The 288,358-nt window shown below is 37.6% G+C and overlaps 4 protein-coding genes and 2 pseudogenes across 8 annotated transcripts; 5 read left to right on the top strand and 1 right to left on the bottom strand.

The window, feature by feature from the left end:
* Window positions 1-498: 498 nt before the first annotated feature.
* Window positions 499-78,020, top strand: trip4 (thyroid hormone receptor interactor 4). Its single transcript, XM_067401429.1, has 13 exons — window positions 499-644; window positions 1,141-1,316; window positions 2,325-2,452; window positions 2,553-2,771; window positions 4,541-4,619; window positions 4,706-4,811; window positions 5,945-6,160; window positions 6,876-7,002; window positions 7,113-7,297; window positions 9,758-9,882; window positions 10,007-10,098; window positions 38,432-38,534; window positions 77,763-78,020. The coding sequence occupies exons 1-13, from the start codon at window positions 565-567 to the stop codon at window positions 77,819-77,821; spliced, it is 1,695 nt and encodes a 564-aa protein (XP_067257530.1). The 5' UTR covers window positions 499-564; the 3' UTR covers window positions 77,822-78,020.
* A 6,632-nt stretch (window positions 78,021-84,652) lies between these two features.
* On the top strand, window positions 84,653-147,415 carry znf609b (zinc finger protein 609b). Of its 4 annotated transcripts, none has more exons than XM_067400071.1 (9): window positions 84,653-84,998; window positions 96,744-97,612; window positions 130,282-130,507; window positions 138,679-138,766; window positions 139,381-141,679; window positions 142,324-142,648; window positions 143,129-143,494; window positions 144,489-144,567; window positions 145,020-147,415. In XM_067400071.1, exons 2-8 carry the CDS (start codon window positions 96,869-96,871, stop codon window positions 144,560-144,562), a joined length of 4,122 nt encoding a protein of 1,373 aa, XP_067256172.1. In that variant the 5' UTR covers window positions 84,653-84,998; window positions 96,744-96,868; the 3' UTR covers window positions 144,563-144,567; window positions 145,020-147,415. The 4 variants fall into 4 exon arrangements, with proteins under 4 accessions (XP_067256172.1, XP_067256171.1, XP_067256173.1 ...); XM_067400070.1 differs by having other exon boundaries at window positions 144,489-144,558; XM_067400072.1 differs by having other exon boundaries at window positions 143,144-143,494; window positions 144,489-144,558.
* Window positions 147,416-149,908: 2,493 nt separating this feature from the next.
* On the top strand, window positions 149,909-188,863 carry gramd2aa (GRAM domain containing 2Aa). Of its 2 annotated transcripts, XM_067401431.1 has the most exons (11): window positions 149,909-150,085; window positions 157,034-157,135; window positions 165,718-165,775; window positions 169,506-169,578; window positions 171,067-171,170; window positions 176,991-177,089; window positions 179,608-179,679; window positions 179,777-179,839; window positions 181,524-181,701; window positions 185,722-185,815; window positions 188,042-188,153. In XM_067401431.1, exons 1-11 carry the CDS (start codon window positions 150,042-150,044, stop codon window positions 188,151-188,153), a joined length of 999 nt encoding a protein of 332 aa, XP_067257532.1. In that variant the 5' UTR covers window positions 149,909-150,041. The 2 variants fall into 2 exon arrangements, with proteins under 2 accessions (XP_067257532.1, XP_067257531.1); XM_067401430.1 differs by lacking the exons at window positions 149,909-150,085; window positions 157,034-157,135; window positions 165,718-165,775 and adding an exon at window positions 188,232-188,863 and having other exon boundaries at window positions 169,289-169,578; window positions 188,042-188,149.
* A 5,483-nt stretch (window positions 188,864-194,346) lies between these two features.
* On the top strand, window positions 194,347-202,594 carry LOC137030787 (tripartite motif-containing protein 16-like protein; annotated as a pseudogene).
* A 1,536-nt stretch (window positions 202,595-204,130) lies between these two features.
* LOC137030788 (G2/M phase-specific E3 ubiquitin-protein ligase-like) lies at window positions 204,131-212,911 on the top strand (annotated as a pseudogene).
* Window positions 212,912-219,088: 6,177 nt separating this feature from the next.
* chrna7a (cholinergic receptor, nicotinic, alpha 7a (neuronal)) lies at window positions 219,089-235,626 on the bottom strand. The gene is made up of 10 exons (XM_067401433.1): window positions 235,572-235,626; window positions 233,612-233,751; window positions 232,961-233,005; window positions 231,233-231,342; window positions 230,556-230,635; window positions 227,742-227,909; window positions 225,597-225,791; window positions 222,788-222,874; window positions 221,880-221,989; window positions 219,089-219,625 (listed from the first exon to the last, which is right to left on the bottom strand). The coding sequence occupies exons 1-10, from the start codon at window positions 235,624-235,626 to the stop codon at window positions 219,089-219,091; spliced, it is 1,527 nt and encodes a 508-aa protein (XP_067257534.1).
* Between the last annotated feature and the right edge of the window lie 52,732 nt (window positions 235,627-288,358).

A 288,358-nucleotide genomic window follows, 5' to 3' on the forward strand; every position in this document is an offset into this window, starting at 1 on the left:
AATTTAGCCGAGGAGGAACATTGAGGTATGTCTTTATTTATTTATTTTCGAAGCTGTCTTACGTTTGAATAACTAAATTAATGCTATGCCTGACTATTTAAGTGACTATATTCTGATTATAAACTAAGTATTACACTACTGATGCTCAACACACCAGCAAATGACATCTCACCGGAAGTTTTCGAGCTGGCTTATATTAATGCGGAAGTTCTAAAGAACGCTCCGTGCATATAGTCCATTGTGATTGGTTCATCCTGTTCAGCGTTGAGAAAAGTAACAAGTCTCATATGATACGATGAAACTTAAGCAAAACATTTGATTAAAGGCACTGATAAACTTTAATATCCTTTAACTTAAAAATATACATTAAAGGGTTACATTAATATAATTATTATTTTGACCCATCATACCGGACCAGCAAGAGTGATGATCTTTTCTATGGAGACTTTTATTTTAAAACACGTCTCCCGGAAGCCATTTTCAGCTCTGTGAGACAAATGCTGACAGCTCTTGAGTTGAAGTACAGCCACTGACTGCAGTGTCTCACAGTTTACTGACTTCATCATGACTGATTCTTTGCTTCGTTGGACTGTTGATAAGTTAAAGCGTAGTTTTGGATTAGAGGCAAGCGATGACATTGTACAGTAAGTACATTTTAGTTGATTTTATGCCTCTGGAGGATTGAGTTGTGCGCAAGCCTATCTAATGACAATTGTGGAAATGCTGTAAAATATAAATGATAGAACTGACAAGTCAGAAAGTGGACTTAATGTGTACAAATGTGTCTGTATGAAAGTCCTTTCATGTATAACAAATAGTCATCGCACTTCCAATAATAATATGGATGGCAATAATAGATGTAAACACCATGATTATGACATTTACTCCAATAGTACTACATACCTGTCTTTAATAACCATATGGAAAATATATATTAATGTAATATTTTATGTGAAATTTGTAAGAAATGTATGTGATAATTAATAAAAACAAATGAGACAGTAGATTCTTTGGAGTTTGTGATGGGGATGTTTGGGCATCTAGTATCCAAACAGAAAAGTTATTTTGAATGGGTCTTTGTGAGGAAAAAAATTTAGCACTGTGAAAGTCAATAAAATGTTTGTTTTGTTTTTTCCACAGGTACATCCTTTCCATTGACAATGCTGATGAAATTGTGGAGTATGTTGGAGATCTCTTGCAGGGAACAGAGGGGAACAAGAAGGAGTTTGTGGATGAGCTGGTGCAGAGATGGCAGAGGTGTCGGACGCCAGCAGGTGATGGTCTGGGAGACGGCCTCAGGATAGAGGCAATCATGGGTAAATATGGACACATGATGTTTTCATTGTGAATACAGAATTAAGAATTTCATATTTAACCGAAGAATTAAGGAAAAAATAGGAGTTACAATTTCCATATTGGCAATTATTAACATTCTTGTAAATAATCTGTATCAGTCTGATTTAGGGCATCACTGCGCAACTTTCCATTTGAAGAAACATTTACATGTTTTCAAACAGCCGTTCATCAAACAACACCAAATACAAGAGTACAGAGAAAGAGAGCCGTTTATGGATTCTTCCTCTGCTATTCACTGTCGCTTTGTTCATGAGCATCACCGTCGTAGTTTTATTTAACAGTTATGTCTCTGGGCACATGACCAGAAGTGTGAATCTTAGTGGTTGTCCAGTTTTACTTGCAGTGCAATGGAAAAGATATTTGAACACCTCTCTGTAAACACTGACAGCTGACGAATTTCGAATGTTCGTGTTCAAATTAAAATATTTTTCAGTTATCACACGTGTCTAATTTGTGAGTTTTACTGACTGCCTGCAATAAAGACTAAGCTAATGGGAACGTTTGAATGGACATGGACATGGACATTATACTGTACATACACTTTCAATGGAGGGACAAAAAGCTCTCGGACTAAATCTAAAATATCTTAAACTGTGTTCCTAAGATGAACGGATGTCTTACAGGTTTGGAACGACATGAGGGTGAGTCATTAATGACATAATTTTCATTTTTGGGTGAACTAACCCTTTAAAGCTACCTCAGGACAATGAAGATACCGACACACCAACAAGTGACATTTCACGGGAAGTTTTCCAGCTGGCAGGCGTATATTATTGTGGAAGTTCTTAAGAACGTTCTGTGCATATAGTCAAATTAACAACTAATGAACTTAGAGTTTTATTGCAGCTTTAAAAAGTACTGAATTATAGTGCTTGATCTCTGCATTCCTACCAATAATATTGTAATTTCTATGAAAATATATCTATTGAGTGTCAATAAAGGAATATTGTATGAAATATCTACCACAGAGGATCTAGACACAACTACCAAAGACACCCAGAAGAAGTCCAAAAGAAAGGGAAGAAACAAGCAAGAGATCGCTGCCGTCTGTCAGGCAGAGCCAGAGCCTGTGAAAACTCCCATTGACTTGATGAAGGTATGACACCTTATTTAAATATCTAAAATTCTTTCATGAAATATATGAAGTTCAACTATAGGTGGAAAGACTTACAGAGGGATTTTATTGCTATTATCAGGCACAAGAGAACAGCGGCTCCAGCTCAGTGAAAAAGAAGAGCAAGTTTGTGAATCTGTATGCTAAAGAGGGTCGGGATAAGCTGGCTGTTCTGCTGCCTGGCCGTCAGTCCTGCGAGTGTCTGGCTCAGAAACACAGACTCATCAACAACTGTCTGAGCTGTGGCCGTATAGTGTGTGAGCAAGAGGGATCCGGCCCCTGTTTGTTCTGCGGCAGTCTGGTGAGCTTGGTCTTTTTACAGTCTCTGTTAGTGATCGACCTAAACTCAGCAAAAAAAAAAGGAAAAGAAATGTTCTCTCACTTTCAACTGCTTTTTGTCCAGCAGGTTTCTTAGCATGTGTAAATATTTGTATAAACATAAAAAGATTCACCAACTGAGACCAATTTCACAGACAAACAGAAATGGAAAAGTCCCTGTTGAACAAACAATCTAGTATAAAGTCTGTTAGTGAACTCCATCACTGCATGTTCTGCGAATTTAGCGTGCATTTAGAAATGTAGCAGGCACCAGTTACACATTATTTTCACATTTCTTTTATTTCCAACATTATTGTGGGAAGATGATTGCAGCATTTCAACTAGATTTGTAATGAGACATGTTTGTAAACCTGTTCTCACAAAAACTGTAGTTTTCTGCTTAAATAAAAGGTGCTAAAGAGGATGTTTTGTTTTATACATTTTTACAATATTAATTGAAACTGTCTTTACTAACTGATAAAAGACTATTTATTAGGTGCACTGAAAGGAATAATATTAATATACATCACGTAAACGATTGGCCCTCTGGCTTGTCAATCACTGCCGTGACATTCCTTGTGAGAGACGAGCGTGGCTGCGCGCTCCAGTAACTTTCCACACTCCACAGGCGCCGCATGCAATGTTTTTGTCCAGAGACAGGAGTAACAACTGCAGATTATGAGTATAATCTCATAAAACTCAAAGGTTAATCTTTTGCAAGTGTAGAAATTGCTTATTTAGGTTTTATAAAATTATTTTTAATATACAGTATCCTGAAAAAGGGACATTTCTTTTTTTGCTGAGTTTATATGTCAGCCAAGCCAATTAATTTGGTCTTCTTGCTCTTGAGTAAGGGTGAATCTCATGAAAACATACGGGTCTCATCTCCACCCAAAAAAATTAAGAAATTATATTTTACGCAAAGTAAATGAAAGTCTCATTAAAGTTTTTAATTGACATTGTCTCATTACCATTCAAATATTTAACTTTTTTGAGTACTTTTGTAATTTCTTACAGATTAATTGTTCACCACAAGACTAGTAATGTGTGCTAACAAAGTAAATGGGGTCCATTTTGAACTGTGTGCAGTTTTTTATTACTGGGATGCACTCAAAAATATTTTTTAAACTCTTTCTTTATATACATTTTTCTTTTTGGGTGGAGGGGTGGGGATTATGACCAAGACATGCTCCTGACAGGCTTCATGTGATTCACCAATAAATAATGTAATATTTAAAACATATTCACTACTGTTCAAACGTTTGGGATCACCATGACATTTTGTGTTTTTGAGAAATACTTTTACTCTGCAAGGACTGAATAAAATTGATCCAAAATTGTACCAAAGACTGTTATAATATTACAAAATATTTCTATTTCAACAGAAAAACAGTTTTTTTTAACACACAATATCATGGATTCCATGATCATAAAGCATAAATATATTAAGAAATCAATTATCTTCAATTTCAACAATATTTCTGTATTTTACTGTATTTTCAATCAAGTAAATGAAGCCTTGGTGAACATTAGACTCTTCTTTGAAAAACATAAATCTTGCTGATCCCAAACTTTTCAATCATAGTGTACATACGGACTATAGATATTTGCACTGGCCATGGAAAAGCTCACCCACTATATTCTGTATCTTGTCTAATCTTAAGGGCCTTGCCAATTTGATTATGATAGTGATGAACAACTGTTTAAAAAGCCTTCATCATCACCATTTAACATCTTTCACACATAATTCAGGTCTGTACAAATGAGGAGCAAGAGATACTGCAGCGAGACTCCAACAAAAGTCAAAAGCTCCGTAAAAAACTCATGGGAGGTAAGACATGAAGTGATTGTACAGTATGTATTTTTCTTTGACTTGTAGCATTTCTGTGACAGCCTTTGTTTTCTGTGTGGTCCCAGAGGGAACTGATCGGGAGTATCTGCCCCACCAAGAGGCCAGGATGAAGACTGGTCTGGAAAAAGCCATAAAGCACAAAGACAAACTTCTGGAGTTTGACAAGAACAGGTCTGCCTGTCTAAATACATTGTTGTTAACCTGTTGGTGTGATTGCCAGTAGGGCTGCTGCCTTGACTAAAGGTTTTTCAAGTCGACTAGTAGTTGTTCATTTAAGCGATTAGTTGACTAATCACGTGTTTATATTAATAAACCATATAAATCATAATAATGAGCCTTTAATTGATCAAATATTGCATTTAGCCTATATAATAAATAGCGTAATCAGCACTCAAATGCAGCAATAAAGCTTGCAGCAGTCCAACAGCAAAAATAATGATTATAAATGTGGCATGTAAAAACAGAAGGATACTGTGTGAACATTTTAATAATTTATTGATAAACTAGTGTTTTGAGCTGCAGAGATAAAGTCGACGATGCTGACTTGTCATCTCCTCAGTAGTGGACGCGCCTATATGCACGTTTCATACAGATTACATAATCTGAGAATATTTGTTTTATATTTGAATATAAATTAGACCATTTCAAACTTTCCATAGATCTGTTTCTCATGTCTGTGAGGGAAGTACATATGCTGAATTTCTGTTCAATTTTGTGACACGCTCAGGTTCACTTGAGACTGAGACGGCAGAAAGTGGCATTCTGTTTGTCTTCATTATTTTTACAAAAGCAAAATGTTTTGCTGTTATTGTGAGTTTACAGAAATAAAAACAAACCATTTACAGTTCCGAATGCTGGATTATTCTTATCTGTATGACTAAAGATGACAGAGTATTTTAATTTAAATGCAAGTGATCGCACCGGCGCCTCCATGTCATGCAGTAAGTGCGTTCTCCACACAAACTTGGATATGCACCAAGTAATAGCACACATTTATCTAGGTTAATGTTTAAGCAGACTAGTAAAGTTGCTACTACTTACATGTTTCAAGTAATAAGCCATATTTGAGGTCGATGAATGATGAATGATTGGCAAATGTTTGGATTTCCTGCCGTTAATGATCTGTCCGTCACAGACTGCGTTACTTCGCCACTTCCTGTGGACGATTAGTCGACAATTAGGGGCAGCCCTAATTGCCAGGGTTAGATATTTCAGCCTCGGAATTGCCCACTGACCATCTAAAGTATAATGCACTCACAAAGCTTAGACTTTTAAACAACTTGACCTTTTCCTCTTTCTTTTAGTGTTAAGAGGACACAAGTCTTGGATGATGAATCTGATTATTTTGCAACGGATTCCAACCAGTGGCTTTCTCCAGGTGAGAGGGAGGCAATACGTAAACGAGAGGAGGAACTCCGGGAGCTTCGACACGCCTCCCGAAAAGACCGCAAGATCACACTGGACTTTGCAGGGAGACGAGTGCTGGATGAAGGGGAGAATCTGACTCCGTACTACCAGAAGTAAGAAGCCACATTCATAATTAGTCGATTTTAGTTTTTTTAGGGTGTTGTCGTGATTCGTAAACGACATTGGGTGTCGAGACGCAAGAATCGATTCTTTTATCTCGTATTGTGTTATAGTGGACAACAACCGATGGTTAGGGTTATATCACCACCTGTTGGTTTGGCATGCTCTTGACAGCGCTTCATAGCGTGTTTTGCATTTTCATGTGGACATGATTTTTTTTTTCTATAAAACAAAGGAGGAAAAACTTTGTTTATAAAAATAGCCTTGTACGAGGACTAGGCCTGAGTTTGAGAATGTACTTGCATCTTCCTTTATAATGTGAGATTAATGTAAACAGCCCATTACAAACACCCTTGTAGTTCGCTTTTACCTTTTTTGAACTTTATGAATTGATTATTTTATAGAAGGCTTAAGTGGTGTGTGTAAGGAATTGGAAGGAAGCAGAGTATGGCTGTTTCTAAAGCATGCAATGCCATCTGCTGTTAAAAACTAAACTCAGAATAGATTTGAGAGAGAATCGTGATACATTCGGAAAATATCAAAATCGATCCAGAATCATTTCTCGGTTCGTGATGCATCGATTTAGTGTCCCAGCCCTATCATTCATTCACCTCTGTTCATTTCATACAATCAATTTGATGTGACTTAATTGCAATCCATGATTGGTAAGGTATGATATGAATATAATTTTTTTTTTGGTTGCAAAAGGTTTGATGAGACAGTCAAGGACATCAACACTGGTTCTTTTGGTCGGACATCAAAACATTCTGTTTCCACTGATCGACAGCACCTCAGAGAGCTTGTCAACCCCAACATTGTACAGGCCGCGCCAGAGGTGGGTTCAAATAAAGATTCTTATAAAGAATCTTACCTGAAAGGAAGTTAATGTCGTTTGTTGTTTCTGTGTATATGTCTATTCATTCATGTGTCTTTGTGTTGTGTCAGTGGGTTGACATGGCCTGTAGCGACTCGTCACATAAGTCTTCATCAAAGGCCGTGAGCAGTACACAGAAAAGTGAGCGCAGCCGACTCAGGCTGCAGGACAAAGAGCTGCAGGAGATCTCAGATGGAGGCTGGTGTCTCAGCATGCATCAGCCATGGGCTTCATTGCTTGTTAAGGGGATAAAAAGGTACAGTTCACTTCAAGATGCCAAGAAATCATAAATTACATCAATCCCTGCTCAGGGGTACAATTACAAGGGGTAAAATGAGAATATTCTGCCCCCTAAATTATAAATGGCATGTAGCAAATAGTTTTGACACACAGGATGCACCAATATTAAAACTGGACAATAGCAATAAGTTGAGAATTTTTTTTCACATTACTATTTTGTGTAAAAAAAATTTGAAGTATATCAAAAAAGGTTCGACCAACTCAAGTAAATTAAAGATGAAGTATGTCGTTTCTGTGAAAATAGTGTCACCTAGCGGAGTTACAAAAATAAAGCATATTTTCAAACAACCTTGCAAACACCCCTTTTGCGCATCACCCAACTCACAAACGCAGCTCTTATGGGTTCTTGTGAAGACATGTCTCAACAGGTAAATTTAGACTACTTTCAATAAAAGGTTCAGCATATTAGGAATACTATATTAGCTGTCTAGATTGAATGTGAGCGTCTCGCTTATAATAAACTTGTCCAACATGTCTGCCTAGGGCAGCGCCACAACTAGTTCAAGGCGGTCTACACTGGACACGTTAAAGTAAACATTATAAACTGGTGCATTTGTCTTTCTGAATGGTGTATGATGATGCTATAGTGTAGTTCCTTGCATTGCAAATCCTCGTTCATTTTGGCATGTTCATGACCTGTTTAATCTTAATCTTACACAGATACAACTCAAATACAAATGACAAATTAACTTCCTTTCAGGTGAGATTCTTTATAAGAATCTTTATTTGAACCCACCTCTGGCGCGGCCTGTACAATGTTGGGGTTGACAAGCTCTCCGAGGTGCTGTCGATCAGTGGAAACAGAATGTTTTGATGTCCGACCAAAAGAAAAACTTACAACTCAGATATTATTTGGCGTTTAGCCTGCACACCCGCACAAGAGAGCACTTTATTAATGATTGCACACCTGTGTATGTTACTCCACCCACTTCATGAAAATAGATCAATCAATTAGAGAACATACAGTACAGTCCAAAAGTTTGGAACCACTAAGATTTTTAATGTTTTTAAAAGAAGTTTCGTCTGCTCACCAAGGCTACATTTATTTAATTAAAAATACAGTAAAAAACAGTAATATTGTGAAATATTATTAAAATATTATATTAAAATAACTGTGTACTATTTAAATATATTTGACAAAGTAATTTATTCCTGTGATGCAAAGCTGAATTTTCAGCATCATTACTCCAGTCTTCAGTGTCACATGATCCTTCAGAAATCATTCTAATATGCTGATCTGCTGCTCAAGAAACATTTATGATTATTTTCAGTGTTGAAAACAGTTGTGTACTTTTTTTTTCAGGATTCCTTGATGAATAGAAAGTTCAAAAGAACAGCATTTATCTGAAATACAAAGCTTCTGTAGCATTATACACTACCGTTCAAAAGTTTGGGGTCAGTAAGACTTTTTATTTTTATTTTTTTGAAAAGAAATTAAAGAAATGAATATTTTATTCAGCAAGGATGCATTAAATCAATCAAAAGTGGCAGTAAAGACATTTATAATGTTACAAAAGATTAGATTTCAGATAAACACTGTTCTTTTGAACTTTCTATTCATCAAAAAAATATTGTACACAAATATTTTGTACAATTGTACACATTAAATGTTTCTTGAGCAGCAGATCAGCATATTATAATGATTTCTGAAGGATCATGTGACACTGAAGACTGGAGTAATGATGCTGAAAATTCAGCTTTGCCATCACAGGAATAAATTACTTTGTGAAATATATTCAAATAGAATTTTTAAATTGCAATAAGATTTCACAATATTACTGTTTTTTACTGTATTTTTAATTAAATAAATGTAGCCTTGGTGAGCAGATGAAACTTCTTTTAAAACATTAAAAATCTTAGTGGTTCCAAACTTTTGGACTGTACTGTATACAATTGCATAAGTCAACACCCCCACTTGTTCTTAAGTTGACAGAATATAACAGTGCATCACATACATGCATTTCCGAATTACAATTAATTATTCACACTCCAAATAAAAAACACATAAATTTATCCATTTCAGCTTTAGACACAGATTTTGTTAAAATGTCTGCCACCATATCAACTGTAGGACAATAATGAAGAATTATTTTGCCGTCATTCAGTACAGATCGGACATAATGATACCTTATGTCAATATGCTTACACCTTTGTCGACACACCGGATTCTTTGAAAGTGCAATAGCACCCTGATTGTCCTTAAAATAGTCACTGGTGCATAGTACATTGTCCATTCCATTGATTAGATAGGTCAGATACAAGCTTTCTTGTGCAGCAGGTGATAAAGCCATATATTTGGCTTCACATTAATGGCTTCTTTTCTGCCTATTTTATTACTGATTTGTAGAGCTATTGTTTGTTTATATAGTTCATCTGTACGTTTTCCATTTTCTCTCCATTTCTTGCGTTTGTGTAGGGTTGAAGGCAGAACGTGGTACACATCCCATAGAGGGCGCCTATGGATTGCTGCTGCTGCTAACAGAGCCACTCCTCAAGAGATAGCAGGGGTAGAGGCCATGTACCGCCAGATTTACAAGGATGGTATGTTTGATGACAGTATAGATGACAGTAATACTAAACCTTTTAGACCTATATGCTGTCAGGCATGTCTGTAGAATGTAAAATCTTTGTAAATGCATCTAACTGTAGTTATTTCTCTGTCCAGAGCCCCAGTTTCCTTCGGAGTATCCCACAGGCTGTTTGTTGGGCTGTGTGAACGTCACAGATTGTCTCTCTCAGGAGCAGTTCAGGGAACAGGTCAGTGGCTTTTGGTGTCCCTGTTGGTATTCATCCATAAAAAACATTCTATTTCCCTTAAAGTGCCAAATAACCATTACTTGGTGCAAAAGTCATACCCCTGGTTTCACAGACAAGGCTTAAGCCTAGTCCCAGACTAAAATGCATGTTTGAGCGGTTTTAAGTGAAAGCAACTTGCGCTGACATATCTTAAAATATGTCAGTGCTATTGTTTTGTCTTAAGATGCACATCAGTAATTTCTTTCTTTCTAAAAGCTTCTTAAATGTCCTAATTGAACTAAGGCTTAATCCTGGCTTAATCTAAGCCCTGTCTGTGAAACCAGACCATAGTGTTTTCCAGCCTTTACCCCACAACAACATTGTCTGCTTTTGGGCCAAGTCTTTATGTTCGGTGTCTATAGAGAAATTGAAACCCTGAGAAATATTCACTGAAGTAAAAGGAATATAACAAAATATTGCATCACCAACCAAACCATTTCACAAAAAGAGGTTAAAGCAGTATACTGTTAAACATTTAAAATAATAGGGGATCATATTCATAGTTAATGTGTTGAACTGCACATGTGGTTACACTGAAAGGTGAACTTGGTGAACATCATGCATTCACTAAAAATCCCTGCAACACTAGTTTAAAAAAAAAAAAAAAGAACTATCAAATTAAAAGTGAAGTAATTCTAAGAATCTGAGAAAAGGTCTTGCATCTGTTATTTGCAGATATCACTTGCTTTGAAATGTATTTTGTATTAGTGACATTCCGAAATTTTTAAGTGTGACTTTAGTGTACAAATACGTTTTAGGACCACTGGAAATGTGCATCAGAAAAAAAAAAAAAAAAAAAAACCCCAGCAAGATTTGACAAGTTAAAAATAGTTTGCATCTCAAGACCTCTGCATTCTGTTCCATTTCACTGCGCTCTGTCTAGCTGTTTTTGAATTTAAAAGCATCTCCTGTGTGTGCACCCCCTTAGGCTTTACATGAAGCAACATGATTTAAAAACCATTAAAAACAGATCAGATTGGGTGAGTCACACTCGAAGCTGTTAAGTAGCAGATAAACCCACACCTGTGACCGCACTTCAGTTCAGTTCTATTCTGGTACTGTTTTGGGTCACCACATGAAATTAAATCTGAGTTCTGAAGCAAAAGATTGCTTGTTTATTTACCTACTTGTTTATTTACTCATTTATTTAATTATTGACTTAATTTTATTAGGTCTGTGTGAAATGACAAGCATGAAATGTGAATCATTGTCAATCATTTTGTGAGCAAAGAAAAATGTTAAAGAAAAATGGCATGTTGCAACATTGAAAATATTTCCATTTTAAACCATCAAGCCAAGCAGTGGATATCACACAAACTTTGCGTGAGAGTTATGCCAGTCATTTATTCACTACAGAAACTGAAAGTAAAAACTGACCGAGCTTTCGCCATCTGACGCTGCATATATATTCTCTTAGAGACGATTAGAGATTAATCCAATTTATTTTCTTAATATTTCTCTTGTGGCCCATAATGAAAAATAAATATTTTTTACTATTTAATGTAAACAATTTGTTTTTGAAATGAGAAGTAAGCTGATCTAACTAATCTTTTATTATCCTCACAGCGCACCAGTTATGTGGTGATGCGCTATGAAATTAATTGTAATATTAATTTAATAATAAAAGTAGCAGTTATAATGATAATTTAATATTCCCTGTAATAATGCCTGTTCGCCATATGCCACTTTGAAGGGCTAAACGGTGTCCACCAGGCACGGCATCAAAGCGATGAACTGTTTTATCCAAATTCACATGAAGAGAAGAGCTGCAACAATGTCAATTAAATAATGTGTTTTTTGAACATTCAAGCATAAACAAAATCATGACTTTGTAAAAGGGCATAATCTGTCCTGTTTAATGTACACAAAAAATCAGTTCTCACAGTGCACTTGAACTGAGCAGCACACAGCAGTATTCTGGCATTCAAGCACATTCCTCTCTCTGTCTGTGTCCGCTTCCCCTGCTGTCTTCTTCTGTAGCCTACAGCACACTTCCTGCCTCATTTCCTGTTCTCCCTGCATGGAAGGCTCTCTGTAATAGAGGTGTAATTGGTGCTGCTGCAGCAGCGTCTGCCGTTGAGATGAGCTCTCCTCTGCTGTGCTTCATTTCACCATGTCAGGGTCATATTTCCCCACAAAATCAAAAGATAAAACTAGAAATAATATCTTGTACCTTGAGAGAATGAAACCTATTTTTAGGGTCATGAGGATTTTTGCATTGTGACATTCTTTAATGACTGTTAAGTACATTCCCCCCAATAATTGGATGCTAAAAATGATGTGAACAATGTGTTTGCCCATGAGGATGAAGTTGAGTTCTTTTTGACTGCTCAAAAAAAATATGCAAGACATGTTTTACAGATTTATGCTCTTTCCGGAAAGTAAAGTTGGCATTAGTTTAAATACAGTAAAGATTTTAATCAAATTGTCATCTCTTGAATCAAAGAATTTTATTTTCTGCTAGGTACCTGGCTATACCTTTCACAGATTTGAAACCAACTGTAAATACATACACCAAAAATAAATGGCAGTTGAAATGGGATCAGTGATTAAACAACAAATTATGTAAAATAAATCTTAAGGTTGGGGCAAGAAACGTATTTCATTTTAATTATAGGAGGGATCAAGTCATTTTCACATGATGCCAGATAGGACACTCAGGACTCACACATACTGTCATTTTTACTGTCATGAGAAAATTCCCCAAATATAAAAACACTAAAGATCAGCTTATTTACACCTAATTATATATGTTTGAATAAAATTGTCATGAAGAAAATGACAGGGTTCCCTGTATAGTTTAAAAGATTTTTTTTTTCCCCTAAAGAAAAGTATTGGCAGATATCATTCTGAATAACCAGCTATCGTATCAGCAGAGAAATTAAGTATCTGTGCATCTTTACTATATATATACACCAGTAGTGTATATATCTAATAATATATTATATAATATTATGTCTCTGAGCAAGATGAGTCATACTTTTTTTAAATTTAGATTGTGTAAATAAAATCTTAGCTGATTTAATTTGTCATTTTTAGGACTATGCTTGCATACAGATTGCCCCAAAGCTAACAGACTATAAACCACAAAACAATTTTGATGTAATAGCCCTTTTTTTTTTTTTAAATGTAAACATGGTTGTATTCTCAGCACAGCCTGCAGAGGGCGCAATGCATCATCAGCTCCTCAACCTCAGCAGCCCACTACTGCCATTTTAAGCAAAGCCTGGAATCCTTTCATACTAATTCATGTCCTGCGATTACTTTCATATTGCACACTTCTACTGTTGATAGCTGTATGTTTGAAGCGAGCATCTATTTTCCTAGTTTCTATGATGTTGAGCAGAGGATTTAAAAGGATTATGTCCAGGTGCAATATCGCAACCCGGCTCTGTCCTTGATTAATTATAAATCAATGAAGTCTATTGCAGCTCAGAGGGCTCTAATCTTTTCTCTTTCATCCAGTGTAAATGTCGGTGTGCCTCAGCCACTCTGTCTGCTTTAACCTGAGAGAATCTGTCTACCTGAGTGCTTTTCAAAAACCAAACACCTCTTGGCAAACCATGTGCAGAATGAATTTGCACATAGAGGTGAATGTCATATGGCTAGTCTGATGCCCCTGCTCAGACTGCATATGCTTAGAATGAATATTCTGGGTTTAAAACCATTAATATAAGCACAATTTCTTTTGAATGCTTTGTAATAATGTTAAATCTTAATGTTACATCTTATGTTGTTAATTGCATTATTTTAGTGTTGTGTATTATCATGATGGTGTTTTGTATTTGAGTGCATGACACTTCATGGACCTTCTATATATTAATATTTACTTCAGTTTATGGAAAAGCTATGTGTGATGATTCATCATGTGGCTTTTCTCTTTACCCCCTTTGCTATTATGGTGGATGTCAGTATATGTAAAAGTTACAATCAGATTTTAGTACCAGTGTAGCTTTGTTCCACCCGAGGGTATAGCCACCTTGTTGTGTTCGGGGGGCTCGCGTGACTCAATGACCCCTAGAACTATACCAGCAGGAGCTTATAGTCTCTGGGTAGGGTCACTCAAGCCGGACAGGTCAAAGGGTAGAGGACTGACAAAACACGATCCACCTCTAGGTTGGGGGTTGGGCACAGGGCTAACAACTCAGTCCGTTAAAAAAAGCTTTGTTATGGAAACGGCAACAGAGAGAATCAAAACTTCTGTGTGTGATTAGCCACCTTGTGATGGGCTTCCAGAATCATTGGAAGATACTCAAATGAATTCCAGTGATGAAAGCCGAAAGGAAGCCACTGACAGGAGGATGGAAGTTTTGAACACCAAATACAAGACCAGGATAGGATTCTGGAATGTGCAAACCATGTTTGAAACCAGAAAACAGAGATGTGATGCTATAATCTACACATCCTTGGTATCAGTGAGTGTAGATGGACAGGATCAGGCAGACACAAAACCAACACAGGAAAGACAGTGCTGTACTCAGGCTGGGATGACAACCAACATCATGAGGGTGTAGCCATTATCCTGAAGAAAGGAACAGAAAAATGTTTTATGGAGTGGAAGCCTATCAACAGTAGACTCATAAAGTTTAGAACAAGAGGAAGTGGTATTTCATTAGTGGTATATCATGACCACTATTATACAGTGTTATGCTACAGTGTTAGAAGACACAGCACAACATGATTTGAAGTTTGTGATGGGGGACTTGAATGAAAAGGTTTGACAACAAAAACTATGACAGGGCCATGGGATAAGAAGAATGTGGCACCATAAATGAAAACAGAGAGAGATTGCTCATTCTGTACAACAAATGACCTTGTCAATGGAGGAACCCTCTTTCCACACCACAACATCCACAGGTTGACCTGTTGCTCCACCAATGGAAGAGACAGGAACCAGATAGACTACCTGATGATAAATGGCATGTGGAGACAACCGCTCCTGGACGTCAGAGTGAAGAGAGGAGCTGATGTTGGCAGTGACCACCATCTGGTCATAGCAGCACTTAAACTTAAGAGAATCAGGCAAAAAAGAGCAGGACGCCAACTGTCTAATGTAGAGAATCGAGGTGATCCCAGAGTGAAGAACGCTATCATTTTAAAGCTGAAAAACAGATTCCAGGCTCTGGCGGCCAATGCGAACTTCAAGCTCCCAGACGCAGATGAAGTCAACACCAAATAGGAGCAAGTCAAACAGCATACTTTGAAACCAGTAAAGCATACCTGGGAACAAAACTAAAGAAGAGAAGAGAGTAGATTGTAGCAGACAGCTGGAAAGCCATTAAGAACAGGAGAGCCATAAAGAAGAAACTCATGGAGGCCAAGTCGCAGTGGTTGCAAAAGAAATACAAACTGCAGAACAAGAAAGCAGATCAAATGGTAAAGAAAAGGGCAAGAGCAGATCAGCAAAACTACATGGACAGTCTTGCAAGCCAAGCAGAAGCAGCAGCCAATAGAGGCGAACATGGCAAGGTGACCAAGATAGCCTGTAGTAAGTAAAGTGGAGCTGCTAATGTAACATTCACCGGAAAGGAAGAGCGACTCCTTACTTCAGAAGAACAGGAAGTTCAGTGGTTAGAGCACTTAAGTGAAATCTTGAATAGGCCACCACCAACAGTAGAGGCTGACGTATAAGCAGAAATTGACCTAGATGTCAATATTGCACCACCAGAGAAAGGAGAAATCACCTCAGCCATCAAATCCCTCAAGAACAGAAAAGCACCTGGACAGGACAACCTCAGCATAGAGTTGTTCCAAGTGGACCCAAAACTTTGAGGAAAAATGCTGCAGCCACTTTTTGAAGTCATATGGGAGGAGAAGAAGATACCAGACGACTGGACAGATGGGATCATTGTGAAGATTCCTAAAAAGGGTGCCCTGTGTAACTGCAACAACTGGTCCTAGGGTTAGGGTTAGGTGTAGGGATAAGGTTAGGACTACATTTTCAGACAGTAATGTTGTTCCAGGATCAACAAAATATGTTGATCCAGGAACATGTCTTACTTGGCAAAATCACAGTGACTGCGTACAGATAGTCTGCCGTGGTATATTCTTTCTTTAGGGTCAAATAGCATTGCATTTTATGTTAATGTTGTGTTTGAGTTTCCCCAATAAGCAATATAATTGTGTTGCATTTGTGCTGTAATTTGGGTAGATTAAATAGGTTTGGAAGTATTGTTCTGGTTCAGAGTATCAGTGTGATGGGGGTCAGTAGATGTTATTGAAACATCAGAACTTAAGCTCTGGACCAGTTGAGAGAGGGTATCAGTTTCTTTGCTCAGCTCTTGGTATTGCAAGGTTAGGATTGAGTCGTTATCATTAACGACCATTTTAGCTATTAATTTTGCTGACAAGATTATCACTGCCCACCCCTATAGCAAACTCTGGTCACTGTGCTTATCCCTTCCTGTCCAAGTGGGCGGGTGGAACAAACTACAAAGAGGACCAGACCATATGCTGATAGTCCAGCTACTCAAGGCTAGCGAGTTTGTTGGATAAATTCATCCAACATTCGATAGTAGGGCATGGTTACTGTTTCATTGTTTGTAGATCTTATGGATTGTATGACAGCATTAATCTCCAAGCAGGAGTGCCCCTCTTTTGTCTTGCGGTTTTATTTGAAGACGAAATTGACAGCGCAAACATCTGTGACTGCCACCGCCAGCGTTCCCACACCCTCTTAGTCTCATTAGCTTTAATGAGATATTGACACAGACACTGGTGTCTAAATTATGCACACTCGTTTTCCGCTGATGTATAAATAGCACTGATGAAATGTAATTGCTCTCCTTTAGATCAGTCAGAGGGTGATTATGGAGAGAGGGCTCCGAGCGACTTCTCCCCAGTCGTCGGACATTTCTTACCGCAGAGAGAAGCGAGTCGCTCCCTGGCTGCTTTTCCAGCCCTCTGGCTGGTGGCCTGGCTGTGGCAATAACAGCGCAAGTGGAATCTGCCTGGAATCCTCTTTCTTGTGTTTGTCTTGTTCGCTCAGTGGCTGTTTTCTCGGGCTTTTCAGCGCTGATCCTGTGGAGTGTCATAAAAGCCTGTGTTTGAGGTACAGGCAGTGTGAGCGCCTTTTCATCCTCTGTTTGAGTGCTCACAGCTTGGAGGCCAACCATAAATCCAGTCTGGGAAGAAGGAGGGAGTGGATTGGGGGTTGAGGGAGCGGGGGCGAGAGAGAGAAAGAGAGAGAGGCTGGGCGTAAATAAAGCTTCCCATAAAAGCCTGAACAAGAAGTGTGGATCCCTCCATCCTGTCCTCCTCCACCCCTTCTGAAAGAGAATTAGCAGGGGCTATGTGGCCTCTCCGGGTGTAGTTTGTTCCCCCTCCCACTCAAAGAAAAAGGCTTGACTGGCTTTGGAGCAGCAGTGGGCAGCCTGGAGGGAGGGAAGAGAGGAGGGCGCTGACGGGGGTAGGTTTTCACAGACACATACACCATGGCCCATCTGTTTGGAGGCATTATAACAGTCTTGCAGTATTAGAGTGCATTGAGATATTGATCAACGACCCCCCACTCTCAGAATTACTGGGAAAGCACCCTAATCTGCTCCTTACCCCTCCTGCATTATTTTGGAGATTGAGACATAAATAATGTGGCTCACAGATTTCATTTATACACCTTTTTAGGCATTAAATGCAACAGTTCAAATGTCCTAAAATTGAAACTTTTCTCTTTTTTTTTTTTTTTTTTTTTTTTTTTTGCAATGCTGAGCATTTTTTGGTGATCTGTGTCTACAGACAGGGTCCAAAATGAACATTTTGCCAAACATTTACTGGCCCTAATACAATTGGGAATTTACCAGCCATCAAGATTTCTTTCCAGCCAAAGCAAAGTTTTTTGCATGTTTCACAATGTTGATCCTGGGACACATGAATTATCTAGCATATTTGTGGCAGAGAGCGCAAACCGCTGTGCCATTTGTAGCATCATACATTAGCCAGTCTCAGCAAAACAACACTTGTCACAAAAATGTTGAGACATGCCATTTTTGTTTCTTAGATTTGCGTTTTGTTTGTTTAATGCCAAGAATGTCACACCACAGTTTTAAGCTTTCATTTAGTAGATCTTTTGTATCTCTTTATATGGTTTACTTACAACAGGCAAAGTCTGACTAATGATCTTCTATTTCGATTCAACTCTTGGGGCATTTCTTAAGAACAAAATTAGCTGGCTGGTATCCTGTTATTTTCTAGGGAATTTGGTCCTTGGTGTCTGCTCATTTCATTCTTATTAACCACACACATTATTTTGGTTTTCAGTGTGCTTTAAAACATAACTAGAAAACACAATACAAACTAATTGTTGACCAAAAGTTTGGCAATTCAGTCCTAATACAATAAAAAGAGAAGCACTTGGTAGTCGAGCTGCATGATTAATCGGGAAAAGATTGCGACCTAGATTCAAACACATGTGATTTTATTCCTAAATGACAACAATTCACCTGTCTATTAAACCTCTGACAAATACGATCACAGCGAATATTAATAGCTGCTGCTGCCACTGACCCAGAGAGAGCAGTTGCCTTGTATAGGCATGAAACAGCTTCACAAACAGTCTTTTCAACCACCATCAGTATTATTTCTGTCTTACAATAATTCAAATTATCACAGAAGTACTGCGATAAAAGTTTATAGTTTTGATATAAACACTTATGTTTACCATAGTGATCAAAATGGAGTAAATCACCTTTGTGAAGTAACTTGATTATTCAAATAAATATTGTATGAATTACATCATAACACCAGTAGGTGGCGACAAGTGACTGTTAAAAAAAAATGCTGAGTCTTTGAGTTAGTCATTGAATCATTCATCAAAAACTCGTGCACACAGAAAGACGTGCGTCAGTATCGTGCGCACAGAAACACATGTGCCAGTATTGTTCTCTTTCGCGCTCGAATGAACAGTAACGCCCACAATTATGCCAAAATGTCCATTTTGTCGAGTATCCTCATAAGAGCTGTCTTACATGAGTTAAAGTCTTAAATGAACCGTGATCTTTATTTTAAACAAAGCAATTGTGATTCTCAATTTATCCAGAAACATGCAGCTACTTGGTAGCCATTCATTCCTAAATCTCATACTCTGTTCAGTTTTACTGTATTGATCTAAATATTGAACAGAGCCCTTAATATCTCTGTCAGTCCAGTGCTGTTTTGTAGGCTGCCATGTCAGGGTGATTATAGACGCCTCCATTTGGCTGTCAACATGGCACTTTTTTAGGCAGCCAGATATGTACAACGAAAAAAAGAACCAGTTTCCCCTCCACAGTAGCTGAGTGCTGTATTGATCTGTATTGACTGAGCATGGGCAGGCTGTCCTGCCATAGAGAAACTGTGGTATTATTGTAGTACTCCATCATTTGTAGTCTCTGTGTATGTAAATGTAAGGACTTGGCTCTTCATTGATTTAATAGGTTGAATATCATCTGTTTATGCTGCAGATTGTCTAGGTATATCATTGAAAGGCAGTTCTCTCTCTCTATATATGTATATATGTATGTTTGACATAATATCGGATTACACTGTAAATTAATGTTTTTGGGGAACATTTATTTGTAATCGTCCATTTTCTTATTGTCACTTATATGATTTGTTGTGTAATGATTATTTATATACAGTTTTGAAAAAGAAAACGATAAAAATGATTATTAATTATGCATTCTCTATATTGTTTATTGGACACTAATAATCAAATAGGTCGGAAAAAAAGCCTTTAGTATTTTAAACCTAGAAGTTTTGAAAACTACAACTTAAAAGTAAATCAAATTTTGCCACTAGATAGAGACATATAAACAACTTCATTCTATTATGTGGGCTATCCTGCCTAATAAGAAGCCAGTTGCCATTTTATTAATAGATTCTTCACTAGTTTTGTTTTTTGGGGGGTACTCTAAAATGATGCATTAGCTGTGATTTTACGCTAAAAAAGCTAAATTGTTTGAGTGCACTGCATTTTGAGCAAATTCAAAATGAGAGGTTAATCATATTAATCATGGCATTGTTTTAAGATCTCAATCAGAAAATTGGGATTATTTTAATCCATTAGCGCTAGTTGTTATTTTGAAAAGGTGCTTTGTCTACTAAGTTGCCGAACAGAACCGTTAAACTGCCTCTTATGAGAAGACAGTGGCCGGTTGTTAGGGGGCGGCAGCCCTCGTTAGTGCAGGTTAGAAGGCCAGCCGATGCCTGTATTTCCTTGTGTGGTAATGTGATATTTAAATGCTGAAAAGCCTTCCTCCAGTGGGAGAGACTCTGAATCTGAGCCAAACCGAGACAGCCCTTTTTCTCATTCACGCTATCTTATTCTCTCTCTCTCTCTCTCACACACTCCCTCTATCTATCCTCCCCCACAGACATTGTTTTTCCCTGTCAGTGTAGTGTGTAAGGATGTGGTTGTTAGGAATTCAATTTCTCCAGTAGCTGCCTTCATTATCTGCTGTGTGGAGAGGTGCTTTGAAGCCCCCTCCCTCTCAGTGCTTGGTGTTTTGCCGTTCTGGAGAGGTCAGGCCGTATGTGATTGTGTAGCCCTGTGTAGAAAGTGACCAGTCGGGTCTGGACACACTGAATGAGAGGCTTAGACAGACTCATGACTTACAGAAATCTTCTGTAGAGATGATTGTTGGGAACTTAATGATCCTCATTCTGATTCTTCCTAACGATTCTGATTTCTCTTAACAATTCTAGTACCTTTTGTGGTACTAGAGAAATAGTTTACTGAAAAATGAAAATTGCCCCTTTCCCACAGCAATACTGATAAATTACCATAAAATTATCAGAATGACTTTTCCTGTATATACACAAGCAACGGCGTTTCCATCTTTTTACTGGTAAAATACCATTCACACATCAGTACCGAATTACTGGTAAACTCTGTGATGTCAGTCATCAGAAATGACCTTTAAACGCTGAGACGTTTTCTTCATCCACCTCGATGAGGAGAAGCGCTTTAGTTTCATTTTTAGTTACTTTATTTATTTATTTTTGTACTTCTGAGTGACAGGCGTAAGGGTATGATTACACACAACACTGTTTTGCTCTTAAAAACATGGAACACTTAATAGTTACTATAGTATTGCAATATCTGCAGTGCTGATGAATGGAAAAGAAGACAGGGTCTCGAGCGAGAAATGCGGCGCAACGATCAGACCTCCGTCTAGCGCATGATTACATAGAAAAACTGTTAAAAGCAGCGGGACTTACTGTAAACCGCTCCGACAGAGCTTTGCGATTGGCCCAAAGCAAACTTCTTACATCAGCGAGTTATGATCTTGAACGGGTTATACTGGTAATTTACTGATAATGTTACAACTTCTCATGCTGTTAAATTGCCAGAACCTATTTACTGGTATATTTGAAAAGGTCCCGTTTACACATGATCTCTTAATGGGAATTTACCAGTAAAGAAGAAAAAGAAAGGGACTATTACCATCATTTACCCTCATGATATTTGTATGGGTTTTTTGATGTGTAATGCAAATTTAGTGTCCATTTGTTTTGAAAACCATTAGTTTGAAAAACATATTTTTTTCAGTTCTGTTTGGTTAGTGGGACAGATAGTTTGTGTTATTGGCATAGAAATGATAAAGTATCTTTATCTAATAGTCGATTATTTTGACGATTAATCAAGTAATCTAAGCCTTTAAAATGACTTAAAAGGGACCAATTATGCCCCCATTTACAAGATGTAAATAAGTCTCTGATGTCCCCAGATTGTATGTGAAGTTTTAGCTCAAAATACCCCACAGATAATTTTTTAAGCATGTTAAAATTGCCACTTTTGGGTTTTTTTGCCGTTTCAGTGTGTGCCCTTTAAATGCAAATGAGCTGCTGCGCTCGGCCTAAGAGGGCGGAGCTTCAAGAGCTCGTTCTCCCCTGTCAGGATTCAGTCAGGACCAAGCGGAAACCTCCCCCAGTCTCTCGTGAAGCCAATACGGAAGTAACTTAAACTGCGATTCATCGACTGGCCGCTAGGGACAGGCTCCAAAAGAGAGCAGAATCTCATTGAGTTCCATGTTAAATTGGCCAAGTTTACAGCAGAAAAAAACATGTTTATAAGTTGGTTCAAATTGTGGTTTTGGTCTATGCTGCTAATTTTGCCCTTCATGACAACTGTGAGGGGGGTGAATTTTTTCCTAACTCATTCCTTTAAATTATATTAAGCCTTAAAGTTCTGCATAATTAAGGGCGTGGTCACTTGAGTGACAGGTAGATGCCACTGCTGTCTGTGAGCCGTCACTTTACCTCAGCTGCCGCTGAATTTGGCATCTCAGCCTATTTTGTGCTCGATTATGTTATGCAATTATAAAATATGGCTTGCTGCATAATATTCGAGACTGATGTGTGTCTGTGTGCATGCATGGGGAAGAGACACAGAACACACGTTGTTGGATCGCGGCATTGGCTGAAAGTTTTGTTTGTGAGATTTACTACAATGACAATACCAGGAGGATATACCACTCTGACAGCACTGCTTGGATATTATAACTACAACTGCTGCACTATTTTGAAAAAAAAAAATACTTTGGACACAGGCTCATTTGTTTGTTAGATACGATCGTATACAGTTTTACAACATAAACGCAGTTCAGATTGCATTATTTCTTGAAGAACGATGACAGAGAGCATTCAGAAGAAATGTTATGCAAACAATGGATAATATATCAATATTTCATGGACAAAAAGTACTGTTTTTTGTTTTGCAATGGACATTTATATTTTACCCAAGTGCCACAGATTGGATTCATCTCGTGATCTCTATTATAAAGGTATGAAGTCCCATTTGATGTTCCATGTTGTTATTTGCACACCCAACACAAATTACTGGTGTTGGAGCATCTATATCTAAAAAAAAAAAAACACCGTTAATTGACAGTAAACCTTTAGAACTTTCTGATGATAAAACTTATCTTCATTAATAATTTAGATAGTATCTAGATAGATAGCTCCTTTGCTTGATCACGTCGAGCTAGGCGGGCGTGGTTTCAGCAACCAGTCACATCAGCTCAAACCACCTCCCCGCCTTTTTGCCCATTTTTAGTTATCCGGGAGTGACGTGCGGTGACGCGCAGCGAAGATGGCCGCGGCCTCATTTACGCGTCAAAACTGCTGTTCAGAAATCTATGGGTGACGTCACGGACACTACGTCCATATTTTTTTACAGTCTATGGTCAGGACGCACTATAATGTCAGAAACTGTGCGAATATATGCTGCATGGAGATAGAACAGGTATAGTTTAGTTTAATTACGGTTATAACTTATATTGTCTTCTTGTTTTTATCCACTATATTAGTACAAGCCAGTTTACCAATGAGATTTATAATGTTTATTGACTTCACACAAAATATGAAGTATCTGTTTTCACTCTAGAAAATCTCTGTAAGACCTTAATAAAACACAGTGCAAGTGTGCATTAAAATATTATCCATAAACTCTCTCTCTCTCTCTCCATTGCATTAATCATCAAGATACACAGCGAAGTACACAGAAACACTTGTTACAACTAACAGTTAACAAATATACAAAGACATTATGCCTTTTCGGGTGGTGCTTAATAAACTGGTAAACTTTATATCCTTAAATCAACTCCGATGAACTGTAATAAAGTGCTCTCACCTTCATTACTGCCGTATCCAGTATCACTCTGGAGACTGTATGTTTTGTTTTGTCCCTTTATATTGACATCTTTCACAAAGAAGTCTGGTGTGAAATGATTCACGCAGACATAAAAAAATTTCGGTAGAGTTGAGGGAGCATTTTCTTCAAAAACAAAATTAATCCACCTCGTCTTCAGTGGCTCAGATTTAGGTTGTAAATGAAGAGAGCTATGTGGATTAATCCATCCAGCTGCAGAACACTTAAAACGTTTGGGAGACATTCTCGTCAGTGAAGCAATGGCGGACTCGCTGTGAACTCGCTCAGGGTGATTCTATGTTCAAACTTCAGTGTCTGTCAACATTCATGGGTGGGGCCTGTGGCTAATGTGACGTCACACTGCCAGGAACCTGCAAATGGCTTGTTCTGAGACACTGCTTATGATTTATGGGGATTAAAAAAAAAGGAGTGGTTGGATTTTTATCACTATAGGGTGGTTGTGTACACACACTGCCAACACACGTTTATGTCCAAACACCATGCAAAAGTGAATTTTGCATAATAGGTCCCCTTTAAAGGGTTAGTTCACCCCAAAATTAAATTTCTGTCATTAATTTCCCTTGTGTCGTTCCACACCCATAAGACCTTCGTTTATCTTCGGAGCACAAATTAAGATATTTTTGATGAAATTCAAGCATTTTTTTAATCTCAAACAGAAAGCAATGAAATTACCACATTCAAGGTCCAGAGAAGCAGTACAGATATTGTTAAAATAGCCAACATGACTACAGTGGTTCAACCTTAATGTTATGAAGCAACGAGAATATTTTTTGTGCGCAAAAAACAAAACAAAAATAACATATTCAACAGCCAGCCAATACAGAGTTGCCGTTTGATGTAGAACACGGAAGCGCTGCCCTGCGTTCATTACGTCAACTGCATAGGAGATTGACATGGAAGAGGAAAAATTGTTGCAGCCTTTGTGAATTCACAATAGCACTATGCTATGGTTTTAATACATCGTGTGGCAGTAGAAAACGGTCTAAAAAGCCAGATTTCACCAAAGCATTTATATCTTTATGTACACAATAATAATCTTTTACATCCTTTTATTTTTAATATTTGGCATGTTTGTGTTCTGCTGCGCATCCCTGTGTGTGTAATAAGCAAAGTGTACGCAGGTTGTGCACCTGCATATAGGCGCATATTACTAACGCACTCTTTAAATAACAAAACAAATATTCAGTTGCCTCAATAGTAACATGCCAACAATGCGCCTGAACGCACCTCGTTTTCAGACCAGCATGCCCATGGGCGCACAAATAGGCACAACTGCATGGCACCGCATTGCACCGGGTGTATAACAGGGCCCCTAGATTGAATGTTACAGTCAAGCAAAGTTTATTGAAAAATGGGTAATGTAGCTTGCACATATCCTTGCACTGCACCACATTATTTACAATAAATAATTTTGTAGTTTGTCAGAACAGAGTTGGAAAAAAACAAAAAAATAGGTTGTCATAGCCATATGCGTTAACATTAATTTGCTTTTTTTTTAACCACATGGTGAAAAACGCTTGATAAGGGTGGTGTTTTTTGGGTAAATGCCACAGCATAACAAGTTGAACAGAAAAATTATTGGATACTGACAATTTTTTTTCAAAAGATTTAAGAAAAAAACAAAATACTTGATATTTCATTATCAGTAACAGGCTGAAAACAATCTCTGCTTGTTATCTTGGACATGGCTTTTAATTTAGTAATTCATATATGGCTTTTATGTTAGATCAGTGTTAACAGCAATTGATGGCGCTTTGTCCTGTCTCAATGTTGTTTCAGTTGAACAAATGATTTGTCCTTAAAGATCATTGTTATGGTCAGTGAGGGGTCGTTTTTCACTTGCCCTCATGAATGGAGTCTGTGTGGAGTCCAGCAGGTGCTCAGCTGGGTCTGTTAAAGAACTATGGCCCAATCCCCCACCCAACAGTAGTGGCAGGTGTCGGCCTGCACCACAGTTACTGAATTGAGGTGGTGTTAATGCGTCTGACATTCTCCTCCCTTATCCCAGCCGGCCTGCGGTCAGAAGCCAGAAGCTGTCAGTTAGAGAAAGACACAGGCTGTGCAAAGCTCACCTCGTCAGCCATACACTGCAGCGCTGCTCCGTAGGCATCCGTCTTCCTGACAGGCAGAGCAGAGAGACCCGCTGAGGGTGTCGTGGGTCAGAATGTACAAACTCGACTGTGTTATTCTGGGTACGCATGTCCCTTTAAGCCAACCCCACCCTGATGGATCAAAGACACGGTGCTGCTTTCATCCTTCATCCTGTTTCTTGTCAGGCCTCGCCTTTTACTGGAAGGGATGTTGCACCCTCTTAAGCACTATTCTTCATAAAAACACCTTCCTCTCTTAAGGGAATCCCTAATGAACTGCCCTGCAGAACTGGTACTTGTTCTAACGTTTCTCTGTTCAGCTGGTCGTGGTATGGCTGAACCCTCCCCACTCTTTCCCCGCCATTTCTCCAGGTTTGTTTAATGAGGTGTCGGTAGATCCAGGGGGGATCTGGATGAAAGGCATGCTCTTGTGGCCAGTTAGTCTCCCTCTTATGGGACTTTGTGGAAGCAACTGGAATTTCACCGTGGGCTTCCAGCAGACATAGATGGGCTGGGGTCCAAAACCTCAATCAAAGCAAACATTCACGTCTACCTACTGACAAACTCATAAACGTATCTCTTATTTCATGTCGAGACCTCTAGGTGAGGACCCGTGAAGAAACCCAGTTTGCCAAGTACTAGTTGACATGGTCCATGCTGACAGACAAGGTGAGATTTGTGGGGCTGATAAGATTTATTCCAAACGTGCATTAGGTTTAACTGCAAAATTTCCTGCTTAACTTTGATCCAGAAGGAAAGCCTACCCTTTAATAACACACTTGAGAAAAACCAAGTTGTGATTTTTATTGAGTTTCGTTGTTAAATCCTCTCAGAAGCTTGATGTTTGCTATGTTTTCAGTTTATCAGCTATCTTGCCTTGAAAGAAAGATAGAGTTGTACTTGTGCTAGCTTTGCAGTGTTAATGTTCAAAGCTGATAGGCATTTTGGTACTTTTGACTCCTTGGGATCTTGACAGTTAAATCAGCAGAGCACTTTTGTGATGGGATGATGGGTAATGCAGCACATCCTGACTGTGCAGATTTTACCTCCTAGTGGAGCCACCAAAGAGTCAATTCCAGGCACATGCACATTGAAACATGAGGCTAGAGGCTCACATGGACCCTGCTCTTGGCAGTCCGCAAGATGTAGGGTTAAAACGAAAAACTGAAGCCTCTGTACTCAAAGGAAGCGATTATAACCATCAAATGTCTGTGCCATTAAATCGGATGTTACTGTTCACACAGTTAGCTATTGTTGACAGTATAACTAACATAACTTAATTGCTCAGTGGGGTTCTCTTTAAAGTTTCTTTACAGTTCTTTAAATTGTAATGTTGACATGCATTCTCTGTAAAGCTGCTTTGAAACGATATGTATCGTGAAAAGCGCTATACAAATAAATGTGAATTGAATTGAATTGAATTAAACTGTTGCCCCAACATAACAGATAAAACTCACCATAGAAGAAGACGGTCATTGCTAAAACTCTTAATAGCATCCCTAGTCGTGCTATGAATTGCATTTTGACTTCTCTGAATGCAACATCACATAAAATTGAATACAAATTTTTTTTAGTTTGTTTTAGTGCCTAATCTTCTCAAAAGCACTGTTTTAAATGCTCATAATTGAAAGGCAACATTAGTACAGACATTAAGCAGTGTGTTGTAACCTAAAAACTACATGCACACAAAATTTAAGTCTTTTTTTTTTTATTATTATTTTGGTGAAGTTGTTGGAAAATCATGCTATTATTCTGCTTTAATCATTGATCATTGATATCACTTCCGGACACTCAAGTACTCCTCACCAGGTTCATTCTATAATTTAGGGTACATTTCATGTCCATTGATGATAATTATATAAATTTCTCCTCAGAAGTATCATATTTTATCCATTAAGAGAATGCATGCTATAATCTCACACCAATATTTTATGCACCCTGTTTTTCAGGTTAAAATTACCTTTACATCCTTTAAATTACAGTTTTTGCAGTGTCTGCTTTTTGAAGTGAGTGGGTCTTGGGTTCTATATTAAATGTATTTCCACCATCTAAATACCTTGGAAAAACAGTTTAAATTTAATTTTCTTTAAAAATAAGAAAATATTTCATTTTATTAATTTCTGCAAAAATTCTGTCAACTATGTTACCAACCTAACACCCCCCTGAAAACTAAAAAACGGGTTATCCCAAAACCGTGTGACCAGCATCATGAGATGTCATTTTCTTCTGTGGTGAATATTTTGAACACAGTATGGTAAATATCCTCTTAATTTGTTTTTTTTATATTTTATCTCCAATTACCTATTGTCAAGGAGTATATTAATTGCCTGTCAACTATGTTAGGTACGTTGTTATGGTTTGCAATATTTGTATGATTATATCAAGTAAACATTAAAATGTGAGGTTAACCTGATCAAGAAAATAACATTTGGTTGACCAAGCAAGGCCTGCCCTTGAAATTATGAGGCAAAATAATGAAATTGTCAACTATTACTTGCTATGTTTTGACAGATTTCTTTAAATTTTAAATATCTAGTCTGCGGCTTTTGCTATTATTTCTGGGTATTGTTTACATCCACACAGACTTGAGTTTTGCATGACATTCTTAAAACTACCAAATGATCTTTAAAGTAGATTTATGATAAAAATATTCTTGTCCTTAGTGATCGTACTGAGAAATGTACACATTGAACTGAACATATGGCAGAAAAGACCAAATTATTTATAAAATGACCCACCAGATTTTAGGGATGGACATATTTGACACACAGCATCATATCAAGTATTCTGACTTTTACTTAATGTTAATATTAATTCTTCTTATGATCTTTATTGAACACCACTTTAACATGATTTGCTGAAAGTAATCGGTTCGAGAATGTTAACATAGTGGGGTTTTGTCTAACTCGGCGTCTGGTGGATTCTTAGGCGACCTTGTTTTCTCATTGCATGTGGTTTGCTCTCAAAGGTGAGGTCATAGGCAAAGCTCAGGGGCCTGGAACTGAGCAAAACATTTGGGCTACATAAATCTTGCCACCAAAATAAATGACCTCATAAAAATCTATCATCATCTTGTGAAACTGCATTTTTCCCATTCGCTAAGCAATGATTTTCAGTAAGTGAAGGTCTGTCGAATGCTAATGTAGAACCTGCAATTCAGCCAGCTCTGGCTCCATTGGAAGCCTGTGTTTCATTTTGCTTTTGCATTTTCAGCAGGAGCCTGATTCAGTGACTCTTTTTAAACGAGGCCAATCAATGCATTACAGCAACGGTTTTTCCCCCTGCAGGCTGTTGCCCAGCTGGTCCTGGAAGTTTTGTGCTGCTGTCTCTGAGAGGTACATTACCTGTTCAGTATGCATTAAGGCAAGCGTTTACCATCAGCTTGATTGACACAGTGGCAGCTTGTGAAGCGGTAATAGCTGGACATGAATTTTCTTGTGGCTGAGACATAAATTATGTAAAAACACTAGTGGCAGTGTTGGACAGTGCTGTATAATTAATTTGCGCTCCAACTTGACACCAGTTGTGTTTGTGCATGAAGGAGTGTGTTTAAATATTAATCACTGCACAACTCTCCTTCTGGAGAGAGAGCAGCTCTGCCTGCCATAAATATACATAACTGCATTTCAAAAGTTTCCGTTTGTCTGGAGTTGTGTAGTCCTTCTGTGGTTTTGGCATTTTGAGTTCTAGTCATCTGCATTTACAACAAAACATAAAAATCTCTTTTATCAAAATCTGACAACATGAGAAAACCACATTCACATTTTGATATCAGCAGGGCTTTCTCCAATATAGTGCAAGATCCTATCCCCAATACACAGACTTGTCCCTTTTGGACCCCAAAGCGAGTCCATTGGCTGAGACATCTTTTTAAAGGGTTAGTTCACCCAAAAATGAAAATTCTGTCATTAATTACTCACCTTCATGTCATTCCAAACCAATAAGACTTTAGTTCATTTACAGAATGCAAATGGAGATATTTTTGATGAAATCTGAGAGCTTTCTGTCCCTCTATAGACAGCTACGCAACTACCACTTTGACGCTTCAAAAAGTTTGTAAGAGATCGTAAAACTAATCCTTATGAATCAAGGGTTTTAGTCCAGTTTTTCTGAAGAGACTTGATTGCTTTTTATGATGAACAGATTTAATTTTTGCTTTTACTCACACATATGATCAGCGACCATAAACAGAAGCTCAACCAAACATGTTAACTCATGAGAACAAACCTCTTGCGGTAGCTGCGTAACGTAGTTGCATAGCTGTCTATGGAGGGTCAGAAAGCTCTCAGATTTCATTAAAAAAATATCTTAATTTGTGTTTCGAAGATGAACGAAAGTCTTACAGGTTTGGAACAATATGAGGGTGAGTAATTAATTTTTGGGTGAACTAGCCCTTTAAGAGCTAATAGAAACTGAAACCAAATGGGTAGCACAGTAATTCTTTTTGCATACAAAATCAGAGTTATGTTCAGATCAAGCCTCCAACATGCTTCTGTTGCATTGTTTTCACCCTCTAATGAGTCTGCACAAATTGTGTAATATGCCTTTCAAACAAAAACAGTGCATTGGCGCTACATGAAAATAAACATGTAGATTTTATGTGGCGTTTTTGCTCATAGTTTCATGAAAAATGGCACATTATTTACAGCAGATTCTCACGATTAAAAAAAAAAAAAGCCCAATATCACAATAATCCATTGCATCGATCGCAAGATATTACTCACGGAGTGATGTAACGTACTTGGCTAAAAACATGTCTCTTATCTTTCCGGGATGCAATTTGTTATCCAATGCTTCCGGAACCATCCATGCTTGTTTTCCCACGTGGAATAACACAAATTAGGTATAATTTTAAAGCTTAGAAATGGCTTTTTAATACATCTAACCATTTTGATCAACTCTTAAAGAGTGCTGAGAAGTCCCTATAAACCGGAGTACCGCCCACGGGCGCGAGTAACGAAAAAATAATCATAATTTTCAAAACTACTGCCTTGATCAACACAAAATAGGTGTCATTTGAAAGCTTATAGTCTGATCTTTACAATGCATGTAGCCAATTCAATTTAACTAACCTAAGTAGTGCTGTTATTTGCTGATGAATAGAAAAAAAAAAATTATGAAATACTTTTTTGTACTATATACTGCAATGTGCCAAAAACATCATACTGAGCTGATAGTCATGTGTCATATGCCGTTTGAAAGGTCCCGTGGAGTAAATTACAACAAGCATAATTGTTTTGGGCTTCGACTAAACTTGAGCAAGTCATTGTACGTGAAGCCCCGCAAGACCCATATGTAAATAATATACGGATGCGGCATTTGTCACGTTTAACTTCACGTAACTTCATGAAAAATGCTCTGATTGTGGAAAATGGCACATCTTTATTTACAGCAGATTCTCACAATTAAAAGGTGGCCAAAATCAACATAATCCTTTACATCAATCACGAGATATTATAGTGTTACGACACATAAAACTACACTGGCGCTAACAAAAAACAAATATGTAGATTTCAAGTGGCATTTTCGCTTATAACTTCATGAAACATGCACAGATAGAAAATGTAGAAAATGGCACAGCATTATTTACAGCACATTCTCACGATTAAAATAATTTTGTTGATCACGAGATATTCCTCATGGAGGAACGATTCTAAAAATCGTCAATAGGGGGGTGTCAAGGACAGAAAAGCTTCCTTGGTTCTAAATGGTGTAACTTTTGATTACTTTATGCTATCACCACAAAACTTGATCCAGATGCAGCTCACATGTAGGAGAGCTTCACCAATAACTTTCCTCCAACATCAAGAATTTTCCTCCTACCTTATTTCCTTCTTGATTTTTGCATGTCAAATAAGAAAGATATGTAAAATTATCATTAAAATAATATGTATATTTTGTCTTTTCTCAGCAGTTTCTCAGCATGAGAATGTCCAAGTGTTACGTAATTTATATTTTCTAAAAATTTAAAAAGTGTTTTATCAAACGATACCTACCTTTTGACTCTCCTTGCTAAAGTTTTGGAGTTATGAGTCTTTACTTTTGTGTATGTCACTCAGAAAACAACAACTCTAAACAACTAAAAATGCCTTCAGGTCTTAAAGGGTTAATGTGACTTCTATTCAGTGCTTGATTATAAATGATGGATCATAATGTGAAAGGTGCAGTCAGATTTACTATTGTTCAGCAATTTTTCACTGTGGAATCCAGTCATTTCAATTGAAATCCATGCAGTCGGGAATTTTGTTTGAGAACGAAAGATTTCCCCAAGCAGATTTCAAGTTGGACGCTTTCATTTTCCGCGATGACCAACAAAAAGCTGGTTTGAAAGTCATTTGTAAAAGAAAGGGGAAAAAAAAAAATGCCATAAGTTGAGAATCTGTCAGTATTGACATAGGAGAGCTAACACTTCCATTAATTGGTCAAATGGGCATATTTATCGGTGGATGACGATCTCAGCCAACTGATCGGCCTATAATAGCAGCAAGAGCTCAAAAGGCTGTTCATTCTTCTCATCTTTTCATGGTGTATTCACTGTTAGCCGTCATGAAGCTGGAATGCTGCTCAGGCATTTCTCACTACAGCTCCCAGATGGTCTTTGGCTTGCAGGGGTTTACAGGCTTTTTTCCCCTTGTTTTGTTTTTTTGAAAAGGCTGCTGAGCTTTTTATGTTCCATTGAGGGTTGGTCTTATGCTAGTGAAGTACAACTGAAAATGCTGAAATAGAGCATGAAAGCAGTGATCCTGACAGCCTGCCTTTTTCTCCAATTCCCTTTCTGTTTGAAGGACCTCTTCCTTAGTGCTTCTCCTGTATCAGGGCGTCTGTGCCAATGAAGCCTTTTTATTTGGCCGAGATTGAGTGCAGCCAAGCGGCCCGGCCCTATTACCACTGCGCCACAGTGCAGGAGATTGCCTGCCTCTGTCATCTAATTGCGGACATCAGCTGAAAGGCTGTTTCTCTGCAGTGGTGAGCAGACAGCCAGTCTCAGATTCATTGCTCCATTGGCTAGTTAAAGCACCAGGCTGTCTTTGTTTGGGGACATGGGGAGGCTTATAAGCTATGGTGTGCTCTGTCTGTTCACTAATCTTATAATGTTCCCTGGCGAGGGCTGCTCACCCTTTGCTGCCCTCCTCTGCACTGGACAATATGAATCTCTCATCACAGTGCTTATAGCTGGAACACACTGGCAGAATCCCAGCCTAGAGGAAAAAATAACGTCTTTCCACTTATCTGGCACCATGTCAGCAGATAGTTGTGGCTGCACACACATTTTGCACTCCACTAGTGTGGTGTTTTGGAATACATGCGGAGATGGAGTGAGTTGTCTGAAATGCTTTTCGGTGAAGGGCTTTTGCATCATGCTTTCTGATTTGAAGAAATTTGGCAGGTTAAATACAATTTGAGCTCAGTCGACAGCATTGTGGCATTCTGTCAGTTACCGCAAGAAGGTAATATTGACTCATTCCTCAATATTTAAAGCGTTAGTTCACCCAAAAATGATATTTCTCATTAATTTCTCACCCTCATGTCGTTCCACACCTGTAAGACCTTTGTTCATCCTCGGAGCACAAATTAAGATATTTTTGACGAAATCCGAGGGTATCTGATCCACACATAGGCAGCAACATCATTGCACCTTTTAACGTCCAGAAAGGTAGTTGAAAACATGGTTAAAATAGTCCATGTTACTACAGTGGTTCAACCTTAATGTTATGAAGCGACAAGAATACTTTTTGTGTGCAAAACCAAAACAAAAATAATGACTTTATTTAACAATTTGAACCATTTTCATACGTAGTAAACTCAGTGCAGATTTCTGTGTTTACGTCCAAACGCCGACTTATTTTTGTTTACTTTTTGTGCACAAAAACAATTCTCGTCGCTTCATAACATTAAGCTTGAACCACTGTAGTCACGTTGACTATTTTAACTAAATTTTTAACTACCTTTCTGGACGTCAAATTGTGCAATGACGTTGCTGCCTATGTGTGGATCAGATACCCTTGGATTTAATAAAAAATATCTTAATTTATGTTCTGAAGCTACGATCAACTTAACCTTACGATGCTTTTGGGAGACGCAGCCCAGAATGACTTCTTTAGTTTAGCAAACAAATCGATCGACTGGGTGTAAATATCATTCACTTTCATGTTTCAACTTTCAATCGCTCAATGCTATTGCTGCTTCTGCAAACCGCTGATCAATGCTGATTGTCTGATTTCTTCAAGCCGTTGTATTTACCATGTTTACTATGGTTATGGTTAGCGCGCATAGTCTTTTGCATTACAAATAAATATTTCTGCCTTATACAGTGATCAGAATCCACATTGGATCACAAACAGAAGTTATTTCAAACACTTGCTGCTGTCTGAAAACGAGTTTTTAGCTAAAATGATTTTAAGTCTTTAATGCTGATGTTAGCTGGTATATGAAATCATCTGCGGCGCTACCTTCTCCAGACTCAGATAAACTCCACCTTTGTTCGTAACTGCTTCCTCAAGCCTCAGCTGCCTGCTTTGGACCAAGGTATTTGGCGGGCCCAAAAGCCCTGGCCATTGGCCCAGAGGAGGCCCGTCCAAACCCCGGAAGTGACAGTGGAATGCGACTGGCCTTGGCACGCACTATCACCTTTGGCCCGAGAGTGGAAACGCAGCTTTTCTTTCATGATACATAAAAGAAGTTTCTACTTGAAGATTCTACTAGTCACTCTTTTTCACACAATAACGATGAATGGGGATTGGAGCTTTCTGGCTTCAAAAAAGCATTATAAAAGTAACATGATAATAGCCGACATGACTTGTGCACTATGTTCCAAGTCTTCTGAAACTACACTTGCATTGTGTGATAAACAGACCAGAATTTAAGTCATTTTTCGCTGACAATTGTCCTATCCTCTAGTCAGTGAGTTGAGAAACCAGAGTAACAGATCTGTCAGATTTGTGAATGAATCATTCATGCTGGTTTCATGAACCAGATTAACCAATTCAATTATGATACCTCAATTGACTCTGAGGCTACGTCATGAGTTCTCCAAGGAAAGCAGGGGTGGATGTAGAGATTTTCAGTGAATATCTTGAAATTTCATTCTGTTCCTGACACAAAGATGTCATAAAACAGCAGAAGGCTAATATTGACTTGTGAAGTAGTGCTCAGACTCATATGAACTGGTGAAGGTTGGTGAATGATCACCGAATTGTCATTTTTGGGTTAACTGTTCCTTGAAATCTGCTATATGTAATTTGTAAATAATGACTGTTTCCAATCCAAATAGGTTTCCCCATCACTGTCACCATTTGCCAAATTTATGCAAATAATCCTGCCACAAACTCATACTTGGCTCAGAAGTTTACTTTAAGTTCATCCACCTAAAACAGTCTAAAAATACACACTTAACATTTCTGCTTTGAAACCTATACTTCCAAAATGGAAATGTGCTTTTTCTGATCTTCCTTACAAACTGATGAACAGAACAATCTAACATTATTTTCTGTATTAAATGGGAAGCATGCTACATATGCCTTCAATATAACTTAAGTTATATTTAATCCACAATATTACTTTAATGGCTGATGTTCAGATTGTATCTTATCTCAGCGATACTACTGGAGCTTTTGAATGTAAGCCCTTATTCTGTAGATGGATATGGATTTGACATGCCTTTTCAATTAGTCAGGTATTGAAACTGTCACGCGGGGGAGGGGAGAACTGGCCAGTAGAGTTCAGCAGCATTAAATCCTAATTAGCCATGGAAGGATGAAAGGGAAACATTTTTGAGTTCATTCTTTGATCAAGATTAGATTCTGAACATTAGCCATATATATCCCCTCCATTGTGTGTATAGGCTTTTTTTCTTTTCTTTTTTTGTTGAATTTGAGATTAGTTCCTTTATATCAAACAAAGTCCATCTTCTCTTGCTTTTATTCACTGTTTAATTTGAGATACATATAGAGGCTTTATGAAGGTTGTCTAACAAATAAGAAGACTGAGGCAATCCATTCAAGGAAGCTATTAAGGAATAGTGCTGTAGTCTTTTGTTCAGTAATCCTCCCACTGGCCCATCATGCAATCTGTCATCCTTTTAAATGAGTCTTAGCCCACACTCTTAATCTTTGAACTCTGCAGTTATATATTCAGCATGAAATCAAAATTGAAGCTGTTTACTTTTTTAAAGGGTTAGTTCACCCATAAATGAAAATTCTCTTATTTATTACTCACCCTCATGTCGTTCCACACCCATAAGACCGTCATTCATCTTCGGAACACAAATTAAGATATTTTTTGATGAAATCCAAGATGTATATGACTCGTCCATAGACAGCAATAATCAATCACTCTATAATTGCTCTGCATTTGAAATTACTTTCTGTAGGGTGAGCAATATGCCAAAATCTTATTTCGCAATATTGATTAGTTTTATTTCACGATAATGATATGTATTGCAATATAGTTATTTTTATTTATTTTATTATAAATAAGAACAAATAACAAAAGAAGCAATCAATAGGACAAAAAAGATATAGATAGACAGCAGTTGGTATATTAGGCTGCTGTCACTTTAAGACCAAATGCATAGATATTATATACTATATAATATATTGACACATATCTGATTTCTTTCCCAAATGTTTCGTTGACTATTGGTTGACCGATGTGGATTTTTTTTGATGGTTGATCAGGGTCACCGATGGCCAATATAAAGGCAATATATGTATGTTATTTAGGCCATGCAGACTATTGGATAATGTTAACTAATAGCCATACAGTTACTTGTTCTAACAGCAAACTATTTATTTAGATTCAAATTGGCCAATTCTCATTTTGCCCTGCCTTCTTCTGGAACCCTGTTTTCACAATTCAATCACTTTCACATAGATAAAAATCAAGTCCCACTATATTTTTTTCCTTTGTTGAATATTGTTTCTTTCAGAAGTGTTAAATTAAATGTATAAATAATTTGGGTTTCATGTTAAGCCATTAGGCTGATTTATAGTTCTTCTGTATTTGCTGCATTTGGGAACAAAACAATGTAGCAATCTAAACTACCGACTTTACAGAAAAACGAAACTACGGTGAAACATCAGAGAAAACAGCTAGTTGCACCCCTAGCTATATGGTGAAATAGCTTGTTACATTAAAGCTTCATAATTGTTTTATAAATAGTAAATATTTAAAATAGTCTGCCGGTTCTGTGTGTTCTAATTAGTTTCAATACATTATTTAGCAAACAAAGAAATCTCCAAAAGAGGCACAACATTAAATTATAATGTGAGACAGTTGCCGTAACACTGACAACTATTTATGATCACTGTCACTGTTTTCTATTTTTCACACCATTTACTGCTGCTTCTGATGTTGCAGCTGTACAGTTTTATTTGTTCAGTTATTCCAAGTATTATTTTTCCGTAATCTGTATTATGGTTGTCTGTTTGTCTGTCCGTCTGCCTGTCAGTTTGTTTTACCCAGTGGTTCTGGGCTGTTTTTGCCTTAAGGGATAGTTCATCCAAAAATGAAAATTTGATGTTTGTCTGCTTACCCCCAGGGTTATCCAAGATGTAGGTGACTTTGTTTCTTCAGTAGTACACAAATGATGATTTTTAACTCCAACCGTTGCAGTCTGTCAGTCATATAATGCATGTCAATGGGAATTCCCTTTAAGGACCCAGATTTTACACAGATATTTTTTGACTCCCAAATGGAGTCCCAATTATCCCAAACTATCAAAATAGTTTTTAATATATTTAGCATATTTATAATTTTGTTCATGGGTTTTGATGATGATGAGGGCATGTTATAGACAACTTGCTCATGTTGGCATCTAGAGAACTCATAGTAGAGTTTTAGTGGATGCATTTCCATTGACATGACTACAAAAGGTATATTTGTCCTTGCATTTGTCACACCGCAAGACTATTTTAAAGGTTATTAAATGCTAAAAAAAAAAAAAAAAATGTCTTTTTTTATTCATATTTTATACATTTGAAATATTTCATGTAAGGTATGCATTTCTAAATTTTAGCAACTTGACCTTATATTATTTAATGTTGAAAAAAGTCCATGTTCAGCCTTTCATCTGCTGATCTTGAAGCAACATTTCCCCACAAGAAATTCAATCAGATATGTGGGCGTATCACAACACGAGTGTGAGTAAATCTAGCAGTGGCTGAATTTATCCACATCTCCTGCGAGACAACTCAAGTATGCAGAGGGACCTCATATCTGCAGCTCTCTTAAAAGCCCTGATTGTGTCAAGCTCTCTTTGCCGCTTTTAGTGTGGGGGTGGGGGGAGGAAATAGTGCTGTGAAAAGCTTGTGCTTCTTGAATGCCGTGATACAATCATACGACTCTCTGATGGTCGGGAGGAAATAAGATGACCTGTGCCTTCCCCCGACAGATTAGATAGATGTCACCTTTCTTATGAAAGTGCCAGTCAATTTCGCCTCTCCTGTGTGCTGCCTATCAATTACGGGGAAGAGAAGCCTTTCAAAGCAGCTGTGCTTTCTGTGCGTGGTAACCAAGTGGCTGAACACGGCTGATTGTTTCCTCTCTCTCTTTTCAGTATCCCCAGATCAGCGAGGAGTCGACTTCTCCATTTGTCTTCATTTGCTCCAACCCCCAGGAGTTGGTGGTGAAATTTCCCATGAAAGGGAAACACAAGATTTGTAAGTCCTGCCTGCCTCTTTTCATGTACCAGCTCTAGTTGTTCACACTTTCTACACGCTCACATTTAAACACATGCATAAAACCCAGTGAGCAGCCTACGGAGACAGCAATTTTAAGCACCATATAGGCCACTACACACATGAAGGTAGGCAAATTCATTATGCTGCCCCCAAAAAAAGATTCTTTTAAACCAAATTCATAGACAACATCGAATTCAGTACTGTGCAGAAGTCTTTAGGCGCTTCACAAAAACATCTATTTTAAAGGGATCGTTCACCCAAAAGTGAATATTATCCCATGATTTACTCACCCTCAAGCCATCCTAGGTGTATATGTATATCTTCTTTCAGACGAACACAATCGGAGATATATTTAAAAATATCCTTATAATGGTTGTGAATGGGGCCCAAATTCTGAAGACAAAAAAAATGTTAATAAAGGGTTAATAAAGGCCTTCTGAAGTGAATCGATGCATTTGTGTAAGACAAGTATCCTTATTTAAAACTTCATAAAGTAAAATAACAAGCTTTCGTTGGGACGGCCATATGCATTCGGCGTACGTCCAAAAAGCGTTAACTTCCGCGACATAGTACACAATGCCATGACATTTTACACTACGGCATGACATACAACGCATAGTACGTCATGTCATTGTGTACTATGTCGTGGAAGTTTATGCTTTTTGGTTCTTTAAGATGTTTATATACAATTATGTATATTATACAGTATTTGCCAAAGTAATGTTTGGAAATCTAAAATGGCACACTAAAGCAAAAGATATAAATAAACATCTTAAAGCAAATGTTTTTCTATGAAAAGTATTTAATGTACTTTTATATAGTACTGTATATCCTTCAAAGAGAAGGCAATCAGAAAAAAAAAAAAAAAAAAAAATATATATATATATATATATATATAATGTATATGTATATGTATATGTATATGTATGTATATGTATATGTGTATATATATATATATATATGTATATGTGTATATATATATATATATATATATATATATATATATATATATATATATATATATATATATATATATATATATATATATATATATATATATATAATATAATTTGTTGTTACATGAAGCAAAGGCAGTGTTGGTTTATAATAATCTTGTATTTTATGTGTTGTGATTTGAGTATAATGTCATTAGCTTAACTTGCTAATGCCAAACTCTATTAGTTTTTCAGCCCATCTAGACTGTAGACATTGAGGCAGTTCACTAGGTTTTACGACAGAGCTATGATTTTGCACACCATCTTTTACTGTAACTGTTGTTACGTGGTATTCAAAATTACATTTTCATAATTACCTTTTTGTAATGGCTGTTTGTTTACACCATTCTTTTCTTGCAATATGTCATACATTGTTGCTGGTGAAATCTTCCTTGAATGGTAAAAACAAGCTGCTTCTTTTCATGTGTTGCACTGGTCATTCTTATCATTTAAAGGGGACCTATTATGGGCCATTTTACAAGATGTAAAATAAGTCGCTGATGTCCCCAGAGTGTGTATGTGAAGTTTCAGCTCAAAATACCCCACAGATAATTTTTATAGCATGTTAAAATTGCCACTTTTAATGGTTGAGCAAAAACGAGCCGTTTCAGTGTGTGCCCTTTAAATGCAAATGAGCTGCTGCGCTCAGCCTAAGAGGGCGGAGCTTCAAGAGCTCGTTCACTGGTGACCGGATTCAGTCAGGACACACTATAATGTCAGAAACTGCGAATATATGCTGCATGGAGATAGAACAGGTATAGTTTAGTTCAATTACGGTTATAACTTAGATTGTCTTGTTTTTATCCACGATATTAGTACAAGTCTGTTGTACCGTCCGAATGATGGCCAAAACTTTACAGATGAGTTTTATGATGTTTATTGTACTTCACACAAAAGATGAATCATCAGTTTTCACTCTAGAAAATCTTAGTAAGAGCTTAATAAAACAGTGCAAGTGTCCATAAAATATTATCCATAAACTCTCTCTCTCTTCCTTGTATTATTATCACCAACATAGCGAAAAACACAGAAACACTCGTTACAACTAACAGTAAACAAATATATTAAGATCTTAAACCTTTCGGGTGGTGCTTAATAAATTTTATACCCGTAAATAAACTCAGATGAACTGTAATAAAGTGCCCTCACCTTCATTACTGCTGTATCCAGTATCACTCTGGAGGCTGTAAGCTGGATCACGAACAGTTTTTACTTGTATATCCTTGAGTAGCACATTTTTAGCAGTCTTTGTTTTGTTTTGTCCCTTTTGTATTGATATTCGTTCACTAAGCAGTCCAGTGTGAAATGATTCGCGCAGACATAAAGGAATTTCGACAGAACTGAGGGAGCATTTTCCTGGAAAACCAAATTAATCCACCTCGCTTTCAGCAGCTCAGATTTAGGTTGTAAATGAAAAGAGCTATGTGGATTAATCCATCCAGCTGCAGAACACCTAAAACGTTTGGGAGACGTTCTCGTCAGTGAAGCAATTGCGGACTCGCTGTGAACTCGCTCAGGGTGATTCTATGTTCAAACGTCAGTGTCTGTCAACATTTGTGGGCGGGGCCTGTGGCTTTTGTGACGTCACACTGCCAGGGATCGGGAAACGGCTTGTTCTGAGACACTGCTTATGATTTATGGGGATTATAAAAAAAGGAGTGGGTGGATTTTTATCACTATAGGGTGGTTGTGTACACACACTGCCAACACACGTTTATGTCCAAACCAAGTGAATTTTGCATAATAGGTCCCCTTTAATGTTTATTGTTGTCTTCACTATCATCATTTAGCTTTGGTTCCCTTAGGTTATGATCAAGTTGTTTTGTTAATTTGATTTATGCCGACAGATTTTCACATTGTGGATGTCCAAACAATCACATCTTTAGGCATTGCAAATAACATATTTGATTTGCATGAGTTTGAAAAGAGAACCATTCAATTACCATAAAAATATCCTATGGAAAATCAATGGTAATATTGTGGAGATTTTACCATAGTGTATGTTACATTATTTTTTTTGTAGCGGCCATGAAGATCGAAGAAGGTGATTAATGTAAAAATACATTACAAGTGAAACAAATAATTGTCGATCTGAACAAAAGACAAATGCACTCCAGCTGGTCCTTTCCTCTGGGCATTTCCTGGGTTTGACGTCACAGATCAGAATAGTTGCTAATGAAGTGTTTAGGACTGTGTATGTTCTTGTGGTGCCACCAGCCAGCTTCAGAGTGATAAGTCACATTGCATTCATCGGCCAAAAAAAAAACCTTATGGCAGTGTACTTCTGGGAGGTCCTGCACCAGCTGAGAAGCTGCCATTGAGATGAATGGGAATGCTAACTGATGAATGTTAGCTTTTTTTCTGGGAATGATAGAACCTCTTGTTCTAGCCACAAGACCCACATTTTTGCCACCAGACCTCATAAAAAAACTTATATTATGAAAGAAACATCACTTTGTTGTCCAACGAATTTTAACGTACAGATAGTTCATGCACTGTTTATATCTACAGTCTTGTTTGCAGCAAATCTCCACTATTAATGAAGGTTGTTTGGTGCCATTTTCCCAGCCATTCTTCACAGCAGCCCAACTGTCAACAATGGTGCTATTTCACGGTACAGACTGGAAGTATTTCACACTTGGACAGTATCTGTGTGACAGTTTCTTCTTAATCACATGCATACATTCTTTTCTGGTTAACCCACTTAGCTTCTTAGATAAAAATGGTCAATTAATTATATAACTAAATTTGTGAATTCTCAGTTGGAAAGCATCTCTGACAAGCATGGGTGATTGCTTTTACAAGAGCACTGGCGACTCGGTGTTCGGATTCTTTTGTTTTCACATAAAGGAAGCACAAAGCCAGGCCCTCAAAAGCGATCCTTCCTTCTCACATTCAAAGCTCCCTTTTTTTCTCCACTGGCTTTTCATATCGTAATGGAGAATTTTATATCCATTTTGACCTTGTGTCTAGCCACCGTTTCCCATTCATTTTCATTCTCTCCTAAGCTGCCCGAGCTCTCAAGAGAGCCGACCTCAATGAACTCCTCATGGGGTGAATGGGGGAGGAGATATGGACTGATAAGCTTGGAGTCACCACAGAGATGTTCTGCCCTTTACCTCTTCCGTGTCTTCTAAGGTTTATCCAACGTTAGGGTCAATGTGTCACCCTCCTTGTCCTGCACATGAACAACTTTGTCTCTAATCTATTGTCCCAAACAGGATAGTGTATGGATTAGCAATCAAAAAAAGATTGCTATTTAAAAAAGCTATTACAGAAAACTGACTTGCATAATAGAAAACCATCCATCTACCCCTCATTGTTGCTAGAATTGCTGATATTTAGATGTGGCAAATGTGGACTCTGTCATTCCATTACAACTAAATTTCCATTCGCTGATTAAAACAACTGTATTAAGAGCTGTGTGGGAGCTGAGGTTTCTGTTTATCAGGCACCCAAATCTTTTATCCTGTCATTTCATCTCCGCACTGAAGGTCACCCTCGCTGCACCGAGCTATCGGAGATATCCTGATGAGTGGCTTCAGCCATGTGTGAATATTGCAAGTTCACATCAGTGATTCTGTTACATGCCAGCCTTTTAAAGGGTAAAGGTTGTCTCACTCTTCTTGCTTTATTCAAATCAATACGGCTTCAATATCCAAACAAGCGTGCCTTGCAAGCTGTATGCATTAATAATATGCAGCCCAGCTTCTAGCATGCCATGCTGAACTGCTTTGCTGAAGGATGGACTTGATGGTAGATGATCTATTTATTTCCTGAAAGGAAGCCTTTTGTCTCTTTTAACCAACCGTAGCGAACAAAGATTTATTTTAATAAACGGGCCACCTTTTTTGCTTCTGGTGACTTACAGCCTGGTTTTCGACTATTGGAATATCTGCTTCACTTGGCAACTTATTCTAGCCAAGAACAGGCCAGTTAGACCAGGAAGAGATTGTCCGACCAGAATGTAAAGCGACTGACCACAGTTTGTTTAATTTTACCATACTGTTAAAGGGCAAATTTGTTAGTAGGTGTAACTGGTAGTGTTGTAGTCAAGACCACCTAATCCGAGATCAAGACCAATACATGTTGAGACCAAGACAAGACCAAGACCAATGCAGGGCAAGACAGTCGAGACTAAGACTAGACCAGCAATCCTTAACTTTATCTAAAAGATCCATATTACCACCTGAAAAATGACTTGTTTTTAAATGACTTGAAATCATTAACAACAAAATTCATCTTTGCACGGCAGAGGTAGCACAGAAGCTGCATCTGTATTAATAAAATTACAAATGCATTTAAACAATGTTGAGAATAATGTAATAAAATTTTGTTTATGTTTGTATAAAAGCAATATAAAGTTTAAAATTGTGCTCAAATGCTCATGTGATATTGCTTAATTATATCAAGTTATAATATAAAAATCCAGATCTCATACAAGTACATTTTTGCAACAATAACTTGAATTTTGTGAGCATTTGTATTAATTTTGGTAACATTTTTGACCCAATCCCTTATTAATTTCTGACCTAGCACATTAAATAAATCAAATTGCAAATTTCATTATTGATTGCATCTGAAGCAGGAAATTTTACACCCAATCACATTAATGATGTTAATAAATTAATTCGATAATGCACCGGCAATTTAGTGTTTAGAAATTCCTGCAGTGGTGGTCTTGACCAGTCTTGAAACAAAATCCTGAGTCCTCTCAGTCTAAGACCAAGAAAATACCGAGTATAAATGCGGTCGGGACCAAGACAAGACCAAGACCTTCAAAAAAAAAGACCTTCAAGACTGGTCTTGAGTTCTACAACACTAGTAACTGGCATTTACATATTTCTGATGCTCCACAAATGTCGCAAATCCGAACATACAGTTCGACCAGTGTAGTTTCATTGACTAGCAAATGACTTTTAGTGATTTCAATGAATAATTCAGACATACTGACTTTGGAGTTACTGGTTAGTGTCAGTTAACCAAAAGAGAACTGATGATTTCTTCCCCCACAAATTTGAGAAATTGTGGACTATTTCACAGACTCTGAAAACAAAGTGAGATATACTGTTCTGCTCTTGGATATGTAGTTATTGAGCGCTCTTACCATATTTAAGTCCATTCGTAAAATTCTGCCAGATTGTCCTACACAATCGGTGCAGAAAAGTGTACAAAATCACCCACCAGTTACCTCACCACCCACCAGCTACCTTACTAAGGGGCTCCAGTAGCCTGAGGCCATGAGCTTCCACTGTTATCAGGCTTTGATTTTCTCCCTGCAGTGCCCTTGTTCCTTCACTTTTTTTTCCTTTCATTTCACCACAACCTTTTTTCATTCTCTTCCATAGGGTAAGTAAAAAGAGAGGTTTTGATTTATTCATGGACTCCTTTTTTATATTCATGTATTTTCCAGGGCTATCTGGGTGCGGTGGAATTTCTTGCTTCAGCAGCTGCTGGGATGCTCAACAGAAATCGGGTTTCAGGTCTATTGAGCCTTGCGGTGGGGGAAGGGAATGTGTATTGGGGGTGGTTATATATTACCCAGGAAATGTGCAGCAGGCTTCAGAGGTGACAGGCTGTGTTTATTACAGATCTGTCACACAGCTAATGGGCAGCTGGGAACTGACTGCTTCACTAATGTGAAGGAGAAGCGTGCAGTGAACAAGAGGACTTTAGTGCTCAGAGAAGGGCTTCCTCCCCCTCTTTGCCCTTTAAACTCAAAGCAGTGATAGTGATCCTCAAACTGGCAAAAGGTGAATGAAATCACAGATTTCAAACATTGCTCAGGTGTTATAACACTGCATGTTAGTGGCTGAGTAGTCACTTAGCAGATGAGTTTATCCAAAACTGCAGAAAATACTGGCAGGTCTCAGAAGGAATCATCTGAAGGACCTTTTTGGCATTTATGCTGATTTAGGGTGGAATTTTCAGACTTTGGACAGAAGTTATAACTGTATCCTAGTAGGCAAGTAGTCACTTAGCAGATGAGTTTTTCCGAACCTAGTTACAGCAGATCTTTTTAAATTGTGTAAATGGAGCTGAGAATCAAAACATATATACAGCCAGATCTGTAGAGTTGGGTGGGTCCAGATTTGTCTTGGCCTTGTACTAGTCATTGTGATTTTGCCAAGTAAGACCAATTTTGCTAGTCCTGAAAGAAAAGAATCTAGACCAAACCTTGACGTAAAGTAATCCTGAACACAAGTATCTTGCACATACCTTGTTTTCTGTTCTTAAATGACACATTTATGAATTGGAAAACAACCGGAATACATTTGTGTATACAGTATACAGCCTAAATATATAATAGGTCAGCTTGTCAGATTCTTAGGAAGTAGAGGAGGGATGGATAAGCTTGTTGAATTTCCACTCCCCTACCCAAAAGTTTTTCCAGGAACTTGTCCTACTTGGCACAATCATGGTGTCCGTACATTATTACAGGGACAATCCCCCTGGAGAAAAACCTTGGGTTAAGTGCCTTACACAGTGATGTCGGTTCATAGCTCATTCCTTACAAGGCTTGAGCCGGCAACCTTCCAGTACTTACTACTTTACACCACCCCCTTTTGCAGGTGGGTGAACACAAGAGATTATACAACATTTTCATGTTCGGAGAGAACCAATGTTTTTGAGAAAATGTTGAGTTGGGTTTTTACTTTAGAACTTTGCAGAAATTAAAATTAGGCTATGATGGTTAGAAGTACAGTCTGTTCAGTAGTTAGTGCTGTTGGGTACCCTCGTGCAAATTGTTCGCACTGTATTTCAGTGGGGGAAAAAAGCTAAATTATGTTGATATATTTCCTATTGAAACATGAAGTTTGAGTGGGATATATCAAAAGAAGAGTCTCTTTTAGCCAATAGGTTTTATTTTTGTTGCAGTCATGAACCATGATTTGCTGCTTGCAGATTGGATTCCACAGAGCATTTGATTGAACAAAAATTTTACAACATGAGTTTGGTCAGTTTTTCCAGAAGAGAAAGCCTGTAAATTGTCAGCACAAGCACAAAGCGAATTTAATGGCAATACAGCTCATTGAATGGGCTCTACTTCTATCCCTCACAGTCTCCTTTTCATCCGTGTAACATTAAATGTGGTGTTTACTCTGAAAAAGATCTGTTAATGTTTCTTAGTAACTGAAAACTACTTGTCCTGGAGGCCATGTGGAATAGAGTTTAAGAGTTTAATAGCTGGCTACTTTTCCAAGCTCCCACACAGAGTTGTTCACTCGTATCGTGGTTTGTGATCAAAATATCAACAAGCGGTTTTGATACGCTTGTATATCTGTCTCCGTGATACAACCCTTCAGTGCTAAAAAGACGTAATAGCTTTTATACTGAGTGCTACATAAACACATAAAAGATGTGTGTACGTGAAAAGAGAATGGGAGGGAGACTTTTCAGCACTGCCAGGAAAAACCAAGCAAGCAAACCTTTGAAGGTCCTGTGCACTCAAGCAACAATCCAAGAATGTAGTTGGTATTTGACTATGAATTGAAATGGACTTAGCTTAGCATGAAATGTAGATAAATAACACAATTAGACCTGGGTCCTGTTCTTTAAGGCCTTGACACACAAGCCGATGATTGGCTGTCGATGAGCATCTGTTGGGCTAGTTTTTGTGGTGTGTTCCACATGTCTGTGACAGTTCGGCCGATTCAGCCTGTTGAATCGGCGTTGGGGCTATTGGTGAGAGAGATCGCTCTGATTGGCTGTTCAGTTTAGCAAACGAATCTTGTGCATGAGAATAAAAGCAAAAGTGATGAAAGCTAGCAAAGAAGTCAAGACGGCACAGATAGAAGGCTGTTCTAATTTTATGTCATCTTACCTGAGCATTCTAATGCGCAAATATTTTCATAACAACATGAAGTAATCAACATGATTGATATTCAGAATAGTAAGCAAGTGCTGCTTTGTTTACGGTTTGTATATCTGCAGTCCTAGTTTTGGTTTCACTTTTTGAATGACGAATATAAACTATTGATGCTTGCTGATATAGACCGTTATTTCCTTAAATGCAGACACGGAACGCACATGCTAGTTGGCAGTTGGCTGTAGTTTTTGCAGTGTGTTCAAGACACGGCTGACGCGAGGCGACAATACAGTCGGCTTTCGTCACTGATAGTTTTTTGATGCTAGCTTGGTGTGGCATGGCCTTTAAACTCAGTTTTGTCTTGTGTTGTTTTCATCAACTAGTTTTTAAAAGCAGTGGCACAACTGTGAGGGTTACCAGCATTCTTAAAATCTTAAGAACAATAGATTTGTAATTAGGGCTGCAACAACAAATCGATAAAATCGATAAAATTCGATTATTAAAAGAGTTGGCAACGAATTTCATTATCGATTCGTTGTGTCGCGCGACTATTACGCCTCTCAATCAGACGCGGAGATATTTGAGTATAAAAAATGCGCGGTTGAGCGAGAAGCAGAGCGGAGCAAAAATAAATAAATAAATAGCAGAGCGGAGGTAGAGAAAACACCATCGGAGATACCTGTAACATTGTTCTGTACAGGCGCGCCGTTGGCACCGGGGACGGGGCAGTCAGGACCCCCGCAGTTTTGAAAAGACAGAAACCGACCCCCGCACTTTTGATACGGGCTGCTTCAATCAGTCACACTATATCATCTCTTGGCTTTGGATATTTTCTTTCAAATGAGACCATTTTCACGTTTCTGTGAGCTTTCGTTCATAAATAATCAACTATTTTGTCGCGGATGTGAACAGGAAATGCGCTCTCAAACGAGAAACACGCGATCTCCAAACAATCGATCAAAGCGTGCTAACGTTTTAGGACAGGTCGATGGTATATAAAACATGCCCGAACATTAGCGTTTGTTAATCAAGCCAAACCGTCCATTCAGAAACCGAGAATTTGACCACTTGACAAGGTAAGGAGGCTGATCTCTCAGGTTGATGCGCGAGCTTGACTGAAGTTTTCGTGAGGATTTAAGGTTTATGGACTGTTTTGATTTTGGTAATTACATCTTGAAAGATAAAAGCATTGATGGCATCTATAAAATAGATATCTGAAAGCGAAACGAAACAACTCGTCCAGTAAAGAGGACGCACGAGAGGAGAGCTGTGCGTTTAATTGGTATGTGTACTGTAATACTGCATTTATATTGCTTATCAGTGGCATACATTTCGATCGCGAAAGTGAAAATCCAAAAGATTATGACTAAAACTAAATCAAAATTTGCTGTCAAAATTAACACTGATTTGTTGTCATGTATTTATTCTGTGCTTTGTCCTTATCGGTTATTGTTGACAAATATATTTTTGTTTGTTGTACTTAAAATTTCATTTTAAAGTTTTTTATAGCACTTGGTCATCTTAAGCTAAACAAAAATATACATCTTTTTGTGCACTTTATTTAAAAAAAAAAAAACTATATATCTGGCAGATGTAAAGCATACATGTGTATGTTATTTGTGTTAGTCCATCTGTTTTTTTGTTTTTTATTACTTTAACAGCTCAGGGATGTTAAAAGAGCAACCTGTTTTTGCACGTTCTGAGGATTTTTTGCACTGTGAATTTGCACTGTCATTTCTGTTTTTTAATAAAAGGTTGGAAATTAACCTTTTACCAACCCCACCCGATTCATCGATTAATCGTAAAAATAATCGACAGATTAATCGATTATTGAAATAATCGTTAGTTGCAGCCCTATTTGTAATAGTTATCACTAGGGGTGTAATGGTTTAAATTATTCCCAGTTTGGTTTTTATCACTGTTTTAGGGTCATTGTTTCGGTTCGTTTTGGTATTTGCTATGTTGAGGGGAAAAATAACTACTGTCATAAAAATAAAGAAAATAAGAACAAAAATAATCAAACTGCAAGCAAAAGCACAAATAAATACAACAGAGCAAAGATACAAATAAAATAAAATAAAATAAATAGTGCTTTTCAAGTTATTTAGTTATCTAACAGTAGTTTTTAGTTACAGAAATTTAATAAAGTAATCAAATGTAAAATAATATTGCATATAATCTTCACTGCATAAACTAAATAAAGATTATTCATTATTAAAGTTACAAAAGCTTTTTTGATTAACATTAAAAACACATACAGCAGGAATATTAGGCTGCTGTCACTTTAAGACTTTTAAGAGATAATGCACGGATCCAGAATACTGATACTGATACACATGCGTTGTCTTTCTCAACTTTTTATGTTCACTTAAGACATAACCTACTATGTTTGTTATACTCACCAAGACAGGCATGTTGACAATTTTTGTGTGAATTTGTCCGTTCAAACGGAAGAGAACTCAGTATTTGTGCACTTTGTGCTCACACAAATCTTCTCACAAGTGCACACGAGTTCTCTTTCTCATCTTCTTGCGCTTTAATGTTTAAATTGGCAAGGCTAAAATGAGTTAGTTTAAACACAGATAGCGACATGTGCTGTTCAGGTCTCACCACGCGCTATCAACTCCCGGGTGATGATAGTGTAAATTGCTGGTCACATTCAAGCGTACAGAGTTTACAAAACGACACTGTTTTGTTCCTGTTTTTTGATCATAGCTGTTTCGTATGCGTATCCATCGACTGAAACCTACATTAGCCAAACTCTGTTTTACCCATTGTTATTCTCAACAAACCATAATATAGATGCATCGTCTGATTTAAGATGAACCACAGTGCAAGTGCGTGCCGATCTGTAATTGGAGAACGATATTTTACCAAAGTCCATTTCACCCCTAGTTACTACATAAATATACACACACTATAAACAGCATTTCATTGGAATGTATTGCATAGATTGTTTTTTGGTTAAAACAAAAATGATTGAACAAATATATAGGCAAAACATCAATTATCTTTGATTGTGAAAAACAGTGTGAAAGGTTCCAATGCAGAAAAAGCACTCATGGGTATTTCTGGCACACAATGATGCGCTTTAAAGCAACATCACTTTTTTGAGTCGCAGGCGAACCTTGCTCCATAATGAAATTTACAGCACAAAGAGAAGAGATTATTGGTATGAAACACCTAGTATCCATTCTATAGTTTACTGAGCCGTTTTCATCAGACACCCGATAGCAAGTACAACACCATTCACAATCACCAACAAACTCCAGTCCTTTTAAACGAAAGACAATGTTTGCAATTATTATGCATAATCTGAACATAAAGGTAACATCTTGGAAAGAGTTTTACTTTGTTGACTGTCTTAACTGAACGCTAATGCTAAATGGAGAAAAAGGGATGCGCTGATCCAATACTCAGTATAAGTCCGATATGAACTTGTACTGAGTATTCAATCGGTGCATCTCTAATAAAGAGTAAATGAAACTTTTGCATCCCTAGTGGCCCAAGTGGTATTACACAATTAATGTTTTTAAAACGCTCCTATTGCCTCTTCAGCCCTTCCCCCATCTTCCATTGTTCAGAGAAACTGGTTGTCCTGTCTCAAACTCGCGCCTTGACTTGTCGGACCCCTCAAAAACAACCAGGAAAGCACCACAGTCTACAAATGGCTTACTTATAGTCGTCTCCCTTCATTGCACTGGGAAAGTGTTTCAACATTGGAAAAAATTACACCCTTCAACTTTAATGTGTCCCTCCACAGAATGGCAGTAGTTGTGTGTTCCTGAGAGGCAGATCTGTGGTGATCTGGCATGAATGTTGCCCTCCATTTGTTATCAGTAATGACCGCTCTGCTTAGAGAGCCCAAGTCCTCAGAGAAGAGCGATGGAGAACGCATCTATGTGTGGGCTGCCAGCTGCTCCCATGTTTCTCATACTGTCTGAGGTTTAATTTTCCCACTGCAGCACGTATGAATAATGATACGAGGCAAAGAGCTCTCTTCTTTATCTTAATTTAATCCTAATTTACACAACAGCCAACTGCAATAGAGCACTAGCAACAGTGTGGGAGTACTGGAGTCCCACACCATATGATGACAAAGATTACAAGGTCTCGGTTTGGTGTTGTCAAGCGTGTTTTTACAGGCTCATCTGTCGACAAATACATCTACTACTTTGTTGCTGGAAGTAGGAACCCTTGACTCTGTGCCCTCAGCCTCTGCCAAGATGGCCATTTAAGCTCTTAAAAAATTAATGCATGAGCGAGAGAGAGAGGAAGAGGGTGGGAGTAAATGGAAAGACTGTGTGCATGGATGAAAGTCGAGTTGCTGGTCTCTGGTTACAGTTGTTGCTCATTTGCACCTTGCGTCTTTAAGTGTTGCTTAAAATTCTTTGTGTTTGACAGAAGCTTTTCTCTTTAAAGACCCCGTGGTCAAAATCAAGTTTTTAATGTTGTTTATATGTCTGTGTAGTGTTTTTAATATGCTTTAAGACAAACCATGTGCAAATTCATTTGTCAACACCATTGCTGAGTGTTTTTTCTTTAAAACTGCATTGAAAAAAAAAGACAGTCTCATAACCGCGGTTTGAAATCGCTGGTGTTTGTTACGGCACAAACTACGTTGTAACCAATCACGTCAGTGTGCCTGCGGGCTTTAGCATATCATTAACAGCGAACTAGCAGGGGAGTCTTGAGAGAAGCCAGGTTATCCATTATGGTTATACATTTTTTCTGTTGATATGAAAAATCGTGTATATAGCGAGTGTATGATGTACATATTACGATGTTAAGATGAACTATATGCCTTTCTCCACCGACGTTCGAAAGGTTTATAACAATACTGATTGTTAGAAGGCAGCTGTCTGACCTCTGACATGAAGAACGGGAACATGGTTTGTGTAACATTAGCAACACATTATGAGCTGTTTGATAACATAGTCAAGCAAAAGGCTAATCATATTTATTACCGTTATGTAGCCGCCATCGTAAAGAGCGATACAGTTGCGCAGCGTTTACCTCAGTAAGTTGACCGAGTGGATCTCTGAGCTGGCGTGAGTTAGTGGAGGCGGGGCTAATTTGCATATACATTGATCAACATATATTAAATGAGGCAAGGGTGTAGAGTTACATTCAAGGCATGAAGAATTTTTTTTCTTTAAACATGTCATTTTGGTGATCAAATATGAGTTTTAAGGGATATAATTATTGACTACAGGGGAACTTTAAACAAATCAAATAGGTAAAACATGCATTATGTTATATGTATATCTATGTGACAAGGTCTTGCAGTGGGACAAACAATGTGTTTCTCAGAATAACATTTTTTTTTTTTTTTTTTTTTTTTTCATTTTTTATTTGATGCAGTAACATTCTTCCCTAGTTTTTCCTTCAATTGCCAAATAAAAAATGTTTGTTGACTTGAAAATTGGACTCTTGGATATATATTCAGACTATGATCTATGTTCTACTACATTTGTTCTTAAATAGTTTTGTTCCTAAAAAAGTATTTTTAATACTAATAATACAGTTAACTTCATCAGTTGAATACGAAAATTGACAATTTTGGTTTTTAAATGTCTCTCATCACATAGATGAATTTGCTCCAAAATACTAGTTAGATTGGATGCACAGCATTTGACATAACATTTTCTCTCTTTTTCGATTTAAATAAGCCTATTCCTTTTGCTACTCTTCTATGTATGGTTATATAGTTGGTATATATATATTATATACAACTGATTTTCATTGTTTTTCCTTACTCTCCGCAGCCCTATCACAACATCACATTCTCACATTCTAGGTTGCCAAGCACAACACCTTAAATCAGAGCTTTGTTGTAACCACTTCAAATCAGTGGGTGTTTCCCTCTTCATGCTGCATTACTCCTTAAGTGGCTTAAAAACAAAGGCAGGGTTATCCCTTGACTATTTATGCATTGTGCTAATCTAACTGGAGAGGTACAATACTGCTATACATCAACACAGCTTGACATACACTGTTGTAGATGGTAAAAAAAAAAAACATTTGACTTGTCAGGCAGATTTGTGTAAAACTTATAGGATTGCTTTCAATCTTTAATGTTATATGTATATTTATGCTTCTTTCTAGCTGTCAATTAACTGCAGTATCTTAATATCAAGAGTCTACACGAAATTCATTGTCAAATAGTTACATATTCACTTAGCTGTGAGAGGTCACAACTGTAATAAAGCTTGCTGGTGTTCGTGTGAAAGGCCAAAGCATCGGTGCATCACACATGGCTCTCCTTCACGCTATGTTTCTGTTCTGTTGAGTGTGAAAGGGACTTCAGAGAGTCCTCAAAGCTCTGTTGTGCTCCGCTCTCATGCACACCATGAATATTGCATTAACACATTCCCCACCATATGTAGCCTAGGCGCCCTGGCTACTGCTGCAAGTGCGCTTAGTATGCAGTGAGAGTCACTGCCTTGCATTGACCTGCCAACAGCAGCAGCTCTGTGTTATGTACACTAAACATACTCTTAGTTTTGTCGACAAGCTCCAACATAGAAATGAGTATAATATTTAGATTTGTATTTGGGTGGGTAACAGGCACCTCATGTACAGTTAAACACTCTTTGAAACCTGATATAAATAAAAATGCTTGTCTGCTTGCTTCTGAATAATATGATTAGATTTGACTTTTCGTGCCAAATATCCCAGTAAGGAATCGTCATAGCTTTTCTGAATGGCATTTCCAAAGTGTTGATATTCAAATAGTCCAGTTGGCCTGATTGATGATCTCAATGATGTTACCATGTTTGGATCGATTTTTGTGGCTTATGTGCTCATTATTCTCAAAGTGGGTCTAGCCAGGGCTTTGACCCTAGGGATGTGGCTGAGGTGCCCCCCTAGCAGGAAGGGTAGGGTACAGTAAATGAGTGGAGTAGAGGGGAGTGGAATTCACTGCATTGTGTTGACATTCATTTTACATTTAAGTCTATGGTGCATCTGCAGAGTCTACTCTGTGATGGAGTTTGTTTTTGTTGCTAGTGTTTTGCAGAAATACAGTGTGTCAGAGAGTAATGTTAGAATATCACGACCACAAAAAGAGTCTTAAATACGCTAACAGACAAAGAAAAGCTTAGTGTCTAGGAGCCGGTATTTACAACATTGTATAATAGATGATCTGTGAGGTATTTTGAGTAGAAACTTCACAGACATGTTCTGGGGACACCTGAGACTTAAATTACATCTTGAAAAAAATGGCCATCCGATATCCCCTTTAAAACATCCTTAAAACAACATGGTTATCCTCATTATTAAAAAAAAGAAAAAAGAAACATTTATTTAACCAAGCTCCATAAATGGCTTATTTGGATATTGAGGGATCTGTAACATCACACGGGCAAATACATTTGCATATGACCACCTCTAGATCAAGATATTGAAAAATAGTTTTGCATCATCGCACCATGATATTTGACTAGGATGGACGTGTCAGTCGCTTCGTGTCACTGATGCATACTGTATCCAGTCTACACTGGATACAGTATGCTGATGCCCGTTTTATTTCTTACATACTCCATGTGCTTGAATAAAAGAACATATGCCTTGAGGCATCCTGTTTAAAGAGGCATCCATTTATGTCTCTGTACAGATTTGTTTATTCAGATATGTTTGACTGCAGATTGTTTTGTAAATGAGGCAGTGTAATGGTTTGTTTGTTTTTTTGCATGAAAAACTTTATTAACATTATAAGTGAACTTACAGGAACATATTAAAATAATTTTAAAAATCATTCATTTCATGACCCTTTTAAATTTCTCCTTTTGTGTACATTTGTACAAGATAGAAACATTTTAAGAGAAAATATATGCTCTTATTTTTTTCATATTACTGTAACACTGTGTCTGCAATCAACGCAATGCAACAAATTCCCGACAGTAAACGTATTCCCCGTTCTATTTCTGACGTAGTCCAAGTGCTTTGCAACAGTCGGCTTGTCGCGTTCAGTGTAAACAGCTTTTAGCTGTTGCGCCGCGATGTGACGTGATAAAAGTCTGGTGTAGATGCAGTATAACACTGTAATATTCAGGTTTGGATCTTACATTTTTGTTTTCTTACAATTTCCCCATATTGCACAAAATATTACGAAAACTGATTGGACAAACAATTAAATCATTCATTCATTCAAAAAAAAAAAATATTTTTATTTATAACCTACCACTACAATCAACAGCATTTGGGTGACTAAATCTCATTGGTTTAAAGCCCCATCTCACATAGCTATATATTAAACCTCAAGCATTTTCTGCTTGGCTGTGAATTTGATGCTTCATGCAGTTTTTCTCTTTAAGCGTACATAGAAAAATTAGTTTTTCACTAAAAACTGTCACATCATGCTTGATTAGAACATACTTGTCGCCTTTTTTGGCTGCATAGCTGATTTCTAAATCTTGCCGAAAAGTCACAGAATGTCACGGTTGTCACTGTGAAACCATTTCGGCATCATTTGGGGAGCTTGAAAAAGAGTCAGTGCTGGTGTTAGTCATCTTTAATGTTTACTATCTCTCTTTTACCTGGACAGCAGCCACTGCCTGAGCTGAAAGAGGAATGTGTTGCTTTGAGAGCCTTGAGATATGGCTGGAATTTCCCCAAAAGGCTGCCGCAAACAAGACCGGCATGGCAGGCATTCCCGTCCTCTAATTGGGCTTTCACAATCAAAGAGAAATCCTTTTTCAAACTGTCTGGTTAGAATCTCGCCAGTACTTGAAAGCAACTGGACATGGCTTTCCATTTGAATCAGACTCATAATTGAAGCGTGGCAAAGGAGACAGAAAATATGTCCTTGTTAAGCAATCAAACAGTGTTTTGAATGGAAGATTCAGCCCTAGATCGTGACTGCAGTAATTAGAGAGCTTTTTGGTTATATTTGGAAGCGCACACATGCTTGTCTCTAGAGGGAAAAGCTGCTTCTGCTTCTCTGCTGCAGTGCATCAGCTGTTCACCTTCAAGCTGGATTTCCTGTTTTAAACACATTAAGACCTATAACATCAGAGCAAAACGACAAAAGGAAGTGGATCATTGCCCAACATCATCCAACAACTGTCGCCCCTAAACTATTTAGCCATTCAGGCAGTGACACAAATTTTTCCTGGCCTCAAACACATTCCCATTTCGCTTTGGTTGTTTGTTACCACTATGGCTTATAACAACGCTTGTACTCTGAAATCACCAGCGTACATTTATGCTAAATGTGGATACATGACCCGAAATGTTTTATGTTACGGGTTTTTTTGTTTGTGTGTTTTGCCCAAAAACTGACCTACAAAAAATTGTGGGTGAAATTTTGCACCCGATGTAGGAAAAACATAGTTTTGGTTTAAATGAATGTTTCCAGGTTCAAAATAGTTTGCCATAGAAAACAATTCTGATTTGTTGGTGCTTCATTTTTAAAAAAAACAAATACAAAAAAAATCTTTACAATAATGCATTTACAATGGAAGTCTTGTACTGGAATAAATGTTAAAATGGATACTTTTTCCAAAATATCTTCAAGACTTAAACATTTATACATATTAAGATGAGAATGATGTTGTAGAAACACTTACCAGCCTTCTCTATACAAAGTTATCTCATCAACTAAAGCAATTACATCAGCAATGCATAACTAGAAGTGAATCTTTCTAGAACAGTAGTTTTAAAGTACCTTACACCTTAAATAACTAATTTTTATGGACAAATAACAGAAACGCTTACAAATTTACATTTTTATTATTGGAAAGTCTTTTTTTTTTTTTTGTTTACACACATCAAACTAATTTTCTGTGGTTTTGCAGTGAAAATTTGCACTTGGTGCCCACTATTTGTAATTTACGATTTACTACCTACATTTTCCTCACAACGGTTTCACAATTAGAGAAAGATTTGATTTGATAATTAGAGTCGTTTCCTATTGATGTTCCCCAGTGCGCTCTACAGGGACGAGGCTGTCTTGAAGACTAAGGTTACACACAAACACATACTTCCCCATGGTAATTATCAGATCTTTATCTTATCTACAATATTTAGTACCAGTGCCCTTGAAAGTGTGCTGATAAAAACCATGGCAAAATCACACAACGCTTAGAATGACTCTTTGTTTTACATTTCAGTGCTTCCCACAGCTAGCCCCGGCTTTGTGCTGAGCTTGTTTTAATCTCCATAGCTCTTGTTGAGCTTATTGTTGTGCTTTTGAAAGAAGTGTATTTACACTCAGAGAGCTGTCTGTAGCCACCTCGGCTGAGCCAGACCTCTCTCAGCAGGATAATCTGCAGTCTGATCTGCTCACCCCCTACATAGCAGCCTGCTCTGCCGTCTTTGTGGCGTAAAGTGAGTGGGGGAGGGGCCCTCGCTCCTGTCTCCCCATGTATGGACTAGTTCTCTGTGAGCTGAAGAGGCCCTGAGTGCTCGTGTTTATACTGAGTCCCCACAGGCTTTGTGTACGCTGGCTATAAGATTCACACTTTGAAAACAGCACTCATGGAATTTTAGGTTTGAGAAGAGTCTGAGGTAGTACCAGTGAGAATTTCTGACATCCTTTATGTTGCAGTTGCCATTGTGTTGCTTCACATAATGTCTCCAAAAGAAAAGATGTGGTATTTTTACATTTCTAAGGCCGTTTTACTTTTATTAATGTTTTAAGTCACTGTGAAATGGCATTAATGGTCCATTTTATTTCCCATTTTATTTCCCTAATGTCCCTAATATATCTTTGTGAAATGGTATGAATGGCAAGGAAGTGGTGGAAGAAACATTTAGAAATACCTGCTTGAATACCTGCTTATTTTTTTGTAGCTCGGCTTGTTTGCAAAATCATACATTTACACCACAACTGTGTGTGTGTGTGTGTGTATATATCTATCTATATATATATATATATATATATATATATATATATATATATATATATATATATATATATATATATATATATATATATATATATATATATATATATATATATATATATATATATATAGATCATAGAGCAGCAGATCATCATATTAGAATGATTTCTGAAGGATCATGTGACACTGAAGACTGGAGTAATGATGCTGAAAATTCAGCTTTGCCATAACAGGAATAAATTACTTTGTGAAATATATGAAGAGTTTGGTTCCAAAACGCGATAAACGCCATTTTAAAAAAAAATGAGTTTCCGCCAAAATCAGTATAGTATTGAAAAGTCATTTATCAATTTTGCGCAAAATGTGATATCCGTCATGTTATTCTGTCATGTTTTCTCCCTTTCTTTCCAAAACGCGACAAACGCCAGTCTCCTTTTTCTGCAGAACGTGATATATCCGCTCAACCAATCACAGCGCACCATTCCACCAGCTGTAAACATTGAAGGCTTTTTTAAAAAGCCGTTTTAATACCAATGTACTCGACAAATGTGTTTATTTAGCCGTGCGGTGGCGCCAGATACTCGTTAATCGGTGATGACAAATAATTTATAACATTAACAAGATGATCCGTTGAATTCATTTTGGGAGCAACGGCTGAATGTATTTTTAGTAAAATGCCTGCATATAAAATGAATATTGGCAAAGTTTAGACTCTGTCATATATGTGAATAAACTTCCTTTGTTGTGTATTTTCAATTTGAAAAATAACTATTATATTGATGGATTAATTGTATTTTGGGAAAAAAATGTCATGGATTTATTGCATTTTGGGAAAAAAATAATAAGTTTTTATAATAAACTTTTTAAAATCAAAATGTAGATTTGAATTTTTAATGTTTTTATAACCAAAAGATGCTATGTGAAAGTTTGAAACAGAAAATAGTGGTTTTCATCTTGCCACTTTCTTGGTAAAGAAAACACCTTTTTACTCAAATTAATCAAAATGGAGTTACTGCGTTTTGGAACCAAACTCTTCATATTCAAATAGAAAACAGTTATTTTAAATTGCAATAATATTTCACAATATTACTGTTTTTACTGTATTTTTAATTAAATAAATGTAGCCTTGGTGAGCAGACGAAACTTCTTTTAAAAACATTAAAAATCTTAGTGGTTCCAAACTTTTGGACTGTACTGTATATATGTATATGTATATGTAACCCAATCTCACGGCAATTCGTACGTATTTTACGAGGTGGCTAAAACGTATGAATTCATACGACCTCACTCGTACTAATTCATACGTTTTTTGCTAAATCGTATGTATTTTATGAGTTGACAAATTCGTATGAATTCATACGAATGACCTACCCCAAACCCCGCCCCTAAACCTAACCGTCACTGGGGTTTAGACAAATCGTACGAATTCGCACGAGTGAGGTCGGATGAATTTATACGAAATAGCCACCTCGTAGAATAAGTAGGAATTGGTCGTGAGATAGCGTTGGTATATGTGTATGTGTATGTGTGTGTGTGTGTATATATGTATGAGCACTGTTAACTAACTATTAACTATGACTTTTGCCTCAAACTCCTAACTACTGCTTGTTAATAGTAAGGTAGTTAAGTTTAGGTATTGGGTAGGGTTACATGTTTTTAGGGTGTTTTAACTAGTTAACTATTTTAATGTAACTCTGATTGTGTTTGGCTGAAAGAAGATTATGGGGTAATTTTCATTTTTGGGTAAACTGTCCCTTTAATTGTTCACCACAAGACTAGTAATGTGCACTAACAAAGTAATGTCAATTTTGATTTCATGACAACTTTAATATGTGCTTTATAAGTACTAAGAAACAGCCAGCATCCTTTTAATATGCATGCTAATAAGCAACTGGTTAATATAGAAAGGTGTCAGAACTGGACCACGGAGCAATGGAAGAAGGTGGCCTGGTCTGATGAATCACGTTTTCTTTTATATCTCGTGGATGGCGGGGTGTATATATATATATTCTACTCTGAATAAGCTTTTTCACAAAACCGATGTTTGCGTATGGTCAAAGGCTAAGAAATAGGTGAATATATAAAAATGACCCAGTTAAAAAGTTTACATGTGCTTGATTCCTAATACTGTGTACCGTTACCTGTATGATCCATGACTTTTTTTGTATGGTGACTGTTGTTTGTGAGTTGCTTCTTTGTCATGAGCAGTTAAACTGCCTATTCTTCTTCTTCTTCTTCAAAAAAGCTCCAGGTCCTGCACATTCTTTGGTTTTCCAGCATCTTTTGCATATTTGAACCCTTTCCAGAAGTGTCTGAATGATTTTGAGATCCATCTTTTCACACTGAGGACAGCTGAGGGACTCACACACAACTAAGGCTGCAAAAATTCACCGACAATCAAGAAGGGAACACTGCATTAAGAGCTGGGAATATATGAAGCAGTAGTAAAATGTTTTAGGGAAAATATCTTCGAATTTTTATAAACCTCACTAAATATTACCGTATGTTAGATGCTTATGCTTAAATAACAAAAATGTTTGTCAATGACGTAAAAAAAAAAAAAAATGTATATTTTCTAAAAACAACTTATCTCATTGTCTTATGCAATTTTGCTTCTTGTTTTAAGTGCATATTTTTTTTAAGGCTATTTAGATATTTTTACTGGAAAACGAGACAAAATACTGCTCAGGGAAATGATTTTTTTTCGCAGTGCTTCCATGGCTCTGTGTGTCTAAAAAGAAAGCATATGTCACAGAGTGAACTCATAAGTGCTCCTGACGCATTTACTTGTAAAAGCAGTGGCTGTGTAGAGGTGTGCGATACACTCCTCTGATGGACTCTGCATGTATTAATGCTTTGTGGCGTTAGACTGGCAGGTTTCCAGGGCTGCTCAATGAGGCAGCACTCAGTCTGCTGAGCTCTTTCTGCCTCACGTCACTCTGTTTATTCTTCCCTGCACTCCAGCAAACCAGCTGAGCTTCTGGAATATACTCGATCAGCTTCTATCTCTGTACTGTGTCCACAGTTCCCGTGCCAGTCAATTCCTTAACACCCAACACATAACCTTCCAACCCGAGAACCCATTTTGATGATTACCAAGAGCGTTTAATTCCACTGTCTGTTTGCACAGCCTTTGGGGAGCTAAATTGACCCAGTTTCTGTGCGAATCTACATCTAGACTGGCTCTGTGGGCTAAAATCATCTATCCTTGATCTCACCCTAATAAACAAACAGAAGATATATATCTTCCTTTGCTTCCTTCCTGTCCTTTGGAAGAATTGTGCTTTTTAAACCACAAACATGTTGGTCTCTGTGTGCATGTGTGTCCTATACTGATAACTCATTATCTTTAAGTCATGGCCATTAATTGATATGCTAACATAGTGGTTCTCTCCTGGTGGATTGCTGGTCTTTTTCTATAGGGTCTCACATTTTAGATGAGCTAAATGCAAATAATTGTATAGTCATTCATAGTTAGGGTAGCAAAAATTGCATATCTTTTAAAAAGGGCAGAGAAAATGCTTCCAATATCTTTTATTGTTGATTTAAAAGACCATTTCAACACTAATTCTTCTGTCACTTGACTGATCCCAAAATAAACAGTTTAGCCTTTTCTCATCCTTGAAAACAATTTACAAAACTATGCAAGGTTTAAAAAAAAAACTTACTAGATCTGCCCATTGATGCTTAATTGATTCATTCTTTGGCATATAACATAATTAATTAAAATTAATTGCTTATTTTTGCTGACAAAAAAACACCAAATACAGATAGTTCAAAGACACTATTATGGCAGAAAGAAAACTTGCACATACATGCTGTGAGAAGATTTGTGTGTGTACTCGTCCGAATTAAGCATGCACACGGAAAGCCATGTCTCAGGACTCGGCATGCAAATGTTGAGTTCTCTTTCAAGTCTTGCACTTGAACGGACAAATTCACATAAAAATTATGGCAACATGCCCATCTTGGCGAGTGTTCTAGCAAACATATTAGTTCATGTCTTAAGTGAATGTAAAAAGTCGAGAAAGACAATGCATGTGTATCAGTATTTTGGATCTGTGCATTATGTCTTAAAGTGACAGCAGCCTAATATTCCTGCTGTCTGTGTTTTTAATGTTAATCAAACAACAAAAGACAAAGAACATCACTTACTGCTCTTAAATGAATAGCTTTTGTAAATTTAGTAATGATTAATCTTTATTTAGTTTGTGCAGTAAAGATTAAATGCAATGTTATTTTAAATTTGATTACTTTATTCAATTTCTGTACCTGAAAACAGTTTTTATTTTATTTGTATCTTTGCTCTATTGTATTTCTTTGTGCTTTTGCTTGTGGTTTGATTATTTGTACTTTTTTCTTCATTTTTTTTTGTTTGACAGTAGTCCTTTATTCCCTGAACACAATACAAATCAAACCCTAAAACTGTGATTGAAAACCGAACCGTGAGTAATTTAAACTGTAGTGTATGTACACATGCAAACAGACATCTTTAGGAGTTTGTGTTGTATGTGTGTGTCTGGTTTTCATGCATTTTTCAGTGCATTAAACTGAGATTTTCGAAAACGGAGACATTAGAAACCAAATGCTCATTGTTGCTGTTTGGGCTGTGCAATAATACATTTCAATGTTAGATATAGAAAATATTAACTTTTTAACATGGTTGATATCTGGCTTTAAAAAGGTAAAATCTTATACATGTGGCTAATACCAGTAATGTCATAGGAATAGTGTGCATAATCATCGTATTCTTCTTTTTACAAAAATCACCGTTTACTGCAAAATTAACATCCTTTATACCTATGTATAAAATCAACCATCACTGTTAGTTTTGCACTGTGATTGGTGTGGTCTGTCTGTCTTATTGAAAGTGCCAAATTACTACCTTCTCAAATGCACTCCTGAAAGACAAGGATCCACATGCAAAAAATGCTACTTAACACAGCTTTTAAGCCAGCTTTTAAGTCCATTACTTTACACTTTCTACCAAACCATATATAAATTGCAGAACAGAAGCAGTGTTACTAGTGGTTTCAGATTTTGGACCCAGCGTTTATCGGCACTACACTAATCATTTCAGCATAGGCCATTTAAAAATACAACCTTATCTGTCGACTAATTTTAAACCTACACGTCTCAGTGTTAGCAAAGCCTAACTGCATCGTATGAGTCATTTCCTGCTGGATTGAATTGTTAACCTTAATGTTTTAATATATGTCGTGACAACCAACCGTTTATCAGTGTTCCTCCCCCACTGCCAGGTAATATAGCTGAGTGTGCGTGTGTGTGTGTGTGTGTGTGTTCACTCTTTGGCTCATGCTTAAATAGAAGCACAACCATGGCGGCGAGTGCAACCAGTGCTTAGCCTCTGCAGGGAGATGTCAGGCAGAGCAAGCCAGCTGAGCGCAAGCCCTGAATACGGTCAGAGAGCGTCTGTGTGTGTGTGTGTGTGTGTGTGTGTGTGTGTGTGTGAGGGGGTAGTGCAGCTCAATTTCCATTTTTATTAACAATCCTGTTACCTCTGTCAGGGAGACGGATGGACGGGAGCTGGTGGATCAATGTCACTCTCCCTCCAGCATGCCAAAGAGCCAGCACAAGCACACCATTAACTGCTTCCTGTCCTACCCCTGCTCTGTGCTCAGCCCACAAGGAAGAGCTATAAATACTGCTTATGTTACCTTTCTCAAGGTCTTATCAAAGGTGCAATAGTCTTTAACAGGCACTACAAATGCAATTTCTTGCCATTACACTACAGGTAATTGATTGTTCAAGTGCTTGCTGTTAACTTAATTAACGGCGGTGTTTAAGACAAATAGCACTATTGCAATCGCTCATACAGGGGATTAGGGGGTTGTTCAAATCCCTAAATCTAAGTATTAAACTTTGTTGCATAAACTAACTCTGTTTGTGGTAAGGACATGAATGATTTTTGCTGAGAAAAGCCCCCAAATGAAGATAGCTCAAAGACATTATTGTGGCAGACATGTAAAGCATTGAGTAGACAATATAAAAAGTGAAAACACAGTATAAGCAAATGCATAGGAACTAGGGCTGTGAATTTTTGGCGTTAATTAGCTCGATTAATTGCCGAAAAAAATAATGCGTTAAAATTTTTAATGCACTTGCCCCGCCCCCAGACCTACATAGGTCATCTGAGATTTCACATAGTTGACTGATGATGAATATGATGCAGGGCAACAACTCACTGCGTGATATAGCCAATAGAATGCAGTTAGAATGTCCATAAAATTCAAGATATTTATTGGTTAAAATGAATGGAGAATATCTCATGTATGTATATAGCCTATAGTTCACGATAGTCTATAGTGAACAAGTTTGGGAATATTTTGAATAAAAAATAAAAAAACAAAATAAAAGTGATACATCTGTCATACAGCGCTATTGTGGCAGCGTGACGCCCCCAACTTTTACAATAAAAGTGCACATATATATACAATAAAAGTGCACATCTGTAATAAATTTTATGTTGAATCAAATAAAATATTTCTATCTGAATCTACGTTTTGTAATGTCTATTTGATGTTTTACACAATAACGACTTATCTCAAATTATCTATTTGGGTTAATTTCTCAGCTAAATTTGATGTATGATAAATTAATTAATCGCCACATCATGTAATTAATCAGATTAAAATAGCCCTAATAGGCCCTAACAGGAACACATTAAAGTCATGAGTGTGGCAGATCTGAATGCTGTCGATTTGTGTAAAAAAAAAGAAAGAAAAGGCATTTAAGTGGACTAAATTATTTGAGAAGTCCAGTATACGTCACCTGGAAGATCGATATAGGACAGTTTGATTAAAATTTACGAGGTCAAAACTAATTTTACACACTGCTAAAAACCACCCAAACACCATAATGCTGTGTGTTTCGTGATCAACCACTCTTTGAGTGAATGTAAAAATCTAGTTTATTAACTTTGTGTGCAAAATCTATGCAGTTATTCTGATTTTTTTTTTTTTTTACTGCAGTTTTTCATTCTTAACAGAAATTACTGCAAGAAGATGAACAGTTGGAGAAGTGTTTCGGAAAACCTCTCCTGCTGGTTTTTGATTTGTGACTCACTTACACCAACAAGAAGAGGGATTCCTGGTAGATAGTGGGGATGATTTCTCCCAGAGAGCCATTCACTCTGCTTTCTCAAACTGTAACCGAATACAAACCCTGATGGATTTTGCATGCACAATGATGGATTTATATCCATGTGTTATTTTGTGTTTGCATGCTGGGGTGTATCTCACGAGACTGGTACAGGAGTGTGTCTGCTGATGAATGCTGAGCTTGACAACTCTTACTGTGATGGTGTGGAAATGTTTGGATCCTGTCCCTGCTGAAAAGACACCAGCACCCCGCCCCATGGAGGGGCCTGACGATCAACCCCCCCACAACTGTGTGACCCATCTAAAAAGAGTCCTTTTATGGTAGCTGTAGCCTGACATGGTTGGTGTCCCAGTTTCTTAACTAGCTTAACCACCTAGATATCCTTAGTTAACCAGCTTCTATGCTATCTATTTTGGTTGAACAGCTTTACCAGCAAAGTTTTGGTTCATCACCACCAAACCAGAATAAACCAACCAGGATCAGCATGGAAATGAATACTTGTCTAAGCTTGTCTTTTTCAACAGGGTAAACCCCTGCTTCATTTCCTGCACACAAGACACTTTTAACCTTAGTCTGGGTGGAGGCCATATTTGATTTTAAGCAAATGACACCAAAGCTGTTAGGCATAGCATATCTTACCTTGATGTCAATCAGTACGTCCACCAGCCCCCCCACCCCAAAAAAATCTCAGGATAACATGGACCAACTTATTGAACATCGCACAGTCTCACATCAAATTAAATATGAATCTATCCTCACTAAGGTACATTGGAAAGTACGTACAGTATTTGATTTTGTCCGTGTCATAATATTAATTTGTTCTTTTTGAGTCTAGCTCTGTACCAGCCCACACACATACACACATCTCCATTTGCCCTTGCAGCAGGGAAGGTTCAACTCGCCCTCCCCCCAGAGAGCAGCTTTGCACTTGAGCTGACCGTTAAACATGCTTTGCTGGGTTGCCATAGGAGGGCTGAGCACAAAGGCACTGGTCCTGACCTCCGAGCGGCTGTTAGCAGGGCTCCTGCGGTCTCTGGGAGAGAAAGAGAGGCGCCAATATCGAGCTTAAAGATTCACAGGAAACTGTCAGTACTGACACATTTCTCCCTCTTCACTGCTGTACATGCAAATCTCAGTGCCTCAAAAAACAGAGCACCAGATCAGCCTCAGTTTATCCCCCCCCCCCCCTTCTGTTTCTCTCTCCTCCTTTCTCTCATCCTCTTTCTTTTGCCGCTGCTCTACTAATGAACATTTTCTTGCCCTGCCTCCCCCTCACAGGAGAGAAGTGGAACAGAGAGCTCAGCAGTGTTTGAGTGTGGGGGAGCGGTCATGTACTCAAGTGTTTCTCATTAATGAATGATAATGGAGCCATCATATCTCATGTAAAGAGCTCTGTGACTAATTGTGCTACACTGTTTGCTGGGAGGATCTGCCTGATCTCTCTTCCAAAGGCTTTAGTGAGTCACCATCAACATATATGTGAGATTTTCTCACCTGGATTTAGTTCTGACTCACTGTTTTGCAAGATTGTAATATACAGAGACCAGCTGGCTGTATTTCAGTTGTAGCTGTTGCTTGTTCAAAAACCAGTCTGTTTTGGTACTTTCATGGTTTTGGACATGTTTTGTCATTGTGGACATTGGGGGAAACCATATTAATAATATGGTTATTTTTTTTAACATGCTACAGCTTCTATTGTGTATTCAATTGTAGGGCTAAAACATTAATAATGCCCAATTATAATCTTTCCGACAATGGTGATATCATATATATTGTAGACATGGTATCATGGTAATACCATGGTATTCTTTGATAAGTTGGAGTCCCATTTATAAACACCAATGTGTTTCTTGATTATCAGTTTAAAAGGAAAGCATATACAAGAACAACAAAGGGCCTAAGACAGAACCTTGTGGAACTCCATACTTCACTTTTTCTGTGATGTCAACATAATAAGGCTGAAACACTACTTATGCTTGATTATTTAATTGATTAGCATGACACAGAGTAAAAGTTGAAGGTGCAATGGGTGATTCTCTTCAGAAACATTTTTTGTTATGATGGTTGAAAGTCTCCTCATATTCTGATATTGTAACGTAGTTTGTATGTATGGGAAGAAGGAGGTGGGAACCGGCGAACGTTCCAACAAACTTTAATATAAAATAAACAAATACAAAACGAAAGTAATGCCCACACCAACATAATAAAACATAAAATAACATCTAGGCCTGGTCCTATCTCATCCTTCACTGTCGTCGCTCCTCCTTTTATGCTTCTGGATCTCCTCCGTGAGAGACTCGCCGTCCCCTCATGGCTCTTACCCGCCCTGCTCGTCACATACCCCCATCACCCCTCGCAGGATGGGGGGTACTCCCGAGACTGCGCTCTACTCCCCACCCACACCCCCGGGGCCTGTCTCGGCGGCCACTGCACCTGGGGGTAAGGACAGACGACACGAGAGAAAGGAGACGGAAGCAAGGGGAATGACAGAACGAGAGAGGGGAGAGAGGAAAAAGAGAAAAAAAATTCTTTCACACTGCCGCTCGGTCCTCAGCCAGCCGAGAGGCTCTTCCTCGCGGTGCCATGCGATGGTACTGGACGCTCGGTGGACGGCTCAATCCTCCTCCGCCCCCTGGGGGCCGGCAATGGCTCCTCCGACTGAGGGCAGCCGGCAGCGAGTCCACCGTTCCCTGCTCCTCCCCTTCATGGCGGACGGCAGCAGGCTCCGGCCCACGGCGAACAGTGGCGTCTCCTCCGCTCCCTCGTGGACGGCAGCCACCCCACCTCGTCCCAGGAGCACGGCAGCGAGCTCTCCGTCCCACCTGTCACTAGGCACCACCGCCTCGGGCAGCCTCTTGCGGTCTTCACACTCCCGCGCTGCCCGAACTCCGCAGCACCGCGATCCCCCTCAGCAGCGAGGGCTCTTCGACAGCATGTCCCTCCTTCCTCCCGGGTTTCGGCACCAATGTAACGTAGTATGGGAAGAAGGAGGCAGGAACCGGCGAACGTTCCAACAAACTTTAATATAAAATAAACAAATACAAACGAAAGTAATGCCGACAGACCCTCGCGGACGTCTGCCGGCCACACAAACATAATAAAACATAAAATAATATCCAGACCTGGTCCTCTCTCGTTTTTTACTGTCGTCGCTCCTCCTTTTATGCTTCCGGAGCTCCTCCGTGAGAGACTCGAGGTGCGACTCACAGGTGAAGATCGTTGACACTCGCGTCACCGGCCTCGCGCCATTCCCTCACGGCTCTCGCCCGCCCTGTTCGTCACAGATATGTTAAGCGATCTAAATATATGTTTATAAATGCATATCAACTGTGCAAGGTGTAGGACCATAAAATTTTCATTCAATTATTGCATTCTGTCTGAATGGTCTGATAGCATCTGTTCCCTGTCGGTCAACGTGTGTTTGCATACCACTGTGCAGCCTGTTCACACAGCCATCATTCGTCATCAGTCGTTTCTTGTACGCTGTCAGAGCGAGAATGAAAGGTGAACAGCAACACCCTAAGAAAGACAGTCTTAGAAAGGCCTACAATGAAAATAAAGGCTTGATCATAAAAGAGCTAAAACCCCAAATTAATATCAGCGTTGCTTTTCCACGCCGGAGATAACTGCGGGAGTCAAAGGGTCTGAAAGATGATGCCATGTTTGCAGAATTTCTTTTGGACAGGTAGCTACATGGTATGATTCGATTTTGATGTGTTTTGATAGTAACATATAATGTAGCATATGCAGTTTGTGTATCTTTACTAATTAGCTCAACGACAGCAGCGCCCAGAGTCTAATCGGGAACTATTTTTTATGTTTTCAAAGTTGTAAGCAAACTACAACATCCACACCTTTGGTGCATGGATTCGTAAGGCCACCACCGCAAGATGCTTCAACCATTTGTTTTTGAATCCTGCTACAAACAATGAGTAAAACTTCTTGTTTCCTCCTTCAATGAAAATACCCTGAGCATCCCTGAGGGTATTGTGTGTGCCATCCTTAGCATGAAAGATGGTTTTGTGTTGTTCCTTCGCTTGATATTCTGACAATGTTTACAATATATTTTTGCTGAAATACTATCACTTTTCTCGTTAAAAAGACAATGATGTTGTTTATTTTGTGTTCAGTGCTGCTAGTTTTTCATCAGCTGTCACATTAGAAATATCCAGCATATCCAACTGCTGTATCTAATTCATTTTTAAAAAGTTGTTTATGTTCGGTATTGTAGTACTTTTATTCACTGAACTGTAAAGTTTTCTCACAGGTGAAATACACAATGTAATCCAATAATGTTGTCCTGGTTGCCTCGCTTCTGGTCTGTGCGTATTCATTTGTTTTGGAGGAGGCAGTGCTAACAGATGCTAACAGACTAATGCTAACAGACTAAAGCTAGGATTTTCCCCAGAACACCTACTGCACCTTTAATGTTATGGATAACATGGAACCGTGGTTTTATGGACATTTAAAGGTTTTTTATATATATGATGTTTCAGTAATCATATGAGATTAATGGACATAAGTTTTTGAGATATGGTATCATGTTCTATTTTAGGAACAAGTTTTGTATGTCATTTGATGCAAGAAAGCAATTCGTTTCTTCTACTTTTTTTGATCTGTACTTGATTATGGCAATGTAGTGTATCAGTTTGCTCCATGCTTCATCTTCTCTCTTCTTTAGATGCTGTTTACCATGGTGCTCTAAGATTTATATCAAATTGTAAATCTTCAACTCATCATTCTACCTTGTACAGTAGAGTTGGATTGGCTCTCTCTGTCTAGTAGGAGAAAAATGCACTGGTACTTAATCTTTTATACGTTGTATCTTTCCTGTCTTATTCAACAGAAAACAGTTAAGAAATATTTTCTACGTTCACAAAAATGTTTTAATCTTTTTGTTCCATTTACTAAATCTGAACTTGGTAAGAAAGCTTTTGTGTATGCAGCCCCGTTTGATTGGAATCACCTTCAATCGAAGTTGAACTTAAAAAATTTGCTGTCTTTTTAAAATAGTCATCAGGCAAATGGAAGATGATGCAGTGAAATGTAATTGTTTTTAATTCTGTGTGTATGGTGCAAATCTGTGTTGAAACTAATTTTATTGCTGCTCATTTTGGCCAGGTCACTCCTGTGAAAGAGATTTTTAATCTCAGTGAGTCTTTCCTGGTTAAATAAAGATGTTAATGGCATGTTTTTTAATGAAGGTCTAACAACAGTACCATGGTAATATCATATATATTGTGGACATGCTATCACAATACCATGGTATTCTTTGATACCATTTGATACCATCCAAAAACGCCAATATGGTTCTTAATATCATGTATATTAATAATATGGATGGATGGATGTTTTGTACATTATCTGGGTAGATTCTGCTAATGATGTCTACATTGCTCTATGGAGCGGATGGTTGTGACTGAGAATGAGTTTAGTTGTGGCTCCAGCAGTAGCCTTGAATCTGTGCTTAGCCTCAGGCTCTTGTGCTGACAGAGAGGGGAGGTGATTAATTGCCTCGGAGGGAACAGTTGCAGGAATTATTAATGGCTGCAGGATTAATCTGTTTTCTCTGGTTTGCCCATTAGTATGGGCGACCCTGGTGGCTGGAAGATTTTTTCTCCTAGTCTGGAGCTCCCTGGCAGCTTGTAGGATGGAGCTGTGTCTTTCTTTTCATCAGTCTCTTTTCTTTGTCTTTCTCTTCATGTGTCTGGAAAATTCCCATCCTCAGCTGGCTATTTCGGCAAACTCCAAACTCTGTGTGGCAGGTGGAATTGATTAATGTCACAGCATATTAGGGAAAGTGCTGTAAACACAGTGTGTCCCTGTTTCAACAGTTCAGGCACTGCAGTTCCTCTGCATACCTGTCCTGGTCTGTGTGTGTGTGTGTGTGTGTGTGTGGGTTTGCATCTAAAATGGGAAAATGCATTAGGTTTTTATGGAACATGTTCAGCTCTCAGCTATAAGCCTCAAACTCAGGCCTCCATAGGCAGAGGTGGGGCGAACTCGAGCTACATGACTTGACTCGAGTTGCAAATTTAAGGACTTGTGACATGCTTGACTAAATGAAGAAAGTTATTCGACTTGACTTATGGGGCGTTCACACCAGACGCGACTTGCGCAAATAAATTGCGCTATTCGCGTGTAGTTGGACGCTTGAACATTTTGAGTTTATTTTGAGTTTATTTGAGAAATTCACTTCACAACAGACGCGAATTTGCTTCATGAGAGGCGCTTCTGCCAGGCGGCTCCAGTCTCGTTTCTGCACACTTCCTCTGAATAAACACATCAACTCATCAGTGGGGAAGTAGTTGTAAAATATGGCGAATAAGCTCAATTTGCCGGCTTTAGCTAGCTTGTAGTCTCAAAAAAAAAAAAAAAAAATATATATATATATATATATATATATATATATATATATAGCTCAAATTGAGTAAAGAGCATTTTTTACAACTTACCAGATTGTCTGACCTCCTCACTCACTTTCTTTCCAAGCAAGATCCTTTTTATTCCTTTTTCTATAAAAGTATTAAGATGTATCGTACAGCTCTGGGTATCCACATACATCGACTATTAATTTGTCCTCCATTGTTGTTTTGGATTTCTGCCTCCTCTCGCTATATCGTAATCACGTCACTACTAGAACAAGCTCCTGATTGGTTAATGCGTTGCGAAAATTCGCCAAAGTTCAGATTTTTCAACTCGCACGAATCACGTGTGTCAAACGCCAGAAATGCTCAATTCGTGCCACGTCATCCGCACGAATCGCACTGCAAGATGTCTATTCGCATCTTTGCATTGACTTAACATGTAAATCACTCGCGCTTAACGCTTCATTCGCGTCTAGTGTGAACGCATCATTAGACTTGAGAACCAATTAAATATATTGTGGGTAAAACGCCCATATTATAGAGTTTTTATATTTATAACATATAGTTAAGCACTATTTCAAGAATTTCAGCACAGTTGTAAATGGGCGACATCAGGATGTTCACTATGGTCACATATTCTGAACTTCTGTTTACCCCTAAAAGCAAAGAACAAAAAATAGTAAATATTAAAACTACACTTATTTCAGTACTGTGACTTGACTTGATCCTTTGCAAGACTTGACTTGCACTGCGAGCATTTGGCTCGAGACTTAAAGGAAGGGACCTGAGACTTGCTTGTGACTTGAACATGTGTGACTTTCTCCCACCTCTGTCACCACAGAAAGCTCTGCAGAAATTATAAGGACCATCTTCCACAATGTTCAAAATGTCCCCTGACCTTTGCATGTTTGTTTGTTTTTTTTTTAGATATTTTCGGCTATTTTGACAATGGGCAAACATATTTTACCATATTTAAGTATATTCAGCAGAAAACTTTTCACAGAATTCTGGCTACCTTCATTCATAAAGTGCTGCTCATTCCTTGCCTCTTGCTTGTTCGTTTGGTAGATAATTTGGGCAATGTGTTTATACTTTTTTTCTGATAATAAAAGTGTAGCACTCTCAGCTCCCTTTTAACACACTTGATGAAAAAGGTGCACATATTCCATGTGGACCTATTCATACCTTTCATTTTAGTCCAATTCTGCAGCAAGGGAAATAGAGTAAATTCCACACGATTAAACCAGCTGAGAGTCTCTTGTGAGGAGACTTGTGTGCAATGAATTTACTGCAGTGAGGGAGCTGTAAGTGTCTGTGAGCATTCATGACATGCTCTAATCATTAAGGTACTTAGAGTTAGATAGGAAAAACAAGCTGGATTTCCCCAGACTGTGTTGTGATTCTCCCTTGACACTGCTGAGCGTTATCCATGATTGAAACCCTCAGAGATTGTCAGATCCTGCAGCGAATAGTGATTTGTTTTATTAGGCTTTGACTTGACTCGATATCACAAATGAAACATCAAAACAAGGACTGTCTATCTTTATTACATTATTATTTCTAGTCATTTATTTAAGCTCATCTTAACTCATTAACATGGATAATACTTCTAGAGCTAGATCAACAACGCTCCAGCTGTCTGTGTTTATTACCCCCACTGAGTGCATGTGTTGATGTCCCTCCTCCCACCCTTCACTGCCCGTGGCTACAAGACAAACAGCCTTTTCAGGAACCAATATGATTGAACACAACAAAAACAAGATCATATTTTCTCCTGTACAGTTCCTTTGGGGATCTCCAACAATGAAATCCATCCTGAACATTTATAATACTATTGGATTTCTGCCATTTGTGGTCTTCTATGGACAAGTGTGAAACATTATAAGTGTAATCAAGGCTTTAATGAGAATAAAAAGATAGTCTACCAGAAAATGAAAAATATTATTGGTCATTCAGGAATTACATCCTTAATACACTCAGCTAACTGATATTTCATGTGGCTAGAGAAATTATAAAACTTTTAGTTTTTAGTTAGTTTTATCATCACCACCACCACCACCACCACAGTGAAAGCTAATGTCATGATTTCTCTTAATATCATCTAAAGGGAATGTGTACAAGGAGAATAACAAAGGGCCAGAGACAGAGCCTTGTGGTACTCCATACTTAACTTACAGTACATTGATTATATTATTGATCTGCCTGCATTGTACGAGAGCTGAACTGAGATGGACAATGACATCACTGTTTTCTCCAGAGCTGCTGTATAGATAAATGAACCAAGTTAATAACGTTTTTACAATGGAAATGAATCAACACTGAACCTGCTTAAGCTGGACAATGACACTATTTTCTTCTAAAGCAGCTGTACAGCCAAAACAAACATTGTTGCATTATTTTCCTGTTATTGAAACAATCCGTATTGTAAGAAGCGTTATATGAATAAAGGTGACTTGACTTGATTACCAGTGAATAACAATTTAAATTTCAGTCTTTCTCATGCAAAACTATTATATGACAGACCACTTTTATGGTATTGTTTTGTCCTTTTTGAAGCATCCTACTAGATGACCCCTGCTTATATTTTTAGGTGTATTGTTTTAAGTTCCAGCAGAGATCCCTGTTACATTTTACTTGCAAAAACAAAATGAAAGAAAATCTACCCTTAAGTTTCCAACAAACAGTTATAGTTCTTCAAATGAGCCCAGGGTGGTTCTATTCGTTTTTTAGTTTGTTTTGTCGTCTTTGTTTTGTTTTTTGTGAAATAAAAAATCAAGTTCTGAAATGCTGTTAGACTTTTTACTCGTAATTGTTATTTTATTGAGCTTGGATGACACAAATTATGCCTATTGATTCGATATACTATCATGACTTGTCATAGTTTAACATTTTCAGTTAATCAAAAATGTATTTAATTTTAAGTTCTGTTAATGTAAAATTCAATCTGATGACGTGTAAACGTGTTTCATTTTTTTGAGATGTATGAACACTTAATTTAATTTAGACGAACTTAAGTTAAGTGAAACTGGGCTGGGATTTATATTTCCCATCATGCTTTGCACTTGAAAGGAAGAGTAAATGCTAAAATTAAGTGTTATATAATGTTTTTTGAACAAGATTAATGGTAAGGGAGATTTAGCAGTAATTAGTGTTTTCTTATGCTAATTTAGAAGAGTTTCTGTTAATGTGGGTTTTTGGAGATTTACCATCATGGTGACAAGCGGTGCTTGGTAAGTTCATGTTACTTAGAAATGCGTTTTATTGTGTCCAAAAAGCATCTTCACCTTACTTAAAACATTATGTTGGATCAACTTAAATAGTTGCATTCATGTTGACAATTATTAAGTTCATGTTACTTAGAAATGTGTTTTTATTGTGGCAAAAAAAACGTCTTCACCTTACTTAAAACATTATGTTGGATCAACTAAAAATATTGCTTTGAATTAATGTAATTCTCCCAATTGGCTTAAGTTAAAAATTCTAGTGGAAAATGTTAACATATTTATTTTTTTTGTCGAACCAATGTTTTATTTTTTAGAGTGTTGATCTGAGCGTAGGTAGTTGGAGAAAAGCCAGATTTGCTAGATGATGGAGTTCCAGCATTGCTCCGTACCCACTGCACCTATTATTGGGCAGGCTCCCTTGCTGCAGTATGGGTAATAAACTGCTTCACAGCAGCCCCCAACTAGAGCAATCAATGGGAAATTATCTTGCCAGATCGATGTCTGGGCTCTAAGAAGTTGCATCACCAGCCAATGCAGAAAAGTGGGACTCAGCAGCTCTACGTAACTATTGGCTGGAGAAGTGCATCTCCATTAGATTGTGTTTGTACTGTGATGTTTCTTTATAGTTAAATAGATTATGTTATGTATAGATCTCTCTCAAATTAAGGTTTTGATTTAACCCCATAGCAGGTCTCTTTTAAATGGTGTGTGTACCAAGAGCAGTACAGTGGAACACTAACAAATTAAAAATGATTCTGGAATAGTATTAGCTGATTTCAAATATGCTTTTATTGCTCAGTTTGTTAAAAAGTATGTTTTATCAAAGAAAAAAAAAAATCTCTTTCTCTTTGTTGTGACAGTGTGCTTTGAAATATCATTCAGATACATGTTCTGAAAGATTGTTTACAGGCTTTTGCTTTCCTAGAGCCCAGGTTTAATAGAACGAGACAAAAAAAAAGACAACATCCGACAAGCTGGCTTTAGCGTATGTCGTGTTCCGTGACTCAAATTTTGGTCAGGTAACAGATTTCATCAGTATGAGCTTTTTGAAGTGAGACAGATTTTGCAGTCATTGCAGGTTGACAGACGCTACCGCTGTACATCTTGTGCTGAATGCTGCCAACTGAAAAAAAGTGGCCAGCTAAGATCAAGGGTTGGAATTGAGAGTCTTTGCTTTCCCACAGAATAGAGATGCTGATGCCAGCCAGATCAGCATCATCTCCTCCTGCTATCGATTGAGTGGCTCCAGTTTCAGAATTGAAGACTGTTGAGAGCCTCGTACAGACGGCTCTTAGCTACTGTAATGCAGCATTAGGAATCACAGAATCTCACCCCTGAAGAATCTGATGGAACAACCGACACTAGCCCAAGATAGTATAGTCAGAAATTGAGATTTCTTGCATATATGTATTAACTGGATATGTTAAAGTATTAGTTCACTTCAGAATTCAAATTTCCTGATAATTTACGCACCCCCATGTCATCAAAGATGTTTAGGTCTTTCTTTCTTCAGTCGAAAAGAAATTATAATTTGAGGAAAACATTCCAGGATTATTCGCCATATAGTGGACTTAGTGGCTACCAACGGGTTGAAGGTCCAAATTGCAGTTTCAGTGCAGCTTCAAAGGGCTCTACACGATCCCAGACGAAGAATAAATAAATATTATACTTTTTAAATAATATATTTTTTAACCACAATGCTTGTCTTGCACTAGCTCTGCTCTTCAAAGAGCTCTACACGATCCCACATGAGGAATAAGGTTCTTACCTAGCGAAACACTCTCATTTTCTAAAAAATAAAAATAAAAAATTGACATACTTTTTAACCACAATGCTCGTCTTGCGTTAGCTCTGCGATGCGCCACGCATTACGTAAGCGGAAGTAGGATGAAAAACTCCATCTCATTTTCTCCTCCAACTTCAAAATCACCCGACATTAGGGCGTTTGACTTAGTCTTTGCACGTTCACTTTGTAGACACGGGATTGGTATTTCCGCCTACGTCACAAATGACCTTTCCATCATGATTACGTAATGCGTGGCGCATCGCAGAGCTAGTGCAAGAAAGCATTGTGGTTAAAAAGTCAATTTTTTATTTTTATTTTTTAGAAAATGAGAGTGTTTCTCTAGATAAGACCCTTATTCCTCGTGTGGGATCGTGTAGAGCTCTTTGAAGCTGGACTGAAACCGTAATTTTGACCGTTGTACCCCAGTGAAGTTCACTATATGGAGAAAAATCCTGGAATGTTTTCCTCAAAAACCATAATTTCCTTTTGACTGAAGAAAGAAAGACATCAACATTTTGGATGACATGGGGGTAAGTAAATTATCGGGAAATTTGAATTCTGAAGTGAACTAATCCTTTATTCTTATACAGTAAAATTGAGAACAATTCAATGTTTCATATTAATTGTTGTTGTTTTCTTTAGATGCAGGTAACACTGGACTGTTGTACATCATTCTAGGAAGAAAATTAGAGCTCTCTGAACTGTTTCCTAAATGCTAGTTGGTTGTGAGTCAGTATTCTCAGAATTTCTTGCTCTTCACATTCAACAGATGGACTCTTCTGTGAATGCATCATCTAGATTTAAACCTGTCCCTGAGTAATGATGTGTTAGTGTGACATTTACAGCACTGCAATCCCTCTATGTACGATGAGAGAGTGTGAAAAAGGTGTTGGAAGTGTGAATGTGTGTGTAAACAGATTCATAAATTCTCTCTTCCTGATCCCAGCCCTCAGCTCAGCAGGGCAGCTCTTCGTTGTTTGACAGGGAGCTTTGAAAAGGTCACTGGGACTTGAATCGCCATTAACCTCACCCCTCCCCATTCTCTCACACAGGGAAACTGGAGAGCCAGAGCCACCAAAGTGCCAAGAAGTGTTTAATGCAGCCGGCGTGACCTGAACAAAGCCATGGCGGTCAAGAGACGAGGAACAGAGAATCCCGGTGGAAGTCTCGCGTTGGTCGTGTAATGCTACAATGGGAATCACAAAGTCACCTAGCTGGGACATCAGTACAGCAAATGCACAATCGTTCCCTGATTGAATGATATTGCTTTTTCTGCAATAAAAGGGTGAAGACTTCTTGTGTGTCTGTTCTTTAATACATTTCAGTTGTAAAATATAATATATTTGTTATAATTCTGCGTAAATGCTGTCGTATAATTAACCAGCTCCCTTTTAATCTCAACTGGATTTCCAGCTCATAAAGCCGACGGTCTGAACCAGAACCGGTTGGCTGAGCATGGAATTTTCTGCTTACTAAAGAGGCAATTGTGCTGGAGAGCTCATATTGGAGCTGCTCTTGTTATTTGGGCCACAAAGCCTCTCAGGTTTTGGGCCCGCTGCTCTCAAAGTGATTGAGTGGCCTCTTTGTGACACAGGCATCTCTGCACCAGAAAGAGCAAATGACTGGCTCCATTAACGGTAGATTGCATGATGGGAATTGCATTCAAGTAGCCATGGAGCATATATTTCCCTCTTCTTGTGCAAAACGGGACATCGCTTCTTCTGTACATTTCAGCACGGGGAAATACATCAACATGATAAGTGGTTAGACAACATCTGCGCTCTGGTGAATGGAGAGTCTGTTCTGGGATTGCTTCATTTTTTATTTTGGTTCATATGTCATATGTGAATCATTTTGGGTAATTCTCACAAATTAATTTAAAAAAGAAAAAAAGTCGGCCACATTTTATATTAAGGTCCATTTCTCACTATTAACTGTGACTTTTGCCAGAAGGTAGTTGTTAGGAATTGGGAACAGGTTTAAGGGATGTAGAATATGGTCATGCAGAATAAGGCATTGCTTTATAAGTACTAATAAACAGCCAATATCCTAGTAATTTGCATACTAATAAGCAACTAGTTGATACACTGTAAAAGAAGAATTGTTGGTTTAACTTAAAGTAAGTTACTTGGTTTCCTTAAAATTGAGTTAATTGAAATTAAAAATTTGAGTTATTACAATGAAAGCGATTGGTTTTATCAACAGAAACTCAAAGTTTGACAAAAGAAAAAATGTGGTAACAAATCATAAAAATAATATTTTTACATTGTAGTGAGAATTGAACTCTAAACTACAGTGTTACCAAAAAGTCATTTTCCCACCAAATTCCAATTCCTGTAATGCAAGAAAGATGTGATGTGAATTTTTTCAATGTATTTCTTCAATTCAAAAATAAAATTATTTTATTTAATTTTTTTTTTAATTTTGCAGTACAGAAATGCAAATTATACTTATTTTATATTTCACATTTATAAAACGGTTAGTTACTGTCTTTGATTCTGATTGGTCAATAGCTTTGTTTCATTCAAGATAAAACACGGCTATGACCGCTTCACCCAACGGTTCTGTGTATCACTACACAACACCCTTAGCAACCACTCTTAGCAACGTACACTGTACGTTCTCAGTTGATATTGTTCATTGAAGCTTACTGTATTATGTAAAAGAGTTTATTACCTGCATTCAGATTTAGCATTTTCTTTCAGGTCAGTCCTATGTTCATAATAAAAAATCAGTTTAAATGTCCGATGCATTATCTTGTCCTTTTAACAGTTAAGGGGTTTTCCCGTGACTGACAGCGCTAGTCAAAGCATTTGTCAGTTGTGTCTTGTTCTGTGTTCACAACAATTCAGTCTTTTCAATATAAAAGTCTTCGCTACTGACTGACACACTCATAAAGACAGTCTTTGCCGCCATCTAATGGCGTAATGACGTAACTTCTGCTGCTGTTCACGGTCGGGGACTATTTTTTTCTGGTGGAAGGAAGGCTTTCAGTGAAACTTTACTTTAGAAAAGTTGCATTGATACATATTTTTGGCTTTAATATTTGTATTGTGCGGTAACCGTTTTATAAAAGCAATAAGGTACTCGAGGCTAGTGCTGTTATCATGAATAAGTCACAGCTGAAGGGGTTGCAGGGTTGCTAACAACACCCTTCAGCCGTGACTTATTCACGATACAGCACTAGCCTCGAGTACCTTATTGCTTACTTACAGTACACTACTAACAATTGAGAAAGGAGGAAATGCGCTTATTTGTCATGAAAATGTTTAAAAAATGTTACATTATATATTTTATATTTATTCAAGCTGAAATGTGACCTTATATGAAAGTGTTAATAATATCCACCCTTTTACAGCGTGTCAGTCACTTTTCTTCTTTTTTTCCCATCATATTGTAATGTGCGATTAATTGTGCAAAATACCAACACTGTTTGAGATTGAACCTTTTGAAAACCCTCCCTTGCCTAAAGCCAGAGAGCAGCTAATCAAACTCGCTCATCTCAACCAGCGATGGGGTGCTGGGGCGCTCCTTTGTGCCAAAGTACAAAAGACGTTTTCTCGGGGAGTGCTGAAGAGCTTCCAAAATTCAGTTCCACAGAGTTCAGATCTTGGGTGGGCTTCAACGCACGGCCCGTGCGTTGCATTTATACATGAAAAATGCTTCTCGATAAAACAACATTATTATGGAGTATTCAAACAAATTTCCTGCGTTTGTTTAAACAAACAGTGTGAGCTATTAAAAGCATGATTCAAGTGTGAAGGAGCTAATTATCTTATGAAAAGCTTATGTTTTTGCATTTGAATGAGGGGGCATTTTAAAAGAGGCTTAGGTTGTAGAAGGAATGTCAGCAGCAGGTCTTCCTGTTCTCAGTCAGCACTTTCCTTGCAGGCATTTCCTTCTCTTACCACTGTTTGACAGGCCTCACTCTGTTAACCCAGAATAAAAGAAAGTGCAAATGAGCATACCTGTGGCTACAGACACGACGCTGCCACCCAGGCACCCAGAAATAGAGTGAAAAATCTCTCCCCATGGCAGAGTGTATGATGAAACCTGGAGCTGCTGGTTTCTTATCAGCCAGTTGGAAACTAGCATTGTTTGGAGGAGCTTTCCGGTGTTCACTGAGCTATGCAAGAGGTGTAAAAGTAATAGCCTACCCACACATCAACAAATAGCATTTGTACATTATCAGGACATTTTTGAGTGTTAAAGGGGACATATAACGCCCCTTTTATAAGATGTAATATTAGTCTCTGGTGTCCTCTGAAATGTGTCTGTGAAGTTTCAGCTCAAAATCCCCCACAGATCATTTATTATAGCTTGTCAAATTTGCCCCCATTTGGGTGTGAGCAAAAACATGCCGTTTTTGTGTGTGCGTCCCTTTAAATGCAAATGAGCTGCTGCTCCCGGCTCCCTTTCCAAAAGAGGGCGGAGCTTTAACAGCTCACGCTTCGGTTGCTCAACAACAACAAAGCTGGAGAATCTCACGCAGCCAAAATGAGGATTGTCAGTAACATGTTCAGGCTTACATTGTTCAAACCGGAGTCGACACTGATGGAGAGACTCAGGAAGAAGTTACAACTTTTAGAATTGAGTTGATTCAACTCATCGACTAGCATGTGCCGTCATGTTAATCTTTTGTGCAAATCCAGCGTTGAATTGACCCTCGTTTATGAAGCAGTCTGGCATAAAATGACGGCATGATAACAACACTCTACTACAACAACTCTTCCTCTTCTCTAAAGCAGCCCAACATGGCCACGCCCCCTTTGTTGTGTGTTCCCGGGGGTGGGGTTTTGTGTAAATTTTAGGGTTAGTGATGTAACCAAATTTGGAAAAAGCTTGTTGTAGTCCCTACCAGCCATTTGTTAGTCCTTACACAGAGAATTCTTTAAAAGAAAATATCTCCCTTTGCATTGATCTTGAGCATCATAAATTTGCAGATGTTGTTTAAGCTCAAACAGCAACATTACACACTAACTGAAGTTAAAAAAGTGAAATCATAATGAAGGACCACTTTAAAAATACACAATGTGCTTGCTGTATTAACACACAAACGGATGTGTCGGGCTTAGTCATACCTCTCGATCATGTCAAAAGCATTGCTGTCAGTCATCATGTGCCAACTGAAAGCAAAAACATTACAGATAAATCACGTTCTCACCAGCAATGTTACTGTAGTACCAAATGTCAAGTGTTTGATCATTTTTAAAGGGATAGTTCACCCAAAAATGAAATTTCTGTCTTTAATCACTCACCCTCATGTCATTCCAAACCTGTAAACCTTCATTCTTCTTTGTAACACAAATTAAGATATTTTTGATGAAATCCAAGACCTCCCTATAGACAGCAACGCCATATCCAATTACATTTTCCAATCTCATCCTTATGTCGTTTCAAACCTGTATGATTTTTTCCCCTCTCGGGAAAAGGATGTTTTGCACAATGTTCATGCTGCTCATTTACTAATACATGTGGCATGAGCTATGTTTTCATCCACCTATTTGTATGCAAATTTTGGGATGGAAACGCATGGAGCATAAAAAAAAAAATAAAAAAAAACGTACATGCTCAATTCAGGCGGATATATATATATATATTTATTTATTTATTTATTAATTTTTTTATCCGATGAGAGGACATGCACATAAACTACGATGGAAACACATCTGCCGAATAAATCCCTCAATGCGCAACAATAAACTCATGCGACTTTGGCCCTGTCCCAAATGGCACACTTCATGTGCACGTTCAGTCTTGTGGACTTACAATAGCCGCTGTGTCCACGTGTCCATTAAATCCACAAGACTGTAGGGTATCCCATTCGTCATTTAAGCTTAAAGAAGGGTGCTCGTGAGCGCCCCCTTTGCAGCTGCTATGCGCCCTCGATGCGCACTTCTGCTGAGCCCGCAAGTCTGTGAGCTACGCAGAGGACTTTACCCGGCAGTCAAAGCGGCATTACGTCGTGAAAGTGTGGACTCAGAGGAAGACCGTGAGGGTTTAGGGTGCCATTTGGGACAGGTCCTTTGCCTCTGCAGAGGATGTAATTGGATAACTAGACTAACCAGTGGACCAATCGCATCGCACAGTATCTCAAATGTTGGTTTGCTTATTCTGAAATTCCTGAGCCAAAGTTCGTCTTCATAATGATTGGGTATAATTATAATTAGTGTTTTATGAGATTGCGTTCCCAAACACCAGCATCCCAAAGCAAGAGATCATGACAGCATTTATTGCATTTCATCTGCTCGCTCTGAGCCCAATTTATAATGCATGAAAAAAGAGCTAAGGTGGCTTCGCCAATTGCAGCAACTTCCAGTTTTTGGGGAAATTTGTTCTCCTGAAAGCATGGAATGGAAACGCTGCTACATTCGCAAATGTTTTATGCGATATTCCAATTTTGCGCATCAGTTAAAGGGATAGTTCACCCAAAACTGAAAATTTGATGTTTATCTGCTTACCCCCAGTGCATCCAAGATGTAGGTGACTTTTTTTCTTCAGTCGAACGCAAATTATGATTTTAACTGCAACCGCTGCCGTCTGTCTGTCAAATAATAGCAGTGATTGGGAACTTGAACAATAAGAGTCAAAAAAACTTCCATAGTCAAATCCAAATTAAACCTCGTGACGGCACATTGATGTCCTAAGAGACGAAACGATCGGTTTGTGCGAGAAACCGAACAGTATTTATATAATTTTTTACCTCTAATACACCACTATATCCAACTTCGTTCAACTTCCGGCTAGTGAGGTCTGATCGCGCTCTGACAACGGAAGTGATGTCTCGCGCTCATTGAAGTATATGGGCGAGACATCACTTCCGTCATCACAACGCGTTTTTTGACCTCACTAACAGGAAGTTGGACATAGTGGTGAATTAGAGGTAAAAATTATATAAATAATGTTCGGTTTCTCGCACAAACCGATCGTTTCGTGTCTTAGGACATTAATGTGTCATCACGAGCCGCAGGTTTTAATTTGGATTTGTCTAAGCAAGGTTTATTCACTCTTATATTTGAAGTTCCCATCTACTGCTACTATTTGACTGACAGACGGCAGCGGTTGCAGTTAAAAATCATCATTTGTGATCGACTGAAGAAAAAGTCACCTACATCTTGGATGCACTGGGGGTAAGCTGATAAACATCAAATTTTCATTTTTGGGTGAACTATCCCTTTAAATTCACAACTTGGGATGGAAACATAGTTAGTGATGTTAAACCTGGTGCAACGTATCTTCATACCATATTTGCACCATATAGCCAATCTGGCAAAAAACAACAACAACAAAAAGATTGTATTTTTTCTTTAGATGGATTGCAATAGATCACTTTTATGATTCTTTTATGGTATTTTTTAGGCTCAAGTTCATGGAAGAAGAGCTCATGTGGGCTTGGAATGACATTTCATAAGAGTTTTCATGTTGAAAAGTCAGGAAGGATAACTAAATTATGATTTGATTATTCAGTATGACAATAAAAAGTATTGTTTGACCAAACTGGTTCTTTTTATCATCCAGAGTAATTCAATTCTAAAAGTGATCTTGTTTTGTTTCCATAGATATTAAAATGTAATCTTAGAATAGATGTTATATATTCATTGATCGTTTTTTTATGTATTTACTTTGAACTAAATTTAGTTTGAATTTGTAAAAATCAGTTCAAAACATAAAGGGTTAAGGAGTTAAAAAAGACCAGGAGATCAGAGGAAAATAAGGCAGAAAAAAACACCTTTTTTAAATGTGTTGGACTCATAAACACATTCAAACACGTGTTTGGAAGTTTCAGGAAGAAAGCTTGGTTTTAGAACGACCGATCCAGTTTCCGCGTCTTACCGCGCACTGCGCGCCTAGGGTTCAATCCATCCGGATCATTCTCCTGGATTTCATGGCGCTTCCTCCTCCTGCCCTTTAGTTACATTGTATCTCCCTTACTGAAAGGAGCGAGGGATCTAGGACTCAACTCAAGGAAAAAAAATGAATGAATATACGTGAAAATGGACGTGCCGAGATGTTGGATTTATCATCTAGGAGTTTAAGAAAGACGTATTTGAAGAAAGCTTTGATATTTAGACCCTGCGATGCCAGTTTCAGGGCAGTGTTTGCATTTCTGAACGGGATCTTTAGGAGTGTGATGGCTGCTGGCCTTCCCTTTCTCTAGTTGCTGGATGTGTTGGGAAGTGCACTGCTTTGGGATCATTTTTGGAATTCCGTACGCAAATCCAGAGGCCTTTCCACCTTCCTCTATGGAATGTACATAAGTATTCTCTGGATAGGGGTTCGCGTGTGGGGTAAGTGACGCTGGGATTAATGCATTTCTTTTGTGTGTGTGTGTGTGTGTGTGTGTGTATGTGTGTGGGTAGGGGGTGGTGTTTTATTGGTGCAGATGGAGACTGGAGGTGCTTTAGCCCGTTAGCTTAGCTCGGTTGTCATGGCTCACACATGCTTTGACCATCTTAGAGAGTAATTTCCTTAAGAGCAACACGGACCAATGCGTTCGAGCAGCGCGTTAGGTGCGGCGAATCGAACAACGAGTACCAGCTTACTCGATTAAACCAGTAATGTGCGTTTTTTAAAACGGAGCTGAGGAAAATAAACGGGTTTCTAGTCCATAAACACACCGACAGTGCTTAAAACGGCTGTGGTTTGTTTATGCTGGAGTTGCAGTTCTCTGTGGAAAAGCTCGAGTCTGTTATGAATGTCAAAGGATGTGTGTGAGTATCAGCAGATTCGCAGTGAATCAAACACAGAACTCACTCCACAACCTTTAACAGTCTTCACAGCAGCCCCCACACACTAACAAAAGGTACCATGTCTTTTAGACACGGAATCATGATTATATTATGGACGTGAACCATAATAGTACCATGTTTTTGGACAAATGGTATTCTTTCAAGCGTCAATGTAAATGGTAGGCCTATATGTCAGAGCCATATTTCTAACTTATCTGCTTGTTTGATTTTCCCACTGATTCTTAATCATTGTATCAGTGTTTTTCAGTGTTGATTGAGTAGAGGCCAAATGTGTTTGCTTTGTGATATGGATTAATAGCTCTGTAACTAATATTCACCTTTAAATTACCCATGTTTTCCTAACACTGTTGGACACTGTCCATTTTGTACCATTATTGTTGCAGACGTAGCTACTATATTAACACTGTGGTATTATTTGACATACCTTGGCCATGTAAATACCTTGTTATGCTAATATAATAAAGGTTTATTCAGTTCATGGTATCGCACAGTGCTAGCTAGGGGAACCTATTGTGCACCATTCAGTATGTGTATGAATGGAGCTAAAATGCATTTGCTCTATTGTATCTTTTAAAGAATTGGCACATATCAAGTAGCCTCAAATAAAAATTTACAAAGCAGAGAAACCATAATTAATAGCATTGGAAATGCATCAGCTTTCAGAAGAAAACCCAAACTTTATTTGGTCTTTGAAAGAAGTGTTCTTTGAAGAGTGGGAGCAGACACCTGCTGACATCCTCAAGATAAGTTGAAGACCTTTTTGTGTTCAGAAAATCATTTAATGAGTCTGAACTTTGGTTTCACATAGAATATTTAGTTTACAATTTCCTCCTTTTGGTAACAGATTAGGTTAATACAGTGTAGCACGATGATGTGGCTCATTTTTATTGGTCGCACATCATCTTCTGGCTTTACTCTTAGAAGAAAAGGGTCTATATAGAAGCTTAAATGGTTCTGTCATATATAGAACCATATAGGGGTTCCCATCATGGGATCATTTCATGGATTTAGTTTTAATCAATTCATTCTGTTTTCATTCATTTGTTATTTTGAATGAATTTTATGAATGAAACGACTCAAGTGGCTTACATTACTTTAAATATATATGTAGTCAATGACAGAGTGCAAGAATATTCATATTTTTCTCTATTTTCCTCTATTTTCAGCTTCAGAATCATTAATATTTTTATTCAGGTATCAACAATGTCCTGTGCATTGGGTTACCAACACCAAGTCCAAGCCTATTCATTTCCACCCTCAATGTAATACCAAATTTAACATTTTAATCAACAGTTAATTTTTGTTAACCTATTACCATATGTCTTGAAGTATCGCAATAATATTCTAGCGTGATATGTATCGAAACATGACATGAGGGTATCATTACATCCCTAATGTTCTACATTTTTTGTAAAGATCCAAATACAGACAAATATGTGACATTACATATCATCTGCTTTCAATATGATTTGCTTTTATCAGTAATAATGTTGTAGAGTACTCATGTGGAGATGAGCTGGCAGTCAGCCGGAGGGAGAATCTATTTCCTGTATCTCAGACAGATTTTTTTTTTCTCTTTTAGCTGTTCAATGTTTATAGAGCTGAGTTTTGTCTGCAGGCCAGAGCTAGATGTTTACTTTCTATACTTTACACTAAAAAAAAAAAAAAACTGTTCAGCTTTGGTCTAGACAGCTGTTTTTATGTTTTTTTCAGTCCAAATAGCATACTGCTCCAACCACAAACAAGCTTTGATATTGAAAGTTCTCTGATTCTGTGTTAGGATAGTCCAGGGAAATCAATAGGTCTGAGCCGGTGGGAGCGTACAGCTGGAATAGAGATAGATATTGCTGTAGCTCTGTAATGTTTGTGAATGCTTAGAAAGATCCATACGCTCATTATGAATTAACTGTTGTCACCGCTCAAGCTATGCACATCATTCAGTTCAGCGTTCAATCTTTATTGCCTGTTACAAGTGGTCTGTTATGGACTTTGCTGAGATTGTGCTTTATCTTTCTAATGCAGATGAATGTTATTCTGCACTGTAAAACTCAGTAAGTTCAGAATACTCAAAACATTTGAGGAAACTTGTTACCTCAAAACATTTATGTTGACTAAATCATTTTTTTAAGTTAGTAGAACTTAAAATTTGTGTGACTAATGGGGTGGGGCCGAGAGTTGTGGGAGCGGAGCAAGGCCAGTGTGGTGCTGAGGTGTCTCTCACTAACAATCACTTCACCAGCATCCCTTCACTCCCACAGTTCTCAGCCTCGCCCCACTCATCATAATGCTAATTACATACAGTTAATTTACATAAACATCACATTCAGATCTTGGTTAAATGTTAGATAGCAAATAACACATGCTGTTGTAACTATCAAAGAGACTGTCATTATATACTTGCATGTATATAATCAAACATCATGCAGTTTGTGTGGTTTAAAAAGTTTGGCAGCCCATCCTCAACCTAACCACAGACTCTACTCTTCACCACAATGGTAACCCTACAAACTAACATAACATATAACACAACATTAAACATTAACTTATGTCTGTTAATCTTGTGCAAAAACACACTTAATTTCAACATTTATTTTCCTTATACATTCTGACACAAGGCATGCTGGAAATTAGAAATATGCTGCAACTCAATCACATTAAGTTCATTTTACTAAAATCAAATTTTGAGTTCACACAACGTTTCTCTAATAAGTACAATGAACTTTCATTATTTGAGTGAAGCAAACTCATTTCATGTAATTCCACTATTCTGTAGGGGGAGTACACATATTCGTACCGAACCGTTTCGGTACAGGCTTTCGGTTCGGTGCACATGTGTACCAAAGCATTACATTGCAACATTAGCCTAACCACAATTAACCACCAATAATTGCAATAAGCTTTGCGTTTTGTTACTTTGGATTAGAATCAAAGTGTCATCCTTCAAATTCTGTCCACGAAATCATGAAATTTAAACAGAAAATGCCGTTTTGACGCGCTTTGATGTGGCGTGACCGATCACTGTACAGGCGCTTCAGTTCAACCGGCTGCGCGAGTGAACGCGATCATCTCTTCCTCTTTAATACTAGTTACAGAATAAAAATGAAAGAACATCTGAAGGTATGTTGAAAGATACAGTACAACTTACTGAAATGGTCATATCTCGTGTAATCGCTCAATCAGTGTTTCAACGGCGGAAAGACATCAGTGAAAGCTAGGGCTGTCAAACGATTAATCACGATTAATCATATACAAAATAAAAGTTTGAGTTTGCATAATATATGTGGGTGTACTGTGTGTAATTATGTATTTATAAATACACATAAATTAATGTATATATTTAATGTATATATTTAAGAGAAATATGTTATTTATATACAAAATATTTTTATTTATATATAATATAAATTATATAAAAATATAAATAAATACATATAAATGTAAATATTTCTCAAATATATACATGAATGTGTTTGTATTTATATATAAATCATAATTACACGCAGTACACCCACATATATTAGGCAAACTCAAACTTTTATTTTGTATGCGATTAATCGCGATTAATCGTTTGACAGCCCTAGTGAAAGCTTGTAAACAATGTCATGTAGCATTTACCTCAGAAAAGCCATTCAGTGTCCAAAGTTGAGAAATGAACTCTTTCGCTTAATATATGCACTGTATTAGCCTATATAATCATTATAAAACATTTAGAAGTTGATGCAAAAACTGCCTTAGGTGCAGCTTGCAAAAACATAATTTGTTCAGTAAACCACTGTTTAAAAAAAAAAAAAAAAAAAATTGTTTAGTTTTCTCCCTGCCTGCTGTACCGAAAACCGTACCGAACCAAAACCGAGGTACGTACCGAACTGTGAGTTTTGTGTACCTTGTGTTACATTATGGCGTCAATAGGGCTGATTTCTTTATTTAATGTTATTTTGTGACAATATAAAATTAGTCAAGATTGCGAATATTGTGATGATTTTAATACATTGTTCATTTAGCACTAAGTTTCCTAAAGACAACTTGTCATGTTTCATTAGTATGTATGTGGTGTTTTAACAGCTTATGTCAATGAATCCATTTCAATTAACTATTATAATGTTTCTAAACACAGATTTAACAATTCATTACTGTTACCAGAAAAGTCCCCTTGTGGCATTTTAGATGCCTAAAATGTTTTAGTGAAATATAACTATTACTCGTATTGTTATATTGGTGCACATAAATAGAAATGATCAGATATCATTATTCCTTCTGTACATTTAGTGAAAAACTGTGGAAAGCATGCCTTAGATTTTTACTGTATTTTGGATCTTGAATTTAGCCTCTTAAATTTACTTGGCAACGACAGCTCTTTGCTCAATATGGTAGCTCTCTTAGCCGTTTTTAGTCATTTTACAGCAGATAAATATCAAGATGCATATCGTACATTTTCAAAAGGCTGAAAAATATTGGGATTCATGATCCCAAAACACTCATTCGATAATGCAGTGTTTAAAAAGCAGCGGATTGAATAAGATGTACATTTTAAAGGGATCAAACAGGCTTTTCACGTGAAACCGCAGTGCACAGGTTAGCTACAGATGTTACAAACTAACTTTGACCCCTTTGGCTGTTTGTTCCAGCAGAACAGCTGCAGTCTTTAGATGTAAGAAAGACCATCTGGGATTATGCTCGATGATGGCTCTTCAATGAGGGGCCTGCAATCAATACGAGGTTTTGCGTCTTGTTCTTGGTGGGCTATTGTCATTTACAAGGCATAGTTACAGGGAATCCAATGGCTCATTTGCGGTAGAAAACAAATCTTTATTTAAATGTCAACGCAATTATCTTCATCACTGTATTACAGAAACATCCTTACTTAGAATATCCTATCCTATCTGTTTGGTAACCATGGACATTTCGCTTGGGAAAGAAAACTTTTTCAAATCAAGGACTTAGGAAGTTTCTGTAACACTAGATTCAAGAATTCAAGAAGCTTTTATTATTTAGTATGATAAGGTATCTATGGTTTTCTTTTTAAATCATTTCATTATGTCTGTTTACTAATTTTAGACATTTAGCATTGTATTAAAGGCACAATATGTAAGATTTTTTTAAATTAAAATATTTAAAAAAAACAATGTTTATATATTTTGCTGACTTGTGTACTTACAGTATCCCAAATGTTTCCAACAATGTTTAAATCCAAAGAAATCAGCAATTTTAACCAGTGTAACGGCTGTGTCAATGACGTAATTTCTGCACTACCCTTGATTTCCACTTTTACTTCCTTAACCATGGAAACACCACTGACCCTTCTATATATTATGTGTTTTATTCATAGACTGTAAAAAAATATGGACGTAGCGTCCGTGACGTCACCCATAGAGTTCTGAACAGCAGTTTTGACGCCTAAATGAGGCCGCGGCCATCTTCGCTGCGCGTCACCGAACGTCACTCCCGGATAACTGAAAATGGGCAAAGAGGCGGGGAGGTGGTTTGAGCTGATGTGATTGGTTGCTGAAACCACGCCCGCCTAGCTCAACGTGACCACGTTAGCAAGCAAATGAGCTATCTATCTAGATACTATCTAAATTATTAATAAAGATAAGTTTTAACATCAGAAAGTTCTAAAGGTTTACTGTCAATTTACGGTCTTTTTTTAAGATATGCTCCAACACCAGTAGTGTTGGGTGTGCAAATAACAACATGGAACATCAAATGGGACTTCATACCTTATAATAGAGATCGCGAGATGAATCCAATCTGTGGCACTTGGGTAAAATATAAATGTCCATTGCAAAACAAAACAAAACATTTCACATTTCTTCTGAATGATCTGCTCTCTGTCATCGTTCTTCAAGAAAGGATGCAATCTGAGCAGCGATCGTATCTAACAAACAAATGAGCCTGTGTCCAAAGTATATTTTTTTCAAAATAGTGCAGCAGTTTTAGTTATAATATCCAAGCAGTGCTGTCAGAGTTGTATATCCTCCTGGTATTGTCATTGTAGTTAATCTCGCAATCAAAACTTTCAGCCAATGCCACGATCCAACAATGTGTGTTCTGTGTCTCTTCCCCATGCATGCACACAGACACACATCAGTCTCGAATATTATGCAGCAAGCCATATTTTATAATTGTATAAAATAATCGAGAAAAAAAGCACAAAAACGGCTGAGATGCCAAATTCAGCAGCAGCTGAGGTAACATGACGGCTCACAGACAGCAGCAATCTACCTGTCACTCAAGTGACCATGCCCTTAATTATGCAGAACTTTAAGGCTTAATATAATTTAAACGGATAAGTTATAAAAAAATTCACCCCCCTCAGAGTTGTCATGAAGGGCAAAATTAGCAGCATAGACCAAAACCACAATTTGAACCAACTTGTAAACATGTTTTTTTCTGCTATAAACTTGGCCAATTAAACATAGGACTCTATGAGATTCTGCTCTCTTTTGGAGCCTGTCCCTAGCGGCCAGTCGATGAATCGCAGTTTAAGTTACTTCCGTATTGGCTTCACGAGAGAAAGGGGGAGGTTGCCGCTTGGTTTTATTAGACAGTAGGGGTGTAACGGTACACACAACTCACGGTTCGGTATGGATTCGGTACAGCAGGTGGGGAGAAAACTAATTATTAACTACATTATTTTTAAATGGTGGTTTACTGAACAAATTGTGTTTTTGTCTTTAAATATATTCAAATAAATTTATAAAAGTTTCATAAGGATAAAAAAAGATCTTTGCTGATGCCATAAACTATGTAGGGAGCCGTTACTTGAAAATTATGCTAAAGGTTAACAACTGAGCCCAAACTATTAGCCTAAATTGAATCACTTTTTATTTTTAAATATAATAAACACTAAGCTGCAAGCTTCTAAATCTAATTATAAGTTTTACTCCAATTCATTGTTGAAATATAATCACTTATACACAGTGGCTGTCATTTTCATGACAGTTTATTTAAACATAGGCCTACATTAAATAATCAAGACATCACTAATAATAGGTTCAGTAAAATATAATTAATATATGGGCTAATGCAGTGCATATTTTAAGCGAAAGAGTTCATTTATCTGGCGAACTAACAAGCTTTGGGCAGTGATTGGCTTTTCTGAGGTAAATGCTACATGACATATTGTTTACAATCTGACTTTCCGCCGTTGAAACACTAAGCGATAACACAAGATATTATACGTTTTAGTAAGTTGTACTGTATCTTTTAACGTTCATTCAGATGTTCATTTAAGTTTGACAGCGTTAAGAGATGATCGCGTTCACTTGTGCGCCGCGCTCGCGCTGCCGGTTGAACTGAGGCGCCTATACTGAGGTCTATCACGGCAAATCAAACCGCGACAAAAAGGCACTTTCTGTTTGAATTTCTTGGACAGAATTTGAAAGATGAGACTCTGCATATTGTAATGTAATGCATTTGGTACACACGTGCACTGAACTGAAAGCCTTGTACTGAAACGGTTCGAATACGTGTACAGTTACACCCCTATTAGACAGGTGAGCAACTAGCATTTTGAGTGCTGTTGAGTGGATTCTTAAACACCTCTGATTGGCCATTGTGTTCACACGCTCAACAGATATGTCTGTGAAGGGCTACAATGATCAACGCTTCAAAAACATGTTGTAAATAAACATCTTTGACACTCTTCACCTAGCGCTTACACAGATACACACTGGAGTGTTTGAAATCAGGTCTCTCTCAGCAGATTCATCTATCAGTGGATATATTAGGGATCTGCTGAGAGACGCCTGCTTTCAAATGCTCCCGTGTGTATCTGTGTAAGCGCTCTTTGAAGAGTGTCACAGATGTCTATTTACAAAATGTTTTTGAAGCATTGATCATTGTAGCCAATCACCGACATACTTGTTGAGCGTGTGAACACAATGGCCAATCAGAGGTGTTTAAGAATCTGTCAAAATGCTAGGGGGAAATGGTTTCTCACATTTTTAAAATATCAGCATCAACCTGGTACATTTGACAGCCCTACTATTTTGTCAAGTGGCTAACATAGCATAATCAGAAAGATGCATATAAGCATAATAAAAACAGCAAGGTAAAATGTCCTAGGCTCTCAGCCTGCCCTGCTTCACACCACAGTAATGTTAATAAAACTTTAGGTCATTCATGAACTTGATTTTCTTGTTGGATTGTTTTCCATTTGATGTGGAGGAGAAGATAACTCCCATGATTCCTTGCTCATTCACAGCGTCATCAAGCTACGTCTTTGTTTTTGTTTTGAAAATGCGATCTCTAGGGGTGAAACTTACATACTGTGCCTTTAATTATTCTTTGATTATTATGTAAACCAAAAATTAGATAACTTATTTTACTTTCCTGTTATAAATTATCTATCAAGTTTTCTTGTAAACAAACTTATAAGCATCTCCATTTTATATACGCACACACACATACACTGTAAATATACATGCATACATACATAAAATAAACACTTAGCATATATATATTTTTATTTGAGGATTGGGCATTGAAATAAAGTATCTATTTCAAAATTGATCTACTCATCCCTAATAGCAAGGTATTAGGCATTGATGCTAGAAGCACAATCGATTTGTAGGAGATGCTTGTTTGGTGGAATTACTGTGTCTGAAATGATATCGCTTGCATCCAATGCCACTATTTGGCTTTTGTGATGATCAGAGACTTGTGAAAACCTATATGGAAGTAAATGAAAGGCTGGTATAAGCTCCAGCTTATTGAACAAAGCCCTCCGCTCACTGAACTGATCTGCTGTTAAGCTTGGCGAAGCATTTCAGATATGGATAGAGTGACATGAGTTAATCAGATGCTTACAGATCTAACGTGAGGGGTTTCTTTTTATTAGAACACTCTGGTCATTTTTAAGTTACTTTCCAGCCCTTGTTTGCAGCTCTGAGTCCCTTGGCATTGCAGGACAAATGCTGCAGACTTGAGTGTTAATTATTTACACTGTCAAAGGTCGAAGTGCATGCTCCTTTGACTTGCGTTAGCTTATTTGGCCGTACCCTCACTAAGCAGAGATGACCTGTGTAGAAGAATGGCTCCCTTAATTAGTCTACAGACATCAGGCTTTGAATGTAGCCCAATATCAGCAGACACGTGTACTTAACCGATACTTTGGCAAGTAATATAGGTCAAAATGCTCACAATTTCACAGATCAGTTTTCTGTTTAGAAGTGAATGTCTTTGCAAAAATGTTACTTTTTTATCTAAACTTTGCTCATTGTTTAGAGTGTAACATTTTAATTTGTATCATCTTGTTTGCAAGATATAGATGTTTAACAATTGAAGTATAGTGGTCAAGTGATAATGGGTTTTTCAATGGCCAGTGAAGATATCAGATATATATGTATACAATGCCAGTATAATGCTAATATATATACACAATAATATTTAAGTCAAAGTAATGAGACAACATAAACTGTTTATTATCTGTTTTCATGACTGTTGGCAGATTTTGAAACTGGCAAAAGAAGGAAATTTTACCCAGTAATCTTAGGCACTGTTTACACCTGGTATTAAAATGGATTTAGGTAAATCCGATCACAGTGAGTGGACGACGCCAAATACAGGTGTAAACGGGGTCTAAAATGTTTTGAACAAGTCCACTTTCAACGACTTCCAGAGGTAGTCAAAAATGCATTAGACCGGATTGCTTTTGTAGTGTAGATGCTCATGTTGTCAAATGCTTTCGAACAGCCACAAAAGACCACCTTCTCTCCGCCCACTGACTTAATACGTAAGCATTATGGGAAGTGCGCTAGCCAGACGGAATTTAAACTTTGTCGGCTGAAAACCCAAGTTTGGTTTGAAGATGAAAAATGTACCAAGCACAATCTTCTCCCACCGTTCCTGATTTATAAGCGTTCGCCGTGGTCTGGCGGAAACAAAAGCTGCTGCTCTCTGTATGTTTTTCCGTCATCTCCGAACGCGTTCATATGTAAATTCCTTAAGCTCATTTCGTCCATTAGCTTGAAAGATCTGAAAAAAAAAAACATACATTTACCCTCCCCTTGAAGAAGTGGTCAAAAGTGGACAAAAGAGATGGATTAAAACACTAAGTAAATGGAAATGCCTTCCTTGACTAAAACTAAATCTTAATACCAGGTGTAAACAGGGCCTTTAAATGGCCAAATATTAATTAATGATAATTGAATGAATGATTAATTGCCCTGGCCATTATGTCAGTCTCTTTCACTAGACTAATGAATAAAATTTTTTAAAGTTTATTATTGTGTTTTGGCATTTAATATACAGAGCCTTAGTTCACTGATAAGCTACGCAATATCGCGTTCATTATCGAAGGCGATTCATCTGCGATAATGAACGCGATATTGCGTAGCTTATCAGTGAACTACAGCTCTGTATATTAAATGCCGCTCCATTTGAAAGCAGGTGATGGCGATTTAGTGGTAATCAGGGAACCGGCTTTACTGGCAAAATACGCGTGACAGTCGCATGTGATATATCGCCCAGCCCTAGTTGTGAAAAAAAGTTAACCATCATCGCAATCACCAAATCAACATCCATTTTGTTGTTTGCAAGGTTTGTAGTTTATAACTTTTTATGTGCCTTTACTAAAAGCACTCTGCACATTTGTATTTGGACGAATAGTAGTACCAACCGGTAAAGAAAATATCTTTCTAAACCCTTATTCAAGCTTTTCCTTTATCATTTTACATTGCTGAAATGCCAAATGCCACAGTAGCAAAAAATTACGAAATGTTGGTTGCACTTAATTTTACAGTACATGCACTTACAATGTACTAGCCCAAGAAAGTACTGAGTAATATAAGGTAACTACATGGATGGACTTAACATGGGTTAAGGTTGGGTTCCATTATTATCTAGTTATTACTCACTTATTACTATTAGGTAGTACCACTATTACTATTACTTAGTACTTAGTATGTACATGCATAACAGAACTGTAAAATAGAGTGCTACTGAAATTTGAATTGAATGTGATAAGATAAAAATCTTTACAACAAAATAATACTCAAAGTTCTGTTGAGTTTCTCAAATTAACATGAAAAACACTGATTGCTTCTGGTTGGGACAATGTTACACTCATGCTTTTCCTTGTATTCACTTTATATATAATGTTAAGAATGTTCAGGAAAATTGTTGGCTGACTAACTTGAAAGTTATTGTTTGCATTTCTTGTATTTGCTCTTGTGTGGTAAGCCAAGTCCTTGTTTAGCGCTGCATATTCATCCCTTACTGTTTCCTTTTCAGAGTACAATTTCAAGACAGATAATCCTTCTTTGTATGTGTCTCCTCTAGGGCAAAATGTGGGTGACTGGGAAGTTGACGTCAATACGTTGAGGCTACTGTTCTCCTTCTCCCCACACCCTGGCAGTCTGAGAAATCAGACGTTACTGTGACAAACCTGGGCCGCTGGCACTAAAATGTCCCTAAGTGGTGGCACTGCAGGCGGGAAAGGTGTGGACTCGAATGCGGTGGACACTTACGACAGCGGTGATGAGTGGGATATCGGGGTTGGAAATCTGATTATCGACCTTGACGCTGACTTAGAGAAGGACAAACTTGAGATGTCTGGCACCAAGGACGGAGGAGGAATGGCAGCTCCACCTAGCGCAGTAGCGGCTCTGCCAGACAATATCAAGTTCGTTAGCCCCGTGAGTGCCCCTCAGGGCAAAGAGAGCAAATCGAAATCGAAACGCAACAAAAATTCTAAAGACAATAGCAGCAAGTCTCCAGCTGCAGATGGAGCAAAAAAGGACCATCAGGGACGGACCCAAGGGGAGGTTACTGGTGCGACAGGTAGTTCGGGAGGTGGCAACTCCGCTACGGGCAAAGGTGTCGAGAAAGGCGCCAAGGCCTCACGCGGTGTGACGAATAGCAAAAAGGAAAAGGAAGTATCGAGTGGGAAAAACAAGAAAGAAAAAAGTGAAAGTGGACCAGTTGCAGTCGTGGCAATTGAAAAGGAGATAGTTGCAAACGTTCAGGCGTTTGGAAGCGCACGCAACACGCCCTTTGACAATACGCAGAATGCAGACATGGCTGTGACAGAGCAACTTGGGAATAATGCTCTGGAAACTGTTGGAATTGTTTCTCCGTTAGCTATTAAATCAGAGCCAGAGGAGCTTGACGGGGAATGCAGAGCTTTGAAGAAGATGAAAAATGAAAAGGTAAGCACGGATGGCCCGTTTGTGTACTTCAACCATTTAGCAGCTAATGCAAATTGTGTTATTGATGTATTGATAACATGGGTAATACTGTGTATGTCTGCTTCGCATCCTGTTTTTGGCATTGTGTGTGCTTTTTGATTTGAATGTTTTGATCAGAAGGTAGAGACGACTTGCAGTACCTAAATAAGATAATCGTCATGGTGCTTGCATTTAAAAAAAAATCTTTTTAAAAGGTTAATTGAATTTGTGTTAACATATATTCAAACAATATTTACAGTATTATGCTAACCTTATTACACTACAAATTTGTTTGGCTTGATCCCCCCCCCCCTGTTGTTCCACTCTTTAAATAGAGGGAAGTTTAGGGCTGGTTTGACTGTTAATCCCAAGAGCCAAAGATGTATTTGGGGGGAGGATAGGGAAAAAGCTCAGACCCCTCGAACCCACTGGCCTAAACTTGATATGGGGGAAGGGTTGGAAGAAGGTCAATTAGCTGCTTGTATACAAGCTTTTAATCAGAACAGAACAGCTTCTGTGCTTCTGGGGATCATTAAAATTGGGAAGGAAATTCCAATTAAAGCTTCAAATCCAGTTTCAGATCTTAAGCAGATAAGCGATACCAGTGTTTGTTTGTAACTTTTACATTGGCCTTTTATCTGTGGAAACAGTGGTGGCTTCCACAGTGTTAAACTTAATGATGTAATTTCTTGCAAGTACAGTGCGGTTCGACTAAAAGAACAAATGCGGATTGTCATATTCATTTCAGGATTACGTTTGCTACTGTTGTGCTTTGTTACGTAGATTTGCCAACATTGAAATTCAAGTCACTATAAAGTGCCTACCCTGTGTCTTCTGGAGATGGTTTTAAAGCCCCGTTAAGCCTTTTTGTCTTTTCAGTGGCGTGCTGTGACAAAATAAATCTGTGGTAGATTAGGTAGGTAACCATAATTTCAGATCGCATAAGAGAAAATGTTGCATTGATGACCCAAATACTCTAAATCCTGTATACTCCCCAGATTTCCATAGTGCGCAATCTTCTTGGAAACGTCGGTACAAAAAAGATTTTTGCTTCCCGGTAATTGTTAACATGAATGTTTCCTGTTAGGTCAAGTGGATATTATGCAATTAAAAGATTTAAAATTTGAAGAAAGAATGCAATTATTTGTACAATAAGATGGTTGAGCACTTTTTTTTTTTTTTTTTTTGCAGTTTACATTGTGACAGTTAATTGAGCATTGGTATTTAATGTAATGAATTCCTGTAGGCCAATATACTTATATTTGGTTATACTTATATTTGACTGTATATTTGATTGCGCTAAAGTGGAACTATTGCAAGTGTACTTACACTTACAGGTACACTTTAAATATCTTGCATTTAAAGACTGAAATTATACAAAGATAATACAATCCTTATTAATAGTGATATATTAAAATGCTTTTTAGGTATAATATTAAGAAATGTACATTGTGCAGTAAAGAAATACTCCAAATCAAGTTTAATTATAATTTTATATCAGTATGTCTTAAGTGATGTGTCAAAAATGTTAATGGATTTGAAGAATACTTAGTATGAAATGAATGTATTTTAAATAGATTTTGGTACAGTTTTTTTGTTTGCTTTTGGTTTGTTTTTTAACTAAGGTTGACCTCTAATTTTAAGTGTTGTAGTAGTGTTGGATAGTGCAACACTATGGATTTATATATATATATATATATATATATATATATATATAATATAATATAATATAATATAATATAATATAATATAATATAATATAATATAATATAATATAATATAATATAATATAATATAATATAATATAATATAATATAATATAATATAATATAATATAATATAATATATATAATAATATAATATAATATATATAATATATATAATATAATATATATAATATATATAATATAATATATATATAAATTATATATAATATAATATATATATATTATATATATATTATATATATATATATATATATATATATATATATATATATATATATATATATATATATATATATATATATATATATATATATATATATATATATATATATATATATATATATATATATATATATATATTATATATATATATCCAATTTAAATTTTTAATTTAAATTTAAATTTTTAAAATGATTTTTGCTAGGGCTGGGTGGTATGATGGTATATAACGTGGCAATGATATAAAATGTCTAGATTTTGCTATATTGTGTTTATCATGGTGTGTAGAAATATACATGTAAATATTAAAAAATATTTAAAATTGTTAAAAATAGCACAATTAGTCATGAAAAAGAACTTGCGCTGTGTGCTCTTGCTGACTTGCGAATTTGGGACATGCTTGATGCGTGAATTTATTTCTTTTTATTTATCTTATTGCACTTGAATGGTCGAATACACACACAGTTATGTCAAAATGTAAATACAGTCAGTCATGTCTCAAGTGAAGGTAAACAGATGGGTGTAAAACCAGATGTGTATCAGTATAATGGATCTATGCATTCACTCTTAAAGTGACAGCAGCCTAATAAACCTGATTTGACCTGTCAAATCCAACAAAAAAAGAAAATAACTTTTGCAGCTTTAATAAGAATACATTTTTTGTTTTTAATTTATACAGTGAAGACTATATGCAGTATTTTATTTTTACATTTGATTATTCCATTTCTGTTCTATTTCTAACTACGTTAAATAAACCTATTGTACCTGAAAAATGTAATTAGTTTAATTTATATTTTTATTATATTGAATTTGTCCTATTGTTTGTAATTTGCTGCATTGATCTTATTTTTAGTAACAAAAATAGGAAAGTAAAATAAAATAAAAATAACTACATTGTGAAATAAAATTTCTCATATCGTGAAATAATTTTGGCTTATGATGCAGCATGCGCGAGGGAATTGATTAAAAAAAATACAAGGTGGCAAAATATCAGCAATTAAAGCAATGGCAGATTTGGGAAACAAAGCCCTTTCGTGGTGCGTTTCCCTCAGCTTTGTACATGGCGACTGTGAGTATGTCTGGATGGGTGTTAAAGCCAGCAGCGAGGGTGGGGGAAGGGAGCGCGGTGAGCTCGCACTGCTAATTCAGCTCATGAAAGGCTTGAGCAGTGAGAGCAGCTGTCCTCCATTGTCAGCCAGCAAATTTCCAGCATGCCTCATTTCACCTCTCAATGTGAGCAGAGAGAAAGCTAGAGGGCAGAACAGAGGGGGATAAACAAACAGAGACCGATAAATGAGGGAAGGAATGAATAAATGAGAGAAAACTGTTGAATGCCTCAAGTTGCCGCAGTGCTTCCAAACGGAGGTTGGAGAGATCATGTGTTAAATGCCAGCGGTGAAGTCTACTTGTAGCTTTGCGAGAGGTTGGAAGGTGCTCTACTCAGATCTGCTGAGAAAAAAGGCCACTCGAAGGCCAGAGGAAAGAGAAGGGGGGAACAAATGACCTGGCTAAATGGGGGAGGGGGAGGGGGGTTGCTCTGTAAGTGGATGAAGTCTTTAACTTCCTACACACTAAGGAGCTTGTCAGCGCTCCCAGTTGCACTGAGGCGAAAAGGGACTGGTGAAGAAATTAGGACTTTTTCGCATTCACTTACTTGCAGTACTGAAAATACGAACTATTAATTGGGTCACACTACCACCATGATAAGCAATATTTATTTTTTCCTCAATGTTTTAGTGCTTGTAAATTTAATTAATTTGAAGGGCTAGTTGAGCCAAAAATCTTTTAAAGAAACACAATCGCTTTATATTATGTACAGATTTAAACAATTGATCAGTGCACAGTAGAGTTGTTTAAAATAGAAATCATGATTCTCCCACAATTCTGAGAAAATGTTATAGAAATTCTGACAAAATGTCTATTTAAAAATATTTAATTTGAATTAATTATTTTAAAAAAAATTGGTTTGAATGAATGAATTTAATGTTTCACTCTTAATCACTTGAATGAATATAATGAATATAATTCACTTAATAATGAATGAATGAATAAATTAATGAATGAATGATTTAATGACCAATACAATCACACTTTCGCCACCTACTGTAACAATGTAATTGATACAATCTTTATTTGAAGCATCAAGTTACTTTGCAAAAGGTGATTTCTTCTATTTGGATCACTTCCATAGACATCAGTGTTTATATCTGAACTATAAACGTATCACGGTTAGGACGTTTAATCGAAATTAAACCACACACGATTTGGCAAAGGCTGCAATTTTTTTTTTTTTTTTTAATGCGCAGCTTGTCAGTGAAGCACGGCTCTGTGATCAGTAATAAATGCTGCTCCATCTGAAAGCCAGAGGGCGCTCTCGCGCAGAAACTCCAAATATGCCCCGCAGAAGGAAGTTGATATAACGCACGTCTTTCCAGAAAATCCCAATGGGCATCATAATTTCGCTGTAGCTGAATAATCAGAAGATTGAAATGCTTTGATTGATTAAACATGACTAATAAACACATGACTACGACAATATATGGTTTATCTGAGTTCTTCAAGCCTTCTCAGTTTTTTTTACGATAATAAAGTATATTTATAACGCATTAGCCTTTTGCAATCAGCATAGCCTTTATCACTGTATAGATTACTATGAAATAAATATGTTGTGTGCCTTATTCTGTGTGAAAAGCCTCATCTCTAAGAAGGATGATGTTATGTAGTGAGTTCGGAGTAAAAATATTTTAATAAATGTCTTTGTAGGTTCATAAAACGTGATTTCGTGCGTGTCAATTGCAATTAATCATGCAGCTCTAATCTATGGTGGCCCAGTAGTGCACAACACAACGAAATTTAAAAAGGCAAACATAAGTTCACAACACAACGAAATCAAGCCACAACACAATGGAATAAAGCCACAACACAACGAAATAAAGCCACAACACAACGGAAATGCTCCCGACCACTAGGGGGCTCTCAGAGCTTGGTAAAGTTAGTTTTCCTTGCCAATGTTCTATAGAGTCGGCAGTAATATCAATACCACGATTAGTTTAAACAGTATGTAACCACCGTATATCGACATGAAATATTAATTAAAAATCACCTACGTGCAAAATAGCTTCATATTTATACTTGTGAATGATTTGACGCTCTACCACTGTGGTGAAGGGAACGTCTGCCAATTCCACCAAGTGGTTAAAACGTATAATTTGTATTCATTAAAATTACTTTTAACATTTAAAACCAGACATATTCAAATTCCAAAGCTTGTCAGTCTTACCCACAGGAACTAACAAGCTTTGGAATTTGAACATGTCTGTTTTTAAATGTTAAAAGTAATTTTAATGAATACAAATGATACGTTTTAACCACTTAGTGAAATTGGTGGATGTTCCCTTCATCATGCGCTGTATCGCGTCAAATCATTCACAAGTACAAATATGAAACTATTGTGAACGTAGTTGATTTTTAATTAATATTTCATGTCGATATACAATGCTTACATACTTAAAACTAATCATGGTAAAACTGTCGACTTTATAGAACAGTGGCAAGGAATAGTTATATTACCAAGCTCTGAGAGCCCCAAGTGGTCGGGAGCATTTCCGTTGTGTTGTGGCTTTATTCCGTTGTGTTGTGGCTCAATTCCGTTGTGTTGTGAACTTATGTTTGCCTTTTTATTTTGTTGTGTTGTGCACTACTGGGCCACCATACTAATCACTGTACTTCTGTGATAATTTAAATTATTGTAAGACAGAAATAATGATACTGTGAGTAATCACACATTTTAAAAATTGGTGGAAATGAGCATCCACAATTCATTGTCTATTATCCAATATCAATACCGATACATAAATAAATAAATAGAGGACTTAAATATTGTATAACCAATATGGTTGCAATTTATATTTTATCCTTACTAAAACTGTTGCAGCTTCAGCCTCACATTCATCACAGTTAAAAGAGTTGAAAGAAAAATGCTGCAAACTCCAAGGGGTTGTGAACAATATTAGCCTGAAGTGCACTTTTGAAAATCCACTGAAAGCAGTTCATCATCCCGGAATCTTTTGGCATAGGTTTGAGACACACTAATCCTTCTCTGGCTGACTGTTTAGGATGGATATTATGAATTGGGATGCGGTGTAGTCAGTTTAGGGCATGTGGTCTGATAAATTGAAGCGTTCTCTCTCTCTCACGGTACAGAATGAGGGTGGTAACTTGCAGTGATGGGCTGTAATTTTTGTAGAAAACTTTGCATAATCCGCAGCATGTGCAGCACATTGTTTTTCTGAAATAAAAAAAAAATGATTTAGCCTTCTCCTTTAGCAAAAACAGCTGTTGTAACCCAGTGTTGTTGGGGTGGGCATTGGACCATCATGAATCTCTTTATAATGGCAGTTCTTTCATTTTGACAAGCAGAATACTTTAAGCCCTTGGACTGCAATGAAAAGTGGAACATTATTGTTTGATCAAGAAAATCACAAGATCTCATTCATACATCTTTCTTCTACTGCAGAATGTGTAAAGAGCTGCCATTCAAGGTCGCTTAGTCTTGTGGTGTGTTTAACATCTTTGTGCTCTGGCATTGTGTGTCGAGTTACTCTTGCTCTAATGAGGTTAGTGTCACTGGATAGATCCTTTTAAGAAGATTAGAGGCTATTGTTAAAGATTTCAGCGACAGAATGATTTAGGATTTCTTTGTGCAGGAGACAATCCAGGCTGCGTCTAACTCTGCTTTTGTTCGCAATTTACAAATCTATGCATATTGGCATTGAATGTTGCATGAAAGTCATGTGACTCAGAAATTTCAGGGTGATACAGCTGTCTTGATATCATAATGTTTGGCATAATTAGAGCCACACAATTAATTGTTAAAAGATCGTGATCTCGATTTTAACATCCTCGTGATCTTATTCCTAAATGACAGTGATTTGTCAACATCTATTAAACCTTTGACAAGTACATTGAACATTCAGATCTGCGTGGGCAATGCTGCTAATCCAGAAAGACATGTATAGTCATGTATAGGTATAAAACAGCTTCACAAACAGTTTTTTTGACCACACAGTGTCATTATTTCTATCTTGCAATAACTTAAATGATCAAAGAAGTACTGGAATAAAAGTCTATAGTTCTGATAAACACTGTTTACGGTAGCAATCAAAATACAACAAAATTTCTCCAAGGGGATAATAAAATCTACTGCTACTAAATAATGTAAATAACATTTTGAAAGTACCTTGATGCTTCAAATAAAGATTGTATCAATTACATTATTACACCAGTAGGTGGTGACGAGTGACTGTTAAAAAATGTATTTTTATTGATGCATTAATTCAAAAGATTTGTTCAAAAAAGCTGATTCATCCAAGTCTTTGAGTGAGTCATTGAATCATTCATTCAACCCGATTAAAAAAAAAAAAAAAAAATTCAGATTAATTAAATATTTTTAAAATATGCTGCAGCAATTAAAGGGATAGTTGAGGTCTGATCACGCTCTGACAACGGAAGTAATGTCTAGCACTCATTGAAGTATAAGCGCGAGACATCACTGCCGTTGTCATAGCGTGATCAGACCTCACTAAGCGAATGCTGAACGCAGTTGGACACAGTGTGTTTTTAGAAGTAAAAAATTATATAAATACTGTTCGGTTTCTCACTCAAACCGATCATTTCGTGTCTTACGACATCAATGTGTCGTCACGAGCAGCAGGGTTTCATTTGGATTTGTCTATGCAAGTTTTATTTACTCTTATAAAAGAAGTTCCCATTGACCCACATTATACGGCTGACAGACTGCAATGGTTGGAGTTAAAATCATCATTTGTGTTCTACTGAAGAAACAAAGTCACCTATTCATGAACGTTATTTGTGTGGGTGTTTTGTTGTGCAGCTTTACCTGTATTGCCCAAGACAATTTTCCCTTAACAGGGACAAATAAAGTAAAGTAAAGTACATCTTGGATGCCCTGGGGGCAAGCAGATAAACATCAAATTTTCATTTTTGGGTGAACTATCCCTTTAACATGCTGTCAGAACCTCCAGTAAATGACATGCTATTTTGTTTAGTTGTCTGTTCAGAATTGTGGGAGAGTTATGATCTCTATTTTAAACAAAATTCTAATTTTATCCAGTTTTAATGCAAATATATGACAAAGTATATGTTTTTTTCTTAACTTTTTTTTGGTTTTGTTTTTCTTTTTTTATTGTGGAGTCTCTTATATGTCACTAGCCCTCCTCAAAGACTTGTTAGCTGTTCATCTGTTTAAAAAGAGAACCTTTTATTTCTCCTGCAGAATTGTGCACTTTTGTTAAAATATTTTCCCTTTCCCACATTCATCTACTGTTTATTTCACTATTTCACACTCTCTCGTCATGGGAGCCCCTGAATGAATTGAGCGGTTCAGCAACACTAATGCTGCCATGGTGCTGAAGGGTAGTTTTTTTTTTTTGTTTTTTTTTTTTCACAGTCAGTCTCTGCTACTCATTTCATCATGTAATGCTATGGATGTTTTATGTCGAGAGAACGTGCTGTGCAATATGTTTTGCTGTTTCTGGGGTGCAAAGTGCACATATGAGATGAAAGGCTCATATTTCCATGCTCCCATGCTCCCATGTTCCCATAATCAGTGTCAGCCATGACCTGAGCTCTGGGTACCACCCTTTTCTCTGCTTCGAATGGTGAGCAAATCCACATATTTCTACAAAACAGTGTATCTACTGTTAAGACACATTACTGTGAGCACCTCTAAAAAAAAAAAAAGGTTACGCTTATAATTAATAGCTGTTGGAGAGTTCACAATATAGCTTTAAATATAGATGTTTTTAACAGGATTAAAACACATTTCAAAAACAATTTTCTCATCTTCATTTAATTCCAAAGCAATATAACCATCCAACCTCCATGGAACACAGAATGAGTTATTTAGCAGAATGTTCTGGCTGCTCTTTTCCATACAAAAATCTCCATAAATGTTCCATAAAACAACTTTTGCATTAAGTAGGGAATTAGAAATTGCTGGTACTTTGGTATCAAGTTGGTACTTAAATTAAAAAATGAACCCACCATTCAAGTAATTGCTGTCCCCGAACTGGTGCTAATTAAAAAAAAAAAAAAAAAATCGTCGTTGATCCATGATCCTTACGGACCAGACCCCACGGTTCTGCACATATGTCTTTTGCGGAATAACACAGAACATACACAGAAAATTGTCAAAATACCAGTTTCGGCAATTTCCAGTTTCAAATTAAATTTCAATTTTGAATTAAATCTCTAATTTGAAAGCGAAAGTAAAATGCGCACACAGCCACATTCCTATGGAGCTTGAGCTTCTATAGGAATGAACTGAAAATGCTCTGCACCGGTTAAGAATGCCCGTGCGGCCGTGCACATTTTACTTTAGCACCAGTTACCATATTTTATTTTTAATTAGCACCAGTTCGGGGACAGCAATTACTTGAATGGTGGGTTCATTATTATTATTCTTAATGAAAAATGCAAAAACAAGAAAAAAACAACTAATCCTTTGCAGGTTCTCTTTTAGCTCTGGGTTTAAATCCAAAATACTGCCAAATAGGCGCTTTTACATTTACATTAGTTTGAGACCAAACCTTTCGCTATTGTCTTGTCAGTCAGCTCCTCAATCTCCTTATAAATGAAATCTGGTCTGTGTTGCTACTCTCGTTTGGCTCATGCTGCATTGAGTAGTTGCGTTCAGTTTTTAACTGTAGTGTCTGTTTTCTAACTGAACTAAATAATTTTTATTACTATAAAAAATTAAAACGACGGTGGGGGCGATGCCACAGTGGGCAAGTGATGAACACCGGAAACACTGTCAGCACTGACTATCACAGCAAGCCTACTGAATACACTACAGTTTAGACCTTACTTTATTTGTAACTTTGTTATATTGTATTTATCTATGCTTATAATTAGTGTATTTGATCTCATTTTTTTTTACTGACTGTTCACTTGCCTTTAATAATGTTTGAACTTTACTAGTAAAAAAAAAAAAAAAGATCCGATCTGTGAATAAAAAAACGTTATATGATCTGTTAAACCACTTACCTTCACCAGTAGCAGTATTTCTACAATATTGGATAGTAATTTGGTACCTGCGTACCACTTTCAAATTTAACATGCTTGTGTGCATGTACGTGATAGTTTGCTTGTCTTAAAGGTGCCCTAGAACTTTTTAAAAGATGTAATCGCCCCGGACGTCACGCTTGCCTTGAACAGCATAAACAAAGTTCACACAGCTAATATAACCCTCAAAATGGATCTTTACAAGATGTTCGTCATGCATGCTGCATGCATACATCGTATCATGTGAGTATAGTATTTATATGGGTGTTCGCATTTGATTCTGAATGAGTTTGATGGTGCTCCGTGGCTAAAGCTAACATTACACACAATTGGAGAGATTTATAAAGAATGAAGTTGTTTATGAATTATACAGACTGCAAGTGTTTAAAAATGACAATAGCGACGGCTCTTGTCTCTGTTAATACAGTAAGAAACGATGGTAACTTTAACCACATTTAACAGTACATTAGCAACATGCTAACGAAACATTTAGAAAGACAATTTACAAATATCACTAAAAATATCATGATATCATGGATCATGTCAGTTATTATTGCTCCATCTGCCGTTTTTCGCTGTTGTTCTTGCTTGCTTACCTAGTCTGATGATTCAGCTCTGCACAGATCCAGACATCCTGCCCTTGTCTAATGGCTTGAACATGAGCTGGCATATGCAAATATTGGGGGCGTACATATTAATGATCCCGACTGTTACGTAACAGTCGGTGTTATGTTGAGATTCGCCTGTTCTTCGGAGGTCTTTTAAACAAATGAGATTTATATAAGAAGGAGGAAACAATGGAGTTTGAGACTCAGTTTATGTCTTTTCCATGTACTGAACTCTTGTTATTCAACTATGCCAAGATAAATTCAATATTTAATTCTAGGGCACCTTTAAGTTATTGAAAACAAAAATCTGAATTGTCAAGATATTGAATCTGTGCTGCAACTTTTAGTTTATTATAATCATGCAACTCAACATGTCAATCAAACAACAATATTGACAAAAAGAGAAGCCATCACTGCTCTTATTGTTTACTTGAATAAATACTTGAAAAAAACATTGTTGTTGTACTGTACCGAGAAATACCTAAAGGCTACGTTTGTCTAGGCAATTTAATTAGCTTTTTCTTATTTTATATGTTAATATTTGTAAGATGTGATTTCACTGGTGTATGACTACTGAGATTTTGGTTTCTTGACATCCAAAAGAAATAGAAAAAAAGCAAACAAACACTCTGCTTTTGAACATCACGAGGTGAGTAGATGACATGATGGTCTAGTAAAGAACTTGAGACAAACACAGAGTTTGTTGTATATGTTTGCATGTGTGTTTTGGTTTTTCCCTCTCGTCTCTAAAGGAGCACTCAGACTCTGGCTGCACTGCTAACAGTTGTGGGCTTTACTCCAAAACTGAGAGCTTGGCTTCATCGTAAGTCAATAAATATCTAATCAAATGAGGTGAAATTAGAGGACATGCCAATTGTGTTTTCTGGCCAGAACCATTTTTGTGTCATTTTATCTGCCGTGTCGATCTGAGCTATAATGATGCATAAGATGTAAATCATGTTCAGCTGTTTAGTCACTCAGTGTTGTACCTAACTGCAGCCAGTTGATGATGTTTTAATATGCCTAGCATCAGTGTGTTTTTCCTGATGTTGTGTGAGTTTGTGCACTCAAGGTTACACTGATTGCTGCAGCAGTTATTAATGAATCACTTGCCCTTCCCTTTGGTCTTTAAAGGTGTAAGTCTGCACAATGTTTTCAGCGTTAATTGCATGCCCCTACTGCGACCTTCTCAGATTTCATTTGTGGTATCATGATTGATGTATAAGTTATCTTATTTTACCCTTATTTAACCCATGTTTTTCTTTGAGTGGAAAACAAAAAGTGTTTTGGAAGAGAATGAGGCATCCATTGTTCAATGGAAGAAAAAATATAGGCTATACATGGAAATAATGAAAGAAATTTCCTTTTTTGGGAGGTTATTGTGCCTATTTGCTTGTGTGTATTGAATTTCACATGCAGATAAGGGCCCCTTAAAAGGGTTTGATCCAATAGAGCAATGATAGTACAGATGATGCTGATTAGAATATTGATCTAAAGCATGTGTCTGGTGCTTTATTATTGTTGAGCCGTTGAGCTCATGCCAATAACTGCCCTTATTGATTAGGGGAGATGGCATGAATGGATTGTTTTGAGACTAAAAGCGATTTTTAATGATCGCTAGCTACTTATACTCATTACAATATGCCAGGCTGTAGATTCATTTTTTTTAAATAGGCTGCTATACAACATGAATATATCTTTTCTTTTTTTTTTTTTTCTTTTTTTTTAATTGTTCAGTTGGAACTAATATTCACCATATGATGGTTTGATTTAACTTGAATTTCCTGTTACATTTTTGTGCATATTTTCCAAATGATTGTCATTTTTGAATTTGGCTATTTTAAAGAGCTTTTACAAAAAGCCAGTTTTTACATACGACAAAACAACAACATTTTCTCAAATAATAACAATGCGAAGCATTACATCAATTATCGTCAATCCAATTGCTTATTGAAAGCTCTGAATGCACCCAATACTTTGCAGTCAGATTCACATGTTTGATTACATGCGTCTTTATCAGCATAGTTCAATGAGTTGGTGGTTCTCAAAAGCATAGTTTAACCGAACATAGTCATTTGCCTATCATCCATCGACTTCAAATATGGCTTATCATTTGAAACATGCAAGTAGTAGCAATTTTACATGGCTGCTTGCTCTAAATTTAACCTAGATAAATGTGTGCTATTATTAGGCACATATCCAAGTGTTTGTGTGGAGTGTGGAAGCTAAAGTATTAGCATGCCGGCATGCTAAAGTATTAGCATGCCGGCATGGAGGCACCAGCGCGATCACTTGTATTTTTTCTGATAACAGCCGAAAATACTCATTTTTGGTCATACAGATAAGAATAATACATTATTCGAAACTGCTTTCCTTTTATTTGTGTAAACTCACAATAACAAGAAAACATTGTGCTTTGTAAAATAAAGAAAGCAATCAGGATGTGCATTCTGCTGTCTCCATCTCCCTGAATTGGAGCGCGTCACAAAAAGGAACCGAAACTCGGCGTATAGGCTACTTGCCTCACAGATAAGTATCTATAGAAAGCTTGAAATGTCAACTTTTAAATGAACCAATTCAAATTGAAAAGAAAAAAAAATACTCTCTGCTTATGTAATCCGTATGAAAGTTGCATTTCTCTCTAAAGGTTTGTCCGCTATACTGCGGAGATGGTGAGGGAGCATTGTCAACTTCATCTTTGCAGCCAGCACTGACTTAGAAAAAAGTAGTTTATTAATAAATAATTCAAATGTCTCCTTGCTATTTTTTTTTCTCCCGACATTCATAATCATTACCTTTGCCGGTGCTTTGCGGCAAGCTTTATGTGTCCACTTGTGCGCGGAATAGGCTATATTACTGCCTACTTTATGGTGTGAATCTCGTCACAGTGTGAATTGGGTGCAAATGCTGGAGTTCACATGCTCTTGAATACATGACATTGGAGCATTTTTTGTTTATTGTCAAGTTTACCATTGTATCAGGCTTTAAGGGTTGTATTAACTAGTAGTGTAGAAGTGCTTTGGCATTGATACTTACACTGAAAAAATGGCAAAGTGGTTTTATATAGCTGTTGACCTGACTTTAACAGAACCAGCTGTACAGTCTATAGCCTACATCTAGTTTGAATGGCATTTATTGCAGGAGAGCCATGGAAATCATGTCTTAACTATTTCAGTGGATGTGCAATTTAACAATAGCCGTAGACCAATGTTAATGATATTCACTAGTGTACTAATTGCTAGGAGACCAACGTTGTTTTTCTAACGTATCTTAGACTTTGGCTTGGCAATTTTTTTTAGCCACTTTGACTATCATTCAACCAATAATCGGTTTTACTGATATTTTCCCCCATAATCGGGTATCGGTTTTGTATTATCGGATTCAAAGATAAATTGCTTGCAAGAACGCCAATGAAGCATTGCTTTTAACATGATCCACTCATTTAAAACTCCTTTAATTATATTAACTACTATATTACTTTTATTTCACTCATAAACATCCAAATAACTACAGCTCTGTGGAAATTAATTATCTCCACAAGAGAAATTGGTAAACGCATTGATAAAAACAGCGCTCTGTTAGCAGGTATTTCATAATCTAGGCCGACAAAAACATTATTAATAATTCTGATAACATACCAGGTGTCCAACGAATGCATGCGTAATGTTTGAGTATTCCAGCGAATATTCCAGCATGTTCCATTCTCTTCACTCGTTAGCCTATTAAACAACACATAAACCTTTTTAAAACTGTAGTTTAAAATGAATTACTTATTTCTATATTTATGGGGAGTTGATAGACTCCCCTGGTATTACCTGATCAAAGGTTTTATTTAAAAAGACACTTCAGTGACAGTGCGCTATATATTTTTATTTTTTGCACTCTTTCAGACTCAAAAATAAAACCGATAAATATCGTTCTGTATATTTGTTTGTCAGGCACACAAACATACAAAGAGTTGGTATCGGTTATAAAAAAAAATTCAGTATTGGTTGATCTCTAGCTGTTACCCACAATGCAGTGTGTCTATCTCCAAACTTCAGTAGCAAATGCACTAGAATGTGTAGTAAAGTTTTATTCAAAGAAATCTAAAGTTTCACCACTTATCAGTTGATGGCTGTTTTTTTTGTTTAGTTTTTTTTGTCTCTTTTCTTTACATATTGTGTGTTTTCCAGTAGGGTTGATAAACATTCATGTTTTATTCTCAGTCTGTTTACTGGGAGATTTGTCAACCAATTCATTTTTTGATGGACTTTACTACATGACATGCTGTTTAATTAATGAAATCCCATAAAGCCAATTCTTAGACATCTGTATGTTATTTGTTTGATGATATGTCATTGAACTTAAGCTTTGGCAATCCATCACAAGCTATTTCCGTGCAATGTTAATTTATGCGCAAATTTGGAATATCACATAAAACTTTTGCGAATGAAGCACTGTTTACATCCAGTGAGTCAAAGAGAACCAAATTGTAACTTCCTGATAAACTGGCACCAAAATGCAGAAAAAAATGGAAGTTTCTGCAGTAGAAGCCACTGTGGGTCTTTTTGATATATAATAAATGATTTGTGCCTCAGAGCATGCAGACAAAATGCAATAAACGCGGTCATGTTATCTTGCTTTCAGAGGCGGATGCCTGTTGATTGTGAACGCAGTTGTTTAAGACAGTTCTGGGAGGTAATAATACCTAACCTCTTTTCAGAATGACCAAAACATTTCATGTGAGACGAGATTGGTCCGCTGGTTAGTCCACTTATGCCGTCCCATTGTGCAAAGTCACGTGACTTTTGATGTGCATCAAGGAATTTATTTGGTAAATGTTTCCATTGTAGTTTATGCACACGTTTTATTATTGAATTAAAAAAAATGTATCCTCCTCAATTGAGAAATCCAAGATTTTTTTATGCACATCTTGGCATTTCCATTCATTTTTTAGTGCGATATCCCAAAATGTGCGTAAAAATGAGTGGATGGAAACATGGCTACAGGCAGTCACAGAATGCATTGTTTCCATTTATTTAAACAATTATGAAAACCCTATATTCTTTTCCATTCTGTAGCTACACTACATTATTGCTACTAAATTAATGTGTTAAACCGAAAACCCTAAACATTTTCTGACATTTTCTAAGTAAAAAAGCTGAATTCTGGTTTTCTCAATGCTGTTTTTATTGGAGAGGCTGTCATGCACATCTGCAAAGAATATTCATAAAGATTTGTAGTTCCAACTTTAGTATCATTCATCAAATTTCAAGTCACCCTTCAACAAAATATTATGTGAAAACCATTGCCTAGAGTACAAAATCCCAACAAAGGTGTTGTAATAAAACACTAATCTTTTCAACTCCCAGCTGTTTTGCGTGACATTTGTGCCTTTAAGGTTTGCGCGTGAATGGATGTTTTTCTCCTAGCAGTCCCCAATCAACATCTTTTGTTCATATTACTAGACCTAAGTTCAGCTCAGAGTTCAGAGAATTGTGAAAAGGCTGTTCCTCCCCTGACTCTGTATATATGTTGTATCTGTTAGATGGAGTACCACCCACTGTTTAGAGGAAGCAGCAGAATGCATTGCGTCCATAAATAGTTGACTTGTGGTTCTCCAGGGAAATCTAGCAGCATGAAAAACAGCATGTCTTGTAAGTGGTTATGAATGTAGGACATTGTTTTGGCTCTGTCATTGTGTACTATTGTACACTAGAACTTTATAAGATACACATAAGATAAATAAAAGATAAACACATCTTATTATAATGATGACATAATTGCAGTATTCTTAAATCTTTCTTTATCCTGTCTTAGTTCAGTCGCATCGCAACTGATCTGAGCTCATAAAATAAGATCTTTTTTTTCTTTTCTGAAGATCATAAAGTGTTTGAAATCATTGACAGTTTTGAAAATTACATTTTTTAGCTAACATTTACATTCACATTTATGTAATTAAATCACAGCTTTATTGAAACTAACACAAAATATTGTCATTTATCTTGAAGTACACAAACATTACAAAACAATAGTGGCAAAATTGGTGGAAATGGTGTGATGGAAATGACTGTGACATGTATTTTGAAAACGTGATAATTTTCACTATAAATATTAGTTTTTTATTTCTGTTATCATAGTTGTAGACGTCATGCAATGTAATTCATATTTTTATGACTGCTTTTCATAGTTGAAGATTGAAAGTTTGCCTCTGGGACAAGGGTAAAACGATAAAATCTATGCATAAAAGGCATTTAAAAACAAGCCATGATGTGATAAGACCATTTTATCATGGCTGGCATAAAACAAACATAAACGGATCATAACAATGGACATTTGGGAAAATGTCTTATTAATAGACTTGTTTTTCTCCAGGATTGTGGGCCAAAGTTCTAGTTTATGTTGCTGGAGCACTGGATGTTTATTCTGGCACTTAGCAGCGAGTCGTGTTGCTCTTTTTGCATTTGTTGTGAAAAGATGTATGACGAAGCAGAGTGCTGGAGAGGCTGTGCTTCTGAGCTGCTTATCTGGATTTCCTCTCAGCCCAGCCTTTTCCAGAGAGGGTGACCTTGACAAGAATGTGGATTATTATTGTAATAGATACTGTTGTTAGTGAATGACTACTCACACCAGGAGGTGGTATAATGGAGGAGGGGAAAGAATTTGCTTTTCTAACCCCTCCCCCACGTCTGTATTACTCTTGATCACTCTCACTCTCTGATCTGTTACATACTATTAGTGCCTGGCTTGACATCTGGATCTTTTTTTTTTTTTTTTGGTCTTCCAACCACCCTTTTTGCAATTTATAAAGCAAGCAAGATTTGGTTTGACAGAACTCAAAGCAAGGTGAAATTAGCTGGATCTCCTGTGTATCTCAAACAAACAAGCTGATTTTTTTTCACAGATAACGTTCTCACTAGCTGACAAGAACGCTCCTCATTCAAGTATGTGTTATGTCTGTAATTCTAACAGTCCTGAGAAGTACCACATTATTAAACTGCTAGAATGAGCCGCAATGCTTTCAGCAACTGTTCTTCAGGTCCGTCAGGAAGACAAGTCTCCCACTCCCAACACACACACACTCTAGGTGGAAACTTGCATTATGAATGTAAAGGGTTGTTCATATTGACAGTGACCTGAACGTCATTTTACATCTGTTTTCTTCAGATTTAATTTTCAGTCAGTGCGCTTTGCTCTGAAACCTACCTCAACAAACTAAGCTATATAGCCTACCTATTTAAATAAATCGTAGCCTTCACAGTTTAATAAGCACACTAAAGGTCCATTCACACTGGGCGTCGGCATTAATGCATTTCATTTACTTTGAATGGGTGATGTCATGCATTGCAGAACTGAATTGTGGGTTCCGTTGCGTCACTTTGCTAGCTGCAGAAGTTGAAAATTTCTCAACATTTCAAGCTCCAATGCAGGCATCAGCCAATCAGATTTCCTTATGCAAATACCCTAGCACAGACGCTAGCCAATTGTGTTCATGCAACACTGGAAAGTAATGATTGGCTATTCGCCAAGCTTCAGACGTTGAAGTCGACGCCCTGTCGCAAATTCGTTTTCTGTTTGATTGACAAGATGATTTGCAAAAGCAATGGCACAAAACACGACGCTAGTGATCTTTTAGATTCATGACGAAATTGTGAAGGGACAGATTAGTTTATGTAATTATTGGGAAACACTGATTCTTCATTGTAATTAAAACAGAAATAGAAATTTTATGTAGAGTGCGAAAAAGCAGGATAATTAATCAGTTTAAAGTGGCTATTACTCGCCTATATGTGCGTCCTTTATATTTGTCTTCCACACAGACAGTGTTTTATCTTCGGTTTGGATAGATTACCTAAAGCGTAACCTTTACTAGTTGATTTATGTGAAATATCAAAGCACACGCCCTTTATGTAATCATCAGGCAATCTGAACCATAAAGCCGCAAGAGGCATGATATAACAATATATGGCGGTAATGCACAATTTTAGTTTGTGATCTAGAAAGAAGACACTGCTCTGCTTCAATACATTGCAGGTTGTCAAAACGAAAAACAGAATGTAGAAAAAGAGGTTAGCTACTGGAAAAGCTAAACCGTTTTAAAAGCAACTGAGCTTCTGTCAAGCTAGTGAAAAATGTAGTTAAGTTAGTAACATCGTAGTTAGCTACTCTCCAACACTGTGTATGTTTTTAAGATGCATTTTTATTTTGACACTCTCATGTTAGCCCAACCCGATCTCACGGCAATTCGTACGTATTTTACTAGTTGGCTAATTCGTTTTTTGCTAATTTGCAAGCAGTCTCTGTTGACTGTTCTACACATTTCTGTCAAAGTGCGCATTCTCGTTTAAACCGTACATCGTGATGCAGCAATGGCAGCCAAAAAATAAACACAGACAATGTACAGCAATTTGTTAACATCTGGTGATTTAATCACTGTCAGTGTGAATGCCCCTTGAGCCATGTTCTCAAAAAATCTGCAATGTTTTATCTTGCTTTTTCAATAAACAGAAGTAATAATAATGAAGTTAAAATTCCAAAGGTGGCCTTTTACACATCAGTGCAGAATCATCTTCGATACTTCTGTAAATCCTTTCTTTTCGCAGCTTCAATAAATGCTCTCAGGCGTCCATTTTCTCTGGCAGCAGCTATGAGGAATGCAGGTCACCACTCTCGCTCAGCTCAGGGGCCTTCCCTCTTCCCCTCCAGCCTCCCACAGGCCTGTAAACAATAATGGGCATGAGCCCAAGCTAACCAGCTGCATGGAGGAGGCCAAATGAGGCAGGATGGGGGATGGTCAGACACGACCGAGCCATGTTGAGAGAATGGCGCTCAAAACACCTGCTGTGCAGAAGCCAGTCCACTAACCAACCAAATTTTCAAAGCAGAAGGTGAAGTGCAAGCAAATGCTTGCTGTGGCTGTTTGTGGTAGTGGTTGTCTTGTTTTATTTTAGCCTAATTTTGTTTTGTTCAGATCATTGCCATTTTTATATGTCAGACAAATGACGTTGGCTGTCGCATCGCATGTTGCAGCATGAACATTGAATTTTTACTTGACTTAAAAACCTTGGCGTCCAATTCCATTGTGGTGTTCATTCCCTTTGGGTAGATCTCCCACCTCTTTAAGATGCTTGCAGAGGAGTTTGATCTTTTACAGATATGTTAACATGAGAAAAACAATCTTTTCTTAATTATACCTAGTACCTTGCGCTGGAAAAGATTTCATGGGGTGGGCAATATGGCAAAAAAATGTATCACTATTTTCATGATCCATGATCTTATCAAGATTCTTTTTTATGTTTGTTTTTAAGGCTATTTTGCAAGTCACTGAGCTGTACAACAAATCTAATTTCCCTATTTTAAAAATTTCACCTGCAAGATTTTGAATACATTAAAGGTGCCCTAGAACCCCTTTTCACAAGATGTAATATAAGTCTAAGGTGTCCCCTGAACGTGTCTGTGAAGTTTCAGCTCAAAATACCCCATAGATTTTTTTAACTGCCTATTTTGAGCTATAATTACATATGCACTGATTAAGCGCGCGGCCCCTTTAAATCTCCCGCTCCCCGCCCCCGCGAGCTATATAACCCTCAAAATGGATCTTCGTCATGCATACATCGATTCCTGTGAGTATAGCCTATTTATTTGGATGTTTACATTGATTCTGAATGAGTTTGATAGTGCTCCATGGCTAACGGCTAATGCTACAATGTTGGAGAGATTTATAAAGAATGAAGTTGTGTTTATGTATAAGACAGACTGCAAGTGTTTAAAAATGAAAATGGCGACGGCTCTTGTCTCCGTGAATACAGTAAGAAACGATGGGAACTTTTCCACATTTAACAGTACAATTAACAACATGTTAACGAAACATTTAGAAAGACAATTTACAAATATCACTAAGAATATCATCTAGACAATCTCAACATCAAGATCATGTCAGTTATTATCGCTCCATCTGCCATTTTTTGCTATTATCCTTGCTTGCTTACCTAGTCTGATGATTCAGCTGTGCTCATCCAGACGTTTTGCCCATGTCAAATGCCTAGAATATGGGCTGGCATATGCAAATATTGGGGCGTACATATTAATGATCCTGACTGTTACGTAACAGTCGGTGTTATGTTGAGATTCGCCTGTTCTTCAGAATGAGATTTATATAAGGAGGAGGAAACGATGGTGTTTGAGACTCACTGTATGTCATTTCCATGTAGTGAACTCTAGTTACTCATCTATGCCAAGGTAAATTCAAATTTTCATTCGATGGCACCTTTAAGAATCACGATTTATTTGCTTCAAACAGAGATCACGATTCTCTCTGAACAGTCAACTAAACAGAATAACATGGAATTTACTAGAGGTTCTGACAAAATGTTAATTGCTGCAGTCTATTTAATATGTTTAATTAAAAAATGGGTTGAATGAATGATTCAATGACTCACTCTGAAATACTTCAAATTGTTTCATTTCTGAATGAATCAGTGTTTTGAACAAATCTCTTGAATGAATGAGTCAATGACCAATACATTTTTAACAGTCACTTGTTGCCACCTACTGGTGTAACGATGTAATCGATACAATCGTTATTTGAAGCATTGTTCCTTTCAAAAGATGGTTTACTCTATTTTGATCACTACGTAGACATCCGTTTATATCGGAGCTATAAACTTTTGTCTAGTACATCTATGGCAATTTTGAATTATTATTGTTGAATAAAGGAACAATACTATTTGGCCATTCCCCTCACTTCCTTAGAACTGTCCAACCGTGTCTGTTTTCAAACCAACAGCCTTCAAGTTTGAAAGCTTTTATCTTGCCATCCAATTCAGAGAACAAAAAGGACATATGTAGGCATGCTGATGGACAACATAATGTTTTCAGTGCTTGAAATAAGCCTAAGCTCAGTTGATCAGCATAGGTCATCTGTTATCTTGGAAAGCGCAGAAGCAGTTAAGTAAAGCTGACAGATTACTGCCTCAGAGCTACAGTCCAGCTGCTATCAGAGCAGAGCAGTTGAATTCAGCTGTGGTTTAGTTTAACTGTCCTTGCTTCATGTTTTTGTGTGTTTAGTTGTGCAGGGCAGCTTCACACTAGAGTTATCAGACTTTGTCAGTTTTTATTAATAAACTGATTTACTGAACAAGCTTGGTCTGACAATATATTGTTGCAAGCGGCAGCAACACAGACTGCAGTTTTTGGTGCTGTTGTAAATGAGGGAAGATATTTGAAGTGTTTACACATTTGGATGCAAAATATGTTAGCAATATATTTTAGAATAAGGTTAGAATTTTTGCACTCTGATTCTAGTCCCCTCTGTCTATTTGATGCATATGTGTGTGCTGGTGCTGTGGCGAATTTTGACCCCCTGCCAAATTATTACCCCCCTCATTGAAGTCGCTAACTTTTTGCCTAATCTTAACCCCACCCCTAATCCTAACCCCTTCCCCACACCTACTCCTAAACCTACCAATTCTAGGGGGCTAATAATCTGGCAGGGGGGTTGAAATTCGGCACAACACTGACACTCTTTCGATGAAGTCTGCAAAGTTAAAAAGAGACTTGTTTGCTTTCAGCATAATCCTTTATGTGAAATGGAAATACTTGCATGAATTTGTGACATTTACAGGCAAGTATACAACTGTAAGATGTGAATTCAAGTGGATTAGGACACTGTTTCCAAGTCATCTCAATGGCAAAAAAAGGTCCCAATCACCCTGAAGTAGAGTAAAATGTGTCTCAAATGCATTAAACAACAAACGCAACTGGTAGCAGGGCAAGTCATGTAGGATTATGATTTAGTTTGAAGCGCTTAATATAAAGCACGTCATGTAAAGCATCATGTTTAAGACAACTTGGATCTTGCACTTATCCAGCAGCAGCTCACTCTGTGTCCTTCATTATTTGTGTTCACAACATCAAAGTATATCGATGTAAACTTTTTGTCCCATCCTAAAGGGGAGCTGAAAGTTTGAAATTGCGTTCCACACGTGCAGTGGTTAAAACAACACTGTATTTATTACTGTATTCGGTACACATGCGTACGAATACGTGTACCAATTCACGCCTAGGTTCATCCCTTTCATGCCTCGGTTTAAATTGCGGGATTCCTGAAATGCAGTCCAAATTCAAAATATTGTTTGCCCCACCCTCTCCTCCTCAGACGCGACGCTCTCGCGGGTTGCCAGTTTGAAGACACGCAACAGTAGCGAACTCAATTGACATTGGAAGGCGAGGAGACTGTAAGATAAATAGTTGATTTATGATGAGTTGATATTGCGTTTTAATATGCTCCCGTTCGATGGATGCTGAGGCTTTTTAGGTCAGGTAGAATCTGCGATCTCTGACCCAGTTTGTTTATTCGCTGGCTTCCATGGCTGCAATTCACTACATGTGTTTTCGTCCGACTGGCAACCCGGGGTGGTGAAATACTTCCGGTCTTGCACAGACCAAAACAAAAACAGAAATTCCGACATGGCTGTAGCAAGGGTTTTCAGAGAAATGAGTATGTGAAATTAGCATGTTTAATAAATATCTGCAAACATATTATGGTATTTTTATGCTTTAGTAGAGTCAAAAACTTCCATAGAGCACCTTTAACTAATTTTGTTGTCTTTTTGTTATATAATACTTGATATTTCGGTAACACTTTACAATAAGGTCTCATTTGTTAACATTACTTAATACATTAGCTAACACGAACTTATGTTAATAAAAAATACAGTTCATTGTTTGTTCATGTTAGTTCACAGTGCATTAACTAATGTTAAGAAATACAACTTTTGTTTTTAGACAAGTATTAGTAAATGTTGAAATTAACATTGACTAAGATTAATAAATGCTGTAGAAGTATTGTTCATTCTCAGTTCATGTTAACTAATGAAACCTTATGGTAAAGTGTTACCAATATTTCTATCACAGTATGGGTGGTGTTTGTACATAAAAATATCTAGCTTAATTTTATATTTTAGGAAGGGCTACTATTTGCAAAAACATTTTGGAAACCTTTCATCTAGGATATTGTATACTCAAGTACCATAAAGGGTTAGAATGAAAACAATATGGCCCAACTCGCTGTTAATCACATGTAATTATGTCTGATTGTTTGCCATTGATGAGCAACTTTCATTCTTTGTATGGATTTTTTTGGGGGGCACTTTCAAACTCAAGTGATCAAGCCAGGTGGGAAAACAGCTTGAGTTATTCTGTTCAAGCTGCAGATGTTTCCAGTTGAGATTGATGGGTCAAGGACGTTACAGAGCCCATCATGCATGTGTGCTGATTGCCTGTTTATTAGGCTCCATCGATTCCATCTCAACATTTCACCCTCGGGCACTGCTATCATTCTCAGATTGATTCTTGCTGTTTTGTGTTTGGAGTCATAAAAGGCAATTGTTTTATTCCCCCTCTATTAGCTTTTCTACAGATGTCTTCTGGGGAATGCAGAATCTGTCCTCTTGGCAACAGGCGTATAAGCCAGATATCAGGCTCCAAAGGCTTTCTGTAGCAGATCTTCCTCTGCCTGCGGAAAATGTCTTTATCATCTATAAAAATCACTTCCGTATATGCGGCTCTAACGGAAGGCTAAGCATCAGTGAACTGGATACTGGGGAGTGGTAATAATTGTTTTTTAATTAGCCAAGAATAAATCTCTGCTGTTGTGGTTTTGATGTATTTCGGTTCCCTGCCTTTGAATCTCGAGCTGTGCTGGTTATTAAGCCAAAACAGGAATGCAGAAACACTGTTTTCTCTTACTTGGAAGGGTTGATGATATAATCTTTTCTCATTGTTTGTAAAGATGTCTGTAAGAGACCTCAGGATGATTCTCTTTTTAGACCCTGTTTGTTTAGTGCATCTCCACAGACAGCTGAAGATTAAGCTGTTTCATCTGGCAACTGCTGTGAAGATTCGTCTCATCTCCTGTGGCCGCTTCGCCTTTTTCCTGGCTTAGTGAAGTTATTGGTTTCTCTGCGAGTGAAATGGAGTTGAGCTTTGAACTCTTAAGTATGCATGGCTTCTGCTTGCTTCTGCATTCTTTAGGACTGAGTTGTACTTCCACTCTTGTGCAACTGGCTCGTAGTTCGTCCTCTATGTGAAAGTGGACTATTGCTCACATTGTAGGGGTTTTATGAAATGCACTATACGCATCAGTTTTCTTTCTCAATTGTTTACGTTCACTTAAGACATAATTGACTGTGTTTATGAGGATACAAGGGCATTGTGACATGATTTTTAGTGTATGTTTCCATTAAAGCACAAAAAGTCGAGAATGTGAACCAAATTTGGTGTTTGCTTTCAGAATTGAGCACTCTGTGTCTTCTTGCGATTGAATGCTTTAAACTCGCTTGAATGTTTGAACTGATCGGACTTAATGATGGTTAAACTTTGCAAATAATCAGTGTTTGAACCATTGCGTCTGGTATGGATCACTGATCAATACGATCCCATACGTAGCCTAGTTGACATTGCACATCCAGTGACTATTGCGCATATCGTCGATGCTGAAACAATACATCCTAATCTAAATCAAGCAACATTGGATATTTCGTTATGCATTCTCCTTTCTGTATGCTTTTAGATTTAGATTACCTTTTTTTCTGTAGGGCTGGGCGATAAACGACATCATACCGAGATCGTGATACAATTTATGTCGATGACGATGACAACCATTTTATCACACAGCAGAAATAAACGCCACAACAGCCAGTCAGTCTGCAGGGAGCCAGTGAGGGAAATGAAAGCGAACTTGCGTTACCCTCCAAAGCTGAGGAAATTGTTGAAAAAAAAAAAGGTATCAAAAAATCAATCATATGGAGATGGTTTGGGTTTCTTAGAAGCGAAAAAATCTATGGGTCGGTTCACACAAATGCAAGATGAAGGTCAGTGGAACAAAAACCTTTTAATTTGAGTGCCGCACGAGACGCTACAAAAGACACAAGTGAAACAGTCAAACTCGTCTGTCTAGCTCAGGTTTACATAAAAAAAAAAAAAACTATGGAAAAGTAGCGCACAGGAATGCAAAAATGCATTCTGTGTGAACCGGCCCAGACAGTCTGTAAAATACACTATATTGCCAAAAGTATTGGGACACCCCTCTAAATCATTGCAAAACGTTCCAATCACTTCTATGGCCACAGATATATAAAATCAAGCACCTAGGCATGCAGACTGCTTCTACAAACATTTGTGAAAGAATGGGTCACTCTCAGGAGCTCAGTGAATTCAAGCGTGGTACCGTGATAGGTTGCCACCTGTGCAATAAGTCCATTCGTGAAATTTCCTCACTACTAAATATTCCACAGTCAACTGTTAGTGGTATCATAACAAAGTGGAAGCAATTGGGAATTTGTAAAACTTAAAAAATTGTAAGTTATATCATTAACCTTACTTTCATGTTATAAGTTAAACAGATGTTATATTAAAGGTGCCCTAGATTCAAAAATTGAATTTATCTTGGCATAGTTGAATAACAAGAGTTCAGTACATGGAAATGACATACAGTGAGTCTCAAACTCCATTGTTTCCTCCTTCTTATATAAATCTCATTTGTTTAAAAGACCTCCGAAGAACAGGCGAATCTCAACATAATGTAACAGTCGGTGTGTACGCCCCAATATTTGCATATGCCAGCCCATGATCCCAACATTATGAAAGGCATTAGACAAGGGCAGCCAGAACAATAGCGAAAAATGGCAGATGGAGCAATAATAACTGACATGATTCATGATAACATGATATTTTTAGTGATATTTGTAAATTGTCTTTCTAAATGTTTCGTTAGCATGTTGCTAATGTACTGTTAAATGTGGTTAAAGTTACCATCATTTGTTACTGTATTCACGGAGACAAGACTGTCGTTATTTTAATTTTTAAACACTTGCAGTCTGTATAATTCATAAACACAACTTCATTCTCTATAAATCTCTCCAACAGTGTGTAATGTTAGCTTTAGCCACGGAGCACTATCAAACTCATTTATAACCAAATGTAAAAATTCAAATAAATACCATACTTACGCAATTAGACATGCTGCATGACGAACACTTTGTAAAGATCCATTTTGAGGGTTTTATTAGCTGTTTGAACTTTTTTTATGTTGTTTAAGGCAAGTTGTTATGATGTTTAAAGGGCCAGTAGCCCTGAATCGGCTCATTTATAATGATTCCCCAAAATAGGCAGTTAAAAAAATGAATTAAAAGTATTTTGAGCTGAAACTTCAGAGACACATTCAGTGGACAGCTTAGACTTGTATTACATCTTTTAAAAAAAGTTCTAGGGCACCTTTAAACTTAGTATTGTCAACATTTTGGAAATAATTTTTGTGTTCATTGAGATATTGTTTAAAATGTTACTTTTCAAAGGGGGTGTACTCATTTACACCGAGCACTGTAACGCTCACATTTCATGATTTTTCAACATAATGTGGTAATGCCTAAATGTACTTTTTAAAAATATAGACTTTATTTTTTATAAAACTTTTACACACATTAGTATAGAATTTTAATATCAGCCATTTATGCTTCATGACTTAATAAATCATAATACATGTATTATAGCAGTAATCAGTATCCAAAATTATAGGCCCATTAATCAGCCAGTTTTTGAAATTACTGGTAAATACCCCTGCCTTCATTCTTTTCACTCTTCTATTGGTACTGCATTCCCCCTACTGTAGTGAAGATCAAGTCAATATTGTGTAAAATAATTTTGCATTTTCTTTAATTTAATGTCCATCTTAATTGCTGTCATTTTATCATTATATATATATATATATATATATATATATTTATATTTAAAACCCATTCAGCCACTACCTACCTATTACAGAGTTCAGGTAGTGCATATGCAGAGAATAAGTTCTGATCTGTAGTCAAACATCTCTAACTAAAGAGCAGTCTTCCTCACACTGCAGTTTATTTTAGTCAACAACCACCCACTTAAACACTAAGGCACTGACCAAAACATAAAGTTACCACCCACAGTTCGCTTTGTTTTACGTGCAATAGATATTTATTTGAAACAGATATCTTGTACTTGTTAAAAGTGCCTCCTAATGAAACTCTTTCAGGGACTATCCTTCAAAGATTTAATGTCTACCTACTTGATGTTAACTTGGTAAATTTGGCAAATCGTTTTTTCCTCAGAAGTGCTCAGACTATTTCCAAGTGAACTGATAAAAGACATCTTAAAACATTGGGAAAGTTCGTTCCAGGTTTCTGAGAATAAACGCATTAGTCGCTCCGCAAATGGACTGAGCGTGGGTGTGCCATCTAAGCCTGAGACTGCTAAAGAATAGGCTCTTTATCATCATTTCTTCATGTCTCTTTCATTTCTTCTATCTTGTTTTAGGCTATGTTGGTGTTTTGCAAGAGAATTAAAAGCATCTGTGCTTAACCAAGATGACTGACATTTGGGCAAGTTTTAGAAATCACATTGAATTCTCATCTCAGGAAAAGATTAGGTTGAAGAACTGGAATTTTATTTAATTTGAAGGCCTTCATTTTTTCCTACCCTTTTTTGTATGCGTATGACAGTTGTTTTCTGCCAAGGGTCTGTTGGCAATACAGCTAGATTGTGGCACATGGCATCAAAAACACTTTTTCATTTACATTCTAAAGGCTTGTGTGTCAGTATCGGCGGTACGTGCACATGTGCTCTCATTATTTGTCACTGTTAAAAGTCTTGAATGCGCTCATTGATGTATAGCAGAGTGCATCCAGATCCTGTGAGGTAATTGCTTGATGAATGTGGTACGGTGGATATTAGGGCTCTAAGTATATTTGAACGGCCTGTAGTGTGTTTGAGCATGTCTGTGTGTTTTCTGGGAGAGCTGACAGCTGGATGTTTGCTCGTCTGTTGTGTCAGCGCACCAGCTATCACTCTGGCGAGTCACGCATAATCATAAATCAGCAGGCGATTGAGATGACATGAGTTTCTCTCACTGGTGTGATGTTTCATGCAGGAGGCAAAAACAGTCATGGAGCTTCTGAACCTGTCGCGATAACAGGCCATTAGGCACAATTCAGACATGCTTCGAAATTTTTCCACATAATCTTCCTCCTCGTCATGAGGTTCCATCATTCTGATCCTTTAGCGTGATGTATTATACTCTATTTTGTATTATACAAATAAGGCCTTATAGAAGTCTCATGCTCACCAAGGCTGCATTTATTTGATCAAAAATACTGTAAAAATGTGAAACTATATTTTAAAATGCAATTTACCCTTGTGATGGCAAAGCTGAATTTTCAGCATCATTATTCCAGTCTTATTCCAGTCAATAATTGTATCCCTTAAAACTCATCTTTGATAATCAAAATGACATATTTAAAAGTTTTTTTCCTGTGAATTTTCCCTTAAAATCTCTTGAATGTAACTCTACACCCATGCTTCATTTAGTATATGCTGATCCATGAATATGCAAGTTAGTCCCCACCTTCACTCAATCACAGCAGCTCGGACAACCTGATCCGCATGGTCAACTGTAGTAAACGCTACACAATGGCAAGTGGAAATACTGGTTTAATTCAGCCATATATGTTTGAACCAGAAACTGATTTAAAAGCAGAAGAGGAAGAGCAAATGATACAGGTTGTTTTACAAATTGATGTATCAGAATGGTAATGCATTATATGTTAAGCAACATACAGAATGTTTGGAACAGTAGTAAACATGTCAGGTTAAATAATTAAATAAAATTAATAATTGAATTGAATTGAATTGAATTTGCAAATAATAGCACAAATACAATAGAATAAAGATGAATAAACATGGCCTTAAGTTTTTCATATGGGTCTAATTCAAGAAATACTACAGAAATTAAAGTAATCAAAGGTAAAATAACACTGGATCATTTTCATTTTAAAAATTCAATTAATGCTTACAATTGAAGTTACAAAATATATTCAGTCAAGAGCAGAAAGTGATTTTTCTGTCTTTTATTCTTTGATTAACATGACAGACAGTAGCAGGTTTATTAGGCTGCTGTCACTTTAAGAGTTTATGCACGGATCTAATATACTGTTACACAACAGATTACATTCAAAAACTGACTATGTACCTGAATACTTGGCAAGATGGGAATTTTGACACAATTTAGTATGTATTTGACCATTTAAGAACAATAAGCCACAAAAAAGAAGTCAATTCGGTTCTCGCGATCTGTTTGAGAGGCGACTTTATGAGAGTGCCACTTATATAGATTAGTGGTGCACATGCTTTTGGTGTGAGCTCGAAACCTATGGGAATGACTGAAATTATGCCCAATACAAGCACTATTCAACCAGAGCGAATTAGACTTGTGATTGAGATGAGGCAGGTGTGTGTCAATTCACCGTCAGAGAGAGGCGAGAGTAAGAACATGCAGTAATGATATTGCTGTATCATTACTGCAGAAAAGGAGTATTGGAACGGTTTCAGATATTTCAGTATCGATTCAGAACGAAAGATGCAGATCTGATGAATTTGCACATGGTTTGTCTTAAAGCATATTAAAAACACCTCATAGACATATAAACAACATTAAGAACTTGATTTTCACCACAGGGGATCTTTAAGTGTATGAGTGCGACTGCATTTTCCAGGTAAATATTTACTTTCTTGACCCACTGCAGTGCTGATCAGTTTTTGGTTTACACTATGCAATTTCTTTCTCATATTTTCACTTTTGTGACTTCATGTGAAGAATATTCCACATGGAGTTCTGGAGGGTAAACATGTGACAGCAGATATTTTCTCTGGTAGGCAGTGTGTATGATTCGACTTAAATCATATAATGTTTTATTCACATGTAATGTTAGATTTACTCATAAAAGCCTCTCATTTGCTGCTAAGCGAGTATTAATTTTGGACCTTGACTTCAGTGTTTCTAAAGTAAACAACTAAATATAATTACAATCATGTAATATTCCCCTATCTCCATTTTGTGCCAATGTTTACTCCTCCGCATACCAGTGGTGGGACACATGCCCTAACATTGATGATCCCTAGTTATTAATATACTTGGTCATCTTTTCTTTTTCTTTTTTTTTCTTCTTTTTTTATTATTGCATAGAATTGCATTAACAGGAAATATATATTAAAAATATAGCTTTTAGGACTAGTCAAACTGTATGGCATGTTAATAAATTATTACGTGATTTTTTTTCTCTTTTTTTCCTCTTTGCTTTGGTCAAGAGTTGGGATTGAATCTTGTCAATTAAGAGTTCAGAAACTCAGTGTTTACAGTTGCTGGAGTAAGCATGACTTATTCTTAGGATAATATTAAAGCTTGAATATGGAGTATCTTTCTCTCTTCCTTTTAAAGGCAAAAAGTGTATTTGTGTATTTATTTATTTGTTTTTTTGTCTTTAGTGGCATTGATGTGATTGTCAGCTATATTTTCAGGTATTTTGTACTTTTGCGAACTAGTCCTAGGTTTTTGGGCCGATCGGAAACAAACCAGTGCAGCAAGATTTTCTAGAGACTAATTGTCAATAATTATCAAAAAAAAGACATTGAAATTTCTTTTCAGTTTCTAAGGGCCACCAAAACGTTCGAAGTGGGTGAAGCCACTTCTAAAATGGCTATAACTCATGAATGAAATGAGATATTTTCACCAAACTCAGAAGACAGGTGTATCAACTCAATCTATGGTCACATGAAAAAATGGCCACTTGTTGGCGCTATAACTTGGAAATTGGCATGCAGTGACTTTGTCCAAGGTGCCATGATTGTCTGTGGTGTATCAGAAAACCTAGCCGCCATCGGCCAATGAAATTTGAGCACTTATCAGACAAGGAGGCCAATCGGGATGAAACTTGCTTGGCCTGTTTGATTCACGGCCCTAGAGGCCTGTGAAAAATTGGAAAGAAATCAGCCACCAGAGGGGGGCCTTGGCATTTTTGATGTGCATAAAGGATTGTATATCATGTGATTATTATTATTATTTTTTTATTTTTTGCACACGCCGACAACCTTCATACCACATGGTAGAATACAGTCATCCTCATTCTGAGCAGCTTTGCCTCTAGGACCGCCGCTGTTCATCGACTCGTTCATTAAATATTAGAGATTATTTAAAAAAAACAACTTTGGTGAACTAGTCCTAGGTTTTTGGTTCAACCTCAATAACTGTTAAAAAGCTTTATAAACCATATATTTCCTATGGTAAATTGCCTGTATTGGCTGTAAATGGTCTTTTCCATCTATGATCGAGATGGTTACAGGCTTGCTAATTAAAACATTATCCCCCAGTTTCACAGACAAGGCTTAAGCTAGTCCCTGACTAAAATGCATGTTTGAGCTGTTTTAACTGAAAGAAACTTGTACTGACAGATCTTAAAATATGTAAGTGCTATTGTTTTGTTTCAAGATGCACACCAGTAATGTTGTTTCTAGTGTACATGTATAAAAGCTACTTAAATTGAACTAAGACCTAATCCTGGTTTAGGGTAAGCCCTGTCTGTGGAACCGGGCCTATTCCTTTTTACGCATGTGCTAAAAATGCCTTGGAAGTGCTTGAACCCCAATAATTGCTGCTCACAACTATATTCGTAATAATAATAATAATAATGCATGACCTCAGAGACTGCAGATGTAGGAGATGGATCATTCACACAAAGTGATTTTTTTTTTGTTGCCCTATGAAGCAGCTTGCCATATTCATACCAATCTATTTCTGTCCATTCTGGCTGGTGTCCATCGTGGCCCCTGAATGCAGGTAGGGTCAATTAGAGCGCCTGAACACACGGGTTCGTTTATTCAATTGAGGTGCTGTGGCTGTGTTCGCACTGTGAGATGATGTGGTGTCAGTGAGCATGCTGTGTGGGCCCTGTTCCCCTGGAGTGAGGCTTAAGCAGCTCAAAGCATCTCTGGCTCTTAATGAGGTCCACCATCCAGCAGGGTACAGGTCAGGTCCTCTCTGTAACAGCCTTCATAAAATAGTCTACCTTAAGGGCATGTGCAGATGCTCTCCATGTGTCATTTATTTCCTGTCTGAGATCCACCAGCGCTTATCTTCCTTGTTTTGTCTCTCTCTCTTGCTGTTTTTCTTCAGATGGAGTCTCCGGTCTCCACCCCGGCCCCTCCACCGCTTCACCTCCTCGCCTCTATGGGTAACAGTGACATCGCCTCTCCTTGTGAGCAGCTTATGGTGCGCACGCGCTCGGTGGCTGTCAACACATCTGATGTGGCCCTGTCCACAGAGCCAGAGTGCCTGGGACCTTGTGAGCCGGGCACCAGCGTCAACCTGGAGGGCATTGTGTGGCAAGAAACGGAGGACGGTAAGAAAACACCATGTGTGATTATAAGATGAGTTTGCGAGTGTTGATTAGCCAAACTTTTGATTGAACTTGCGACAAAGTCTGACGCGGCTAACCTGGCAATCTAAAGGCAAGATTATCTGAAATGGATTATATATTTTGAACAACAGAGGAAAAGGATGATTTAAATAGTGTCTTTGGTTGGTTGTAAAGAAAATTTCGAAATTTGTGTAGATTGTGATCAAAATACTGTACTTCTGCTCATGCATATCTAGTTTACTCCAACAAAATTCTGGTGACTAACTTGCCACACTATGGGAAATCCAGTGATTTGTTGTTCCCCAGAGTTCAGTGTATCAATGCAGTATCTTTGTTTCCAAGTGGAAAACAAGCCAATCATGATATTTTGTATGCACACAAGCATGTAACTTTGTTGGCACAAAGTAGATAAAAAGGAGATCAAAACATGATAGCGTTATAAAAAAGAAAACTCTGAGTTCAGTCATGAAACTGCTTATTCTCAGTTTAGATTGTAAAAGATTTATAGAACCCTAAAAGATTTATTCAACACTGGTGATGGTTGAGGAAAGACCCCGATCCCAATGTTAATTACTTTGGCTCAGTTTACACCTGGTATTAAGAAGCGTTTTGGTCGATCGGATCACAAGTGGAAACAAAATACAGGTGTAAACGGGGTCTAAAATGTTTTGAGCTTGTCTACTTTTGACCACTTCCAGAGGTAGTCGAAAAAGCACATTACACCGGATTGCTTTTGTGGTGAAGAAACTCATGTGGTCAAATATGTTTGAACAGCCACAAAAGACCTCCTACTCTCTGTCTACTGACCGAATGCACAAACATTATGGGAAGTGCTCTACCCAGACGGGATTTAAACTTTGTAGGCTGAAGACCCAAGTTTGTTTTGAAGACAAAAAACGTACTAAGCACAATGTTGTCTCACCGTTACTGATTTCTTACACACACTCGGCGTTCGGTTTGGTCTTACGGTTGTCAGAGCAGAAATGAAAGCTGCTGCTATCCCTATGTTTTTCCGTCATCTCCGGTTGTGTTTACATGTAAATTGTCTCATTTCATCCATTCGAAAAAGCCCAAACATTTACCTGCCCATAGACCCTCCTCTCGAAGAAATCAGGACAGAAGTGGTTGAAGTTGGTCAAAAGAGACTGATTTAAACACCAGGTGTAAACGGAAATGTCTCCCTTGACTTGCGACCCAATTATCTAAAACCCATCTTAAAGGTGCAATATGTAATATTTTTGCAGTAAAATATCCAAAAACCACTAGGCCAGTGTTATATATTTTGTTCACTTGAGTACTTACAATATCCCAAATGTTTGCAACTATTTGTAAATCGTGAGAAAATTGCAATTTTAACCAAGGCTCCGGGACGTGTGAGGAGTCGCCTGTCAATTGCGTCATACCCGCGTTACTCTCGGTTTCAAGTTTTATTTTGTAGAAACCATGGAAAACACCAAAGACGCTTTAATATATTACATGTTTTAATAGACAAGGGAACAACTGTTTTGATATATTTATAGACAGAAAACGAATTATTGTTATATAACTCAACACGTTTAGTCTTCTTATTTAAATAAAAATTTCTCTTTTTTTTTTTTTTTTTTTTTTTTTAGCGAGTACCATGCTTTACCATGCCTCAGAGAAAAACACTATTTTGTGAAGTAGCTAACATAGCATAATTGGAAGAAGCTTTATTTTTAGTAACAGTAATAAAGCATTTTCTCCATCATACAATGAATTGCATGGCATTTATCAACACAAGCCATCCAGCATTTAATATGATATTGTAAAATCGATTTATCTTACTGCAGTGTGTAACAGTGTCTCACAGCAGCCGCCGAGCGAGCGCACAGAGTAACGTTTTAACATCATTTTCAACACACTTAAATGTCTCTAATCTGATAAACAGAGCTGTGTTACCTTATACTCATGACTGGAAAAGCGGAAGCGGCGCCAGCGACTGTGGCATAATAAAAGTTCCGCTGCTCATGGCGTTAAAAGTAGCAAAAACTGAATACTACAATATACTATTCACAGAAGTATATGCTTCAATATATATTTATTTTTTGTCAGCCTACTGCAAGTGTTTCTGATAGAAGACAAAATAACTGTCAGCAAGTTACAATGATACTTCAGAACAACACAGTTACTGAGATTAACAAAAACGGTCCAATTTTAAGTCATGGGGATATAAAAACTATTTAGAGTCTAGAGAACAATTTAGTTTGTTTGGAACATCATGATATGGCGATATGACAAAAATATCACAATATCACGATATTTTTTTTAGGCAGGATCACGATCCAAGATCTTATCTCAATTCTGTTAACTTGGTTTATAAGACTATTTTGCAAGTCTGAGCAGTAAAGCCAAACTAATTTCCCTATTTCATATATATATATATATATATATATATATATTATAATATATAATCCATAAAAGATAAAAGAATGACAGGCCAAAGTACAGTACCGGTCAAACATTTGGAAACATTACTTTTTTTTATGTTTTTGATAGAAGATGTCTGTTATGCTCATCAAGCCTGTATTTATTTGATCAAAATACAGAAAAAAACAATAATATTGTGAAATATTATTACAATTTTTAAAATAATAGTTTTCTATTTTAGTATACTTTAAAATGTAATTTATTTCTGTGATGCAAAGCTGAATTTTCATCAGCCATTCTCCTCGGGGATCAATAAAGTACATCTGTCTGTTTATCTTATTTGAAAACACCTGACTTGTAATGATTTCAGGCCCTTGATCATTTATTAGCTTCTCAGCCACAGCAGTGCGCGGCACCTTACACTTGCAATTTAATTTGTTCTAACTGGATTTGTCCAGATTCTGTAGGGTTTTTTTTTTTTTTTTAAATCCCATCTAATCATAGCCCACTGCAGTCAGTGTGTTCTGCTCTCCACCAGCCTCAGTCTTGATTGTCGAGAATTAAAAAGGAAAAATCTCCTTCAAATCCCTAAATGAGAGCATATCTAGGCTATGGGTAGGCAGTGGAATACGTGCCGCCCACACTCTGCCTGCTGCCATCCTCCCAGTGCCGCCACATAAAGGGCTGCTTCATCAACATTCAGAGCGCATTGGCTGTCTAAGTGTTTTCTATTCGTCTTGCCATGGGCACAGTGTGTCTGATTCACCCTGCTCCTCTGTGGCCACTCTTGTGTGTGTGTCTTTGACATGGAGAGAGAACGCAGTTGAAGGGTCAAGAGGGAGAGAAAAACAAGACCGTTTGTGTGGCCATTGACAGCCCTTCCCAACCAGTGCCACGCTTCCACAACATCAGCTCGATCTTTTTTTGCAGGAAGGTTCCCAAACACAGGGCTCCAATTATCTGCTCTTTCACTTAAGAGAGGGAACCATTGTTGTGCAGGTGTTATACACACTCTCTCTCTCTCTTTTTCTCTTTGGGATGCGAGAGCTGGTTCCACTGGTGTGCATCTCTCCTTTTGATGTGTTATGTTTCTCATCGGGGTGTTGGGCAGATCGTGGTGTATTGTGGTGACACTTCGTGTGGGTGGAAAGTAGAGCAGCAAGATCCCGTGGCAGGGAACACATCTCTCAAACACTTTGAGATGTCTTTCCGCTGTGCTGCACTCTCTTAAAGACGTTGCAGACAGTCCACCCACACTTCTCATAAGGATAACTTCCTAAGTCCTAACACTGCCAATGCAAGGTTATTTTGGTTTTGAATCTTTAATGCAGGAGTGATGTGCCTTGCTGCAGAGTTTAGAAGAAACGCATCAGATGATGTTTTGGGGTTCGTTAAAAAAGTCTGACAAATGTTAGTTTTGCAGGATGGTAGATCTCTATTGGTACGTTCAAGTCTTCCTGGCAGGTTTGTGTTTACGAGTTGGTAAGTTGTAATTACGACATAAGGTGCGTTTAAATAAGTTTAGTCGGAGCAAAATGTTGATGTACCTTTTGTGCATACATTTTTTTTTTTTTTTAACTCTAATACAAAATGATGAATCAAATTTATGAAGATGCTGTAAATTGAATTGTTATATATTCTATCATAATTGTACAATACTGTTTTTGTTTTTTTATTTTTTCAAGCAACTTTATTTTAAAGGGGAAAAGAAAACAATATTAAACAATTTATCATTAATACATATGCTGCATCCAACTTGTAATTATGACTTTGTGGTGACGCTCATGTGCTTTCAACTCATAAATACGATATTTCCGACATAAATTGAATGCACCATAAGACACCTGGTGGCAACTCTGTCCCTCAAGATCCACTTTCCTGCCGAGTTCAGCTCCAACTCTAATCAAACACAACAGAACAAGCTACTCAAGGTCTTTGGGATTACCAGAAAGCTACAGGCAAGTGAGTTCGATCAGGGTTGACGCTAAACTGCATGAAAGTGGATCTTGAAGGGCAGGGATTTGCGAAATCGCCCCCAATACCCTCATTCACTATTCCCTGCATTACTCCACTAATATAGTATACTTCAGGGGGTGAATGTAAACTAATGAATGAATTAGGACACTGAGTGCGTCAGAAGGGCTGCCGCTTTTGCAATTTGTGCTTGCCGTTTAATAATTTGAAAATTAGCAAACTGTCAGCTCCAATAATAATAAAAAGATTTATCGTAAACCTTAATTAAACAATTTAATAATCAATTATAAAGGAATTTATACTTGTATGATATTACGCTGTAGCCACATTGGACCGGAGGTAGGGAGGGATGGATGGATGATTCAGCTGCGGGCGTCATCTTCTGAATTTATTCAGCGTGCAACTCTGTGCCTTTTGGATATTCTCTAGCCATAGAGTGTATATCGGTTGTATACTTGTTATTGTGGTGCATTATGGGATTGAAATAGTGCACTCGATAACGTCCACTGTGGTTTATGACGCCACTACAAATGGCTGTCCCTTCGAATAGTGCTCTATTTAAGGGTATAGGGGGCGACTTCGGACACAGACCAGATTTGCCCAGCCCTGCCATAAAACCTGTGCTGAGGGCCATGAGGCCACGGGAGAGGATTTATGAATGGATGTGAAGGGACGCAACTGATGCTGGTTGGACATGTGACAGTACCCATATTCACACTATATAGAACATACTTTTTTAACAGTTGTGATATAAATTCAAATGTAGTACCTACTCATACAGTACGCGATTTCAGATGCAGCACTGGATTGAGCACCCAGTCGATTTGAGTGGCATCATTACAGTGGCTGTCAGTGGATCTCCCACTTGATTTAACTCATTAGCATTTTAGAAGACTGCTCTAAGATCTAAACTGGTGTGAAGACACGTAAAATGTGCAGTGTAGCTGCCCTATAGAAATAGAGAAACCCTGCCACATTGCCATGCATTTATTTTACTTTATTTTTCTATCACTAATTGTAGCGTGTTGACTGTAGGAGAGTTCAAGCAATAAATGCTAAAGAAATACTGTTTTTACGTTGGGAGGAAATTGAATCCCCAGATTGCCCAGCTTTGTTGGAAACGCACTTTAGGTATTAGGCAGATAAGTACAGCTACTATCTAATTGGATTAAATGAGATGGTAAGATTATATTGCAATAGCAAATGTAGAATCAGCAATAAATTCAGACAACAATGGTATCACACATTTATCACATTTGTAGGTTGTGTTTTAGATTAAATTATCAAAGGCGATTGGCTCTTTTACCTGAAAGGCAGGACTTTAATTCCTGTAGCGGCAATATTGAGCTCTGGGTTATTCTCACATTCATTTATTCTTCCTCCTTATACTGTCTCTGGTTTAACTTTAGCATGTTGCAGCACTCTAGTAAGCACAATAATGACATGCAACAATATATATTGAAATAAACATTTTATTTATTTATTTTTTTTATTGATTCTTTTCAGTAATTATTAATAAAATACCTTTTATAATCAGCACTCCCTTGACTCAATCCATTCATTGCATGTATTGTGCATTTTGTCGCATCCATGCATGCAGTCCAGCCTTAGATTTCAGCATAAAACAAGGTATCTTGTAGGAGAGCATAATTTAGACTGACATTTGTGTCAGAAACGTGACTAGTAAAACAACAAATGTTGCCTAGGTAGCTTGCTGGGCTTTGTGAACGGAGCATCCATCTTCCGTGACTTATTGCAGATCAAGTTGTTGCTGAGTCGCAGTGTCCTCTCCTGACTTCCTCGAATCAACAGTGCCGTGCTTTATTTCAGCCAAAGCCCAGTGTGGAAATCTTATCTAGTGCACTGCAACCTTTTATTTGTGGATGGACATATTGACTTGCTCATGTTTCAGCCCAGAGCGTGAATCCCAGAATGGCAGGAGGTTAAGGGCAGACAGCTCTCAGTTCATGATGAAACAGTCAGAGGCAGATTGGTGCAATATTTCTAGGCATCACTCTGACACAAATCCCCTCTACAGGACGCTGGAAGCAGACCAGGGTCGTGTTGGTGTGGCATCCAGTCTCACAAGCCGTGCATGCTGATGCCTCCAAATGTCAGCCCTAAATCTTCTGAAAGTTTATTGCTCTTGAAGTAGAGCCCAGAAAGCCCTCACCCACAGACTATGAAGGGCTCGGTGCCAGCAAACACAACCGTGCCAAACAGCAAGGCTCATATGCCAGTATCCTGATTCAACCCTCTTTCCAGAGCCACCTCAATAAGCCATTGCTATTTTATTGCCAGAATTTACTTGGGTTAAGCAAAACATAGCTGATTGCATCATTACCTTTTCTGTTTTCATTTGCGTGCTTGTCTCTTCTTGGATTTCATCAGGAGGTCAATGAAGTGCATGCATCTTAAAAATCAATCAAACTTACCTCCTGATGATTTCAGACTCTTGTTCTTTTAAAAAACTCTTTGGACAAGTGCATTTTCTTTTTCCTCTGCTGATGTATTTCCTTGTAAATTGGAAAGTTTGGCTGGACATATTGGATGATTACTCTGCAATTGTTATTTCTGCAATTGTTTTATCATCACTTTAAAAACTTAATCCAGCCTAAGATGGTTTGTCGGTCTTAGTTGGTTTAAGCTGGGTTTCCTTCTAAACCAGGATGCGGAAACTATTAAGTTTTGTTTTAAGCTTGGTTTTTGTTTTATTTTAAAAGTCAAGGTTTTGCATTTTAAATATTACATGTGCACAATGTATGGATGTAAATCCCTGCTAGTAAATCTTGTCAGAGCCGGTGTAGCCTTTAAAATCCAATAGAGCTGTTTTTAATGGAGTGTAAGAGTGCAGGAGCGCACATGCCAGGCTTCTGTTTGTTCCACTCTGGCTTCTGAAGAGCATCAGAGGTGAAATGCCGGCCATTTAGCCTCATTTAGTCTGGGTTCAGACAGGTGGCCAGAGAACCACTAATGACTGCAAGTGAAATAGGAAGGGGCCCCGCTAATGTGCTCTTCGAATGACCTCCATTGACATTTTTCAAAGGAGAAGTCATGAATTCAGCTCTCACATTCGGTTGCCCACATTATAATGTTTGGGATGGTGCAAAACAAAGTTTTTTTTTTTTTTTTATAAAAACATCTTTGAATAAAGCAACATCCTACAAAATAAAATGTTTAAATAATTTTAGTTTAAACGTGTTAATTTAGTGTACAAAATAGTATACTGAACTTAATATCCCAGAGGACTATCTGAAATACTAGTCTGATTGAAGCCATATCATTATCCTGCCTCTCATGAGCTATTAAGGGCATTTAATTGTATTCTAATATTGATTTTGCCTGCTATTATGGTAGTGTAAAAGAAATATCCAGCACTTACCTGTCCAAGATTCTGTAGCAAAGCCTCTGAATCACTGCCAGACAAACATTTTCATTGGCTTCAGCTGTTTTCACACAATTGCTAAACCATTTGCAGAGGCAGCTCATAGTACTGCAAAGTCAGATGGAGGACACCATTAAACAATTTTCCTCCCATAAATGACACACTCTGCTCCTTTACAGCATTTAGCTGGTGTAATCATGAAGTACACAGTAAAAATAGCACGACTGCTTTGAGAGTCTCCAAACCTCCATTTGAACTATTTAAATGGAAATTGTGGCTTCTGCCAGGACTGTGCGTGGAATATTGTGAATGAGGTGGAGGAGCATTAGAATTATAACTCTATAGTATTACTTTCTCATTGAGCCTACTCTCACATTGTATTAAGGGTCGTCTTTATTTTTTACAGGTATGCTGGTGGTCAACGTTACCTGGCGGAACAAAACGTATGTCGGAACACTTTTGGATTGTACACGTCATGACTGGGCCCCTCCAAGGTACCTGTAATGTTTTAACTTTTCAAATAAAAAAATCAAGTGTTATTCTCCGGTCTCTGACTGTCAGTCCCCCTCACTTCCTCCCACATCACTTGCCCTTACCCCCTCTAGACTAGCAGTAAGCCAGGTGTATCACATCATAACCCTTAGAGATGAGGCACACTATTAAAAACACACACATCATCAAGCTTGTCAGGTGACAAGAATAGAATCCTACCTCTGGCTTAATGCAAGAATCTAAATGTGTGTCTAAATCAGTTTTTTTTTTTTTTTTTTTTTGAATATCCAAATCAATTTTTTTGTTTTGGTTGTTTAGGAGTGACTGAGTTATTAAAAGCTTTTTCGTAGTATTAAATGTGTTAACCGGTAAAGTACATACTGTATTAAATCTGTTTAAAGTACAAATCTACATGTTACACTATTATTTTAACCACTAAAATAAAATACAGTATTTTAACCACTGAAAATTTAAGTATCGCTAACAAATCAATATTTTTTTTTTAACAATGTTTGTCTAATTTATCCATTGACAGCATTTAATTTAGTGATTGTCATGACGTCTAATTATTATTAATTCTGAAGTTCTTATAAATAAGTGTTCATTTTTCTTTAAGGTTCTGCGAGTCTCCTACAAGTGACCTAGAAATGAGAAATGGACGTGGCCGTGGTAAAAGAATGCGACCCAATAGCAACACCCCAGTCAATGAGAACAGCAACTCATCTGATAATAAGGGCAGCAACAACAGCAAGACAAGAGCAAGTTCTAACAGCAAGGGTCGGCGTGGAAGCCAAAACTCCTCTGAGCGCAGGACTCCGCCCAACAGCAACACAGAGGACATAAAAGCCAGCCCCTCCTCAGCCAGTAAGCGCAAGAGCAAGCCTGCATCAGACATGGAGCCCAACTCCAGCTCTGAGGATTCTAAAGGCAATAAGCGTATGCGCACAAATTCAAACGGTGGAATGACCCCTTCTGCACTCCCAATTCCTATCATCAAAACTGAGTCCCTTCCTCCTCCCCTAGACCGAACTTGCCCCTCACCTGTACTGATTGACTGCCCACATCCCAATTGCAACAAGAAGTACAAGCACATCAATGGCCTGAAGTACCATCAGGCTCGTGCTCATAATGATGATGATATTAAGTTGGATATGGATGGGGACAGCGAGTATGGGGAAGAATCATCTCTCCACCCAGAGCCAGGAAGTTGCAACGGAGCTTCAATTACACAGAAAGGCTCTCTCTCCCCAGCACGGTCTGTCACGCCTAAAGGAAGAGGCTTTGATGCACAGAGTCCATCTCCCTCTCCTGGAAAGTTTGGCTCTAAGACAAAGAAAAAGAATGGTGATGTTGAAGCAGACGTTTGTGGCACACCTATGGAGGGTTGTGAGGATGGGCCTTGCGTCACTGCTGATGAGGCTAGCAATGATGGCATAGAGGACAGGAAGTCCAAAAAGCCCAACAGCAATGTCAAGTCAGACAAGCTGTCCCAGAAGAACATGAAATCTTCCAGGCCCATCCCTTCCCAGCAGATGTACTCTCTGCAGCCAACATCATTCAGTGGTGGGAGCCCCAACCATCCCCCCGGGATGGCCAACATGTTGCAGGGCATCCCCAAGAGTCCCCAGCTGAAAGGCATGCAGTCTAAGTTAGGTGTAGCTGGGGACTCATCGCCAATTATTCCAGCCTTGAGCAGCTCCAAGGACAAAAAGAAAAAAGACAAGAAAAAGAAAGATTTGGCCAAGGATGCAGACAGTCCCAAGCTCCCAGCAAAAAGTGGGAAAACGGAAGAGGGTAAAAGTCCATACTCTGAATCCTCTGACCCAGGAAGCAGAAGTGAGGGTCATCTCAATGGCTCCTCGGACCCTCATCAAAGCCGCCTGGCTAGCATGAAGGCAGAGGCGGATAAGATATACAGCTTCACTGATAATGCTCCCAGTCCATCCATCGGGGTGGCCAGTCGTGTGGATAGCAGCGGACAGCCTCTCACTCCTCTTCACGTTGTCACCCAGAATGGGGCTGATAGCTCCTCGGTAAAGACGAATAGTCCTGCATACTCTGACATATCTGATGCTGGAGAGGATGGGGAAGGTAAAGTGGAAGGGGTCAAAGTCAAAGCGGAAGATCAGTCAGGCAGGGATGGTGCGAAAAAGGCTCTCTTTCCCTCTCAGGCATCCTCTAAAGAATCTTCGTATTATGCTAGCTATGACAACTACTACTCTCCCAGTTACACCCACCCTAGTCCTGGTGGCTCCACTGCTGGTGGGCCTCTACCGGACGGGCAAGCTGTGAAACTGAAGAAGGAAGATGAACAAGAATTGCCAGAGGAGAAGGCGAAGGTGGACGTGCAGGATGAACGCAAAGCTGAGGTTGCTTCAAGTCAGCCACATCAACAGCAGCAAGCCTCAGTCATTCAGCAGCGCTCCAATATGTACATGCAACCACTCTACTACAACCAATACTACGTCCCCCCATATGGATACCCAGATCAGGTTTATCATAACCACCTCATGAACACTAATCCAACCTACAGGCAGCAGTATGAGGAGAGGCAGAGACTCATGGCTGAGCAGCACAGGTCTGCTGAGAAAAAGCCTGATTCAGGTGTAAAGGACAGGGAAGCCTCTCTGAAGGAGGACTGGAAACAGAAGGGCCCTGTTCCTCCAGGCTTAACAAAAGCTCCCAGCCTTTCAGACCTGGGAAAGCCACAGGCCGCTGGCAAGCAGAGAGACACTTCCTCCGAACCTGTCAAGTCAGTCATCATCCCTAAAGGGGAGGAGGTCAAGCTGCAGCCACAACAGGCTGAGGGGCTTAAAATGAAGCTCAGTGAAGCTGGCCACCATGGAAAGGATGACTCGAAGGCAAGTGTAGAGTCTGCCAGGCTGGGTATGGAGCAAGCCATGTGGTACAGACAGGTGAGGCAAACTTGTGATTTTTTTTTTTTTTAACTGAACAACTGCACATTTTGCAAGCTAGAGGGATAATTCATCAACACGGTCATCTTTTACTCACCTTAATGTCAAAAAGTAACCAGGGTTTGTAAAAAGGACAAAAGCCAGCAAAATTATGTCTTCTAATTAGGGCTGGGCGATATATTGCATGCGATTCTCACGCGCATTTCGTCAGTAAAGCCGGTTCCCTGATTACCTCTAAATCGCCATCACCTGCTTTCAAATGGAGCGGCATTTAATAGACAAAGCCGTAGATCACTGATGAGCCACGCAATATCGGGTTCAGTATCGAAGTCGATTCATCTTCGATACTGAACGCGATTTTGCGTGGCTTCTCCGTGAACTACGGCTTTGTCTATTAAATGCCGCTCCATTTGAAAGCAGGTGATGGCGATTTAGAGGTAATCAGGGAACCGGCTTTACTGACGAAATGCGCGTGAGAATCGCATGCAATATATCGCCCAGCCCTACTTCTAATGCAAATGCAAGATCTGGTCTTTGAGTATTATTGTGAAAAATTAAATCAAAATAATACAATCAGATTTCACACAGGTGAATGAATTTCATTACCTTTCAAAACCATATTCGTAACTTCTTTCTGTTTCCAGTACCCAGACAGTCAGAGACCACCAGATGAGGAGCGAGACAGGGAGCGAGACAGAAAAGGCAAAGATGAGAGGCCTAGGCCAAAAGACAGCAGCTCCAAAGAAGATAGTAAAGATGGAACTGATGGTTCATGTCCTCCCAGCACTGAGGACCATCGAAGCGGAGGAAAAGACCCCCGGTCTAATGCCCACATACCTTTCAGCTCCCCCTTGGCACAGCACCAACCCTACCTGCATTACATGCATGGATATCCTTTTGGACAAAGCTACGATCCCAGCCATCCTGGATACAGAGGCATGTCCTCCGTCATGATGCAGAACTACCCAGGTAAGACTAATAATAATAACTGAGTTTAACGGTTAATTTGTATGGTTTGACCAACAACACACCCTATGCAAGTACAGAATGGTCCAAAGGATCGCTTGAAAGACACATTTTGAGTGCATTGCATTGCATTATTATGTCCTTAACAAACCTCAGAACTCAAGGTGGCAACTGAGTTACTTTCAAATACCGTTGCTATTAAACCATATATGTTATCATTCAGGTAGCTAGCTTTACACATAGTAACAGTTTAACTGGTTCAGCGAGAATTTCCTCTTGTAGATGACCTGATCCCCACTATAGTGCCACTTGTGTCAATGTTGAGAATGCAACACATACTTGCACTGCTTTATCTTTTTATCTTTTTAAAAGAGTTTGCATTCATATACTTGCATAAAGTATGTTTTGGGTCTTTATGTGCGTTAAAAGTGCATAAAGGCACTTCCATAAAGTAGAAACACAGTATGGTTTCCTAATCTTTAGGGTCCTATCTGCCAGCGGGATACCCTTTCTCTCCTTACGGCAGTAAAATGGGCGGTGGAGAAGAAGCAGAGAAATCACGCTCCAGCCCCACAGTCAGCAGCAAGTCCGCTTCGGAGTCCAAAGCCTTGGACATACTACACCAACATGCCAACCAGTACAAGAGCAAATCACCCACCGTTGCCGACAAGCCCTCCCATGAAAGGGAGCGAGGAGCAAGCGACCGAGAGCGGGAAAGAGAGAGGGATCGAGAGAGGGAGAGAGAAATGGATCGACCTCGATCATCTCCCTCCCAACGCATAATGCCACCCCACCACCATCTAGGCTATCCCCTTGTAGCCGGGCAGTACGATCTGTCTTATGCCACAGGTTAGCAGGACTCTTTTACATTAACTTGTAAAATAAAATATGAATATTCTGATTGTTTTGAGATGTTTGTGGGTGAAGCTCAAACAGTCTGTCCAAAACATATCATATTTACCCCCAAAATCTGACTGAAAATACAGAAAATACAACATTTTACATTGAATATTATGTGCATTTTATATATGCAATATATACTGTGTATTGTGACTAGGGTTGTGTATCAAGAACCGGTTCCATATTTCCAAAACCCGGGGATTCGATAAGACATTTCGATTCCTTTTAATGAATCCTGTGTTTGCATTTTAATGTGATTTCTAACCATTCAAGTGAAGGGAGAACTCAATTCAGCACTAGCATGCTGTTTTTGGCACTGTGCACACATCTCCTCTCATGTAGTGCACGAATACTGAATTGACACATATACACAAAATTATGGCAAAATATCCGGATTTGTCTTAAGTGAACGTGAACAGTTGAGGGAAAAAACGCATGTGTATCAGTATACTGGATCTGTGTATTCAGTCTTAAAGTGACAGCAGCCTAATAAAACCACTGCTGTCTGTCGTTAACTTTAATCAAAGAAAAAAAGAAAATCACTCTCAAATGTTATTCATTTCACTGATCTTAAATGAATAACTTTTGTAATTTTAATAAGGATTAATCTATATTTTATTAATAAAAAGAAAACTATGCAGTGTTTTTACATTTGATTTCAATTTCTGTACCTGTACTCAGTTGTAGGCCTATTCATTTGTACATTAGCTATTTTATTTGTTCTAATTTGATTACTGACTGTTTACTTGTCTTTAATAATATTTGAAATGTATATTAGTTAGGCTAGTTGTTTTTGCTGTGGTAATGTGAACCAGGCATTTCTTAATGAGTTTTCAAATGGCTCATCTGATGTGGAACAAAATATTGCTGCTATAAAACTGTGCCAATTCCACAAGGAAACTGTGCGTAAACAACATCTTTACTGGATGTTCCTTAATTGCAGGCCTTTCATCGTCAGCGATTGTTGCCAGTCAGCAAGCCTCAGCCCCTTCCCTGTACCCACCAGCACGGAGGTGAGAATGGTAAGAGGAAACAAAGATCAAGAAAAGTCAGCAGAAGTGATAGATTGTGGCCAAACAGAGAGTAAATCACATAAATCAGTCAATTATGACAGCAGCATGTATTCATGTGTCATGTAAAAGCTTGTTTTTGATGCCCAAGCTCACAGAGAGGTCTTTATAATTGTCCACTTGAGGCCCTTCAACTTAAGGTTCTATAGACCACCCATCAGTTTCACTGCAGCATGATTATTTAAGGACCCCTAGATTGAGGCTAGTGCTTTTAGCACAGCAGAATTGTTAACTCTCCTACTGTTTCGACAAATGAAGCCTATGCTGACCTCTGGTGGAAAAACATGTAATAACATCGGGGGAATGGGTAGAATGCATTAGGCATGTTTAATAATAAATCTAAAAAATAATACATTTAAATTTGTATTCTAACCAATGTTTTTTTTCTTTCTTTCTTTCTTTAGGGAAACCTGATTGTCTCGCCCTTCTTTACAAATAATCATGTGACTGGATCACATGGGGAAGTATATGGAGTTCATTTAGACATCAGTTGAATGGTGTTTCTATATTTTTAGTTTTTCTGCCGGAATGTGTGGCAGATGTTTTCCTAGTATCTGTACCTCGTACCCCACTACAGACTGAGACCAGGTTCAAAGCCATCCCGCCCTGCTCAAAGCCCAGCTGGCCACTGAACTATAAGCCTGTGAACTGGTGAGCAATGATCGAAAACCAAGGACTGTCATTCTACTCTCCCGACGCAGGCTGTGACCAGGCTGAGGCAAGGACTCGAGGGGACATAAGAACACAAAGACTGAAAATAGTTTTATCACACTGAGATAACTAAAGTTGTTTCCTGTTTATATTAGTTGGCATCCTCACTGAACAAAAAAAAAAAAAAATCGGTTTGACCCACGGTTTTTGAATTGTTCTCTAGATACCACCAGTGAACGCTGCAGATAATATCTAGCATTGTCTCATAACTCTGTCTTTATGCCAGTGGTTCCTAAACGGTTCTCATCGCCACATGCCTCAAGACTGCTCTCTTTTTCTTTTCTTTTTTTTCCCTCACGATTTTTTCTTTCTTCCATGCCTCGCTTCTCGATCATCAGCATGGTTCCGTGTAACAAAAATTACTTTTTTTATTTTTTCAAAATAATTCTGTTCCTACAACCAGTAATTTATAGCACTCTGCTTAAACTGCAGTAAGTTCCGGTGACCGTCATGCTGTTTTATTGAGACTTGTTCATCAGTACCATCTCATGGTCTATCAAATTAAAGAAAGCATCCTGTATCATATGGCTGCACAACTGCATTCAGCGAGATATTTCTATTCAAGATTCCTTTGTGAAATATCATTTTAGTGAGCACTGTTCCGCCTCAGTCTTTCAGAAGAACATCACTGGCTGAGGTCCGTTTACTCCAGGGAATTCTCATCGATTCCACTCGATTATCCTTCGACTTGAATCCGAATATCCTCCTTCCGGTCTTGGCTACCTTACCTCATCGCTAACAGAATTTCCGATTTATCGCTGTGGTTCTTAAAATGGATGTTTGTTAATGTGACAAGGTATAGTAAGTTCTTTTAGAGAGACGCTTACGTGGTGGCCGTTCTGCTACAGCGGTATGGGGTGCGTGACACCAGAGGCCCAGTAGTTTCGTTCTAATTGTTCTGAAGTTCTTGCATGGGGCCGCTCTATCCCTGAACACTTATCGTGGAAGTGTTGTGATAACTCCAGCGTGTTTTATGAAACCAAGTGAGCGTTTGACCCGAACATGCTTTCATAGCCCATCATGCTCTGTGTATTTCATGTGTCGTCCAGCATGGTGTACTATAGCACTAGAAATGTGACTTTAAACAGTGTCTCCTCAGGCAAAGCATACTTTGGTTTCGCAGCAAGCAAACGCTGTCGACTTTCTTGGTTGCGCACACTATGTGACGTCTGTATATGATGTACAGAGGGACTGTTTTAAAATTCAACCAAGCAACCATCCGATTACTTTTTTGTTTTTGTTTTTTTTCCTGTCTCGGGTGTGTTTTTCTTTTCCGTTTTTGGTACTGTCCTCTGCTTTATCTGCTATAGCTTTGTTTTGGCTTGCTGTCACAATGCTTGCTGGGTTTTTTAACATTTAGTAGATCCTTGAAACTCTCAAATGAGTCTCGGGAGTCTCTTAATCTAAAATCTCGACTAGTCGTAGCTCATGATGGATCTCAGGCGTTTTCCTGGTCGTTTTCTGCAGACAAAAATGCTGATTTTGGGTTATACTTTCACACGAGCAGGTAGGTTTTAACAGGCTCTGTTGGAACGAGACGACAGACAGGTGTTCGGAGGATTATGTTGACTCATTCACTCAATCCCATGTGTAAAGTCACAATGGAAAAAAAAGCAGTAAAGCACCATGGTACACGGAATACTAAGAGAAATGGGCTGTTACACATCCAAATTCATCAATATGTAATTTGATATTAGGTACATTGGGATGTTTGTGCTGCAAAGAATTGTCAAGAGTTCAAACCTGAACCATTATTTTTGATCCTCATGGTTTTTGACAGTTAAGAATGATTCTCAGTTAATGAAAATTGGTGCTCGGTTGACATGCTTTGATTTGTTGGAAAGAGGATGCAGTGCACTATTGCATGCTTTACATCATTTTCACGATGGACTACCACCTCTTTCCTGTCACGCTTCATCCCAAGTGTTTCTCAAAAGACAATTTATCACCAGGTATCAGGCCCCGGTACTTAAAGAATGTTTACATTTTTTTAATGGCTTTGTTTGGATTTTTTTTTTTTTTTTTTTGGCTGTATCACCCAATTCCTCCTGTTCTTTCTTGGACTGTTCTCTTATGTAAAGTGTACATTACCACGTTTCTTTTTTTTTTTTATACAATACTGTAACTTGCCTTTGTACATTTAGGCAAAAAAAAAAATAAATCTTTTTATGAGACAATCACATCTGTCCTTGTGTGGCTCTCTCTGTTCTGTTCTGTTCCTGTTCTGTTATCCTTTAATTAGATTTTTTTTTTTTTTTTATCCTTGGCCCTGTTTACACCTGGTATTAAGATGCGTTTTGGTTGATCGGATCACAAGTAGACACATTCCCGTTTACACCTGGTGTTTTAATTTTTGTCTATTTTGACCACTTTCAACCACTTCTGTCCTGATTTATTCAAGGGGAGGATGTATGATGCAATGACGAACGTGGAAGCGCAGAGGACAGAACAAAACAAAACACAGGTCACAAGTTAGAAATTTTAAAGAGAAATGTCAAAGGGTGGACTTTCTGGAAGCTATATACAGGTGTAAAAGGGTTCTAAAATGTTTTGAGCTTGTCCACTTTCGACAACTTCCAGAGGTAGTCGAAAAAGCATTTGATCGGCTTGTTTTCATAGTGTAGACGATCTTGTGGTTAAATATGTTCGAACAGCCACAAAAGACCGCCTACTCTCCACCTACAAACCTAATGTGTAAACATTATGAGAGACGCTCTAGCCAGACGGGATTTAAACTTTGTCGGCTTAAGACCCAAGTTTGGTTTGAAGATAAAAATGTACCAAGCACAATGTTCTCTCACCATTCCTGATTTCGAACTCGCACTCACAGCGTTTGGCATGGTCGTTCGGCTATCAGAGCAGAAATGAAAGCTGATGCTCTCCGTATGTTTTCCGTCATCTCCTGGCGAGTTCATAAGTAAATTGCATGAGCTTTTTTCGTCCATTAGATCGAAAGATCTGAAAAACCATACATTTACCCACTGATAGACCCTCCCCTCTAAGAAAATGGGACAGAAGTGGTTGAAAGTGGACAAAAGTGTCTACCTCGTCGACTTGATCCGATCGACCGAAACACATCTTAATACCAGGTGTAAACAGGGCCTTGTTGACCATTGTAAGAACTAGTCACCATTAGAGGACACTCATTCCCACTGTCTGAGATAAATTAATTTGATAAAGAATCACTTTCTTACACGTTTGACCAGTACATCTTCATGGTTTATCCAAACATGCATTTTATAGAGATTATGCAATTTATATCCAATGAAACGCTAGTAAATGTTATATGCACTATAGAATTGTCAGTCACTTTTTAAGAATTATTTCCCATAGTATATCAGTCATTTGTTTTTTTAAAAATCTGTGATTTTCCACATTTTCTATGACTGTGGGAACGCTGTGTTTACCGTTTATACGACTGACATGCTCAATCAATTGCTGTAAATATTTCAAATGCTTCACCATTAAAATCCTGGATGCATTAAATTCCAAGTCCCTAGCATTTTAATTCAATTTCCATATTATTGCTCTAATGTTGTTAGACAGTCATATGATAACAATGAAATGTCTGAAAGGGTAATTGTTTGTAATCATTTGAGTATTTGCACAGTAAGAGCCGTAAGCCCTTTCAGCTTGTGTAAAGTGCTTTGTCTATGACAAAAGGAGCTTTTTATGTGCAACGTGATGCAGCAGTGGAGATTATGCAGCGGGATGATTTTCTGGATGTAAAATCTGATTATCACTGAATCAGATGGGAGGGGGATGGGAGGGAGGTAGGGAGATGCTGAGGCAATGACTTTTCCTCTATTGTCCTGCAAGGGCATGGAAGTACACTTTTCTTCTTGCTGCTAAGCAAGTCTGCATCAGATATCTGGGATTTCATGGGATGCACTATATACGCAGCCAGTTCTGAGGCTCCTTCAGCGGAGGGGCCTGAGGCACAGAGACGCCCCCATGGTCACGGCACCAGAGACCGGTGAGGCTCAGATGAATAGTGTGTGGACTGACTTTTATTAATGCTGAACTTTAAGCTATTAAGAACTCAACTGATCTGTGCAGTCGAAAATGTATCCCCAAAATGTGAACGTCCCCATTCATTCCAGGCATATGCTTTATTGCTACAAGTGCATTTTAATTTTGGATTTGATTCATATGCTTTCTTGTGTACATCTCTTTTAACTTGATTTACACAGTCTTTAGGCCTGTTATTTATTATCTGGTTTACAAATCTCAAATTACGATCAATGTAGAAATATAATATTACCAACAACTGTTGTAAAGTACTAGCTAAATGAAATGCTTCTGTCATGAAGTATATTAATATGATGATAATAGGCTACGTATTTTGAAATGTTTTCTTTAGATTTCAAATACAGATCCATTTTTATAGACGTCTACGGATATTTACTTTGTCAGAAGTGGCTGGACTAGAAAAAATAATTGATTTAACGAGCAAATAGCTATTTATTCCGATTCTGCAGCGTGTCAGTCAGTCTGTGTATGTGTGTGCGCTGATACCGAGGAGTAAATCCAGGGAGAGTTCCCGGAGCTTCCTAATGACACCGAGTCGCTAATGCTGCTGACGCTAAAGCTCTCAGAAGACATATCGCTCACAATCACACTTATGACCCTTTACATTCATAAACACGCTCTTTATGAGCACGGACTATTATAACGCCGGTATGATGCCGTTGTCTTTACACTGACACGTCTCTATGGGATACGTCGAGCGAGGTTTTGGATATTTCCTCACCGTCAGGTACGTAACGTTATCTATATTTTGCGAACGTAGTGACGTCTACTGTTTGTAATTCACATATCTAATTCGCGCACAGGTTTAGACTGATGTACAAACGGAGAATATCAGATTTTGTGGTAAAGAGAGCCAGTTTATTTGTTTAATGCTAAATTTACACTTGACTAACTCATTACAAATGAGCAAGGTTTTCTCAAACTTTCCTCTAGTAACATTGATATAACGTTCGGTGAATGTTATTTGGTCATTGATAATGTTAGCACAACAACATACATCGTTCATGGAACGTGTTTTCTTTCATTTTGGATGTTAAAGTTCTGTCGAGGTTATGAACAAACGGTCACACTTGAGATTAATTCTCACTATTAATTAACTAACTATTAATTACGACTTTTGCCTCAATAAACTCCTAATTACTGCTTATTAATTATGTTGGTATTAGTTGTGTGGGATTAAGGGATGTAGAATAAGGTCAGAATAAGGCATTAATATGTGCTTTATAGCAAAGTAGGCTAGCTACTAATAAACAGTCAATAATATGCATGCTAATAAGCTTCTAGTTAATGGTGAGAATGGGTCCCTAAACTAAAGTGTTACCGAAGAAAATTTGTCATGTAACTTGTAATGCAACATTTGTTCAAGTTATGCGAAGTCAAGCTAAATTTTTCTGAAACGTTTTAGTTGGATGTTTGTCTAATGTTTTTTTTAAAGGTGCAATATGTAATATTTTTGCAGTAAAATATCCAAAAACCACTAGGCCAGTGTTATATATTTTGTTCACTTGAGTACTTACAATATCCCAAATGTTTCCAACTATTTGTAAATCGTGAGAAAATTGCAAACTTAACCAAGGCTCCGGGACGTGTGAGGAGTCGCCTGTCAATTGCGTCATACCCGCGTTACCTTGGTTTCCGGTTTTATTTTGTAGAAACCATGGAAACACCAAAGACGATTTAATATATTACACGTTTTAATAGACAAGAGAACAACTGTTTTGATATATTTATAGACAGAACTAATTGTTGTTATATAGCTCAACACATTTAGTCTTATTGTTTAAATCTAATTTTCTTGATTTTTTGCGAGTACCATGTTTTACCATTCTTCAGAGAAAAACATTATTTTGTGAAGTAGCTAACATAGTCATAATCAGATGCAGCTTTATTTTTAGTAACAGTAATACAGCATTTTCTCCATCATACAATATGTTTTAAAATTAATTGCATGCCATTTATCAACACAAGCCATCCAGTATTTAATATGATATTCTGAAATCGATCTATCTTACTGCAGTGTGTAACAAGTGAAAAGCGGTGGCGACTGTGACATAATAAAAGTTCTGCTGCTCATGAGGCGTGTGTTGATCAATCGCTTCAGCGGCCTCGTTCAGCTCCCACAACACTCAGTCCTGCTCTGCTTCATACTACAGTAATGTTAATAATCTCATCCATGAACATGATTTCTTCCCAAGTCCTATCCCGATTCTTTCATACCGTCCGTTGAGATGGAGACCACATGTCCGAAGATTCCACACTCAAACTTGGCGTCATTAAGCTACGCCTTTGTTTTGAATAGGCCTCTAGCGACCTCTAGCGGACTGAAATCCTACATACTGCAACTATACTGTTACTTGTTTCAGAACGTTCCAAAGTAATGTTCCCATAATGTTTACAAAATTATAAAATGGAATGTTCCCTTAACATTTGTATGACCAAGAAAAAAACATTTTTAAATAATTTCAACAAGCAGAAATGACGTTTTCATAACTGTTAGCAAAACGTTCTTAGAATATATTTTTGTTAGCTGGAAATAGAGTAAAATACTGCTACTGTATGCTGTTAAACAACAATTAAGTTCTACAGTATATTAATGTGCCAAAGTTGCTACATTGGCAGCTGCAAACGTCAAGCGAGCGACTTACTTGGCAGATAATTGTTAGTTTTTATTCAGATTCTTATGTATGTAAATTTGCATGTTTTATAATAATGATGATGCATTTTATTTATTGGTGTCTTACATGACAGTCAAGGACACCTTACAAAGCAGATAAAACAAAACAAAAAGACAAAAAAAATTACAATTTATAAAAGATACATATACACAGTAACTGTAAAGCCTGCCGATAGGCGAAATTTAAAAATGGGAAGAGTATCACTATTGCTGATGTCCTGTGGAAAGAAGTTTCACAGATGAGGGACAGCATAGCTAAAAGCTCTAGGTCCCATAGAAGCCATCCGCATATGAGCAAGAACTAGAGAACATGTAGAAGATGATCTAAGTGTTTGAGAGGGAGTATATATGGAGAGAAGATCAGACAAATAAGGAGGAGCGAGATTATGCAGTGCCTTGTAAACAAGAAGCAATATTTTCAATTCAATGTTGCTTAACAGGAAGCCAATAATCAATACGTGATGTGACAAGCGCATGAACCATAATGGCAGTGCTCCTTATTGAGAGGGCTGGACGGAGACGATTAATGTTACGTATGTGATAATAAGCTGTCCGGGTAACATTATTAATATGTGCTTCAAATGTGTGTACTTGTACGAATAATTTCTCTTTTGCTACGTTTAAGAAAATTGAATATAATAAAATATATTCTATTATTTAATATTTGCCACCATTTTGCTTGATGCATTGTGTTACAGTGATTTTATCATGGTTACAGAAGTTTAGGTGGCTATAAAATTGCTTCATTGAACTGTAAGTAACCACACCGACTTTAATTTAGACCTTAGTCAGGTTAGACGCCATATTGAATTCAATGCGGATGAAATCACGGTTGTGAGGGATAGATGCACAGTCTAGATCACGTCATTTTTACAACTCATAACTTTCAAAACTGTTTTAAGGAGTTTTTGTCTACTGAAAGTTTTTTTTTCTTTCATCAGCTGAACAATTGGATTGTTGTTAAACAGTACGATCCATTGAACGCACTGTATGCGTTTTCATTCCTGTCAAAAATGAAATATGGCGCTACCCTGATTAAAGTCTAGTCATCGTTGTTAGGTTTTAATACACGATTAAACACCATTAATTGTTCTCTTAGTCTGTACCAAACCTTGGACAGGATATTTTTACTATGCAAGAGATTTTAAATAGAGATGCACCAATGTATTGGCCGATAATTGGTATCGGCCGATAAAAGGATTTATTGGCCATCGCTGATCATCAGCAGCAGATCATCATATTAGAATGATTTCTGAAGGATCATGTGACACTGAAGACTGGAGTAATGATGCTGAAAATTCAGCTTTGCCATCACAGGAATAAATTACTTTGTGAAATATATTCCAATATGAAAACAGTTATTTTAAATTGTAATAATATTTCACAATATTACTGTTTTTTACTGTATTTTTAATTAAATAAATGTAGCCTTAGTGAGCAGATGAAACTTCTTTTAAAAACATTAAAAATCTTAGTGGTTCCAAACTTTTGGACTGTACTGTATGTGTTCATAAATGGAAAGGGCAGTGGAGCAGGCCAAGAGAAGTTAAGACGATAATGTAGGTCTCTCGCAGGGAGAGTCCTCTTAATTCTTTACAATAATATGCCACCAAAAGTAATGTAGGCTACATGAGTTCAGCGTTTCAACAATCATAGTTTTTATCAAATTTCCAAAAGTGATGTTATTAACCAATCAAAAAATAAGGCGAAACCTCTTAGGAATTTATTATGGTTTTACAATAGTAACAAATGCAACAACTAGAGTTTTCTCATAATTACCACAATTTTGTAAAGTTGGGAGAAGAAAAAATGTTTTTCAGAGTGTTCCAGTATTCGAAAATGAAACAAAGGATTGTTGTGCTTATTTAAACCTGACTCTTGCTGACATAAACCGTGATCACACAGGTGTTTTCCAACAAAATAAGCTCACCAGCATGTCCTCACAATACGGTCTGGATAATGCCGTGTGAATGACTTGCAAAGTATCCGTCAGAAAGCTCTCTTGTGTGTCACTGCCTGGGGTGCAGCTACAGACTGCAGATGTACATGAGAACAGCCCATGAGCCTCCTGCAGCGCAGCTGCCTCTCTGTTATTGCTGTGAAGCCCTGAGGGCCCTTTACACAAATACAGCCAACCTCCTGTCATTGCTCGCTGTAAACCATTAACATTAACACATTATAGCAGTTACTACGGCTGTATTTTGTGGCTTATTGTACTTGAATAGTTGTAAAATATGCCCAACCCTATATTAGTTATATGGCTAATTTAGACAAGTGTGATATTTTATTCCTTTATATGTGCTTTAAGTTTGAAAGATGCTATTAATTAACTGATTTTAACTACCAGAAAGGTTGGAGGCTTTCCCGTGCTTTGTTTTATGTCTCGTAAATCACGTGTATTCAGAGCAAACATGCTTTACTCTTTAAAATAAAGGTTCTTTATTAGCATTGATGGTTCCATAAAGAACCTTTAATATTCATGGAATCTTTCCAGGTTCTTTATAGTAGTAAAGGTTCTTTATATTAATAAAATGTGCTTCATGTTGAGAAAAAAAACTTTCTTTATTTTCCACGGAAGGTTCTTCCACTGTAAAAACACACTGAACCTTTGTTTTTAAGAGGGTTCTCAAGCCTTTATTCCTTGTTTGTAGCTTTTGCAGCATGTGCGATTTTGTCATCAATGCCGTTGCCAGGTAGCAAAAAAATGGTGGTGTTTCTTTAAGAGAGGCTTCTGTGTCTGTAGGCTAAAGTTGATTTGGCTAAACGGATTAGCAGTTATCCTAAATAGTAAATACGCACTAATATAGAGAAACAGGGAGGGCACTGATTAACCTCCAATATTTAGGACAGCTCTGTCATTGATAAAGCGTCATATCATGATATAAAACAGTTCATAGTACAAACATACTAACCTGCAGAACCTGGAGCTGCTGAAGCAAACCGAGCCTCACATGCTTGTCCATATTTACACGTCAATGACGCCTGTTGGGACGATTAAAAATTACATGTTTATTAGTGTACAAATAATATACAGTACTGTATATTATTGGTTCTCAAACTGTTTGACTCCATGGCCCCTCATGTAGGCGAAGTTATTTCTGGTACTTCTGCTTTAATGACAAAGTTGAAAGATTAAACATTAAAATAATGAAATAAAAGAATTGTATATAATTAAAATAATTGAATTCCATTATTCACAATCTTTATCTATAATTTTCTATTTGTCCGAGATCACAGAATACATGGGTTTTCCACTGAGAAATGTAATCAATTTCTATCTGATTACTTTTTTAGAGCCTGAGAAATTAGTAAAATTAGTAAAATTTATATTCATTATAGAAATGTGCATGACTTAATTTTATTAATTTCATGACTTCATGAGGTTTAGAAATCACACTTTTAAAATTCTCTCATATATCCAGGTTTTCCAAATCTTAAAAAAGACAGTTCTTGAGGAAACAAATTTTTTTTTTTAAAAAAAAAGAAAATGTCAGTTTTATTAGCTAATTTTGTCTTACTTTAAATCATTTTAAGCATTTCTTCATTTTTAAGCTTGTGAAAAAGAAGTGTGCTTAATTGTAAAAACAAAAAACTTTTACATTTAAAAAAAAAAACTTGCATTATTGTTAAAAATGAAATAAAAATGTAAGTGTAATTAAAGAGAGTATGACTGATTTTACGTAATGACTGTTTTAAAAAGTGCACTTTGTAATATAGTCAAATTAAAATTTTACTTTAAAGTACATTTAAGAGCATTGTTTTAATAATCTTCTGTCATGTTTTAAAGAAAAGTACACTTATTTTGATGTGTTGACTAACATACTAAAGCACAAACTGGGTTATTTGATATTACATTTAAAGTAAATTAAATGTACTAAATTGCAATGTCATCATTACAAATGTGTAATTATAAATATTTAAAAACATGACGTATATGTTTCAATAGAGATGACATTAAATTATATTTTATGTTTAGCATAAATGTTTGTCTGTACACTTTAACCAAATATCAAAGACAATAGAAGTTATTATGAAATTACATGTAAAGATGTACTTAAGTCCTAATTAAATAGGTCATAAAAACACTCTTAAGTTCAACTAAATGCATATAATATTAATTTAAACTATAATACATTTTCATGTAATTTCAAATAACATGCAATTAAATGTCCGAAAACATTACATTGAGTTTGCACTTAAGTATATTCCTTTAAAGTATATTCTTTCCATAATAAGTGTGTTTCTTTTTCACGAGGGATCTTTTGTTCATTCATAATCTGCTTTTTTCTGTAAACCAAATCATATACTGCTGCAGCATCTGTGTGTGGGCGGAGCAAAGAGCTTTTTTCCCAGTTCACATGTGAAGGGGGCGTTTCTTAAAGGCACAGCAGCACAAAATGGAATGGAAAAAATATTAATAATCAAATATTTATGATATGACCCTTTAAAGCACAGAAACTTCAGTAACTGTAACCATTATCATGCATTGACCATTTAATCTTTTTGTCCTTCTCTTTGTATTTTAAGACACTTTAGGTTTGTATCCCTTGCACTTTGCCCTCCTCTCATTTCTGTCCTGTAGGTGCATTAGCACAAAGCCAGCAGGATAACCGCTAGTTAAGCGATTTAGATGAGCAGCACACCAGCTGCGTATGTTCGACGTAGCAGCATGCATTAAGTCTCTGGGGTGCATTAAGCAGCGGATCAAATGGTGTGACCTTCAAATACAGGAAACGGTCTGTCAGTGCACACAGAGATGACTCAAAGCAGCCTAATGAAGCTTCCCAATTAAAGATAACAAGGGAAAATAGGCCAAAACATCATACAGTGTTGATGGTGACAGTAGAGCAGCGTTCTCAGCAGGAGCCGTGGTCCATTTATCACACCTGTCTAATTGTAGCCCAGAAATAGCATGTGCTCTATGGGAAAAGGCTAAATGTTTGTGTTTGCTCATTAGAAGTGTGTATGACGTGTTGTTGCGTGTGTTTGTGTGTACTGCAGGCCTAAGACCATGAGTGATCATCAGGATCAGGCTGAAGATGTCGGGCTCCTAACACCTCACGATCAGTCAGAGCCCTCGAAGGACGATGACATGCATTTCAGGCAAGTTAGGACTTGAAAAGTAGACTCAACTTCGATTGCCTTTGTGTCATCTGGCTTTACGCTATTTTGGAAGTATTGCAGTGAAGCAAGAAGGTCCACGGTTTGAGTCCCGCTGAGGCTTTCTGTGTGGAGTTTGCATGTTCTCCCTGTGTTATTGTGGGTTTTTCCAACAGTTCTGAGATGCTGGGATAGGCTCCAGTTGTGACCCTACAAGTGATTTGGAAAATAGATTAGTTAAGACGGGGTAGCCATAATAAACATTCAAGCCAAGACATACTCTCGCTTGAGTGTTTCCTACACTGGTTTTTGTTTCCCTACCCTCTAAACAAAACTATTTTAATGTTTATTATTAAAAAATTCAACAGAAAGATGTTTAATATTTGCGTATTATTTTGTGTAAAACAGTCTTTTTTTATCCCATTCAAATACAAGTCAGACTGCAAACACAATATTCAGGTAAAATATTAGTTCAGTGCATTCATACTGTCCTTTCTATGATACCATCTCACGTAGAATAAAGATTTTTACCGCAGCATGTTCATAAATAACAAAAATAACCAAATACCCCTTATCTGACCCTGAAACTTTTTTTATTCAAGAACTTCCCTTGTGAAAAAGTACACTTTATCACACTTTTAAATACAGTACTTATTATTACAGAAATAGCAAACTTTAAAAAGAATATACGGTAACACTTTTAGTGTCATTGTTACATATGTTACATGTAGTTACTATTGTAATAACTATAAATTATGCATAATTACATGTAACTAACCCTAAACCAAACCAAAACCTAATCCTAAGTACATGTAGTTATTTAATATTACTCAGTACTTAAATGTATAATTACAGTGTAACAAAGACACCTTAAAATAAAATGTAACCGAATATACTTCAGTGTGAAATGAATGTGATGTTTTCAAAAACGTAACTGGATGTTAAATGCAATAAAATGAAAATGTAACACAGTTTAAACTTATATTAAATGCAATAAGCTGAACTTCATAGTTCTTTGTATGGTATTTCATAATTACTTCTAATATAATTTTTATTGAAAGGTATGTCATGTATTTAAATATATTTCTAAATACACATTTAGTATGTTAGACGACACTTCAAAATAAGAGTACTTTTTTAAAGCGTGACAAAATTGTATTAAAGTAATGATTTAAAATAGGTCTAAAGTACAACTTTTAATTGGACTTTTTTACAAAGGGCAGTTTGCAAAAGTTTACTTAAATGTGTCAAACATATGATCATGAAAAAATGCTGGGTTAAAAACAACCCAAGTTGGGTTGAAAATGGACAAACCCAGCGGTTGGGTTAAATGTTTGCCTAACTTGCTGGGTAGTTTTATTTAACCCAACTATTGTTTAAAAATTACTGTATTGCTAAAAATTAACCCAAAATAGGTTGGAAATTAAAAATCAGACACATAATTACTAGAGGCAACAATCATAACCAAAAATTGAACATTTATTAATAAGCAATTTAATAAAATCTTTATTATGTTCATTTATTAAACATACTAAGAGATGTTAATTTCCAACATATTTTGGGTTCATTTTAAGCAAGCAGTACAATAATTTTTAGACAATAGTTGAGTTAAATAAAGCAGATTGGGCAAATATGTAACCCAACACTGGGTTAAAACAACCCAACTGCTGGGTTTGTCCATTTTCAACCCAACTTGGGTTGTTTTTAACCCAGCTTTTTTTGTTTTGTTTTTTACTCTTTTTAAGTACACTTAAGCAGCCTTTTTATTTCATTAATATTATATTACCTGCAATAACACTTTTTTTTCTTTTAAAATATATGTTTAACATTTGAAATACTTATTCAATACAATTAAAGGGAAAGTTCACCCAAAAATGAAAATTTGATGTTTATCTGCTTACCCCCAGTGCATCCAAGATGTAGGTGACTTTTTTTTTATGTCTCGCCCATATACTTCAATGAGTGCGAGACATCACTTCCGTTGTCAGAGCGCGATCAGACCTCACTTGCCGGAAGCTGAACGAAGTTGGACATAGTGGTGTATTAGAGGTAAAAAATTATATAAATACTGTTCGGTTTCTCGTACAAACCGATCGTTTCGTGTCTTAGGACATCAATGTGCCGTCACGAGCCGCAGGGTTTAATTTGGATTTGTCTATGGAAGTTTTTTCGACTCTTATTGTTCAAGTTCCCAATCACTGCTATTATTTGACTGACAGACGGCAGCGGTTGCAGTTAAAAATCATAATTTGCGTTCGACTGAAGAAAAAAAGTCATCTACATCTTGGATGCCCTGGGGGTAAGCAGATAAACATCAAATTTTCATTTTTGGGTGAACTATCCCTTAAAGTGCACTTCTTATTCACAAGGGTTGAAGTTTTAAGAATTTCATTTTGGGAATGTTGGAATCAAATGGTAATTCACATGGTGGCAGATTCCATTATATGTGTAGAGCACGTCTTACAAGTCCACTCTGTGACTGAGTGTAACTGTAGGAGCGAGTTTTCAGATGAGGTTTAGTTGAGCTTTATATCATGTGCTCACACAGTCATCCGCTGACTTCTACAGGGTGGAATGACTGAACAGCTCACTATCAGAGAGGCTGTATTGCGTTTCTTCCTTAAAAATCCAAGTTTGATGATCTTTATCCCCATTTACTTGATTCTAGATGAATTATTGACCGTACACTGCTGCTGGGACATATTCTCTTTCTGGCTCTAGATGCATTTTGGCTGTTAATCAGCCTGCCTATGCAGAACCTCAGCCAAGGGCATACAGACACCCTGCCAGTCTGGTAACTCTCCACCTCCGCAGGCAGGGCAAGATGAGCCGCAACTGTGACATGCTGCAGTCACCATGCACAGCATAATAAGAGCGCATGACTCATGTCTGGATAGCACAAAAAGACACAGTAGCAATTGTAATATCGCTTTATTTATATCTTACTGTCATTTTAAAGGTATCTGCATGCAGATGATGATTACTGATCTTTTTTTTTTTTTTTTGCTTAAAGAACAAAGCGAAATGATGATTGAATCTATTTAAAGTAGTTTGAGGCAGCTGAATGAATGGTTATTAATGTGAGATATGTTACACAGATGTCCCTAAAGATAGTCTGTATATGTCATGATACCAGATACCAGAGCCAAATCTATTTAAAACAAGTAGAACAATTTTATCTCTCTAAGATAATGCAATGAAAACAACAACAACAACAACTTTTTGATTTAGAGATGCACCAATACTAAATTTCTCCTCCGATTATTCAGAATAATATCTGCTCATACTGATACCGATTTTGTTTCATTTTCTTTAGGAAAAAGTCTTTTCCAAATAATTCCTGTCATTTGACACTGCACTGCCGCTTGAACTGAGGCTCTACAGCGATCTGTCATGTCACATTTTAAGAGCATCAAAATGCCATTTATTGTTTGAATTTCATGGTAAAATGGACAGAATTTGAAAGCTGAGACTTTGTTTCAGAAGTAACAAAGCACAAAGTTCTTTGCAATTATTAGATGGGAGACGCGCAACAAATAATGTTTTGTGTAGAGAAAAACCGCAGACCTGGCAACCCTGGCTTGAACTACGGGTGATTCATAGGTAGGGTTGCAGGATTCATTGCCAGATTTTCACAAGAAAACCCGCCCAATTGCTACTCAAACCTAGCCTAAAACCCAATCGCGTTTCATGGGGTGCCCTGGTAAAAATTGCGTTCTGATGGGTAAAATCCATGTTTTTTGGAAGGGGGTTCCCCTGATAAAATTTGCATTCCAGGGGCTAAATATCACTTTATTGGTGATTTTTATTTTTAACCCACGGCAACGCTGTTAAAGGTGCCCTAGAATTAAAAATTGAATTTATCTTGGCATAGTTGAATAACAAGAGTTCAGTACATGGAAATGACATACAGTGAGTATCAAACACCATTGTTTCCTCCTTCTTATATAAATCTCATTTGTTTAAAAGACCTCTGAAGAACAGGTGAATCTCAACATGACACCGACTGTTACGTAACAGTTGGGATCATTAATATGTATGACCCCAATATTTGCATATGCCAGCCCATGTTCAAGCCATTAGACAAGGGCAGCCAGTATTAACATCTGGATCTGTGCACAGCTGAATCATCAGACTAGGTAAGCAAGCAAGAACAATAGCGAAAAATGGCAGATGGAGCAATAATAACTGACATGATAACATGATATTTTTAGTGATATTTGTAAATTGTCTTTCTAAATGTTTCGTTAGCATGTTGCTAATGTACTGTTAAATGTGGTCAAAGTTACCATCGTTTCCTACTGTATTCACGGAGACATGAGCCGTCGCTATTTTCATTTTTAAACACTTGCAGTCTGTATAATTCATAAACACAACTTCATTCTTTATAAATCTCTCCAACAGTGTGTAATGTTAGCTTTAGCCACGGAGCACCATCAAACTCATTCAGAATCAAATGTAAACATCCAAAATAAATACTATACTCACAGGATCCAACGCATGCATGCAGCATACATGACGAACATCTTGTAAAGACCCATTTGAGGGTTATATTAGCTGTGTGAACTTTGTAAATGCACTGTATTATAGAGTTGCGAGCTCGATGGGCAGGGAGCACGAGATTTAAAGGGCCAGCAGCCCTGAATCGGTGCATGGTTAATGATGCCCCAAAATAGGCAGTTAAAAAAATTAATTAAAAAAATTCTATGGGGTATTTTGAGCTGAAACTTCACAGACACATTCAGGGGACATCTTAGACGTATATTACATCTTGTGAAAGAACGTTCTAGGGCACCTTTAAAGTAACCCAATCCCGCGGGAAAACCGAGGACTTGGCAACACTGTGCATAGGGTCATCTGCTTTAACATTGCTATTTTTTTTAACTGTTAATGTGGCGTCGACAGTCCTGGGGTCCTTGGGTTACTTTTCTGCCCGTTTTGACAGGTTATAATTTATAATCTGCCCTAATCATCAGCTGTTTGTGAACAATCAGCCGATGGTAAGCAATCATTGGTCGATACATCGGTGCTTCTATCATTCTATCTTCTATCATTAATTACTCGCCCTCATGTCGTTCCAAACCTGTAAGACCTTCGTTCATCTCGGATATTTTTGATGAAATCCGAGAGCTCTCGGACTCCTCCACAGACAGGAATTTAATAACCATTGTCAAGCCACGGAAAAGTAGTAAAGACATTGTTAAAATAGTGGTTCAACCTTAATTTTAAAGAATACTTTTTTGCGCAAAAAAACAAAACAAAAATAACGTCTTTATTCAGCAATCTCTTCTCTTCCACATCAGTCTCCTATGCAGTTGATGTAGTACACACAGTGCAGCGCTTCCGTGTTTACGTCAGAACACCAGCTCAGTACTGGCCAATGCTGTACATGTGAGCAGCACGATGCATGCCTGTTATGCTGACACAGGAGCAAAAAGCAAAACTTTAATGGTTTAACTATAGCTCAATTTGAATTTCAATGCAGTGCAATGAAGAGTAAATGATGCACATTAGCTGATGTTTTATCTATTTTGTCATTCTTGTGCTGCTACAGAGGATGGTCGGAAATGTAATTTGGTCAAAATTCAGTCTTTTTCTCATAAACCAGCTAAATGAGTCTTTTCTGTAGAAACAGGGAGGTGTTTTCTATTCCAAACATGTTATTTACTTGTGATTTCTATGTAGTCTTAAAGGGATAGTTCACCCATTAATGAAAATTCTGTCATCATTTTCTTCCCCTCAAGTTGTTCCAAACCAGTATAAATTTCTTTGTTCTGCTGAACACAAAGGAAGATATTTGGAGGAATGTTTGTAACCAAGCAGATCTCACCCCCATTGACTACCATAGTAGGAAAAAAAATTATTATGGCAGTCAAAGAGGGGCGAGATCTGCTTGGTTACAAACATTTTTCCACATATCTTCCTTTGTGAACAGCAGAAAAAAAGAAATTCATACAGGTTTGGAACAACTTGAGGGGAAGAAAATGATGACAGAATTTTCATTTTTGGGTGAACTATCCCTTTAAGAGAAGGAAGATTCTCATTTTAATGGACAAAAATGAATATACAGCCCTGCAAACAATAGATACATATTTGGTCAAAGACTGTACATTTGGCAAATGTCTTCTAGGTGTTACATACTGTATGCAGAAAATGACTATTTTCTGTAGACATTCGCATACCACATTCTTTGACATTTAGTGGGCAGAATGCCATCCTGACTCACTCACCACACAGGAAGCCACATCACATGTTGCTGTGAAAAACACACACAGCATACTTGTCTCTCACAGACCACTGAGATACTGCTGGAGACTTCCATTTGTTTTTATTTAATTAAGGCATGCAGATGTTTGTAACTCAGTCAGCACTACTTTGATGCATTGTGTCTGTGTTCAAGTGGCAACAAAAGGAATTTAGAATCATCTATATTAGATGTTCATTTTTATTGGATTCAGCAGCACAGTGCAGTGGAAACAATAGTGGCCTAAGGGGACATAATATTATCTTCTCTGGCACAATGATGTGTGAAAAGAAACATGTTTCTGTTCTCGAGTGTGGGTGTAGCGGGGTTCCCTGTTATGTTGAATGATGATAAAAGCATAACAGATGCATTTGTCCTGTCAGCAGCTGTACGGTGAGATAGAGGAAGATGTGACATTGTGCCAGAGGACTCTCTGCTGCACTCTTGGCCATGTGCCTGTGTTCCCTCCACAGCTCTTTCTCTTAGGGGCTGTTGCTGTAATTTGATTTCTGATGTCATTAGTTGTTGTTGGTAGTTGACATGTTATTTGCAGTTAGTAGAATGTCTAAAGTGGATTATTGAAATGAACTGCTAACCAATTATGACTTCTTGCACCCTTGTTAGTAATTCCCGTTTTCTTCTTGTTGCATTATTAATTGACAAATAACCTTAGGAGATAAAATATTTACACATTTAATGTTTTTTGTTTTTTCAAATTCATTGACTTCTGATCCAAAGCCTCCTTTGAAAGCTTGATTATATAGTGACACTATTGATGTAGTAATGGATTAAGGAGCCTGAATTCAAGTAGTCGCAAAAGATGTGAAAAAAATCATTGCAAACATACACAACTTGGCTGCTTTAATAAGTATATAAGATCTAGTTTTGCACATTTTTTTATATGTTGATCAAACTGTAATTGAGACTCCAGTGTTATACCTAAACATTTTCTTTTTGATTTTATCAATCATAATTGTAAAATCAGCAATTGTTAATAGAGAACACATTGAAATTGTTTATATAGTATCAGACAATTATTTTGCATTCACCGAGACAATGCAATCATTTAATTTATTAACAGTTTGGGTACTGTACTTGGAGTGTTTTCTGATACATAAATAACAGTATTATCTGCATACATTTGACATCAAGTACACATTCAATGTTCGGTAAAATCATTAATATATAATGTAAAAAAGAAGCGGTCCTAGTACTGACCCTTGAGGAATACCAATTTTACTACTTTAGTTAGAGGAGCGTATACCATCCCAAATACTTGTACCCAGTGTTTAAAATGAACTTTTTCACTCACTAGCCAATCTGGCTACTAAATTTTTCATTCAGAACTTTTATTTGTCAAGTCAGAAAAAAACAGACAATCAAAATCTAGATTTAAATATATTTATTATTAAATCTGATTCTGAATCATTTAATGGATTTCAGTTTTACTACAGCCAATCATTGTTTGAGGATACCATAAAAATAACAGAAATAAACACTAAATTCTCAGTGACTTCTCTTAAAGAAATAAAAGAGCATTTATTTCATTGTAATTTCCAAATATAGCTCACTCAAAAATTATTTTTTTAAATGGTAAACATATTGAAAAAGATTAGATCAGATGTTTCCTCACAAAACTCAGCGTACTGAATTCAGTGTACTCCATTGACATCAGTTTAAAAAAGCCTTGTGTCCTGATTTTCATCTGCATTTTGTGGGTTAACATTCTGTTCATTATAAATAACGCTGTACCAACTAACTCATTACAGTATAGTATACAGTCTGCTAAATATCTGCTATGATCCCCCAACAAACATTCTACCGACTATAAGTAACTTTGCAAGTACATGTCAACTTATTCCACTAACCTGAACCCTAACAGTCTTCTAATATTCTACTAAAACTCTAATGAGAGTTAGTGGACATGTAGGTACAACGTTACTAATAGTCAACAGAATATCTAAAAGGGAATATGAAAATAAACTGTAACGGAAAAATCTATTTTGTTTCACGTGAACTTCTTGAACTCTTGTCTGGATTCCTCTTTTATGCAACAGTCATAAGCTTCATGTTATGAGATGGCTATCTGCCTCGGGCCTGAGCATGAGCACATTTAGAGGGCTGAGGGTCATCAGCTTTGTAAGTTGTCATGAGTTCACCCTGAGGGCTTTGAACAAGGCTGTGTTTGCTCAGTTTTGTAGTCAATGCCAAACTCCACATCTTAGGGGGAAATATATTAGTTCATTTTCATGCATTTACCATGATTCTGTGGTACTCATTTAAACTAGATCATGTTGGTTATCCAGGTTGATCCTCTTACATATTTTTCTCTATATCACAGGGTGCATCTAATAGATGATCTGTCATATGAGGACGTCAAGAAATGCTACCGTGGATCTGTAAGTACCAGATGCCATTCAGATCAGTTTCATTATGTAATTTCTAACCTGTGAATACAGTGACCTGAAAAAATATTTTGACACTGAAGCCATATTTTAAAATGTCTGAATGTCAAAATGTTGAAGTATATTTGAACATACTGTATTTGTAAGCATTTTCTATCAGATGAGACACATTTTTCTATGTCCCCAGGTTCTGTTTTTATAATATATGACTTAATTCTGTCATAAACCAAGAAAGGAGATCTGTAAAGCTTTCCATTGACATTTACATTAATCTCAATTCATCCTGTTTGTCAGAATACACAGATATTTTTGAATGCCAGTCAATGGAGAATGATTTGTTTTGCTCGCAGATAGTGTAGTTACAGCATCTATCAGCAGGGGTTAATAGGGCAATGCTAACCAACTAAACCAGGTGTCCAGTCTCGGTCCTGGAGGGACACTGTCCTGCAGAGTTTAGCTCCAGCTTGTCTCAACTTGCCTGGAAGTCTTAAGTATGCCGAGTGAGACCTTAATTAGCTGGTTCAGGTGTGTTTAATTGGGGTTGAAGCTAAACTTTGCAGGGCAGTGACCCTCCAGGAGCAGGACTGGACACCCCTGAATTAAACCTTCACTTGGTGTCATAAAAAATGTCTTTTGACTAAGATATAATTAATTAATCCTCTTTTATACTATCAATGTTGTTTTCTGAGCAATATCCTTCTCCAAAAATCTGATCCAAATAATATTTAGTTCAACATATCATGAGATGGAAAAAGCACTGCATGCAATGAATGACTCAGCATTTTTTAAATTATTTTTAGCCACCTTGTGTCGTATAGATTTTTAGTGAATGTATGAAGTCAGAGAATAACCAGAGATGTAGTTCATCACATTAAATATGAACACATTCACTAACATTTGACAACTAGAAAATGTCACACCAACAATATATCTTTTTATTTTTTATCTGTTTTTAAATGTAAATTTCTTTTTGTAAAATGAGTTGTGCTATATTTTCTAAAAAAATAAATGCCATTTGTTTGATATCTTATCTAAAGCAATACATTCATTCGTTTTAGTTGTAACTTTATTATCCAGATACTTTTTGGCTCACTGTTTGTACAAACAATTTTGGCACCTATAAAATTTGGTAGATTTTAGAATAGATTCCGTGACCACAGCTTTGCTACTCATGAAATTTGAGTCACAGTCACAGTGTGAGATTTACATGCTCAGCTCTTACTAGCTTGCCTCTGTTACACTCACCCCCTAAATCTCACCCCCATCTGGGTCACGGCACCAGTGTAACCAGTCCTATTCAAACCGCTCTGTGCGAGATTTGAATCGTCATCTCTGGCATAGGAGGCGGGCGCGCTGGCGACTGATGCTAGAGAATGCGGTCTTTTGTGTCCTTGTTAGCGCCCACCTCCTATGCTGGAGACGCCGATTCGAATCCTGGTCAGAGCGGTTTGAGTAGGACTGGTTACAGTGGTGCTGTGACCCAGACCGCATTCTGTAGCGTCAGTCACCAGCGTGCGCCTCTTAAGGCCAGGGAAGTGAGGTTTACATGCTCAGCTCTTACTACTCTTATTCAGCTCTTACACTCACCCTCTAAAACTCACTCCCATCTGGGTCACGGCACCAATGCAATCAGTCCTACTCAAACCCCTCCAAGCGGGACTCGAAACTGCACCTCTGGTGTGGGAGGCGGGTGCGCTAACAAGGACACTAAAGACCGCATTCTCTGGTGTAAGTCGCCAGTGCGCCTCTTGAGGCCAGGGTAGTGAGGTTTACATGCCTCTGCTCTTATTATTTTTCCTCCGTTACATTCACCCCCCTAAACCTCACTCCCATCCGGGTCACGGCACCAATGGAACCAGTCCTATTCAAACTGCTCTGAGCAGGATTCAAACCGTTGTTTCTGGCATGAGAGACAGGTGCGCTAACATGGACACTAAAGACCGCATTCTCTATTGTCAGTTGCCAGCGCGCCTTCTGAGGCCAGGGAAGTGAGGTTTACATGCTATCTTGCCTCCGTTACACAGGCTTGGTTATAGACTTAAAGTCAGCATGAAACAGTAGTTGCGAACTACTCAAACTAGAAAAAATGTAGGGCAGTACTTGATTTTGTCCATGGGGAATTGATTGGATGGTTGTGGTTTGCTATTGGTCGATTGACAGGTTGACCCGCCCTCACTCCAGTAAACACGTCATCAGAGATGTCGTTGCAAGAGGGAGGGGAATTTATTTTAATAAAAGATCACACAAAGGCACATAAATAAAAAATTTTTAAAAAAAGATGTGCACGGATAAATCATTTATAATAAACATTGCAATATTCCATAAAAAATAAGAATTGTCGCTTTTGATTTCATGTTGACTTTAAAGGAACACTCCACTTTTTTTGAAAATAGGCTAATTTTCCAACTCCCCTAGAGTTAAACAGTTGAGTTTGACCGTTTTCGAATCCATTCAGCTGATCTCCGGTTCTGGCGGTACCACTTTTAGCATAGCTTAGCATAGTTCATTGAATCTGATTAGACCGTTAGCATCGCGCTTAAAAATGACCAAAGAGTTTTGATATTTTTCCTATTTAAAACTTGACTCTTCTGTAGTTAAATCGTGTACTAAGACCGACAGAAAATGAAAAGTTGCAATTTTCTAGGCTGATATGGCTAGGAACTATACTCTCATTCCGGCGTAATAATCAAGGAACTTTGCTGCCGTACCATGGCTGCAGCAGTGCAATGATATTACGCAGCGTCTCTCTCACAAACGTCTCCATGGTTGCAGGGCACGTTCCCTGTGTAAGCAGAGGCTCACGGGCGCTGTGTAATATCATTGCACTGCTGCAGCCATGGTACGGCAGCAAAGTTCCTTGATTATTACGCTGGAATGAGAGTATAGTTCCTAGCCATATCAGCCTAGAAAATCACAACTTTTTTATTTTCCTTCGGTCTTAGTACATGATGTAACTACAGAAGAGTCAATTTTTAAATGGGAAAAAACATCAAAACTCTTTGGTCATTTTTAAGCGCGATGCTAACGGTCTAATCAGATTCAATGAACTATGCTAAGCTATGCTAAAAGTGGTACCGCCAGAACCGGAGATCGGCTGAATGGATTCGAAAACGGTAAAAGTCTGTTTAACTCTAGGGGAGTTGGAAAATGAGCCTATTTTCAAAAAAAGTGGAGTGTTCCTTTAAGACATAATGCTTTTATCATAGCTCAGTGTAGATGTACAAGCAGGGTTAAACATTCACAGGGCACTCCTGACTGGATCAGCCCATCTACATAATGAATCGCATCTAAATGATCTGTTGTGCATCAGTGTGCTCTGAAACGCTCTGAGCTGCAGGAAGCAAGAGTGAGAGAGATAAATGCGCAAAACAAGCCCACAAGTTTTTCCGTCAAGGTGCAGTGGGTGTTTCTGCTGCGCGCATGTGACGGGGCAGTGAAGAAAGAGAGAGTGTGAGACAGAGAGAGTGACGCTTCTGAAGTAAGAAGAAACGCTGTGTTAGCTTACAGGAAGAGGACGAAGCTGAGCTGGCTCTCGGGTCCTGGGACAGCAGGGTAACTGCAGTACGCACACGCGGTGCGAGGCAGCCTCTCGGCTCGTGTGGAGCGCTTGAGTCGTGTCAGCATGCTTAGCTTGGTGCAGAGCTCGCATCCCTTACGAGAAAGAGCCAAGCTGCAGAAGAGCTGTGCGAAGCAGCTGATTTCACTTTCCTCTTCTTCCTCTCAGACCGTCAGCAAGTACAATGCGCAGTACCACAAGCTTTTCCAGAGCGTTCCCAAAGAAGAGCTTCTAATGAAAGGTAAGTTTGTTGTCTTTCTCCTTCTACAGCAACCTCTTATGTTTCAGTTTACTGCATCTTGCCACTCCTTGTAAAGTGACCTTGTGAAAAGATTCTTTTAATAGTGCTACCTTAGTTTCCTCATTAACACCTTGCAGTTCTTTTTTTTTTTTTTAAAGAAGTTTCTCCTCTGCATTGTTAATAAAATGTCCATTATATACAGAGGGGGGCAAAGGTCAGAAACCACTAGTGAAAATGCTTCTTGCATTTTTGCTAGTCTCTTCTGCTTACCAAGGCTGCATTTATTTAATATATTGTGAAATATTATTACAATTTAAAACAACATATTTTAAAATGTAATTTATTCCTGTGATCAAAGCTGAATTTTCAGCATCATTACTCCAGTCTTCAGTGTCACATGATCCTTCAGAAGTCATTCTGATATGCTGATTTGCTGCAAAAGTGAAGAAACATTTATGATTATTATCACTGTTGAAAACTGTATTTTTTTTTCAGGATTCTTTATTGAATAGAAAGTTCAAATGAACAGCATTTATATGTAATATAAAAGCTTTTCTAACATTATACAGTAATTTCTTAAATTAATACTTTTATTCAGCAAGGATGCATTAAAGTGACAGTAAAGACATTTATAATGTTACAAATAATTCTGTCATAAATGCTGTTCATATGAACTTTCTATTCATCAAAGAAAAAACTGTTTTCAAAATAATAAATGTTTCTTTAGCAGTAAATCAGCATATAAGAATGATTTCTGAAAGATCATGTGACACTGAAGGCTGGAGTAATGATGCTGAACATCTCAGGAATAAATTGCATTTTAAAATATATTAAAACTATATATATTAAATTATAAAAATATTTCACAATTTTGCTGTTTTTACTGTATTTTGAATCAAGCAAAAGAAGCCTTGAGCAGAAGAGGATTCTTTCAAAAACAAAACAAAAAAAAAATTATTGATCTAAAAAAAATTTAATGTTAGTGTATATTGTGTTATGTTAAATGTTTTATAATATTGTTTACAATTCACAAGCATAACATCTTGCGTGAGAAGTTTATTTACATAAATGTACATTCATTCAATTAATTTAATTCATTTAACTGTCCCTAGAGCTACATGAACACAAGTTTATGTAAAACCTGGGGATCATATTATCCAGCATGATCTAAAGAGCATCTGACCATCTGTAAAAAGAACATCACTTGGTCAATGTCACAAATATTTTATAATTCTTTATTTCAAGGATTACATTTGGAATCCCAAATTTTCAGTGTGTCCTTTGGACCACAGTGTTTTGCTTGTTCATCTTGATGTTTTTGGTAATGTTGCGCTCTATCTGACATTGGTATCAACATTTTAACAGCTTTGAGCTGTCGTTCAAGTGAAAGAAGACATCAGAATTTGATGCTGCTCTTGAACTCTCACTCAAAAGTATCAGCTTACTTGCAGTTCTCTTGTGTAAGTGCACTTGTGACCCCTCCTTTAGTGTACTCCTGTGCCCTGCTGCGAGACATCCTGCTGCAAGGCCGACTCTACATCTCTCGAAACTGGCTGTGTTTTTATGCCAACCTCTTTGGTAAAGACATCAAGGTGAGCGACACGTCTTCAGCTTATGAATATAGCTTGGATAGACATGACTAGAGGGTTCATTCCCAGGACTCCCATTGGCATTTGTGTTAGAAAATGATTTTTTAGCATTTGATTTGAAAACTGAACTGATTATATGAAGCTGTTTTTTCCCAAGTACCCAAAGAACCAAGACTTATTACCACAATATAGGGCTTTTTTACACTTAAACTAGTTAACCCAGGGTCATACTAAACCCCGGGTAAACAGAATCCTGGGTTATCTTGATTCACGTTTCACACTTCTTGTAATTTACCTGGGGTTTACAATTATTCCTGGGCATTCATAAACTGTCGTTTCACACTGTGGGCCCTATTTTAATGATCTAAGTGCATAGTCTCAAGTGCACGGCGGAAGTGCACTTAGGACGTGTCCGAATCCACTTTTGCTAGTCCTAACAACAGGAAAAATGGTCAGCACGCCCGGCGCATGGTCTAAAAAGGTTGTCCCTATTCTCTTAAAGAATACACACTGCAGACGATTGACAGCGCAATGCGGGAGTTAACATCACAAAAGCGGTACTAAAGGCCCATGCACATCAAGAACTATAACTAAATTAGTGCCCACTGTTACAGTTCCCTTGTTTCCCTGGACTCCATTTCCCAGAATCCTCCTGTTCTCCACACCTGCACTCACTTCCCTCGTCTGCTCCTCATCGTCACTCATCACCTGCACCTGGACTCTATTGTCAGCACTCCCCATATATTGCACTCACTCCCTTCACTCCTCGTCCGTTCTCTGTTTTGTTAAGGTGTCTGTCTGTTGTTCATTGCCATTGTTTGAAGTAAAGTCTCTATTATCGTGGAAATCCGTATCTGCCTCATCTCTCTACCAGCCACCCGTAACAGAAGAACGGACCTTAACCGACCGGATTTTCCACGAAAAAAAAGAATGGAGACTTTCCCCAGCTCCCTGGATCCAGCTCCTCCATCGCCTCTCACCCTAACAGCCAGCGAACGCATTATCGGGCTCCTGCAGGTAGGACGTTCGCTGGAGAGGTATGTGGAGGAGTTCGTTGAGCTTGCTTACTTGTCTAACTGGCCCGACGCTCAGTTGATCTCCCTGTTTTTGGATGGATTGGATGACGACACTATCCGTTTTGATGAACCTGTTTTTTGTTTCTCCTTAAGCGACACTATCAATTTAATTTTGTGGTTGAATGGCTCCAAATTCTTAGTGAAAGAGGTTCAGGATCAGTGTTGTCGTCCGGTCCATCCAGAAACACGGTTGGCGAGCCAGTCAGTCAACCTCCGGCTTCCTCCGCATACCGCTCCAGCGAACTCCCTGCCTGCCCCAGGCTGGACCCATATTCCGCTACTGGGCCCAGTAAGCGGAGGAGGAGGAAGAAAGCGGCCCCAATATCTCCAGAGCCCGCTCCAGTATCTCCAGAGCCCGCTCCAGTATCTCCAGAGCCCGCTCCAGTATCTCCAGAGCCCGCTCCAGTATCTCCAGAGCCCGCTCCAGTATCTCCAGAGCCCGCTCCAGTATCTCCAGAGCCCGCTCCAGTATCTCCAGAGCCCGCTCCAGTATCTCCAGAGCCCGCTCCAGTATCTCCAGAGCCCGCTCCAGTGTCTCCAGAGCCCGCTCCAGTGTCTCCAGAGCCCGCTCCAGTGTCTCCAGAGCCCGCTCCAGTGTCTCCAGAGCCCGCTCCAGTATCTCCAGAGCCCGCTCCAGTATCTCCAGAGCCCGCTCCAGTATCTCCAGAGCCCGCTCCAGTATCTCCAGAGCCCGCTCCAGTATCTCCAGAGCCAGCTCCAGTATCTCCAGAGCCAGCTCCAGTCCCCACAGAGCCAGCTCCAGTGCCTGTGGGGATTTTAATTGTATTTGAGGGGATGAAATGGCCCTCAACCCCAGTCTCCTCCGAGCCAAGTTCTCCAGTCTCCTCCGAGCCAAGTTCTCCAGTCTCCTCCGAGCCAAGTTCTCCAGTCTCCTCCGAGCAAAGTTCTCCAGTCTCCGCCGCCGAGCAAAGTTCTCCAGTCTCCGCCGCCGAGCAAAGTTCTCCAGTCTCCGCCGCCGAGCAAAGTTCTCCAGTCTCCGCCGCCGAGCAAAGTTCTCCAGTCTCCGCCGCCGAGCAAAGTTCTCCAGTCTCCGCCGCCGAGCAAAGTTCTCCAGTCTCCGCCGCCGAGCAAAGTTCTCCAGTCTCCGCCGCCGAGCAAAGTTCTCCAGTCTCCGCCGCCGAGCAAAGTTCTCCAGTCTCCGCCGCCGAGCAAAGTTCTCCAGTCTCCGCCGCCGAGCAAAGTTCTCCAGTCTCCGCCGCCGAGCAAAATTCTCCAGTCTCCGCCGCCGAGCAAAGTTCTCCAGTCTCCGCCGCCTACGAGCCCTCAGCTCCAGCCGCCGCCGCCGAGCCCTCAGCTCCAGCCGCCGCCGCCGAGCCCTCAGCTCCAGCCGCCGCCGCCGAGCCCTCAGCTCCAGCCGCCGCCGCCGAGCCAACAGCTCCAGGCGCCGCCGCCGAGCCTGCCGCTCAGCCGCCGCCGCCGAGCCTGCCGCTCCAGCCGCCGCCGCCGAGCCTGCCGCTCCAGCCGCTGCCGCCGAGCCTGCCGCTCCCGCCGCCGCCGCCGAGCCAGCCGCTCCTAGTATGGTCTCTGTGATTGAACTCTCCAGCCCAAAGACTGTTTTCCCTCCCGGCCTCCCTCTCCCGCCTCCTCCAAGTCATGTCTATACTGCACCTCCACCTCAAGCCCCCTCGCCCAGATCTCCACCTCGGACCTCTGGGCGATTACCTTCACCCCGGCTCCAACCTCCCTCTGCTCCACCGTTGCCCATCAGTCCTCCAGCTTCACCAGTCTCCATCCTGCCTCCACTTACACCTTGGTCATTCATCAGCCTGCCCTCCCCTCTGGACTTCACTCCTCCGTCTCCGCTCCGTCACTCCGTCCCTCGGATTCAGTTGGCCTCCTCACTCCCCCCGGTGTTCGTTTTGTTGGCTGTCCTTCTGCTTTCACTGCGGCCTTCTGGAGCCCCGGCTGCGCTTCGGTCGGCAGAGCCTTCGGTTCCGCCATCACCCGCCAGTCCTTCAGCGACGCCTGGGCTCAACGCCTCGAAGGCTTCGGCTCCTGACCCGCCATGGCTGCCCGCTGCACCTGACCCGCCATGGCTGCCCGCTGCACCTGACCCGCCATGTATGCCCGCTGCATGTCTGCCCGCTGCACCTGACCCGCCATGGCTGCCCGCTGCACCTGACCCGCCATGGCTGCCCACGGCTCCTGACTCCCCATGGCTGCCCACGGCTCCTGAACCGCCATGGCTGCCCACGGCTCCTGACCCCCCATGGCTGCCCACGGCTCCTGACCCGCCATGGTTTTTGGACCTGCCCTGGAGACCTCCACTCCAGTTTACTCCTTCCCCTGCTCCGGTTTGAGGTCTCCAGGGCGCCCGCCCCCCTCCCGGTTGTTACATCTACGGCGCGAGGACGCGCCTACCGGGAGGGGGAGGTACTGTTACAGTTCCCTTGTTTCCCTGGACTCCATTTCCCAGAATCCTCCTGTTCTCCACACCTGCACTCACTTCCCTCGTCTGCTCCTCATCGTCACTCATCACCTGCACCTGGACTCTATTGTCAGCACTCCCCATATATTGCACTCACTCCCTTCACTCCTCGTCCGTTCTCTGTTTTGTTAAGGTGTCTGTCTGTTGTTCATTGCCATTGTTTGAAGTAAAGTCTCTATTATCGTGGAAATCCGTATCTGCCTCATCTCTCTACCAGCCACCCGTAACACCCACACGAACGCACAATATTGTTATTAATTCTAAGCATGTGCTACAGTTTTGTCGTTTGTCGCTTTAAATGCTCAAGCATTTACCTATTATGTCCCTTTCACAAGATGTAATATAAGTCTCTGGTGTCCCCAGAATGTGTGTGTGAAGTTTCAGCTGAAAATACCCCACAGATCATTTATTATAGCTTGTCAAATTTGCAACTATTTGGGTGTGAGCAGAAACACACTGTTTTTATGTGTGTCCCTTTAAATGCAAATGAGCTGCTGCTCCCGGCCGCTTTCCAGAAGAGGGCGGAGCTTTAACTGCTCACGCTTCGTTTGCTCAACAACAACAAAGCTGGAGAATCTCACGCAGCCAAAATGTCGACAGAGTTGACACTGATGGAGAGACTCAGGAAGAAGTTACAACTTTTAGAATGAATCTGAACGTTTCTGAACATTTAGTGGATACATTTATGTAGTTGCTGTGGAGTTGATTCATCTCATCGACTAGCATGTGCCGTCATGTTCATCTTTTGTGAAAATCCAGAGTAGAATTGACCCTTGTTTGTGAAGCAGTCGGGTGTAAAATGACGGCATGGCAACAACACTATTCCTCTTCTCTAAAGCAGTCCAACATGGCCTCACCCCCTTTGTTGCATGTTATCGGTGGGAGTTTTTATGCAAATTTTAGGGTTAGTGAATTGAATTGACCCTCATTTGTGAAGCAGTCCGGCGTAAAATGACGGCATGGCAACAACACTCTACCACAACAACTCTTCCTCTTCTCTAAAGCAGCCCAACATGGCCACGCCCCCTTTGTTGCGTGTTCTCAGGGGCGGGGTTTATGTAAATTTTGGGGTTTGTGATGTCACCAACCCGGAAAGCTAGTTGTAGTCCCTACCAGCTGTTTGTTGTAGTCCTTAATAAGTGATTTTTGTTAAAGAAAATATCTCCTTTTGCATTGAACTTTGAGCGTCGTAACTTTCCAGATTTTGTTTATGCTCAAAGAGCAACATTACACTAACTAGAGTTAAAAAAGTGAAATCATAATCAAGGATTCTGGATTCTGATTGTCCGTCAGTGTTTTTATCATTCATCAGCTGAAAAAAATCATTCTGAAAGTGAACAATATCTATTCTCTGTGCCATTATCGTTATAGTTAGGGTGTGAATTCTGCCATTCTTTCATATTTTGAATGATTTTTAGAGCTATATCTTTAACGTTATCCTTAACGTAGTCGGCACATAGAAACAATGTCGTTGGAATCATTTTATAAAGTTTTTTTTCCAGCTGATGAACGATAAAAACATTGACAGCCAATCAGAATCCACCCTGCTTTAAAGCGCTCAAGCATTTAAAGTGACAGATGACAAAACTGCAACGTGCTTAGAATAAAAGAACAATATCGTCAGCTGGTGGACGCTAATATAGTTATCGTTACAGTTATTGTTCTTGGTGTGAATGGGCCTTAAGTTAAATTTTTATTAGCCCTGTCACAGCTTAATATCATAATTTCAATAAATAGCTAAGTATATTGTGGTAGTATCAATTCCAGTGTACTTTGTAATAAATTATGTTACAGTATAACTGAAAAATATTATAAATCCTGTGAAAGTATATTATTACAAAAAATAAAAATATAATAAAAAATAAATTAACCCATTGCATTTATATTTGTTTCTTTTTAAATTTGACATTTTGAGCCTGTTAGATTAAAAATATTATGGAGTTGAATGTCACAGGGTTGGAGATCAGTGCACAAATGTCTGAATGACCTAGAAAACAACACAAAACAGAGTGGTTATGGTTAATCAGGTAGTATGATTTTAGCATCAGAACATTATAACAAACTTGTAATAAATAATCGTATCGATCAAATGGTGTTTTTTTCACTTTCGGCTGCTCGCCATTTTGCGGTTTGTTGTGCTGAATTAAACATAATGTTATATTGTTCCTTTATGCTCCATGTTATTTAGTAATTAGATGTAGCTGGTCCAGTGTTGTGTGCAAGAATTCGTAAGCGAAGATGCACTTTGAAACAAGGAACTTTTTCCCTTTTTTTCTGCCACTTTCTCTTGCCTCTCAGGTGGCCATTCCTGTAGCGTCTGTGCGATTGGTGAAGAAACATAAGACAGCAGGTCTGGTTCCTAATGGCTTGGCTATCACCACAGACAGCAGTCAGAAGGTGCGTTTCCACTGGGTTCCAGGTCACTGACCGGCAGATTGAAATACAAAGCTTAGTCAGCGCATGCTGCACTGCTGTAAAACAGTGAAAATGCAAATGGATGCAACACTGAGAATCCAGTTCACAGTATGAATCTCTGACTTCAGTCAACTTTTATACCTTTTTGTTAGTGAACTGTTTGATTCTTGTTAGGTAAGTAAAACTGGTTTAGAAAGGAACACCATTACTCAGCAGTGCAAAGAACTGATCTGTGATCAGATGATGTGGTCTTTATGAATTATTATTTTAGAGGTTTCTCTTTTACAGCTCATGAAATGCAATAGATCTTAAGTTTTCTCAGATGTTTCTCCTAAAACGCCTTAGTGATAAATATAAATAGAATGAAACGAATTTCAAAATCGTAGATCAGATAATTCGGTCTTGTAGAATTTGATGGGAAACATTCAAGTTCCTGTTGAGGATTGGTTGCAGATACTGGTGTCTTGGCCAATCTGAGCACAGTTTGTAACTTATTTGATAGCTCTTTTGAAACTCTAGAGGAGAAACGTAAGATTATTGCACTGAAAAAAAAAAAAAGGCTTTGAAACAACTTTCAAATTGCTAGTAAATTCCACAAATACACAAATTTTAATCTCATGTCAAAAATGTTGAAAAAGTACAGATTCCAGATGACAATACTGCTCAGGAGATAAAATTGATTTTTTTTAAGTTCGTCTCAGATGTTTCTCCTGAAATTCCTTATCAATACTTAAAAATAGAGACAAATGAGACAATTGTTGACATACTCTAGCAAGAGTATATACATTTAGTATTGAAAGAATTTGATGAAAAATTTGATTGTTTAATATTAAGATTTCTGTCTTTTGCTTTTTATAAGGTTGCCATTTTTATTTTTTTTTTATTTTTTTTTATCTCATTCATCTCTAGAGAAAATTTGCTGACATCTTGTGTGTTTTTTTTTTCCATTGGGAGGATCAGTGGACTCGGCATCAGATTCTTTTCAGTTAAAACTTCAGTTAGCTCATATTACTGAGAGCAGTTTTATTAGACATTGCTTTGACGATTAATGCCTGTAAATGTTGGTAATTCTATAGTTCTCAAAAGCAGTCATTTACTTCCTGTACAGTAAAAGCAGAACAAAACAACATTGTGAAAAATGAGTATTGTTGAGTTGAAGTGCACCTGGTAAAATCTTAGATAGGTAGTTATTATTGCGACTACTATGCATTCAACATTGAATGGTGGCAAATTCTCTTTTTTCTGTTGTACAGGTAGATCTATTTTACACAACCTATATACTGTATTTACACATAGTATCTCCAAAATAATGAATTAAAGTCAGCATGAAATGGAAGTGGCCATAGTCTTTCCTTCCTATTGTGACGTATATCCGAGTGAATGGCTTCTCGAACAAGAACAAATGTAGGGCGGGGCTTGATTTTGTCCATGGGGAATTAATTGGATAGTTGTGGTGTGCTATTGGTCGATCTCATTTGAGTGACAGGTTGCCCCGCCCTCACTTCAGTAAACATGTCATCAGAGAAGAGAAGAGATGTCACTGCAAGAGGGAGGGGAAGTTATTTTGATTAAAGATTAATGATGTGCACAGATAAATCATTTATAATAAATACTGCAATATTCCGTAAAAAATGAAAATGCATGTAGCAAATTGAAATATAACTTCCGCTTCTATCCACTGCCATTTGCAAACATATTTTCAAATATTTTTCAGGTCAACACGCACCTTCTGAAGTCGGGTATCATTGAAAATTAATTCGGTCATTCATGTGCACAAAATATTTCAATATTTCCGACTCCACTTGAAGATTGCATTTGGTTTGAATTAATCCATAAAGCCCCTGTCCCTCATGGGATCAGCTTTCACACACTCTTAGTGTTCCCTAAAAATATGATCCTCTTCCTGGTAGTGAGATTATATGTGGCTACATAGTGAAATTAAACTAAAGTGGTTTCTCAATGCTCTGGTTATGTCCACTATCCCTCATCTCTGCTGAAAATACAGCTAAAATCAGTTTAAGATGGTAAATGTGTCTTTAACATTCATGGAACATTTCCATTGCACTAAAGGTTCTTTATAGTGGGAAAAGGTTCTTTAGATTATTAAGCTGTTCTTCACACTAAGAAAAAATAAATGGTTCTTTGGGAACTCAAAATGGTTCTTGGCAAGCTGGTTTAGATGGTTGACCAGACAGTCAAGGGTAACAGGTTGTGCTGTAATAACCAGGTTTCACCAGCTTTTAGGTCGTGAAGAAACTGTGTTTTGGAAAACAGTAGCCATTTTTTAAGGTCCAAGACCATTAACCAGCACTGTACCTTATTGTTAATCCCACTGTTAACCAGCTTGGACCAGTTTGAAACCAATTAACATGTTTCAAAACACAGCTACCACCACCTATAGCTGGTTTTAGCTGGGTTTTCCAGTAGGAATGCTGCTTGACATGCCACATCCACAATGTATTATAATGTTTTGATATGTTTGTGTCCTCTCCGTGCACAGTACGTGTTTGTGTCTCTACTGTCCAGAGATAGCGTCTACGATGTGTTGAGACGCATCTGCACACATCTACAGGTGAGAGTTCATGCAGTTCCTATGGGCTGAAACATTATGTAAACAGCATTAGCCTAATGACAAGTGTGTTGTGATCATGCTGCTATCTGTCTTACAGGTCAATGGGAAGAAGATCCTCAGCCTCAAGCAGTACATGGAGGAGCCTAACTCTTTATCTCTGGTACGTTTGAGAGTCTAGATTGCTCTGGCTTCTGGAGAACATTTTCTTGCTTAATAACTGTATATTAATTACAGTGGTTCTAATTTCAGTTCAAGTTTATTTGTATAGCACATTTAAAAACAACACATGTGCTTTACACACCAATACAATACATATTTTTTCAAAACAGCTTTACAGAAAATGTTTTTTTTTTTTTTTCAATGTTACGAGCATTCTGTTATCAGCCAGAGATGAGTGTATCAAAGTAGTGTGTAATACACAGATATAATATAATATGTGTTATGTGGTTAGTTAACATGACAACTGTCAAAATAATTTTAGCATGTTATTGAATATGGCAGTGTCAATGTATTTGGTCTTGGCGAACTAGATCTGCTATGCTGCTGTTGATTATTGCTGCTGCTGCTGCAGAGCAGAGTATGGATGCTAATACTATAAGATGTAAGATATGCTGATGCTGCATAAATAGCCAAAAACATAAATCCCAGGGCAGATCTAGGCAGGTGGAGCTGGGGAGGTGGAGGGTCTAAGAGGAGCTCTGATAGCACTGCAGGACCAGCTTGCAGCAAACACTAAACCAGACTATTTAAATGTTGAGCATGCAATCTCATTGGCTGCAGGATCAGCAGAAGCCAATCAACTGGTAATGACGTGATTGCTTGCAGATTGCATGTAAAGCACCTATCAGCCTGCGCAATCTAGAGTTTAATGACAAAACTAGATATGCATTCAGTTAAGCAGACACAACAAACATTTTAGGCAGCAATTACAACTTGTGGTCTTAATGATTATAATATTATAATATTATTTTGATAATATTTGAAAGATTTGTGTGTCGATCCGGAGATGCCGTCATCTGTAATCTTCACAATTGTCTGTGTTGCCTGAAAACATTGCAAAGGCTGGATGCAAATTGGAGCTGTAGTTACTCCATGATGGGCATCCCGAGGCAGAAACAGGAAAGCATTAGCATAGCTGTTGTTCATTGCAAAAGATGATCATGTGCATTTGGTACTCTTTCATCAGATATAATTATAGTACAAGTTTATGAGAAGCTTTATGTGAATGCTTGGCTTAAGATATGTATTCATGTATGAAGGGGAACATCAACTAAACAGTTTTGGGCCACTTTTGCACATGGTATTTCAATGCAAAAAACCATTAACCATTCGTTAACTACCTGATAACTCAGCTCTGTGGCTTGTGTCTTGTGCATATTTCCTATTTAAATTAGTCTCATTAAAGGATTAGTTCACTTCAGAATGAAAATTTCCTGATAATTTACTCACCCCCATGTCATCAAAGATGTTTATGTCTTTTTTTCTTCAGTCGAAAAGAAATTAAGGTTTTTGAGGAAAACTTTCCAGGATTTGGCCAAGAGCCCTTTGAAGCTGCACTGAAACTGCAATTTGGACCTTCCAAAGTCCACTATATGGAGAAAAATCCTGGATCGTTTTCCTCAAAAACCTTAATTTCTTTTCAACTGAAGAAAGAAAGACATAAACAACTTAGATGACATGAAGGTGAGTAAATTATCAGGAAATGTTCATTCTGAAGTGAACTAATCCTTTAAAGAATGTCATTCGCTATATTGTTTATATAAAATGGATGTATGCATTTTCATTGGTCGCAATTCATTCTTATTGAATCTTAGTGTGTCCTGTACTTCCATTTGCTGGTGTAGGATGAGTTCCCCGTCCCTGAAGTTTTCCCTGTACCAGATGAGTTTCCTCCGGTGCTGAAGTGGAGGAGGAAGCCATCAGTGGCATCTGTGGCTTCTTCTCTACCTGACTTACTGGGAAACTCCACCAGCAGCCTGAGTGCCGTAGACGCCCCCTTCCAGACAGACAAACCTGTGGAGGGTGAGTGACTGACCAAAAAATGTATTTATATAGTTAATACTATGGACCATGTTATCATGGTAATCTGTAAAGTACCTGGGAGTAGTTTGCAAATATCATGTAGATATGAATATGATAAATCTGATTCTATCCCAGTAAAATGGTACTGACACAAAACATTTTTCAAAAGGGCTAACGATGGGTTAGAAGTCATCAATATTGCATAATTCAGACCTGTTAGTAAATAGTAGATCAAAGGATTCTTTACATATATCATGTTATCAGTGTTTGGGGTTATGTATTAAGTTTTTTGTGTGTTCTGATTATTTTAAAAGTAACTCCTTATTGAATGGGACATGAGTAAAATCTTAGGAAGTCATTGAAATTTCAATAGTGAAATAAATCATAGAATATTTCAGATAGATATTGCTGTTTGTGAGCTTTTAAGTAACAGCTGCATGATGACTGTCTGTCAGCTGATCTGTATAACGCTTTAAATCTTTTCATTCAGAAGATTGGTGCTTGACTGCAGAAATCTCTATAAAGTGATTTTAAAATAAAATCTCTGGTAATCATGAACAACTGGAAAGGTCATGAAGAAGTCAGAAAAATTCATTGCCTTTTAAAAACAATATCTTTTAAAATAACTGGCATAATATTACTTACTAACTAACATGTAACATTTTATTTATTATTGACAATTGAAAACATCTTCCATTCCACACACTCATATACTGTTTGTACCACGGCTATGTTTGGAACAGAATTATACTGAATACTGCGCACCGTATGCATGATATACCTACATATACCAATATGTGCAGTGCACAACCGTAACATACTGTATGCAATACTGTGGTGAGAAATCAACCTTGATGTCTTTCTTATGAGATTTTAGACATTAGACATCAAACAAACTGAAGACAACTGAACACAAACTGAATTATGAATAAGTGTATTAATAAGTATATTTATTTCCAAGATAAATAATCGGATGGCACTTTCTGAAATAAACGTAACCTAATGAAATCATGTGACAGCAGTGTAACATGCTGCCAACTGATGAGAGAAAAAGCCATTTTTTTTGTGCTGAGCTGCTGAGGGTGAAGCCAGGTAAAATTCTAATGTGGGAAACGCATTAGACATGAGCAGATTAATTTCTCAGAGCAGACTGGCAGTTAATGTCCCCATTTGATGAAATGTTTCTGGGATGGAATGAAAAAATGTCCATTATATGATTTTATATGATTCAGGAACAAGCTGATCACTTCTCTTTGACGTCATATCTCAGCTCATGTTGTGAGTGTGTGTGGATGTGAGGCAGGACTTGGATCCATTATGCAATATAGGATTAAGCCCAGAAGGAGATTTTAGAATGTAGAGATAAAACATTAAAATATCAGCCTCTGCCTAACACTAATTGATGTAATACTTTTAAATGCTTGTTTTTATAATGTTAAAAGCTATTTTTGGACTTTATGGGTTATGGTTTGTTCACATATACTATGGGTATTTTTTTTTTCAACATACAGCATTTCACCAAATATTCCATGTATTCTCTCAATTAAAGGTCCCAATATTTTCAAGAACAATCGAAGAGCGAACTGGTGTGAACTGGCATTTAGAACAAAATTAGGCCAAAACGGAGTTCGTTTCAGGAGTTTGAAACGGCTTGCCAAAGTGAACTTTCTCAAAAGGTTTGCTCTGGCTAGTAAACATCTTCGAACTACCATTGGTCCGTGGTGATGATGTAATAGGTGGCTTCCGTGATGTGGAAATATTCTCTGGTTCATTTCTGCTGTTCAGTCCGTCGAGGTCAGACGCAAGCAAAACATGAACACACTGGAGAGCCGCTTTATAGTAGTAGCAAAAGTTGTAATTCTAATTGAAAGACACACTGACACTGATTTTCCATGTTTAAAGGTGCCATCGAATGTTTTTTTTAAATATAAGTCTAAGGTGTCCCCTGAATGTGTCTGTGAAGTTTCAGCTCAAAATACCCCATAGTTTTTTTTTTATTCATTTTTTTAACTGCCTATTTTGGGGCATCATTAGAAATGCGCTGATTCAGGCTGCGGCCCCTTTAAATCCTCGCACTCCCCGCCCCAGGAGCTCATGCTTGCCTTAAACAGTGCATAAACAAAGTTCACACAGCTAATAACCCTCAAAATGAATCTTTACAAAGTGTTCGTCATGCATGCTGCATGCATGCGTCGGATGATGTGAGTATAGTATACTGTTATATTGTTTACATTGATTCTGAATGAATTTGAAGCTGTGCTCTGTGGCTAACGGCTAATGCTACACTGTTGGAGAGATTTATAAAGAATGAAGTTGTGTTTATGCATTATACAGACTACAAGTGTTTAAAAATGAAAATAGCGACGCTCTTGTCTCCATGAATACAGCAAGAAACGATAGTAACTTTAACCACATTTAACAGTACATTAGCAACATGCTAACGAAACATTTAGAAAGACAATTCACAAATATCACTAAAAATATCATGATATCATGGATCATGTCAGTTATTATTGCTCCATCTGCCATTTTTCACTGTTGTCCTTGCTTGCTTACCTAGTCTGATGATTCAGCTGTGCACAGATCCAGACGTCCTGCCCTTGTCTAATGCCTTGATCATTGGGCTGGCATATGCAAATATTGGGGGCGTACATATTAATGATCCCGACTGTTACGTAACAGTTGGTGTTATGTTGAGATTCGCCTGTTCTTCGGAGGTCTTTTAAACAAATGAGATTTATATAAGAAGGAGGAAACAATCGAGTATGTCATTTCCATGTACTGAACTCTTGTTATTTGACTATGCCAAGGTAAATTCAATTTTTGAATCTAGGGCACCTTTAATACTGTCAAGCTGCTTGCTTTTAAGCAATCTATTGTGTAAATAAACGTGACGCAATTTGACTTGGAGTGCTGAATTTCAGAGCTGGTGCAAACATATACACATCGCCATGATCAGATGCTTTCTGAACTGCTGTTTTCTCACCACTGTCGTTTTTGTTGTTTATTTTGTTATTGAAAGGAAAGCACGGAGTACATATTTACATATTCATCTAAGCATTGTTCTCGGCAGGATGTTCGCTAACAGTATTACCGCTGCTCATGTATTTTAAACTTCTTTTTAACGAATGAAAAAGAACTTTGCTGTGAGTATATCGGGGCCTTAATATGAGAACTGTATTAATTTATTGAAGAATGAAAAGACTCAAAATAGTCACACTACAGGACTTAAAGGTACAATTTGTAAAATTTTTGCAGTAAAATATCCAAAAACCACTAGGCTAGTGTTATATATTTTGTCCAGCTGATTACTAACAATATCTCTAATGTTTTCAACTACTTGTAAATCATGAGAAAATTCCCATTCTTAACAGTGACACCGGGCAGTGCAGTCGCCTGTCAATGACGCAGTTACCTTTGTTACCGCCTTTACTGACGTAGAAACCACATGACAACAGTGCCGTGGACAAATGCGGAAGTAGAGTCTAGCGTCCAGCAAACCACTAGCTTGCTTCAAGCAGTTCCTTATTTACTTCTTGCACGTTTTATGGTGGATTGTGTTAATTATTTATGGAACATAATTACTGTTTACCATCTGCCGCTGGTTCTGTCGACAAGTAAAGCTCCCGTAAACTCATGACCGGAAAAGCGGAAGCGGCGCCGGCGACTGTGTCATAATAAAAGTCCCGCTGCTCGTGAGGCGTGTGTTGATCAATCGCTCCAGCTCCTCGTTCAGCTCCCGCAACACTCGGTCCTGCTCTGCTTCATACTACAGTAACGTTAATAATCGCATCCACGAACATGAGTTCTTCCAGACTCCAATCCCTATTCTTTTGCACCGTCCGTTGAGATGGAGACCACATGTCCCAAGTTTCCGCTCTAAAACTTTATGTCATCAAACTACGCCTTTGTTTTGAATAGGCTTCTAGCGACCTCTAGCGGAAAAAAATATCACAAATTGTACCTTTAAATCAATGTAGTACATTTCCTCATCCTGTGATACTGCTTTGTCTGCTACAGATCAAGGTCTGGAAACCAAGAAGATCCTCCTTACAGAGACGATACCAGAACTGGGTCAGATGGAGTACCAGCTACTAAAATTCTTCATCCTGCTGTGAGTTTGGCTGGACATCCTTGCTGTGTGTCCATGCATTTTTCTTACTCGCAGCTATATATAAATGCTGTCCTTTCTTGCTCAGTCAGAAAGCGTGTCAAAATCATATAAATGGCTAAACAAAGAATTTGTTTGTTGTAGTGCTGTCACAGAGCTTCAATGCTGCCTTCACGTGCTATTGGAATTATTAAACAGGCCGTGTTTTGATTGGCTGATGATCCGATCTGCTTGATAATGGTGTATTGTTTTTAAGACACCTAATTTAATAGTATTTGTCATTTTAATTTTTAATAATCACTTATAGCACCTTTCAGTTTGAGAATGGGCACCGTGTCAAAATGATTGAAAACATGCTTGGAAAATTATATAAGGATATAATCATACTTATTCAGTCAACTTTTTTCTTGGCTTTATAAATAAATCACATCAAGACACAGGGGAGATTTTTTCATTATTTTGTCGCACAAACTTGCATGTGTTTGCCAGTCCACCTGTTCCAGTAATCCGTCCCTGATTTATGTAGTTGATGTGGTGCTGCAGGGATAAACTCACTGGACAAGAGAACTGTCACGTGTGTAAACTGGCTCCAGTGGGTCATGCAGTGCCACGTGCACACGCCAGTGATGGAGATTTCTTTTTCAGGATAATACTTTGTATAAAAGAGATGTTAGCACATGAAATGTAGAACAAGAACATTAGTATGTTAGCATTTTAGCACAAGAATTTGATGTTTAAAACAACAATCTCAACAGAATTAGAAGATGATATCTTGGGAACAGCAAATAATAATGAATCAACAGATTCATGCCATCAAATACTTATTTAAAAAAAAGAGTTAAACTATTTTCCTTTATGTGTCTATATTATATAAACAACAAAATATAAGAAAATTAAAATACAAATACTCAATATAAAAATACTAATAATGAAAAAATACAAATACAAAAATCTATAATATAATAAATTATTATTATTAATAATACTAATTAATAAAACTAATACTAATATATTAAATAATATAAAATAATACAATAAAAAATAAAATAATATTAAAGTATTAAAATAATAAAATAATAATAAAAAGCATATGCCTATTTCATCAGCTCTACAGATGAAAATTAATAATAATAAATGTAATAAATTAATAATAATAAATACATTAATGATTATTAATAATGAATAATTAATGATTAGTTATGAAATTATTATTATTATCATCATAAAATAATAAAAATTAAATAATAAAAGAACAAGCATATGTCTATGCTTATAAATATTAAATTAATAATAATGCATTCATAAATTATCATACGATAATAAAATTAAATATTAATTTATTACTATTATATTAAAATAAAAACAAATAAAGCATATGCCTATGGAATCTGCTCTTCAGTTGATAATTAATAAATTAATAGTAATTAATAAATAAATAATGAATTATTTTTATTATTATTAATAGTAATTCATAATACTACTAATAATATATTAAATAATATAAAATTTGAATAATAAAACAATACAATTAAGCAATAATAATATATTAAAATAATAATAAAAAAAATATGCCTAAGTCCTTTGCTCTTCAGTTGAGAATTAATAATGCATGTAAAAAAATAATAATACACTTATCATAAAATAATCAAATTAAATATAATAATAATATATTAAAATAATAAAATAATATAAAATTGATATGTCTATGTCCTCTGCTCTTCAGTTGAGAATTAATAATAAATTATTAATTATAAATTAATAAAAATATTAGGGTTAGGTTATGGTTAATATTAAATAATAATAATAATAACAATAATAATAAAGTACAATTAAATAATAATATAACAATAATATATTAAAATGATAATAAAAATCATTTGCGCTCTTTAGTAGAGAATACCAAATCTCAATCTCTTTGGCATTATAATATTTAGGTATACATTTTTTTTTTTCAGAAATATAATATGAATATAAAATTTGCTGTGGTTTAAATTTAAATGAAAAAGTGTTTTAATTTTATTTCATTTATTCATTAGATATGAATGACAAAAAAAACCCAAAAAACTTTTTAGCTCACAACACTGCCATCTTGTGTCCAGCTGAACATGCACAAGTCTCTCTCATCGCTCTAATTAGCTTCAAGGGATTCACAGCGAGCTGTAGTCTTCTGGTCTTCGATTTCCATTTGAGAATCAACCAGTTCATGTACATCTGACTTCTGTCCCGCAGCATTATCCTGCTCATCCTGTCGTCGTGTTACCTGGCCTTTCGTGTCTGCAGCCTGGAGCAGCAGCTCTCTTTCCTCAGCAACAACCCTGCACTGACTCTCAGAGAGAGGTAAATGTAATTCCACACTCTCTTACATCATTCACGCCGGTCTTACAGCTCATTTACCAGCGCTGTCTGTCTGCCCACTCAGGTAACTACTGACGGTCACCACTGCACTTCACAGGAACGTCGTCCAGCGCCGGCGCTCTCTCTCCCCCTCTGTCTCTCTCTGTGGCCACCTTGCAACTATGCAAACAAACTCTCCTATGTATTGATGCAAAGTCTTTCTTGGATTGTGTTGACAATGAGCCTGAAGACTGGAAGTGTTCTCAAATAGTCATTGTGTTACTGGACCTAAAAGACGAAAAGGACCTGACCTGCCTACACAGGATGTAGACTGCACGCCCCGTGTACATTATAAACAAAATGAAGGGCTGTTTCCCCAACACAAACTGTTTTTGTGGTCACTCGTCACCTAATAAGGGCAAATGTATCAATCGCTGTACAGTCAAATGACTTTCAATAGGTTATAAATCTCTTGAATATGTATAGCTCAGGATCTAATGCAGTATATTTAGATAAGATTATTTTATTTATTTATATGCAAGCCACTTGCCATGTCCTAGCACTTCCAATAGGATTTAGCTGACCTGAAAATCTCTATTATGTACAGTATGCATCAGTCTTACTGTATTCACACCTGGCGAGAATGTTTATGGCATAATGAATGTTTACTCAAGTAAATCCAGAAGCTGTAGAATTCATGGACAATAAAATCATGCATTTTCATGTACTGTCCTAAGGTTATCGTTGTGCTGTTGTTGTTTCCTAAAGCATATTATGCAGATTTGATATGCTTAACCCTGTAATTCATGACATATGAAATAATAGTCTGAAAAATATATATATTTTTGAAATGGAACAGTTTATTAAATCATTAGACAAAATATAAAAAAGGTAAAAATTTGCTTCATTTTTTTAGTATCATTTTTAATAAATCTGACTCATATAGTATGAATATGGAACTCAAACTCGAGGAGGAAAAAACAGCTCAATTTCATTCAGATACCCAAACTTTATAACATATTATATATATATAATATATATATATATTTCATTTGAAGCCAGAGTAACAGCTCTTACACTACATATTTTCCTAATATAATTATACTTTATTAATAATATGATTCACATATGATATTATGATGTTAGTTTCAGCATTTAATAGTGTTTAAATGACTTCATATGCTCCATCCACATTTTCTTATTCTGTTCTGTTATGTTTTTACTTGTGTGTATGTAGAGGTAAGTGTTCAGATCTGCCAAAAATTATTTATTATTAATTTCCCTTAAAAATCTCAACCAAATCCAATGTGCAGAACATGCCCAATGAGGACATCTGCTGGTCAAATACGTGCAAAATGGAGAGTTATTGTAAGGCAATCCCACTGTTTTACAATAACAAATAGCTATTAATGAGGCAGACACAGAACAAATACTGAACAGTCATTTAGTGGACATCATGTGACAGTCAAACCTTCTCACATTACCTAAATAGAACCCATATGTAGAAATAAACTCAATACACAAATGAATCTATGCTGCTGTATAACAAGTAAGCAAGTTTTGCTTTATGTAACAGAGACCAGCTAGTTAGAGCTGTGCAGGTAAAACCTCAACCTCCCCTGATCTCTCTAACGACTGATGCTAGTGACTGCGGTCTTTAGCCTCCTTGTTAGAGCACCCGACTCCCGTGCCGGCGTACCCGGGTTTGAGTGGAGCGGTTCAAACAGTTTTGAAAATGGTTGAAAGAAAGAAATAAAATCAAATGTAATGCATAGTATAACCACTTGATGGCAGCACAGGCCTTTTTAAACAGTGTTGAGAAAAGCCTTGTTGCTGAGAAGTGTGTTTTCAGACATAATTAATTACTTCTATTAGCTATTGCATTAGGATATACACAATCAAAGACTACTTTCTGTCACAGTTTAGATTTTACTTTTTTGTAAATTTTGTTGAATTTACTGGCTCAACTAGTAAAGAGTCTCCAACTTATCCCTGATCTCACTCTGCCTCTGTTTCTACCTGGTATTAAGATGCATTTTGGTCAGTCAAATCACAAGTGGACGACGCTAAATACAGGTGTAAATGGGGTCTAAAATGCTTTGAGCTTGTCCACCTTCGACCGCTTCCAGAGGATAAACATTTGACCGTTTTAATTTTGTAAACGCTCATGTGGTCGAATGTGTTCAAACATCCACAAAAGACCTTCTAATCTGCACCTACTGACTTAATACGTAAGCATTATGGAAAGCGCACTAGCTGGACGAGATTTAAACTTTGTCGGCTGAAGACCCAAGTTTGGTTTGAAGATAAAAAACGTACCAAGCAATGGCGCCTGCAGCTGTACGCACTGTGCGTACCTTGAGAGGGCGCTAATTAATGCCATTTTTATTTTTTACATAATTTTTAAATTGATTATTAAAATCTATCTGCGTGCACTCAACATATTAAGACAGAAAGAGAATACATAAAGGTGTGCATTTGTGTGTTGTAAAGTCAAACGTGTGTATGTGCGTCTATTGGTGGGCGTGGGGGATATGAAAAGAAATGTGATTGGCTAGTTTAGTTTCGTTTTTTCCACATATGAAAAATGACGTTACAGATAGTTAATAATGTTTAAAGACAGGCTCAAAATGAGCAAACGCTCTCTAAAACAGGTAAATTCGACTGAATCATTTGCAAAATGGCCTAAAACTATTGAGTAGAGATAAAGAAATGAAGCCTGTTAAATCTGTGTAGCTTTTCTCAAAAGGCTTCGGGAAAAGTTTATGGTTTCAAAGCATCAAGAGTGTCGAAAACAGTGCCATCTTGTGGCAGGTAAAATTTACAGCACCCATAAACTTGAATGCGCAATTCTGTTGTTTTATCCTTTAAGCACAAACAGCCTGACGACGCTAAATGTGTTTATTTCCATAATATAATTTACATATTAAATCTGGCAATAGATGAAATAGATTTAAAAAAACAATAATTATAGTTTAGTAAATGGACTTGAACTTCAATAGTGGTCTGGATTCAAACATTCACGCAAAGTATTCACTTGACTGGAAAAAATGCGACGCTTCGTTTCTCTGAAAACAATACCCACATTTCGGGACAAAGCTGCTCAGAGACAACGTAAAAAACAAAACAAAACAAAAATTTCACGAAGCATCTGTGCGTACCCTGAGATAAAATCCTGCAGGCGCCCCTGATACCAAGCACAATGTTCTCTCACCATTCCTGATTACTAACACACTCACAGCTTTCGACTATCAGAGCAGAAACGAAAGCTGATGCTCTCTGTATGTTTTCCGTCATCTCTGGGCGAGTTCATATGTAAATTGTGTGAGCTTATTTTATCCATTAGATCGAAAGATCTGAAAAAACCTTTGCTTTTGCCTGCATTCATGGGTAAGAAATCTCTTAGGCCTTCTCTTTTTCTGTCAATTTGAATAACAAAATGAAGGCATAGATCCAGTTTATTTGTGCACTGACAACACAGTTTTATATAATTAGTTTCATAAAAATATAAAAAGACCTCAAGATAAATACTTATGGACTTACAATATTTTGAGCAGCAAATGCTAACTTCACGCTCATTTGAAATTGACCTATGTTGCTGAGAAAAGTGTTTTCAGACATAATGACTTGCTTTTATTAGGTATTGCATTTGGATATACTGTATATTAGACATGATCAAAATCTACTTTCTGTCACAGTTTAGATTTTTATTTTTCTAATGTTGTTGAATCTTAGGACTTAGGACAGGGATGGGCAACGTCAGTCCTGTAGTGCCACTGTCCTGCAGAGTTTAGCTCCAACCCTGAGGAAAAAAAAAAAAAAAAAACTCACCTGCAAGTGACATATGATGTCCTATGACATGAAATTCATCTAAATTTAATTGATCTCATGGATGTAGCTGTTGTGGTTCACAGTCATAGTGGCACCAGCTGGCTGCAGTAAATTTGGACATAGTTCTTTTACATTTACTTGCTTTAAATGAGCCTGCCATACACAGTTATCTTAAAGCCACCAGGGCTTGGGCCCATCACTGCATGCAGCTAAATTTTTATTATTTTATTTACGTTAAAAATAATAATAGGGGACAGGTTACAGTGGGAAACTGCCTTGCAGTAACAAATAGCTAATAATAATAATAATAATAATAATAATAATGAGGCACACAAAAAACAAATGCTGAACACTTAACTAAACAGTCATTTAGTGGACTACATGTCTCATAATTTCATCTGCTCACATTGTTTCAATAGTGGCACCAATACGGGAACCCAGATGTACAAATAAATGCAATTCACAAATCACTCAATAACATATTCCCCAAACCACCACAGTATGTGTGTTGAATCTATGCTGCTGAATAACAATCAAGTTTTTCTTTACATATTCAGTGCACAGCATAAATGAGTACAACCCCCTCTGAACAAATACAAAAGATGTATTTTCTTTATGATCACTAATACAATTCATGGAAAGATGGCAAAACTAAAATGTATTAAACATATACATAATAAAAACTGAGAAATATATGTCATTAATAGCCATAAAATAAGTAAATTAGCCAATTTTGTTTAAATTAAAGATTGCAGAAATAAGTACACCCTAGATTTAATTCAACAAATGTATAATATTCTAGCACTTAGTATGCCCTCCATAATTTTGAATATACTGCTCTGACCCTTCTTGGCACAGAGGGTACAAGTTCATGACAACTTATCACACCCGTTTAACTCCTGGATGATGAGCTCCTTAAATGATCTTTAATGGGGAATGTTGCTCAACTCGTCTCTACGGAATCCCCCACATGTTTTTCACCTTGGGAAAATGCATATCCTCATTGTCATGTTGAAAAACAAATGCCCAGCAGTGAAGGGAATGAGGAAAGGGTAACATCTTCTGTTTCAGGTTTGTGTATTAAATTACACAGTGGTGTGGGAATTCATGACAGCATTGATAAAGCACAACTCCCTCACACCTTCAGCACTCATACATCCCTATATAAGAGCTTTACTACCACTGAACTTTACTGTGGGAACCAGGCACTTCTCACTGTACTCCTCCTCTAGCAACACCAGAACATTTAGGATGCTGTTAGATCCAAAACGATTGATTTGTTCTCATGAGACAAGAGTATTGATTCCCAGAATCTATGTGTTGTAAATATGGGCTTTGGAAATGGCTAACTGACTTTATTGTGCTTTGGCTACAATAGTTAGCTCCAGTGAGAACAACAACCATGCATGTAATTTCTGCAGGCTGCATCTTACTCTGTGAGATAAACAGTCACTCTTTTTATAGATTTTGCAGGCTCTGAAACACTTGCTTGGTATTTCTCCTGCTCTTTGTCTAGCAAAAAAATCCCTCATCACTAAATGAAAGCTTAAAATGAAGACCTGATTATTTCAGGGGCCTTGTCACAAGTCCATTGTTTTTGACTTTCTGTGTTACTTTTGCTATATTTTCACACTTAAAACAATGATTTGGTAATCCTCTTGTACCACTGTCCTCTTTTATGCTGAGAAATAAGTCTCCTGACAGTTCTCTCCCAAGTGCTTCCATTGTTGTTAGCATTAGGTCTGAGAATGATTCAGTGGGCTATATAACACTTTTAATTGTCAAGAAATTACTTCTCTTTAAATGATTTGGTTCAACATACTTACCTGTTGATCAAACTTTGCCTTAAACTTGCACCAGAAATTACCTGTTGATCAAACATTTTAGGAGGGCGTACTCATTTTTGCTACACATTTTATCACCTTGATAAGAAAAATCTTATTATCCTGAATAATTTGACATGCTTCTTTGGTAACTGATTGAGTAGACTTGCTGAACATTACATCTCTAAAGAACGCTAACATGTCTTCTAAGTAACTGAGTAATTGCTGACATTCAGAAGTTTCAGAGGGGGTGTACTCATTTATGCTGTGCACTGTATGCAACCTTTGTCTATTTAATTAACTTTCCTTCCTTTTAGTCAAATCTTCTTCACCACACTGGCATTCCAAAGATCCTTCTGTACTGAGTCAAAGTGCCAAATTTGATTGCTGAACAGCTTCAACTGGAAAATCATTAAAGACACACCCATTTTGCCCACATCTCACCAACACAGAACCAGTATATCAGGTGATATTTGAGAGAAACCAAAACTTCAGTGTTATTGAACTGTTGTTTGTCGCTCTTCATCTGTGTGTACTTGCAGTGAAATGGCGGAGACTACTTTTTTTCAGGACCAGTTCAGCTGTTCAATCTGTCTGGAACTACTGAAGGTTCCAGTGACTCTTTTCTGTGGACACAGTTACTGTATGATCTGCATTACAAGCTGCTTTGATCAGGATGAACAGAAGGAAGTTTACAGCTGCCCCCAGTGCAGACAGACATTCACTCCAAGACCGGTGTTAGGAAAAAATGTGGTGCTTGCTGAAATGTTAGATAAACTGGTGAAGCTAAAACTCCAAACTGTTGTTCCTGCTCAGTGTTATGCTGGACCTGGAGAAGTAGACTGCGATGTCTGTACTGGAAGAAAGTACAAAGCTGTCAAGTCCTGTCTTGTGTGTATGGAGTCTTACTGTCAAGGTCATTTTGAACATCATGAGGAATTTCGTTCAGGAAAGCAACACAAAATAACTGATGCCACAGGACGAATCCAGGAGATGATCTGTCATGAGCATAATAGGATTTTAGAGGTTTATTGTCATAAAGATCAGCAGTTTATTTGTGTGCTGTGTATGGTGGCTAAACATAAAAATCACGACACTGTATCGGTTGCAGTACAGAGGAAAGAGAAAGAGGTATGAATTGACTTTGGTTAATTCTGATACTAATTCTTAATGACCAATACGTGCATCTTCAAAGATTATCATAAAGGGGTTCACAGTCACAACTAATAGCACAACTAAATGTATGTCATGGTAACTTTTTGGCTTTGGCTTTCTTTCTCTCTTTCTTTTGTCCTGTAGAAAAACTTTAAGGAGACTCTGAGAAAATTCCAGCAGAGAATCCAGGAGAAGGAGAAAAATCTTCAGGAGCTGAGAAGTGCTGTGGAGTCTTATAAGGTGAGTTTTTAGAAGGACAGCTGCTGGCAAGAGCTGTTTCAGACCCAGTCCAAACTCTCCTCCAATCAGTCAGTGAAGAGCCTGGACCACTTTCAGTAGCACTGAAGCCCAGTTTGTGTAACCCAGTACGAGCTGAGGTAGTAATGAACCAATGTTTGTCCTAACAGTGCTCTGCACAGACCGCAGTGACGGAAAGTGAGAGGAACTTTACGGAGCTGATCCGCTCTATTGAGAGAAGATGCTCTGAAGTAACACAGCTCATAAAGATCAGGAAAAGGCTGCAGTGAGTCAAGCTGAAGAATTCCTGAAGCAACTGGAGCAGGAGATTGTTAATCTGAGGAGGAGAGATGCTGAGCTGCAGGAGATTTCACATGCAGAGGACATCCAGTTCCTCCAGGTAACAAGAGCTCTGATAAATGGGTCAGTGATCTTTAATAATGTCTTGTAAAGCTTTTGACGATTGTAATGTCAGGAATTTAGTCAGGTGATGCCATGTGATCTCATTCTGTAATCATCTCACTGATTGGCAACTGTGGCAAAGTAATCACAGCGAATGATAGGCGTTTACATTTTTAAAGAAGTTTATAAATGAAACATGCTAAGAAAGGAAAAAAAATGTGTATTGAGAAATGGCCCATCAGATATAACATGTTCAGCTACTTGATAGATGTGAGTTTGGATCCTTATTGACCTTTTACACTTTTCATGTGAAATTACTCTGTTGTTTGTGTGTCTGTAGAGTTTCCAGTCTTTCTCTGTCCTGCCTACGGACTCACCCAACATCACTGTTAGTTCTCTCCTCTCCTTTGATAATGTACAAAAATCTGTCTCTCATCTGAGAAAGAAACTTGAGGATTTCTGCCAAGAGGAGATACAAATTATGTCTGGTAGAGGTAAAGTACTGCATGGTGTATTAACTCTCAAAAATACAGTAGGTCAATGTGCAAGCAAGTACAAAGGTGAAATTACAAAGTACTGTATAAGACATTTACATCAGTCAGTGAGTGTTTAAATTAACATTTTACAAAACCATCATAAGTCTAAGTAGATCGTAGTAACCATTGACACTGCAAGGCCCACCCAAATGGCCCAGTGACAGTTTCCAATAGAGCGGGTGAAGGTTTTCATGTATATTCTGTGTCTTTTCAGTGCACAAAGTAGTTTTATTCCAAATAAACTTTTATGTGACTCTTTCATCACAGTCTCGAATTTGGGTTAGAATGCCAATTGATTATTGACATTTATATAATAATCTAGACACTCGATTACTCTTTTTAACTCTTTACTTTTATTGTACTTGTTCATATGGATACCAGTGTCACTCAGGGTCTTGTGCCAGCTGTTCTTTTATGCAGATACAAACTCACCAGTCTTGGTCACTAGACAGAGGTAATTGACTTTACTATTTAGATGGCCTCTCCTATGCTTTCTCTCTCTAAAAACATTTTGTGTAGTCCTCATAGATCCGTATGCACTTGAATAAAGCAGTTCTATCTCAGAGGTCACAACCACTACTATAGATATAACCTGACCAATATTACATTCTCTGATTGCCAGAAAGTCCGTCCTGGAATGGAAAACAGGCAGCGGTTTCTGGCTAATTTAACAGTTGTTGCCAGCAGACTTATGTGAGAAAACAGCTTTACCTGTGTGCTCCGGATATTGTTTATGTTGTGAGTTCATGCAAACATGAACAACACAACTTTCCATTACTCCCCACAATTATTATATTGTAAATAGTTATCACTGACTGCCTGACAAGTTTGAAGTAGATAAATTTCCTCCAGTGCCGGAATCATTGTCCATATTCGTCCGCCATCAGATCAGTGAATTAAAGTAAATGTTGGGAGGTGCTTCCCCACTCTGATGGTAGCTTTTGTGTGGTCATGCCATGGTTTCCCATGTACATCTAGCTAGAGTAACATTATTAAACAGAGGTAAGGCTCACACTATTTAGGTTGGTCGATCAACATTCTGTTGTCCTAAACAGAAATTCCCTTTTTAGCCTTTACAGTCTAAGTACACTTGAAGTCTTGAACCAGTGCCAAGTGTTAGTCAGAGCTCTATAATCTCAGCTGGCATGCCCTATGCTCAACTCAAAACTGAACTTTAGTCTGTTACTAACCTGAACGCAAATTTGCGGTAACAATGGATACAATGTAATTCACTAGGGTTAATAATTTCAGAGTAAGTCAGAATAAAATCAAATGTAACCATTTTTATTATTAGTCAGGTAAATGTATCATTCCTATTTCATAATTAATTCAAAGTTGATCAATACAAAACATCAAATGCTCAGAAAAAAAAAAAAAAAAAAAAAGTAAAAGATGCATACCTGACCTCAGAAAAATACATAATACATTCAGCATTACAGACTAATCTCGCTACAGAATTGCTCTGAGCCTTTTGAAAAACTTTAAATACTCCAAGACCAAGACAAAGAATCCTCCAAATGGAGGCATGAACTAACAATTTTAATATACATTAATCAACCCATAGGGTACATTAATGTACCCTAAGGGCACATCCTCTACAGTAAGCAAAGTATTTCTAAACTCAATAACTTGCATTACCTTTTGGTTTATTTCTCTGGACAAGAGACTACTGGTACAGAGACATTTCAAATGATGCCAAATATGATGATTAATTCAAGCGCATTAACACAGAACATTATATTTTTTAATATAATTATTTTGAGGTAATGAGTGAAGAGAAGAATAGGTAATGGGAAGGATGTAGGAGAGAAGGAACAAATACCTGTACTGTGTGTGTTTGTATTGTCCATATCTCAGGAGATCAAAGTATCTGAGGTTCTTTCAGCCTTACAACACCAACAGTCTCAATGATTTACTCTGGCATACGATGCCTTTGGAAAATGCAGACAAATATATTATATATATATATATATATATATATATATATAAAAAACTTACATAAGAAAACTGATTGCATGAAATGTTGAAATTGTTGGATTTTTCTTTTTATTATCAAAATGTAAAGAGATGTGCAAAGGACATGTGCACAATAAATAAGCTTCCAGAACATTATATGTTCCCTTTCAAAAGCTACACTCAACTTTGCACTTTGGGAACAGCTTTGCATGACCATCTGTGAATACTGTGTATAAAAGGCAGGAACACACCAAGCAGACACCGATGAACTAGTGGCGACTGCAGGGTTGGCTCATGTCGGCAGCGTCTGGGTCCAAAGTTGCCCTGACACACCAAACCGACAGCTAACAGCCAAGTAGCACATCCATTCTGCACCTGTGTAAGAGAAAATGTCTTTCCGTACCAGCAGGTGGCAGTAGCTGAACAGCCAATCAGAATGATCAGATGGCCCGATGGACTGACGAGCTCTGACGCCGATTCAACATGTCGAATCGGCCGAAAAAAAGCTGATGAGGACCTACTTCAGCTGACGGTGCGGAACACACTGTGAAAACTTAGTCGGCCGACAAACAAAAACTGCCCGACGGCCAACCGTTAGCTTGGTGTGTTCCTGCCTTAACACGTCAATGAAACTGATATTGAACTTGACAGCCTCAGACAGTGAAGTCATAGTAATGTGTACTCGTCTAAGGCTATAATTAGATGTGCCACAGATACTGTACATCTTCAGGTATCACTCTGTCTGAAGAATGGTCCTGGAACGGTCCAAAATGGACATCAGTGTGACAACGAACTGCAGCATCTCGTTCCCGCTTTATCAGGGAACAGGGTTACAGTCAAATAACCCGAGATGTTCACTTTCAAAAGCTACACTCAATGCTGCACTTTGCACTTTGGGAACAAAAATACCCATGCCACTGCACTGTGGATGTCTGGAACCCTTACGGTTGTGTAGTGTGTGTGCTCACAAGCATGCAAAAGGTCTTAGACATGAGCTTGTAATGTTGACTCAAGGACGTGAGAGCCCGGAGTAACATGAACATCCAAACTATAAAATCTTATGAATGTGTGCGGAGAGGTCCAACCTGCCGCATCACTTGTTGCAACACCCCTGGTGGAATGAGCCCTAATTCCTAGAGGCGAACCTTGACCGGCACCTCATAGGCTAGAGCAATGGCATCCCTCGCCCAATTTGACATTGTTTGCCCCCCTATTTTGACCTCTATATCAGATGAAGAGTTGCTCTGACTTATGCCACTGGCAAGTGTGGTGGACAAAGGCCTGAAGAGCACAGACTGGACAGTCTGTGAAGTCTCTCCTGATTCAGCGTTGTGAATGGTGGAGGAGAGAAGGCTTCAAGAGTGACTGGATGGCTGGTTGATAAAGGAACCTTAAGCAGGTAGTCAGGATGAGGATACAAGATAATTTTCACCATTCCAGGGGCAAAGTCTAAGCAGGATGGTGAGATAGACAGAGCCTGCAAATCCAGACGTTCAAAGACTATAGCCAAGTCCCTTTGTTCTAACAGGAGACCTCAGCCACCTCGCCCTATGAATGAAGGTGAATGAAGGCTTCCCCAGTGGCACCCAGTCAATCAAGGGGTGGCAAGCTGATAAAGCGGCCACATAAACCCTGAGAGTGGCGGGGCATGTGCCTGCTGATAATTTCTCCTGCAGGAAGTCCAGAACTGTAGCAATCTTCTTCTAGTGGAGGGATCCCTAGCACTTAGTCTCAATAACTTCAGGTGAAAGCATAGTGTCCTTCAGTTGGTACCCTTCAGGAGCCAAAAATGAAGGTTCTACAGTTTGGGCCGGGGATGAAATATTGTCCCCTGCGCCCAAGGCAAGTTGCTGAGGAGAGATTATCTCCGAGATCCATACTCTGTTTGGTCAACACGGTGCTATCAGAAAGAGGCAAGACCCTTGTTGGTGACTCTGGCTAGAACTCCCAGGAGCAGAGAAACCAGAGGAAACACATACAGGCGCATTCTGCCATATATGCATCTAGACCCAGGGATGAATCTGAGAGAAGTAGAGGGGACATTGCGCTGTCTTAACCAGATTTGCTTTACTACCTTGGGGTGAAGTTTTCTACTCCCCTGTCGATATGCTCTGTCTGGACAGTAGAACTGCTCCCACATTGAGATATCTGGGGATATAAATCGCCCTGAGGGACAGGAACTTGTCCTGAACCCAAAGCAGCTGCACTAGCCTGTTCAGACGGCGCAAAAGCAGAACACCCTTGCAATTTGTATTAGAGGCTACTGCAGTGATGTCCACCCGCATTAGGACATGGTAACCCATTGACTGCTGGAGGAAGTACTTCAGGGCCACAAATACAGCCATCAATTTTAGGCAATTGATTTGCCAATCGAGATAATTACCTCACCGTATCCCTTGGTCTGGACGGCCACCTAAGACCACTCCCCAGCCCGTACGGGAAGTGTCTGTTGTTAGCATCTTGCAATGTCAACGCACCCAGAATGGGACCCAAGGTGAGGAAATGGGGTCTGAGCCACATAGAAAGGTAATGGATTTTTGAAAGTGCACGAAGCTTTCAGCGTGTGACTTACCATAAACATGGATTTTTAGCAAGGGCATGAAGCACTCAGCACATGCCTTTGTGCTGTGTTAGTATTCACAGATGGTCACACAAAGCTGTTCCCAAAGCACAAAGTGCAGCATCTCGTTCCCGCTCAGGGAACAGGGTTGCAGTCAAGTAACCCGAGACATTTCATATGTTAAAAGGATATTGCTTGTTGTTGGTTTATTAAGGATAATTAGTCATAAGATTGTGATTGTTGTTGTAATGGAAATTGATATAACATTCATGTTCATTATTATTATTTTTTGTACATAAATGTCAACTGTTTATTGATTTTCATAGTGAACCACATCCAGATTATTCCCGTTCCTGAACCCAAGACCAGGGAAGAGTTCCTCCAGTGTAAGTTAATTTGAAAATATACAAACACAGAAAGTGTTAAGTGGCTCTAAAATAGTGGCTCAGAAATGTCACATGTCTGATAAGCTCTTGGACAAGGGGGAGGGGGAGGGGGGGGGGAGACAATGCTGAATATAAAAAATTAAATGCAACTAACCATATAGTAATCATCATATACTCTAAAAAATGCTGGGTTAAAAATAACCCAAGTTGGGTTGAAAACGGACAAACCCAGCGATGGGGTTGTTTTAAACCAGTTTCATTTAACTATTGTTAAAAAAATTACTTTATTACGTAAAATGAACCCAAAATTTATTCATATTACTAAAACTGAATAATAATTAAAAAATAAACAATTTATTCAATTATTAATAAATATTCACCTTTTGATTATTATTGTTGTCTCTAGTAATTATGTGTCTGATTTCTAATTTCCAACATATCTGGGGTTCATTTAAGCCAGACATGTAGTATTTTTTAAGGAATAGTTGAGTTAAATAAAACTGCCCAGCACATTGGGCAAACATTTAAACCAAATGCTGGGTTAAAACAACCCAGTCACTGGGTTTGTTTTTAACCCAGCATTTTTTAGAGAGTAGGGAGGCCAAAAAAGAGACTTCCATATCTTCTATTGATGTCAGGTCAAACACGCTTTTGCTTTTTTTTGCTAATACAATGTTTGATTTAAAGTTTGTCATGAGATAAACTGGTAAATCACAGTTCTGCTATTGTTTATGCATTTACAAAATATCAGTTTTCCAATTCAGACTGTCATATTATTGAGCCCATTGTCATTTTTTTAAGGACATTTTTGTATTATTGGTCCTCAAAATAAATAAATAAATAAAATCTTTATTTGGAACATTTAACATTACACATGCTAAAACACAGGCAACTAAACTAAACTAAACTAAACTAAACTAAAAAACAGCAACTGTAGCCAATAACACATACACATTCATTCTTATACCATCAATATCAGTGAGACACAATGGTCTCAACTTTTATCTCTAAAGCATCCTATTTTTTTTTACCTTTATTAGACCACAGTCGCTTTACTCTGGATCCAAACACGGTGAACAAAAAACTCAGCCTGTCTGAAGAGAACAGAATGGCTACTTACACTAACAAATTCAGCCAGTATCCTGATCATCCAGACCGATTTGATTATTGGGAAGCAGGTGTTGTGTAGAGAGAGAGTGTGTGGACGCTGTTACTGGGAGGTTGAGCTGAGCAGTGGTGTGGGTATATCAGTGGCATATAAGAGCATCAGCAGAAAAGGAACAGCTAATGCATGTTTGTTTGGATGTAATGGTCAGTCCTGGAAACTGTCTTGTAATCCCTGGAATAGCTCATTTTACCACAATAACAGAGAGACCAAACTGCCTCTAGTGTCCAGCTCCTGTATAGGTGTGTATGTGGATCACAGTGCAGGAAATCTGTCCTTTTACAATGTATCTGATTCAATGACCCTCATTCACAGAGAACAGACCACATTCACTGAGCCTCTCTATCCTGGGTTCAGGGTTATTGAGAAATCATCAGTGAAACTGTGTGATCTATAAGTATCAGGGCTGTAAAAGATATATTGTTCAGTGCACAGCATAAATGAGTACACCCCCCCTGAAACTTCTGAAAGTCATTACTCAATTACTTAGAAGACATGTTAGGGTTCTTTAGCAATATAATGTTCCAGCAAGTCTGCTTAATCAATTACCAAAGAAGCATGTCAAAATTAGTCAGGAAAATAAGATTTTCTTATCAAGGTGATAAAATGTTGTGTAGCAAAAATGAGTACACCCTCCTAAAAGTTACAAAATAAAATAACATTTTTCTGGTGTAAGTTTAAGGCAAAGTTTGATCAACAGGTAAGTATGTTGAACCAAATCATTTAAAGAGAAGTCATTTCTTGACAATTAAAAGTGTTATATAGCCCACTGAATCATTCTCAGATGAATGCTAACAGCAATGGAAGCACTTGGGAGAGAACTGTCAGGAGACTTATTTCTCAGCATAAAAGAGGACAGTGGTACAAGAGGATTACCAAATCATTGTTTTAAGTGTGAAAATATAGCAAAATTATCACAGAAATTCAAAAACAATGGACTTGTGACAAGGCCCCTGAAATACACAGTCCTTCATTTTAAGCTTTCATTTAGTGATGAGGGATTTTTTTGCTAGACAAAGAGCAGGAGAAATACCAAGCAAGTGTTTCAGAGCCTGCAAAATCTATGAAAAGAGTGACTGTTTATCTCACAGAGTAAGATGCAGCCTGCAGAAATGACATGCATTGTTGTTGTTCTCACTGGAGCTAACTATTGTAGCCAAAGCACAATAAAGTCAGTTAGCCATTTCCAAAGCCCATATTTACAACACATAGATTCTGGGAATCAATACTCTGGTCTCATGAGAACAAATCAATCATTTTGGATCTAACAGCATCCAAAATGTTCTGGTGTTGCTAGAGGAGGAGTACAGTGAGAAGTGCCTGGTTCCCACAGTAAAGTTCAGTGGTAGTAAAGCTCTTATATAGGGATGTAGGAGTGCTGAAGGTGTGAGGGAGTTGTGCTTTATCAATGCTGTCATGAATTCACACACCACTGTTACCCCCTTTCCACCAGCACGAACCAGGTGCTAGTTCAGAGCTAGTGCTAGTACCAGTTCGAAGTTGGTTCAACTGACGAGCCTTCTAAGAACTAGTTTGCCTTTCCACAGGCTAGAGAGCCACCACAGAGCCAGGTCTTGCGTCACTGTATACGTCTCATATTTCACAGCAAAGCTAACGCCACAGCGCCAAACACAAACACACCAGGCTCGTTTGAGAGGCATCGGCTTCTCGCAAAGCGATCGGCGCATGGCATCAAAGCTCCGCGAGAACGATCCAAAAGTACAAGGAGTTGTATGCTCTACAAACGCTCCCGCGGCACCCGCCGAAACGGTCTGCGCTGCTCCGATGCATCTCGAACAAGCCTTCTATCAACAGTCGCGGATGTTTCACTACTGTTGATGCTCATGGCTTTGCGAACCTACATCGGCATCCAAACACAGCTCGCCGTAATTTGTATATAGACGGAGATTACGATCGAGCTGCTATATCAAAAATGGTGGTCACAAGTTTCTTGTTGGTCACGGTAACCCCGCCCCCAGCCCCTGACGCAAGCGGTTCTTACTTCTTCTAGCCCAGCAATGTTTTGGTGCTACTGACGAACCACTTTTTCTGGTTTGGAGCTGGTGCTTTGTGTGTCGAAAGACAAAGAACTGATTTGAAACTAGGCTCTGGCTCCGAACCAGCACTCAAACTGCCTTGGTGGAAAAGGGGTATGTGTAATTTAATACACAAACTTGAAACAGAAGATGTTACCCTTTCCTCATTCCCTGCATTGTGGATTTTTTTCAACTTGACAATGAGGATATGCATTCTCCCAAGGTGAAAAACCTTCTGTGCACATGTATTGCACTCAATCTTAACACTCTTGATCGCCTGTGGGGGATTCTGTAGAGACGAGTTGAGCAACACTCCCCATAAAGATCAGGGCATAAAATTTTTGCAGTAAAATATCCAAAAACCACTAGGCTAGTGTTATATATTTTGTCCAGTTGATTACTAACAATATCTCTAATGTTTTCAACTACCTGTAAATCATGAGAAAATTCCCATTCTAAACAGTGACACGGGGCAGTGCAGTCGCCTGTCAATGACGCAGTTACCTTTGTTACCGCCTTTACTGACGTAGAAACCACATGACAACAGTGCCGTGGACAAATGCGGAAGTAGAGTCTAGCGTCCAGCAAACCACTAGTTTGCTTCAAGCAGTTCCTTATTTACTTCTTGCACGTTTTATGGTGGATTGTGTTAATTATTTATGGAACATAATTACTGTTTACCATCTGCCGCTGGTTCTGTCGACAAGTAAAGCTCCCGTAAACTCATGACCGGAAAAGCGGAAGCGGCGCCGGCGACTGTGTCATAATAAATGTCCCGCTGCTCGTGAGGCGTGTGTTGATCAATCGCTCCAGCTCCTCGTTCAGCTCCCGCAACACTCGGTCCTGCTCTACTTCATACTACAGTAACGTTAATAATCGCATCCACGAACATGAGTTCTTCCAGACTCCAATCCCTATTCTTTTGCACCGTCCGTTGAGATGGAGACCACATGTCCCAAGTTTCCACTCTAAAACTTTACGTCATCAAACTACGCTTTTGTTTTGAATAGGCTTCTAGCGACCTCTAGCGGAAAAAAATATCACAAATTGTACATTTAAAGAGCTCATCATCCAGGAGTTAATCAGGACAGATGTAACAATTTGTCATGAACTTCTACACTCCGTGCCAAGAAGGGTCAGAGCAGTACATTTGCTGAATTAAATATAGGGTGTACTCATTTCTGCAATATTTTACTACTTATTTTATGGCTATTAATTACATTATTTCTCAGTTTTTATTATGTATATGCTTAATACATTTTAGTTTTGCCATCTTTCCATGAATTGTATTAGCGATCATAAAGAAATTACATCATTTATATTTGTTCAGAGGGGGTGTACTCATTTATGCTGTTTACTGTAGTTAGGTTAAAGCACAGGTACTTTGTTTTACACAGAAGTCAAAGCATCTAACAAAAAATTGTAAAAAATAAAAAAATAGGCCCATCTACTTTTAATTAAATGTATAAGCCAATTAAATACCCGTTGGTCACTTTATTTTTACTTTTCAAATATTTTCAACAGAAGTGTTTTGGGTGAGTTTGGGTCAGTTGTGTCAAAGGTATAATCATATAATACTATAATATAATCATATAATACAATCAATACTTCTTTTGTTTAAATTTAGGGTTAAGATGTGTGATTTTAAATTGTGATGTGCAAATTTGTACAATATTTTTAATTTGGGCCAACTCAGATTTAAAAATACACGTTAAATTGCACAACATGGTATGTTCAGGTGTTCTTTTCACTTTTATGCTAGCTAAACTACGAATAGTAGCTTCAACATAAAATTAAATTCCTCCACTTTTATTAAACTGCTTTAGTAAACACTTAAAGGTACAATATGTAATTTTTTCCCCCGCTAGGGGTCGCTAACTCTTCAAAACAATAACAAAGGCGTTGATTGATGATGCAGTGAATGAGCGTGGAATCATTGTCATCATGCCGATGGAACTAATAATGTTTATGGGGAAATAATGTTTATGGATGAGTGAATGCATTCATGTTTTTAACATGACTGTGGTATGAAGCAGGGCGTGGCCGAAAATCACGGGTGCGATTGCTAATAAGAGACGGATATCAGTGCCACACACGAGTCTCAGGGGATAGAAAGGAATGAGGACATTTCATTCTACCGAACTGCTCGCAAGTGCTGAAATACTTCTCATACAGGTCAGTTTATTTGACGAATTAAAAAAGGTCTCAAATTACACTTTCTAAAACTGCATTTGAGTGTGTTGAAAGTTGTATATTAGTTTGTTTTCTGTATGAGACTAACTGTAAGCTAGATCAACATTAGAATATCATAATCATACTGATGATATTCTAACATTTCATCGTGTTGAGCTATATAACATTGATTCGTCTTATGTACATTTGCTTACCTGTCTAATAACGTGCAAGAGCGGCGTCTCTGTTAAGTCAAAGTTTGTCGCAAAGCTCTCACCATCTCTGAAACGCCACGCCGATATTGATCCTCGTTTTATTCCTCCTTCTGTCCCAAAGTTTACTTGCCATGGTCCATAATGTTCGAACGAAACAACAACAGCATGCCGCTAGACGTTACGTAGCTGTCCGCGTCTGTTGCCATGTTTACTATGCAGTACAAGGGGAAACCAGGGATAATGCAGATATTACGTCATTGACAGGCGACAAGGGCGAAATTGACAGGCGAAATTCTTGCAAACATTCAGGATAATGTAAGTACACAACTGAACGAAGTATTATGCCATTTTTTTTTGAATATTTTAATATAAAAATCTTACATATTGTTACTTTAACAAACCCACAACCATAAACAAAATCTTGTGTACTAAACTATAGATTAAAACTTGCCATTGTGTACTGCAAATATTGTTACTTCATTGTTTGTGATGTTCCTTATTTGTAAGTTGGTTTGGATAAATGTGTTTGTCAAATGAATAAATGTAAATGTATATCCAACATCATTTCATCGGATTTACTTATTTAGTCAACTATGAAAGAACCAATTTATATTGCATATAAGTTTAAATACGACATAAACCTTTTTCTTAGGTTTTAAATGGATTAAGCTGGATATTTAATTTAATTAATTTAATTTAAATTAATTTAATTTATTTAAATTAATTTAAGCTGGATATATGGTAAGAGAGAGAGAGAGAGAGAGAGAGAGAGAGAGAGAGAGAGAGAGAGAGAGAGAGAGAGAGAGAAAGCACACAGCCACAAAAATAACATCTAAAAAATTCAAAAAGGCATATGGTAATAATACAGCCACAGTCCAGCAGTGTGTAACTCTACATTTGTGTCCCAAAACTATGCAGCTTTAGCAATGTGTTCATTTTACACCGTTTCATTACCAGCCCCTACGGTGGCCGAGAGAGCTCAACGCGCTGCAAATGAAGAAAACACATGCAAATAGAAAAAACACCAGCAAATAAAGAAAACACCTTCATCAGTTTGACAACACATGCGCTGCAAACTCCACAACACTTACAAATAGTGAAACGCGCGGCAAATTCCACAACACTTACAAATAGACACACGCGCTGCAAACTCCACAACACTTACAAAAAGACAAACGCGCTGCAAACTCCACAACACTTACAAATAGTGAAACGCGCTGCAAACTCCACAACACTTACAAAAAGACAAACGCGCTGCAAATAGCACAGACCACAACGGAAATGTTTCAAGGGGACCCAAATAAGTGACGAACCCTACTGGGACCTGCTTATTGTTTAATTGTGTACTCGCCAGAGGTGTTGTCAATGACCTGAAAGGTGAGGTTTTTTTTGTTTATTTAAACATCCTGATCGTATAATTGCCTAGTCGTTTAGACATTATTGGCCTAAATAATCTGACACGGTACACAATGTTGAACGTTATATTGTTGCATATATTAGCTGGCTTAATTAAGCATCTAAATATACCCCCGTTTCACAGGCAAGGCTTAAGTTAGTTCTAGAATAAAATGTAGGTTTGAGCTGTTCTAACTGAAAGCAACATATACTGACATATCTTAAAATGTCACTGCCATTGTTTTGTCTCAATATGCACACCAGTGTTTTTTTTTTTTTTTTTTTTTAAAAGCCACTTAAATGCCCTTATTGAACTTATGTAAGGTTTAATTGGCTAAGCCCTGTCTGTGAAACTGGGCCATAATGTTCAAGGTTCAAAAAAAAGAAAGGTTAAACCAGGTTAAATTAAATTGCAGATTGATGGTATAATTAAAATATTACAATTTATTCAAATCCTTTTAGTAATGAAAGAAAGGTCAATGGAATGCAACGTGCTAATTTCAGTCATATTGTCTTTTTCAGATCAATGTATTGTCCTTTCTGTGGTGTCCAGTGGCCGACTTTGCCCAGGTTTTGCAGTTCATGTGGGCGAGATGTAAGCTTTGTTAAAGAGAACACCGCTAGAACTGCAGGTGATGACCATGTGTCATGTCCGACAGTGCCCAGAGGTAATATTCTCTTACTGAGCTCCATCCATCAAATTATAGAAACTTATAATCTTTTCAGTCTCGTCAATCCTTTTCTATGTTTTTGATTGTGTGTGTGTTTTTCAGTGACTGATGCATGTGCCATTCCAGCGAAGTCAGCTTCAGCTGTTCTCCAGTTCATGAAATACAGAGAACTAAAAGAAACTGAAAGGAGATCATTCTCAAAAAGTAAAAAGAAATCAAGTAAAACAGTAAAGGTAAGCTAATCTTTTATTAAGTTAATGAAGTTGTCAGACAGAACAGTATTATTATTTGTATTCTGCCTTTTCTTTCCGATGGTCTAGATTTCTATTGGTATCATGAGCAAGACCAAGAATGGCTTCAAGCCCATGAGAGGAAAAAACCTACCTCTACATGTTGATCCCCAGTGGTCATCTGAGCAACTTTTACAAGCTGCTGTGAAAAAACAAAAAGATTTCAACCAAGACATGGAAGCTGGAGAATATGTCATGCTTTATCCAGATGGCTCTCAGATAAAAAATATCCCTGGGACTGACACACCTTTTACCATTGGACAATACAAAGAGGCCATTGGAAAGGCATATCAAAGGATTACTCTGTACATCAGTACTCTTGAGGATTTGTTGTCAAAGGGTAAGTATTAAAATACTATGCTTTATATATATTTTATGTGGATTTAAACTAAAAACAAAATAGTTTCTGTTACAAGTACTTTAAGTACTGAACATGTAATTTGAAATAGAGATTTAACACAATTTTTTGTGAGGTCATGAAGATGACTCCATTTCAGAAGATGAGGATGATGATGTTGTTGTTAGAGCGCAACCCAATATGTCACCTCTTTCTGACACAGTGGTAGGTACATCTGAGGAATTTAGGTGTTCAGCATGTCGGTGCTTACAGTACAGCTATAATGCATTAAAATCTACTGGACTTGTCAATCATTAGAAATAGCAAAGAATATACAGTGTTAAGGCTGTGAATGAGTTTAGATTATAATGTTTACACCTCACAGCTTTGGTCAAGTCCCGAAAGAAGTACACCAGAGCATAGACAGTGGTAAGTGAAATTTCTGCTGACACTTTTTTTTGGTCCCTGTGCCAGCTATATGAATGTATAACATTTTATGTTATTTACAACACAATGATAATCTACTAATTTAATAATTTGTTATAGGTCAGCCACAACATCTGTGGCATCAACATCCCAGTCATCTAATGAGCATGTATGTCATATTCTGTAATGTAAATTCACCAGAATGTGTTCATTTTTCTGGTTAATTCTGTGATTATTATTCTAAGTTCTTATTGTGCTGTGTGGTTTTGTCTGTGTTACAGGCCAAGAGTGCAGCAAGACCTAAACATACAACTACCTCAGTGGGTGAACCTAAGTCATGTGACTTCTACAGGTAAGTCACAAGGCATAATTTTACATAATATTTCACTGGATTTGAAATAAAACTATTAAACCTACAAGATTAAACTATTAAAAAGATCTGGAATACAGATACAACAACAAAACATCTGTTTCAGAATACTTTCTGGATCAACTGTTATTGTTCTCCCTTCCACAGTGCATATACCCATATCTATGCACCCATCACCATTGACAGCAGTTCCTCAGATCTTGAGGAAGTAGAGAAACTGTCAGAGAAAGACAGGTAATATGAGCACTTGTTCTAATTTACAAAAATCTGCCAAGCTGTTTCTCCTGTTATCTAGAAGAATGATTTTATGATTTTTTTATTTTTTATTTTTTTTATTCCTAAAGTTGTGAGGTCCAAATTGTGTTTATTATTTCTGAGAAGTGTGGAATGGCTTACTCATTTTTTGTTTTGTTTTTTTCCAGTGATGGACATGATGGGCTGACAGCTGCAGACATAGTGTCAAATCTGGCACAAAGTCTTAAAAAAACATCCTGTTGCAGATTTAACATTAACCGGGCAAATGTCTGGGATGGTGCCTTAAGAGGTTTCAGGCGATCCTCATTTGATCCCACCTACAGCTTGATGGTGAAATTCACAGACGATGCCGGTATGACTGAAGAGGCCTTGGACAGCGGGGGGCCAACTCGAGAATTTCTGACTCTTTTGATGAACACCATCAAAACGAGGAGGATATTTGAAGGCAAAGACAATGCCAAATATCTCTCCTTTGATAGCAAAGGTAATACTTTTATGACGTTTTACAGTGTTGTAAATCATTGTGTCCTAACTTTTAAATATTGTCATTTTTAGCTGCAGAAGAAAATGAATACTTCAATATTGGACGGATGATTGCTGTGTCCATTGTTCATGGCGGTCCAGGGCCTCGATGTCTTTCGCCGAACTTTTTCTTTACTTAATTGGTAAAGTAAAGACAATTGAAGCCCCAGTTGAGGACATTCATGACGAAGAGGTCAGAAAGGCCCTCGTTGAGGTAATTTGTTAAACTGGGATTACAAACAACTTCAAAAAATTTACTTTTATCAATTGACACAAAACTACCCACATTAATGTTATCTTAATTGCTGTACAAACCATATGTTTGACAAACTGTTTGACATGTTGTCTTAAATGTTATGATTGGTTATTTTAAGCCTGATATATTAATATCTGGTATCAAAAGGGTTAAAATTTCAGTTTGAGTTTAATTTAAAATCTCTCAAAATGTACATTTATTCAACAACAAAATCAGATTTTTTGGTGGCCATTACCAACCAAGGTCAATGAAATATAATTAGGCATGTTTAATATTCTTATCAGATCCTTTGATAATGATGTGCTACACCCAAACAAACCTTTGTGCACACAGGTACTGGAAGGTAGACCATAAATGATAATTATGTAACGTATGCCTAAATATGTACAATATAGAAATTAGTTACACAACCTGTCATTAGTATCTGTTTTAAATACCAGCCATTAAACAATTAATTAAAACAGCCATACTAATTTCTTTAAAAGTAACGGACTGTTAACTGTTACAATAATATTAATAATGATAATGATAATAATAAAAACATTTATTGTTTTTATTTTCCTCTAGATAGAGAATGCCGCATCACTGAGTGAACTCCAGGAGCTCACAGCAAAGTACTCAAGCATGCTACAGACAGCTGGCTGCTACAGATTCATGAGGACTCTGGAGGAAAAGAAAGAAGTGATCGATGATTACATTCAATGGTATTTCATCTATCGAAACCATGTTTCCCATCCAGAGGTATAATATTATTCTTACTCTGTGGACTTTTAAAACAATGTTAAATAGTTTTATATTTTAACTTGAGTACTTTAATACTTTCAACACATTTTTCAAAGGCTAAATATTGTGGCTGAAGTAGTGTCACCTAATTTCTTGCTGTTAAAATGGAAAATCTGTGTCCCCGGTTTCACAGACAAGGCTTAAACTAGTCCCAGACTAAAATGCATATTTGAGCTGTTTTAACTGAAAGTAACTTGTACTGGCATATCTTAAAATATGTCAGTGCCATTGTTTTGTCTCAAGATGTGCACCAGTGATGTTTTTGTCTAGGGTGTTTATAAAAACTGCTTAAATGTCCTAATTAAACTAAGGCCTAATCCTGGCTTAATCTAAGCCCTGACGGTGAAACTGGCCCTATATCTTTCAGTAGTTGTTCACATAACCACATTGTAGTAGTCACTTTTTGACATGGCACTTTTTTTAGGTTCAAAGAGGGATTAGCAACACTTGATTTTGTCAATGCCTTGGAACAGCATCCTTCACTCTTCTTCTCGATCATGTGCTACACTGAGACTAAGCTGACAGCTGATGCTGTAGAGAACATCTTCAATGTGCAGTTCAGTCAGCCTGGTAGCACCAACCGTCAGGAGGAGGCCAGGGTGCTGAGCTACTGGCAAGATTATCTGCTCTACCTGGAAGGTATTATATATGTTAGAATAAGAAATGTGCAGAATTATCACTACAGCAAATGTATAAAGTACCAAAAAATAAAAAAAAACATGTCTAACATTCTTCTTTTGCTCCCCCTAGAAAAAGAGGCTAGTCCTTCCTTGGAAGACGTGCTTATGTTTGGGACTGGACTGAAAGAAGTTCCTCCTGCAGCAATACAGCCTCAGCCAAAGCTAGTTTTTCAAAAGAGCTCACGCTTTCCCATGGCAAATGTATGTACAAATACAATCAAAATTCCAATCTTACCCAGTTATGAAGAGTTTCAAGAAGCCATGGATTACGGCATGCAAAATTCCCCTGGGTTTGGTCTTCCTTGAAGCTAAACATCTTTCTCTGATATACTGTGGTTTATGTAAGAGTTTTATTGAAATGTTGCACATGTGCCAATTTGTTCTTTCCTATTTTAAGATGCAGGCATGTTTGTACAAGTAATGTTTTAAGCTACACTTATGTTATAGTTGAACATTTCAAGCCACTAAGTAAAAAAAAAAAAAAAAGGAACACTCAGGTTAATATTTTTGATTGTACTGATATACTGGAGTTTTAAGGAAAAATAGCTTTTATTTTGAGAGACATTTTTGATCAAGGATCAGTATCCTTGACATGTTCTTTGCACACAACTTTAGATTTTATATACTGTTTCAATCATTGATGTACAGTAAAACATTGATTTATGCAGTGAGCAAATAAAAGTTGTTCTTTGGACTTTTAAAGTCCTGACATATTTTTGAGTGCTATGTAATTCTCAACAGCTGTTATCCAGTTGACTGGTGGATAAAGCCCATTCTGTCTTTGTAAGTCCTCAAAATGAACTTGGAGATTACCATCACCACAGAGACTGCGCTGCAGTGGCAGAGTGTCCTCAAACTCTTGAATAACTTCCTGTGACACTGGGAATCCACAGTCCCTTGCATCAAACCTAAGGCCAGTCAGAAATCAAATCACTGAGTAAACTTATTGCAAATATTAATAAAACCTACAAATGCTAAGGTGAAAAATGATAACCCAACACTTCAATTTTTAAATAGTTTTAAATTTGGTGACAAACATGACAATGTTTGACCCTCAATGTTGACAAGATCTTTTCAAATATGGTCATTACATTTGCTTGTACTAAGACACTGTTGTACACTTTGCAAATCAGAAAAATCCACCTTTTAACTTTGTGGATTGTACATTGGTGGGTTTTTTTTTTTTTTGGTCTAAGAGTATCTTACTTTTTTTAAATTGTCTAGTTTTCTGATTTAAAATAATAGGATAATCGTCAAGTGAAGGACATTCCACTATACACTTCTATGTCAGCTATAGGCAATCAATCACATTTTCTTCGATAATTAAGTTTAATCATTAAGTAAAAATGAAATCTGATATTTACAGAACATGGTCACATATTGCATGGATTAAATACGAACCTGTGAGGCAGGTGATACATGGCTTCTGGTTTACCAGAATGACAACAAGACTGACGAACAGGGCGGATGGTGTGGTTATTCCAAAGTTCTCTGTACTCATCAAGGTCTTTCTGCAAGATGCTCAAGAAGACATACCGTAGAAGGCACTTATGCTCATGGCTGCCATTGAAAAGGTGCCTCTCTCTCAGGTCACTGAAGAGCTCAATCCAGAACTGAGTCCTAATGATGGAATGACAGAATACACGTTTTACTTCAGTGCTTAATAAATGTTATACAGAAATTATTTCTAAAATAAATGTTTCAAACAAAAAGGTATTATTTAAATTCTATTCCTATTTACATTTTATTTATATATATATATATATATATATATATATATATATATATATATATATATATATATATAGATAGAATAGAGACAGACAGCTTGAGAGTGACTCCTGAAGGACCAGCACCACATCCTGGAAGATCATTTAGTCCATCTCTGCAAGATGGACATTTCAGGATAAGAGATGGACTAAAAGTGAACTCCCACACCTTACTGCCAGATTCTGGAAGATAAATTCTTCAAACAGTGGTACAAGAGGATGTGGTGCTGGTCCTTCAGGAGTCACCCTCAAGCTGTCTGTCTATAAGGCCTATAAAAACCCAGTCTTCATGTACTTTATAACACGTCAGCTTGTGATTCTTATTAAGAGCAGGTCGCTTTTTAGGATTCTTCACCTAACCTAAGTCTCTGAGATCCTGACACCTCACACTTCTGAAGACTCCAGGTAGGTTTCAGTACTGGGAAATGGTGGCGCTGGAGACTAAAGGGTTCCTGATGGTTTCACACTTAATTCTTCACCTTAATTCTTAATTATTTTGCAGTTAACATGTCTTTTCTTCTCCAGCTGTTTTTTTATGACCCCGGTGACCCAATGAGCATTTCACTGTCCAATGGTCATGCTTTAACTTTGCAATTTCTAGTATTACATTAGTATTGCGTCCTTCTCATGAGTATTTAATAATTTTTGACTTTTCAGTCTGAGTTAAATCTCTTTTTTGGCTCATTTTATCTGTAAAAGAAAACCTGCCTAATAATTCTGCACACCTGAATATAGGGCATTTTTCATTTCCAGCCTTCATGAACAATTATATATCACTTATAAATGATTAAAAACAATATTAATAGTAGTTATTAAGATTGACGTGGATTGGAATTGGTAAAATGTGCTTGGAAAAAAAATATGATCAGAAAATCAACTTGCCTAATAATTCTGCACTCCCTGTATATATATATATATATATATATATATATATATATATATATATATATATATATATATATATATAATCAATGCAAAGAAAACTATAGCATCAGGAAAAAAGATTTGCATTACATTTTAATCATGTTATTCTCATATAATACATGTTTAACTGTAATCCTCTGACGTGACAAAATTATTTTTTGTACTATTGTACTATATTTTGTACTATAAAAATAGTACATTTCATCACATTTTTTAATATATATTAAAAAGCCTATACCTTTGCTTTCTGAAAAAGGACCACCAACTTTCGATCCGTTGATTTGCAGTTGATGTGCCATACATGTGACTGTGTGCTCCTGCAAAGTCATCTGTATGCTGTGCTCTTAATGCACAATGAATGGCTACCATAGTGCCATTTTCTGTCCCACAGTCTGTGCGAAGGCGTGCTGGAAGTCCGAAGTCTGATACACACTGCAGGTAATAGTGAGCAATTATCACTGGGTCGTTGTTAGAGCTGCCACTTCTGAGCCACATCACTTTCCTAGAAAACCCATCAATGCAGCCACTGATGGCAACACCAAATGGTTTGAGCTTGTCATACCCATCGACATGCCATACTTGGTTTGGTCCTGCTGTAAAGTACCCTCTTCGGACAAACCTGTGTCTATGGCGAAGTTGAACTCCTGATGGATCCAGTCTGCGAATTGCATGCATTACATCGTCCCTTTTAACTGTCATGAAATACTTCTGACGCAATGTCTGCCACAGAGCTCTGTAGCCTAAAAGCTGACCGGAGCCTGTCAGTTCATGTGTAATAACTGCATCCACAGTGCCACTGGGAGTATAGTCTGTTCTTCTTGTTAGGCCTGCATTCCTTAGCCTTCTCTTTAAGGTGCTCAGACTCAGGAAAATGTTATGTTTTGTTCCAAGAAAGTCAAGGATCACTTCATATGTGTGGCCCTCTGAGAAATATTTCTGGATTAGGCCTGCCTCTGTGAGTTCATCTGACACAGTTCCTGGGCCTGAAGGGAAAAGAGAACAGTGTTATTAGGAATGTAGAAATCCCCAAATATAATCTTAAACATAAAAATGTATCAGCAGCAGTAACAAAGAAATAAAGAGGCCAACTGATTGATACACTTCAAAGTGTATGAAAAATACGTTTTATTTACATAGAGCCTTTGTATTTAACCTGCTCAATTTGTGGACAAATCCAGGTAGTAAAAGGCACAAACAATTGGCATTGGACTGGCAATTAAGCTTACCACTTTTAACAGTTAGGTCATATTTGAAGGTTTATTTTGACGTTGAAAAAACAAAACAAAAAAAACATGCAATGTATTTGTGTTTAGTTCTGTATGTCACACTAGTTCTGCATGTCATACTATAACCTGGTTCAACATCTTAATAAATTAACATGTGATTGTGTGTGTGACAAAGACTGTTGCAGCACTGAGAAGAAATGTGGGAAAGCTCCCTTTCACCTTCACAGTGCAGCAAGGACAAGACATAACAACAATGTACATTAAGGAAATGTTTTTATTTAGGGTATATTTAAGTACCTATGAATTTGAAAGTGTTAGGATTAGAAACAAAACTAAAAATTGTTGCACACAAAGACTTTTCATAACACATTGTGTCCATAACTTGCATACAAGTTAAAGACCCTAAATAATGTTAAAGAATTTCAAGGAGAAAAAAAAAATATTTCAGAAAGTGAACTTAAAAGTGGAAATGAGTCATATTTACCCATGGCATTATAGGAGGGTTAAACAGCCAAAATAATCGCAATCAACTGTGTGGGTTTATCAGGTTGTCTTTTTGTTGACATTTACAGCAGAGCTTACCATTCTGTAGAAAAGGTGCCAAAAATTGAATGTTGCTACCACAGGAACCACAAAAGCATCCAATAGGTGCAGCCAATTCGAGTCCACAATATGGACAATACATAACCTAGGAAAGGAACAAAGTGACTGCTTAGTGGTAAAAGTTATTGACATATAACTAAGCAAATGCATGTTAGACCTTCTCACAGCAGATGTAAGAGAAGCCCAGTTACCCAAACATGTTTTGAGTTTATGCACAAAAGTTACACACTGCAAAAGAAATATAGCTCAAGACTCATAAGAAAAAGTTAATGGGATGGAGAAATAGGCTATTTTTATATGCCTACTGTAGTATCCTCCATTCAAGGTTTAATTACTTTAATCGCCATTAAGGTTATTTATTTGTTAACTGATAAAACAAACAAGAAAAAATGGCATTTTATTACTCATGTTGGAAAAACATACTGGTAATTTTACTTGCGTGTTCCCTACAGTTTTTACACTTCAAAATAATAATGTTTCACAGTTAAACCGTGTCAGATTATTTAGGCTAATAATATAAAAAGAGACTAAGCAATTATACAATCAGGATTTTTAAATAAAAATAAAAAAAACTCACCTTTCAGGTCATTGACAACACCTCTGGCGAGTACACAATTAAACAATAAGCAGGTCCCAGTAGGGTTCGTCACTTATTTGGGTCCCCTTGAAACATTTCCGTTGTGGTCTGTGCTATTTGCAGCGCGTTTGTCTTTTTGTAAGTGTTGTGGAGTTTGCAGCGCGTTTCACTATTTGTAAGTGTTGTGGAGTTTGCAGCGCGTTTGTCTTTTTGTAAGTGTTGTGGAGTTTGCAGCGCGTTTGTCTTTTTGTAAGTGTTGTGGAGTTTGCAGCGCGTTTGTCTTTTTGTAAGTGTTGTGGAGTTTGCAGCGCGTTTGTCTTTTTGTAAGTGTTGTGGAGTTTGCAGCGCGTTTCACTATTTGTAAGTGTTGTGGAGTTTGCAGCGCGTTTGTCTTTTTGTAAGTGTTGTGGAGTTTGCAGCGCGTTTGTCTTTTTGTAAGTGTTGTGGAGTTTGCAGCGCGTTTGTCTTTTTGTAAGTGTTGTGGAGTTTGCAGCGCGTTTGTCTTTTTGTAAGTGTTGTGGAGTTTGCAGCGCGTTTGTCTTTTTGTAAGTGTTGTGGAGTTTGCAGCGCATGTGGTGTCAAACTGATGAAGGTGTTTTCTTTATTTGCTGGTGTTTTCTTCATTTGCAGCGCGTTGAGCTCTCTCGGCCACCGTACCAGCCACCAGATGGAGGCATTACTCGCTATATAGACACCAAACAATATGAGAACAAAGTTAGACGGAAAGACAATAGAGAGAGAGACAACCCAGAAACAGATTCAACCTACAAAAATATGTTTATTTGTCATTATACTGTACAATATTTTGAAAGAAAAATATTTAGAAATCTCCACCTTCATATCATCACATACATGGACTGATTCACCAGTATACTGGAATAATGACATGTACATGAAGATATAAAAACAGCAGTGATTACTAAAGATGAATCAGGATGCAGATACAACAATACAGAAACTCATAGATGCATGTTGATTTTGTGAAGCAAATAGTTAAACTTAACAACCAGAAACAAAAAATAAGCTTTTATAAAGTGCATTTAAGGCTACAGTCTTGCCTCTCGTCCACACTAAAATAATACATTAATTTATAGAGCCACTACTACACAAACACGTAAAAATATCTCTTGAGACCAGTCTAGAAGGAACAGTTCATCATTTCATTAATAATTTTTCTTTTCTTTGTTGCGTGAAATATACAAGGAGATGTTGAGCAGAATGTTCATGCTGCTCTTTACCATACAAATACAACCAGTCAGTTTTCACTTTTGGGTGAACTATTTCCTTCATGTCAAACTTTAGAGAGTTAATCTATAAAAGAAATATACTGTTACACACTTAAGAGGCTCTGAGAAGTAAAAATAACTGCAATAGAGCCTAGGCCTCAGGTGAAGAAATCTTTAGATATGGCCTCTACGAAGTTCGGGGCAGACATTAAGATACCGATGGTGCAGAGAATGGTGAACAGGGAAAAGGCCATGAGACAAAGACGGTCGATAACAGATGCTGCAAACTTCCACTCATTACACAAAGTCTCTTCCTCGTCTTGGTCCCGGAAGCGTTTGGCAATGTACCGAACTTCATCTAAGATTTTGGAGATGTCAGTTTCGCCAGGGCCGCTACTAACGGAAGACGCCTGAGCCCCAGGGAGCAACACATCCTCCTCACCTGCGCCGACGAGCCGGCTGCAGATCACCCCTGAATCTGGTGAAGTGGCGTAGTGAATAGTGTCCATTCCACGGAAGCCGATGTACAGCAGGTTTCCATTGGTGGACTGTGCGGCTCCAGTGCTGATGTTCAGATCCACGCTGGAGAAGCTGCTGCGCGGCTGCTTATTGTGACAAGCTGAGCGAACTCTGTCCTCACCGGGCCTCTTCATCCTCAGGAACCAGGCGCACCAGTTCAACAGCACCACACGGGTCTAATGGGAAAATTGACTGTTAAATACAGGGTTTGTATGTTCATGAAAAGTCGTGGAGTTTTAAAATAGCAATTTCCAGGCCTGATTTTGTCTTCTCTCTCCCTTGCTTTCCCTCTCTTATGAAACACAAATGGCTGCACTACAAGCGAGCTGCACGCTTTCTGGACATTTGACAAAATTGTCACTTGGGCCAGTTTTGCATCAGTTTATCTTTTGCAAGTCTTTTTAGGTCTTCTTAAGTATCCTCATTAACAAAGTCAATTATGACTTAAAGGTGCTAAAGAGGATCTTTTCGTTGACTGAGAAACCAAAGACTGTTAGTGAGTTTTTGAAATGAGCGCATGCGTAAGAACAACCCCCCTCCTTCACAGCTCATTTTGAGGGAATGCCTCTAAAACTCGTGCACGAGTATTGGAACACGAGTGTTTACCAAAGTGCATTCGCTGTGTCGTGTTAGTGGATTCATTATGTCGGACTAACCGCAGGTAACTCATAATCTTCAGTTGTTACTCCTGTCTCCGGACAAAAACATTGCATGCGGCGCCTGTGGAGTGTGGAAAGTTACTGGAGCGCGCAGCCGCGCTCGTCTCTCACAAGGAACGTCACGGCAGTGATTGACAAGCCAGAGGGCCAATTGTTTACGCGATGATCATGTAAACGATTGGCTGATGTTTTTAAGGCCCTACCTCGTGCACAGATGATGTATATAAATATTATTCCTTTCAGTGCACCTAATAAATAGTCTTTTATCAGTTAGTAAAGACAGTTTCAAGTAATATTGCAAAAATGTATAAAACAAAACATCCTCTTTAGCACCTTTAAGTGAACGTAAACAGTTGAGAGAGAAAACGTGTATAATAGTATATTAGGCCCTGTCTCCACCTGGTATTAAGATGCGTTTTGGTCGATCGGATCACAAGTGGTGGATGGAGATGCATTCTTGTTTACACCTGCTGTTTTAATTCATCTCCACTTTCAAACACTTCTGTCCTGATTTCTCTGTGGGGAGGGTTTTTGGGGTTGGTAAATGTAAGTTTTTTTTGTTTTGTTGTTTTTTTTTTTTTCAGATCTTTTAATCTAATGGATAAAATAAGCTCATATGAATGTGCCCAGAAGTGACGGAAAAACATGGGGCATCAGCTTTCGTCTCTGCTCTGACAGCTGCAAGTCCACGCCGAGCGCTGTGAATGCGCGTTAGAAATCAGGAACGTTGAGAGAACATTGTGCTTGGTACATTTTTCATCTTCAAACCAAACTTGGGTCTTCAGTCGACAAAGTTTAAATCCCATCTGGCTAGCATGCTTCCCTTAATGTTTGCACATTAGGTCAGTAGATGTAGAGTAGACGGTTTTGAGGCTGTCCGAACACATTCGACCACATGAGCAGTTACACTACGAAAGTAATCCTGTCGAATGTGTTCTCAACTACCTCCGGAAGCGGTCAAAAGTGGACAAGCTCAAAATGTTTTAAACCATGTTTACACTTGTATTTAGCGCCGTCCACTTGTGATTCAATCAACCAAAATCTTAATACCAGGTGTAAACAGGGCCTTGGATCCATGCATTCGCTCTTAAAGTGACAGCAGCCTAAAAATCATGCTGCCATCTGTGTCATTAATGGTAATCAATCAACAAAAGACAAAGAGAAAATCACTCACTGCTCTTGAATGAATAACTTTTGTAACTTTAAGGATTAATCTGTTTTCAATTTATAGTGAATTTACATTTTTTAATATACAGTGAAGACTTTCCAGTGTTATTTTTCATTTGATTATTCAATTGCTGTAGTATTTCTGTACCTGAATACTACTGTTAGGCCCACCTAAAAGAACTTTAATTTCTACATACATATTTAATTTGTACATATTTGTACTACTGCTTGTAAATCAAGCTTACTTGTGCTGTCTGTAAGCTTTTGCAAAAAAAAAATACCCCATTGTAAAACACGAATACAAAGAGTGAGAAAATATTTAGAATTTAGGTGAGAATTGTTTTTTTTGTTTTTTTTTAAAGTGTAAAGAAAATGACATTTTATTCTTAGTTTACATGTATACATAAAAACCGAACATTAGGACATGAATATTTGCCTCAAGTGTCATGAAAAAGTCAAGGAAAATTATTGGTAGATTTGTGTACGAAACCTGTATATACCACTGTTTTCCAAACACAAACATGGAAGTAAACATAAAACTACTAAATTCAATCAGATGGGTTTATACGTCAAATAGAAATAGAAGCAAGAACAAGAGCCTCACCCATTTTGGCATTTTTCCTCCATCAGGATCATGGTAGTGGTATTGTAATACCCAGACTGTGGCTATCACAGACAGTCCAACAATCACCATGGTGGTGGCGAAATACTGAGCTAATCAGAGGATAGAGAGAATTACATGAACAAACTAGAGAAAAACCTACTAAAGATAAAAATAAAAAAAAATAAAAAAATGTTTCAGACACTGTCGTCAAGTTACATTTATTTTTTATTATACTTTATACAATACAGATGGTTTCAAAGCCAAAACAAAAATAAATGGAAAATAGTCTTGCAAAATTAATTGATTATGAAATTACTTAAATTTAAGCTAAGTTGCAATTTAGTTCATTTAAAACTTTAAATGTCAAAGTCAAATACTTAACATGATTTAGTGTGTTAGTTTAGTACCTTTAAACATGACAAAAGATTATTAAAACAATTTAAAATGTATTTTAAGGTAAAATGTAGACATTATACAGTGTACTTTTTAAAAGTGTGTTAAGAAACAGTCATTAGAGTGTACTCTTTAAGTACACTTAATTGGCCTTTTATTTGGTTAATATTACATTATCTGCAAGTAGTTAAGATTTGAAGTGCACTTCTTTTTAACAAGTGTTTCAGATATTTTAGCCTTATATGGCAGGTCAGTAACATTGTGAAGTTTATTTCAACAGATTGATACAACCCATCTCAATAAACCAATGAACTGGTTCAAATTGGTCATTTGAATCATCGCATAAAAGTGTTCCTGAATGTTATACAGATATAGCTTCAAACTCAGTTTTACTTCTATACAAAAGCTTTCCTTTACAGTGATCAGTAAAGGTTTTGCAAAGTGGTTTAACCAAATAAATTATTAGAAAGTACAAAACTATTTGATCACAAATCATCATTACAAATTGGACTCACCTATTAAGGGTACAGAGTCTGATGTCGCCGGCATTATCTCTGCTACCAGAAGCATGAAAACTGTCAATGAGAGCAGGACTGTGATCCCTGACAAACAAAAAATAAATATTTTATTCCCCCTCCAACACTGTGACAGTTTTCAAATGAAATCACAACACTGAAGACAGATAAAGAGAGGAAACTTGGGCTTGTGGTAACCCTGAATAGTTTTAGCATGTAATTAGATATGTTAATGTATTTGGTCTTGGCGGACTAAATCTGCTACACATATGGACATAGACAAGTATGGACTTGCTGCTACTGCCAAAAGATACAGACAAGCTGCTGTGAACATGCAAGATATGATACTGTTGCATTAATAGGCATATGTAAATCCCATAGCAGATCTAGGCAGGTGGAGCTGGGGAGGTGGAGGGTCTTGTAGCACTGCAGCACCAGCAACACTGAACCAGACTATTCAAATGACGAGCAAGTTGGCTGGAGAATTAGCAGAGGACAATCAGCTTGTGCCCTATAGTAATTGTGTGACTGCTTGCAGATTTTCAGCCTGTGCCATCTAGAGTTTCACTGAACTATAAATATGTACAGTATGTATATACATATGTGTTTCATACAGTAACTGTCACTTTGAGAAATTCAATTGGAGTAAAATAAACTAGCAACTATCCCCAGTATACTGTAGCTACTGTCAAGATGATCCAAGAGAATGCAAAATACATAATTGAGTGCCCTAATAGGATCAGAAAATAAGCAGAGCTATATAAGGTGAAACTTAAAAGTACTGTATCATACACAGTCGGCTAACTGCTGGTATTTAGAGTATTGATCTTGAGTAACTCACAGAGCAACGGCCAATGACTCACTCGGTGGAAAGTAATGTTGGCAGCCTCACCACACTAATACCATTTACGAATGACAAAATGAAAAAAAAAAAAAAAAAAAAAAAAAATTGTTCTGCGGTGGTTTCAGTCTCTTCCAGAGCGCTCCCTTACTCGGTGCGACAGCATCCTCTAAAATAAATCCAGCAGGCCAGATAAATTGAGGCGTTTAGCCTTCAAAGCTCTCCAACTGCATTAATCACTGAAGTGATCTTTGGTAAGCCATCAATCTCACTACACGCCACTTACGGTAGCTTACAGGGATGCCGACATAAATCGTGTGCCGCCTGTGCCAAAATGAATTTCATATGATGTTGGTTTAAATGTGAATATTTCACTAAGTCAGCAAAAAAGTGTGAGAAATAAAATTAATTATTTTTAAAATGGCAAATGTGACATTTATGCACTTCCATTTACAGCAGTACAAGAGTACGAGAGTATGAGAGGCTCCCATAATAAACCCCTTTTAAAGGTGAAGTGTTTCACTTCTTTCAAAAGGCGCTTTTCCACTGTTAGGCCAAACAGTTCAAAGAACGGTGAGGAATGTTTCCAGTTATATTTCCACTTGAGCTTGGCCTGGAATTCTAGAATGCGTGTGGTGACGTTGCAGCTCAGAGTTGGTCACTTGTCTCTTGCCTGGCTACCAATTTCTCTGTAGTTGGCCAAGCGCAGTATATGAGTGAAATGAAAAAAAATATATATATATATGATCATCCTTCATAACACAGAGTCTATTTACATCTCATACCATCTGTAAACTCATTATCAAGGCAACAACTGACAGATTTGTATTACATTCAAAAGCGGAATCCATTATCAGAACCACAGTGGAAATTGAAACCATATGGAACCGAATGAAACAGTTACAGAGATAGTTCACCCAACAGGAAAATTACCCCATGATTTACTCATCCTCAAGCCATCCTAGGTGTACATGACTTTCTTCTTTCAGAAGAACACAATCAGAGTTATATTAAATAATATCCAAGCTTTATAATGGCAGTAAATAGAGGATGAGATTTTGAAGCCCAAAAAGTGCATCCATCCATCATAAAAGATATCAACACAGCTTTGAGGGGTTAATAAAGGCCTTCTGAAGCAAAGTGATGCATTAAATATCCATATTTAAAACTTTAAAAACTAAAATAACTAGCTTCCGGCAGACAATTTACAATTTACAGCGAAACAGTGACCTCTGACCCGACGCATGGCGCACTGACGAACACAGAAGCGCAGAGGATAGAGCAAAGCAAAACACCGGTCACAAATTAGAAGTCTAAAATGGGAATTTTTAAAGAGAAATTTCTGAGGATTTCGATATAAGAAAAGAGGAGCTTGAGTTTGTTGCACAGCCTCATTTGTTTGAACAGCGAGAGCCGTCAAAGCTTATGATACTCCTGCGTCAAACATCGTGTCAGGGGTTATTCTTGTGGCACAAGTCAACTTGCGTACAGCCCTTACTGGAAGCTAGTTATTTTAGTATTTAAACATTTAAACATCTATATTTTTCTTACACAAACCCATCGCTTTGCTTCAGAAGGCCTTTATTAACCCCCCGGAGCCGTCTGGAGTACTTTTATGATGGATGGATACACCTTTTTTGGCTTCAAAATCTCATCCTCTATTCACTGCCATTATGAAGCATTGAAGAACCAGGACATTATTTAATATAACTCAGATTGTATTCTTCTGAAAGATTTAAGTCATATACACCTAGGATGGCTTGAGAGTGAGTAAATCATGGGGTAATTTTCATTTTTGGGTGAACTATTCCTTTAAGCAATGACAATGGTTTGGCTTGACGGTGGAAAAGCAGATAATGTCTTGGTGGTTTCTCAAAAGGAGTGGAAGGTAGAAACAGTTTTTCCTTCCCAAAAATTCAAGTAAAGTGCACATTAACATTTTAAAATGACATTCAGTGTGTAGCTCACCAAGAGAGATCTTCTCGCCTGAGTCAGCAGGCAACAGGAAGACGAGCAGAGCCAGAGTAGAGATGAGCACACAGGGAATAAGCAGATTAAGACCGTAGTATAGCGTCCGTCTCCGCATCACCACAGTGAAAGTCACATCTGGGTACGGCTCCTTGCAGCAGTCATAGAATCTCTCATTCCTTCGACCTGGAACCTCTACAGTACATATTATTGGAAACCTTATAAAGGGAATGTTTTGTGAAATGACCAATCACACCTGTTACTGTACATTCACCTTACAGTCATGGGTTGACTGTCACAAGGTTGAAGATCAGTGCAAAAATGCTTATTTTCGCCATTAATATCGCAATTAGCAAATGCAATGCTGTCAGAGTTAAACAAAAACAGATCACTGGGATTTTTTTTCCCCATAACAGTTGAACTATTGTTATGGAAGCTTGTTTCCACCACTAAATAAAAATTGAAAAGGTAATTGCGACTTTTTATCTCACAATTCTGACTTTTTTTCTCACAATTGCGAGTTATAATTTCAGAATTGTGAGATGCAAACTGGAAATTCTGACTTCTTTTCTCAGAATTGTGAGATATAAAGTCCATTTCTGAGGTAAAAAAAAAAAAAAACTGATATAAAGTCGCAATTCTGACTTTATAACTCGTAATTGCGAGTTTATATCATGCAATTCTGAGAAAAAATAGTTAAAATTGCATGATAAAAAGCTGCAATTATACCTTTTTTATTTTTTATAACAAGCTTCCATACTACTGAGCTTGATAACCCTTGTGAAAAAGAAGTAAACTTTAGCAAACTTTTAAAAAGAGTACTTATTACTGAAATGTACTTTAAACTGAACGTGTTGTTTTTGGACACTTAAATGCATGAAAATATATTATAGTTTAAATTTATATTAAATGCAGCTGAAATCTTTATATGTAATTTCATAATTCTATTGTCTTTGAAATATGTTTAAAGTGTACTGCTGAATGTACTGACAAGCTTTTATGATAATTAAGATATACTTTAATGTCATTTTTATTTAAAATTTAAATACATTTAAATAAATTCATTCAAATGTAATATCAAATAACACTACAGTTGAGAATTTTAATCAAGTACTTCAGTAAACACATCAAGAAAGTGTCAAGCTTCTTTAAACAAAATGTATTTTAAAGTAAAAATTTTAGTTATAAAAGTGCATTTTTAAAAGAAACAGTCAAAAGTGTGGTCTCTTTAAAGGATTAGTTCACTTTTAAATAAAATTTCAATGGCCTCCAGATGGTTGAAGGTCAAAATTACAGTTTCAGTGCAGCTTCAAAGGGCTTTAAACGATACCAGACGAGGAATAAGGGTCTTATCTAGCGAAACGCTCAGTCATTTTCGAAAGAAATACAACTGTATATACTTCATATAAACAAACGTTCGCCTTCTAAGTGCCTCCGGCAAAACCGCATTTCTGTATTCTCCAAAAAGTTTACACTGTATGTCCTACGCCTTCCCTATTCTACTTACGGAAAAAATGTAACTGGTGCCGCGTTCGTTCCATAAGTAGAATAGGGAAGGCGTAGGACATACAGCGTAAACTTTTTGGAGAATACAGAAATACGGTTTTGCCGGAGGCACTTAGAAGGCGAACGTTTGTTTATATGAAGTATATACAGTTGTATTTCTTTCGAAAATGACTGAGCGTTTCGCTAGATAAGACCCTTATTCCTCGTCTGGTATAGTTTAAAGCCCTTTGAAGCTGCACTAATTTTGACCTTCAACCGTTTGGGCTCCATTGAAGTCCACTATAAGGAGAATAATCCTGGAATGTTTTCATCAAAAACCTTAATTTCTTTTCGACTGACGAAAAGAAAGACATGAACATCTTGGATGAAATGGGGGTGAGTAAATTATCAGGAAAAGTTTATTTGAAAGTGAACTAATCCTTTAAGTACACTTAACTAGCCTTTTGTTTCATTAATATTATCTACAGGTATAGTTTTGGGGGGAAAAAATATACTTTTAAGATTTTAAGTGCACTTTTTCACAAGGGAAGGCTAAAATACTGTAAGCAATGAAAACAATAAAATACTGATAAAATCTGTAAGAGAAATTTCTGTTCTATTAAATATATATATATATATTTAATAAGTATATCACCTTACCCACAAGGTCCCACTCTCCATTAGCGATATATCCTGTGATGTCAGCATCAATCATCTGCAGGTCCAGAGACCATCCCCCATACGTCCAGGAGCCAAATTTCAAATCACACCTCTGAAGATCAAAGGGGAACCAGCGAACATCGATGTGGCAGGTGCTTTTGAATATCCCTGTGAACATATATGTGAGCTCACTGCTGTGGAACATTTTCATTGCAGGGTAATAAAACATCTTCCCGCAGCACATCTGAGAGCACCTTATAGCCATAATAGTAAAAACTATAATAAAAATGCATATCATTGATCAACATTATTATTACTGCAATGGTAGGAATATTATTGTAAATAACAATCTCATGCAAAAATGTGAAAATTTGATCTATATGAACCATAACGTTGATGAAAATGAACATCTGGGGAACTGTTCAATTAGAAGACTGCCACAACATACATTCAAGGTCCCAGTAAAGACATGTAATTTAGTTTAGCATGGATGGTTCAGTACATCATCTTCCATCCATGTTCTTTCATTGCCATAAAGCATAAGTAGGCATCTGACAAAGCTTTATGGAGGTTCAAGAGGAGGCAATCTTTTCAATGTCACCACATAGAGAATTTACTGCAAACTCACTGCCAGGACTACATCTGCTCATGAATCAAATGTTTATCTCAGGACAGAGCCTGCTTCAGCTTTCACAGCAAGAAACAAGAGGAGAAAAGTAAAGGATTCAGTGGGGGCAAATGCCGCACAGGCAGATCTCCATTCACATCTGATAGTTTATCAATGAGACAACTCTTTAAACTAAAAATATAAGTAACAACTTTAGCTTTCCATATACTTGCTGATTTTTTGCAGAAAAGAAATGAATTAAAAGGTGCACTAACGTTTTTGGTTCATGTTGTTGTGCTGCACAAGATTTTATTTCACTGACACTTATTGATTCTGGTTTGTGACACCGTTGCATAAATATCCTATTTCTCACACATAATTAATTGTTACCAATCTAAATTTTATTTCCACAGCAAAAAAATGTGTCTTATAATATTGAGCTTATCAAGATTAAATGAGTAGTGATGTGTTTCTGCCAGGTAATTGTAACTTTATGTCTTGTAAATGTGACTTTATAGAGTTTATACTTTAGTGTGTTCACACTTGGCAGGTTTGGATAGATTAAAACCAACTCTGGGGCTCGATTTGGTTCTCTTGGTTCTTTTGGTCCAGACCAAAAAAGAAAATAATATATTTAGTCCTGATTCACTTAGCATTCACACTGTCATTTTTAACACCAAACCTAAAGATACAAAAATTAAATAAATAAATATGTCTTTTATGACGCATATTTTGTGATTAAACTTATCGAGCATCCAAAACAATGCTGTGTCCTGGACTAAATGCACTTGCTGTTACATATGATGGTATTTTGACGTGCTTAGAACTTGTAAAAAACATATGAAATGTGTAAAGGAGTCAAAAAAGTGGCAGGAATTCCTCTGTCACACACAAACAAAGATATGCTGCAAGGAGACGTTGTTCAGACGCCTGAACCAAACTGGGCAACATCGCGACTATGCAAGAAGAACCAGGTACGCTTGAGCATTCTGTCCTTTTTAGGGTCGCATCCTATGACATCACATCCTGTTTTTGGTTGGTTTACATGTTTTTGTTCCATGTTGCGTTCATATTTCAGTCGAACTGCTCCAGAGTTTGGAAGCGGAGCGAGACCCACCTTTTCAGCTCACTTGTTTATTGCACACCTGGGTTTGGATGGCAGTGTTCACATTTATTCAAATGAACCGAACTAACAGAGCAATCGCACTAGAGTTCGTTTTATCAAACCAAACCTGCCAAGGTTGAACACACCCTAAAACGAATGCTCTGTTAATATGGTTCATTTGTGAACTGTGAACACTGCAATCCCAACCCTGGTGGACACAAAACAATTGAACTCTGGTGCGGTTCGACTGAAACATGAAAGCACCATACGTGAGGGTCAGCGTACAGTGCACGTGGCGCGAATTTCATCATAAGAATAGTATGTACGTACTATATGTTTTTTGTAACCGCACATTCTTTTTCCAGTAATTATTTTATCCACAAGGTGGCAACCGTGCCTTGGGGATGTCGATTCACAAGGTAGTCAAAGAAAAACTGCATAAACACAACCGATCAGAACACGTGCAAGCTACAGTGACAATGGAGGCCTACATAGACCAGAGATTGTGTGAGGAGGTTAGAAAGTATCCTCATTTGTACAAATCTAGCATGAAAGAATACAATGATGTTTACGTGGGTTGTAACTCATAGCGAGAAATTGCTTAAAACTGCGCATGCGTCAAACGCAAGTTAAATGAAGTATGCTTTGCATAGCGTATGTGTAAAAAAACAAAGTATACTTACTGCTTTACAGTTCGGTGCAGGCGTTTGAACTGTGTCTCCTTGCAGCAGATCTTTGTTTGTGTGTGACAGAGGAATTCCTGCCACAGTTATTACTCCTTTACACATTTTATGTGTTCTCAACTGGTAAAAATACCATAATACGAACACATTTAGCCCAGCACACAGCATTGTTTGGATGTTCAGTAAGTTCCATAACAAAACATGCACCATAAAAGCTGTAAAAGAACAAAATGTAGCCTATCATTTTCTTTTTTGGTCCAGACCAAAAGAACCAAGAGAACCAAACTACAAGTGTGAACACACCCATCTGAGCTTTAAATGGCCTTCCACCACAGCAATCCAACCGTTGTAGAATAAAAAAAAAAAATATAGACCAAGTGGGAAAAATCACTTGAGGCACCATAAACAGTGAAAAGTACCTGGTGGAAGGTATTGGCAGGCACCGGAGGAGTTCACCAGCACATTAGTATGAAATGTGGCATCAAACCTTTCATCAGCACTGTGGAGAACACAACAGTGATTTATGAACATCTCAGAGAAACACTTCTGATTAGTTCAATACAAATGGAATGCATTATTTTACACCACTAAAAGGAAACAGTCAAATTAAAATGGCTCCATGTTCAATTTCGTAAATGTGTTTGTCTAAATGAATTCTCATTCAGATAATGGAGGCATGTTCAAGAATAAAGAGTTCAGTCTCAGAAAATACCACGATTGTCCAGGCTGCCTGGCCAATACAAACAATAAATAAAAAAAAATGAAATTGCTACTCTGCACCAGTGGTTTCATTTGATTCCATTTTAGTTTCCATGTAGTGATTCACTGACCTGATTTGTTTGACCTCAATGCAGAGGCGAATTCTGCATTTTTTTCTGGCAGATTCACTTGAAGCAAATTCTATACCATCTATACTTCTTTTCCAGTAGACAGGGATAAATGAGGCCAAACCTTTGTTTTCCATGACAGTGCAAACTCAGTGTCCAATCTCTGTTACCAGCACTTCTTTCCAGGCAATTTAGCACCCTTCAAGAAATCCTTCATGAACAGGATTTACACAGGGAAAGCGTTTGGAACCCCTTAGTGAAGAACAAACCTGTTATAAAGTAAGATGTCAGGCTTCCAGATCTGACTGTCAGGGAATCTTACACTCGTCACTCCAGGATATTCAGAGGAGTTCCACTGAAGATAGTAGTCATACCAGTACTAAAATAAAGAGAATCAGGAACAACATGGAAATGTATGCTTAAAAATTTATGAATTATAATGTATAAATTGTGATAATTATTTTATGAAGCAAAGTCAAAGAAATGTAATTTAGACACAGTTTATATGGATAGACCGCATAGATCTTCAAAAACAGTTAATAAGTTAATAAAAACTGTAGATTATATATATGTAGATATACACCGATCAGGCATGACATTATGAGCACTGACAGGTGAAGAGAATCACACTGATCATCTCTTCATCACGGCACCTGTTAGTGGGTGGGATATATTAGGCAGCAAGTGAACATTTTGTCCTCAAAGTTGATGTGTTAGAAGAAAAATGGGCAAGTGTAAGGATTTGAGCGAGGGCCAAATTGTGATGGCGTCTAGCTGGGTCAGAGCATCTCCAAAACTGCAGCTCTTGTGGGGTGTTCCTGGTCTGCAGTGGTCAGTATCTATCAAAAGTGGTCCAAGGAAGGAACAATGTTGAACCGGAGACAGGGTCATGGGCGGACAAGGCTCAATGATGCACGTGGGGAGCGAAGGCTGGCCCGTGTGGTCGGATCCAACAGACGAGATACTGTAGCTCAAATTGCTCAAGAAGTTAATGCTGGTTCTGATAGAAAGGTGTCAGAATACACAGAGCATCAGTTTGTTGCGTATGGAGCTGCATAGCCGCAGATCAGTCAGGATGCCCATGCTGACCCCTGTCCACCGCCGAAAGAGCCAACAGTGGACACATAGGCACTGGACCACGGAGCAATGGAAGAAGGTGGCCTGGTCTGATGAATCCCGTTTTTTTTTTTACATCACATGGATGGCCGGGTGCGAGTGTGTCGCTTACCTGGAGAACACATGACACCAGGATGCACTATAAGAAGAAGGCAAGCCGGCAGAGGCAGTGTGATGCTTTGGGCAATGTTCTGCTGGGAAACCTTGGGTTGCAGACCATGTACACCCTTTCAGGGAAACGGTATTCCCTGGCGGCTGTGGCCTCTTTCAGCAGGATACTGCGCCCTGACACAATGCAAAAATGGTTCAGGAATGGTTTGAGGAGCACAACAACGAGTTTGAGGTGTTGACTTGGCCTCCAAATTCCCCAGATCTCAATCCAATCGAGCATCTGTGGGATGTGCTGAACAAACAAGTCCGATCCATGGAGGCTCCACCTCACATCTTACAGGACTTAAAGGATCTGCTGCTAACATCTTGGTGTCAGATACCACAGCACACCTTCAGGGGTCTAGAGGAGTCCATGCCTCAACGGGTCAGGGCTGTTTTAGCAGCAAAAGGGGGACCAACACAATATTAGGAAGGTGCTCATAATGTTATGCCTGATTGGTGTATATATCAAGTATATCTACATACATAGAGTATAATCACGTAAAGAAATATATACCAAATAGCAAATCTCAACAGCTTGATTACTTGTATCATCACAAAATGTTAAGTATTATCACCCAACTGTAATCTGCTAAATGTGACTATAAGGCATTAAGATATTATGAATATTACAATTACTTTCTGTAAAGCTGCTTTGAAACAATGTGCATTGTGAAATGCGCTATACACATAAATTTGACTTGACTTGACGGTGAATGTTAATGTCTTACCAGCTGTAACCAGATGTTGGTTGTAAGTACTTGATTCTTCTCATCCTGTAGTAGATGGACAAAGATGCACTTTTATAAATAAATCATATTTTACATAGTCTTAACTCTTAAGACACAAGAGTACACTTTTGCATACTTTTTACTGAAATAATATACTTCAAAAGTGCGAAGTCGATGTAATGTTTATGGACACTTAATTGCATGTTAACAACAATTAAATAAAAATGTATTACAGATTAAATTTTAAATGTTTTAAAGGGTTAGTTCACCTAAAAATGAAATATGTTATATAGACTATGAAGAATGAAGTAAAGACTGTCAATGGAGGGACAGAAATGGTTCAGATTTCATTAAAAAGATCTTCATTTGTGTTCAAAAATGAACAAAAGTCTTACGGGTTGGTGAGTAATTAATGACTTTGTACATCTATCCCTCACAGCTGCATTTTAATGAGTGTAAAATTCAACGTAGCATTGATGGGGAAATGTTCTGAACAATTCAACATTATAAGTGCCAGATTTTGTGAACAAGACACATGATATGGTGTAACGGAACAAATTTACTTGGATTATCCTAAAGCATCATTCATGGTCACATGAACAATGGGAATATTCAGTGTCCCATCTCTTATTACTGAATGAATAAACTTACCACATCCATAATCTGCATGAGACTGAAGGTGAAATACACAGTGAGTGATTGTGTGTCATTAAACACAGGTCTCTCCAGCGGGTTATAGTCTTTCATCAGGTCTCTGTAGAGTCTCCTCTGATGCTCTCCCTGAAGTGACACTGCCGGAGAATGAACAATGTGTCACGGTTGCAGAGATTCACCTTCAATGCTAACTGCTTTCAGAAGAGGTTTGCAGCGTGAAGTGAATGAGATATTCAAGAGAACGCTTGCACATCAGCACAGGCAGCTGCTCAAGCTCATTTGGAGGTACGTGTATTGATCTGAAACTCTCAAAGCTTTTCTGCTGGGTTTCAGTGATTAAATCTCCAGTAGGAAGTCTGATTAGACTGATTGGACTCAAGCACTTTCCCCTAAGTATGCATCTAACTTCCTGTATTTTTGTTTTACATTTCACAGATTTGGACAGCGAACAGCATTGTGCTCTTTCCAGAGAACTTTGATAAACCTCATCAAGATATTATGTTAAAGATGATTAACCTTCTGGCGCTGTTTGTAAATTGTACTTTTTTTTTTTTCTTACTCGGAATGGTACGAAACTAAAGTAAAGATTTTGCCACTTGGTGTGTGAACACAAAAGAAAGAAAAAATAAAATAGTCACACTTGTATTGTTCATGGTCAAAAATGACACCATTGGAAATGAATGGGAGACGAATTTCATCTATTGGAAACGTTTGGTACTGCACCGAAACAAAATCTTACTGAAAGCTCATTTTTTGAGATAACAACCTCAAATTTGGAACACAACTTGTTTAGATTTATGGCTTTGATTTTTCTCACAGTTTGATAGTAAAACATGTTTTGGAAAATATATATATTTCATATCATATCGGAAAATGGTATTTTTGATAACAATAAAGATAAAAGTTTTATAACTTTTTTTAAGTTCACTTTTTTTTTTTACTTCAGCAGTAATCTGCCAAGTGTTTTCTTTAAAAGGAGACCAAACCTTAAAGCTTTCAAGATTTACATCAGTTTAAGCTGGAAATTTCATTTTCAGGTCCATGCTCAAAAATTGAATAAATGGATTATAACTACTGCATGAATATAATTTAGTATCACCGAATCCACTAAAATACAAAATATTAATTAAAAACATAACACTTAAATATAGTACAATCATTTAATTGAAATAATATATATATATATATATATATCGGTCATTTTTGACCAACATGCGAACAGAGGGTTAAGTACTTGTTCTAAACTAGCTTTCTAAACTCTAGCTCCTTTCCCAAAGTTCAGTCACCGCCCTCTCTCATCTAGCTGTACAATAAATGAGATCTTTCTCCCAGTGTAATTCCCTTAAGATCACATCCATTCATAATCTAATTCCACTGAGGACATCCTTACGTCATTCTTTTTCTTTATTCCAAGATGCACTTTTTATTCATGAGTGTCAAAGAAAGAAATGAGAGAGCTGGTCTCACTAGTATCAGAGACATATTGTGCACAAAGACAAAGCATCCAGTGTAACCACATATTCAGGGGCACTAATGGAAGTGCACTCAAAGACTTTCTGAAAAACTAATTAGTGGTAACAGAATGAGACCTTAAATATACAAGCCACAGCAATTAGAAAAATTAAGATAAACTAACTTAAAGCCACGTTATATACAGCACATAAACCTGCAAATGAACTGCCAACATAAAGCCATGACCTTACATCTGATCAGACCCAGTTATATCGTCCTAACCTATTAACCCTTATTGCCATTCTGGCCTGTATCCTCGTATAAACAAGCCCCAAACCAAAACATCAAATTCATGTGATGTCACAGTTGAAATTGTGTAATCCAGCAGACATGCAACACTGAATTCTTACAAGTAAGCATAACTATTATCGAACATTTTGACTTCAATAGAGCCAATTACTGCACAAAGCTCACAGGTATTGCATAATCAAATTAGGTTTCTTACCACTCCATAGGCAGGTTGTGGTGGTAAAATAAAGAGTATATTCCCAAATTCCCATGTTCCTATAAAAATACATTTGCAGAAATGATTAGCTCTATGTGATGTAGGTTTGTGGTAAAGAGTCTCTCTCGGCATCCCACAGGCAGAAGTGAGTACAGTCTCTTGCAGCATCATCAACAAAAGGGCACTATATGCTCCGCCCCCTCCAGCATACATTATTATAGTCTCTCTCTCTCTCATGAGAAAAAAAAAAACATAAAAAAAAAACAAAATAAAAACTAAACAAATACAATTTAAATATTCAAATAGAAAAGAAAATAAACAATAATGATGATATGATATGATGATTTCCAAAGCAACTGCAATGCCTTACATGAGGTTTCCTTAAGGTATTGTGCTTTCACTTCCCACAGCTCCTGGTGCTGCATGATTTGGGTGGAAGATGTAAGACTTGGCAAATGCCCCGCTGCACTGAACAACCTGCCTGATGGATTCAGCTCTGCTTCTTGCTGCTCAGCACATTGAGAACAGATTTTTAAGAGAACCTCTGAAAGGTGCCTTCTGTGATTTTTTTTCTTTCTTTTTGCTTATTAAAAATAGCTTTGAACAAAGAAATTAATAGCAGTTTTGAAAAAACTGTTTTTCATGGAGTGGGTTGTCTTATGCACTGAAAACAAATGTATTGGATGATTAAATCATCTACATTAGTTGATTTAAATGATTTAAATCCCAAAATATTGTACATGAAACACTAGTTTCCCCTAGGGCTGGACGATATGATCACAATATCTTTTTTCCCATATCATTTGATATCGATATTTATCGCAATATTTATTTACCTGCCATCAATGGGGAAGGAAATGCCTTCCACATATTTGTTAGACCTGTAATGTAATGAAATGAAAAATAACAATTAATTTATATTTTTACATTTACATTTATTGTCAAATAATACGGAAGAGGATTAGGGCCAAGCAATAATAAAAAAATAAAACCATCTTGAGATTAAAGTTGTTAAATTTCGAGAAAAAACTCGTTAAATTTCGAGAAAAAAGTCAAGATAAATGTTGAGAATAAACTTGTTAAATTACAAGAAAAAAACTCGTTAAATTTCAAGAAAAAAGTTGAGATAAAATGTTGAGATAAACTCATTAAATTATGAGAATAAAGTCATTAAATTACGAGAAGAAAGTCGTTAAATTATGAGAACAAATTCGTAATTTAACTAATTTGTTCTCAAAATTTAACGATATTTTTCTCATAATTTAACGAATTTGTTAGCATAGATGTATCCTTTGCTGCCTTTGATATCCCACAATCCTATGCATTCCATTTAGTGATAGATGAGCTAGAAAAAGAAAGATGGTTTCTGGTCAGTTTGTGTGTAAATGTACGTTTTTGACCAAAGATTTTCACTTCTGATGTCATTTCTAGCGTGAAATTGCTACTGTAGTAAATAAATATTTCAAAATATTTCAAAGCTCACTCTATTTTGCTGTAGATTATTAAACCTCAGAAGTCTGTCCGAAATCAGTTTCATGAGGTACCTTTGTGTGCAAACACTGCCTGCAAAGTCATTGCCTATAGGGCAGTGAAGAAAGAAGTCAGCTTAAAAGATTAGTTTACTTTCAAAGGAAAATTACTCCAAGCTTTACTCACCTTCAAGCCATCCTAGGTGTTTATGACTTTCTTCTTTCTGATGAACACAATCAGAGAAATATTAAGAAATATCCTGATGCTGTGTGATAGGCTGTTAATCCATATTGAGTAATCCCTAAAGTCCCTAATGGAACCCTAAGGTCTCACAATCTTCCTTGGAAGATTTCGTAACGCCACTTTGACTGTCGGGTAGAAGTCTGGTGGGGAGCGCTTCAGTGTGAGCTCGGCAAAAGATACCGGTTAGCTTAACGGAAACGTGCATGTGGCAACAATTGTAAGTCTACAAGTTGGCAAGTGCACATGAAGTTTGCCATTTGGGGCAGGGCCAGTGTTGTCAACAGCAAAACTAGTACTTGACTGGTTCACATTCGCCCTAGGAACAGGTGTGTGTGATCAATGCTCTGGTGAGTGTGAGCATAGAGTGTTGTGAGAGGAAGAGCCTGGTGTAGCCTTGTGTAGCCGCTCCCGAAAGCCAAGGTCCTCGATATTGGAGTGCAAAATAAAAAACTGGTTAACTGGCTACCTATACGCTAACAAAGAACCGAGAGAGTGTTTAACAGGTGCCCGCCAAACAGAGAAAAATTTGATCCGTGCACTCCAATACATTATTACCCGCTCCCACAAAGGCACGGGGAAATGAAGGCTTTTTTTTTTTATCTCGTCATGCTTGATCAATTCTCAGCAGATGGACAGATGGCCAAGCTCATTACACACCAAATATCTGCATGAAATCTACACTTCAATTCTCTGTGATTTCACACCCGAACGCTCTCATATCCCCGTCGTCCTCGCACAATGATAAACATGTGCTTTAGTGTCCGTACCATCCAAAAGCTTCAGCTTGGGGAGTTACAGAGAATCCTTTCTGTAAAGATGTCTGAAGTGTAATCAGAGCATGCAGTCAAATTATTGGCAGGGCAAGGCAAGGCAATTTTATTTGTATAGCACACTTCATACACAATGGTAATTCAAAGTGCTTTACATAAAGAAGAAGAATAAAAATAGAACATAAGGAATAGAAATAACAGTAAAAACCGAGAATTTTGCTATCTGGATGGATGAGCTAGGAAGTCTTAGGGAGTTTTTTGTTGTTGTTGTTGTTGTCCTTCAGAGTGGATCTAAACGGATCTTCCTCACACGACAGGACTGCTACCTGTTAAGGCACTTCAAACTGATAAACAAAGTTTCAATCTCCCCTTTTGCCAAGACACCTCAAACTGCAACACACAGCCCTAATCCCCCTTCCTATCTTATCTATGCAACGCAGTTCAAATTTCCCCTTTGGAAAGTGTCCTGACTGTTAACCATTCACCACAGCTCAAATTTCCCCATGGTTTGTCCCCTTATCCAAATTTACCAAATTTTAACCTAATCACAAATGCTTTCTTCCTAATTCTCCCAGCTCTTTCAACCAGACAGCAATATTTAAAATGCATTAAAGGTCAGAAATAACAAGATGATACATAAAAGATATAAAATACATTAAAACTGAAATAAAAACAGGAAAAGGAATTAAAAGAATAACAAGATAATACGTATAAAATAAAATGCAAACAGTTCGGACAAACATGTAGCACAGTACTCAATCAGCAAATGCATATATTGAACATAACGTCACCTACAAAAAGTGACACTTCCTCTGAACAGCACAAGAAAGAGCACAAATTTATAGTCTGACACAACCATAATTTATCTAAGGCCCTGTTTACACCTGGTATTAAGATGCGTTTTGGTCGATCGGATCACAATGCCAAATACAGGTGTAAATGGGGTGTAAAACGTTTTGAGCTTGTCCACTTTCGACCACTTCCAGAGGTAGTCGAAAACGCATTCGACATGATTACTTTCGTAGTGTAAAGGCTCATGTGGTCAGACAGCAAAAAAAATGCCTGCTCTCTGCCTACTGAGCTAATGCATAAACATTATGGGAAGCGCTCTAGCCAGATGGGATTTAAACTTTGTTGGCTGAAGACCCAAGTTTGGTTTGAAGTTGAAAAAGTACAATGTTCTCTCACCATTCCTGATTTCTAACACGTATTCACAGCGTTCGGCGTGGTCTTGCAGCTGTCAGAGCAGAAACGAAAGCTGCTGCTCTCTGTGTATTTCAATGGTCTCTGGGCAAGTTCATATGTAACTTCTGCAAGCTTATTTTGTCCATTAGATCGAAAGATCTGAACATACATTAACCCACCCATAGACCCTCCCCTTGAAGAAATCAGGAGAGAAGTGGTAGAAAGTGGACAAAAGAGAAAGATTAAAACACCAAGCGTAAATGGGAATGTGTCTTTCTCGTCTACTTGTGATCCTATCGACCAAAAGCATCTTAATATCAGGTGTAAACAGTGCCTAAAGGTCTTGTCTTACCTTTAAGCATGAGCTCCTGGGCCTGAAAAAGGATCTGTTGACAGTGATATTGAAGATCTGCAGACCCCACGGGCACCTCTAAGCAGTTCTTGCTGTTCAGATAAGAGAAAAATTAACTTTTCAGTTTAAAGGTACAATTTGTAAAATTTTTGCAGTAAAATATCCAAAAACCACTAGGCTAGTGTTATATATTTTGTCCAGCTGATTACTAACAATATCTCTAATGTTTTCAACTACTTGTAAATCATGAGAAAATTCCCATTCTAAACAGTGACACGGGGCAGTGCAGTCGCCTGTCAATGACGTCAGTTACCTTTGTTACCGCCTTTACTGACGTAGAAACCACATGACAACAGTGCCGTGGACAAATGCGGAAATAGTGTCTAGCGTCCAGCAAACCACTAGCTTGCTTCAAGCAGTTCCTTATTTACTTCTTGCACGTTTTATGGTGGATTGTGTTAATTATTTATGGAACATAATTACTGTTTACCATCTGCCGCTGGTTCTGTCGACAAGTAAAGCTCCCGTAAACTCATGACCGGAAAAGCGGAAGCGGCGCCGGTGACTGTTCATAATAAAAGTCCCGTTGCTCGTGAGGCGTGTGTTGATCAATCGCTCCAGCTCCTCGTTCAGCTCCCGCAACACTCGGTCCCGCTCTGCTTCATACTACGGTAACGTTAATAATCGCATCCACGAACATGAGTTCTTCCAGACTCCAATCCCTATTCTTTTGCACCGTCCGTTGAGATGGAGACCACATGTTTTTTTTTTGTTTGTTTTTTTTTTAGATGGAGACCACATGTCCCAAGTTTCCACTCTAAAACTTTACGTCATCAAACTACGCCTTTGTTTTGAATAGGCTTCTAGCGACCTCTAGCGGAAAAAAATATCACAAATTGTACCTTTAAGTTAGTCAAGCTAATTGTATGTAGCTTTGTTGCTATACAAGATGGTTTACCAGGCTTGTAGTTTAGTAAATCAGCCATGTAGACAAGCTAGACTAACATAAACTACTACCAGCTAGAAACCATGTCAACAGGTTTTAGTCTATAAGGGACAATAAAGGTAAACCTCCTTGATCACATGTGTCAAACTCTGCTCCTGGATATCCTCTGTCCTGCAGAGTTTAGCTCCAACCAGCTCCAAAACAACTGCCTGGAAGTTTCTTGGGCTGTATTCGAAATCACCCCTATACCCTCATTCACTATTCCCTACACTACTCCACTAATAGTCCACTTGAGGGAGTGAATGAAAACGAGTGAGTGAATTCGAACACTGGGCGTGTCAGAAGGGTTGCCGCTTTTGCATAGTTTATGTTTGCTGTTTAACAATCATTTGAAACTTGGCAAAATGGCAGATCCAGTAGTGAAAAGATTTATCTTGAACTCTGTCATAGCATGTATAAACCATATTAAACTATTTAATAATCAATTAAAAGGAAATTTATACCTGTATGATATTACACTGTAGCCACATTGGACCAGCGGTTTGGAAAATGGATGGATGATTCAGCTGCAGGTACCATCTTCTGGAGAGACACGGGAATTCAGTTGGCACGTCCCTCACAGTGAATTATGGGTATTCTCTAGCCGTTGAGTTTACATCAGTTGTAAACTCGTTATTGCAGTGCATTGTGGGATTGAATGACTGCACTCAATAACGTCCACTATGGTTTTGGACATGACTACAAATGGTTGTCCCCTCAAATAGTGCCCTATTTAAGGGTATGGGGGGGTGATTTCAACACAGTTTTGTAATCCTGAAGATCTTTATTAGCTAGTGCAGGTGTGTTTAGGGTTGGAGCTAAACTCTGCTGGACACTGGCCCTCCAGGATCTGGGTCTTGACCTCCTTGTCCTAGATGAATGTCAGTTTATGCCCACGGATTATATTCTGAGCCGGTTTCCCAGAAGTGGCCGACCGCTGACGGACACACACATTAGTGAACGAGCAGCGCTTTCCCATGAGGCTGCCTCATCAGAAGTCTAATACAATAAAACTTCACTTCCCATCTGATACATTAGCACTGCATCAATGTGAGATATCACCAGCGTACATTCACCACTGATTAAAACCCAGGACCACAGCAGGTTACGGTCAGGTGACCTCGCTCAAACAGCTGAGATGACTTTTATTTAAAGGAAACACCAGTGACAGGTCTGCATGAAATCCTCTGGTATCTTGTCAAATGTTCTGTTGATTTTTCCTGTGATCAGCTGCAACACGGTCACCACACGAGAGTTTTCAGAAAGCCCAATACCACCAAACAGGATGACATTTCATTTCACAGAGCCGTGGAGGTAATTGCAAAAGAAATGATTTTCAGTCATGGAGACTAGATGGCAGGAGAGCAGCAGTGAGATGGACAGTGTAATACGGCTCCTGTCCACAGCGGGATTCACAGCTCAAGTGTGGACCAATCATGAGGATGACCGGGAAAGGTGGACAGGCATGAGTCAACAGTCTGTGTGAGGAATTATATTATTATAACTGTCTGCTCAAACTGCTTTTGAGAATTCTCTTAAGAAATTTTACATTCTTTTAATAAAAAAAAGTCTTCACGCTGTGAAAAATAGTAATTTTAACACATAAAGGTGTTTATTTACTTTTACTTTAGTTACTTTTATGTTCTTGTCTTTATGTGCTTCTTGGACCACATATATTACCAGCACCAAAATTACTTCCTGTAACATTTGTAGCAGAAAGAAGGAAGTCATATACACCTAGGATGGCATGAGGGTGAGTAAAGCTTGGGCTAATTTCCATTTCAAAGTGAACTAATCCTTTAACAAATAGTCAACTGAGATGCTTAGCCTTCAAAAATGTCATAATTTATGAGCTATGTGAGATACAGTAGTGACCACCTTCCGTATTCAACATACGCAGAAAGTGTAAACCTTTTGCAGTTCACAAAGCTTACGCTACATTCTATGCCTTCCCTATTCAACTTACAGAAAAAGTGTAACTGACATGTTTACACTTTCTTCGGTAACGTGTACAGAAGGTGGTGGAAGCTTGATATTTGACTTCATAACTTGTTTAAATATGGATTTTTTTTTTTTACACAAATGCATCGCTTTGCTTCAGAAGGCCTTTATTAACCCTCCGGAGTCGTGTGGAGCACATATTTATGATGGCTGGATGAGGATGGAAGCTTTTTCTTCAGCTCATACTCGTGAACCCTATTCACTGCCATTATAAAGCTTGGATGCGTCAAGATATTTATTACTGTCCTCCAAAAAAAACCGACCCTATTGGTCATTTTTCAAGCACCTTATTACTGTTACAGTAGACGGAGGACAGACACAGGTATCACTTAACACAGTCTTTATTTTGACCACAGGAGAGCAAGGAGAATGAAACAGGTGAGTGAACTGGTAGTAGAATGACTTGAACTGGGAATACTTGGAATAGTTACTGTCCTTTTCTTTGCAGGGAGTTAGACGCTGGAGACTGGAGATCGTTGGAGCACTTGGAAGCAGACGGGAACACAATCACGATGCAGACGAAGAACACAATGGGAATCGACACGATGGAGACAGGTAGGTATGCGAAGGGGAGTCCTTGAGGTAAGCATAAACTGGTATGGTATGCAAACGAGACCGGACGTGGAGTGCTGTGAGTGTGAGTGTTTTATGGAGCTGCTGATGAGGGGAGTGATGAGGTGCAGGTGGCGGTGATTAGTATTCTGGAGATGGTGCGCACGCGTTGGAACCTGACGTGTCTGTGACAGTACCCCCCCCTCCACGGCCCGCTCCAGAGGGCCGAGAACTTCGACGCCATGGTGGTCGTCCTCGTCCTCTTCCCTGCGGTGCCGGTTTCTCAGGGTGACTGTCATGGAAGGTTTGGAGTAAACTGGGGTCTAAGATGTCGTCCCTTGGGACCCAGGAGCGTTCTTCGGGACCATATCCTTCCCAATCCACCAGGTATTCAAGCTGACCACCACGACGCCGGGAGTTCAAGATCTCTCGCACCTTGTATGCAGCTCCGTCTTCCACGATGAGTGGAAGGGGGGGTTCGGCGGGAGCCACGTCAGGTCCTGTGGGAAGAACAGAGGGATGGTGAGCTTTGAGGAGTGACACATGGAAAGTGGGATGTATACGGTACCCTTGTGGCAGCCGGAGTTGATAAGTGACCGGGTTGACCTGCTTGACGATGGGGAATGGGCCAATGAACCTGGGACTCTTTCTGCAGGGCAGACGCAGTCTGATGTCACGGGTGGATAGCCAGACCATCTGACCAGGCTGGAATACTGGGGTGTTAGAGCGTCGGAGGTCGGCTACCATTCTGCGTCTGCGCAGGGCTCGTTGCAACTGGTGGTGAGCTGAGTCCCAGACCCTCTCGCTCTCTCGGAACCAGTAATCCACTGCAGCAACGTTGGAGGGTTCCCCATCCCAGAGTGATGAGGTGCAGGTGGCGGTGATTAGTATTCTGGAGATGGTGCGCGCTGTGATTGGGTGACGTTGGAACCTGACGTGTCTGTGACAGTTACGACCTATATTTATGTTTTAAAGTCATGCGCCATCTAGCGGGCGTAAAAATAATGATATGAGGACACAACACCAGTGTTTTCATCCATGGAAACACAGATGGATATGGAAATTACAGTCACTAAGAAGCTCACTGACTTGTTGGATTGCATTTTTCTTTAGTCAACACACAATAAAGTACTAATTCAAAGTCTTTAGTAAGTAAACCAAAACGCAGGAGATCACAGGAAAATACACAGGAATACAAATTAGCATGAACACACTCAAAGTAAAAATGACACAGAACAATGAACTAAGAACTATTGGGCTTAAATACACAGGGTAGATAATCAACAGAACATGAAACGGGTGCAAAACTCAAATCAGTAACTAACAATGGGAACACATGAACAAAACCTGAGGGGCTGTTTACACAACACCATTTTCAACTAAAAACAGATACTTTGAATGTGTTCTGGCCATTCATTCACATGACAGCACCATTTTGGAGGCCTGAAAACAAACTTTTTAAAACAGGTTTCAAAGTCCAGGGCCCAGTTTCACAGACAGGGCTTAGCCTATAAGCCAGGATTAGGCCTTCAATTCACATTTATTTGTATAGCGCTTTTCACGATACATATCATTTCAAAGCAGCTTTACAGTGAATGCATGTCAACATCACAATTTAAAGAATGCAGTTAGCAAATAATGTAATAATTTAGGCAATTAATTTACAATCACTGTTAGCAGTTTAACTGAACGTAGAGGCAATGAGCTCCTGAAAAATGAATTACATTATCGATAATTAGGATATAGAAATTGGGCAATGTGCATGTTGATCCAGATGATTGCATCTTCTGAAGTCCTCGCAGGAGTTGGCGCCATATCTTTTCATAGGTGTTGGTCATCTGAGGTCTTCTTAAAGGTACAATATGTAAAATTTTTGCAGTAAAATATCAAAAAACCACTAGGTTAGTGTTATATATTTTGTCCAGTTGATTACAAAAAATATCTCTAATGTTTTCAACTACTTGTAAATCATGAGAAAATTCCCATTCTAAACAGTGACACGGGGCAGTGCAGTCGCCTGTCAATGACGTCAGTTACCTTTGTTACCGCCTTTACTGACGTAGAAACCACATGACAACAATGCCGTGGACAAATGCGGAAGTAGAGTCTAGCGTCCAGCAAACCACTAGCTTGCTTAAAGTAGTTCCCTATTTACTTCTTGCACGTTTTATGGTGGATTGTGTTAATTATTTATGGAACATAATTACTGTTTACCATCTGCCGCTGGTTCTGTCGATAAGGACAGCTCCCGTAAACTCATGACCGGAAAAGCGGAAGCGGCGCCGGTGACTGTTTCATAATAAAAGTCCCGCTGCTCGTGAGGCGTGTGTTGATCAATGGCTCCAGCTCCTCGTTCAGCTCCACAACACTCGGTCCTGCTCTGCTTCATACTACAGTAACGTTAATAATCGCATCCACGAACATGAGTTCTTCCAGACTCCAATCCCTATTCTTTTGCGCCGTCCGTTGAGTTAGAGACCACATGTCCCAAGTTTCCGCTCTAAAACTTGGCGTCATCAAACTACGCCTTTGTTTTGAATAGGCTTCTAGCGACCTCTAGCGGAAAAAAATATCACAAATTGTACCTTTATCCAAACTGAAGCTGATGTTCTCTCTAGTCACCTCAACTTAGTTCAGTTAGGGCATTTAAGTAACTTTTATAAACGTTCACTAGAAAAAAAAAATATTACTGGTGTACATTTTAAGATCTGTCAGTGCAAATTTCTTTCAGTTGAAACATGCATTTTAGTCTAGGAGTAGCTTAAGCTTTGTCTGTGAAACCGAGGGCAAGTTTAAGACAATACCGTTATTGTCCCTGTGTAAACTACAAAAATTGCAATTTGTGAAAACAATGATGCCATGTGCATGATTATTAAGTGTTGTAGTGTTTCTGCTGCCATGCCAATACTGGCCTGGCAGCAGAATACAGCATTTCTAGTCGTTTTTGCAGAAAAATCTGTCATCCCTGTTATGGACAGAAGGGTAGGAGACTACAGGGTTGCACGTAGAAGATGGTTTATTAACAAACAGCAGTGAAACACAGATGAACAGGAAGATATAACGAGTCTTTGAAATGCTGAAACTGGAATATAGATACTGTCCTTTGTATTGCAGGTTGACAAATTGTAGGTGGCTGGAAGCAGAGTGGAGAAGCAGACTAACGGAGTCGGAAGGATGACACACACACAGATACAAGGCACGAAGACTGGGAAGCATGCTGGAGTGGAATAGGTAGGTATCAACGATGACTTGGAACATAACAAGATATGTCCTAGATATCTATGGGGAACAGTCCACTACGTAAAAATGAGAACAGACTGTGAACTGAGGTGAGTGGAGTGCTTAAGTAGTGCTGTGTGATTGAGTGCTGAATGCTGATGGAAAGTAGGTGCAGGTGAATACTGAGTGGTGGACTGAGTGCAGATGAGGGCCAGGGAGGATTATGGGAGATGGAGTCCAGAACAGATGGGAATCCCATGATGCAAACATAATTTCTCAACAATAAATCCTATCTTGTCACCATTTCCTAGTGTCACAAGCTTATTTCAAATCACCTGAAATGAAATTTGCTAATCTGTTACACTTTGTTAACGTCTAGTTAAATTCGCAAACAGATATGATGGTTCGGTCCCACTTTGCAGTACAATAAGTGTTTTTAACTATGGATATTTGATACAATACACTTATCGTGAACATACATGCTTTTACATTGTACTTAAAAATACCTGCATGTAATTACAGCTGTGTGATTATTAATTTCTGTAATTACACTTTTGACTATTTCCATACCCCTTAACCCACCCGTAAGCCTACCCATACCACCAAACCTGTCCCTAACCTTACCGTATCCCACCTCAATAGCAGCAAAAGTGTTTAGCAATACAACATTAGTACAGATCTTATTTTACTGTGGTAACTTGACTGGGCTGCTCATCTGATTTAGCCTACTTATTATTGTATACTGAATTAAACTTAATGTGTTGTTCACTGCTGCTCTTCTATATCCAGCTAAACTACTGGTACAAAGGCGGTTAGATTGTTAATGTGATCAAATTACTTCCACGGAGATGCTGAAGCCTACAGGGAGCCAATATATTCGGCTAAAATAAAAGAAACAATACCAACAGTAACCAGCAGAGGGAAGTGTCAGACTGATGATTCCACGCGCACTCTCAGCTCACACAACACGTTCAAATGCAGTCAGACTCACATTTCAAGCAGTCAGTGACTACAGTATCCTGTATATTTGGAGTTTTTTAGCCATTTTTTTAACGTTTACATGAATACGTGTGGATGTTCTATATTAAAGGTGCTAAAGAGGATGTTTTGTTTTATACATTTTTGCAATATTACTTGAAACTGGGCTGTTCTTACGCATGCGCTCATTTCAAAAACTCAGTCACAGTCTTTGGATTCTCAGTCGACGAAAAAATCCTCTCTATCACCTTTAAATGAAATCTGATGATTCCCAGGATTCCAGTGCTGTCATTTAAAACCTCAAAGTGATATTATACAGCCTAATTATTTCACAACCATGATACAATTAAACACCCCATGTGTTATGAATGTAACCTTGCATATTTTTATTGTCACTATATATTTTTTTTTATGATTAAAAATGTATTTGCATGAGCACATGTCGAACATGTCATATAACATGCTTTTTTTGTTGCCCTCAGGTCATGTACCTCACCAACAATTAAAACTGCCTCACAGGTCTCCCCACGGTGCAATATTTTTATTATGAACATAATTTGTGTACAATATGTAAATAAATCTATTCATTCAATTACCTCTTCATACCCTTAGCTCTGTGGCACATTACATTCCCTTTTTCATAAACGTAAATATTTTATGCTATTCATGTCTTATATGTTAGTATTCCTATTTACACTTTATTTCTACTTTATTCATTGTAGTATTTCTCTGTGCACAAGAAGCTTCTGTCAACAAGACAAAAGATTCTTCATTAATATAAGATACTGAAGATGAAAGTAGCATTTATCCCTGCTTTTCCCTACAATAGACTGTTCCCTGTAATGTGTGACAGGTTATGTTCTATGGAAAAATAGAGCAAAAATGTTAGACATTAAAATAGCTTCCTGATGTATTAATTTCCATCACTCAGTCTGGCTTTTTAGTCATCATAATAGATTTGCACAAAGCAAACTGACTTTTACTGGAAATGAGAAACGAGACTTAAAACACAAGTCTGTCCCACGCTGAGTGTCTCATCAGCATGTCCTGAGTCACTGCACATCTGCCACTGTTAGCTGCATATCCCAGTCTCAAATCAGAGAAGACACACTTTAATATCTTATATGCTACTATGCTCAGGACTCCTTTGTTACACATTAAAATTTCAGTTTTTTTTCTTCTTCATTATCCAACTGAGGACATCCAAGGACAAATGTGCAAGGAATTCATTCGAAAACAGAAAAATAGAAAGAGAAAGAAGGGGAGAACTGTGTCTCTGAATATAAAAAATGGAAATGGAGTGCGCGTCATGACCTCCACAAGGGCTGGTGAGTTCCGTGGATCAATATGATCATGTTATCAGGGCTCAGACATTTTATTGTGATATGACACCGTTGAGAGACAGGCCAATTTATTTATCATGACACATAATAACAATATAGGTAATATAAAAGATGTAATTATTATTATTAAATATTATTAAACCATTTTTATTTGTAAAAATATTTTAATATGATTACATATATGCCTAAAGAAAGTACCCCGCTTTGTATTCTATGGTTTTACATATCAGGACATAATAAAAATCCAGCTGGTCTTTAGCAGGTCTGAAAATTGTCCATTTTGGCCAAGTTTTTGTTAAATAAATAATGACACAGTGTAATATGTCATGTGTTGTTGTTCATCTGAGGTTGTATTTACCTCATTTTAAGACCTGCCCTGATCCAAGGGATATATATATAAGCAATAAGGTACACGGGCCGTGCTGTATCATGAATAATTCACGGCTGAAGGCATTGTTAGGCACGATGCGAAGCAGTCTGACTGCATTTGAACCCCTTCAGCCATGACTTATTCACGATACAGCACTAGCCTCGAGTACCTTATTGCTTTTATAAAACGGTTACCACACAATACAAATGTTAAAGCCAAAAAATGTATCAGTGCAACTTTCATGAAGTAAAATCACTAAAAGCCTTCCGCTGGAAAAAAATAGTCCCTGACTATTTACGCCATGACTTATTACGCCATTATTGGCGGCAAAGGCTGTCTTTATGAGTGTGTCAGTCAGTAGCGAAGACTTTTATATTGAAAAGACTGAATTGTTGTGAACACAGAACAAGACACAACTGACAAATGCTTTGACTAGTGCTGTCAGTCACGGGAAAACCCCTTAACTGTTAAAAGGACAAGATAATACATCAGACATTTAAACAGATTTTTTATTATGAACATTAGGAAAATGCTAAATCTGAATGCAGGTAATAAACTCACTCATGCAATCTTTTTCTCACAACACTCTTCTACATTATACAGTAAGCTTTAATGAACAATATCAACTGAGAACAAACAGTTTACGTTGCTAAGAGTGGTTGCTAAGGGTGTTGTGTAATGATACACAGAACTGTTGGGTGAAGCGGTCATAGCCGTGTTTTATCGTGAATTAAACAGCTGTTGACCAATCAGAGTCAAGGACAGGAACTAATTGTTTCATAAATATAGATTTAATATTTTACAGTTCCTTTTTTATTAAAGGTGCCCTAGAATCAGTAAATGGAAAAGACGTACATTGAGTAAAGCCTTGTTTACACTGCACGCGTGTACGGCGCGTTACGGCTGTGATGCGGCTACCGGAGCTGATACGCGACCACTCTAGTCAATGCTCGTGTTTACACCAGCCGTGCCGCGGTGCATTTGTGAAGCGTCCCAGAAGGAGCTTGCCGCGTCGCTTCGCTAAAGATAGGCACTTCGCCTATTTATGACGGACGCCGCGTCCAAGACGCGCTGCTCAAATACAAAATAAAGTCAAAATAATCACCTGGTGTAAACTCCCGCTCATATTTATTATCAGGGAGCACGCGATTTAAAGTGGCTACGCGCTGAATCGGTGCATAGTTAATGATGCCCCAAAATAGGCAGTTAAAAAAATTTATTAAAAAAAAAATCTGTGCAGTATTTTGAACTGAAACTTCACAGACACATTCAGGGGACACCTTAGACTTATATTACATCTTGTAAAAACTGGTTCTAGGGCACCTTTAAATGTACAGGGACTCATACCAGTACTGTTACACTGAAAGAAAATATCCATAGAAAAACATGTCCTGTCAGAAAATGTGTAATTCAATACAGAAAATTCCCTCATATAAGAATGGTACATGGGGATGTACTTTTACAAACTTTTCTTAGAGTGTACAAAAAGTGCAAACATTCACTGATGCTCAAGAAGGCAACACACCATATTAAAGAGGATGTAGTCGTTTGTAAACAGGATGATCGGTGTAAATTGTTTGTCTTGTTGGAAATATGTAAATATTTAATGTAGGTGTTGCAAACTTAGGCATTTAACTGTTTATAACATTATTTTATATTCAAAGATTCACAATCACTGAGTAATCTGCACAATTGTGTAGGGCACTTTTCTATGCAAGAAGGCCTATATTAACACTATATATGTTTATTTAAGTGCTAAAAACATTGTTTCTTCCTGTCTGTTTACCAAGGACTGCGTCCGAAATCTCATATACTTTCTTGAGTATATACTTATTTTGAATAAGTAATTAGGCTACTTCACAACCGCTAAAAAAGTATGTTCTATATAGTATAAATGTATAAACTACATCCGCATTGTGGTCATTATCATGTGATCTACCAGCGTCAATTGCGTTGCTTAACTTCCATTCATAAATCCTCTCCCGTGGCCTCATGGGATAGTAAAGTGTCCATCGTATGCACACTTCATTGAAATGCACACACTGTAAAAAATTTACTGTGAAATTTACAGTAACTTACTGGCAACAATTAGCCAGTAAGTTACTGTGAATACGTTTTACAGTAAGGGTACTGTACTTCCATTTACAGTATTTTATGTATACACTGTGAATTCAAAAACAATTAAATACTGTGATTTTAGTTGTATTTACAGTAACTTACTGGCTAATTGTTGCCAGTAAGTTACTGTGAATACGTTTTACAGTAAGGGTACTGTACTTCCATTTACAGTATTTTATGTATACACTGTGAAATCAAAAACAATTAAATACTGTGATTTTACTTGTATTTACAGTAACTTACTGGCTAATTGTTGCCAGTAAGTTACTGTGAATACATTTTACAGTAAGGGTACTGTACTTCCATTTACAGTATTTTGTGTATTCACTGTAAAATAAAAAACAATTAAACACTGTGATTTTAGTTGTATTTACAGTATTGATTGTTTTACTGTAGAAGAAAAAAATACTGTGATTTCGATTGCATTTACATACAAAAAACAGTTAAGCACTGTTTTTTTTTTATGTATTGTATGCAATACATAACTATAAACAGTAGATAACAGGTAATCACTGTAAATTCAGTTTCTCGCTGTACAATTTAAATATTGTATCATTGTGATTTAATATTAGCCATCATTAAAAGAATCACCCATATTCTAAAACATAGCAATCAACTGCAGACAATAAGATAATTGTTAACAGTTATTTATTTAAAAACATTTGATGAACAGGAATGACAAAACAGGTACAACATAAAGGGATAATGGACATTGGACAACATTCCATTATACCATCCAAAGTTAACGAACATTCTGTGTTCCATGCACAGAATCTATGCAGAACTGAACACTTAATTCTCTGCTATAAAATATTATAAATTCTAATTGTATGATAGAAAATGGCTAGAAACAAACTGCATCCATGAAATCATCAGCATTGTTACTTTGTAAAATAAGCCAATACATTAACATTACCATGCAACCAAGTGTTATTAAGTTATGAGTACAGAGAATTGAACATGAATTTATAAATCAAACACATTCATAGACCAAACAATACAATCAATAAATAAATGTAACCAATGATTAATGTTTTATTCTTTTTACTGAAAAAGTGTTTCATCATTAGAGAGATGGGTATAGTTAAATAATGATTTTATCAATTATATTTATACTCTTATGATTACTACTCTCCAAAATTTAGCACAAAAATGATATGTGAAAAAGATTTAGCAGATATTTTATTACTTTATTTGCAAAAAAATGTTTTAAACCATTTCTTAAGTGTCCTGTATGAGTAATATATACTGAGGTAATGTGCTTTAATACTGCTTTACTAGAACTTTTACAGTCCTTGAGCTTCCCAAAAGATAAAAAAAATCTAGAAGATGACACTCATAAAGAGTAAAAGATATGTATAAAGAGCAATATAGAGATTTTTAGCATTTCTTCAAATAATACTTTGGCCCACCCAAAAATACATGTACAGTTTTTGTTCAAGAAAATAAACATGTGGACTTTCTCAGGAAGAATTTGAGATCTCTCATTACCGTGTCCTCAGCTGTGTAGAACACTCTTTCCAACAGTGTTGAGGAGGAAGATGATGGAGAGCTGTGAGAGAAGAGGAAGTGTGTCTTTCTCAGGCTCTTCTGAGGCAAGGATCACTTTGGATTTTTGCAAACTGGAAGCTAAAAACAATGTTATTGTAGTAGTTGTTGTAGTCAGGTTTATTATTTGTTAGAAAGGAATGAGGAAAGTGTGTCTAACTTACATGTTCCTCCTCCTCTTCATCTCGGTCACCACTGCCATCATCATCCTCCTACTCTGGCAGCTGAAAGAGAAGATTACATTGATAGAAGCTGCATTTTTACTTTTGAAAGCAGTCTCTTCCACTTACCAAGGCTGCATTTGTTGAAAAATATAGTAAAATAATAATATTTTAAAGTAGTTTTACTTTAATATTCTAAACAATTTTACTATTAGCCATTTCCTTACAGATTTTAAACACTGACTGAATGCAACTGGCTCTGACTAGGTGAGTTTGGGCAAGATCCGTTAAATTACCGAATTACATTTATAATCGTGTCACTGTCAGACTTACTCATTTTTCACCTTTCCCTTAAATCTAGGGTCTATCATAGCAGCATCCTCAAAAAATACATCTTCATGTACACGAAAGCACAAAAAAAATAATTTAAATATTACCTAAATGTTTTTTGTATTCTTCAAAGTATTTTGAAATCATTAAAATATTATCATGTATATATTGTAAGTTATAACATTGTTTTTATCATGACATGAGTTCATGTCGTTCCAAACCTGTTAAGACTTTCATTCATCTTCAAGACACAAAAAAGATAATTTAATGAAATCTGAGAGCTTTGTTCCTTTTATTGACAGTCTACACAACTGCCACTTTGATGTTTAAAATAAAATAATTTCATACAGATCGTAAATCTAATCTAATAGAGAGGTTTAGTCCAAATTTTCTGAATAAACTTGATCACCTTATATAATAAACAAATTCAACACACTAGTGCATATACAAACAAGTTGAGCTTCCATTTTCCATTGTTTTCTAATTAATGTTTATATGTGAAAAAAGTCTAAACTCAAACTGTATATTGCATTAAGCGAACAAGTCTCTTCAAAAAATTTGGAATAAACTTCTCCATTCATATGGATCACTTTTACAATCACTTTATGAACTTTTTGAAGTGTCAAAGTGTTAGTTGCATGGTCTGTAAATTGAGGGATGGAAAGCTCTCAGATTTCATTAAAATATCTTCACTTATGTTTCGAAGATGAACAACAGTCTTGGCAGGCGTACACTGTGAAAGTTCTAACACAGTTTGTGAGCCTTTGCATACAAGTTAGTTAACCCAATAATCATATCAAAGCAGTTGGTACATTGCACGACTGCACTACACAGATTTTTTTAAAAACAAGACTTAACATTTATCTATTATGGGTCCTAATTAGGAGACAATGAATACATTAAGCTTTGTGCCATGCTGTTTATATTTAAGCAGTAAAAATGCTCATTTCAACGGCCAAAACAAGGAGCTTGTGGATAAGATGATGAGTGGAAGGAGATTTTGGATTGTATTTGATAGTATCGAACAGATTTTAAAAAAGTTTTAAACATGCTCTTTCAATCCGAATGAAATGTCAATTGGACCCGGCCAATTCATTCCAATAAACATGTGACTTCTTGTTCCATCTGTGCTACTAGTCTGATTATTAGAACCCATGTAAACACAGCTAATGTTGCTGCTATAGTTTTAGATAAAAAAAAAAAATATATATATATATATATATATATATATATATATATATATATATATATATATATATATATATATAGGTTTGCCAAGCAGCCTATGTGATGTGATTGTGTATCATTTGTAAAGGATAAGTAAAGGATGACAGAATTTTCATTTTTGGGTGAACTTTAAGTCACATGCAACAATGTCATTCAGAATAAATTTGCCAAATCAAATTTTTTAAAATTTCATTCTGAATGTAAGGGTGGTTTAAACCTTTTCTAATATGTTCGATAGGACATGTAAACACTTGATTAAAACTGAAATTTGAAAGTGTAAAGCATGTGGAATGATGTAGAAATGATGCAATGACGTACGAAATCAACCATTGCTGTTGAATGAATGGAGTGTAATAAATGACTGTTTTCATAAAATTTTTAAATGCTTGTTTTTAGTTTTGAGCATTTTTACTGCTTGATAAATATAAGCTGCACGGCACATACTGTAGCTTCATGTTCTCTGCGTCTCCTAATCAGGACCTGGAATGATAAAGATAAAGTCTGCTTTTTGAAACATAAAAGAAGCAATGACAGGATGATGGTTAACATGCACCAACAGCAGGAAAGTCTGTAATTTTGGACAGACAGTGCATTTTAAGATATCAAATCTGATCTCTAAATAAATGTACACATCAACTATGTTCAGATTCATCAATCAGAGATTTAATTTTGACTGAAATAAAAAGTGTAAATGTATCAAATAGTAAAATTGCTGACCCCTTGAATTCAGAATTATTAACATCTTGTCTCTGTGAGTAATTGAATTGTGAAATTCAACCCTGTGAATTACCTGTTTGTCCTTCTGAGCCCTTTAACGAGAAGGCTGCTTTTATGGCTGGATGCTGATTGACACACCTTTTGACCATGTTTTCACATCCAGGACAACAAAATGATCAAGCAGACCTGAAAGACATGACCCATGATTGAAATCAATTTAAATACATTTAGTCTTACCTGTGATATTGGAAAAAATGAGGCATAGTTTTTCACCCAGTATACGCTGCTTTCTCCTGGAACATCGTCCTCATGATGGATGATCTCTAGATCCTGGACCCGTGCAGTCCACCTGGAGATTATCTGAATGATATGTGGTTGTATATAAAGGGTAATTAAAGACTGAACGTTACATACATATCAATAGCAGTCAGAAAAACGAATTTAATACCCACCACTGCTTTTAATCATCAATTATTGTCATGGCATCATGGCTGTCTCTCCTCAGCTGCTGAAAATAAAAAGTATGTTAGATAGGAATGAATAGACTAATCACACATAACGTTAAACCAGTAACGTTAAGTGGCGACAAACGAGAATATTTCGTTTTGAACAACTCTAAATCATTGACTTACCAGGATTATTGAAAGTCATTACAAATAATTTTATATTAAGTAACGTAATTAACCGTGTCTGATTAACGTTAACCGTTTTATACACAATGGTTCACGTGAGCTTCAGGAGACCAGGCAGGGTCTAAAATTAACAAACACTCTACTACAGTTGCCATTTAACGAATATAAGTGATTATTCTGCTGTTTATAGCATTAAACAGTTAACATTACATTTAAAATAACTAAAAGAAAAATGTAAAACTGTCTCAGATTTGAACGTTACCGCCTCACGGGAGACAACGCTCGTGCTCACATAACCAAACGGAATTTATTTATTAAATACATTTAGAAAACCAAAAACACTGCACTAACATTACTCGTCACAAGTGATATTTAGTGTCATATGGGCAAAAACGATTAATAAAAGAAGATTTGCAGGGCTTACCTTTTACTCTGTGTCCGTCTGCTGGAGGTCGACCGTTGATGCGCATGCGCAGTACTCAGATTCTCCTAAAGTCCGTTTGACCTGCTTGTTTAAAAGTTCGAATTTGTCTCGCGCATGCCCCATCCAATAAATATCCGTAATTCACAAACACAACATATATATAATATATAAACAAGTCTTTTGGCACTCTAGCAGTTCATAAACAAAACGGCATATCTTGCGGAAGAACACTGTAGCCGGAGCTACTTCTCTCTGTTATCTCTATGACGAGTCACGCAGGTATTTGTGCTACTCCGCAGCGGTTTCTACACGGTCTAAAATAGTCCAAATATACACACTTATTCTAGGTGTACCATAATAATTCAGGGTAAGACAAAAACACGGTTTGGAAAATAGATTCATGTTGTACATTCCCATTGTAGATTTTTTTTGTACATTTTGAACACAAAAAGTTACACGTCTGGAATGTTATCAGGAGATCAATGGATCGCGTCGCTACAACATTCTCCGTGGGATTAACCAGCGACGTCTTTGAGGACGTGCCCACGACGTTTTCTGGAACGTTAGCCAAGATTCTAAAAAAATGGAACATTACCACGACGTCCTCATAACGTTGTCATAAAGTAATGTCACACTGACCAAATAACGACTAACACTGACGACGTTGTCACAATGTACTGTGTTTGCTGGGTTGCAACTTATAACCAATGGTCATGCTTCAGTTCAAATCTGAGGATGATATCTAAAAAAATTATGCATTTATGAAGCCTATATTGTTAGACCATGTCAGGGGAGACTTTGGAGATTAAGATAAGGCTTATCAAATATTTTATTGCCCTGTTAACACCTACACCCAAACACCCATTTACGGTCACAAAACAAACAAACAAAACATATTCTTGGAATCTTATGTGAATTCTTTAAAAAATATATATTGTATGGAATAGAAAGCTCCTGCAGCAGGTCCATCAGAGTACAAGTTACATGACACATTTTAATTTATTAATATTACACTTTTACTTAAAGCTCACCATCGAGTATTTACATCATATTCTGGTAATGAATTCTGAACAACAATAATCTGGAGCCGTCCATGTGAAAGGGGTACAAAGAAAGATATGATAAAAAAAAGGAAAATTACAGTAGTTTACTTTACTATTTACAGTACTATAGTGGCTAAATTGTGATTTTTTTACAGTAATGCTTTGACTACTGTGATTTCAACTGTAATTCTTGGACTACTGTGATTTTTACAGTCTTACTGTAAACTTTACAATATTCTACTGTAAAAATCTTATACAGTAATGTTACTGTGAAATCGACAGTAAATAACTGTAGATTTCACAGCCATTTTTTACAGTGCAATGAAAGGGACTTTGCTGTTAACCTTGAGTCTACAGTCCGTTTTAAGAATCCAGTGTTTTGTGACTTAGCGCTGCAGGAGAGCGTTGTCTTGTTTTTTTTATTTTATTTATTTATTTTATTTATTGGTCACATGAAGAAAAAAGCTGCATTTATTGCAAAAAGCTCTATTATTGGGGTCACTTTGATATCCCATCAATCACAGCCGGCTCCAGATTGTAATAGCTCCCTAAGCAGTCATTGCATTGTTATAAATACTTGGCCAGAGCGACCAGGCAATGCAATTACTGTGTTTAAGAGAGCCTATGGACAAGTAACAAATGCCCTTAGAGCATAATTGCATTGCTAGGGGTTGCTTTCTGGTCAGGTCTGAAATTATGCTTCTTTGGATCGATTTCATTCAAACAGGCACGATTTGAATTAAGGTTGTGAGACTAGGAGACAGCTGCAGATGAAAGATTCATTCATTTACTCCGGACTGACTGTTGTTGTAGCTGATAGCAATGCAATTTCAGGCCTAGTCCACACGTACATGGGTATTTTTATTAACTGAGTTTTTCCTCCTTCATTTAAAAAAAAAATCAAGTCCAGATGAAAATGCAAAAACACGCTATGAAGCGCTGTTAAGAGCATGCCAAACCAAGAGGTGGCGATATAACCCTAACCATAAAGCCATGTTGGCCGATAAGAAGCCTGGAAAAGCCCCGGTTCCGACGTCACAAGCCAAAATTTCCGGTTTCACTGTCTACATGACAACAGTGCAGCCGGAGTATCTGAAAATCTTCACCCTGGCAGGAATTTTTAAAAATGTTTGGTTTTATATTTAGTGACCGGATACTGTGTTTGCATGTGGACGAATGGCCTAACCTTTTAGACAAAGCTGCCATGTTCATGTTGACAGGCACTTACTCTGCAAAAAGAGTTCATTAAAAGCCCCTCTTTCTGAAAATCACAATGTGCTCTGATTAGTCTGCTGGAGCAGTGTGTTGTGATTGGTCAACAACTTCAAGTGTGTTTCTGAAATGTCACGCCCCTTACCATAACCGTGTTTCTATACACTACTATCGCAACCCCTTTATTTTGCATATGCCTTAGACCCGTTTAAAAATGCTAAATATGATAGATAACTATAACTATATTATAACTATATCTGTCTATTCTAAGCTCACGTGCTGCGGTTTCAAAGTGTGTACAACATGTTTTTGCTGTTCTTGTTGCATTTACACAGCTTTAACCAGCAGATATCCTCAGCATGCTATGTTTTGAGTGAGAAGCTAGTGCAATCGATCTAATCTAACAGTGAATTTTAAAACAACGCCTAGTCTTTTACACTGCAACTTCAAAGGAAGCAAAACAATGTTGTCGAAACTAGCGCTGGATACCTGAGGTAATTTTTTTACCTCACACTGTTTGCTAGCCTGGCATAATGATCGCATCGTTAATCCTTTTCACTATTTATTCTAAGGACATGACTGATTGTTTTCCATATCCATTTTCTTTAAAGTATCCTTGAAAAGGGGGTTTGACATAGAAGCTTGTTTACGGCATGAAATAAAAAATAAAAAAAGGTAATTGTGACTTATCTCTCAATTCTGACTTTTTTTCTCAGAATTCCGAGATATAAAGTCAGAATTGTGAGTTATAAAGTCAGAATTGTGAGTTATAAAGTCGGAATTTTATGATATAAAGTCAGAATTTTGAGTTATAAAGTCAGATTTGTGAGATATAAAGTCAGAATTCCGAGATATAAAGTCAGAATTTTATGAAATAAAGTCAGAATTGTGAGTTGTGAAGTCAGAATTTCATGATATAAAGTCAGAATTGTGTTATGAAGTCATAATTTTATGATATAAAGTCAGAATTCCGAGATATAGTCGGAATTTTATGATATAAAGTCAGAATTTTGAGTTATAGTCAGATTTGTGAGATATAAAGTCAGAATTCCGAGATATAAAGTCAGAATTTCATGATATAAAGTCAGAATTGTGTTATGAAGTCATAATTTTATGATATAAAGTCAGAATTCCGAGATATAGTCAGAATTTTATGATATAAAGTCAGAATTGTGAGTTATAAAGTCAAAATAGCAAGTTATAAAGTCAGAATTGTGTTATGAAGTCAGAATTTTATGATATAAAGTCAGAATTTCATGATATAAAGTCAGAATAGCGAGTTAGAAAGTCAGAATTTCATGATATAAAGTCAGAATTGTGAGTTATAAAGTCAGAATTCCGAGATATAAAGTCAGAATTTTATGATATAAAGTCAGAATTTCATGATATAAAGTCAGAATAGAAAGTTATAAAGTCAGAATTTCATGATATAAAGTCAGAATAGCGAGTTATAAAGTCAGAATTTCATGATATAAAGTCAGAATAGCGAGTTATGAAGTCAGAATTGTGAGTTATAAAGTCAGAATTCCGAGTTATAAAGTCAGTATTTCATGATATTGTCATGAATACGGCTCCCGCGGCTCTTCATCCCGGCCGCCGGAGGGAGCAGTCACCGGAATATTGACTTGCTCTCATTTGGACTACAATTCCCATGGGCCCTGATTCCGGGGACTGATTGCGCGCACACCTGCATCACATCACACTCACGCCATAAAACACTCATACACACATCCATGCACCGTGAAGTCTTGATTTGCCTTGGTGATCATTTCTAAGCGTTTTCTTGTGGACTGTTTACCTGTTATCGATTGGACTGCCTTACCTCTGTGAACCTTTGCTGCCGACCCTGATCTTTGCCTGTTTCCTGGACTCTGTTTGCTTGCCGCCTGCCACGATCCCTGCCTGTTGTAAGACCTTGTTTCATTGCCGCCTGTCTCGACCTAAGCCTGTCCCTGATTACGATACTGTCTTGTCCCTGTTTGCATTGTGCTATCTTGTCTTAATAAAGACGCTGCAAATGGATCCTCACGTTGTTGACCCATCATTACAGATATAAAGTCAGAATTGCGAGTTGAAACTTTTTTTCTCAGAATTGCAAGTTTATATCTCACAATTCCGACTTTCTTCAGAAAAAAGTCAGAATTGTGAGATATAAAGTCAGAATTGCATGATAACTCGCAATTGCATATATCACGCAAATCTGACTTTATAACTTGCAATTGTGAGTTTATAGCAATTCTGAGAAATTAAGTCAGAATTGTGAGAGAAAAAGATGCAACTACCTTTTTAATTTATGTAGTGGCGGAAACCTTCTTCCATAGTTTGACTTGTCAAATTAGAATGGATTTTGATTTGATTGTCAGTGTTTTATCATTCAACAGCTGGAAGAAAATCATTCTGAAAGTGATCCCAACAATATCGTTTCTCTATATCATTATAGCTGTGGTGTGGATAGTGCTTTTCTTTTATATTTTATAGTTTTAGAACTATATCTTTATCATCTTTTATAGTTATCATTCTTGGTGTGAACTGGCCTTTAGACAGGAATTATTTGAATTAGGAAAATTGGTTCCCAGAAGAAAATTCAAGACTACAAATTTAGTTGACAAGACTAAAATTTCAAAAACCAAAAACAAAAAAACTCAGTAGACAATAACTCGATCATTTCATGATCTAGGACCTTTATTCAGTGCTTGCCATTGTCTATCCTTTTCATCTGCTTTAAATTCAATATGGCGTCTACCTGACTAAGGTCTAGCAGCAGAAGCAAGTGTCCAGACTTGCTCTGCAGCAGTAATAATCAACAGCAGCAGCGTAGCACATCTATTCCCACCAAGACCAAATACATTAACACTGTTATCTATTGCTATGCTAAAATATTCAGAAAGTTGTCATGATAGAACTTAATGTTGTATATCTGTGAAATCATTCATTTCAAAATAATGTTACGATCCTTCATGAAAAGGTTGTATTTTCCTTCATAAATATATTTCAGAGAGACACGTTGGATGAGCAGCATGGTTCCAGCCTCCCTCTTGAGGATTGGCAGCAGTAATGGAACGGGGTTCTGACCCCTGGCTGGAGGAACGAGGACACCACCTAACAGACGCACTTCAGGTGTTGGGAAACACAGGGAGCTGAAGCGGCAGATGGGGAGGACATGACCTGAGACTGCCGGGACAGCTGGAAGCCTCACACCCCCTCTAGCCCACACACCTGTTACTTATTATGTTCAGTACATCACACTTGCCCTAAGGCTCACCTTAACACAAGCCCGGGCATTACTGAAGTGCACCGTGAGTAAGCAGGGCCTAGAATATTGCTGGAATACAACAGAGACTGTAGTAATAGTATATAGATATCGTGTGGACTTTTGACACAACTCATATTTCCTAAAAGTTATGCATTTATAATGTGTACAGTACAGTGAAAAATTAATTCGACGTTTAACACACAGTATGTATTTATATACAGATGACATTAGATCACTTTTTTTCCACATTTATTGGTGCTTTTTCTTTTTCACAGAACAAACAAACACAAAAACAAAGAACTACTGTGACAATAAGTAAATGACAATGGTAATAATAACGATAATAGATATACTTTAGGCACATTGCTAATATTATCAGTGATTACAGATAGGCATCAGTTACCAGGGCTTGACATTAACACCCGCCAAATGCGGGTGGATTTCAGCAGTAACGCAATTTTAATTTATATATAGCCTAAATTCACATTTTTCAGTTTGTCTTTTAAAAAAGGCATGAATAATAAAGAGCAATATCACACGTATTGATACTAAAATATCTGAAACACTCATTTTTTGTAGAACAGATGCACGATTTCTCGCTCTCTCATCTCTCAAACAGCGAGTTGACACACAAACCCGCCTTCCCTCACTCACTCATTTCATTTGTGGATGAATTTTGATACAGTGGTTGAATTATGGCGTGAGATTGCATGTATTGCGCATAATTTTACTCAAAGTGTGCGCACATACAGCCACCTCTCAGTACTAAATTGAGTTGTTTTTCACTGCTTATAGCACTTAAACAGTCAAATACACACAGAATAATGTCATTTAAAGCATATGTGCAACAGTATAATGGATCGGTGCGTCAGGTCTTATACCTGCTGCCAAATTATGAGAAAATATATATATATGGCAGTTTTATGGCATGGTATCAACGTCAAAATTGTGGCCAGTGAAAAAAATCTTGAGTGGTTAGTAACTTTGAAAAACCACAAGCCACAGTGGCTGGTGAGCAAAAAGGTTAACATCAAGCCCTGTCACATACTAATAAATTCAGCAGGGGGACTGTAAGCTAAAAAAGTATTACACTAGTTATCTTGATCCAAAACCTGTCCCCGGATTTTGTCAAATATTCCAGGTCTGACAATGTTAATGTATCTGAACCTCTCCAATGCAAGCAAATATAATAGATATTTTAATCATGACAACTCTCAGAATAGTTTTAGCATGTTAAAGGTGCCCTAGAACTTTTTTTTTTTTTTTTTTAAAGATGTAATATAAGTCCAAGGTGTCTCCTGAATGTGTCTGTGAAGTTTCAGCTCAAAATACCCCATAGATTTTTTTTTTTTTTTTCATTTTTTTAACTGCCTATTTTGGGGCATCATTATAAATGAGCCGATTCAGGGCTACTGGCCCTTTAATTCTCCTGCTCCACGCCCACGGAGATCGTGCTTGCCTTGAACAGTGCATAAACAAAGTTCACACAGCTAATATAACCCTCAAAATGGATCTTTACAAAGTGTTCGTCATGCATGCTGCATGCATGCGTCGGATGATGTGAGTATAGTATACTGTTATATTGTTTACATTGATTCTGAATGAATTTGAATCTGTGCTCTGTGGCTAACGGCTAATGCTACACTGTTGGAGAGATTTATAAAGAATGAAGTTGTGTTTATGAATTATACAGACTGCAAGTGTTTAATAATGAAAATAACGACAGTCTTGTCTCCGTGAATACAGTAAGAAACGATGGTAACTTTAACCATATTTAACAGTACATTAGCAACATGCTAACGAAACATTTAGAAAGACAATTTACAAATATCATTAAAAATATCATGTTATCATGGATCATGTCAGTTATTATTGCTCCTTCTGCCATTTTTCGCTGTTGTCCTTGTATGCTAGTCTATTGATTCACCTGTGCACAGATCCAGACGTTAACTGGCTGTCCTTGTCTAATGCCTTTTATAATGTTGGGAAAAAGGGCTGGCATATGCAAATATTGGGGCGTACACCCCGACTGTTACATAACAGTCGGTGTTATGTTGAGATTGTTGTTTTTTGGGGGTCTTTTAAAAACATGAGATTTATACAAGAAGGAGGAAACAATGGAGTTTGAGACTCACTGTATGGCATTTCCATGTACTGAACTCTTGTTATTTGACTATGCCAAGATAAATTCAATTTTTCATTCGAGGGCACCTTTAATGGTTATGAAGCTGTTAACGTATTTGGTCTATATCTGCTACGCTGCTGATTCAGAGGAAGTTTGGACTTGCTGCTGCTAATAGATATACAGACATGCTGTTGTGAGCATGTAAGATATGATGCTGCTGCATGAATATACACACATAAATCTCATAGCAGATCTAGGCAGGTGGAGCTGGGGAGGTGGAGGGTCTCAGAGGAGCTCTGATAGCACTGCAGGACCAGCTTACAGCAAACACTGAACCAGACTATTTAAATGTTGAGAAAGCAATCTCATTGGCTGCAGGATCAGCAGAGACCAATAAGCATGTGCCATGCATGTAACTGCCAGTGTCGGGAGTAAGGCTTTACAAAAGTAATGCATTACAGTAATGCATTACTTTTTGCTGTAACGCAGAGGTGTAAGGCATTACTAATCAATTTTCAGTAATATTTTACTTGGTACATGTTCAGCAACGCTTGCGTTACAACACACTTTTAGCCCAAAATTTAATTGTTCAAAAAAAAGAACAAGACCACGAGACATTAAAGGATTAGTTCACTTTCTAATAAAAGTGTCCAGATAATTTACTCACCCTCATGTCATCCAAGATGTTCATGTCCTTCTTTCTTCAGTCAAAAGACATTAAGGTTTTAGATGAAAACATTTCCGGATTATTCTCCCTATAGGATTATAGGATAATAAGGATTATAATCCTTATTTCAATTGGCCCCAAATGGTTGAAAGTCAAAACTACAGTTTCAGTGCAGCTTCAAAGGGATTTACATGATCCCAGACGAGGAATAAAGGTCTTATCTAGTGAAACGATTGGTCATTTTCTTTAAAAAATGAAAATGTGTATGCTTTATAGACACAAACGATCGCATCACAAGTGCTTCCACTAGACCGCGATTCCGTATTCTTCAAAAAGCTTAAGCTGAATATCCTACACCTTCCCTTCGCGCTGGCCAGTGGAAATGCGGCTATAATGGGTGAAGATGGCAGAGGAAGACTGTACATTCATGGGATGGACATATGCGCATTAAGAGTTTGTCAGATAATCACATTATACTTCTACCATACTTTTAACAGACTTGGATCCTTTCTTGCATTGTCTTGAGCCTTCACTTTGTCAATTATAAGCTATATTGTTAGCCTGGATAGCCCACAGTCATTATGCTACATCATATCGCCCTCTACTGCATGTAAAATGCTCTACAGTACATTTTGTCATTTTTAGGGGGGTCATGAAACCCCAAAACATATTTTCTACTTCTGTAGTTATTTTGGTGAAAGCAACTCAAAAGTAATACAGGAGTAATGTAATGCATTAAAATTCTGAGACAATAATATTGTAAGGTAAATAATTTATTTTAAATAACACTAACAAGTAGTCTATAATGTATTACAGTTTGGAAGTAACTTGCACAACACTGGTGACTGCTTGCTGATTGCATGTAAAGGATCAATCAGTCTGCGCCCTCTAGAGGTTCATGACTGAACTAGATATTTAACTTAAAGTTTTGTGAATCACATTTGCAAAATCAACCTCTTAGCAATTTTCTTGTCAAATAATATAGTTTGTCCTTCATGCATCTTTAGATTACTGGATATTAAGAATCACTGCAAGTGGACAATGCTCGGTCACACTTAGGTGTCTTTAACTACGATGTTCTTACATAAGAAATTATTAGGTACAATGTACTTGTTCATGTTGTATTGCAAAACACTTGTAATCACAGAAACTGTATTTACATGCAGATATTTTAACATATGAGTACAATATAAAAACATGTATGTACATGTGCATTGTTTCAAAAGGTTAATTTAATGTTAGTACTTAAAGACAATTAATATAGTGGAACCAAGTTTCTTTTTGAATACTTTATAGAAACAGTTAAATATACTCTCACAATATTCCTGAAACATTAGAAAACCTTTTTAATATATATTTAGCAAACTAAATGTGAAAATATTTAACATGATCAAAGACCTTAATTGTATTGAATGTCATAAAATATAGCTAATAAAGGATACCATTTTTTATAAATATAGGAAGATACAATAAATAGCACGGGGAGTTAGCAATCAGTCAGCAACAACTTTTGGGCGAAAATGTGTGCATGCATACAGTGAGTGGAAATGTCTTCTTTTATCCCTTGAACTGGAGTTGGCCTTCAGAGAAAAATATGGTGAGGAAAACAAACAACACTAACGAATGCCAGAGCAAACAAGCTTTCAGTGCTCGGAAAGTGGCTGAGGGAGCGCTAAACGAACCTCTGATTTCCCCACGCTCTTCTACGCCCTTCCCATAACAGTCATCTGTCTCCATTCTGAGAACAGGTTGTCAGGAAACTGAAATGGACACTGTTCTCATCTAAGTGTAACAGCTTTTTATGTGATGATTGAATGTGAAAATACTCGAGAATGGGCTGGTAATGAAATGATTCTGTAATGTAAATACAACTCCAGAGAGAAGGAGGCCATTTAACATCATGACAGGACTCATTTTTTTTTGGGAGGAATTTGTTCTATTTGCAAACTTCTGACATGTAAAGAAACACCAAAATTGATAACTATAAAAAATAGCTGCAATGATAACTATACTAGCATCCAGAGACGATAATGTTATGTTTATTCTAAGAAATCATTCTGAAAGTGATTCCAATGATATCATTCATCTGTGGTGTTAAAGGGTTAGTTCTGTCATTTATTACTCACCCTCATATCGTTCCACACCCGCAAGACCTTCATTTATCTTCGGAACATAAATTAGGATATTTTTAATGAAATCTGTGAGTTTTCTGACCTCAGATAGACTGCAACTTTATTACCACTTTAAAGGCCCAAAAAGTTACATTGTTAAAAATAGTCCATGTGACTAGTGGTTCAACCTTAAAGGGTTATTCACCCATAAATGAAAATTCTGTCATTAATTACTCACCCTCATGTTGTCCCACATCCGTAAGACCTTCGTTCATCTTCAGAACACAAATTAAGATATTTTTTGATGAAATCAGATGGCTCAGTGAGACCTCCATTGACAGCAAGACAATTTACACTTTCAGATGCCCAGAAAGCTACTAAAGACATATTTAAAATAGTTCATGTGATTACAGTTGTTTAACCTTTTAAAAGTGGCGAGAATACTTTTTATGCGCCAAAAAAACAAAATAACGCTTTTATTCAACAATATCTAATGATGGGTGATTTCAAAACACTGCTTCATGAAGCTTTGAAGCTTTATGAATCTTTTGTTTCGAATCAGTGGTTCGGATCGCGTATCAAACTCCCAAACTATTGAAATTTCAAAACACTTATTATGTAACTAAGCATTGTTTACTGAAATCACATGACTTTGGCACTCCAAACAACTGATTCGAAACAAAAGATTCATAAAGCTTCGAAGCAGTGTTTTAGGGTAAGTAATTAATGACAGAATTTTCATTTTTTGGTGAACTAACCCTTTAACTCTTCTAATTAGAACGATTATTACAACTTTATAATTATGGTTATCGTTATAATTATCGTATTCCGAGGTGTGAACAGCCCTTTAGAACAGATTCAGGTTCTGATTGTGTTGTTTTTGTGCTGACAGTTTAGTTTTGTAATCTTCTCACACATGATCTGACAGAGGCAATTTTTGCAAGGATATAAGCTGTCTCAGTTGTATAGGATGCAAAAAATAAGGGCACATTATTTCAAAGAAAACACAATTATAATAACTTCATCAAAGTGTAATAACTTCAGCTTGCTTTTACTTTCTTATTGTTTCCTTATTAAAGAATAGTTTAGTAATGACACTATTATTTCCTGTTTAATACTGTAAAGCTTCTTTGAAGCAACATTGTATAAATCAATATATAAACAAATGTGACTTGACGTTTCAGTTGACATCACTTAAATTCAGCCAATGGTAGTAGTCCTCTTCTTTTATCTGGTCTGGCTACATTCTGGTAGGGAGTTGTTTTTCTGGAAACTGTGATACATTGAATGAATGAATTGATGAATAGGATGTTCAAAAGAACAGCACTTATTTGACATTTTTGCAACATTATACATTTCTTTACTGTTTATGTTTGCTCAATATTTGATCACTATTTGATCAATTTAATGCATCTTTGCTTAATTTCTTTTAAAACATCTTACTGACCCTTAAATCTTTGGAAAGTATTGTATGGTTGTATGTTTTGCAACAGTTGTATTGCTGAAAGTGGTCAGATTTAATTTGACCTCCGTCTCCATCTTACTCCTCTGCTGGCTGGGTCGTGTACCTTTCATTTACTCATAATCTCTCATTTAGCCTTCATCAGTCACTGTGGACAATAGGTAATAGAGCCTTCCATGGTGTACTTCAGCAGTGATTACTATAGGCAACAATCCTATTGAAAATAGCCAAGAAATGAGCATCATTTTTCAGAGGTTTTACAGCTGTAGCACTGCATTAGAGAGCTGTTATGAGAGCAAAACAGCCCACTTTAAAAGGCTGAATGAAACTAGAGAAAATCTGATGGAAAAAACAGATCATAGATGGTCAAGTTTGTTTTGCAGGACGCTGGTCATGGTCCAGTCTGCTTGAGTTTAAACCAATTTTAACCAGGTTTAAACAACCATCTTGACCAAAATGAACAAGCTAATGGAAACATCTATAATGTGCAACCAACAAAAGATGGATAACAAATCCCCAAGCTTTAAGTGTACTTTTTTTTCACAAGAGTTGTCATTGACTTTGCCACTTTCCATTTACTGCATTTAACAGTCTTTGAAATCCTTGGAGGAGCACAGCTTCCCATTGTTTGTATGGATGGCAACCAGAAACATTGTACCGGTCAACAGAATAGAAGTGGATGTTGCACTGACGGATAAATTAAAAGGGGGCCCAGACATGAAGATTTGTCCCAGACCATGTAATTTCAGTCATTAACAGTTGTTAGCCTTGAGTGATGTTAGCCATGAGGATGCTTCATGAGTTATTCACTTGGGAATTCATCATAATTTTGTTACTCTTTTAATGTTGTTGCTTGTGGATCATCCATTCCTTTCTGAACATCCATCTCAGCCACCTGTTACCAATCAGAAAACTAGAGGGAGGGAGGAAGGGATTCTGGGATTGCTGGTGCCCCAACAATCCACATAAAAAGGAGGGGGTCTGTGGAGCTCCACCTCGACTGCATGTGGTGCTCTCATAAATCATCTTCTGTCCATCATTCAGAACGGCTGCCAAATCCCTGTGGCTGTGAGAGTCGAGCCAGCTCTCTCACATTTCCACCAATGCTAGTCAGCCATGCTGAACCAACATCTAAAAAGAGCATATAACAGAACTGCCTGACAGACGTTAAAACAATTGTTTGCCCAGAAATGAAACATTCTGTGAATCTCCAAAAAACAACATAAATAAGGAATAATAAAGCTACATTTGACTTGTGTGCTATATTCCAAGTTTTGTGCAAAGAACAAACTGAAATTGTACTCGAAATTCACTAAAAATTAGGCAGCAAGTGAACATTTTGTCTTCAAAGTTGATGTGTTGGAAGCAGGAAAAATGGGCAAGATGCTGCGTTCACACCAAACGCGAATAGAGCGTCAAATTCGCGTCTAGTTTGCCGCTTGAACATTTTGAGTGCATTCGCGCGTCTAGAGCGAAAGCGTCCGAGGCGAAATCCGCTTCTTGTGGGAGGGGCAAGTGCTAGGCGGTTGTCTGTTTGCAAGATGGCTGATGTTGATCGTGCGTTCATCGAGAGAGCCACTGCTTTGTATTTACTCTGGAGAACAGAACAGCGGCGTAGGGGTCAGCGTCGCAGGAAGGCCGCGGGTCGATAAACGTGTACGTGACTCAAAAGTGAAATGTGTATTTACAACTTACCAGGTAGCCCAATCTCCTCACCGACACTCCTCCAAGCGAGCTCCTTTTTATTCCTGTCTGAAGAATGAACTTGTGCCATAAATCTCTGGGTGACTGCTCACTGATAATATCAGTCGTTCCTCCATTTTGAATGAGTGACTCCGGGCGGGCCTGCCGCCACAGCAGCAAGCAGGCTCCTGATTGGTTAACGCGGCGCGAATTTACGCCAAAGTTCAAATTTTTCAACTCGGGCGTCAGACGCGAATTCGCATCAAACGCGTAAATGCACAAAAAGCACCATTCGCGCGTATCGCGCGAAACGCCCAATTCGCGTCATTCGCGCGAACTAGACGCGCAAATGAGGCGAATTCGCGTCTTCCGCGCCGCGCTAAACGCCTCATTCGCGCCGCGAGACCTCCAGACGCGCGTAAACGCGTCTGTACATTGACTTAACATTGAAATCATTCGCGCCAGACGCTCTATTCGCGTTTGGTGTGAACACAGCATTTGAGTGAGTTTGAAAAGGGCGAAATTGTGATGGCTAGACGACTGGGTCAGAGCATCTCCAAAACTGCAGCTCTTGTGGGGTGTTCCCAGTCTGCAGTGGTCAGTATCTATCAAAAGTGCTCCAAGGAAGGAACAGTGGTGAATGGGCGGGGTCAGGGTCATGGGCGGTCAAGGCTCATTGATAGGGATGTCCCGATCACATTTTTTTGCCCTCGAGTCCGAGTCCGAGTCATTTGATTTTGAGTATCTGCCGATACCGAGTCCCGATCCGATACTTCTATAATAGCCTACATAAAAAAAGAATAAAGAAGAGCGAAAAAACAGATCCAGGAACAGTGCTTTTCAGGTTTTTCAGGTATCTAACAGTAATCAAATAATCAAATATAAAATATCACTGCATATTATCTTTCCTGTATAAAATAAATAATGATTTATCATTATTGAAGTTACAAAAGCTATTCAGTCAAGAGCAGTGAGTGATTCCTTTGTTATTTGTTGTTTGATTTAACATTAAAAACAGGCAGCAGAAATAGTTTTTTTTCCCCTTTAAGATATGCACGATCCAGTACATATACTGTTCCACATGCGCTGTCTTTCTCGACTAATATACGTTCACTTAAGACATAACCGACTATGTTTGCTAGGATACTCGCTAGGACGGGCATGTTGACACAATTTTTGTATGAATTTGTCCGCTGAAGCACAAGACTTGAAAGAGAACTCAGTATTTGCGCGCTGACTGGAATAAGCGTGTGCGCGCTTCGGATGAGCGCACACAAATCTTCTCACAGCGCGCGAGCTCTCTTTCGCGTCTTGTTCTTGAAGGTTTAAATCAGCAAGGCTTAAATGAGTTAGTTTAAACACAGATAGCAACGTGTGCTGTTAAGGTCTCACCTGAGCTCGCGCGCTATCAACACCCGTGTGATGACGGTGTAAATGACTGGACATTAGAGCAGACGGCACTCGCAGTTAACATTGACTGTTTTGTCCAAGCTTTCTGGTTATCGTTGTTGTAACGTTTTGTGCATCCATCGACTGAAACATACATTGTCCGAACTCTGTCTGTTTTCCAAGTTGCTATTTTTAACAAACCATATTAAACAATAGATGCGTCGTCATTCGAGATGGACCGCGGTGCAAGTGCGTACCGAACCATAAGTGGAGAACCGTATTGTTCTATTTTTTTTTTTTACCGAGAACTGTTGCACCCCTAATACATATATATCCGAGTCCTGATCGGGAGGTAACGTCCGATTCCGATCGAGTCTGAAACCACGTGATCGGGCCCGATTTCCGATCGCGTGATCGGATCTGGACATCCCTACTCATTGATGCACGTGGGTTGTGAAGGCTGGCCCGTGTGGTCCGATCCAACAGACGAGATACTGTAGCTCAAACTACTCAAGAAGTTAATGCTGGTTCTGATAGAAAGGTGTCAGAATACACAGTGCATCACAGTTTGTTGCGTATGGAGCTGCATAGCTGCAGATCAGTCAGGGTGCCCATGCTGACTCCTGTCCACCGCCGAAAGAGCCAACAGTGGACACGTGAACATCAGATCTGGACCACAGAGCAATGGAAGGTGGCCTGATCTGATGAATCACGTTTTCTTTTACATCACATGGATGGCCAGGTTCGTGTGTGTTTTTCGCTTACCTGGGGAACACATTGCACCAGGATGCACTATGGGAAGAAGGCAAGCCAGCAGAGGCAGTGTGATGCTTTGGGCAATGTTCTGCTGGGAAACCTTGGGTCCTGCAATCCATGTGGATGTTACTGGTTCAGCCAGGAATGGTTTGAGGTGCACAACAACGAGTTTGAGGTGTTGATTTGGCCTCCATATTCTGTGGGATGTGCTGAACAAACAAGTCCAATCCATGGAGGAGCCATCCCACCTTTTTTTCTGAATTTCTAAAACACATTTCTCAAAACCTTAAAGGTGCCATCGAAAGTTTTTTTCAAGATGTAATATAAGTCTAAGGTGTCCCCTGAATGTGTCTGTGAAGTTTCAGCTCAAAATACCTCAGATTTTTTAAAATTAATTTTTTTAACTGCCTATTTTGGGGCATCATTAGAAATGCGCCGATTTAGGCTTGCGGCCCCTTTAATTGCTCACGTTCCCCACCCACGGAGCTCGTGCTTGCCTTAAACAGTGCATAAACAAAGTTCACACAGCTAATATAACCCTCAAAATGGATCTTCACGAAGTGTTCGTCATGCATACTGCATGCATTGATCGGGTCATGTGAGTAAAGTATTTATTTGAATGTTTACATTTGATTCTGAATGAGTTTGAGGCTATGATCCGTGGCTAAAGCTAACATTACACACTGTTGGAGAGATTTATAAAGAATGAAGTTGTGTTTATAAATTATACAGACTGCAAGTGTTTAAGAATGAAAATAGGGACGGCTCTTGTCTCTGTGAATACAGTAAGAAACGATGTTAACTTTAACCACATTTAACAGTACATTAGCAACATGCTAACGAAACATTTAGAAAGACAATTTACAAATATCACTAAAAATATCATTATATCATGGATCATGTCAGTTATTATCGCTCCATCTGCCATTTTTCGCTGTTGTCCTTGCTTGCTTACCTAGTCTGATGATCCAGCTGTGCACAACACAACACAACAGTGTTTGAGACTCACTGTATGTCATTTCCATTTACTGAACTGTTGTTATTCAGCTATGCCAAGATAAATTCAATTTTTAGTTCTAGGGCACCTTTAAACACAAAACCAAATTTTCAAGCTACATTCAGAGAATATCTGACTGTTCTGGCAAAAGCAAACAATTGCTTCAAAACCATTTTATCTGTGCACAAATATCAAACAATGCTTTCAGATCATACACACATCCAGTCAAAATATAATCACTAGAGATCATTTGACACTACATCAAAGAACACAGCATCCAGAGTGTGTAGTTACAGAAAAAAAAGTATATTGTAACAGTAAAAAAAATTTGCAATTACGTGAGAAATTATAGTAATCACAGCTTACACTAGTAAGGTGAATAAATTGTATGCACTGCAAGTATAGTATTGTACTGAATATTGTATATTACTGAATGTCTATATATTCAGCAGTTGCAGACTGTAAAAATACAATAGTCCAAAAGCCAAAAAGGTAAAAACAAAATTCTAAATGAAAAGCATGTTACAGTGCACTCAAAAGTCAGTGAGAGATTGATTCTGCCTCAGCATCACGTCTTCGTGTTGGGTCCAGCCTGAGCCTGAGGACTTTCTCTACATCACAGAGACAATGTGATGGTTTTGGCACTCTGATCTGACTTATATTGTACAGTTGGTTTGATCACATCATCAGGAATTACAAGTGTGAAAAATTTTGAGTAGTTGTGTATAAACGATGACAGCTGTGTTTTAGTTGTGTCTAACTTTTGTTTAGCATTTTGCAACTCAAGTGCATCACAGTGCGAAATGAGTGAGAATGTGTTTAGAGTTTTGCAAAAAGAGTGCATGAGATTTGCAAATGGTGCTTGAACTTGTTTAAGGTTTTGCAGAAAGAGTGATTTATTCGACATATTTTTTAGGGCTTGGGCTATTGAGAATTTGGTTTAGAGCAGGGGTTTCCAAACACATTCCCGGAGCCTCCCCAACACTGCATGTTTTCCATGTCTCCTTAATCATTAGTAGAGACTCCAAGACCTGAAATGGGTGTGTCAGACAAAGGAGACATGCAAAATGTGCAGTGCTGGGGAGGCTCCGGGAATGTGTTTGGGAACCCCTGGTTTAGAGAATGGGCTTTAGTTTTTTTTAGCAAATCAGAAAAACTGTAAAATCTGAGCACAGCTAGAGACATTGTTGTCATGCTAGAGACATTGAATGGAGATTTTTGCATATTCTTAGTTCTCCCAGGTGTGTTTTCATGGATTATACTGAAACCAAGCTACAGAAATATACTTATTTGATTAAGATTTAGGCAGCAGTGTAGAGATTTAATAAAGGTATGGGCTATTTTCTTATTTACTTTATAACTTTTTTATTATAATGTAATAGAATTTTTAGTATAAGATTCCATTTATTCCACTCATGTAAAAACATGTTTGTGTGTGTGTTTGTGTGTGTGTGTATGTGTGTGTGTGTGTGTGTGTGTGTGTGTGTGAGAGAGAGAGAGAGAGAGAGAGGGCTTCTTTTCATGATTTATAAGGACACAAATTTGTATAATGACATGGGTATTACACTGATATTACATAAACATGCTTTATGAGGACATTTCATGAGTCCTCATATTTAAAATAGCTTTTAAAACATACTAAACAATGTTTTATTAAAAATATAAAAATGCAGACAGTTTTTTGTGATGGATAGGTTTAGGGTTAGGGGTAGGTGTGTGTGTGTGTTTCTGTGTACCTGGTGAACCATACAGGGGACCAAATGTCCCCACAAAGATAGGAATACCAGTAATTTTTGACCTTGTGGGGACATTTTTTGTCCCCATGAGGAAAACCGCTCATAAATCATACAGAATGTTGTTTTTTTGAAAATGTAAAAATGCAGAAAGTGTGTACTTGTACTTGTTGTATCTATTTATCCATATTTTGAGGACAAATTTGTACCCAAGTCAGCCAAACCACCTCCTTTTGAGACATCCATGGAGACATCTTTCATTTGTAAAAACAATATAAAAATAAAGACAAAAATTAATGAAAATTTGAAAATGCAATAGTTTTCAATCATATTTAGAGATAGAAAATATTATTTGCTCAGGATTAAACAATAGCATTCAATGAAAAGTCCCCAACATGATAGCAAAACAAACAAGTATGCTAGAAATGAATGCAAACAGAACCTAAAATATAGTTGTTGTTGTTCATCATGTCTCATCATGCATGTAATGAAGGCCCATCGTTTATCTGCTGTAAGTTCTTTCATTTGTCAAGATTGAGCTTCAAAGCTCTTCGGTGTTGATGGGAGGGATTCATTTATCCCAGATAACTCCGACAGTGTGGGGGGTTCCCATCAAATGTCATACTGAACAAAAGAGAACAGAATAGATCAGTTATTATAAGCTGTGGGAAGAAAGACACATCAGTAGCTTCTGCTTTGAAAGTTCAATAATCAGACTCATTTGATAATCCCACACCTTGCTTTCCCGTCATCCTGCTGGTCTCAATTCAGATCTATTGTGTTACCTCTCCCTTAAAAGACTCTCAGGTGTAGTGTTTCAGAGTGAAATGAGCTTGTGTCTTTAGAGAAATGAGGCTGTATAATGGAGCTGGTTGTGTGCAGAGAATATTGTTCAGCAGATAATGGCCTCCGTGTTAGACTACGCGAGTGTGTGCGTTCCTTTGTAGAAAGCAGAGAGCTGAGTGGGTCAGGGCCGTAGAGTAGCACCTCATCAGTCATAATGACCCGGCGAGGGCGGAGGGTGTTGTGGGATAGATGCGGAGCCCTGGATTTAGTTTCATTAGATGTTCCCTGAAAAGCCTGTGGAATCTTCTTTCGGAATTCAGAGTTTGTTTGCAGAGTTCTAATGATACATGTTTACGGTTTCCATGCCGACTCTCCATCCCTTCCTCAGCTGAATGTAATAAATATATTGTTTGAGTTTTTTCCACAAGGTCAAACAGAAGTGAAATACTGTATGTGTAGCATGCTTCAACAAATTGCATGTTCTTCTTCTTTTCAAACATTAAAGGCCCGTTCACACCAAAAATGAAAACTATAAAGATGTAGTTTTAAAAATCATTCTAAATATAAAAGAATAGCACTGTCCACAACACAGCTATAACTATAATGATATAAAGAAACAATTTCTTTTTTTTTTTCAGCTGTTGAATAATAAAACACTGACAGCCAATCAGAATTCATTCTAATTCAAGGGCTCACAAATTTAAGCAACCTGGTCTCATAGGAAAGACGTACCTGTGGGAACGTTTTTGAGCGTCACCAAAATACGTACCAATGCATACATATCACTGCAGTTTCCAACAGAAATGAACACTAGAGGAAGTAAAATGCTTTTTTACCAAAGTGCACGGTTTGTAAACGAATATATATTGGACTTTGCATCGCTTAACCAGCTCCATATGTTTTGCTTTCCTAACATTACAAGCTTGCTCTGTAGCTCACCTGATACAGAGTTGTATTTAAGACGAGAAAGCCTTGTGTACGAATCCCGTGAAAGGTGAGTCACAGTAAAAGAGCTCAAAGAGAGATCTAAACAAGCTAAAACGTAACATACCATATTCACATTTGTCTGTTCAGGCAAAAAAATAAACACGCTTTTAACGCCACTCAGTGGACATTTCACATTGAAACTGCAGTGATATGTACGTATTGGTACGTATTTTTCGACTTTACGTTTTCTAATGAGACTGGGTTGCATTTAAAATGTAAGACTACATTGCAGAGAAGGTAATCGCCGAGGTCAAACCTCCTTTTCATAGATACTTTGAAGAAAATTGATATATGGAAACAATCGGTCATAGTATACCCTCGGAATAAATGCTGAGAAGTATTAACGATGAGATCATTATGCCAGGAAACAGTGTAAAATAAAATGACCCCAGGTATCCAACGCTAGTTTCAGCAACATTGTCTTGCTTCCTTTGAAATTGCATGCAGTGAAAAAGACTAGGTGTTGTATTTATTTCACTATATTGACTTTGTCATCTAAATTCACTGTTAGATTAGATCGATTACACTAGCTTTTCACTCGAAACATAGCATGCTGAGGACATCTACTGGTTGAAGCTGTGTAAATGCAACAAGAAAACATGTTGTACACACTTTGAAACCGCAGCGCCTGAGCTTAGAATAAATAGACTGTTATCGTTAACTGGTGTGGACGCAATTATAGTTATATTTATAGTTATCTTTATAGTTATCGTTCTTGGTGTGAATGGGCCTTGAGAGTCAACAAAACCCAACTAGAATTCCAACCAAGAGGAAAACTGTATCTAACATTTAAAGTTGGATTTTTCTTCTAAAACAGAAGCAAACAAGATAGCTGTTTTTACTTTAATTCATACTGAAATCTTTGACTGTTCATTGCAGACTTTTTGGTTACACTTTATTTTAAGGTGTCCTTGTTAGAGTGTAGTTATACATTTAAGTACTGTGTAATAATAATCAACTATAGTGTACTTACTTTAGGGTTAGGGTTAGGATTAGTTGCATGTAATTTTACACAACTTATAGTAATATGTGTAACAAGGACACTAAAATAAAGTGTTACTGACTTTCTTTTTTTTACTTTGGCTCATCTTCTGAAATTATGAGAGGAATTATGAGAGTCTCAGGAGAAAAGTCTGAGAAGAGTCAATTTATTCTCCACATCTTACTGTTGAGATAAATTTGCGGTATTAAAGAGATCTAATTTCTTTTCTTAAACTATAAATACACATCTACACATGGAAGAGGGATACCAACATCTAACGCCAATCATATGTCCTTAAGATTACTTTTTTTTTTTTTTTTTTTTAAGATTACATCTTTCTCATTATGTTAACACATTATTCTACTTGAGTAGTATCAAATATGTGTAAACATCCTCTGTGCTTTATTAGCTCCTTGGGAAAACAAGCTCCCACTGCTGAAAATCCAGGGTCATGAACTTAATTAGATGTAACTTTCCAAACAGATTAATGGCAACTGCCAAATTTCTTTTATTTATACTGGAGATAACAGATTTGACCTGGGCGCTGAAAAACAGAACTAGAAAATAAAATATAAAATAAAAAATGTATAAAGTAAAATAAAATAAAATAATAATATATAAAATAAAACATAAAATAATAAAATAAAAAATATAATATAGTACAAAATTATAAAATATTTTTTTTAAATAAAATAAAAACATGACATTTATAATTTAAATGTTTCTAAATTGTTCTATACATTTTCTATGAAATTACCCCAGGCAGTCAATAAAGGATGAAAAAGAGCACCATGATTGTGAACAAGTACTTTATTCATGTGTTTACTAGATAACAACCTGCATATTCACATTTCCTTATTCTAACTAGACGTAATGCAATAAGATTCCAGCGACAAGCAGTTTGTCTGTCCACACCATAAGCGACAAATCTAGCAATTTCTTGGACAAACCTTATCTAGATTCTTATTTTGCCCACTGATCTCTCTTCATATTTATATAGACCAATGAATTTGCCATTATGATGTCATCTAGTGACATTTAGCTACCAGTTTTGGCTACTTTCAATTGAAAGCAGTTGGCAACATTGTGCACGGCACCCAGAGATGTAAAGTATTTGAGTAAATGTAATTAGTTACTGTACTTAAGTATCTTTTTGGCTATTTTGTAGTTGTACTGAGTATCAAAAGATATTGGCAACTTTTACTCTCTACTTGACTACATTTTTGAGCAAGTAAATGTACTTTTTACTCCAATACATTTGTGAGGAGTAATGCAATTACACATTACATTTTGCATGGCACCTAACTTTTTCTGCAGCAGTTTGTTTCTGATATAAAGAAGCGAGATCGCCATCTAAGGGCACTGAAGATACTATATCTTATGTGTTTTGCCTTTACTCACCCACTTGTCAACAAGGATACTTTACGTGAATGTGAGTGCATTAGCAGGTAGTTGCTGATCGCAGGTGCTTGATTTATTAGATGAGGAAAATGACTGCAGCTGGTGATGAGGCTCAAACCAGCACGTACAGTAGACTTTGACTATTGACTATACTTAACATTGTTTTATTTATCTGCTATATTGACAAGATCTTTTTGAAGGATATTGGTTTACTTATGGCCTTTTTGTGCACTTGAGCTTAACTGAGACTTGAGAGTTGGAAGACGTTTAAAAGGTTGTTGTGTCTACCTTGATTTATTGTTCGGTTTTATTTTGATTTTAGAAAATAAACATGATTTCTCATCTTATAAATCAACTGTTTCTTATTTTCACTGGCATGTCTCTCGGTGTTGAGGACTAGTGCATCTGTGAGCCTCCATTCAGCATGAGTAAAACACTTAAGTACTGTTAAAATCACATACTCTAAGACTTTTACTCAAGTCGAATTGGAATTGGTGACTTGTAACTTGTAATGGAGTCATTTTCAATGTAAGGTATCTGTACTTTTACTCAAGTATGGTTTTCAGGTACTCTTTACACCTCTGACGGCACCATAGAGGGAAAGGGCACTCGCAAGGAAATTGATAATTACATAATCAAATTCATGAATATTACACCATTTTAACATTATTAAAAATACATACTGAGTTAATGAAACAATCCTTGTCATAGAATACACTTGTATATTCACAATGAGTTGGCAATTTAAAGGTGCCCTAGAATTAAAAATTGAATTTACCTTGGCATAGTTTAATAACAAGAGTTCAGTACATGGAAATGACATACATTGAGTCTCAAACTCCATTGTTTCCTCCTTCTTATATAAATCTCATTTGTTTAAAATACCTCAGAAGAACAGGCGAATCTCAACATAACACTGACTGTTACGTAACAGTCTGGATCATTAATATGTATGACCCCAATATTTGCATATGCCAGCTCATGTTCCTAGCATTATAAAAAGGCATTAGACAAGGGCAGCCAGTATTAATGTCTGGATCTGTGCACAGCTGAATCATCAGACTAGGTAAGTAAGCAAGGACAATAGTGAAAAATGGCAGATGGAGCGATAATAACTGACATGATCCATGATAACATGATATTTTTAGTGATATTTGTAAATTGTCTTTCTAAATGTTTCGTTAGCATGTTGCTAATGTAGACTACTGTTGGTTAAAGTTACCATTATTTATTACTGTATTCACAGAGACAAGAGCCGTCACTATTTTCAGTGACTTGCAGTCTGTATAATGCATAAACACAACTTCATTCTTTATAAATCTCTCCAATTGTGTGTAATGTTAGCTTTAGCCACAGAGCACTATCAAACTCATTCAGAATCAAATGTAAACATCCAAAATAAATACTATACTCACATGATCCGAAGCATGCAGCATACATGACGAACATCTTGTAAAGATCCATTTGAGGGTTATATTAGCTGTGTGAACTTTGTAAATGTACTGTAATATAGAGTCGCAAGCTCGATTGGCAGGGAGCATGAGATTTAAAGGGCCAGCAGCCCCTGAATCGGTGCATAGTTAATGATGCCCCAAAATAGGCAGTTAAAAAAAATTATTTAAAAAAATCTATGAGGTATTTTGAGCTGAAACTTCACAGACACATTCAGGGGACACCTTAGACTTATATTACAATTACATCTTGTAAAAAAACGTTCGATGGCACCTTTAAATGTTCTTGTTTCCTTTTATTTATTTTGAAGATCTGAATTGTCCATTGTTGGTTTCAGTATGGCTATAGAAGACACACAAAATGATATTCAAACTCACATTAGATGCTTTTAGCATTAAAGAAATCACCTGAGATTATCATCATCATACTTCAACTTCACTTTCAACTTCACTTTATTTATATAGCACATTTATACACAACTTTGTTGCCCAAAGTACTTCACAGTGTAAAATAAAAACCCAGTAGACATACAAATTTACAGGTACAGAAATTAAACAAGAACTACTTAAAAAGCCTTAAACTAAACAGATAAGTCTTCAGCTGGGACCTAAAGACCTCCACTGATGGAGCTTGTCAAATATAAAGAGGGAGATTGTTCCACAGTTTTGGGCCTGCTACTGAGAAAGCACGATCACCTTTTGACTTCTTTTTGGACTGAGGAGTAACTAACAACAGTTGATTTGACGATGTTAAAGACCTTGCTGAAGTATAGGGCTTCATAAGATTGGAAATATAATTTGGAGATTAATTATGTAACGCTTTAAAAACAACCAATAAAATCTTAAACTCAATCCTAAACTTGACTGGTAGCCAATGAAGAGAACGCAGCACCGGAGTGATGTGCTCTCTTTTTTTGGTGCCCGTCAAAAGTCTAGCTGCAGCATTCTGTACAAGCTGCAGACGTGACAGTTGTCGGTGGCTGATCCCTACATAGAGGGAATTACAGTAATCTAGTCACGAAGAAATAAAAGCAAGAACAACAGTCTCCAAATCATTAAAACTAAGAAAAGGTTTAAGCTTAGCGATAATTTTAAGATGATAAAAACTACTTCTTACAACTGAGTTAATTTGTTTATCAAAGCTAAGCGATGAATCAATAATGACTCCAAGATTTCTCACATTGTCCTTCACAGTCATCTCCAAAGGAGCAAGAATACTGACTACGCGCTCTTTAAAATTTTAATGGCCCAAATATTATGATTTCAGATTTTCTTTCATTAAGCTAAAGAAAATTATTAGAAAGCCAAGTTTTAATTTCATTCAGACAGAGTAACAAAGATTGTAAGGACTGTTCATCTCCAACTTTAAGGGGAAAATAAATCTGTATGTCATCTGCGTACATATGGTATGAGATGTCATAACGACGACAGATGGATCCCAAAGGGCGCATATACAAAGAAAACAATATAGGACTTAAAATAGAGCCCTGAGGGAGACCGCATTTTAAAGGAACCACAGAAGAGGAAACATTTGCAAAATTGACAGAGAATGTTCTATCCTTAAGGTATGAATGGAACCATTTCAGAGCAGTACCCCTAAACCCAACCTCGCACTCCAACCTTTTTAAAAGAATTGAATGATCGACAGTGTCAAATGTGGCACTGAGATCTAACATGATTAAAACCACAGCCCTCCCAGAGTCAGATGCTAAAAACAAATCATTCAAAACTTTTACCAGAGCAGTCTCTGTACTGTGACCAGCTCTGAAACCAGATTGAAATTCATCAAAGAGAGCATTCATAGATAAAAAAGGAGCAATTTGTGAAAAAACAATCTTTTCTACAATTTTAGATAGGAACGGTAGTTTATAAATGGGACGGAAGTTAGTCAACTCTGTAGCTGCTAAGCTTGGTTTTTTAAGTACAGGAGAAACCACTGCGTGTTTAAGACAAGATGGGACAGAACCATTAGATAGAGAGCTGTTCACAATTGACAGTATACTAGGGCCCATCGTTTTGAACCCAGCTTTTAAAAACTGTGGAGGAACGGCATCCAGTGAAGTGAACGATGGTTTTATATTCTTGACTAAATTTGTAAGACATGGAAGAGAGACATGATCAAAAGAGTCAAATATGCAAGAACTTAACATGGGGACTTCCAGAACAATACTAGGGGGAACAATATCTTTTCTAATATGTTCTATCTTACTTACAAAAAAGTTCAAGAAATCCTCACAATTATATAAAGTGGAATCTAAAAAAGGTGCTATCGATGGGTTTAGCACAGTGTTTATTGTGCTAAACAAAACTTTTGGGCAATGGGCCGTTCTATTAACCCTTTGATGCATAACATGGGTCAAAAATGACCCGGCTGAGTTTTTATTTTCTATATCTTTGCAAGAAATGAATTTCATCATTCAGTATTCCAGGTATTCCTCAATTAACTTCTTTTTGATCATCACAAATCCTCATTTAAATTTTTTGTTCTTACTTTTTGAATAAAAATCATTTTTGTATCACTGCCCTTCTAATGCGCAACATGGGTCAAAAATGACCCGTATTATTTTCCTATGTAATTTCAATCATGGTTGAGTGTTTCTTTGCTGAATCTTTAAAAGAAATGTATTTTATCATTCATTTATTCCAGGTATTCCTTAAATATCTTGTTTTTGATTGTCAAAAATCATTATGTTCATTTTTTCTTTTTTACTTTATTAACAAACACAGTTTTTGTATGTCTACATCAATTTTACACACATGGGTCAAAAATGACCCGTATTCATTTCCCATGTAATTTCAATCATGACTGAGTGTTTCTTCGCTGAATCTTTGAAAGAAATGTATTCTGTCATTTATTTATTCCAGGTTTAAATGATAAATTGTCTTGTTTTTGATTTTCTACAAATAATTGTTTATTTTTTATTTCTTACTTTATAAACAAACACAGTTTCTTCTTCAATTTTACACACATGGGTCAAAAATGACCCATATAGAAATCTTTAATATTTGCAAATTTTTGCAAGTAGGAACATATTTACTGCAGACAACTGTTCATCTGCCACATTTCACATCTTAACAAGGCTACTTTTGAATATTTGATGGATGAAAGTCTTATATTTATTTATATTGAATATATTAGATTATATATTTCATAATTTTTAATTTTTTGTCATAAATCAATGCAATTGGTCACCCTTTAAATCTGTCAGTGTTCCTGAAAAGTAACAGTTTTGGACATGTTCAGTGACCTGAATGAGTTATTTTCTATATTGATATATTACAATAAATTAATTTCATCATTCATTATTCCAGGTATTACTCAATAAACAAATCCTTTTTTCCTTTCTTTTTGAATGAATTTTTTTGAGTCATTATCTTTCTAAAGGCCAAAGTATACTTCATGTTTTATGCGTACATGAGGGTCAGCATACAGATTTTGGTAACTTTATTATAATTTCCACCAGATTTCTGTAACTGTGTATGTGCAGCCTCATCATCCAGCTCAGTTCTGTTGAGGACCAGCCGCTAACACTCTAGATAAAGAAAATTAAAAGCACAAGAATATTCAAATATTCAAATTCAAATACACTTAATATATATTTTCACTGTTGGACAGAAACCTTGTTCAAAACTGTTACTTTTTAGGAACACTGATAGATGTAAAAGGTGACCAGTAACATTGGTTTATGACAAAAAATAAAGATTATGAAATATAATATATAGCCTATGAAATATAATATGACTTTCATCCATCAAATATACAAAAGCAGCCATTTTGAGATGTGAAATGTGTGGCAGACGAATAGTTGTTTGCAGTAAATATGTTCCTACTTGCGAAAATTTGCAAAGGTTTCTAATATGGGTCATTTTACATGTGTGTAAAATTGATGTAGAAATACAAAAGCTATGATTTGTGAAAATCAAAAACAACATATTTAAGGAATACCTGGAATAAATAAATGGCAAATTACATTTCTTTCAAAGATTCAGCGAAGAAACACTCAGTCATGATTGAAATAACACAGGAAATGAATACGGGTCATTTTTGACCCATGTGTGTAAAATTGATGTAGACATACAAAAACTGTGTTTGTTTATAAAGTAAGAAAGAAAAAATGAACATAATTTTTGACAATCAAAAACAAGATATTTAAAGAATACCTGGAATAAATTAATTTATTTCAAAGATTCAGCAAAGAAACACTCAACCATGATTGAAATTACATAGGAAATGAATAAAAATATAGCAAAACAATTTACTGTAGTCACATTTACTGGTTGGACACAACGGACTGCAGATTTGTTTTTTGAGATAACAGATGGAAGATCAAAGTGAAATATAACAGAACTATAATCAGATATACAATTGTCAACTACACACACATTACTAACAGATAACCCCCAGGACAGAACTAAATCAAGGGTATGACCATGCCTGTGAGTAGCATCACATACTGATTGTGTTAAGTTAAAAGAGTCAACAAGGTCAGAAAACTGCTTTAATAAAGGTTTAGACGAGCAGCATATATGAATGTTGAAGCCCCCGAGAATTAAAAGATTATCAGCAGTTGGCGCAATAAAAGAAAGAAAATCTGAGAAATCCTGGATGAAATCCTTGTCATACTTTGGAGGGCGATAAATAAGAGCACAATAGACTGAATGATAAATCCACTTTGAAGAGCTAAAGTTCAAAGCTTGTATATTTCTCCAGTGGAATTAACATGCATTTGAAGCTGTCCTTAAAAAGTGTTTTACTTGGTGTTGTTGTTCCTGCCCCAATGTTGCAGGAAAAAAATAATTGCAGAAAAATCGCTGGAATTATTGCATCGACACTGCAACACTTGATAAAAGATATATAAAATAAAGTAAAATATAATAAACTAATATATATATATATATATATATATATATATATATATATATATATATATATATATATATATATATATATATATATATATATATATATTTGAATAAAAAAAGCTTTTGACATTTATATTTTAAAAGTTTCTAAATTGTTCTATAAATATTCCATGAAATTACCACAGACAGATAGAAGACAGACAGCCAAAATAAAGGATGAAAAAGAGCACCATGATTGTGAACAATTACTTTATTTATGTGTTAACTAGATTGCTAGATAGATAACTCAATTACTGCAGTGTATCCATAATTAGCTTTGTTAGGCCTTGGATACCTAATTATTTATTTCTACAAAGCGTGTTATTAAATCACTCACCAGTCTGTTGAGGGGAAAAAAATGTGAACACAATGCCAAATTTGACAACCGCTTTTAAAACTAAAAAATGTGCTGGATTTAGAAAAAGTATCCGTGCTGCGGTTCGGTTAGAAGGCCACGCGTGTCTGTGCATGCGTGTCTGTGTATCAGGTGTGTCTGTATCATGCTGTGGCCTTGCGCTGAACAGCTCTGAGGTGATGAATAACACATTATGGTGATTGGTTTTGTCTGCTACCTGCAATCGCTCTGCCTGTGGAATACGAACAGCCTGCTTTATTACAGCCTCTCTCTGACTTACACAGTACAAATGATTGGCAGAACAAATTGGCTCGAGAAAATGGATGAGGAGCACTTTAGAGAGGGTTTCGATATTTAAAATACCAAATAACTGATTCCACCAGTGAGAATGTATATTTTTTATGTGTGGGGGAATAATTTGGCTTACCATTTATGGGCAAATGATTGTCTATGTCTAGAAAGAGACTAAAGGCTATATTAGCGTCCACACTGCACATTATCGATCTGTTTTATTCAAATGTGCACTGCAGTTTTGACAGTTGATGGTAACCATTGTTTTTCCTACAATAATTCAATGGCTACCATCAACTGTCTGGTTACCAGCATTCTTTAAAATATCTTCTTTTGTGTTCAACAGAGGAAAGAAACTCCTAGAGATTTGAGTAAACGATGACAGAATGTTCATTTTAGGATGATCTATCCCTTTAATGCTGGAGTTCCGAAAGAACCTTGGTATTCTTAGATGTATTGTGTTTCAGAATACAAAGCAAAATTCTCCATCATGGTTTCTTCCTCAATTCAAATCAAACAGTGACATCATTATGTACATATTGGCATTCAAAAACTTTCTTTTAGACCCTCATTACAGCATGAGAATGCATGAACCCATAATGCAACATTTATGAGGACGTTGGCATTGCTTTTGGTGCTGTGGCATCGCGCCTGGACTGGCAGAGCGCTGTATATTCTGGCTCTGAGACCCAGTGATGAGGGACCGCTGCCAGTTGGTGCTCATCAAATTATTGTTGAGATGTCCCCGCCAGTAAATTGCTGTTACACCTGTTCAATAGGACTGGAGGAGCTCTAGCAGAGGAAGCCCATATGTCATGCCAACACCAATCCTCTAACACACTGCTCCTCCAAACCATGTACTCTGTCTTACATTTACAACAGCCAAAAAAACATCTTTATTCCAATATGCTTCAAAATAAATAACAGTGTACAAAAGTAGACAGAATGAAAAAAGATACTAGTGTCAATAGAAGCCAAAAGGAGGGAATGTCAGGAGGGGATCTTTGTTTTTTATGACCCTACAAGTTTGATTAAACCATCGAAATGTAAGGACAAATTTTATATTTAAATATGAGGGAAAGAACAAAACACTAAAATTGGTACAAAATAAGGTATTAAAGGAGACTTATAATGCCACTTTTCACAAGATGTAATGGTGCGTTCAAGTCATGTCGGAAAGATCGTATTTACGAGCAGAACCGACATGAACGCCACCACAATGTAGTAAATACCAGTGGGAAGCTCGTAATTTTCTTTAAGCTCCGATCTGTACGAGTTGGGGGCGTGTCAGTCAAAAACATAGCGAAATACCAAAGTACAGGTATTTAGCAGTGACATTGTCAGGTTTTTCTATTTACAACGAAGTAAGCTGATTCCCAGCAATAATTACGATAGCATCACAATATAAAAATGTATATGTAACAATAAAGTTCACAATGGCTTCATGAATTAATTAAAAAACATAAAAAAGCAACATGCAACTAATGCACATTATTTGCTCTACATTTTTTAGAAGCAGAAGTGTTGTTATTTTGTGAAATTAATTTTGAGAACGCACACCGCCATCATACTCCACCGAAAGTGACTTGAACGCACCTACTGTCATACACACGACTTCCCACCTCGTAAATACGAACTTCCCAGGAAGACTTGAACGCACCATAATATTGGTCTCTGGTGTCCTCAGAATGTGTCTGTGAAGTTTCAGCTCAAAATACCCCACAGATCATTTATTAATCAAATTTGCCTCTATTTTGGGTATGAGCAAAAAAACACAGTTCTTGTGTGTGTCCCTTTAAATGCAAATGAGCTGCTGCTCCCCACCCCCTTTCCAGAAGAGGGCGGAGCTTTAACAGCTCAACAACAACAAAGCTGGAGAATCTCACATAGCCAAAATGAGGATTGTCAGTAACGGTGTTCAGCCTTACATTGTTCAAACCGGAGTCGACACTGATGGAGAGACTCAGGAAGAAGTTACAACTTTTAGAATGAAACTGGACATTTCTGAATGGTTAGTGGATACATTTATGTAGTTGCTGTGGAGTTGATTCAACTCATCCACTAGCATCTCTAGCAAGACTAAGTTGTTCCCTTATTGTTCCCTCGCTCGCATTACAAGATCACGTGGCAATAATATCAAACAAACTATCGTAGCGTCTGTGACTGCTGGAGACAGGCTCAGATCACGTTGCTGACATGCTTATATTTGATGAGCATCAGTGACTGCGATGAGCACTGATTCGGTGGCAATCCAGAGGTTTTGTTGCAGACTTTGTAAATCTGTCTACGACAGCAAAATCCAGCCAAAAGTTGTGTAGTGTGAGCCTGCCTTTAATCTTCTGTGCAAATTTAGAGTTGAACTGACCCTCTTTTGTGAAGCAGTCCGACATAAAATGATTTGCGCAAATATATAATACTTTTCCAACTTTCTTCAGCACATTTCCTTCATAAATGAAATTCAACCATGGTGTCCTCAGTGGCTTAGATGCAGGGAGTCTATGGAGACTCTTATGTTTGCTGGAACATTTGTAATGTTTTTTTTTTTTTTGGCACAAACATTGTATATCTCCAGCTGC

Source organism: Chanodichthys erythropterus, chromosome 11 (assembly GCF_024489055.1).
Source record: "Chanodichthys erythropterus isolate Z2021 chromosome 11, ASM2448905v1, whole genome shotgun sequence".
Taxonomy (NCBI): Eukaryota; Metazoa; Chordata; class Actinopteri; order Cypriniformes; family Xenocyprididae; genus Chanodichthys; species Chanodichthys erythropterus.

Bases quoted from the DNA above. Each gene is read 5' to 3' on its own strand.
- gramd2aa (XM_067401431.1), top strand. From the start codon at position 150,042: ATGGGATACGTCGAGCGAGGTTTTGGATATTTCCTCACCGTCAG. The intron at 157,136-165,717 runs GCAAGTTAGGAC...TCTATATCACAG, and splicing joins GACGATGACATGCATTTCAG to GGTGCATCTAATAGATGATC. The intron at 185,816-188,041 runs GTGAGTTTGGCT...TCTGTCCCGCAG, and splicing joins CTAAAATTCTTCATCCTGCT to CATTATCCTGCTCATCCTGT.
- znf609b (XM_067400070.1), top strand. From the start codon at position 96,869: ATGTCCCTAAGTGGTGGCACTGCAGGCGGGAAAGGTGTGGACTCGAAT. The intron at 97,613-130,281 runs GTAAGCACGGAT...GTTTTTCTTCAG, and splicing joins AGAAGATGAAAAATGAAAAG to ATGGAGTCTCCGGTCTCCAC. The intron at 130,508-138,678 runs GTAAGAAAACAC...TATTTTTTACAG, and splicing joins GTGGCAAGAAACGGAGGACG to GTATGCTGGTGGTCAACGTT.
- chrna7a (XM_067401433.1), bottom strand. From the start codon at position 235,626: ATGGGAATTTGGGAATATACTCTTTATTTTACCACCACAACCTGCCTA. The intron at 233,752-235,571 runs GTAAGAAACCTA...ATTCTCCGGCAG, and splicing joins CACAACCTGCCTATGGAGTG to TGTCACTTCAGGGAGAGCAT. The intron at 225,792-227,741 runs GTAAGGTGATAT...TATGTACTGTAG, and splicing joins TGGAGAGTGGGACCTTGTGG to AGGTTCCAGGTCGAAGGAAT.
- trip4 (XM_067401429.1), top strand. From the start codon at position 565: ATGACTGATTCTTTGCTTCGTTGGACTGTTGATAAGTTAAAGCGTAGT. The intron at 645-1,140 runs GTAAGTACATTT...TTTTTTCCACAG, and splicing joins GCAAGCGATGACATTGTACA to GTACATCCTTTCCATTGACA. The intron at 10,099-38,431 runs GTCAGTGGCTTT...CTCTCTTTTCAG, and splicing joins AGGAGCAGTTCAGGGAACAG to TATCCCCAGATCAGCGAGGA.